Raw genomic sequence first — 257,325 nt, 5'->3', positions numbered from 1 at the left:
GACGCAAAGAAAAAAAGAGGCGCAATGAGGTAGCTGTGTGAGTAAGATAAGCGACCCTAGTGGCCGACACAAACACCGGGCCCATCTAGGAGTGGCACTGCAGTGTCACGCAGGATGTCCCTTCCAAAAAACCCTCCCCAAACAGCACATGACGCAAAGAAAAAAAGAGGCGCAATGAGGTAGCTGTGTGAGTAAGATAAGCGACCCTAGTGGCCGACACAAACACCGGGCCCATCTAGGAGTGGCACTGCAGTGTCACGCAGGATGTCCCTTCCAAAAAACCCTCCCCAAACAGCACATGACGCAAAGAAAAAAAGAGGCGCAATGAGGTAGCTGTGTGAGTAAGATAAGCGACCCTAGTGGCCGACACAAACACCGGCCCATCTAGGAGTGGCACTGCAGTGTCACGCAGGATGGCCCTTCCAAAAAACCCTCCCCAAACAGCACATGACGCAAAGAAAAAAAGAGGCGCAATGAGGTAGCTGTGTGAGTAAGATAAGCGACCCTAGTGGCCGACACAAACACCGGGCCCATCTAGGAGTGGCACTGCAGTGTCACGCAGGATGTCCCTTCCAAAAAACCCTCCCCAAACAGCACATGACGCAAAGAAAAAAAGAGGCGCAATGAGGTAGCTGTGTGAGTAAGATAAGCGACCCTAGTGGCCGACACAAACACCGGGCCCATCTAGGAGTGGCACTGCAGTGTCACGCAGGATGTCCCTTCCAAAAAACCCTCCCCAAACAGCACATGACGCAAAGAAAAAAAGAGGCGCAATGAGGTAGCTGTGTGAGTAAGATAAGCGACCCTAGTGGCCGACACAAACACCGGGCCCATCTAGGAGTGGCACTGCAGTGTCACGCAGGATGTCCCTTCCAAAAAACCCTCCCCAAACAGCACATGACGCAAAGAAAAAAAGAGGCGCAATGAGGTAGCTGTGTGAGTAAGATAAGCGACCCTAGTGGCCGACACAAACACCGGGCCCATCTAGGAGTGGCACTGCAGTGTCACGCAGGATGTCCCTTCCAAAAAACCCTCCCCAAACAGCACATGACGCAAAGAAAAAAAGAGGCGCAATGAGGTAGCTGTGTGAGTAAGATAAGCGACCCTAGTGGCCGACACAAACACCGGGCCCATCTAGGAGTGGCACTGCAGTGTCACGCAGGATGGCCCTTCCAAAAAACATTCCACAAACAGCACATGACGCAAAGAAAAATTAAAGAAAGAAGAGGTGCAAGATGGAATTGTCCTTGGGCTCTCCCACCCACCCTTATGTTGTATAAACAGGACATGCACACTTTAACCAACCCATCATTTCAGTGACAGGGTCTGCCACACGACTGTGACTGAAATGACGGGTTGGTTTGGACCCCCACCAAAAAAGAAGCAATTAATCTCTCCTTGCACAAACTGGCTCTACAGAGGCAAGATGTCCACCTCATCATCATCCTCCGATATATCACCGTGTACATCCCCCTCCTCACAGATTATCAATTCGTCCCCACTGGAATCCACCATCTCAGCTCCCTGTGTACTTTGTGGAGGCAATTGCTGCTGGTCAATGTCTCCACGGAGGAATTGATTATAATTCATTTTAATGAACATCATCTTCTCCACATTTTCTGGATGTAACCTCGTACGCCGATTGCTGACAAGGTGAGCGGCGGCACTAAACACTCTTTCGGAGTACACACTTGTGGGAGGGCAACTTAGGTAGAATAAAGCCAGTTTGTGCAAGGGCCTCCAAATTGCCTCTTTTTCCTGCCAGTATAAGTACGGACTGTGTGACGTGCCTACTTGGATGCGGTCACTCATATAATCCTCCACCATTCTTTCAATGTTGAGAGAATCATATGCAGTGACAGTAGACGACATGTCCGTAATCGTTGTCAGGTCCTTCAGTCCGGACCAGATGTCAGCATCAGCAGTCGCTCCAGACTGCCCTGCATCACCGCCAGCGGGTGGGCTCGGAATTCTGAGCCTTTTTCTCGCACCCCCAGTTGCGGGAGAATGTGAAGGAGGAGATGTTGACAGGTCGCGTTCCGCTTGACTTGACAATTTTCTCACCAGCAGGTCTTTCAACCCCAGCAGACTTGTGTCTGCCGGAAAGAGAGATCCAAGGTAGGCTTTAAATCTAGGATCGAGCACGGTGGCCAAAATGTAGTGCTCTGATTTCAACAGATTGACCACCCGTGAATCCTTGTTAAGCGAATTAAGGGCTCCATCCACAAGTCCCACATGCCTAGCGGAATCGCTCCGTGTTAGCTCCTCCTTCAATGTCTCCAGCTTCTTCTGCAAAAGCCTGATGAGGGGAATGACCTGACTCAGGCTGGCAGTGTCTGAACTGACTTCACGTGTGGCAAGTTCAAAGGGCATCAGAACCTTGCACAACGTTGAAATCATTCTCCACTGCGCTTGAGACAGGTGCATTCCACCTCCTATGTCGTGCTCAATTGTATAGGCTTGAATGGCCTTTTGCTGCTCCTCCAACCTCTGAAGCATATAGAGGGTTGAATTCCACCTCGTTACCACTTCTTGCTTCAGATGGTGGCAGAGCAGGTTCAGTAGTTTTTGGTGGTGCTCCAGTCTTCTGTACGTGGTGCCTGTACGCCGAAAGTGTCCCGCAATTCTTCTGGCCACCGACAGCATCTCTTGCACGCCCCTGTCGTTTTTTAAATAATTCTGCACCACCAAATTCAAGGTATGTGCAAAACATGGGACGTGCTGGAATTTGCCCATATTTAATGCACACACAATATTGCTGGCGTTGTCCGATGCCACAAATCCACAGGAGAGTCCAATTGGGGTAAGCCATTCCGCGATGATCTTCCTCAGTTGCCGTAAGAGGTTTTCAGCTGTGTGCGTATTCTGGAAACCGGTGATACAAAGCGTAGCCTGCCTAGGAAAGAGTTGGCGTTTGCGAGATGCTGCTACTGGTGCCGCCGCTGCTGTTCTTGCGGCGGGAGTCCATACATCTACCCAGTGGGCTGTCACAGTCATATAGTCCTGACCCTGCCCTGCTCCACTTGTCCACATGTCCGTGGTTAAGTGGACATTGGGTACAGCTGCATTTTTTAGGACACTGGTGACTCTTTTTCTGAGGTCTGTGTACATTTTCGGTATCGCCTGCCTAGAGAAATGGAACCTAGATGGTATTTGGTACCGGGGACACAGTACCTCCAACAAGTCTCTAGTTGGCTCTGCAGTAATGATGGATACCGGAACCACGTTTCTCACCACCCAGGATGCCAAGGCCTCAGTTATCCGCTTTGCAGTAGGATGACTGCTGTGATATTTCATCTTCCTCGCAAAGGACTGTTGGACAGTCAATTGCTTGGTGGAAGTAGTAAAAGTGGTCTTACGACTTCCCCTCTGGGATGACCATCGACTCCCAGCAGCAACAACAGCAGCGCCAGCAGCGGTAGGCGTTACACGCAAGGATGCATCGGAGGAATCCCAGGCAGGAGAGGAATCGTCAGAATTGCCAGTGACATGGCCTGCAGGACTATTGGCATTCCTGGGGAAGGAGGAAATTGACACTGAGGGAGTTGGTGGGGTGGTTTGCGTGAGCTTGGTTACAAGAGGAAGGGATTTACTGGTCAGTGGACTGCTTCCGCTGTCACCCAAAGTTTTTGAACTTGTCACTGACTTATTATGAATGCGCTGCAGGTGACGTATAAGGGAGGATGTTCCGAGGTGGTTAACGTCCTTACCCCTACTTATTACAGCTTGACAAAGGCAACACACGGCTTGACACCTGTTGTCCGCATTTCTGTTGAAATACTTCCACACCGAAGAGCTGATTTTTTTGGTATTTTCACCAGGCATGTCAGTGGCCTTATTCCTCCCACGGACAACAGGTGTCTCCCCGGGTGCCTGACTTAAACAAACCACCTCACCATCAGAATCCTCCTGGTCAATTTCCTCCCCAGCGCCAGCAACACCCATATCCTCCTCATCCTGGTGTACTTCAACACTGACATCTTCAATCTGACTATCAGGAACTGGACTGCGGGTGCTCCTTCCAGCACTTGCAGGGGGCGTGCAAATGGTGGAAGGCGCATGCTCTTCACGTCCAGTGTTGGGAAGGTCAGGCATCGCAACCGACACAATTGGAGTCGGACTCTCCTTGTGGATTTGGGATTTCGAAGAACGCACAGTTCTTTGCGGTGCTACTGCTTTTGCCAGCTTGAGTCTTTTCATTTTTCTAGCGAGAGGCTGAGTGCTTCCATCCTCATGTGAAGCTGAACCACTAGCCATGAACATAGGCCAGGGCCTCAGCCGTTCCTTGCCACTCCGTGTGGTAAATGGCATATTGGCAAGTTTACGCTTCTCCTCCGACAATTTTATTTTAGGTTTTGGAGTCCTTTTTTTACTGATATTTGGTGTTTTGGATTTGACATGCTCTGTACTATGACATTGGGCATCGGCCTTGGCAGACGACGTTGCTGGCATTTCATCGTCTCGGCCATGACTAGTGGCAGCAGCTTCAGCACGAGGTGGAAGTGGATCTTGATCTTTCCCTAATTTTGGAACCTCAACATTTTTGTTCTCCATATTTTAATAGGCACAACTAAAAGGCACCTCAGGTAAACAATGGAGATGGATGGATACTAGTATACTTATGGATGGACTGCTGAGTGCCGACACAGAGGTAGCTACAGCCGTGGACTAACGTACTGTGTCTGCTGCTAATATAGACTGGATGATAATGATATGAAATCAATATATATATGTATGTATATATAATATCACTAGTACTGCAGCCGGACAGGTAGATAATATATTTATTAGGTAATGATGACTGATGACGGACCTGCTGGACACTGTCAGCTCAACAGCACCGCAGACTGCTACAGTAAGCTACTATACTATAGTAGTATGTACAAAGAAGAAAGAAAAAAAAAAAACCACGGGTAGGTGGTATACAATTATGGATGGACTGTCGAGTGCCGACACAGAGGTAGCTACAGCCGTGGACTAACGTACTGTGTCTGCTGCTAATATAGACTGGATGATAATGATATGAAATCAATATATATATGTATGTATATATAATATCACTAGTACTGCAGCTGGACAGGTAGATAATATATTTATTAGGTAATGATGACTGATGACGGACCTGCTGGACACTGTCAGCTCAGCAGCACCGAAGACTGCTACAGTAAGCTACTATACTATAGTAGTATGTACAAAGAAGAAAGAAAAAAAAAACCACGGGTAGGTGGTATACAATTATGGATGGACTGCCGAGTGCCGACACAGAGGTAGCTACAGCCGTGGACTACCGTACTGTGTCTGCTGCTAATATAGACTGGATGATAATGATATGAAATCAATATATATATGTATGTATATATAATATCACTAGTACTGCAGCCGGACAGGTAGATAATATATTTATTAGGTAATGATGACTGATGACAGACCTGCTGGACACTGTCAGCTCAGCAGCACCGCAGACTGCTACAGTAAGCTACTATACTATAGTAGTATGTACAAAGAAGAAAGAAAAGAAAAAAAACCACGGGTAGGTGGTATACAATTATGGATGGACTGCCGAGTGCCGACACAGAGGTAGCTACAGCCGTGGACTACCGTACTGTGTCTGCTGCTAATATAGAGTCTAGACTGGATGATAAATTATTGATAATGAGATGAAATCAATATAATATCACTAGTACTGCATCCGGACAGGTACTATATATATTTATTATGTAATGACTGATGACGGACCTGCTGGACACTGTCAGGTCAGCAGCACCGCAGACTGCTACAGTAAGCTACTATAGTAGTATGTATAAAGAAGAATGAAAAAAAAAAAAAACCACGGGTAGGTGGTATACAATATTATATATATATATATATATATATATATTATATACAATTATATATATATATATATATATATATATATATATATATATTAAACTGGTGGTGATTGATTATTAAACTGGTGGTCAGGTCACTCACGTTGCAACTTGCAACTAGTACTCCGAGTCCTAAGCAGACAATCACAAAATATATTATTATACTGGTGGTCAGTGTGGTCACAACAATGGCAGTGTGGCACTGACTCTGGCAGCAAAAGTGTGCACTGTACGTTATATGTACTCCTGAGTCCTGCTCTCAGACTCTAACTGCTCCCCACTGTCAGTGTCTCCCCCACAAGTCAGATAATACAATACACTTACAGTCACACTATCTAATCTATATCACTTCAGCAAGTAGTATAGTAGTATAGTAGTACTCCTCCTAATAATGCTCCCCAAAATTACTACTACTGTGTCTCTCTCGTCTCTACTGTGTCTCTCTCTTCTCTAAACGGAGAGGACGCCAGCCACGTCCTCTCCCTATGACTCTCAATGCACGTGTGAAAATGGCGGCGACGCGCGGCTCCTTATATAGAATCCGAGTCTCGCGATAGAATCCGAGCCTCGCGAGAATCCGACAGCGGGATGATGACGTTCGGGCGCGCTCGGGTTAACCGAGCAAGGCGGGAAGATCCGAGTCGCTCGGACCCGTGAAAAAAACCATGAAGTTCGGGCGGGTTCGGATTCAGAGGAACCGAACCCGCTCATCTCTACTTATCAGTTCTAATAAATTATTTTTTCAAAGCAAGTTCTTGTATACTGCAAATCAGTATGTATGGTAAACATATTAGCACTAAAGGTTGGTGAGATTTAAAAAGAAAAAAAAATCATACTATTAAAGAGATCACGTCAATCTGCTACAGTATGCTGTAATACTCTATAAATATTTTATTAAATACAATTGATATAATGTTGGACCCTCACAAGAAAATGAATATAGTAAATTAAAGACATTAATGACTGACACAAAGCACAAGTGGGACAGTATGGTCTTTGAGAAGTAGATACAAACCCCACGGACTCTTTATAAAATAAAAACAGATTCGCAGGTAAACCCAAACAATTATAATTTTTTAAGAACTTTGAGACTTTTAAAGATAATTGTTAAAAGATTGAAAGTCAAATAATTGACACAAAATTCAGGAAATTTCAAAGATGATTTCCTGACCAATCAGATCAGAAGTTGGCATACTACACAGATAAAATAGACATTTAAAGGTCAAAAAAATGTAAAGAAATTTCAGTGATACAGATGTAAAAAAAAAAAAAAATAACTGAATTGTGTATATTTCTAGAAGGGTTCCCACCACACATTTTGAAACTTACTCCTTACTTAAGGAACATAAAATGTTGGATTCAAAGAGGTGACAATGCCAAACATACACAAGTTATACAAAAGGAGGCAAAAAGGGAGGCTGAAACATGCAGTGCACAGCTTGGTATTAAATAAAAGAAGTACCCTTTATTCAGTGGCGGAACAAGCAAGCGGTGGGCCCAGGTGCGACAAAATGCTTTGGGGCCCCCCCCCCCCATCCCATCCAAGTCCACCCCATGGGCAGTGCGCGCCGTAGGCGCGCGCAAAAATACATAGTGGCGTGGCTTCGTGGGGAAGAGGTGTGTCCACAAAATAATACCAATTCATAAAACGGTGCACTGTAGTCTCCATTCTTCAAATTACACCACACAGTAGCACCACTACACCAGGTAGAGACCCTTTTACACCTTACAGCGAACAGATTCCCCTTTTTACACATAACGGCAGACAGCGTGCACTTTTTACACATAACGGCAGACAGCGTGCCCTCGTTACACATAGCGGCAGACAGCGTGCACTTTTTACACATTACGGCAGACAGCGTCCCCATTTTACACATTACGGCAGACAGCATACACTTTTTACACATAAAGGCAGACAGCGTGCCCTCGTTACACATAGCGGCAGACAGCGTGCACTTTTTACACATTACGGCAGACAGCATACACTTTTTACACATAATGGCAGACAGCGTGCCCTCGTTACACATAGCGGCAGACAGCGTGCCCTCGTTACACATAGCGGCAGACAGCGTGCACTTTTTACACATTACGGCAGACAGCGTCCCCATTTTACACATTACGGCAGACGGATACACTTTTTACACATAACGGCAGACAGCATCCCCATTTTACACATTACGGCAGACAGCATACACTTTTTACACATAACGGCAGACAGCGTGCCCTTTTTACACATTACGGCAGGCAGATTCTACCTTTTTACACATAGCGGCAGGCAGATTCCCCATTTTTATACATAGCGGCAGGCAGATTCCCCATTTTTACACATTGCGGCAGGCTGATTCCCCCTTTTTACACATTGCGGCAGGCAGATTCCCCATTTTTACATTGCGGCAGGCAGATTCCCCCTTTTTACACATTGCGGCAGGCAGATTCCCCATTTTTATACATAGCGGCAGGCAGATTCCCCATTTTTATACATAGCGGCAGGCAGTCCCCCCTTTTTACACATTGCGGCAGGCTGATTCCCCCTTTTTACACATTGCGGCAGGCAGTCCCAACAAATAAAAAAAGAAAGAGAAAGAAAGAAAGAAAGAAAGAAAGAAAGAAAGAAAGAAAGAAAGAAAGAAAGAAAGAAAGAAAGAAAGAAAGAAAGAAAAATTATACTTACTCTCTCTGTTGGCTCAGGCTCCTTGTGCAGCTTCCCGGGCAGTAGAGAAGAAGGAGGAGGGAGGTGGAGGAGGGAGCCGCAGCAGCGCTGTGTTATTGGTGGAGGCGCTGCTGCTGCTGCCCCTCTGCTTCACTATAGGCTGTTCTCAGAGACAGCCTATAGTGAAGCAGAGGAGCAGCAGCAGCAGCGCCTCCACCAGTAACAAAGCGCTGCTGCGGCTCCCTCCTTCACCTCCGTCCTCCACCTTACCCCGTACCGCTCTCTCCGGGCGGCTGTGCTCTGCGGGCAGCGGTTGCCCGCAGCACACAGCAGCATGTAATGAGTCAGTTTGACTCATTACATGCTTGGGCCCCTGAACAGAGGCGGACCCAGTGCAACGCACTGCTTGCACTGCCGGTAGTTCCGCCTCTGCCTTTATTGGTTCTTCCATAAAATATTCCAAAATGTATTGGAAATAAAAACTCTTGTATCTTTTCTTCATTTGTACTAATTTTTAATTTGATTTTTCTCTTTTTCATTTAAAGACTAGTTAAAGACAGCAGATCGAAAATTGTGTAAATAACTGATTAAAATACATTTTGTCTGGATTGTTATATCTTAGATATTTCACGTAAATTGGTAATATTACACAATAATTATCTATCTATCTATCTATCTATCTATCTATCTATCTATCTATCTAGTTATTCTGTTGTATAGAGGAGCTTATAAATATTCAGTGTAACCCACATATGTTTTATACAAGGACAGTGTTGATGCTAGGTGTTCAATATTTCATGGGGGTTTGATTCTGTAATATTAAATGTATATTCATCTACTGTAATTTACATATATAATAATTTCAAGAAATGTTCTGTTTGTGCTGGTAGTTTATGAAGTATAAAAATTGTAGTAGGGTGGAGAAAACAAAGTAACATAAAATGTTGGATTCAAAGAGGTGACAATGCCAAACATACACAAGTTATACATAAGGAGGCAAAAAGACAGGCTGAAACATGCAGTGCACAGCTTGGTATTAAATAAAAGAAGTACCCTTTATTGGTTCTTCCATAAAATATTCCAAAATCTTTTGTAAATAAAAACTATTGTACTTTTTCTTTTATTTGTGTAACCCGAGTTTGGAGTATTATTATTAAAGAATTACTATATGCGTGCCTCCACCCAAGCGTTATTACAATATTTATATGAGGTATATTGGCTTGCTTGGGTAAGCCGATGTGATACCTATATGAGATATGGTATAAATTATAAACAATTTATTCTCTTTTACCTTTTTCTTTTCTTCTAGGTGTCAATTCCTCTTTCACCAATTACCAGGAACCAGATGGATGGTAAGTAAGTAATATTTAATGTTATAATTTCAATCAACATCAATTTTCTCCTTAACAATGACTATGAATATATTATCGAATAATAATAATTTAAATAATTCTAATTAGATAGAACATAGATTATACCTTATACCTTATAATAGTGATAATTAAACAATAGAGTGACCCGGGTACTCTGAAGTCAATTATGAGCTCGTTGGGGCCCTTAATGTGAATAAGTATGTCTGTTGATGTGAAATTACTTATAACTTCGACTCATTAGCTTTTCTTTACTCTCTGTATGAGTGGTTAGTCTTTCTTTAATCTCTGTATGAGTGGTTATTCTTTCTTTACTCTCTGTATGAGTGGGTATTCTTTCTTTACTAGCGATAACTCTGAATTTTAACACAATCCCTTCTCTTTGTTTTCTGAAGATATTTCTCTATTAATTACGCTTAACTGTCTCCATAGATTCAGCAATCTCAATATTATTTAAATCCTTTCTGACTTTATTACACTCTCCATTTATGTTAGGTATTGACAATAGAGGATATAGTTATTGCTATTAATCCTCTTATAAATGTCTCTGTATTTTATCTTGTGTTTTATACTGAGTCACCACTAGAGGGAGCCTGTGTTCTTTCCATATAAAGAAGATGAGTATACTAATAGGAGAGTAGATGCAAATGAAGTGGGAGGTGATTCATTGGTAACAATTCCAATACATCTAGTGTGTAATTACTCCCCCGACTCCTCCTCTATAGTTATAGAGATTTTCAGAGTCTATTCCTCGCCTGCCATCCCGGAATTGTATTACAGTGGTCGGCCCAGCTCACCTCTGTCGCAATTCTCTTTATATGCAGCGATCATACAGCGATCATACTGAGATCTGTGGCGATGGCTATAAATCAGGTACGGGTTTATAATGTGGCTGCTGTGTCTCCCCGCTGGAGCAGCTTTCAGTCACAGTCCTCTCCACTCTTGGCTCCAATATCAGCCTCGACACTCCTTGTAGATATCACCGCTCTCTACCTCGGTACTCTCCGCAGCTGGTGCCGCTATCCTTGTTCCGGCTCAGGTCCCTCCTTGTCCCGACCTCCTCCGGTGCTATGTCTCGTCTCTCCGCTCTTCTCTAGTCCGTTCAGGTTTGTCCGTTATCCCCCTCCAACGGCTGTCGGCCCCCCTCCTTCCTTCCAGCTCGCGGTGTTTACCTCCTATCCACGAGGGGTTTCCAGCATGTTCTCCCCCGCGAGTCTTTCTTTACAATCCGGGTCTCATACCTTGCTAATATCACATCACAGTCCCACATATTAAACATACCATATATACATTTATTTCTTCTATCCATGTCAATTGTACATATGAGCCTTACATATATATTATATACATTAATTACACTTGTATACTTATTTTATTATTTAACCAGAGGGTTACACTCTCCCCCTGGTGATTTCCTTTAACTTTGAATATGGGATCACCAACATATATTTTCTGATATGTTATCAAAATAAGGCCAATAAGACTCAATATTATAATGAGTGATTACTCTGGGGATAATCTCAGGAGTTCCCAACTGGTCATAAGTAATCATGAGAGGGGGTTGTCTATGTCTTTTGGGCCTACCTATATTGTTCATTTCCCCTCTATCATTACTACAAGACTGATAATCTTCAAACTCTCCCGGTATATAATTTCTTTCTTCCTCTAATAACTTCCAGTCTTCTCCTGAAGAATCATGAAAATTTATTTCTGGCCCCATATGGGATAAATAGCCAGTATTCTGACTATCACTGTTATTCTCGGGTTCACTCTCCTCTTCTATTGTTTCATCAATTTCCTTGTAGTAACAAACCTGACCTTCCTCTGTTTCCTCACTATTTACATTATCATCCAACTCTCCACTCTCCTTTGGTCTTTTGTCCATTTTTCTTTTTTTAGAAGTGTCTGTATCCTCCTTCACTTCCTCTTCATTTTCTAGCCGGACTTCTTTACCTATGTAAAGCAGATTTTGCCTATGATGAGTTAATATAGCTCCTTTCCCATTTTCTAACTGTATTCGGTATACCGGTAGATCTTCAAATTTTTCTATTACTATATAGGGCTCTTCCTTCCATCGGTTTGCAATTTTGAATCTTTTTGGCATTCCTAATTGTCTCAGTAATACTCTGTCTCCCGGAGACAAATTTTGGTCTCTCACCTTCCTATCATAATAGACTTTGTTCTTTTCCCCACTCTTGCGGGCGGCCTGTTCAGCTAATTGGTAAGCTGTAGTTAATTCTTCTCTCAATTTTTTGACATATTTCACATGTGATTTATAAGAACTTTCACCGGACGATACCCCTAGACTTACATCTATCGGGAGTTTCGCCTCTCTCCCAAACATTAGGTAGTAAGGAGAGTATCCTGTAGACTCATTCTGTGTGCAATTATACGCATGTATCAACTGGTCAATATAACGCCTCCAATGATGTATGTCCAGTGGACTCAGGGTTCCCAACATATTGAGTAGTGTTCTATTGAAGCGTTCAGGTTGAGGATCCCCTTGGGGGTGATATGGCGTAGTTCTAGATTTTTGAATTCCACACATTACACAAAGTTCCTTAATCAGCTTACTTTCGAAATCTCTGCCTTGATCCGAGTGTAGTCTATGGGGAAGTCCATAATGAATAAAAAATTTACTCCAAAGGGTGTTTGCTACAGTAGAAGCTTTCTGATTTGGTGTTATGTAAGCTTGGGCGTATCTTGTGAAATGGTCTGTTACTACTAGAATATTACATTTTTTTTCTTGATCTACTTCTAGAGTTAGAAAGTCCATGCAGATTAAATCCAAAGGACCACTGCTTTTGATATTTACTAAAGGGGCCACTTGATTTGGTAATGTTTTCCTCACTATGCACTTTCCACAACTCCTACAGTACTTATCCACTTCTTTGGATATATTTGGCCAATAAAACCTATCGGTTATAAGCTTTAAAGTCTTCTCGAATCCCAGGTGTCCATGTTGATCATGTAAAGCTTTCATACTCCTCATACGGTGTTTTCGGGGTAATACAAGTTGGTACCTGGTTCTACCATCTGGTAGCTGGGTGCATCTGTATAGTATACCTCTTTTCATAATTAAATTTTTTGTTTGTCTCTTCAACAGCTGTATTTCTAATGCCCACTCATTTGTTATCTTATCAGCTTTCTTGTTTAAAGTTCCTGGCATCACCCATCTTATACAAGGATCCTGTAATTGTTCTTGTCTAAGTTGATATCTATTTACCCTTGGTAGATCTTCCAATTCCATCTGACTAATCCAGCAATAGGATAACGGCAAGACCTCAGCGGTTGCTCCCAGGTTGCTTATGGCTTTCCTTACTACCATACTAGTTGTTTGCATACTACGGCATACTCCTTGTACCTCTCTAACGGGTATTTCAATCCACTCTTCATTTTCAGTTTCTCCCACCAATTGTCCAGGGATTCTTGAAAGCAAGTCAGCATCCACATTGCTTGCTCCAGGCCGGTATTTCAAAGAGAAATCATAGAGCGCCAACGCTGCTAACCAACGGTGCCCAGTTGCATCCAATTTTGCTGTAGTCTGTACATAAGTTAAGGGGTTATTGTCGGTGTGTATTTCAAATTTAACCCCATACAAATAATCGTGGAATTTTTCCACCACACACCACTTTAAGGCGAGGAACTCTAATTTGTGTGTGGGATATTTCCTCTCACTTTCGGATACACCTCTACTAGCAAATGATATTGGCCGTAGTCCTTCAGTATGTTGTTGATATAGTACTCCCCCCAGTCCACTAGTAGAAGCGTCTATATGTAGGATATATGGTAGACTGGGGTCAGCATACGCTAGAACAGGTGCATGTGTCAGACTCTTTTTTAACATTACGAATGCCGCTTCACACTCATCAGTCCATCGTTCACCAAATAGTTCATTGGGCTGGTGATACTTTCCCTTCATGGTGAGCTTCGAGGTTTTCTTTTTGCTTGTATTGGGGTATCCCTTAGTCAGATCAGTCAATGGTTTTGCCTGGGCAGAGTAGTTCGGTACAAATCGGCGGTAGTATCCGCAGAATCCCAGGAACGATCTTAACTCCTTCAGTTTGGTGGGTCGCGGCCAGTTCATTACTGCTTGGATTTTTTCTGGGTCAGTTGATACTCCATATTTACTAACGATATGTCCTAGGTATTTAACCTTTGATTGACATAAATGACACTTATCAACTGACAATTTCAGGCCTCCTTCCATCAGCCTATCTAAAACTTTGAGAAGTCGATGGTTATGTTCTTCGATAGTAGCCCCGAATACTATAATATCATCTAAATAGACTATCACTTCCCGGTAATTCATATCACCGATTATCTTTTCCATGGCCCGTTGGAAGGTGGCTGGTGCTCCTTTTACCCCTTGGGGCATTTGTAGGAACTCGAAGAATCCCAGCGGACAAATGAAGGCTGTTTTCTCCCTGTCTTCAGGCCGCATTGGTATTTGATAATACCCATTCCTCAAGTCTAACACCGAAAACAACATACTCCCTTGTAGGCAATCTAAAGCCTCATCTATTCTGGGCACCGTATACTGATCGGCCACCGTCCGGTGATTCAGGGTTCGATAATCTATGCACATTCGGATATTTCCATTCTTTTTTCGTGCTATTACAATTGGGGATGCGTAGGGACTCTTTGATTCCATTATTACTTGGTTCTCCAATAAACCCTTCAGATGTTTCCTCACCTCTTCAAAGTCGGCCGGGGCTATTCTCCGAGACCGTTCTCGAAATGGGGTATTATCCGTAAGTCGGATACAATGTTCCATCCCTTTGGCTCTTCCTAAATCCCACTCTCCTGTGGAGAAAACCGGCCTTCGGGACTCCAATTCTGAGATTAGTCGTGTCTTTTCAGCATACTCAAGCTCACTTCCCAAGAAACAGACTTCAAACGGGCTACTGTCCTCCTTCTGACCATCTCCAGATATACCTTCACTTAAATAGGACAGTACTTTGGTTCTTTTCTCCTCTTTCTCTAACCATTCCATAAGAAGAGAGTAAATCCGGGTGTTTGTTCCTATAATCATATGGGGTTCACCCCTACTCTTTGGGACTTCTGGACAAACTAGTGCTATTAGAGGTAATTGTATAGTCTCTTCCTCTCTCTCTTGATAAATCTCTAAATTGGCCACTATATATCCTAAATATGGATATTTCTCTACGCTCAAACCCCATATCACCAATCCAGATAACGGTTGCAGAGGTACCTCAGCGAGGTGTGTCTTGTACCAGTTTTCGAATATAATTGACACTTGGGAACCACTATCGACTAGTACTTTACAATGGTGTCCGTTTATTTTTGCAGCCAATATCGGAGCCGGTCCCAATAACCCCTCAGGCAGGACCCCATTCCACCAAGTATTCCCCATCGCGCAACGACCAACTTCTAGGAGACCTGTGGGGGGTTCACGGGTCTCCCTTGTCCGTTTCCCCGATCTTGTTCTTCGTTGTCGGAGTTATGAGAGGGATTATTAAACATACGTGTTGAGTTCCGATTTAGGTTACACTCAAAGGCTCGATGGCCAATCCTTCCACACTTAAAACAACCTCTGCTATTAAAACTGCCTCTTCTTCCCCCACCCCGGATTGATTCATTAGAGGGAGTATTCTGGGGTGGATAGTTGTTGTTTTGGGTAGATATAAATTGTTCTATCCTTTTGTTCTGTTCTTCCATTAATTTTAATAGCCTTTCCTCTAATGGGGAAATCTCGGTCACCGTTTGTGCCACCTTTACCTTCTTTACCGTCTTCTCCCTCATCTCAATAAGCACTTCTTCTTGTTTTATTTCTTTTAGTATCTCATTGAATCCAGGGGGTGGTTGGGTTTTATCAGAACACCTCAACTTTTGTGCTACAGGATCATTTGTCAAGGCTCCTCTTAGCACCTGTTTCATACGACTTTTGTCCACCTCTTCTCGGGTGATTCCTTTTTTTTCAACAATCTTATACAATAACTTATCTATTCGTATGATATATGAGCTCAATTTCTCATTGGGTTCCTGAAACGTGTGATGCAGTCTTGATATAAGGTCCCCTACATCTTCCAAAGTGCCATACGCATAATCCAAGGCTTCAAGGTAAGTCTCCAAGGTGGCATTCGGATTACTTCTCCTAGCAGCTTGTATTATCCCCATAGCCGGTCCACGTAGACTTTCTACTACTCTTTGTCGTTTTATTTTATCTGGACACTGCCATTCCTCCGCTTGTTGGACAGCGGCCTCCTTCCAAGATTCATAAGGTTCTTCCCCCGTAGGTACAGGTACTATACCAGAGAATATCCTTAATCTTCGATAACTTCCTTCGTAATGCCATCTCTCAAGTTGGGAAACCACCCTGTCCACCATGGTCTCGAACTGTCCACCATTCACATTGATAGGAGTGTGTCCATTGCCACTAGCTTCTCCTCCATCTACACCCTCCGGCGACATCATCGCCGAGATGGGTGCACTAGTGGTATCTCCTTCCCGAATACTGGGACCAATAATAGACCATCTTCGTCCTGTTTCTTCATCAGCCATTATCATTAATGGGATCAAATTCACGTCTAATTCTTTTTCTGTTTCAACTAAGACAGCAATCTTCTTTCCTACTTCATCATCCAATTTGTCTATTATATTGGGTCTTATAACACCATACAGGTTACTCACTTTTCTTAATACTGTTTCATCCGAAGTATCCGATAAATCTCCCACAATTCCAATACACTTTCTGGGATTCACTCCTTTCCTCTGACACCAGTTACATACTTCTTCTCCAGTTAGCCCCTCCATTTATGTTGATTATTTTAATTATTATTACTGATGTTTACTGGCATCTCAGCAGTGCCTCCATTTATGTAACCCGAGTTTGGAGTATTATTATTAAAGAATTACTATATGCGTGCCTCCACCCAAGCGTTATTACAATATTTATATGAGGTATATGGGCTTGCTTGGGTAAGCCGATGTGATACCTATATGAGATATGGTATAAATTATAAACAAATTATTCTCTTTTACCTTTTTCTTTTCTTCTAGGTGTCAATTCCTCTTTCACCAATTACCAGGAACCAGATGGATGGTAAGTAATATTTAATGTTATAATTTCAATCAACATCAATTTTCTCCTTAACAATGACTATGAATATATTATCGAATAATAATAATTTAAATAATTCTAATTAGATAGAACATAGATTATACCTTATACCTTATAATAGTGATAATTAAACAATAGAGTGACCCGGGTACTCTGAAGTCAATTATGAGCTCGTTGGGGCCCTTAATGTGAATAAGTATGTATGTTGATGTGAAATTACTTATAACTTCGACTCATTAGCTTTTCTTTACTCTCTGTATGAGTGGTTAGTCTTTCTTTAATCTCTGTATGAGTGGTTATTCTTTCTTTACTCTCTGTATGAGTGGGTATTCTTTCTTTACTAGCGATAACTCTGAATTTTAACACAATCCCTTCTCTTTGTTTTCTGAAGATATTTCTCTATTAATTACGCTTAACTGTCTCCATAGATTCAGCAATCTCAATATTATTTAAATCCTTTCTGACTTTATTACACTCTCCATTTATGTTAGGTATTGACAATAGAGGATATAGTTATTGCTATTAATCCTCTTATAAATGTCTCTGTATTTTATCTTGTGTTTTATACTGAGTCACCACTAGAGGGAGCCTGTGTTCTTTCCATATAAAGAAGATGAGTATACTAATAGGAGAGTAGATGCAAATGAAGTGGGAGGTGATTCATTGGTAACAATTCCAATACATCTAGTGTGTAATTACTCCCCCGACTCCTCCTCTATAGTTATAGAGATTTTCAGAGTCTATTCCTCGCCTGCCATCCCGGAATTGTATTACAGTGGTCGGCCCAGCTCACCTCTGTCGCAATTCTCTTTATATGCAGCGATCATACAGCGATCATACTGAGATCTGTGGCGATGGCTATAAATCAGGTACGGGTTTATAATGTGGCTGCTGTGTCTCCCCGCTGGAGCAGCTTTCAGTCACAGTCCTCTCCACTCTTGGCTCCAATATCAGCCTCGACACTCCTTGTAGATATCACCGCTCTCTACCTCGGTACTCTCCGCAGCTGGTGCCGCTATCCTTGTTCCGGCTCAGGTCCCTCCTTGTCCCGACCTCCTCCGGTGCTATGTCTCGTCTCTCCGCTCTTCTCTAGTCCATTCAGGTTTGTCCGTTATCCCCCTCCAACGGCTGTCGGCCCCCCTCCTTCCTTCCAGCTCGCGGTGTTTACCTCCTATCCACGAGGGGTTTCCAGCATGTTCTCCCCCGCGAGTCTTTCTTTACAATCCGGGTCTCATACCTTGCTAATATCACATCACAGTCCCACATATTAAACATACCATATATACATTTATTTCTTCTATCCATGTCAATTGTACATATGAGCCTTACATATATATTATATACATTAATTACACTTGTATACTTATTTTATTATTTAACCAGAGGGTTACATTTGTACTAATTTTTAATTCGATTTTTCTTTTTCATTTAAAAACTAGTTAAAGACAGCAGATCGGAAATTGTGTACATAACTGATTAAAATACTTTGTGTCTGGATTGTTATATCTTAGATATTTCACATAAATTGGTAATATTACACAATAATTATCTATCTATCTATCTATCTATCTATCTATCTATCTATCTAGTTATTCTGCTGTATAGAGGAGCTTATAAATATACAGTGTAACCCAAATATGTTTTATACAAGGACCATGTGCACTGCAGGAGGGGCAGATATAACATGTGCAGATAGAGATAGATTTGATTGGGGTGTGTTCAAACTAAAATCTAAATTGCAGTGTAAAATTAAATCAGCCAGTATTTACCCTGCACGGAAACAATATTACCCATTACTGCAAAGGATGCTAAAGTGGTCACAGCAATGTGCCCTATGGTCTAAAAGTATAAATCCATATGGAGAATCATTCCCCTAGATAGCTCACTGAGATCATGTTCCCCTATTAATATACTCAGACAGGAATCGGAATACAAAAAAGGATCTCACTTCTCTTTTCAGTGATCATGTTAGTGGCTGCACGGCAGCCGCGGGGAGATGCGGGTCCTGGCCGTTGCCTGGTGACCGGCACACCGTGTCTCTTCCAGCCGCTAAGGCCACTCGTCCTTGCCCAGCGCCTAGCAACAGTCTAGTGTCGGGTACTCAGCTTTCTGGGAACCGCCGTGAACCTAGCTACCAGGACGCTGGACGCAGGTGGCGTCCCTATTTGCTAGAATGCTCAGGGAATTGGCGCCAGGATGTTATGTGGATGTGCAGCAGCGCAGCTGCACGTCCTTCAGTAATCACTCACTCCTTTTGATTCTGGTAGCTGATTGGAGCAGTTATCCTACATATTCTCTTCCTGGTCACTCCCAAGCTGCAGGTTATAGTTCCTGCTTCTTATGAGAAACTGCCAGCTGTCACAACTGAGGGTCTGGGCTGACAGGAGGAAGCCTCAGTTGTAGGGGCTGGGATAAACTTAAACTTGGAAGGTTTAATCAGACCCCTGGACATGTAAGTGTAGTGGAAAAGGATCACCCGAAGGTGTGACCATGACAACCAGGGTTTAAAAGTCAATAAAAGTTTTATTAACAAACTCCGTATTTTGCACAGCAGTAAATAAAGAACAAGCAGTGATTAATTGATACAGTTCCTGGATCACTAAGATCTTGGCTGGAGCCACAGAGCACTGGTAGGATATGGATCAGATGTTAAAGTCCCATAGATGGATTGTCCTTACCAGGCCTGTCTGTAGTAGTGAGGATAGCCGAGGAACACGTCAGCAGATGTAATTCTTGGAGCTGGATCACTGTAGCTGAAAGGACTGCTGTGAATGCTGGATGGAACCAGCCAGATGATGAAAACACGGAGTGGATGCTGGATGGAACCAGCCAGGTGAAAGGATGAAGCTAGGGAGCGTGGATACTGGAAAGATGAGAGATGGTTACCGATGGTTTGTGGATACTGCTGATATGGAGGTATCCGTTGGAACAACACCGGCACTTTAAGGAAGCTGGAATAGTCACGGAGGACTGCAGAGTCAGGCTGCACCGCAAGATGGAAAGCAGGTGCGGGTCTCTTAGTGGCTGCTGGTAACAGGAGCTGGAAACCTGAAGAAACAATCACAGGAGAGAGAGAGACTGGAACAAGGTTTGACAACCAAAGCACTGACCACCTCCTGGCCCAGGCACAGGATACTTATACCTGCAGCAAGGCAGGCATTGGCTGGGCAATTATGCAGATTCCAGAAGCAGCGGATTGGTGGAAACTGAGGCATGTGATTGAAACCAACATGGCTGCGCCCATGTTAGCACTTGGAGGGAAAGTTAGTTTGAGAAACCATGTGGAGATTCTGCAGTAATGGCGACACAGACTGCGGAGGGCAGGAGACGTCACACTGGCAACCTGCACACTGGAACCACATGGATGACAGCGGAGATCGCGGCAGACATGAAACACCACACTGACAATCAGTAATCCGGAAACACAGGAGCGGCGGCGGAGGCCGCAGAGGCTGGAGACGCCAAACGTGATGCCGCTGTGACAGCGTCTCAGAGTGACAGGAGGGAGATGTAGAGCATGGACATCAGTAACACAGGTGAGATCCGGCCCTGGAACGCTGAGCCAGCCTCAGGAGACATCTAAATGGCAAAAAATGGCGTCCAGATACCCAGATCGTGACAGCACCCCTCCCTTTAGGAGTGGCCCCAGGACACTTCTTAGGCTTCTGAGGAAATTTAGAGTGGAAATTCCGGACCAAGGCAGGAGCATGGACATCCGAAGCATTGGTCCAAGAGCGTTCTTCAGGACCATAGCCCTTCCAGTCGATAAGATATTGCAACTGACCGTAACGGAAACGTGAATCCAGAATCTTGGCAACTTCATACTCAACTCCCCGTTGAGTCTGGACTTTAGGAGCCGGAGGAAGTGCAGAATGAAAGCGATTCAGAATCAGTGGTTTCAGAAGGGAAACATGGAATGTCCTAGGTATTTTCAAGAAGGGGGGTAACTGGAGTCTGTAAGCAACAGGATTGACGACTTGTTCAACTCGAAAAGGACCGATGTAACGAGGTGGAAACTTCATGCTGGGAACTCTTAACCTCAGATTCTTCGTAGATAACCACACACGATCACCACCTTGAGAGCAGGAACTGCCCTACGCTTCCTATCCGCAAACTTCGTGTATCTAAATGATGCTTTGAGCAGAGCCGCTCGTACATTTTTCCAGTTATTTGAAAACTGGCGTAAGGTGATATCCACTGCTGGTACCGAAGTTGCTGGAAGCGGCTGGAATTCTGGAACTTTAGGGTGGAATCCATAGTTAATGAAGAATGGTGTTGAAGAAGATGAGGAATGATATTGGTTGTTATGGCTGAACTCGGCCCAGGGATGGAGTTGAACCCAGTCGTCTTGAGAGGAAGATACATAGATGCGGAGGAAGGCCTCGAAGTCCTGATTCACCCTCTCAGTTTGACCATTGGTCTGAGGATGGTAAGCTGTAGAAAACTTTAATTTGACTTGGAGGGCTTGACACAAACTTCGCCAGAACTTGGCTACAAATTGTACTCCTCTATCAGAGATGATCTCTTCAGGAAGACCGTGAAGTCGGAAGATTTCTTGAATGAATACTTGAGCCAACTTGGAAGCTGACGGAAGACCGGTGAGAGGAATGAAATGTGCCATCTTGGTGAATCGGTCAACTACCACCCAGATGGTATTAAACTTGTTGCACATAGGCAGGTCTGTAACAAAGTCCATCGACAAATGGGTCCATGGTCGACGGGGAACGGATAATGGAACCAGTTGCCCCGCAGGTGACTGGCGGGATACTTTGTGTTGGGCACATTTTGGGCAAGATGCAATAAACTCCATGACGTCCTTCTTCAGAGTTGGCCACCAATAAGACCTAGAGATAAACTCAAGGGTTTTCTGAATGACTGTATGTCCGGCGAAACGGGAAGCATGGGCCCAATGCATGAGCTTCTTCCTTAATACCGGTTTTAACAAAACTTTTCCCTGGTGGGGGCGTAGAGTCCATCCTTACCGTGGAGAATGCCAACGGATTAATAATAGGATGCTTGTCAGAAGACTCCGACTCATTTTCTTGCTCCCAAGAGCGGGAAAGGGCATCGGCCTTGCGATTCTGAGAGCCCGGACAGAACTGGAGTTTAAAGTCGAACCTGGAAAAGAAAAGTGCCCATCTGGCCTGACGAGGGTTAAGACATTGTGCGCCTTTCAGATATAAAAGATTCTTGTGGTCGGTGAGTATGGTAACTGAATGAGAAGCTCCCTCCAACAGATATCTCCACTCCTCTAGAGCGAGTTTGATTGCCAGCAACTCCTGATCGCTAATGGCATAGTTGCGCTCAGCTGGGGAGAACTTCCGGGAGAAGAAACTGCAAGGATGTAGATGACCATCTTTAGCTCTCTGGGATAACACTGCTCCTACTCCAACGGAGGAGGCATCCACCTCTAGGATGAAAGGAGAGTCGATGTCAGGCTGTTTCAAAACCGGAGCGGAGATGAATCGTTGCTTTAAAAGATGAAAAGCTTGCGTAGCTTCTTCAGACCACTTGGACGGATTAGCACCCTTCTTAGTCAACGCAGTGATAGGCACCACAATGGTGGAAAAGTCTCGTATAAACTTTCTGTAGTAATTGGCGAATCCTAATAACTCTGGACCCCTTTGAGGGTTAAGGGTATCGGCCAATTCTGGATTGCTTGTAGTTTCTCAGGATCCATCTCTAGTCCGGAACCGGACACAATGTAGCCTAGAAACGGAATGGATTTGACTTCAAAAACACACTTTTCTAATTTGCAATAGAGATGATTGACTCGGAGACGTGACAGAACCTCCTTTACCCAGAAACGATGTTCCTCTAGATTATTGGCAAAGATGAGTATATCATCTAGATAAACCACGACATGGCGATATAAGATGTCTCTGAAGATCTCATTCACGAAATGCTGGAAGACAGCTGGAGCATTACTTAATCCGAAGGGCATGACGAGGTACTCATAATGTCCATCACGGGTGTTAAAGGCGGACTTCCACTCGTCACCCTCTCGGATCCGGATGAGATTGTAGGCACCCCTCAAATCCAACTTTGTAAAGATGGTTGCTCCGCTAACTCTATTGAAGAGTTCTGTAATCAAGGGTAAAGGATATCGGTTCTTAACGGTAATGTCGTTCAAGCCTCTGTAGTCGATGCACGGCCGCAGGCCACCGTCTTTCTTCTTCACGAAGAAGAAACCTGCACCTGCTGGGGAAGAAGAAGGTTGGATGAAACCCTTCGCCAGATTCTCCTTAATGTATTCTTCCATAGAATGCGTCTCTGGTATGGACAACGGGTAAGTTCGGCCTCGAGGTGGAACCTTCCCTGGAATGAGATCAATTGGACAGTCCCATTCCCTATGAGGAGGAAGGATGTCAGCAGAAGCTTTACTGAACACGTCCGTGTAGTCTCGATATGGAGGAGGTGGAACATCAGACGACCTAGAGGAGGAAGAACAAACAGGAAGCACTTTGGACAAACAGGTCTCAGCACAGGAGGGACCCCATGCTAGTATTTGCGTAGTCTTCCAGTCAATCGATGGATTGTGGAGATGAAGCCTTGGAAGGCCCAAAACCACTGGATGTGTGGCTCTTGGAATCACTAAAAAAGAAATAAATTCTGAATGAAGAACTCCTACTTTCAGACGAACTGGTAGAGTCCTTAGAGAAATAACTGCATCAAAAATCTTACTGCCATCCACGGCAGTCAAGGAAATGGATGAGGAAAGTCTCTCGGTGGGTAGGGACCACCGTTTAACATATGCTTCAGTTATGAAATTCCCAGCTGCTCCGGAATCTAGGAGGGCAATGACGTTCCTATAACATTAAGCAATTTGAAGCGAGACTGGGAGATTACAATCATGAGGAGATGGAGAGGAAAGCATTACTCCTAGCCGGCCCTCTCCTTGGCGAGCTAGGACTTGAAGTTTCCCGGACGTTTGGGACAAGCATTGATTGCGTGAGACGGAGCTGCACAGTAAAGACAGAGGGACTCGGAAAGACGTTTCGGCGCTCAGCAGGAGATAGACGGGAACGACCAATTTGCATGGGTTCATCTTTGGACGGAGACGGTTGACGAGGAGGAGGAGCAGAAGATTTTGGAGTAGAAGACCTTCCCCGCTCAGTTGCTCTTTCTCTGAACCGTAGATCAACTTTTGTGCATAAAGAGATTAGCTCATCCAACTTAGAGGGCAAGTCTCTGGTAGCTAACTCATCCTTGATGCGTTCTGATAAGCCATGCCAGAATGCAACATACAGGGCTTTGTCGTTCCATGCCAGTTCGGATGCCAGGATCTTGAACTGTATAAGATACTGTCCCACAGTACGCGTTCCTTGGTGTAAACGGAGAATCTCAGAAGAAGCTGAAGTTATTCGGCCTGGCTCGTCGAAGATGCGCCTGAATGTTGTTACAAAGTCAGTATAGGAGGACAGCAGGGTATCAGACTTTTCCCATAAAGGTGATGCCCAGTCAAGGGCTGAGCCACTAAGAAGGGAAATAATATAGGCAATTTTAGTGCGGTCACTGGGAAAATTGCCGGGTTGTAGCTCAAAGTGAATTTCACATTGATTGAGAAATCCCCTGCAGAATCTTGGAGATCCATCAAATTTTGCTGGCATTGGAAGATGAAGACGTGGAGCAGAAATGGGTAAGGTGGGTGGGGTTACAGCTGGTGTCACTGTGGTGGACGCACCGGATGCGCCAGATCCACAGAGGGTCGTTTGGATCCCATCCAGCCGAGTAGAGAGATCCTGGAGACAGCGGATAATGTGGCCTTGTGCAGCCTCCTGATGTTCGAGTCTGGCTGCCAGTTCTTGCATCGGCCTGGCCGCTTGATCCTGGTCTCCGGCTGGATTCATATGTTCAGTGCTTACTGTCACAACTGAGGGTCTGGGCTGACAGGAGGAAGCCTCAGTTGTAGGGGCTGGGATGAACTTAAACTTGGAAGGTTTAATCAGACCCCTGGACATGTAAGTGTAGTGGAAAAGGATCACCCGAAGGTGTGACCATGACAACCAGGGTATAAAAGTCAATAAAAGTTTTATTAACAAACTCCGTATTTTGCACAGCAGTAAATAAAGAACAAGCAGTGATTAATTGATACAGTTCCTGGATCACTAAGATCTTGGCTGGAGCCACAGAGCACCGGTAGGATATGGATCAGATGTTAAAGTCCCATAGATGGATTGTCCTTACCAGGCCTGTCTGTAGTAGTGAGGATAGCCGAGAAACACGTCAGCAGATGTAATTCTTGGAGCTGGATCACTGTAGCTGAAAGGTCTGCTGTGAATGCTGGACGGAACCAGCCAGATGATGAAAACACGGAGTGGATGCTGGATGGAACCAGCCAGGTGAAAGGATGAAGCTAGGGAGCGTGGATACTGGAAAGATGAGAGATGGTTACCGATGGTTTGTGGATACTGCTGATATGGAGGTATCCGTTGGAACAACACCGGCACTTTAAGGAAGCTGGAATAGTCACGGAGGACTGCAGAGTCAGGCTGCACCGCAAGATGGAAAGCAGGTGCGGGTCTCTTAGTGGCTGCTGGTAACAGGAGCTGGAAACCTGAAGAAACAATCACAGGAGAGAGAGAGACTGGAACAAGGTTTGACAACCAAAGCACTGACCACCTCCTGGCCCAGGCACAGGATACTTATACCTGCAGCAAGGCAGGCATTGGCTGGGCAATTATGCAGATTCCAGAAGCAGCGGATTGGTGGAAACTGAGGCATGTGATTGAAACCAACATGGCTGCGCCCATGTTAGCACTTGGAGGGAAAGTTAGTTTGAGAAACCATGTGGAGATTCTGCAGTAATGGCGACACAGACTGCGGAGGGCAGGAGACGTCACACTGGCAACCTGCACACTGGAACCACATGGATGACAGCGGAGATCGCGGCAGACATGAAACACCACACTGACAATCAGTAATCCGGAAACACAGGAGCGGCGGCGGAGGCCGCAGAGGCTGGAGACGCCAAACGTGATGCCGCTGTGACAGCGTCTCAGAGTGACAGGAGGGAGATGTAGAGCATGGACATCAGTAACACAGGTGAGATCCGGCCCTGGAACGCTGAGCCAGCCTCAGGAGACATCTAAATGGCAAAAAATGGCGTCCAGATACCCAGATCGTGACAGCACCCCTCCCTTTAGGAGTGGCCCCAGGACACTTCTTAGGCTTCTGAGGAAATTTAGAGTGGAAATTCCGGACCAAGGCAGGAGCATGGACATCCGAAGCATTGGTCCAAGAGCGTTCTTCAGGACCATAGCCCTTCCAGTCGATAAGATATTGCAACTGACCGTAACGGAAACGTGAATCCAGAATCTTGGCAACTTCATACTCAACTCCCCGTTGAGTCTGGACTTTAGGAGCCGGAGGAAGTGCAGAATGAAAGCGATTCAGAATCAGTGGTTTCAGAAGGGAAACATGGAATGTCCTAGGTATTTTCAAGAAGGGGGGTAACTGGAGTCTGTAAGCAACAGGATTGACGACTTGTTCAACTCGAAAAGGACCGATGTAACGAGGTGGAAACTTCATGCTGGGAACTCTTAACCTCAGATTCTTCGTAGATAACCACACACGATCACCACCTTGAGAGCAGGAACTGCCCTACGCTTCCTATCCGCAAACTTCGTGTATCTAAATGATGCTTTGAGCAGAGCCGCTCGTACATTTTTCCAGTTATTTGAAAACTGGCGTAAGGTGATATCCACTGCTGGTACCGAAGTTGCTGGAAGCGGCTGGAATTCTGGAACTTTAGGGTGGAATCCATAGTTAATGAAGAATGGTGTTGAAGAAGATGAGGAATGATATTGGTTGTTATGGCTGAACTCGGCCCAGGGATGGAGTTGAACCCAGTCGTCTTGAGAGGAAGATACATAGATGCGGAGGAAGGCCTCGAAGTCCTGATTCACCCTCTCAGTTTGACCATTGGTCTGAGGATGGTAAGCTGTAGAAAACTTTAATTTGACTTGGAGGGCTTGACACAAACTTCGCCAGAACTTGGCTACAAATTGTACTCCTCTATCAGAGATGATCTCTTCAGGAAGACCGTGAAGTCGGAAGATTTCTTGAATGAATACTTGAGCCAACTTGGAAGCTGACGGAAGACCGGTGAGAGGAATGAAATGTGCCATCTTGGTGAATCGGTCAACTACCACCCAGATGGTATTAAACTTGTTGCACATAGGCAGGTCTGTAACAAAGTCCATCGACAAATGGGTCCATGGTCGACGGGGAACGGATAATGGAACCAGTTGCCCCGCAGGTGACTGGCGGGATACTTTGTGTTGGGCACATTTTGGGCAAGATGCAATAAACTCCATGACGTCCTTCTTCAGAGTTGGCCACCAATAAGACCTAGAGATAAACTCAAGGGTTTTCTGAATGACTGTATGTCCGGCGAAACGGGAAGCATGGGCCCAATGCATGAGCTTCTTCCTTAATACCGGTTTTAACAAAACTTTTCCCTGGTGGGGGCGTAGAGTCCATCCTTACCGTGGAGAATGCCAACGGATTAATAATAGGATGCTTGTCAGAAGACTCCGACTCATTTTCTTGCTCCCAAGAGCGGGAAAGGGCATCGGCCTTGCGATTCTGAGAGCCCGGACAGAACTGGAGTTTAAAGTCGAACCTGGAAAAGAAAAGTGCCCATCTGGCCTGACGAGGGTTAAGACATTGTGCGCCTTTCAGATATAAAAGATTCTTGTGGTCGGTGAGTATGGTAACTGAATGAGAAGCTCCCTCCAACAGATATCTCCACTCCTCTAGAGCGAGTTTGATTGCCAGCAACTCCTGATCGCTAATGGCATAGTTGCGCTCAGCTGGGGAGAACTTCCGGGAGAAGAAACTGCAAGGATGTAGATGACCATCTTTAGCTCTCTGGGATAACACTGCTCCTACTCCAACGGAGGAGGCATCCACCTCTAGGATGAAAGGAGAGTCGATGTCAGGCTGTTTCAAAACCGGAGCGGAGATGAATCGTTGCTTTAAAAGATGAAAAGCTTGCGTAGCTTCTTCAGACCACTTGGACGGATTAGCACCCTTCTTAGTCAACGCAGTGATAGGCACCACAATGGTGGAAAAGTCTCGTATAAACTTTCTGTAGTAATTGGCGAATCCTAATAACTCTGGACCCCTTTGAGGGTTAAGGGTATCGGCCAATTCTGGATTGCTTGTAGTTTCTCAGGATCCATCTCTAGTCCGGAACCGGACACAATGTAGCCTAGAAACGGAATGGATTTGACTTCAAAAACACACTTTTCTAATTTGCAATAGAGATGATTGACTCGGAGACGTGACAGAACCTCCTTTACCCAGAAACGATGTTCCTCTAGATTATTGGCAAAGATGAGTATATCATCTAGATAAACCACGACATGGCGATATAAGATGTCTCTGAAGATCTCATTCACGAAATGCTGGAAGACAGCTGGAGCATTACTTAATCCGAAGGGCATGACGAGGTACTCATAATGTCCATCACGGGTGTTAAAGGCGGTCTTCCACTCGTCACCCTCTCGGATCCGGATGAGATTGTAGGCACCCCTCAAATCCAACTTTGTAAAGATGGTTGCTCCGCTAACTCTATTGAAGAGTTCTGTAATCAAGGGTAAAGGATATCGGTTCTTAACGGTAATGTCGTTCAAGCCTCTGTAGTCGATGCACGGCCGCAGGCCACCGTCTTTCTTCTTCACGAAGAAGAAACCTGCACCTGCTGGGGAAGAAGAAGGTTGGATGAAACCCTTCGCCAGATTCTCCTTAATGTATTCTTCCATAGAATGCGTCTCTGGTATGGACAACGGGTAAGTTCGGCCTCGAGGTGGAACCTTCCCTGGAATGAGATCAATTGGACAGTCCCATTCCCTATGAGGAGGAAGGATGTCAGCAGAAGCTTTACTGAACACGTCCGTGTAGTCTCGATATGGAGGAGGTGGAACATCAGACGACCTAGAGGAGGAAGAACAAACAGGAAGCACTTTGGACAAACAGGTCTCAGCACAGGAGGGACCCCATGCTAGTATTTGCGTAGTCTTCCAGTCAATCGATGGATTGTGGAGATGAAGCCTTGGAAGGCCCAAAACCACTGGATGTGTGGCTCTTGGAATCACTAAAAAAGAAATAAATTCTGAATGAAGAACTCCTACTTTCAGACGAACTGGTAGAGTCCTTAGAGAAATAACTGCATCAAAAATCTTACTGCCATCCACGGCAGTCAAGGAAATGGATGAGGAAAGTCTCTCGGTGGGTAGGGACCACCGTTTAACATATGCTTCAGTTATGAAATTCCCAGCTGCTCCGGAATCTAGGAGGGCAATGACGTTCCTATAACATTAAGCAATTTGAAGCGAGACTGGGAGATTACAATCATGAGGAGATGGAGAGGAAAGCATTACTCCTAGCCGGCCATCTCCTTGGCGAGCTAGGACTTGAAGTTTCCCGGACGTTTGGGACAAGCATTGATTGCGTGAGACGGAGCTGCACAGTAAAGACAGAGGGACTCGGAAAGACGTTTCGGCGCTCAGCAGGAGATAGACGGGAACGACCAATTTGCATGGGTTCATCTTTGGACGGAGACGGTTGACGAGGAGGAGGAGCAGAAGATTTTGGAGTAGAAGACCTTCCCCGCTCAGTTGCTCTTTCTCTGAACCGTAGATCAACTTTTGTGCATAAAGAGATTAGCTCATCCAACTTAGAGGGCAAGTCTCTGGTAGCTAACTCATCCTTGATGCGTTCTGATAAGCCATGCCAGAATGCAACATACAGGGCTTTGTCGTTCCATGCCAGTTCGGATGCCAGGATCTTGAACTGTATAAGATACTGTCCCACAGTACGCGTTCCTTGGTGTAAACGGAGAATCTCAGAAGAAGCTGAAGTTATTCGGCCTGGCTCGTCGAAGATGCGCCTGAATGTTGTTACAAAGTCAGTATAGGAGGACAGCAGGGTATCAGACTTTTCCCATAAAGGTGATGCCCAGTCAAGGGCTGAGCCACTAAGAAGGGAAATAATATAGGCAATTTTAGTGCGGTCACTGGGAAAATTGCCGGGTTGTAGCTCAAAGTGAATTTCACATTGATTGAGAAATCCCCTGCAGAATCTTGGAGATCCATCAAATTTTGCTGGCATTGGAAGATGAAGACGTGGAGCAGAAATGGGTAAGGTGGGTGGGGTTACAGCTGGTGTCACTGTGGTGGACGCACCGGATGCGCCAGATCCACAGAGGGTCGTTTGGATCCCATCCAGCCGAGTAGAGAGATCCTGGAGACAGCGGATAATGTGGCCTTGTGCAGCCTCCTGATGTTCGAGTCTGGCTGCCAGTTCTTGCATCGGCCTGGCCGCTTGATCCTGGTCTCCGGCTGGATTCATATGTTCAGTGCTTACTGTCACAACTGAGGGTCTGGGCTGACAGGAGGAAGCCTCAGTTGTAGGGGCTGGGATGAACTTAAACTTGGAAGGTTTAATCAGACCCCTGGACATGTAAGTGTAGTGGAAAAGGATCACCCGAAGGTGTGACCATGACAACCAGGGTATAAAAGTCAATAAAAGTTTTATTAACAAACTCCGTATTTTGCACAGCAGTAAATAAAGAACAAGCAGTGATTATTTGATACAGTTCCTGGATCACTAAGATCTTGGCTGGAGCCACAGAGCACCGGTAGGATATGGATCAGATGTTAAAGTCCCATAGATGGATTGTCCTTACCAGGCCTGTCTGTAGTAGTGAGGATAGCCGAGAAACACGTCAGCAGATGTAATTCTTGGAGCTGGATCACTGTAGCTGAAAGGTCTGCTGTGAATGCTGGACGGAACCAGCCAGATGATGAAAACACGGAGTGGATGCTGGATGGAACCAGCCAGGTGAAAGGATGAAGCTAGGGAGCGTGGATACTGGAAAGATGAGAGATGGTTACCGATGGTTTGTGGATACTGCTGATATGGAGGTATCCGTTGGAACAACACCGGCACTTTAAGGAAGCTGGAATAGTCACGGAGGACTGCAGAGTCAGGCTGCACCGCAAGATGGAAAGCAGGTGCGGGTCTCTTAGTGGCTGCTGGTAACAGGAGCTGGAAACCTGAAGAAACAATCACAGGAGAGAGAGAGACTGGAACAAGGTTTGACAACCAAAGCACTGACCACCTCCTGGCCCAGGCACAGGATACTTATACCTGCAGCAAGGCAGGCATTGGCTGGGCAATTATGCAGATTCCAGAAGCAGCGGATTGGTGGAAACTGAGGCATGTGATTGAAACCAACATGGCTGCGCCCATGTTAGCACTTGGAGGGAAAGTTAGTTTGAGAAACCATGTGGAGATTCTGCAGTAATGGCGACACAGACTGCGGAGGGCAGGAGACGTCACACTGGCAACCTGCACACTGGAACCACATGGATGACAGCGGAGATCGCGGCAGACATGAAACACCACACTGACAATCAGTAATCCGGAAACACAGGAGCGGCGGCGGAGGCCGCAGAGGCTGGAGACGCCAAACGTGATGCCGCTGTGACAGCGTCTCAGAGTGACAGGAGGGAGATGTAGAGCATGGACATCAGTAACACAGGTGAGATCCGGCCCTGGAACGCTGAGCCAGCCTCAGGAGACATCTAAATGGCAAAAAATGGCGTCCAGATACCCAGATCGTGACAGCACCCCTCCCTTTAGGAGTGGCCCCAGGACACTTCTTAGGCTTCTGAGGAAATTTAGAGTGGAAATTCCGGACCAAGGCAGGAGCATGGACATCCGAAGCATTGGTCCAAGAGCGTTCTTCAGGACCATAGCCCTTCCAGTCGATAAGATATTGCAACTGACCGTAACGGAAACGTGAATCCAGAATCTTGGCAACTTCATACTCAACTCCCCGTTGAGTCTGGACTTTAGGAGCCGGAGGAAGTGCAGAATGAAAGCGATTCAGAATCAGTGGTTTCAGAAGGGAAACATGGAATGTCCTAGGTATTTTCAAGAAGGGGGGTAACTGGAGTCTGTAAGCAACAGGATTGACGACTTGTTCAACTCGAAAAGGACCGATGTAACGAGGTGGAAACTTCATGCTGGGAACTCTTAACCTCAGATTCTTCGTAGATAACCACACACGATCACCACCTTGAGAGCAGGAACTGCCCTACGCTTCCTATCCGCAAACTTCGTGTATCTAAATGATGCTTTGAGCAGAGCCGCTCGTACATTTTTCCAGTTATTTGAAAACTGGCGTAAGGTGATATCCACTGCTGGTACCGAAGTTGCTGGAAGCGGCTGGAATTCTGGAACTTTAGGGTGGAATCCATAGTTAATGAAGAATGGTGTTGAAGAAGATGAGGAATGATATTGGTTGTTATGGCTGAACTCGGCCCAGGGATGGAGTTGAACCCAGTCGTCTTGAGAGGAAGATACATAGATGCGGAGGAAGGCCTCGAAGTCCTGATTCACCCTCTCAGTTTGACCATTGGTCTGAGGATGGTAAGCTGTAGAAAACTTTAATTTGACTTGGAGGGCTTGACACAAACTTCGCCAGAACTTGGCTACAAATTGTACTCCTCTATCAGAGATGATCTCTTCAGGAAGACCGTGAAGTCGGAAGATTTCTTGAATGAATACTTGAGCCAACTTGGAAGCTGACGGAAGACCGGTGAGAGGAATGAAATGTGCCATCTTGGTGAATCGGTCAACTACCACCCAGATGGTATTAAACTTGTTGCACATAGGCAGGTCTGTAACAAAGTCCATCGACAAATGGGTCCATGGTCGACGGGGAACGGATAATGGAACCAGTTGCCCCGCAGGTGACTGGCGGGATACTTTGTGTTGGGCACATTTTGGGCAAGATGCAATAAACTCCATGACGTCCTTCTTCAGAGTTGGCCACCAATAAGACCTAGAGATAAACTCAAGGGTTTTCTGAATGACTGTATGTCCGGCGAAACGGGAAGCATGGGCCCAATGCATGAGCTTCTTCCTTAATACCGGTTTTAACAAAACTTTTCCCTGGTGGGGGCGTAGAGTCCATCCTTACCGTGGAGAATGCCAACGGATTAATAATAGGATGCTTGTCAGAAGACTCCGACTCATTTTCTTGCTCCCAAGAGCGGGAAAGGGCATCAGCCTTGCGATTCTGAGAGCCCGGACAGAACTGGAGTTTAAAGTCGAACCTGGAAAAGAAAAGTGCCCATCTGGCCTGACGAGGGTTAAGACATTGTGCGCCTTTCAGATATAAAAGATTCTTGTGGTCGGTGAGTATGGTAACTGAATGAGAAGCTCCCTCCAACAGATATCTCCACTCCTCTAGAGCGAGTTTGATTGCCAGCAACTCCTGATCGCTAATGGCATAGTTGCGCTCAGCTGGGGAGAACTTCCGGGAGAAGAAACTGCAAGGATGTAGATGACCATCTTTAGCTCTCTGGGATAACACTGCTCCTACTCCAACGGAGGAGGCATCCACCTCTAGGATGAAAGGAGAGTCGATGTCAGGCTGTTTCAAAACCGGAGCGGAGATGAATCGTTGCTTTAAAAGATGAAAAGCTTGCGTAGCTTCTTCAGACCACTTGGACGGATTAGCACCCTTCTTAGTCAACGCAGTGATAGGCACCACAATGGTGGAAAAGTCTCGTATAAACTTTCTGTAGTAATTGGCGAATCCTAATAACTCTGGACCCCTTTGAGGGTTAAGGGTATCGGCCAATTCTGGATTGCTTGTAGTTTCTCAGGATCCATCTCTAGTCCGGAACCGGACACAATGTAGCCTAGAAACGGAATGGATTTGACTTCAAAAACACACTTTTCTAATTTGCAATAGAGATGATTGACTCGGAGACGTGACAGAACCTCCTTTACCCAGAAACGATGTTCCTCTAGATTATTGGCAAAGATGAGTATATCATCTAGATAAACCACGACATGGCGATATAAGATGTCTCTGAAGATCTCATTCACGAAATGCTGGAAGACAGCTGGAGCATTACTTAATCCGAAGGGCATGACGAGGTACTCATAATGTCCATCATGGGTGTTAAAGGCGGTCTTCCACTCGTCACCCTCTCGGATCCGGATGAGATTGTAGGCACCCCTCAAATCCAACTTTGTAAAGATGGTTGCTCCGCTAACTCTATTGAAGAGTTCTGTAATCAAGGGTAAAGGATATCGGTTCTTAACGGTAATGTCGTTCAAGCCTCTGTAGTCGATGCACGGCCGCAGGCCACCGTCTTTCTTCTTCACGAAGAAGAAACCTGCACCTGCTGGGGAAGAAGAAGGTTGGATGAAACCCTTCGCCAGATTCTCCTTAATGTATTCTTCCATAGAATGCGTCTCTGGTATGGACAACGGGTAAGTTCGGCCTCGAGGTGGAACCTTCCCTGGAATGAGATCAATTGGACAGTCCCATTCCCTATGAGGAGGAAGGATGTCAGCAGAAGCTTTACTGAACACGTCCGTGTAGTCTCGATATGGAGGAGGTGGAACATCAGACGACCTAGAGGAGGAAGAACAAACAGGAAGCACTTTGGACAAACAGGTCTCAGCACAGGAGGGACCCCATGCTAGTATTTGCGTAGTCTTCCAGTCAATCGATGGATTGTGGAGATGAAGCCTTGGAAGGCCCAAAACCACTGGATGTGTGGCTCTTGGAATCACTAAAAAAGAAATAAATTCTGAATGAAGAACTCCTACTTTCAGACGAACTGGTAGAGTCCTTAGAGAAATAACTGCATCAAAAATCTTACTGCCATCCACGGCAGTCAAGGAAATGGATGAGGAAAGTCTCTCGGTGGGTAGGGACCACCGTTTAACATATGCTTCAGTTATGAAATTCCCAGCTGCTCCGGAATCTAGGAGGGCAATGACGTTCCTATAACATTAAGCAATTTGAAGCGAGACTGGGAGATTACAATCATGAGGAGATGGAGAGGAAAGCATTACTCCTAGCCGGCCCTCTCCTTGGCGAGCTAGGACTTGAAGTTTCCCGGACGTTTGGGACAAGCATTGATTGCGTGAGACGGAGCTGCACAGTAAAGACAGAGGGACTCGGAAAGACGTTTCGGCGCTCAGCAGGAGATAGACGGGAACGACCAATTTGCATGGGTTCATCTTTGGACGGAGACGGTTGACGAGGAGGAGGAGCAGAAGATTTTGGAGTAGAAGACCTTCCCCGCTCAGTTGCTCTTTCTCTGAACCGTAGATCAACTTTTGTGCATAAAGAGATTAGCTCATCCAACTTAGAGGGCAAGTCTCTGGTAGCTAACTCATCCTTGATGCGTTCTGATAAGCCATGCCAGAATGCAACATACAGGGCTTTGTCGTTCCATGCCAGTTCGGATGCCAGGATCTTGAACTGTATAAGATACTGTCCCACAGTACGCGTTCCTTGGTGTAAACGGAGAATCTCAGAAGAAGCTGAAGTTATTCGGCCTGGCTCGTCGAAGATGCGCCTGAATGTTGTTACAAAGTCAGTATAGGAGGACAGCAGGGTATCAGACTTTTCCCATAAAGGTGATGCCCAGTCAAGGGCTGAGCCACTAAGAAGGGAAATAATATAGGCAATTTTAGTGCGGTCACTGGGAAAATTGCCGGGTTGTAGCTCAAAGTGAATTTCACATTGATTGAGAAATCCCCTGCAGAATCTTGGAGATCCATCAAATTTTGCTGGCATTGGAAGATGAAGACGTGGAGCAGAAATGGGTAAGGTGGGTGGGGTTACAGCTGGTGTCACTGTGGTGGACGCACCGGATGCGCCAGATCCACAGAGGGTCGTTTGGATCCCATCCAGCCGAGTAGAGAGATCCTGGAGACAGCGGATAATGTGGCCTTGTGCAGCCTCCTGATGTTCGAGTCTGGCTGCCAGTTCTTGCATCGGCCTGGCCGCTTGATCCTGGTCTCCGGCTGGATTCATATGTTCAGTGCTTACTGTCACAACTGAGGGTCTGGGCTGACAGGAGGAAGCCTCAGTTGTAGGGGCTGGGATGAACTTAAACTTGGAAGGTTTAATCAGACCCCTGGACATGTAAGTGTAGTGGAAAAGGATCACCCGAAGGTGTGACCATGACAACCAGGGTATAAAAGTCAATAAAAGTTTTATTAACAAACTCCGTATTTTGCACAGCAGTAAATAAAGAACAAGCAGTGATTAATTGATACAGTTCCTGGATCACTAAGATCTTGGCTGGAGCCACAGAGCACCGGTAGGATATGGATCAGATGTTAAAGTCCCATAGATGGATTGTCCTTACCAGGCCTGTCTGTAGTAGTGAGGATAGCCGAGAAACACGTCAGCAGATGTAATTCTTGGAGCTGGATCACTGTAGCTGAAAGGTCTGCTGTGAATGCTGGACGGAACCAGCCAGATGATGAAAACACGGAGTGGATGCTGGATGGAACCAGCCAGGTGAAAGGATGAAGCTAGGGAGCGTGGATACTGGAAAGATGAGAGATGGTTACCGATGGTTTGTGGATACTGCTGATATGGAGGTATCCGTTGGAACAACACCGGCACTTTAAGGAAGCTGGAATAGTCACGGAGGACTGCAGAGTCAGGCTGCACCGCAAGATGGAAAGCAGGTGCGGGTCTCTTAGTGGCTGCTGGTAACAGGAGCTGGAAACCTGAATAAACAATCACAGGAGAGAGAGAGACTGGAACAAGGTTTGACAACCAAAGCACTGACCACCTCCTGGCCCAGGCACAGGATACTTATACCTGCAGCAAGGCAGGCATTGGCTGGGCAATTATGCAGATTCCAGAAGCAGCGGATTGGTGGAAACTGAGGCATGTGATTGAAACCAACATGGCTGCGCCCATGTTAGCACTTGGAGGGAAAGTTAGTTTGAGAAACCATGTGGAGATTCTGCAGTAATGGCGACACAGACTGCGGAGGGCAGGAGACGTCACACTGGCAACCTGCACACTGGAACCACATGGATGACAGCGGAGATCGCGGCAGACATGAAACACCACGCTGACAATCAGTAATCCGGAAACACAGGAGCGGCGGCGGAGGCCGCAGAGGCTGGAGACGCCAAACGTGATGCCGCTGTGACAGCGTCTCAGAGTGACAGGAGGGAGATGTAGAGCATGGACATCAGTAACACAGGTGAGATCCGGCCCTGGAACGCTGAGCCAGCCTCAGGAGACATCTAAATGGCAAAAAATGGCGTCCAGATACCCAGATCGTGACAGCACCCCTCCCTTTAGGAGTGGCCCCAGGACACTTCTTAGGCTTCTGAGGAAATTTAGAGTGGAAATTCCGGACCAAGGCAGGAGCATGGACATCCGAAGCATTGGTCCAAGAGCGTTCTTCAGGACCATAGCCCTTCCAGTCGATAAGATATTGCAACTGACCGTAACGGAAACGTGAATCCAGAATCTTGGCAACTTCATACTCAACTCCCCGTTGAGTCTGGACTTTAGGAGCCGGAGGAAGTGCAGAATGAAAGCGATTCAGAATCAGTGGTTTCAGAAGGGAAACATGGAATGTCCTAGGTATTTTCAAGAAGGGGGGTAACTGGAGTCTGTAAGCAACAGGATTGACGACTTGTTCAACTCGAAAAGGACCGATGTAACGAGGTGGAAACTTCATGCTGGGAACTCTTAACCTCAGATTCTTCGTAGATAACCACACACGATCACCACCTTGAGAGCAGGAACTGCCCTACGCTTCCTATCCGCAAACTTCGTGTATCTAAATGATGCTTTGAGCAGAGCCGCTCGTACATTTTTCCAGTTATTTGAAAACTGGCGTAAGGTGATATCCACTGCTGGTACCGAAGTTGCTGGAAGCGGCTGGAATTCTGGAACTTTAGGGTGGAATCCATAGTTAATGAAGAATGGTGTTGAAGAAGATGAGGAATGATATTGGTTGTTATGGCTGAACTCGGCCCCGGGATGGAGTTGAACCCAGTCGTCTTGAGAGGAAGATACATAGATGCGGAGGAAGGCCTCGAAGTCCTGATTCACCCTCTCAGTTTGACCATTGGTCTGAGGATGGTAAGCTGTAGAAAACTTTAATTTGACTTGGAGGGCTTGACACAAACTTCGCCAGAACTTGGCTACAAATTGTACTCCTCTATCAGAGATGATCTCTTCAGGAAGACCGTGAAGTCGGAAGATTTCTTGAATGAATACTTGAGCCAACTTGGAAGCTGACGGAAGACCGGTGAGAGGAATGAAATGTGCCATCTTGGTGAATCGGTCAACTACCACCCAGATGGTATTAAACTTGTTGCACATAGGCAGGTCTGTAACAAAGTCCATCGACAAATGGGTCCATGGTCGACGGGGAACGGATAATGGAACCAGTTGCCCCGCAGGTGACTGGCGGGATACTTTGTGTTGGGCACATTTTGGGCAAGATGCAATAAACTCCATGACGTCCTTCTTCAGAGTTGGCCACCAATAAGACCTAGAGATAAACTCAAGGGTTTTCTGAATGACTGTATGTCCGGCGAAACGGGAAGCATGGGCCCAATGCATGAGCTTCTTCCTTAATACCGGTTTTAACAAAACTTTTCCCTGGTGGGGGCGTAGAGTCCATCCTTACCGTGGAGAATGCCAACGGATTAATAATAGGATGCTTGTCAGAAGACTCCGACTCATTTTCTTGCTCCCAAGAGCGGGAAAGGGCATCGGCCTTGCGATTCTGAGAGCCCGGACAGAACTGGAGTTTAAAGTCGAACCTGGAAAAGAAAAGTGCCCATCTGGCCTGACGAGGGTTAAGACATTGTGCGCCTTTCAGATATAAAAGATTCTTGTGGTCGGTGAGTATGGTAACTGAATGAGAAGCTCCCTCCAACAGATATCTCCACTCCTCTAGAGCGAGTTTGATTGCCAGCAACTCCTGATCGCTAATGGCATAGTTGCGCTCAGCTGGGGAGAACTTCCGGGAGAAGAAACTGCAAGGATGTAGATGACCATCTTTAGCTCTCTGGGATAACACTGCTCCTACTCCAACGGAGGAGGCATCCACCTCTAGGATGAAAGGAGAGTCGATGTCAGGCTGTTTCAAAACCGGAGCGGAGATGAATCGTTGCTTTAAAAGATGAAAAGCTTGCGTAGCTTCTTCAGACCACTTGGACGGATTAGCACCCTTCTTAGTCAACGCAGTGATAGGCACCACAATGGTGGAAAAGTCTCGTATAAACTTTCTGTAGTAATTGGCGAATCCTAATAACTCTGGACCCCTTTGAGGGTTAAGGGTATCGGCCAATTCTGGATTGCTTGTAGTTTCTCAGGATCCATCTCTAGTCCGGAACCGGACACAATGTAGCCTAGAAACGGAATGGATTTGACTTCAAAAACACACTTTTCTAATTTGCAATAGAGATGATTGACTCGGAGACGTGACAGAACCTCCTTTACCCAGAAACGATGTTCCTCTAGATTATTGGCAAAGATGAGTATATCATCTAGATAAACCACGACATGGCGATATAAGATGTCTCTGAAGATCTCATTCACGAAATGCTGGAAGACAGCTGGAGCATTACTTAATCCGAAGGGCATGACGAGGTACTCATAATGTCCATCATGGGTGTTAAAGGCGGTCTTCCACTCGTCACCCTCTCGGATCCGGATGAGATTGTAGGCACCCCTCAAATCCAACTTTGTAAAGATGGTTGCTCCGCTAACTCTATTGAAGAGTTCTGTAATCAAGGGTAAAGGATATCGGTTCTTAACGGTAATGTCGTTCAAGCCTCTGTAGTCGATGCACGGCCGCAGGCCACCGTCTTTCTTCTTCACGAAGAAGAAACCTGCACCTGCTGGGGAAGAAGAAGGTTGGATGAAACCCTTCGCCAGATTCTCCTTAATGTATTCTTCCATAGAATGCGTCTCTGGTATGGACAACGGGTAAGTTCGGCCTCGAGGTGGAACCTTCCCTGGAATGAGATCAATTGGACAGTCCCATTCCCTATGAGGAGGAAGGATGTCAGCAGAAGCTTTACTGAACACGTCCGTGTAGTCTCGATATGGAGGAGGTGGAACATCAGACGACCTAGAGGAGGAAGAACAAACAGGAAGCACTTTGGACAAACAGGTCTCAGTACAGGAGGGACCCCATGCTAGTATTTGCGTAGTCTTCCAGTCAATCGATGGATTGTGGAGATGAAGCCTTGGAAGGCCCAAAACCACTGGATGTGTGGCTCTTGGAATCACTAAAAAAGAAATAAATTCTGAATGAAGAACTCCTACTTTCAGACGAACTGGTAGAGTCCTTAGAGAAATAACTGCATCAAAAATCTTACTGCCATCCACGGCAGTCAAGGAAATGGATGAGGAAAGTCTCTCGGTGGGTAGGGACCACCGTTTAACATATGCTTCAGTTATGAAATTCCCAGCTGCTCCGGAATCTAGGAGGGCAATGACGTTCCTATAACATTAAGCAATTTGAAGCGAGACTGGGAGATTACAATCATGAGGAGATGGAGAGGAAAGCATTACTCCTAGCCGGCCCTCTCCTTGGCGAGCTAGGACTTGAAGTTTCCCGGACGTTTGGGACAAGCATTGATTGCGTGAGACGGAGCTGCACAGTAAAGACAGAGGGACTCGGAAAGACGTTTCGGCGCTCAGCAGGAGATAGACGGGAACGACCAATTTGCATGGGTTCATCTTTGGACGGAGACGGTTGACGAGGAGGAGGAGCAGAAGATTTTGGAGTAGAAGACCTTCCCCGCTCAGTTGCTCTTTCTCTGAACCGTAGATCAACTTTTGTGCATAAAGAGATTAGCTCATCCAACTTAGAGGGCAAGTCTCTGGTAGCTAACTCATCCTTGATGCGTTCTGATAAGCCATGCCAGAATGCAACATACAGGGCTTTGTCGTTCCATGCCAGTTCGGATGCCAGGATCCTGAACTGTATAAGATACTGTCCCACAGTACGCGTTCCTTGGTGTAAACGGAGAATCTCAGAAGAAGCTGAAGTTATTCGGCCTGGCTCGTCGAAGATGCGCCTGAATGTTGTTACAAAGTCAGTATAGGAGGACAGCAGGGTATCAGACTTTTCCCATAAAGGTGATGCCCAGTCAAGGGCTGAGCCACTAAGAAGGGAAATAATATAGGCAATTTTAGTGCGGTCACTGGGAAAATTGCCGGGTTGTAGCTCAAAGTGAATTTCACATTGATTGAGAAATCCCCTGCAGAATCTTGGAGATCCATCAAATTTTGCTGGCATTGGAAGATGAAGACGTGGAGCAGAAATGGGTAAGGTGGGTGGGGTTACAGCTGGTGTCACTGTGGTGGACGCACCGGATGCGCCAGATCCACAGAGGGTCGTTTGGATCCCATCCAGCCGAGTAGAGAGATCCTGGAGACAGCGGATAATGTGGCCTTGTGCAGCCTCCTGATGTTCGAGTCTGGCTGCCAGTTCTTGCATCGGCCTGGCCGCTTGATCCTGGTCTCCGGCTGGATTCATATGTTCAGTGCTTACTGTCACAACTGAGGGTCTGGGCTGACAGGAGGAAGCCTCAGTTGTAGGGGCTGGGATGAACTTAAACTTGGAAGGTTTAATCAGACCCCTGGACATGTAAGTGTAGTGGAAAAGGATCACCCGAAGGTGTGACCATGACAACCAGGGTATAAAAGTCAATAAAAGTTTTATTAACAAACTCCGTATTTTGCACAGCAGTAAATAAAGAACAAGCAGTGATTAATTGATACAGTTCCTGGATCACTAAGATCTTGGCTGGAGCCACAGAGCACCGGTAGGATATGGATCAGATGTTAAAGTCCCATAGATGGATTGTCCTTACCAGGCCTGTCTGTAGTAGTGAGGATAGCCGAGAAACACGTCAGCAGATGTAATTCTTGGAGCTGGATCACTGTAGCTGAAAGGTCTGCTGTGAATGCTGGACGGAACCAGCCAGATGATGAAAACACGGAGTGGATGCTGGATGGAACCAGCCAGGTGAAAGGATGAAGCTAGGGAGCGTGGATACTGGAAAGATGAGAGATGGTTACCGATGGTTTGTGGATACTGCTGATATGGAGGTATCCGTTGGAACAACACCGGCACTTTAAGGAAGCTGGAATAGTCACGGAGGACTGCAGAGTCAGGCTGCACCGCAAGATGGAAAGCAGGTGCGGGTCTCTTAGTGGCTGCTGGTAACAGGAGCTGGAAACCTGGAGAAACAATCACAGGAGAGAGAGAGACTGGAACAAGGTTTGACAACCAAAGCACTGACCACCTCCTGGCCCAGGCACAGGATACTTATACCTGCAGCAAGGCAGGCATTGGCTGGGCAATTATGCAGATTCCAGAAGCAGCGGATTGGTGGAAACTGAGGCATGTGATTGAAACCAACATGGCTGCGCCCATGTTAGCACTTGGAGGGAAAGTTAGTTTGAGAAACCATGTGGAGATTCGGCAGTAATGGCGGCGCAGACTGCGGAGGGCAGGAGACGTCACACTGGCAACCTGCACACTGGAACCACATGGATGACAGCGGAGATCGCGGCAGACATGAAACGCCACACTGACAATCAGTAATCCGGAAACACAGGAGAGGCGACAGCGTCTCAGAATGACAGGAGGGAGATGTAGAGCATGGACATCAGTAACACAGGTGAGATCCGGCCCTGGAACGCTGAGCCAGCCTCAGGAGACATCTAAATGGCAAATAATGGCGTCCAGATACCCGGATCGTGACACCAGCCCTGTGAGCTCTCGTGGTAGAGAATCTTTGCTAGACCCAGTCCTGTCTGCCTAGCATCAGGTGTAGTGTGGATTCTTCCACACAGTATTGTTCTTTGTCTTGTCTTTCTCTTTGGTTTTTCTGCTACAGCCCATTATCATTGTGATTTGCATTCAGCTGTTTCATACATAACCACCACATTTGCCTCTATCACCACAGACCCATTTCATTACAGTGTCTCTCCCTGGCCTCTTTCATCTTTGTACTTTGTCTCAGCTCTGTTAGTCTGTCCTCAGACCTATTCCTGGTCCCAGTCTTTCTCTCCTTGTCCTTGTCTTTTCTACCTACAGATAACTCTGGTCATCTCAGGAGTAAGCTCATACTATCGCCAATGGCGTAAGTCCTGGTGGGCATCCCAGTTCCAGTAGGTGCAAAAAGCCTTAAGGGTAAAGCAGCTCTTATAGGCAACAAAACCTGTTGGTACACTCTACGAGTCTCACACCCAGGTGTCTGGGGATATTGTACAGAAGATCTGAGGTTATTGTCCAGAAGACCGTCAACTTTCCAAGTTCGTCAGTCACCCCGGTCTCCATGCCAGTCTGCCCAGGTACTTTACTCAGACTATAACAGATCAGTCCACGGTGAAAAAAGGATGACAGAGAAACTTAGATAAACTAGACAGACAGAGTGATGTAAATATTACAGTAGGACAGTGTGTGTGTCCTATATTTAATCACCTTCTGTGGTCATGTATATTTGCCTCTGCCCTTGTACACAATTCCTAAAGTATGAGCAGTAGCTGTATAAAGAGGTTTGGTTGTCCAAAAATCAGGCACGGCAACTGCCAATGTGTCTCTCGCTGTGATGCTATGACAAGGCTTGCTGAGATTCCTTGCTAAGTTTCCAGAATTTAAATGATTATTAACCTATGCCAGTTATAATTAGTCAACATGAGAATGCAGACATGATTATAGGGGCCAATTTAATTGTCTTAATTGCTGCCACCACTAGATGATGCCCAACGGCAGCAATTCAGTGCTCTGCCGTTCGGTCGCCCAGCAGCTGCGGAGGTCACATTTTTTCTCTCAACCCCATGGGCATCCAAACAGTAGTTTGTATATCCAAAGCAGGACTTTAGGCGGCTTAGCTCAGTCTGTTTGGGTGTAACATGCGTGATATTCATGTGCATCCAAACAACAACTGTATTGTGACAATTGTTTGAGCAGCTTAACAATCCTGTTTAGACAGGAAAATTAGACACCCAAACAATTAATTCCTACCATAATGTTAAAATTGGCCATGTTAGAATGTGAACATATCATCCACGGTGGCTCAGTGTTACCCAATCCGCTCCAGGTGGCTGCAGCAGCTCCATCGGTGTCTTCCGACCACTGTCATGTGACCACCACTACTGGGTCAGACCTGTGATCCTCCAGCATTCAGGTGCGTATTTCTCCCCTATCCCTAACCCCTACCTTCCCTCTAGTGTCCATCCCTTCACCAAAACCTAATGTTGTCATTATGACAATGTTGACATTCCACCTGTCAACATCCTGAGAATATAGACATATTGCAGAATAACATTTTGACACTGCCGACATCATATCTGTCAAAATTGTAATTGTCAACCTTTTGACCACAGTATAGTCATATGTGAAAGCAGGGCTGTTTCTAGCCAATTTGGCTCCCAGTGCGAGATTTAAAAATGCGCCCCCCGCCCCCATGACATAAAAAAATGTCCCCGTCCCCCCCACACACCTAGATTTAAAAAAAAACAACTTGCGCGCGCACCCGGCAAGGGGGCGTGGCCTCATCTAAATGGGTGTGGACTCATTTAAATGGTCATGGCCTCATCTGAAAAGACTACCTCACAATCCAGTTTTTGACCCTGCTCCAACAGATCACGACCACCACATGAAAAAAAAATTCTACCATATTAAGCCCCACACAGTAATGCCCCCTGCACCATATTATGCCACACACCGCAATGCCCTTCATACATTAAATCCCCACACTACGGCAGGCAAGAGTCCCCATTTCACACATTATGGCAGGTGTCCCCATTTTGCACATTGAAAGAGAGAGAGAATACTTACAGAGGCGATTACCGCTCTTCGGCCCGCCTCACCAGTCGCTCCTCGTGCCGGCCTTTCCCTCTTCCTAACTTGGATCCCACTCTGTACTCCGCTCGGGGGGGAGTTTCGCGGAGTGACGGGGTTGCGTTGTGACGTAACGGCGCAACCGCGTCATTCCGTGAAACTCCGCCCCCCGACCGGGTTACTCGGGGAGAAATAGGAGGGGGAAGCAGGGAGCCACAGTTAGTGCCGCGGCGGGCGCCCAGTGCGGTTGCACTGCTCGCCTGCCCCAAGAAACGGCCCTGTGTGAAAGCCTTAAACAAAATGAATAGGTGTATTCACATATTCTATTCTGCCTTCCATTATAGCAGATATTCAATTATAGATAATGTCACTATATAATTCACTTATGATTCATTTATTTTGTACTAATTAAATGTTTACTGCATATGTGGTAGCCATGGCATTATATCGACATATTATCTATACACGTATCATAGAAGAGTATCATTCCACCTACCACATTCATTCCCCTAGTATGCTGATCACATACATATCAGCATACTGGGGGAATGAGTCTAACATGTACAGTAAATTAGATTCCAGTTTATAACACTTTAAGCCTGCTGTCAGGGACCCCACACTAGGTCAGTTGAAATAAAATATATGTTTTTTCCAGAGGTTTTTCTAGGAGAGCAATTCCCTGTATCCATTATGTGATAATATAAAACAGAGAAAATGGAAAAACACGGGTAAATTTACTAAGATTGGAGTTATATTTAGGATGGGATGTTCCCCATAGCAACCAATCAGATTCCAGGTATTATCTTCTAGAAGGTGCTAGATAAATGAGAAGTAGAATCTGATTGGTTGCTATGGGAAATATACCATCTTAAAGAAAACTATTATCTTAGTAAATTACCCCATAGTGTATACTGTTTTTTAAGCATTATTTCATATCTATTCAGAAAAGATGTTGGTATCGCATTCTGATGTGGGTTTATTAAGAACAATCTGTCCCGGGGCGTGGCTTGGCCGGCATCAGGGAAAGCTGGGAATACGTGGAGCTCCAGCTTGGCCATCCCTATTAAAGTGCCTGGGCCCACGATATTTAGTGCCAACCGACTGCACTGGACCTATCTGAGCCTGCCAATCGACCTGGTGCTGGGAGGTGAGAGCTGCGGAGTCGGGGGGGCCCTGTGTTGCCCCCTGCGGATTGCGGCCTACCTCCAGTGCTGAGGCCGGGACCTCGATTTGGAGTGCGAGCCGCCGGAGGGAACACCTTGCTGGATCCGGAGCGCTCAGCCCGCTCGGCGGATTTGCTCCCCCGCTCTGGGAGCACGCCCCACCGCTGGACGCTCTGCAGGATACACTGAGGCCCCAGCTAGAGACCACGGACTGCCGGAGACGCCCGAGGTAAGGGCCGCGGCTGGCGGTGGCGGCGGCCATCTTGTGGTTGGCGCCGCTGACTACTCGGCCGTAGCGGATGCTGCAGGGGACCTCCTGTGGGGCCAATAACCCAGGCTCCAACCCCCAATACCCCCACTGACCCGGCCCTTGCATTTGGGAGACAGAGGGAGAGACAGTGGGCTGCTGCAGCCTTGGGGACCAGCCGGCGGCCATCTTGGGACTGGCAGCACCACTGCAACTCATAAGCAGTGACATTATATAGTGCCTCACAGGCTCCTGTCACCCCTATTCTAGCCAGCTCACTGCTCCCACTCCACACGCATGCTCCCTGCCCCCTCGGGCCCCTGTGATGTGACACCTGAAACGTGGAGGGCATACTGGCAGTCATCCGTGCCATTCCTGCGCCCGGCCCCCACTGTGTCACTCAGCTGCTATCGCTTTGCCGTAGAGGACCCGGAATATCTCTCAACCCATGGCCCTGCGGCCGGTCTGTTTCTTTTTTGCAAGTTTACTCCTATACTGATGGCCGGCTAGCCACCTAGACTCTGGGGTGGCGTGCCGGTGCTGACCCCGACGGGAGGATGCTCTAATCACACAACGTCACTTCTGATGTTCTACTGACATACCCAAGGTGCCACATGGTGAGAGGAAAGAAAGGATCGCAAGGGAGAGGAAAGAGGCCACATACACTCACCCCGACGCGTGCAATGGATACCCCGACCTCGGTAGATATGCGGCAATTTTTTCTCCCCCAGGGCTCCGCCCCTACGGTGGCTGCCTCCCTACCCTCGACCCCACGTTTCTCGCCTGACTCGGACTCGGCTTCCCAGGTGGGATCACAGACGGCAGCCCCACACGCCACGACGGACCCGGGAAGTCTCGCCCAGATTCTGACCCTGCTGCAGGCCCTACCAACTAAGCAGGACTTTGAGCACTTGGAAGGAAGAGTCCGGGAAACGGTACGCTCAGAGATCGCTGCGGTTCAGGTAGAAATAACACACATCAGCTCCCGCCTGTCTACGCTGGAAGGCTTCTCCTCAGACACAGCAGCTGCACATAACGCCCTCAGGGCCACCGTTATCAAACAGGCGTCCTGCCTTCAACAGCTCCAAGACCGTGTAGAAGATTTGGATAACCGCGGAAGGAGAAATAACCTGAGGGTCAGGGGAGTTTCGGAGGATATTGCCCCTGCCTGCCTCACTGACTTCCTCACGACGGTTTTCAATGAAATTTTGGGCCGTGATCCCGCTTCCATAATCGAATTCGACAGGGCCCACCAAGCTTTGAGACCCAGGGGCGCACCGTCTGATCGCCCTCGCGACATTATCTGTCGTCTTCATTACTACACGGAAAAAGAAGAGATCCTTCGCAAAACCCGCCGCATGGACGTGATAGAGATTGCCTCTCATAAACTCCAGATCTTCCAGGACCTATCGTGGACGACCCTTCAGAAGCGCAGAGCCTTACACCCGCTCACTACAGAACTTCGGAAGCTGGGCATCAAATATCGATGGAGCTTCCCTTTTGGCCTACAGACCTCGCACAATGGGACTCTATATACCTTTAAGGACCCCTCCGATTTGCCCCTTTTCTGCCAAGCGCTGGGAATACCACAGGTCTCTCTTCCAGAATGGCAGGAGCCTCTGACCGATGGCGCCCCACCTGAACTCACCCACCCTGACAACGACTGGCACCTGGTCCACCGCAACCCGAGACCCCCCAGGGAGCTGCGTTCCTCCACGCAATCGGCAAAGAGGTGAAAATCGCAGCCTGGTTCGGGACTTTCACTGGAGCAATTTCGGGTGATCCTTCCTTAGCTTAAAGGAATTATCGCTGACTCGGGGGATCTCCATGCCGTGCGGCACACTCTCCCAGTTGGGAGGTGGTCGGGGTACCGAGAACGTACTCGACTTAACGAATGTCCACCAGACCTGCACGGGTCGGAGTCACCTGTTCCTGGTTAAAATCCATTTATTTTCAGTAGTTGTTTCTTCTTAGTTGTGTGATCAAACTGTTCAGATGTATTATTGATTGTGATGTTATATTCCCTGTTGGGGCTGGGGCTGGCACTGACCCCCCCAGTTCGCCCCTACACCGCCCGAGTATTCTTGGTCTCCGACGCGAATAGCGCGTCCGAGCTCCCAGGAGGCGGTAGAGTTGCCATTTAATCAGTTTATTTCTTCAGCTGATATCTGCATATGTTAGGTCTGTCGACCTACCTTCTCTATGTTCTCTTTGTTTCTGTTTCTTTTTCTACCTCTCCTCCCCCCCTCCCCCTACTATGTATCTCTCCACTGTGCGAGAAGTCGTGTCTTCTGGGTCGGACTAAGCATTCCATATATGTTCCCAGACGATGGCGGTAGATCCTAAACTGACACATATAAAATTGGTTTCTCTTAACGTGAAGGGCCTCAATGTCCCGGAGAAACGCTCGAGGCTGCTTAGGGACCTCTTTGCATTCAGAGCTGATGTGGCGTTTTTACAGGAAACCCACTTCGAAGTGGGAGTGGCCCCGGGTCTCAAAGACCGTAACTACCCACATTCTTTCTACAACAACAACAGCAAGAGTAAATCTCTAGGAGTAGCTATTTTGCTATCTAAACGTTTGCCTTTTCAAGATATAACGTCCGAATCCTTGGGGGAGGGCAGGATACTCCTAGTGAAATGTACACTGTTTGATCAGCCATATACATTTATCAACCTATACGCTCCCAACCAATCACAACCTAGATTCTTGGCGAAGGCTCTGAATCGTGTAGCCCCCTTAATAGCGGGTATTCCAGTTATTGGAGGCGATCTTAATTGGACCCTCCAACCAGAGGTGGACATCTCTGGGGCGCCGGCGAGGCCCTCCCTAGCATTGCACCGTGGGGTGCGGCGGTCCCTCCACGACCACCAGCTGATCGACACCTGGCGGCTTCAACACCCCGGGGACAGGGACTATACGTTCTACTCCAGACCCCACGACATTTACTCCAGACTAGACTATTTCCTCCTACCTCACAGATTCCTACATTTAGTTAGGGAAACAGCTATTGGACTAATCACTTGGTCGGACCACGCTCCTGTCTACCTGACCCTGGAGACATCCCATCCACACTCCAAGCAATGTACCTGGCGGTTGAATGAACAACTTCTGATGGATACGAGGTTCCAACCCCAGCTGCTTGAGACTTTGGAGAACTATTTCCTAGATAATGAGACGCCAGATGTCTCCCGGGTCACGGTGTGGGAAGCCCACAAGTGTGTTCTACGAGGAAAGCTCATACAGCTAGGCTCCATGCTGAAAAAAGAGAGACTCGGGGAAAAGACTACCTTACTCCAGCGACTTAAGGACTTAGAGACATCACACAAAACGAACCCCTCCCCATCGGTACTGACCGCCCTGACTGAGACAAGATCTGCTCTCAACAAACTGTTGTTCGCGGACATTAAGAGGGACTACAGGCTCTGTAGAAACCGCTTCTATCAATGGGGCAACAGACCGGGGAAGCTATTGGCTAGGGCGCTCCGCGCGCAGAGGGCCACGCTATTTATACAATCGGTACAGGATGCGGCGGGGACTCGCCGCACCCTTACAAAGGACATCGCCGAAACCTTCCACGCTTACTACTCCAAATTATATAATCTTCGGACGCTAGGAACCCCGACATCCCTGTCGACAACTCGAGACCTGGTGGAGGGATACCTTGGTGACGCAGGACTCCCTAAAATATCAGCGGATGAGAGTGCCTGGCTAGACTCCCCCTTTACCCTCCCAGAATTGGAACAAGCCCTTAAGGAAGCTCCTTCCGGAAAGAGCCCAGGCCCAGATGGCTATACAGTTTCTTATTACAAACTCTTTAAGAGCGCTCTCCTGCCCAAAATGCTACTGGCATTCAATGAGATATCTGACGACCGAGGTTTCTCCCCTCAATCATTAGAGGCATTCATTACAGTTATACCAAAGGAAGGGAAAGACCCGGCACAATGCGCTAGTTACCGACCCATATCCCTCCTCAACACAGACGTCAAGCTGTTTGCTAAACTTATAGCAAACAGATTGAAGCTGCTACTCCCCAATATTGTGCATTCGGATCAGGTGGGTTTCATACCAGGAAGAGAGGCCCGCGATAACACCACCAAGATCATTGATTTGATACACTTGGCCTCGAGCAAAAGTGAACCGGTGGTGGTGCTTTCTACCGATGCCGAGAAGGCTTTTGACAGAGTAGATTGGACGTTCATGGAGGGGGTCCTGCGTCACCTGGGGTTGGGACCGATCAGTTTAGGGCGCATTTTAGCACTTTATAACTCCCCCTCTGCAAGGATTAAAATTAATGGAGACTTGTCCCGCCCGGTTCCGATAAGGAATGGCACTAGACAAGGATGCCCCCTCTCGCCACTAATTTTTGTCCTCTGTATGGAGGCCTTGGCGGGAGCCATTAGATTAAATCCAAACATCTCGGGGCTCACGGCTGGGGGTAGAGAATTCAAACTCGCACTGTTCGCAGATGACCTGTTAGCTATCCTGTCGAACCCGGTGGTGTCCGTCCCCAACCTGATGACCGAGCTAGATAGGTACGGTTCTATGTCAAACTTCAAGATTAATCTCTCCAAGTCAGTGGCAGTGAATGTGTCACTGGCCTCCCAAGCTCTTGATAATCTTAAACAATCCTTCCCCTTCCACTGGCATCCCTCTAGCTTCAAATACTTGGGGATCACACTCCATAAAGACTTATCACGCCTTTTTGACGAAAATTTCAAAAAACTACTGACCTCACTCCGTTCTGAGTTCCGGGATTGGGGCAACAAAAGACTGTCCTGGTTGGGGAGGCTTAGTGTCATCAAAATGAATGCTCTGCCGAGGGTCCTTTATCTCCTCCAGGCGCTCCCGATATCCATTCCCAAAGCATGGTTCAGAGACTTACATAACTCGGTGAGGGACTTCGTCTGGGGAGATAAACGACCTCGTTTCCGGCACGACATCCTTTTTCGCCCTAAACACAAGGGGGGTCTTCAGTTGCCGCACTTTACTCTGTACTATGAGGCCATTATTCTCCACCGAATCATGGAATGGTCGCGCCCACATGACATAAAACAGTGGGTTCATATCGAGGGAACGGTGATGCCTGCCCCCATTGCATACTACCCCTGGCACTCAAGGCTGCCACGTGTGGATCACCCTACTATTGGCCCTACACTTACACGCTGGGGAAGACTTAGGGTACTACCACACATATCTTCTAAATATTCCCCTCTGACTCCATTGTTCAACAACCCAGATTTCCCACCGGCTGCCTCAGGCCTGGGATTCGACTCTTGGAAAAGGGCGGGGGTGACACGTGTCGGCGGGCTGGTGGAACGTGGAGAGATGGTCCCTTTCCCCTTACTGCAATCCAAGTGGAACCTATCGCCTTCAGAGATCTGGAAATATCTCCAATTAAAACATTTTGCCATGGGGAGCGCTATACGCCCGAGCCTGAGTAGATCATTAACAGCTTTTGAGAGCCTCTGCCTGGAGCCTTCTCGCCCACCACACTTCCTCTCAAGGTGCTATCGAATACTGCTTGAGAATAAATTCCCAGATCTACCCAAATATGCTAGAGACTGGGGCCATGACGTGCAGATAGACTTGTCGGAGGAGGACTGGGAGAAGAGCTTTCAAGCCACCTTCGCCAGCTCCTCTAGTTATTCGGTCCTTGAGACGCACTTTAAAGTCCTGTCTCGCTGGTATAGGTGCCCCCAAACATTAGCTAAAATGTTTCCCAATGTAACAGATGCGTGTTGGAGATGTAGCAATCATCCGGGCTCCCCGATGCACATCTGGTGGAGCTGCCCCGAGCTTCGTCCCTTCTGGGATAAGGTTATAGCAATTTCAAAATTGATAGTGGATCCGGGGGTTCCTTCGGAGCCTACTTTCTGGCTTCTCAACTGTACTTCATGGCCCCTGTCAACATATAAAAAATCTATATTAAAATTTCTCAATAGCGCAGCCAAAGCGGTCATTCCGGTTCACTGGCGATCGACTACTCCTCCTACCGTGAAGGAGTGGATTGTCAGAGTAGATTGGTATATGACTATGGAGGAATTGCGGGTGACACCGGAGACGAACCAGAGATTCACGACTACTTGGTCCCCTTGGCTCGAATTTAAGGCCTCACAAGCTTACTCGACATTGCTGTAGCGACCTAGACCATTTACTTTGATCCCCTACCCGGGCTCCCCCGCTGTCCTCCTGGGAACGATTGGAGCTAGAAACGTATACCTCAGACCCCCGACCAGACTAGACACAGAAGATTCGCTGTGTCCTCCCCTCCCCCCTTCTTCCCCCCGTCTTCTCAGACTCTCTAACCCCCCCCCCCCCCCCCCCTTTTTTTCTTTTTTCCTTTTTCTTTTCTCTTCTTCCTCTCCACTCTGTACTCTTCTGTAAAGTTTTCTGGAACTGTTTTAAAAATTGGAAATGCTTTATTGAGGCAGCAAGCATCTAGAACGGCCTGAAGCGACTTTAAATTTCAGATAAGGCCCTAGCTGGGGTGTTCCCCAACAGCAGGCCAAGTTAAGTTCATAAACAGTCATTGCTTATATCAATTGGATTTATTGACATTTGAATTGTATATGCTGTCTTCTATTACTCGCTGTAATATGTTCTTACCCTTAACCAATAAACATTTATTGAAAAATAAAAAAAAGAACAATCTGTCCCAAGATGCATGCCCAAAATTCTAAAAGTACTTCATGTTCAATAAAAGTATTATTATTTATTAGTATAACCAATATGAAGTATCAAATGTGCAAAAATTAAAATGCATGTATCTATCCAACATGGAGTTATGGTAAGGCCATAAACTCAATGCATTTTGTCTATAATCCAGGCCTGTAGGTTTAACACAGATGCATAATCGCTTTGAGAGTGATAAAATGGAGAGAGAAAAAGTGCCAGCCAATCAGCTCCTAACTGCCATGTCACAGGCTGGGTTTGAAAAATGACAGTTAGGAGCTGATTTGCTGGTGCTTTTTCTCTTTCCATGTTATCACTCTCCAAGCGATGATGCATCTAGCCTATAGTTTCACTTGTCTGTATATACGTACTGTATATACACACACACGTAAAGCTACAAGGTGCAGCACTCCCAGCATAATAAAAGTCAACTCTGAAGCAGGATAAAGTTTCTCATTTATTTATGTACAGTGTAATTTACTCAGGTATACATATACAATATATAGTTACTCTCAGTTACGCATATTCAGTACACATTTACCCAGATACATACACACAGTTACGTAGAGACATTAAAAATAGTTACACAGACACATACAGTTATGCACACTATCAGTGGTGCAAGCAGAATTTTTTTCTTAGTGGTACTGATAGTTAAAATGGGTGTGGTCATGTGTCATGAGGGGGTGTGGTCACACAAAACTAGGGGAGTTGCTACATGACAATAGGGACATGGCCACATTGTGTCACACACTATAATGCCCCTTACACATTATGCCAAACACCATAATGCCCATTACACATTATGCCACATACTGTAATGCTTATTACACATTATGCCACACACTGAATGCCCTTTACACATTATGCCAAACACCGTAATGCCCATTACACATTATGCCACACAACATAATGCTTAGTACACATTATGCCACACACCATAATGCCCCTTACACATTATGCCACACAACGTAATGCTTATTACTCATTATGCCACACACCATAATGCCCCTTACATATTATGCCAAACACCATAATGCCCCTTACACATTATGCCAAACACCATAATGCCCATTACACATTATGCCACACAGCGTAATGCATTACATATTATACCACACACCATAATGCCTATTACATATTATGCCACACACAGTTATGCCACTGACACTATTTTATGTCCCACACACAAAAATGCCCCTTAGAAATTATGCCCCAGCAGAGGGTTGATGGTACTGCGTTCCACCACCAAATTTCTTAATGGTACTCCGTACCACCCTGTACCACCCTACTTTCAGCACTGCACACTATACAGTAACACAGATTTGCAGACACATATATACAGTTACACAGAAACATACACAATTACATATAATATAGTTACACATATACATAATGTCCTCCCTCCCACGGCTCATACTTTACAGATAGGTAGCTGTCACTAAGGGTGGACTATTGCATCTCCATCACGTCTATCGCCCATGGTGCATTGCAGGAGTCAGGTTTTTACCCTGTGCTGAATGGTCCCGCCCCCTGCTCAAACACTGCCCACTCTCTCTCCTCTTCTGCCTACCTTACAGGGCTAGTTTACAGCCCATATATTGAGTGAGGGTGGCCCCTTGGGAAAGTGGGCCATGGACACATGCCCCCAGAGTCCCCTCCTGTGAGCCATCATTGTCTCAGCAAGTGCAGCTGCTAGTTCCTTGTCTGGGAGGTGGAGCTTCCCTGTGTCTGGCTGGAAGGGAAGGAAAAGGATGAGACAGAGCAGGGAACAAACATGTAAGTGTTGTTGTTGCCCAGAGCAGGGTAGAGGTGTGGAGATAGCGGTAGCCGCTAGCTTCATGTACTGTAGAAGAAGGATTTCTCATCCAGAGACATCCTTCATATTTGTGGCAGGTGGCCTCAGAAGCACCCTAGGCAGCTGCCGAATTATTGCATCTGCCCTGACTCAGACAGTCAAATCCTACAGTGCATGTTCACCACTACAGCCGTCAGGCTGAGCAGCTGCTGTTCCGCATTTCACTCACTATGACCCTGGAGCAATGCATGCTACATGCTGTGCCACAGTATTATAAAACATCAGTAATTTATTAGTTATATGCAATACATTTCTGGATGTGTAATGTATAGATAGACACAATCTATCTGGTTGTGAACTCCAATCTCTGACTAAAGTTCTTGTGAAATGTCAAGGCATAGAACCATATATAAGAATCATTGCACACTGAAAAAGTCAGCATGTTTACTTCCTGCAGAAACTTGTTATGGAGCTCAACAGAGGCCATTGGAGAGCCGTGACTAGAAGAGCGGTCTGTGACAGCAGGAGAGTTTTAACCGACTGCAAGCTGCATTGGAGGAGGATGCACTATCCTGAACCACTGTGTTTGAGTAATGACAGAATTTTGGCGTGGGAGGCTGTCCCTTGCAGATGGGGAGCGATGTGGCTGACGTGTTCCACCATCACTGAGGATAATGTTGCTGTCATGTGGACCACAGATGAGGTGGATGCTAGGGTGACCACGGCCCATTTAGAGAAGGAGATAAGCATCTCATTTGGATCCATGAACTTGAAACTCCATGAAAAGGTTAGACTGAGCAAGGTTTCTGCACGCTGGATGCCCAATCAGCTGACTCATAAGCAGAAGGAGGCTTGGGTAACTTGATGCCGCAACATTCTGGCCTGGTTTAATGGCGGTCGCTCAAACTCTGGGAGATCATCAGTGGTGATGAAACGTGGATCTACAGATTCTACCCTGTGACCAAACAACAGTTGACCCAGTGGACCCTAGTTGAAGGTGCTCCACCACAGACGTGAACGCAGTGCGGCCAAGCAGATGGTGGCTGTCTTAGTAGCCAAGGCTGCTCATGTAGCTACCATACCATTTGTGCTGCAGCGCACTGTCACGGGGGACTGGTACGCCAACCAATGCCTGCCACATTTGCTGGAAGCCATTTACAGGTGCTGTCCAAGAACTTTTGCTCATGGTGCCTTTCTCCATCATAATGCCAATCCAGGAAAGTGGTGGATTTTCTGGTCCATGAATGCATCCAGGAGCTTGGTTAGTCACCGTACAGTCCAGACCTGGCCCTCTGCAACGTTTCATCATGTTCCCGCAAATCAAGTGCAAGATGCATGGGATTCATTTTGAGTCACCAGAAGCTACAGTGTAAACCTTCATCCAGCATATAGAAGACATTCTTGCTTCAGACTGGTCCAGCTGCTTCACCAAGTAGTTTGATCGCATGCAACATTGCATAGACTCCTCTGGTGAAAACTTTGAAAAATTTAATTTTCACTTTGTTTGTAAAGATTATACTTTTTGTGCATCCAGTAACTTATTGCAAACCCCTTGTACAGCATGTAAACATAGTCATAACATTGTCAACTTGAATTAAAAATAATTCAGTAGTATATGTGGCCAGTTTTTACTGAACAACAGTATCTCTTAGACACGGACACTCCCTGTTTTATTAAGCAATCACATAAAAATACCCTTGTACACCAATCTCATACCATTGTGAGCCAGTAATTTACACATTCATCATCAGTTAGTGTTTAGTAATGAAATGAGCCAACTGTGGAGAGTTTTAATTAAATCTAATATAGTATTTCTACATAATTATTCTCTTCTACTGGGATCTGATGATTTATTATATTTGTTAGAGAACAGCCTACTTTCTCAAATATGTTAAAAACAATACACAGTAAATGGGTTCACTACGATATGCCGGCGGTCGGGCTCCCGGCGACCAGCATACCGGCGCCGAGAGCCCGACCGCCGGCTTACCGACAGTGTGGCGAGCGCAAATGAGCCCCTTGCGGGCTCGCTGCGCTCGCCACGCTACGGGTACGGTGGCGCGCTACGCGCGCCACACTATTTTATTCTCCCTCTAGGGGGGTCGTGGACCCCACGAGGGAGAATAAGTGTCGGTATGCCGGCTGTCGGGCTCCCGGCGCCGGTATGCTGGTCGCCGGGAGCCCGACCGCCGGCATACTGAAGACCACCCCAGTAAATGTGTGATTAGGATGGAGTAGAAGATAGGAAAGTTTCAATTTGCAAGTGTGTTAGCACCAGATGCTGAAGAGTACAGCTTGTATTGTGCACGTGTATTGGGGGAGTAGGGACAGGAAGCGTGGTCACCATTTCTTACAACAAAGTATTCCCAGCAGTAGGGGTACGGCAGGTTAGCACAGGGAATCCAGTAGAGAGGAGGGATAGGGGAAATGGAAATAGAGAAATATTTGGAGTTAGAAAGAAGACTGAATCACCAGAGTAGCAAGGGAGATCAAAGTTATAAATAGACAGATGGAAAAGAGACAGAAAGACAACAAGATGGTAATAACACAGGAAACAGACTGACATACAGAGAGAAATATGCATGGAGAGAAATAGTGCTTCACAGATACATAACTGGGAATTCAATTATTAATTCCCCAAATCATTTCATCAGGATGTGTGACTCCAATGGGTGTAACCCTGATACACAATCTCACACAGACAGAGCATTAATTTCTCTGTTATTCATCGGACCATCAGACTCAGGGTCACCTATGAAGCCTTTAATATAGCTGTCACCTTGTAATCTGTTTCTAGAGTCCATGATATGTTTAAGGGTCTTCAGTGAATTCCTGCTTTTAAAGCAAGACATCTTTAACTTTAAAATCTTAGGTTTATGTCACACAAGTGATTTGAATTCTAACAATGTTTAACAGCATATGGCACAAAGTAAAAGACTTGGAGTCTGTATCAAATTATATGTCTATGAGTGTAGTTTACCAGGGGATAAGCATTGTGATTCAGTTCCATGCCTTCCAGCTACTGGTGTCCTGTGAGCATTTACTGGTGTAGCTACAGATGTGTCCTTCTTCATCTTGCAGATAATCGCCTGCTGTGTGCTTACTCATTGCGGCAGCGATTACCTGCAGCCTGCCGCAACTAGTGTGCTTACACACGTGCCTGCAAATATTCGCAGGCTCACTATTCTTGGCAAACGAGTCACGTTTGCCAAGTATAGAAATTAGAATGAGCCTGAGCACATCTATACATGTGTAATTGACGTCCTCCTCATCATCAGGGTTATCCTCCAGTATGGCGTAGTACAAATATAAATAAACAGAAACTCCTTAGCGCATGACAGAGGGTTGTCTCAATTGATAATAATTTAAATTGGCAGATGCTGGTAATTTCTTGAAGACAAAGATACATTTATTAATAAAGTTATGTATAAAATATGTATGACACATTACTTTCCTCATTTTCACTTAGCTCAGCCTCAGTTCATCAATGTATAAACTCCATAAGAGGCACACTACAGCAGTCACCCCATAACATTACAGGTACCCTGCCTTGTAAGAATAGTATCCACTCCATTTTTAATTATACTCATTATTTTAAGTAGACACATATACATAATCATACTTGCTTACAACTGAAGGCATGGTGACAGTATCCAATATTCAGAACCTTGTGAAGAATTACTGTGGAGTAAGACAGGGTGGAAAGAAGGAGATGAGCAAGAGTGGTGGTGGTGGGGGGGGGGGGGGGGGGGGGGGCAACCACGTGGTACAGGTAAAAATGCCAATTTGAGCTATATGAGAATAGAGGGGGTGGGGGACTAGAGGAGGAGGAGACTCAAATGAAACCAATTAGGCAAGACAGGTCTTTTTGTCAAAGATCCTTTAGGTAGTAGGTCTTGTTTTCCATGTAAGTGACAATCCAAATCCACTGCTTGACCTTTAAGAGTGGAGGAGGTTTGAACTGCTTCCGATAGGGGACAACAGCTGACCTATCTGCTGAAAGCATACTGTATGCATGGAGGGCTTAAGGAGAATAAAAAAAGCAAAACTATCCATATTTTTAGAGGGTACAGGATCTTCTATGCTACAAATATATAATTCTGTTGAGCTATGGGACAACTGGTTATAATCTCATAAAAATCGTCTTCTGGAGGTGTCAAAAGTTGGCCTATCATTCAACTTGACATCATCTAGGAGATGATGAGCTAGAGCACAAGACTTGATTATAAATTATTGAAGTCATACTCTTTCCAAATAGATAACATGGGAGGAGTGGCGGAAGCATCCCATGGAGGGAGGGAATGCACAGAATGGTGAATTTTGAAACATTCAAAAAATCACAAGGTAATTTGTGGGTACAGTCAGGAGATACAATCCAAGGGTGCTATGTGGTCATTGTCACTGATATTAGGAATGCATTGGATACCTACCCAGGGGAATGACTCAAAAAGGCTTGGTATGTTGTCCGGAGAATGGCAGTTTTGTCACAAATGGGGATTAGAAGATAGCAAAATGAAAAACTTAAACTTGGAGAAACATATACCCAAACTTTCAGCGCAAACCAAACATTCAGCAATAAAAGACAGGCATGAGGGTGAAGAGGCAATAGCCCACAAAGGGAGAGGGCAGAGAGACAGGATTGGTCTTGATGTCCACCCAAGTAATGGTACCCAATGCAATAAAGGTAGATGTTTGCTAGATGGAAAGGCCACTGGTACAGTGTGGCATTAGGAAAGCACCATCTCCTGCTTTAATTGATTCTTTGCAAACATTTCCTTAACTCTTGGAGACCTATGATTCCATACAAATTCTCTGCATCAGCAGTTGTGGGGAAGGTGTGGAAGTGATGCAACAGTCTGAGTATAATGATCATTTTGATTGCAATGATCCTGCACATTCTTAGGGAAAGATGTAGTCCTTCTAGAGAGATATAGTGTAGAGATATATGGTACCAACCAATCAGCTTCTAACTGTAATGTTCCAAACCCCACCTGTAAAATGGCAAGTAGAAGCCTATTGGTTATTACTTTATCTCTCTTCACTTTATCTCACTCCTAGGATTGATACATCACCCCCACAATAAGATACAAGACTTCCAGAATCAATGTATTTCACGGTATCCGAACTCCAGGTCGACACACCTTAGGTCGACGCCAATTGGCCGACACACCTTAGGTCGACGTGGACAAAAGGTCGACAGGAACAAGGTCGCATGGAAAAAGGTCGACTTGAGTTTTTCACAATTTTTTTCTTTTTTGGAACCTTTTCATACTTAACGATCCACGTGGACTACAATTGGAACGGTAATCTGTGCCGAGCGAAGCAGTAGTGGAGCGAAGGCACCATGCCCGAAGCATAGCGAGCCATGCGAGGGGACGCGGTGCACTAGTTGGGGTTCCCGGTCACTCTACAAAGAAAACGACACCAAAAAAACATAAAAAACTCATGTCGACCTTTTTCCATGTCGACCTTGTTCCTGTTGACCTTTTGTCCATGTCGACCTCTTGTCCATGTTGACCTAAGGTGTGTCGACCAATTAGCGTCGACCTAAGGTGTGTCGACGTTTTTGTTGTCGACCTGGAGTCCCAGACCCGTATTTCACAATGCTGCTTTCCTGAAAATGATCAAGGGCTTAATGTGAAAGCACAGGGGGTGCTGCCAGTGTCATGTGAGTGTGAACAGTGCCATGTGGGCATATACACCCCCTATGTTATCAGCACCAATGTTTCCCTAAATACGTAAAAGTAGAACAATTGTGAGTGTCAAAGTCAAAAATATTACATAGAGAGAACATACAAACCACACACACATTTAAGTCGATATACTTGCAAATATGCGCAGCGAGCACAGCAATATATGGAAACACACGCATTTGCTCGGACATGGCACGGAGATGGATTCGGCGCTTGTTTCATACAGTACATGGTTATAATAATGTCAAGCACCAGACATCATGGAGATTTAGAATTGGCTGATGAATTGATGTCATGAATATGTATTATCTGAACAGAACCAGATGCGCCCATCATGTTTGGTATTGAAGCAAGCAGAATGATGTGTGGGTTAGTTTGATGCTGGTTGTGAAGTTGTGGGACATTGCAGCAGATAGATATGATTATATGTATAAAAGCTGAGATCACTTTGTTGAGAACAATGGATGATCAAGCCAACCTTTTACTAAGATTTTCAGGGCTGAACCTGATTAACATATACAAAGGAGAGAGAGAGACCCCTCCCCTAGGAACAGACACACAGGAGGATAGTTCCTGTCTGGGGGGGTTGGGCGTCAGTTTTTGCAGGTGGCCTCAGAGAACAGATGTAATGAAGCTACACTCAGAACAAAGCTCCCAGAAGCATGGCTGGATCATCACCAGGCACCAAAGGCTAAGTATTGAATTCACATGGCTAGATAAGGAAATATAGACAGATTGCTTTCTGGTTTAAATAGGATATTGTAACTTGGTTGTGTGATTGTTGGGTGTTTGTGTGATAGATCTGGGAATCTGTGATGGTAGCTGGGACATTAGACAACCTGTAGCATAGCATTTGTGGTATTTGTTTGCCTATGGTGATTTAAAATAGATTGTGCTGGTTAGTTATAATATATCTTGTTAATCATAAATACCACCATGCAGTTACGTTTGAACGTGTGCTGGTAGCAATGGCAGGCTGAGATGTGTGGTTACATTGTGATCTGGTCTTGTGATGAATATGCTCTGGTTATTGAGATACTGAAGTTGTTTGGAATGTGAAAGTGAATAAGATGGTTCTAGGAAGTTGGATTGAAATTGTGAAAGGTGATTTAGATGGTTTGGAATTGTAAAATCAGAACATATGCATTGTTCTGAGGCTTGGACAGTTTGGAATAAAATGGAGTCTTGTGTCTTCTGCTATGTGATTGTGGGGTAGCAGAGAGTGCCATGTGTTTGGACCTGCAAATCTAAAATGGCTGCTGCCGGGTATTTTCCCCTCCCCCTTTCAACCATGTGGTGCAGTCTTTGGAATCATGGGAGCTTTAATAAAATGGAGTCTAGCTTCTGTCCCATGCGGTATTGTAGGGTTGTGTATATAGGGACTGCCAGTATGGGTAAGGTCAAGTATTTTCTCCACAAAGATTCTCAGCATTGAATAACTGCGCAGCGATTGTTCCTCACATGTGTAAGCTTCGCTGCAACCATATTGATCTTCTTGTTATTGTGAGCCAATCTCTCTCTCTCTCTCTCTTCTCCTCTTTCTCTCTTATTTTCTCTTAAATAGTAATTGTATTATATTTCCTGTGTAGTTATCTGGTTAGGTAGTCTATGTTATATTGTAGTGTATGATTTGTATTTGTATTAATTCTTTTGCAAGTATATCATTCATAATATATATATTAGGCGTTGGACCCTGAGCACGGTATCTGTGTATTTCTTATAGTGTTAAGTATTCTCAGAGCGTCGGTGACGCTAGAACAGCTTTAAAGGTAATAAGGTTATACTGTGTTGCATTTACACTCTACCACTACACAGAGGTTTACAGTATAAGTACATTCCTTAAGGTATAGTTAAGGGAGTACCCTTGCGGTACTTTTTGCGCCAATTGCGTACTGTGTTCTTTAACCTTTAACGTGTTTTTAATAAGATAAATATTTAGCTTTGTTAGATGGGGGCTCTGGTCCGGGATATCACGATCTTAATGATGCACTGTACATTACAAACGCGGCTGTAATTGACCGGCTAATGATGGACATCTCGCAAAATGCTGGAAAAAAAAAAAAAACATCCACGTTAATGTATTGTGGTATCAGTAAGACGCTGATAGGAAATTTTAAGGGACAAGGCGTTTCTCATAATATTTAAGATGCTAAAATGTATTTTTATTGTCGCAAAACCAGGTTCAAATGGATCATATCGTGTTTGATTAAGATTAGATTGTTTATCTGTTTAAGTAGGTTTAAAAGTACATTTAAAAGTTACTTTGGGAGCTAGCATGGTGATTTTCTTTATGGCAGGAGAGGCCGCATGGTCTGTCCACCATTTTGTGTGACCCTCATGGAGGTGGAAGGGGGAGGAGCAGCGGCCATTTTGGGAAGGTCAAATTTTTTTTATTTTTTTTTTGAACGGCTGATTTTCAGTTGACTCAGGAAATAATCAGCCATCCATTGTCAAAAAGAAATCATCATTTAATGAGTTTTTTAATGCATTTATTTAATCTATATCATAGTCAATCATAAGTAATAGTGATTGGTACTTATATGTAAAATCTATATGCGTGTGCTTACATCAATGTATGTTATTAGATTAAATTTAGAATTGCATTTTCATCTGTGTACTTTCACATATCTCACCTTCCTGTTTGCCATTTGAATTGATAAATGTGCTAAGAGAGATTTGTCGCTATTTAAATAGTTAAAGTGTAAAAGTAATACATTAAGGGGTAAATTGTAAGACACACGCACAGCTTTACCTGAGATACAAGGAAAGACCTGTGTGGTGCTTGGTAGATGATTACAGTTAAAGATCATCTACATTGATAAACGTGCTAATTGTATTTTTGTGGCCAGCGTACACGTGTCTCTAACAAAAGACTGAGACTCGCGAACGCAACACAAAGGCCGACGCACGCAGCGTATATTACGCAACGGAGCGTACGGGTACGCCCACGTAACTCAAATCACAAGTGTTAATTTTTTTCAACGCGATAAATAGCGCAACACGGTAAATAACGCAAGGCGATAAATCGCGCAAATCTATTCTAACATTCGAAATTTAAATTAACAGATCCTTCTCCTAATTGGTAACACATCTGGTCTAAAGAGAAATTTCTGCGCAGAAATAGAAATAGAAACAAAAGTGTATATGTGGTGAGTGAGTGTTTGTTTTTACAATTTTTGAGGTTGAACCACAAGAAAAGTCGAGTTCTCGTGAGGTACATGCGTGTAAGTGACGTACATGGTGGCTAGGGAGGCATCCCTGGTTAAAACATACAATTTGAGCATTAGAGTGTAGCAGACCAGGAGGTCATACTGTAACAGACCAGGAGGTCATAGCAGACCAGCAGGTTTAGGTACAGCAGACAAGGAAGTCCGCTATACAGTCCACAGGCACAACACCAAGAAAGGGTTGGTGCAACACCCATATAGGCCATACAAGCTCTGGCTGAAGGAATTCGCAGCCGTAATTTTCGATTCCACTGGTCGCTCCATACATAAGATTAGTTGCTTATGTGCTGAACGATTGGACCGCACGTAATTGTGTACATTAGTAAACCTGACCGGTACTATTTGTGTACGAAGGTCATAAACGCTATTTGTACATTCTAACGTGATTTGTGTAATTTTTTTTATTTTAAGGGAGGTTCGCTGCTCACTCAGGAACTATCCAACAACCAATAGTTACTGGAAAGAGTAAGTGTTCTTCGGATCACCCTCACAGGTTCCAGTAAATAGAGGTTCAGGTCGCAGGGGCCCTGGGTCGAGTACGCCAGCACCATATCGGTGTGATCAGGTCGTATTGGTCGGCGTGGGCGAGTGAGTGGGGTACTCGGTAAACCGCCACCGTCAGCCTATTTTGAACATTTTGGTTTGCGTAAGGGTTGGCTGAATAAAGCAACACCTTCGAACTATGGGGGCCACTTGTTCAGGTAGGGGGCGATCAACCTCGGTTCGGGTTGATTCAGTGAACCGATCAGTCGGGTCGGCAAGGTATGTAATGTGTGAGAAATACGGAAGTCACACAGAAGCTTTATGTGATGAATGGGAGAGAATGACAGTACATGACGGGGAGAAATTCCCAAGAGTAGGTAGCTTCAGCACAGAAGTGTTAACGAATTTAAGGAGAAGGATATGTCTCATTAAATCAGCAAAGAGACGAATCAAGCATTATGATTGTTTGCAGTTATGGCAACAGGAAAGTGAAATGCAAAGAAATGTAACTTACATACCTAACTTTCATCTTGAGAGGAGAGACATGGCAATGGAGAGGATTATGGTTGCAGAGAAAAGGCACAATGTTGAACAATAAAAACGCACTTAGCAACTGTAGTATAGATGATAAGAATAAGTGTAATAAACATAACAATGATAATTGTAATGCTGTTAAATGTACAACTATTAACCCGTGCAAGTTGCACCCCATGTCAAACTTCCCTCAGGAATACGAGCAAGAAAGTGAACTCAACACGATCTCGGCACCACTTCCAGCAGCCATCCTACAGGACATCCAGGTGGACGCGACCAAATTGGTAAAGGCAATAATCAAACCCCCTAACGGAGGGTCAGGTGAGGTCGTGTCCACAGGTACGTACAATGTTTTATATCACGCACAAACAAATGTACCCCATATTGTAAGACCAAAACAAGGTGATTTAATTGAGTTTAGTCCTGTCAGGGTGATCACAGTCCCCAATGGGAAGACTGACGATCAGGGAACCATTCCCGTCCAGGACAGTGCAATGCGCTGTCCCTGGTCCCGGACCGAATTGAGATCAATTATGTCCGAATTTCCCGATCCACGGAAAAATCTAGTCGCATGTCAAAGGTTCATTAAAGAACTAGGAAACTCAACAGAACCCACCAACAAAGATTGGCGGACAGTGCTGAGGGCATGTTTGCCCTCCGGTGTTGACTCTGCGACATTTATTACTGATTGTCAATTAGACACAGAAGTACCTCAAACGGAGGAACACAATCAGGAATGTATTAAGCAGATAAACCAACAGTTGGAAGTATATTTCCCTGCCGTTGTCAAGTGGAATGAAATCTTCTCCATAAGACAAAACGAAAGGGAAAGTATCTCCAGTTATTTCAATCGAGCACTGCAAGTAATGGCTAGGAACACTGGGATCACAGACATCAAAACATGCGCACAGCATAGAGAAATAGCGGTTAAGGTATTAATGAATGGTTTAAAGGAGGTATTGAGTACAAGAGTACAGACCACCAACCCAAACTGGAGAAATATCTCGGTGGCCGCATTAAGAGAGGCCGCTATTGATATTGATCAAAATATCACCAGATACAGAGAGTCACAAAGTGATAAATTAATGGCCGCAAGTATACAGGCCCTAACCACAAGACCACTCCAGCATAAGCCCCAAACCCCTGCGAGAAATTTAAATGTGGAAGTCTGTTACAATTGTCATAAAAAAAAGGACACTTTGCGAGAGATTGTAGATCAAGAGGAATACAAAAGTCATATCAATCCCCTAGACAACAACATAACCATGATATCCAAGGAAGCAGGGAAGCACAGGGAAAGCGGTTGATGGTGATGAGCATCCGAGCGTTTGAGGAGGCATCAAATCAACCAAAACCTCAGGTCACTGACACTTGGAAGAAGCCCCGGGTTTGTTATCTTTGTAAAGGAGAAGGGCATTATGCCAGCAGCTGTAATAACCCACATAAAGTCAGACCCCCTAGACCCAGAAATGAGCAAAATTAAAACACACACAATTATAAACAGGGACCATATAGGAAGAATTTTGGGCCACACCCATGATATGTGGTCAGGAAAGGTGATCATTAGAACTGATGGTAAGCCTGAGGTAACGGTTAATAAATTGGGAGGTCATTCCCTGAAGACACAGGAATGACCAGGTGAAACGTTGTAAATGTATCTGTGAAATGTTTCTTTTTCTCTCTCCCCATCTCTGACGAATATTGGTAGGATTCAAACATTGCATATATACTTGGTCTTTGCAGAAGTCTACCAAACCCCAGCATGACCTATCCGCATCAATGTATCCTGGCCAGATACAGAAAGTGGAGTATGGTGCTGGGGGGAGGGACTGCGCAAGGAAACCATTAGACATGTAGATATGACAGCCTGATGATCTGACAATGTTTTAAAATGTTTGAAAAAATTTTTTTTCTCTTTTCCTATTGATGGCTATTGTTGATTTAAGTAATATACACATGCATATAAATTGTTCTCTCTTTGTTTTTTTTGCTGTTGTTGTTTTCTCTCTCTTCTCACTCATGCTTTCATGTTTTAAAGATGGTATGTCACCCATCAGTTAGACAAATGGTAATGCAAGATTTTTGCTCCTTACAGAAAGATCGCTGGTTTGGAGGGAATATTGCATCACCAGAATGTTCGTTTGGAAGACTGAGAGACAGCACCTTTGAGAAGACAGCAGAACAAGAAGAACAACAAGACGAGAGAACTAATTATCGTAACAAGTTTCTCTCCCCCTCAAACTGATTTTCTGTACCCCATTACAAATTTCTTCTTTTCTCCTCCTGTAAGATGGACTTGCCCCGAGAGACTGTGATATGGATTTTCCTGTTGACCATGACGTTGACCCGAGCAGTCTGTTTCGGTGAGAGTACCAGTGAGGTCGAGAAAGGATCCAGAAAGGTTCCAATGACTAAGACAGAGGTGTAAATTTCCAATAGCAACACAAGCACCGAGCAAAGGCGAGTACCGGAAACGATCTAACAGCCATGTTATTTGTAAACATTGTTAGCTGAAAAGAAAACTGTATCTGTAGGCTCTGTAACAATGTAGTTGAGGATGGGTGCATTAAGAAATGCCAATCCAGTTTTAATATCCACATGGACCGGCATCCATTGAGTGACTATCACTCCTTAGTGGGTAGTGTGTTAAATAAGACAGATTGTTGGGTATGCTCTCAAGTACCTCAAGGTCATAGCAAATCAGGGCTAGTACCATTTCCTTTAACGGTAGGGGAGGTACTTGAGCTAAAGGGTGGGAGACCGGTGGACAGGAGGTTTAATATCTCTAGTCCTCCTAGTTTGAAGCTCCACCAATATCATGTGGATAGGTCCCTATTATGTTTTAACATCTCCAATCCCCGAAAGCCGGGAAATTGGGAAGTGTCATGGAGTAACCAAACCATGACCTTTTCATATAGAGCAGATAGAATGCCGACAGATACAGAGCTTGTACGCCACATAGCCAGTAGAGGAAAATCTTTCCGGTATAGGTATACCTTAGGAAATAGGATTACGAGAGTTGGAGAGGTATCACCAGGATACTGTGCACATATCGTACAACCTGATACGTGTACTAAGCAGATGGAAGAATTAGGGTTAGGAGATTTCACATGGAAGGTGTGTAATATGGTTATGTCCTACTCCGTCCCATATGTTCTCCCCGATGATGCATATTTCATATGCGGGAGAAAGGCGTATGAGCGGCTTGCCCCAAACTCTGAAGGATTGTGTTATATTGTAAAAGTACTACCTGAGGTAATGAGTCTAAGGAGTGAGGAAACTGTAATTCCAATGGACTTGATTTATGACCCAACGGTAGAAACAATGATGTGATGAAAATGCGATTTCTACGGTCCGTTTCTTTCACCTGTTTTTCCGTTTTCTCCAAGGTAAAAAGACCCACTTGGACGAGGAGTTTGATGAGCCGATATACAGACAACAGATGGATTAAAGAAGAAGTTTTGACAACCTGATACACAGATTTTTGATGAACTATGCCATGGATCCCCAGTTTCCCTAGAAATTTTAAAATTACGCTAGCCCAACACTTTTGTAAATCTATGGACATTGACAGCTTTTGCTCGCACCTTATGGGCAAAAGCACAAAGAAGACTGCATTCAACAGACACCAAACGAGACCTCAATCGACGAATGTTCATTTACCTGACATAGAATACCACCGCATTTACCGTAATTATGTCTTTTCTTCATTTCTACAACCCTCAGGTAATGACACACATAGTCGATAGGGAATACAGGCACAGATATCAGCAATCACATATCACCCCCATTCATGTATCATCAACTAAAATGTGCTCCCCCATTTTCTTACAACCAAAGCCGAAAAGAGCTCGGTAAAGTTTGACAGCCCATCCACAGACCCGTACCACGGGATAAGAAGGAATTCAAATGTATACTTCGCAATACCTCGAAGCTTGATTTAAAACACGTACGGCACGATGATACATGACCCCCAAGCACGGATTCATACACACATGCTTCTGCTATCTCACTAGGTCATACCCTTTTTCTACCTTCTCCTCTCCTCCCCTACCCAACCATGTAAATGTATTAACCCCTGACATATATTTTTCTCTTTTTGAAATGTTTTAGGAAGTGGCAGTTATTGGTGACTGCCAAAGGGTGGACTGTCAAAGTCAAAAATATTACATAGAGAGAACATACAAACCACACACACATTTAAGTCGATATACTTGCAAATATGCGCAGCGAGCACAGCAATATATGGAAACACACGCATTTGCTCGGACATGGCACGGAGATGGATTCGGCGCTTGTTTCATACAGTACATGGTTATAATAATGTCAAGCACCAGACATCATGGAGATTTAGAATTGGCTGATGAATTGATGTCATGAATATGTATTATCTGAACAGAACCAGATGCGCCCATCATGTTTGGTATTGAAGCAAGCAGAATGATGTGTGGGTTAGTTTGATGCTGGTTGTGAAGTTGTGGGACATTGCAGCGGATAGATATGATTATATGTATAAAAGCTGAGATCACTTTGTTGAGAACAATGGATGATCAAGCCAACCTTTTACTAAGATTTTCAGGGCTGAACCTGATTAACATATACAAAGGAGAGAGAGAGACCCCTCCCCTAGGAACAGACACACAGGAGGATAGTTCCTGTCTGGGGGGGTTGGGGGTCAGTTTTTGCAGGTGGCCTCAGAGAACAGATGTAATGAAGCTACACTCAGAACAAAGCTCCCAGAACCATGGCTGGATCATCACCAGGCACCAAAGGCTAAGTATTGAATTCACATGGCTAGATAAGGAAATATAGACAGATTGCTTTCTGGTTTAAATAGGATATTGTAACTTGGTTGTGTGATTGTTGGGTGTTTGTGTGATAGATCTGGGAATCTGTGATGGTAGCTGGGACATTAGACAACCTGTAGCATAGCATTTGTGGTATTTGTTTGCCTATGGTGATTTAAAATAGATTGTGCTGGTTAGTTATAATATATCTTGTTAATCATAAATACCACCATGCAGTTACGTTTGAACATGTGCTGGTAGCAATGGCAGGCTGAGATGTGTGGTTACATTGTGATCTGGTCTTGTGATGAATATGCTCTGGTTATTGAGATACTGAAGTTGTTTGGAATGTGAAAGTGAATAAGATGGTTCTAGGAAGTTGGATTGAAATTGTGAAAGGTGATTTAGATGGTTTGGAATTGTAAAATCAGAACATATGCATTGTTCTGAGGCTTGGACAGTTTGGAATAAAATGGAGTCTTGTATCTTCTGCTATGTGATTGTGGGGTAGCAGAGAGTGCCATGTGTTTGGACCTGCAAATCTAAAATGGCTGCTGCCGGGTATTTTCCCCTCCCCCTTTCAACCATGTGGTGCAGTCTTTGGAATCATGGGAGCTTTAATAAAATGGAGTCTAGCTTCTGTCCCATGCGGTATTGTAGGGTTGTGTATATAGGGACTGCCAGTATGGGTAAGGTCAAGTATTTTCTCCACAAAGATTCTCAGCATTGAATAACTGCGCAGCGATTGTTCCTCACATGTGTAAGCTTCGCTGCAACCATATTGATCTTCTTGTTATTGTGAGCCAATCTCTCTCTCTCTCTCTCTTCTCCTCTTTCTCTCTTATTTTCTTCTTAATAGTAATTGTATTATATTTCCTGTGTAGTTATCTGGTTAGGTAGTCTATGTTATATTGTAGTGTATGATTTGTATTTGTATTAATTCTTTTGCAAGTATATCATTCATAATATATATATTAGGCGTTGGACCCTGAGCACGGTATCTGTGTATTTCTTATAGTGTTAAGTATTCTCAGAGCGTCGGTGACGCTAGAACAGCTTTAAAGGTAATAAGGTTATACTGTGTTGCATTTACACTCTACCACTACACAGAGGTTTACAGTATAAGTACATTCCTTAAGGTATAGTTAAGGGAGTACCCTTGCGGTACTTTTTGCGCCAATTGCGTACTGTGTTCTTTAACCTTTAACGTGTTTTTAATAAGATAAATATTTAGCTTTGTTATGAGGAAAACAGAAGACCCATAATTTGTTGCCTACTGTTTGGTCAGCTGGGCAGCAGATCATCATCATTCTCTCATAATGATAGACCTATTTTGGAGGTCTGGGCCTGTGGTCTCATTCACTCCACTGGTAATCTGGCACTGCTTAATCTTCATAAATTGCCATTTATCCACTTAACTGGCTGATAATTTTTGCAACAACCACTCAGAAAGTGTCAGTTTTTTTATGATTCAATTAGTTTAAAAATATTTATATAAAATCGACGATTTTTTAAAACATTGGTGACCGATATATTGGTCCATTGATCATGAGAACATCACAACATAGTGGTTTTTGTATTTCCCCGGTGGCTGCTCCTTTGTGCAGCCCCAAGGCATACACTGGAAGGCTGGGGTAAGCTTTATTTATATTGCCCTGGTTGCTGGTCCTCTCTGCAGCCTCAGGTTGTGGTGGGAGGTGCTGCCGGGCTGCCGAATCAGCAGTGATCCGCTGTACAGCAGGCACTGAGGGAGGGAATGAGAAAGCAGAAGGGCTGGGAGGACCCCCTGATATTGGAAGCTGCTGGAAGACTGGAAGGGATGTCGTGAAAAATGCTGACACTCTATGGTGCCGTGATTCAAAAAGTTTGGGAATCAGTGACAACATTGTTGGAGATTGCAAAATTGTAACAGTAACACTAACTACATTTGTCTGACACGGGAGCTTCCCAGGCGTGACCTGTCCCAGGCCCCTCACCGCCGCACTTTCCAACCGGGCATATTGCCGGGTAAGTGACATCAGCAGTGGCGCAGCGGGGGCGGCACTTGGAAATCACATGATTTCCAAGCGCCGTCCATACATACACTGTGAACGGAAGCCAAGTCGATGCGACCTGGCTTCCCTTTACACAGCACAGCTTGCCGGGTTGAACCTGTGTTCATCCCTACAAGCTACTCGAGTTGGAATACCAGGTCACTCAACCCGGATTATTCCAACTGGGCCCTTTTACACCAAACAGCAACATGGGTTATGAACGCTCATGTGCAATAACCCATGTTACAAGCTGGCTGGGTAAAAGGGGTTTTAACAGGAATAATGTTTGTCCATTCTTCGGGGGCCTTGTCATACATGGACTACATGGGTTTGTGACTTTGGTGTTGAGATTCCGGAACCACTTTCCTCTTGCTTAACTCTCCTGAGTAATGATGACAGACAATCACTTCTTACTAACATTTAACATCTTGTGGGACTCTTGAAACCAGCAGAGTGGGACTGGTCCTCTAGTAGTGAAAGCTTCAGAGTGACTGTTCTTACAATAGATTTCATAGCTGCACAATGGGCCTGATTCACAGCCACGTAGAATGATGCTGTTTATGGAGTTGAGCAGTATGTTATTACTGTACATGCTAAAAAAAAAACCTGCATTACACAGAGTGTGCGTACAAAGGCTGTGCTATAATTGAGACCCCCGGTATCACAGATGTATTGGACAAGTGCTGGCAATTCCTGGGAGGAGGCTAAATGGACACATGGGGGTATATTTACTAAAAAAAAAAACGATTTTGGTCGATGTTTGATCGATTTTGTGCTTAAGGGTCTAAATCACGTATTTACCAACAGATGATTTTTTACATTGTTAAAAATTTTTTAAAAAATCATCTGTTAGTAAATGTGGAATTTAGACCCTGAAATACAAAATCGAGCAAACATCGACCCAACATCGATCAAAAATTGACCCAGATTGATTTTTATTAAATATACCCCTAAATCCCACATTTACTTAAAAATCATTTTTGACACATTTTTTTAAAAGGATGTCAAAAGTCATCTGTTAGTAAATGTGTGATTTAGACGCTGAAACACAAAATCGATCAAAAGTCTACGCAAAATCGTACAAAAATCGACTTTTAGTATAAATACCCCATGGAGATGGTCCGTCTTATGGGCGTGTTACGGGAAAGTCATGTCAGCGTTTATGTACTCAGATGCTCAATTGTTCAGTTTGGAGGCCATTCTCAGATGGTAAATCTGCACTAGCCACAGGGCTAGTATAGGTGGTATTACAGTGTATATGGATGCTGAAAGTGGTCGTCTCAGTACATTTGCATAAAGTCACAGATGGGTGACCACCAAAAGACCCCTGACTCACCTGTAATGTATACACTTCCAATCTGACCACATTAAGTGAGCTGTGACTGTGATTTCCAATACTGATGTGCCAATCCTCACATTAATATATTTAGCTGCTGCTAAATACTGATAATAGGGTAGAGATGAGTGGGTTCGGTTCCCTGAGAACCTAACCCCCCGAACTTCACTACCCATGCCCGGATCCGAGCCCGGCTCGGGTTTTTCCCGCCTGACTCAGAAACCAGAACGAGTCAAAACGTCATCATCCCACTGTCGGATTCTCGCGAATTTTGGATTCCATATAAGGAGCCGCCGTCGCTGTCATTTTCACTACAGTCCTGTAGAGTGTAGCGAGAGGACGTACCGCCATCCTCAGTGTCTGTGCGGGAGGGAAAGTGGGTTGGCGATTCCAGTGCTGTCTTGTGCTGCATCAGTCCAGTGGTGGTGTCTTGTGCTGCATCAGTCCAGTCACAGTGGTGGTGTCCTCTGCTACCATATGTCCAGTGCTGCTGTATAAGTCCAGTCCAGTGGTGCTGTGTTGTGCTGCATCAGTCCAGTGGTGGTATCTTGTGCTGCATCAGTCCAGTCACAGTGGTGGTGTCCTCTGCTGCCATATGTCCAGTGCTGCTGTATAAGTCCAGTCCAGTGGTGCTGTGTTGTGCTGCATCAGTCCAGTCACAGTGCTGGTGTCCTCTGCTACCATATGTCCAGTGCTGCTGTATAAGTCCAGTCCAGTGGTGCTGTGTTGTGCTGCATCAGTCCAGTGGTGGTGTCTTGTACTGCATCAGTCCAGTCACAGTGGTGGTGTCCTCTGCTGCCATATGTCCAGTGCTGCTGTATAAGTCCAGTCCAGTGGTGCTGTGTTGTGCTGCATCAGTCCAGTGGTGGTGTCTTGTGCTGCATCAGTCCAGTCACAGTGGTGGTGTCCTCTGCTGCCATATGTCCAGTGCTGCTGTATAAGTCCAGTCCATTGCAGTGGTGCTGTGTTGTCCTGCATCAGTCCAGTGGTGGTGTCCCTGTGCTGCTGTATAAGTCCAGTGATACTGCCGTATATGTCCAGTGATACTGCCGTATATATGTCCAGTGATACTGCCGTATATGTCCAGTGATACTGCTGTATTAGTCCAGTGATACTGATGTATAAATCCAGTGGTACTGGCGTATGAATCCATTCCACTGACACTGCCGTATAAGTCCAGTGATACTGCCGTATATGTCCAGTGGTACTGCCATATAAATCCAGTGATACTGCCGTATATGTCCAGTGGTACTGTTATATAATTCCAGTGATACTGCTGTATATGTCCAGTGGTACTGGCATATAAGTCCAGTCCAGTGATACTGCCATATATGTCCAGTGATACTGTCGTATATGTCCAGTGGCACTGCTGTATAAATCCAGTGATCCTGTCGTATAATTAAAGTGATCCTGCCATATAGTTCCAGTGGTACTGGCGTATAAATCCAGTGGTACTGCCTTATAATTCCAGTGATACTGCCGTATAATTCCAGTGATACTGCCGTATAATTCCAGTGGTACTGGCATATAAATACAGTGATATTGCCGTATAAATCCAGTCCAGTGGTACTACCGTATAAGTCCAGTGGTACTGCTGTATATGTCCAGTGATACTGCTGTATAAATCCAGTGATACTGCCGTATATGTCCAGTGGTACTGCTGTATAAATCCAGTGGTACTGGGGTATAAATCCAGTCCAGTGACACTGCCGTATATGTCCAGTGGTACTGACATATATGTCCAGAGGTACTGCCGTATAAATCCAGTACAGTGATACTGCCATACAAGTCGAGTGATACTGCTGTATATGTCCAGTGGTACTGCCGTATAAATCCAGTGATACTGCCGTATATGTCCAGTGGTACTGCCATATAATTCCAATGGATGGACCTCTTTTTCTTCTTTGTATGATGTGCTGTTTGGGGACTAGTCTTTTTTAAGTGCCATCCTGTCTGCCACTGCAGTGCCACTCCTAGATGGGCCAGGTGCTTGTTGTCGAAGTCGAAAAATATTGCAGTACACACATCACGTACAAACTACACACAGATGGCCTCTGTGCGCGTACTTGCTCTGCCATGCGTGCACATATTCGCAATTTGCGTATGGTCGCTCCCGCGGTCCTGCGTATTAGCGTGTGGTATGAGTAATTACGGTAGTGTTTGTAATCGCATGGAAAAGCCATAAAAACACATTACATATTTAATCCAAATAGTGCACAATGTACACATAGTCTCCCTGCACTACACCAGCAAGTTACACTAGTTTAAATGGCATCAGAACAAAGGGATTCACCTTTACAGGATAGGAGGAGACAGAACTAGGTTATAAGGTGGTGTTTGGTATCCAGCTGTAGGGTATTTTGAGAGCAATATTTTGGTTTTAGTTTGCAGAAGATCGCACGCTCCTGCGAATAGTTATGCTCAGGAGCAGAATATAAATATAAACTGTATTTACTGTACACTTGATATGCGGCCGGAACCCAGAGGAGACCATCTGCAAGTGCACCTGGAACAGACATAGCCCACCTATTCAAACTGACCTATGACCTCCTGTACTGTAAATGACCATCTCTGTGTCCAATGGACAAAGAGATTACAGTTTCCATTGTGTTAGGTTTTGGACTATTGTATAAAAAGCCAGCTGCATGCCTGGTCCCACACAGACTCTGAATGTCATCTCCCTTGATGACTGAGGACCGGCCGGGAAGCGCAGGCGAAACCAAAACGTATGTACCATTGACTGTAGCCATTTTTCTATTGTATTGTATTGTTGTTATTGTAACCCCCTTTCAGCAATTACATGTTGGTGTGTCGGAACCCAGCATCTTAAATACAATCTGGTGTCGTGTCTCTTTTCCCTGCTAAGGTCATAAGTGTATCTCAGTCACACGTGTAGCTGCAGAGTGCTCACGGCGTGTCTTTGGGTGTGTACGCACTGCGTGTACTTTGTACGGCCAGTGCAGCGTTTGTACGCAAAGTACGTACACGGTACAGGGCTTTGTGTGCTAATGGTGTAAAAAGTACGTAGGCTAAGGTTTGATCACAGCGGCCGCAGCGGCTCCATTTTAAAGTGTATTTAATGTGTTTTTAAAGTGTTGCTTTTAGTCCTGTATGTAAACCCACGTTTATAATTGGGAGCTCATCCGGTTTTCACATGCTCATAGGCTAGCAGGTCATAGCAGACTTAATCTATCAGCAAAGAGTGGAAAGTTATCTACGTAACCTTTTCCTGGTTGGTGGGTGTTCTAAAAACCCTATCTGTGTGCTGTTAGATTGCGTCTGCTCTGTCTGGTCTACAGAGGTGCTGATAGAAGCCGTAGGTAAACAGGAAAAAAGCTTATAAAAAATCTGTGTAAATTTTCTTTGGCGCCAAAAGCGTACACAAAGGACACCGATACTTTGCATACCCTCTCACATATTGTTGCAAAACAAAGTTCAAATAAGTCATATTGTGTTTGATTCAGATTGGATTGTTTATCTGTTAAGTAGATTTAAAAGTACATTTAAAAGTTGCTGCATAGCCTTGATATAGTTTTTTTTCTTTTTTAAACTCAGGCCTAAAGTAACTTCTGGTGCTTGTATAATTTGTGATTTCTTTGTGACAAAGGAGCCGCATGGTTTGTCCTCCATTTTGGCCTAACCACATGGCATGTCCACCATCTTGTGTAAACCTCATGGATGTGGAAGGGGGAGGAGCAGTGGCCATTTTAGGAAGGTCACTTTCTAAATAGCTGATTTTCAGTGTGCTCAGAACAATCAGTTTCCTTTGTCACATCCAGCACCATTTATGAGTTACCAATGAATTTATTTAACCCAGGCCATAGTCAATTACAAATAGTTTCAATTGAGCCTAGTGAGAGTAAATGGTGAGATAAGTGATTTTTTTTCTTCCTTCTTGTCTGTGAAAAAAAAAAAGGAAAAAAAAAAAAGAGTTTTGTTTTTGTTTTGTTTTTTCATTTCTTCCAAGACTTGTAGAGTCTGCTTACTAGGGAGTATAGCCATTGAAATGCAAATTAACCTGTATAACTACTTTTTTTTTTTAGCAGTGAAAAGCAAATATCTTTGATATGCAAATTAGAGGTAAGGTGTCTCATAGGAGGCCAGTGAATGGTACATATTTATAATATTATTATAATTATGTGTATATTTATATCAGTGTATGTTCTGCAAGATAGCTATCCAATCTGAATCATATCATTTAAATGATAGATTATTGCAGTCATTATAGATCTGTGTGAAATCGGATACATTTGTTGCTATATAGTTAAATTTGAAATAAAAGTATTTAAGGAAGTAAGTGTAAAGACACAAACGCAGGTCTGGCCCAGTCATAAAGGGTTACACAGAACAAGTTGTGTCTAGTGGGCAATAGTAGTTTTTATAGCTCACATTTATCGAAGTTGTGTGATTTGTTTTATTTTGGACGCACGTTTTGTACACGTGGCTCGGACAAAGTACAGGACCGCGCACGCAGCGTAAAAGGCATGCACGGTCACGTGTTTACGCAAAGTGCATAAGAGTGCGGACACTAGGTACAAATTACATGATAGTTTTGTTCAATTAAAAGGTGGGATAGTAGCCATGCTACAATAGCACATAACTATCCGGTTTCAAAAGCAGATTAGTATAAGACTTTTGTTTAAACTGTATTGCCTCTGGGGGAAAAGCTGCCTATCAGAAAGAGTGATAAAATTTCTGTACAGAAAAGAAAAACAAGGTGTATTTGACTGAGTGAAAGCGGAGTGAGTGGAGCTGAACCCGGGAATTCGGGATCCCATCATGGAACACTGGGTTAGTAGAGGCCCGGTGGCATAGGGTTCGCTACCTTGCATGAACAGAACTAGGTGGTCTAGGTGATCTGGAGTGGTCTAGGTGTTTCAGGTGGTGTACAGCAATCGTAGGGCATATAGATAAGTAGTATCTATAGGCTGTGCGATTGCATCTCATGTCAGTGTGTTCTACACAGCACAACGTGATACCATTGTGTTATATGCACTGTGGAAAAGCATACGCAGACGTGATTGTATAGACAAAGGGGTTTTTCTTTGATAACGTCGGGAAACCTCCCTGGTGGGCTTCCACTGGAAAGGGTGAACTATAGTTATCTAATTTCTCTGTTTTTCACCCTACTAAAAATTCCAGTGGAAAGATACTGAAAAGGAATTTTTCGGTGCCTCTCTCAGGAAAATATTCCAACAGAACCTCCACCGAGAGAAATCACGGTGCTGTAAGGTCTTATAGGAGCCCTAAGTTGGGTACATTGCCTTCCGCTATCAACAGCGTATCGTAGTACTGGCCAACGTGGGCGAGAGCGAGTGGAAGGCACTCGGAGATACTTCCACCATCTGCTTGCATTGAGTATTTTGGTGTTTGTGGGAATTTTTTTTAGTTATTAAAAAGACCCACAAACATGGGAGCCAGTTGCTCAAGCAAGAGACGTTTATGCAGGGTTCAGGCTGAAGAATTGATGCCAAAAGGGTAAGCAAGGTTTATCATGTGTGGGAAATATGGTCCACACACTGAAGTTTATTGTGACGAATGGGTACGTATGACTGACAAAGATAGGGTATCATTCTCTAGGGTGGGCAGCTTTGAACCAGAGGTACTGCAGAATGTAGGTAGTAAAATATGTCTGATTAAATACAGAAAACAAAGGATCAGACATAACGATTGTTTAAACCTATGGCAACAAGATGGGAAGGTGCAAAGGGAACAAACTCACAAAGCAAGTTCCAAACCTAGCAGGAATGAGGGCATGAACACAACATTACCGACACAGGTCAAAGGAGAAGAGATGGCTACAGTCAATGGTATATCTGTAAATGATAGAAAAATGCAGGATCAATGTGTTAACCTTAACCCTTGCAAGTTGTATTCTGTTTTGAACTCTCTCCAAGGTCATAGGTCAGAGGAAAATGATGCATCCATCCCACTCTCAGCCCTCAGCCAGGCAATTGCCTTACAGGAAATGCAGGTGGGCCCTGTCCAACCAGTAAGAGCAGTAACAGTATCCCCCACTGAAAGGACTGGTGAGATCTCAGACATCGGTAAGTGTGAGACTGTTCATTACACAAAGACATTAACACCTCACAGTGAGCAGATTAGGAATAGAATGGTAGGATTACATCCTGTCTTGGAAATAGTACCTCCCAATAGGGGAACCGATAGTCAGGGAGTAATCCTCACCAGGAATAATGCAATGTATTGCCCGTGGTCCAGATCAGAACTTCGCTCAATCATTTCAGAATTCACTGATCCCCGGAAGCATTTAGCCAGATGTCAGAAGTTTATCAGAGATCTTGGTAATGCTCATGAACCCGCTAACAAAGATTGGCGGATATTTTTGAAAGCGTGCCTACCCCCTAATATTGACACCCAAAAATTCATCACTGATTGTAGATTAGAGTCGGATGGTCCTATGACTGACTAATACAATCAGGAGAACGTGGAACGAATTAACATGCAACTAGAGTTGTATTTCCCCACTACTGTTAAGTGGAGAAGAATTTTCTCCATAAAACAGAGAGAAAATGAAATGGCATCTGAATATTTACATCGGGCTCTGCAAATAATGGATAGATACATTGGGGTATCGGATATAGGGAACGATGTGAATTACAGGGAAGTGGCTGTCTCTGTGCTAATGGACGGGCTCAATAAGACAGTAAGGGACAGGGTACAAACATCTTTGCCAAATTGGAGAGGGGTCACAGTAGCTTGTCTTAGAGAGTGCGCAAATGAACACCACAAGAATATTGCTAGGCGCAGAGAACAACAGGAGGAGAAGCTGATGACAATAAGTCTACAGGCCCTATCAGCCAAAACCCCAGACACCTGGTGGTACATCACGAACAAGAATATGTTACATTTGTAGAAATAAAGGACATTTTGCCAGAGATTGTAGGAGTAGTAGGACACATAGTACATATAGACCCCTAGACAGAGAAAACAAGCCACATTATTATACACATAGACAGGATCAAGGGACATATAGTAAGGAATCACGAGCCATATAGAAAACACAGATTTGGTTAATGGGAAGAACAAAATAAATGCAACATTACCCTTTGACAAAACTTGCTGGGGTTAAGATGAGGCCTCTAAACTTTTGCTTCTGTCTCTAGCAGAAATGGCCCCTGATTAACTTAACAGGAGCTTTGTTAGATATGATATACATATAGCGTGCTCCCACCCAGGAAGTACAAAGTATGTTGGATACCCACGAAGACTAATATTGCATTTCACTGTTCTAGATTCATGTCCATCACAGGTAGAGGAAATTATCTCACAGATACCGGGTTCCCTATGAACTTAGGATGGACAATCACTGGATGGATGGCTGGGATAGTCCCAGTAGAGATACGACACACATAGATTTTTTTTTTAGAGGAATAGACCTAGTAGAAAAGTCATTCCCCATAGTGCCCAATCCAAATGTCAAATTTTATAAAATCCTCTTTGCCTCTACAAACTTATCTGTTACTAACCTCTATGTGATTTTTCTTCAAAGTTTCCACCTCATCTCTTACGTTCACCGACAGGAGGGTACAATACATGGACCCGATTACAGTTCAAACGCCACATGCCTACTCGGTCCGTCAAGAGTTCTGCCCAAATCCAGTATATCTCACCAGAACAAGGACACCAGTATTAATGCAGTGTGCCTGGTCATGCACAAAGGATGGAGAATGAGAATACTAGTGAAGGGAGACTGTGTACAGACACTGATGTGCATGATGGTGTGACAGCCTGTTGGTGAATGCCAAACTTGACATTTTCTTTTTTTTATTTACTATTATTCCCCTCTCTTCTCTCATCCAGAGATGGTTTACTTCACACAACTGATAACACACAACAGTTAAAATTGAAATGCAAAATTTGTGTTCCATACAGGAAAAGGCGGTCTGGAGGTCAAAGGGGTATGGCCAGGAGTCCTCGGGACTTTGGATAGGTGGACACGGTAAGCTGGTGGCCCCCAGAGCATATCTTCCAAGTCTAGCTGAGGCAGCACACGGTCTGACTCATCTGGGCAAAGAGGGTATGTGCAAGCTGGTAAGAGCCTACTGGTGTACGCCAGGATTCTCTTCTCATGCAGGTAAGAGAGCAATGACATGTTTTACTTGCTTGAGGAAGAATATTGGTAAGACAATACTAACGGAGCCATCCCATATCCCTCAGACAGACGGACCTTTTCAGGTATTACAAATCGACTTCATACTGTTACCACCCTGTAGGAATTTGAAATATGTGTTAGTATGTATTTTCCAACTGGGTAGAAGCATTCCCTGCTGCCACAAATACTGCTACGTTCACTGCAAAGAAAATTGTGCAGGAATTTGTGTGTAGATATGGTATCCCTAGAATGATTGAAAGTGATAGGGGTACCCATTTTACAGGTGAAGTCTTTCAGGTCATGTGCAAACTGATAGGAATTAATAGCAAGCTGTATACTCCGTACCGGCCACAGGCGAGTGCAAAGGTAGAGAGAGTGAACAGCCCTATTAAGAACAAGCTGAGCAAAGTGATGGCTGAAACTGGATTGCTGTGGCCAGAAGCTTTGCCACTAGTGTTGTACAGCATCAGAACCACTCCCAGGTTTCCACTTAACTTATTACCCTTTGAAATTATTTTTGGTCGACAACCTCATGTAATGATAGACCCCCAGGATGATTTGAAATGCAATAATGAAGTGACTGTGAAATATTTGGTTGGGATGAGCCAGCAGCTGAGAAATCAACAAAGAAATCTAAAGCTGGTGATTCCTGACCTACCGGACAGTAATTGTCATGACATTGAGCCTGGGGATTATGTGATGATTCGAAATTTCTTACGCTCAGATTGCCTCATAGACAGGTGGGAAGGACCATACCAAGTCTTGTTAACCAGCACGACAGCACTAAAGGTCGCCGAAAGAGAGACTTGCAAGAAGGTCGCTGACCCAGAGAGAACCCGTGACAAAGTAGTTTGGTAACTGTGTGTTCCAAGTGAACTGTGTGTTCCAAGTAAACTGTGTGTTCAAAGAGCAAGGCAAAGAGAACCTCGTATCACTAGAGTGTTTGTTCCGGGAAAATTGAGAGGCAGGACTGTTGAAAGGCACCTGAGCACAGAGAGCAACAAGATCTAGGATGGTTGTCGCACCATTTTCTTTTTTTCACCCCCCCCCCCCCCCTGCATTTTCCTTTCTTTTCTCCTTCTTAATTTCCTTCTTTCCCTAACGAAATGGATCTATCACAAGAGACTGCGTTTCGGGTTCTGCTAGTAATTCTGTTTTTGATCATGACAATTTGTTTTGGTGAGGGTCCCAGAGAGGTCAAGCAGGGATCTGGAATGGGTTCTGATGGCAAGTACAAATTTGTAAGATCTTAGTAGCAGCACATCACTCGAGTAAAGGCTGGTATCAGTAAGCGCTCTGGTAGTCAATGTGTAGGCAATGTGAAGGGTTATTGTCTGATGAATATTGTATTTGTAGGAATTGTGAGAATATAATCGAGGACGGGTGCATCCAGAGATTTCAGTCCAACCTTAATATCAACATGGACCGCCATCCGTTGAGTGATTACCACTTACTAGTGGGTAAGGTCTTAAACCAGACAGAATGCTGGGTGTGCTCACAGGTACCTCCAAGGTCAGAGTAAGTCAGGATTAGTACCATACCCTTTAGCAATAGATGAGGTACTCGAATTACGGGGTGGGAGACCGGTGGACAAGAAATTCAATATCTCCAGGCCCCCTAGCTTGAAGCTCCACCAGTATCATGTAGACAGGTCCTTATTGTGTTTTAATATTTCCAATTACCGAAAACCAGGAAATTGGGAAGTGACGTGGAATAACCAGACAATGACCTTTTCACACAGAGCTGATAAGATACCTATCGACTCTGAACTTGTACGCCAGATAGCCAACAGTGGGAGGTATTTTCGGTATAGATATACATGTGGAAGCAAGACCATGTGGGTTGGAAAAGTATCATCAGGGTATTGTGCCCATATCATCCAGCCCGATACTTGTACTGAGCAAATGAGAGAACTAGGGATTGGTTTCTTTACATGGAAAGTTTGCAATATGGTGATGTTATATTTTGTCCCCTATGTTCTCCCAGATGATGCCTATTTTATATGTGGGAGGAAAGCGTACAAGTGGCTTGCCCCGAGCTCTGAGGGATTGTGTTATATTGGGAGAGTACTACTGGAGGTCATGACCATAACCCACGATAAAATGAAAAGACGTTCACCGCAGTGCTCAGACTCCTTATACTCATACTCACTATGAATACATCATCAAGAGACACCTCATAGATAGGACAGAGCACGCAGCCTACGATTTGATCCACGAATCCACCGAGATTCAGTTCCTTCTCGCATTAGACATCACCCGTACTGCCAGAGGAACTATAAATTATAGGTATATCCATGCGCTAGCGAACTTGATAGATAATATCACTGAGATGTATGATGACACCTTCAGGTATACGGGAAGGGAGTTACAAGCCTACAAGAAGGAACTGATCCAGCACAGGATGGTCCTTAATTACGTCACAGCCGTGACAGGCGGGTACTGTGTTACTCTGGCAACTCAATATGGTCTGGAGTGCTGTACATATATTACGAACAGCACTGACGGCCCCACGGAGAGCATCGATCAGAAGATGGACGAGAACTTGCAGTTAAAGTGGGAGTTCAGGAGGAAGCACAACCTTACCTTAGCGACTGTGGGTAATGAACTGACCGGCTGGGTCTGATGGTTGAACCCACGCAAATGGTTCTCAGGGTTAGGAGAGTGGGCACAGAATGCTATTATGAGTGTGGGGAAGTTTCTCCTTTGTATCCTGGAAGTCATCATAATTATTGGTTTGCTATTTAGGTGTGTTCAAATTCTAACGCGGCGCAAGCGCAGCACAAATTTGATGAGTCTAAGGAGCGAGGGCGCTGTTATAGCAGCAGATTTAATTTATGATCCATCAATAGAGACAGCGTTATGATAAGGATTGCAAATGAATTTCATGGCCTGTTTCTTTCACCCATTTTTCTTTGTCTCCCCCTCTGCCCAGATACATCCAACCGGAAAAGACGTCAGCATCTACCCAAAATGTTTACGTGAATGTATTTTTATATATGTGTCTTATCTTCATCTCTGCACCCTCCAGTTAATGGCACACATAGTCGACAGGTGATATCCACATATACTAGCACTCACATATGTTCCCCCTCCATGTATCATCAACTAAATGTGCACCCCATTTGTTGGAATAAGAAGCCGAAAAGAGCTCGTTAGTGTTTGTTGGCCCATTTACAGACCCTTAATACGGGATGAGAGGGATTTAATGTATACTTCGCAATACCTCGAAGCTTATTTAGAACATATACGGCACAATGATACATGCCCCTCAGACATTGATTCATACATACATGCTCTTTACTATCCCACTAGGTCATACATTTTCCACCTACAACTCTTCCACGATCATCCAAGCTTCTGTATATATTGTATTGATATTTTTCTGTTTATTGATTAGTTAGTGGCAGTTATTGATGACTGCCAAAGGGTGGACTGTCTAAGTCGAAAAATATTGCAGTACACACATCACGTACAAAATACACACAGATGGCCTCTGTGCGCATACTTGCTCTGCCGTGCATGCACATATTCGCAATTTGCGTATGGTCGCTCCCGCGGTCCTGCGTATTAGCGCGTGGGTATGAGTAATTACGGTAGTGTTTGTAATCGCATGGAAAAGCCATAAAAACACATTACATATTTAATCCAAATAGTGCACAATGTACACATAGTCTCCCTGCACCACACCAGCAAGTTACACTAGTTTAAATGGTATCAGAACAAAGGGATTCACCTTTACAGGATAAGATGGGACAGAACTAGGTTATAAGGTGGTGTTTGGTATCCAGCTGTAGGGTATTTTGAGAGCAATATTTTGGTTTTAGTTTGCAGAAGATCGCACGCTACTGCAAATAGTTATGCGCAGGAGCAGAATATAAATATAAACTGTATTTACTGTACACTTGATATGCGGCGGGAACCCAGAGGAGACCATCAGCAAGTGCACCTGGAACAGACATCGCCCACCTATTCAAACCGACCTATGACCTCTCCAGTACTGTAAATGACCATCCCTGTGTCCACTGGACAAAGAGATTACAGTTTCCATTGTGTTAGGTTTTGGACTATTGTATAAAAAGCCAGCTGCATGCCTGGTCCCACACAGACTCTGAAGGTCATCTCCCTTGATGACTGAGGACTGGCCGGTAAGCGCAGGCGAAACCAAAACGTATATACCATTGACTGTAGCCATTTTTCTATTGTATTGTATTGTTGTTATTGTAACCCCCTTTCAGCAATTATATGTTGGTGTGTCGGAACCCAGCATCTTAAATACAATCTGGTGTCGTGTCTCTTTTCCCTGCTAAGGTTATAAGTGTATCTCAGTTACACGTGTAGCTGCAGAGTGCTCACGGCGTGTCTTTGGGTGTGTACGCACTGCGTGTACTTTGTATGGCCAGCGCGGCGTTTGTACGCAAAGTACGTACACGATACAGGGCTTTGTACGCTAACGGTGTAAAAAGTACGTAGGCCACAGCGGCTCCATTTCAAAGTGTATTTAATGTGTTTTTAAAGTGTTGCTTTTAGTCCTGTCCTGTATGTTGTAAACCGACGCTTACATTGTCCAGCACACTTGTGTCGCTTAGCTTAGCCATCCAGCGACCTTGGTGCACCTCTTTTTTACTTTGCATCATGTGCTGTTTGGGGACTAGTTTTTTAAGTGCCATCCTGCAGTGCCACTCCTAGATGGGCCAGGTGTTTGTGCCGCTTAGCTTTACAGCCTCCTTGGTGCAACATTTTGGCCTAAAAACAATATTGTGAGGTGTGAGGTGTTCACAATAGACTGGAAATGAGTGGAAATGAATGTTATTTAGGTTAATAATACCATAGGATTAAAATTACCCCCAAATTCTGTTATTTTAGCTGTTTTAATGTTTTTTTCAAATCTCATCCAGATCCAAAACCAAAACACGAAAGGGTGGTTTTGGCAAAACCAATCCAGATCCAAAACACGAGCATGGAACCAGAACCAAAACCAAAACACGAAAAGTGCCCGCCGCACATCTCTAACAAGGATGTCTGATATGTCTCTAAAACTCGTCTTCTTTGGTATCTGTCATGTACAGTGTAAGTTCTTGCTACAAATGTGCAGGTAGAAACTGTATTTCATACGTCAGGTTACATTTACTGGTGCCACCTGTCTGATACTCCTGTTGAGGCTGAAGAAAACTCCCACCGAGATCACTCAGTGCTACAGGAGCTACTTGTCCTGTGGCGCAGCGTATGTATGACGGTAACTGTTACTATTGTATTGGTATAGTTGTATTGCTAATTGTACTTGCATTTATTTCCCCTGTGTCTGTTGTATATTATTGCACGTATTATTGTATCTTTGAATTGTACAGTGTAGCATTGTTATCCCCTTGTGTCCTCTAGGGACTAATATATATGGTTACTGGGTTGCACCTTTAATCCAAATTTACCCCTCTGTCTCGGCTAAATTATTTTGTTAATCTGGTGAAGCGTCAGGGACGCTTCCGACACTATACTAAGGTGTTATATTGCTGCAGCCACATATATTCACCAAGGTATTACGAGAGCGTCACAAACGCTCAAAAGGTACGCTAAGTGATGCTACGCATAGGTACACCCGTAGCTAGGAATAAAGTGTAACAGTTAGCGTAACATTGAGGAAACTGCGCAACAGACTTATTGTCCATCGGTTTACTTTAAAAACAGTCTATCACACATGACAGCCCTTATTTTGATTGAGGATTACTCAGATGGTCGATGCTGACGTAGGGTGATCCTATGCTGCGTCTTCAGATGCAGCAGCAGATCACACAAGCATGCAGGAGGTGTCTGTTCATATAAGACTCTGCGTTCATCTCGACACACATCAGTAGCTCTGTATAATTTTATAGTATGCAAATTATAGATGTTACTTCAGTGGGCAACTTCTCTACTGGCTCACTTCTTCGCTCTTATCACTGCTTAGTAAATGTCCCCATAAGTCCCTTACATCCTCTATTGCTGCTGGCTGTGATGAAGCTGCAGGTGTTTGGGCTCCTGTCATATAGCTGTGTGTACAGATTGTACACACTGCTGCTGTCTGGCTTTCATTTAGGATCGTTTCAGTGTTATGCACAACCCCCAACAAGTTGCTGGCCCTTCCCCTGGGACCAGCCACCAATAAGCTGTGCTCCTTTCCAGACTGGTCCCTCCTCTCCTGTGTCCCATCTCTATCCTACTCTCCTCCCACTCCAGTATTCATGCTGCCTCAGCCTCCGTGTGACTGCCTCCTGAGTCCTCCTGGCATCTCTTCTCCAGCCCTCCCTCTTCTGTGGGTACTCATGGCTGCATATATACAGAGAACAGTAAGTAGGGGAGATAGAGGGGAAAAAAAGAATCTGTTTAGCAATTATGTGTATAAGTGGCACTTCTGTGGATGGGTGTGGTATGCGTGACCAGCAGACAGGAGACCGCCGGTCAGCATACCGACGCCGCAGCGGAATCCTGAGGGGGGTGGTGAGCGCAGCAAGCCCCTTCTGGGCTCGCCATGCTGGACACCCATAGTAGGAATAGTCCCTGTTGGTTGGCATGCCGACCGCCGGGATTGTGAGGGGGCGGGATAGGTAATGTGACCGTCGGTCTCCTGACCGCTGGTCACATAACTACATCCCGTGTGGATATTATGCATATATGCCGCTACGACTGGGGACATTATGCATAAGCGCACTACTACTGTGTGGCGTAATTTGAAATGGGAGTCATTTTGTGTGGTCACGCCCCTTTCTTTTAAGACCACACCCCATTTGGGTGTCCCATTGTAAAGTATGGGAGGGCGCAAATTTATAGTTTGCAGGAGGGCGTAGAATACCTTAACACCGGCCCTGACTGCCTCTGTCAAATATACATTCATACATACATCCATACACTGCCTGTCACATACAGTACATACATACATCCATACATACATACACTGCCTGTCATATACAGTACATATATACTTTTAGATTGTAAGCTCGCAAGAGCAGGGACATCTTTCCTCACTTACTCCCTTTGATGGCACCTAACCCCGGGTTTTCTATACCTGTCCTATATTGTCTTGTACTGTAATTGCTGTTTTCGTGTTTGCTCATTTGATTATGTACTGTGTAATGGGCGCTGCGGATCCCTTGTGGCGCCATATACATAAAGGATAATAATAATAATAACATACATCCATATATTGCCTCTCGTATATACATTCATACATACATACATCCATAAACTGCTTGTCACTCACATACATACATACATACATACATACATACATACATAAATACATACATTCATACACTGCCTCTCGCATATATACATTCATCCATACACTGTCTGTTAGATAGATAGATAGATACATACATACATACACTCGCATACATACATACCTGCATACACTGCCTGTCACATACATACATCCATACACTGCCTCTCTCATATATACATTCATACATACATCCATACATACACTGTCTGTCACATACATACATCCGAAGAATAACAATTGGCCTGTAAATATGTGCACAAGATTGAAAATGTCAGCAAAGGGGTAATTAGTAAGGAATATCACCAAGAATCCCCAGAGAAAAAATTAAAAAGACAAAGAACCAAAAACTCCAATATGCGCTGTTTTCAATAGCGTGAAGTCCACCATCAGTGTTTATCAAAAAAGGATCTTACTCCCCTTATTTAGTTTGTAAACGGAGCAAGTTCAGCCTCCTGGTTTTTCACAACATAGAATTTGATTTAGCTCTTCTACTTTCTTTTTCTTCCTATTTTTGCTTGGCAATAAGCCAAGTAAGGAGAAAAAGAAAACAAAAAGATCGTGCAAAACCTTCTATAAAAGAATAGGTTTTACTACACAAATGCACTCACATTTAAAAACATAGAACAAGCATGTATACCACACATTGGTGGAGAGAATCCGTGCTGCACTCGGGATGATATGGAATAACGTCTCCTCGACCAGATGGCAATTGGTCAGGCAAATACAGAAAAGTTCCCGGACACCATATTCTATTGTTACAGAGACGATCCTCGAGTTGCCCCCTGTTTCAGGTCACAAGCGCCAGCTGCTTTACACGTTTCGAACCATACAGGTTCTTCTATTTGTCTGACCGTTTGTCATCTGGTCGAGGAGACGTTATTCCATATCAAGAACCTTTGATAGATAAAAAAAAAAGTTTGAACTAAATTTAACAAGAACACGCAGGCTGATAGCACCAAGGCAGGCGTACAGTGTTCACGAGAGGATTCAGAGAAATGGATTTATCGATAAGTACCAAAATCCTCTTTCATCCACTAGGGGACACTGGAACACTTCAGACAGCTGGGGACGTCCCAAAGATACTCCCATGGGCGGGAGTGCTGTCTGAAGCCTGTAGAACCAAATGTCCAGACCTGGTATCCCTAGATGCAAATGTGTCAAACTTGTAGAATCTAGTGAACGTGTGTGCTGATGACCACGTTGCAGCTCTGCAAAGTTGGGTAGTGGAGGCTCCTCTAGTGGCCGCCCATGAAGCCCCCACTGACCTGGTGGTATGAGCACCTACCCGAAAAGGAACTCTCTTACCACTAGAGATATAACCCTGTTTGATGGTAAATCGAATCAATCTGGCCAAGGTTTGTTTTGAAGCCGGCCAACCTCTCTTGGGCCCATCATACTACAGAACAAACAAAGTGTCATAATTTCTAATAGAGTTCGTAGCCTGTACATAAATCTTTATGGCTCTGGCCACATCCAAAGATAAGTTCCCTTCCGCAAAACCTTGAAAGGAGGGGACCACAATGGGCTGGTTAATGTGGAAACCTGAAACTACCTTAGGTAGGAACTCCGCTCTTGTACGGAGCTCCGCTCTCTCTGTCCTCATGAAAAATGAGGAAGGGACTTTTACACGACAGAGCTCCCAAATCTGAGACCCTTCTGCTGATGCCAAAGCTAGAAGCAGGGTAACTTTCCAGGATATATATTTAAGCTCTGCCTTCTCCAAAGGCTCGAAAACTGCCGATTAAAAAAATTCAAGCATTAAATTTAGATCCCATAGGGCCTTGGGAGGACGAAAAGGTGTTTGTATCCTCAGCACACCTTGTAAAAATGTCTGAACCTTCTGTAAGGATGCCAGACATTGCTGGAAAAGAATAGAGAGGGACAAGACTTGTACCTTCATGGATCCCAACCTCAAACCTCCATGTAAACCATTCTGGAGAAACCACAAAAGTCTATTGAGGCGGATCTCTCTGGAATTCCACCCTTTAGACTGACACCAGTCCGTGTACTTCTTCCATATTCTGTAGTAGTGTGCCGCAGTGACTGGCTTCCTTGCAGCTAACATAGTGGGGATAGCCAATTTCGGAATACCTCTGTCTCCCAGTATCCTGGTCTCAAGAACCAATCCGTCAAACGTAGACGGTTCAGATCTGGATGAAGAAATGGGCCTTGCGACAAAAGGTCCTCCCTCTGGATGAAGAAATGGGCCTTGCGACAAAAGGTCCTCCCTCTGAGGCAGCCTCCAAGGATCTTCCACCAGGAGTCCCCTCAGGTCCGAGTACCAACTCCTGCTAGGCCGGTCTGGTGCTATCAAAATCACCCACGCTCTTTCCTGTTTCACCTTTTTCAACACTCTCGGTAACAGGGGAAATGGCGGGAAGATGTACACCAGATCGTATGTCCAGGGAATCGTCAGTGCGTCCACCGCCTCTGCTGCTGGATCCCGTGTCCTGGCTACATACCTTGGTAACTGATGGTTGTTTTGAGAGGCCATTAGATATATTTGTGGTAGACCCCACTGTTGTACTACTGTCTCGAAAACCCTGGATGTATATCTTGGTGACTGAGATAGTGTGCTTCCCAATTGTCCACTCCTGGAATGAAGACTGCCGACAGAATTATATTGCGCCTTTCTGCCCAAGACAGGATCCTTGTGGCCTCTTTTAAAGCCATGCCGCTTTTCGTTCCTCCCTGACGGTTTATGTAAGGTGTTGCCGTCACATTGTCCAACTGTAGTCTCACGTGTTGAGCCCTCAGTATGTCTTCCGCCAGAAGAAGTGCATTGTAAATTGTCCGTAGCCCCAGAATATTTATCGGAAGACTGCTTTTCCTCGGTGACCATCTTCCCTGATACTGATGGTTTTCCAATACTGCTCCCCATCCTCTGAGACTGGTATCTGTTGTCAGAATCTTCCAATCCCAGATTCCAAACCTCTTTCCTGCTGCTAGGTTTCTGTGTATCGACCACCAAATTAGCGAGGTCCTGGCCTGGGGTGACAAGCAAATCCTTCAGTGTAGAAGCCAATGCATACCTGCCCCCTGAGCAATCAGATTCATTTGAAAGGATCTGGAATGAAGCCTGCCATATTGAATCGCTTAGAAGGATGCCACCATCTTTCCAAGAAGCTTTACACAAAGATGCAGAGAGATTGTCTGGCTCTGCAGAACCTGACGTACCATTTCCCATATGTCTCGAATGTTGTCTTCTGGGAGAAACATTTTCAGATGTACCGTATGTAGAATGAGCCCCAGGAATTGAGGGGCAGATTTATTAAGCTCGGTGAAGTGATAAAGTGGAAGTTGATAAAGGACCAGCCAATCAGATCCTTACTGCCATGTCACAGGCTGGGTTTGAAAAATGACAGTTAGGATCTGACTGGCTGGAGTGTTATCACCTTCCACTTTATCACTTCACCAGGCTTAATAAATCTACCCCTGAATCCTCTGCGTAACTTGTAGGTTGGATTTTTTGAAAATCACAATCCAGCTGTGTCGGATCAAAAATCAATCAGTGTTCTGAGCATCCCGGCTCAACTGGTCCTGAGAGGGAGCCTTGATCAGAAGGTCGTCCAGATATGGGATTATTGTTACACCTAACGATCTCAATTTCGCAACCATGACTGTCATGATCTTTGTGAAGATTCTCGGGGGCCGATGATAGGCCGAATGGTAGAGCTCTGAAATGGTAGTGATTCTTGCCCACTGCAAACCGTAAATAGGCTTGGTGTGGGGCCCAAATCAGGACATGAAGGTACACATCTGTTATGTCCATGGACACCATCAACTCTTCTTGTTCCAGTCCCGCAATAACCGACTGTATTGACTCCATCTTGAACCTGTAAACATTCACAAACTGATTCAAAACTTTTACATTTAGGATTGGCCTGACGGACCCATCCGGTTTTGGCACTACAAAAAGATTTGAATAACATACTGGTCATCTCTGAGAAGTCGAGACAGGCATAATTACTTCCATCTGAAGTAACTTTTGAATCACCGTATCTAATGCCCTCGCTTTCTGAGGACACCGAGGAAGGCCTGTTGTAAAGAAATGACTGTAAGGGCAGTTTAGAAAATCTATTTGGTATCCCTGGGAGATAATATTGTTGATCCAGACATCTGGTGAGGTTTCAGCCCACGTGTCCCGAAAACTTTCCAACCGTGCGCTCACCATAGGAGACCCAAGGTGAGCTGGGAGACCGTCATGCCACGGTCTTGTCAGCAGGTTTAGGGTCCTGCTTTCTGGTTGTAGTCTGGGAACGGCCTCTACCTCTGCTTCCATGAGGTTGACCTCCAAAACCTCTTCCTCTAGCTTGATAGGATTGAGACCTAAAGAAATTGAACACTGGACCAGAATAATTTCTTTTGACCGATGTTGTGTTTCTAGGATACGTGGTAGTAAGAAAAGTAGATTCCCCGAAGACCGAATAAAGTCTCCCCTCCAAAGGGGATCGCCTCCACTGCCTTTTTGGAATCAGAATCCACTTGCCGTTCTCTGAGCCACAGAATCCTTCTGGCCGATATAGCCGAAGCAGAGATGCGTGAAGCTATTCTGCTGGCATCCCTCTTGGCCTGGCAAATGTATGTAGCCAACTCACAGATATGCTCCGCTAGTGTAACTATTTCATCTTGGCTGTTTTCTTCCGCTACAGCCTGAACAATATGACCCGCACATGCTACAATAGCCTTGGAGACCCAAGCACTAATAATTGTAGTTCTATGTGACGCTCCAGCAGCCACAAAAATAAATTTCAGTGTTGTGTCTACCTTACGATCTGACACATCTTTTAGTGTAGTCACGTTTGGTATCAGCAAAATTGTCTTTTTTGACAGTCTAGCCAGGAGGTGTCCACAATCGGCGGAACCTCCCATTTAGACATGACACCCTTGGTAGTGGGTAATAGGCCGCAAACTGTTTTGGAATTTGGAAGCGTTTATCAGGCTGCTTCCATGCTTCTCTCATCTGATCCTGGAGAGCCTGAGGAATTGGAAAAACTGCTGTAGGCGGTTTCTGGGATTCAAATAAAGCAAACACTTCAGGTTCCTTAAACTCTTCTTCCTTCAAGTTAAGGACCTGTTTTACCTCTTCGATAAGGGAATCTAATCCCTTAATCTCCGTGTCTTCCTCCTGAGGACTGACGTCCATTATCGCCTCTACTGACTGTCCCTCCACCTCGTCAGCTATGAGACCCTCCTCTGACGACTCTTCATGTAGGATAGGGAGGGGTCTCTTTACCGCTTTACGCACATTCTTTTCTCCTTGTGCGGGCGGTGTAATTCTAATTAGGAATTCCTCCATAGTTTTGGAAAGCCCCGCTGCCCATTCTAAATGTTGCTTGCGGGATTCCGCCATCTCTTTAGAAATATCTGCTAGGGCACTTTCCCATGATGCAGGCGGACCACTACTCCCAGGTTGAGCGTCCATTCCCAAACTTGTGTCGCTCACCACTTTGCTGCCAACATTAGTGCTCTTTTTATCACATTTTGAGCATACATAGCAAGTCTTTGTGGTCTTGGTTGGTGCTTTTGACATGTTAAAACATATACCCACACACCACTCAGCGGTGGTTTCACCCTATTAGATTAGGAAGAGAAAGACTGTAGGAATATAGGGAGCAAGAAGAGTTACACAGCTGGAACTATATTTGTAATAATTAAAAAAAAAATTTAACCAGCTTGACGTTTGCAACCCTCACACTACCAACTGATAATAGAGCTTGAGTCTGGTTGTTAATTTTGTTGCTCCACCTCCACAGGATCTTTCACCAGTGTCCCTTGGATTAAAAAAAACATATAGTTTTGTTTACTTGCATATAGCAGAGCTTCCTAACAGCGCCAGCATACCAGAACAGCCTCTTCTTTGCCAGAGAACATATACTGTTTTATATATATATATATATATATATATCTATGCCCTTCTGTGACTGAAAACCTCCCCTCAGAGAGGAAGCTCGCTCAATGGTTGCGCCTATTCTATAAACACTATGGCCGTAATTAGAATCTACTGTTCACTTCATAAACACTCATGCCGCCTTCTATCTGCATGGAGCCCTCTTAAGCTCCATAAACCTCCAACCGCACCTGGGAACCAAACCGCTGCTCTCCCCCTTTGCTTGGATGTTTTCTGGGAGCATGCTTTCTACCTGTGTGCGCCACCCCCCCCCTCCGCCGCCAAGCCGCTGGGTCTCTGCACTCCCCGCAGCGACATCAGTAGTTCTCATGCACCCGCATCGCAGCCTCCAGTCCCCCTGCGGCTGGACCTCCTGCAGCCCTAGCCGCTTGATGGCCTCTCTTCCTGTCACTAATGCGGCTGATTAGTGGGACTGCGTGGCTGTACGGGGGATAAACTTGGAGGGGGAGCCTGTCACTATGCCCAGCACCTTTATCTCAGCGATTACTCTCTTGTTGCTGCTGAACAATCTCTTTCCGACCCCTTCAAACAGGGTCTTTGTCTCTCCTGCACCTTGGAGCTGTTGTCCCCCTTTCAGTAGGTTGACTTGGCTACAGACATTAATTAACATTTAAAAATTAAATCTTAAGTGGAGCAGGGGCTCCTTCTGTGCTGCACCTCCAGCACAATTTTTCAAACTGAGGGATTTGGGGGGTGAACGGGGAGGATCCAGCTGTGCATAAATTTTTCATTTAAATTGTGCTACCTCCGGTCTGCATACCTCACACCCCCAACTGTCTGAAGTGTTCCAGTGTCCCTTAGTGGATGAAAGAGAAATATAGGTATCTGTGCCATTATAATTGTTTAATTATTTACTGCATTCCCTTGGAGTTTATGATATGCTTGGTATAAATCTGAATGTGTCCTGTAGAAATTCAGAGTACGTGTAGAGATTGTAGAATACTATAGTGCAACCAATAGCTGTTTTTACGTAGTGCAGCTATTAACCAATAGATAAAATTCTATTTGTTATTAAAGAAATCTGTTCGGCGAGGGACACCGAGACCAACTGGTGTGGTATGTCTAAGGTACGTCTGAGTACCTTACATATTAGAATAAATTTAATATATTTTGTTATTTATTGTATTAATTATATTTCTAATATTATATTATTATTATATTGTTGTATTATTAATATGATTATTTGTAAATTATTATTACTATTCATTCTTATTATTATTATTATTATTATTATTATTATTTTATTATTATTTATTATTGTTATTATTACTATTCATATTATTTATATTTTATTATTATTATTATCATCATTATTATTCATGATTATTTGTATATTAATATTACTATTCATTATTATTATTATTATTATTATTATTATTATAACTTTTATTATATTAAAATTACTATTGTTTTTATCATATTACTTATATATTTAATAATAATACAGGAGTGTGATTGGCTGGCTATTAAGGGGAGGTGGAGGCCAGAGTTTTATTTAAACCAACACTTTGAAGTAAATTTTAGTATTGTTGTGTTTTGTGTATGATTTTGCTCTCATACAACATTCTAGTAATAGTGTTGGTTTAAATAAATGTTAGATATATAGAATGATATAGAATATGTGTTTTAACTGTACAACTGTATACCTTTTGCACCCACAAGAAGGTATATGGTCAAAATGTTAAGTAGATTAAAATAATGTCCATAGGTGGAGCAATCAGACAGGTAGAGGACAGCGACGGAGCACTGCTGGATGTGACTGTCGCCCCCCTCCTCTACGAGTGGTCTCCGGACATTTGGAATGGAGCTTACCTAAGAACTTTTGATGAATTTTTTGATCAATAAAGGGATATGGATTTGAGCCAAGCCCTCTTCTCTGGACATTATTCCTTCCAATCTGTGAGATATTAGTATATATTGTTCTCGAACCTGGAGTCAAAGATCATTTTGCCAAAGTAAAAAATATTACATACACACAACATACAAACTCCAAACAGAGTAGCCTCTGTTCGTGTATGTTACCGCCGTGCATGTGCATACATGCAGCGTGCACAGGATATACGGTAGCATACGCATTCACACAAAAAAGCCACAAAGACATATTCAACACATATTCATACAACACATATACAAAACATGTTTAGCACCAGACTTGTATTATAATTGTATTTATATAATAGAGTGTAAAACCTGATATATATGCATTATTGGGACAGAACAAGTTAATTATATCTTGCTTAGTGTCAAAATGATCATGAGAATGTGTGGATTAATTTGATAGCTATGGGTAAATTGTAGCACAGTGCAATGATTAGTTATGATAAAATGTATGAATATAAAGTCATTCTTATGAGAACAAAGGACTTCCTGAGATCCCAGTGGTTAACTCCTGTATCTACATCTTGAAACTGGACATTGCTTAACATATGAACTGACCAATAACACACAATGAATGAGAAATCTGCCTCTCCTTGGCCAATGGAAGGAGACCGAAACCAACAACCTGTTAACTCCCACTGTTTGATATAGGCAGTTTTGTAAGGCATAGTTAGTTGCTGTTGCTGATAAGAAAGGATGGAGGAAAGTTCTATGGGACAGGGTGACATGTGTTGGCTGTATCTGCTTCTTATGTAACGATAACTCTGTACCACCTACTTAGGCATATTTATGTTATACTGAATGATATACTGTACATATTATTATTTTATTATTATTTATTATTGTTATTATTACTATTCATATTATTTATATTTTATTATTATTATTATTATTATCATCGTTATCATTATTATTCATGATTATTTGTATATTAATATTACTATTCATTATTATTATTATTATTATTATTATTATAACTTTTATTATATTAAAATTACTATTGTTGTTTTTATCATATTACTTATATATTTAATAATAATACAGGAGTGTGATTGGCTGGCTATTAAGGGGAGGTTGAGGCCAGAGTTTTATTTAAACCAACACTTTGAAGTAAATTTTAGTATTATTGTGTTTTGTGTATGATTTTGCCGTCATACAACATCCTAGTAATAGTGTTGGTTTAAATAAATGTTAGATATATAGAATGATATAGAATATATGTTTTAATTGTACAACTGTATACCTTTTGCACCCACAAGAAGGTATATGGTCAAAATGTTAAGTAGATTAAAATAATGTCCATAGGTGGAGCAATCAGACAGGTGGAGGACAGCGACGGAGCACTGCTGGATGTTATTTTGTATGCATAACTTTTAATATCAAATACATATATATGTCTGAGCGTTGGACCTCAGTATACCATGTGTGTGACTACTTGCTTTCTCTTAAGGGACATAGTGCTGCGATGTTCAGCGCACTATTATCATATATGGTAATAAGATGCACCTTGCATCCGCAGTATATATTAATGCTGGCATTGTAAATGTTTATTTAAAGTAATGGGAATTCACAATTTAAATGTCATATTCTTCCCTTGACTGAGAAGGGTTTGGTAGAATATATGAGGCGCTCCTTGGAATATGGACTTCCTGCTGCCTACCCCCAACACACCTGGATTAATCCCAAGAGAAATCCAAAAACTGAACAAGGCTATACAAAATGGATGGGTGAAACAGGTGAAACTCAGAAAATTAGAATATTGTGCAAAAGTTTATTTATTTCAGTAATTCAACTTAAAAGGGGAAACTAATATATTATATAGACTCATTACATGCAAAGTGAAATATTTCAAGCCTTTATTTGTTATAATTTTGATGATTGCGATTTACAGTTTAAGATGACTCCAAATCCAAAATCTCAGAAAATTAGAATATTACATAAAATCAATAAAAAAGGATTTTAAATACAGAAATGTCGGCCCCCTGAAAAGTATAATCATGCATATGTACTCAGTATTTGGTTTGGGCCCCTTTTGCATGAATTACTGCCTCAATGTGGCGTGGCATGAATTCTATCAGCCTGTGGCACTGCTGAGGTGTTATAGAAGACCAGGATGCTTCAATAGCGGCCTTCAGCTCTTCTACATTGTTCAGTCTCATGTCTCTCATCTTTCTCTTGGCAATGCCCCATAGATTCTCTTTTTTCTTTAGCCCAGGTAAGACGCTTCTGATGTTGTTTGTTCAGGAGCGGCTTGACAAGAAGAATACGATATTTGAAGCCCATGTCTAGGATCCGTCTGTGTGTGTTGGCTCTTGATGCACTAAATCCAGCCTCAGTCTACTCTTTGTGAAGCTCCCCCACACTTTTGGATGGCCTTTTCCTGACAAGAAAAAAAGAACTGGACTGTTGCTCAGTGGTCCAAAGTCCTCTTTTCTGATGAGAGCAAATTTTTCATCTCATTTGGAAACCAAGGTCCCAAAGTATGGAGGAAGAATGGAGAGGCACACAATCCAATGCTTGAAGTCCAGTGTGAAGTTTCCACAGTCTGTGTTGAGTAGGGGAGCCATGTCATCTGCTGGTGTTGGTCCACTGTGCTTTATTAAGTTCAGATTCAACGCAGCCGTCTACCAGGACATTTTAGAGCACTTCATGCTTCCTTCAGCAGACAAGCTTATACTAATATTCTGATTTTCTGAGATTTTGGATTTGGGGTTATCTTAAACTGTAAACCACAATCATCAAAATTATAACAAATAAAGGCTTGAAATATCTCACTTTGCATGTAATGAGTCTATATAATATATTAGTTGCACCTTTTAAGCTGAATTACTGAAATACATGAACTTTTGCACTATATTTTAATTTTCTGAGTTTTACCTATAGTATGATTAATGCTGCCTTATGCACACAGGACATTTAAATAATGTCTTGGGTTGGGTACGGGATGCCGGCAGTGACATTCCTGATCCCAACTGCTTGAAATCCCAACCCCCCACCCCGCCATTCTGAATGCTGGATCCCAATCACATCCCCTTGGATTAATGCTGTGTACCTGCAGAGCAATATTCCCAATGTGCTGATGCTTTGACATTTAAATGAACAATGTTTGAACTGTATGTGATACAATAAGAACTATTATAGACATTTGCTCTAAAATATACATCTCTGAATCTATAAATGAATCTGCATAAATAATATCGCAGGTCATGCTGCTATAAATGAAAGATGTTCTGGACAAATGCTGTGCAATGATAGTCTCTATGCAGATCTAACTTATACCAAAGCTAACACTGACTAGTTTATATGTTCATATGGCTAGCTTCCCTATAGCAGAATCAATATTTTGACATAATACTAGTCAACATTTATATAATAATTGATTTACTAGAATTATGACAACAACAGTTTAAGACATGAGGGGGGAGTCAATTAAATGCGGTAAACACACCCGCAAAAAAACGGGACTTTACAGCTGTGTTTTGCCCAATGGTGGCATCGGGCTATTCAATTGCGGACCCTTTTTATTGCGGGTGCGCTAACCAATTTTCGTTAGAAAAACATGAATCTGGGATAAGTTCCCATATCCATGTGTTTTTGCTGCAGGAGGAAAAAAATCCCAGAAGCTGCTAGCTATTGGAGCTAATTGAATTAGCTCCCGAGGATACATTAGCCATGGTAATTTACCGTGATAAATTGAATTCACTCCATGGAGTTCTCTAATTTATAAATATATAGGTAACCAGGGATGCAGTTCAGTTCCCGACAGTCAAAATAATGATGCCGGAATCCCGATAGGAGTCAAAATGGTGGCCGTCGAAATCCCGCCCGGCAGACGGTATTCCAACTAGGGTGGTGGTCCATGTCACCACCCGTAGGAGAATATAATAGCGTGCCCCAAAGTGTGGCGAGCGGACACACTGTGCTCCATGGGGGTCATTCTGACCCGATCGCACGCTGCAGTTTATAGCAGCGGTGCGATCGGGTCAGAACTGCGCATGCACTGGCTCCGCAGTGCACCGCCGCATGCCAGATGGCTGAAGGCCGTCGGGCCGCTACAATTGCCTCTGCCTGATCGACAGGCAGAGGCGGTCGCTGGGCAAGGGACGGGGGGGGCGGAACACAGGCGTTTAGCCGCCGTTTCGTGGGCGCGGTCTGGTCAACACAGGCGTGGCCGGACCGAACGGGGGCGGGCCGCAGCGGCTGCATGATGTCACACACATACGCTGCGGGCCGGGGAGTGATGAGTAGCTCCCGGCCAGCACGCTAAAGCTGCGCTGGTCGGGAGCTACTCTTGAAGTGCAAAGGCATCACTGCTGTGCGATACCTTTGCACTTCTGCCGGGGGGGCCAGCACTGACATGCGGGGCAGGATAGCCCTGTGATGGGCGTCCCCCCCGCATGTCAGTGTGAATGATCGGAGCTGTGCTAAATTTAGCACAGCTACGATCATCTCGGAATGACCCCCCATGTCGGGATTCCAGCTTCTGTATGTCGACCGCCGGGATCCAGACTGTCGGGAAATCATACTGAATCTAGGAACCAACACAATATGTGATAATAACAATTTCATACCAGTGTTCTATCAGTTAATGCACCATAACCTCTGAACGTGAGGACTTTGTACTAATGATAATTCCACACTAGTGTTTTGTTAATTCATGCACACCATAATCTCTTGAACATGAGGTATTAAAACACTAAGTGATGCTTATTGGCCTCATTTACCTATAAGATGACATATTGTTGCCAATACTATAGAATGCATATGTCCTTCTCTAACGCCCATCTAGGCATGTGTCAGATCTAGGAATTAATTGTATTCTACAACATACAGATAGGTTTAATATCAACCAGTTTAACAGTAGGAATGGACAGTGAGATAAATTATTTTAATCACATATTTCATTCTTTATTACACTTGTGACACATTATACTTTTGTGTGTGGTTTAACTATTTTTAACATACAGTATGTCACTGGCTTGGTGACTTTAATAATACCCAATAAAGGATGTATTTTAAAATCAAATTTTCTTTTAGTGCACCAGGAAAAATACAATTCTTTTTCTCTCCCTCTTTTTCCAATTTGTCGACATAGTCTGAATGTTGGTTTTTAGAATGCCAGTATGGATGTTATGTCAGCATGTCATAGAAACATAGAATTTGATGGCAGATAAGAACCACTTGGCCCAGCTAGTCTGGCCTTTTTTATCCTTTTAGGTAATCTCAACCCTGTTTGATCCTTCGTTCTTTGTAAGGATATTCATATGTCTGTCAAATGTGACAGTGTCAGAATGTCAACAGTGTGTATGTCGCTATGGCTTTTTCAGCCAATTCTAGCCCCAACCCCACCCTAACAGCAATCTAGCACTAACATGGACTGTTGACATTCTGCCTATTAATTTTTGCAATGTTGACGTTATGGCCTTGTTGACATTGGCCCTCATTCCGAGTTGATCGCTTGCTGGCTACTTTTTGCAGCCGTGCAAACGTATAGTCACCGCCCGCGGGGGAGTGTATTTTCGCTTTGCAAGTGTACAGTTTCTGAGCAGGTCTGAACTTACTCAGCCGTTTCGATTACTTCAGCCTGTCTGGTCCCGAAATTGATGTCAGACACCCGCCCTGCAAACGCCTGGAGACGCCTGCGTTTTCCCTGCCACTCCCAGAAAACGGTCAGTTGACACCTATAACCGCCTTCTCCATGTCAATCTCCTTGCGATCGGTTGTGCGAATGGATTTATCGCTAGAAGCATTGCACAGCAACGATGCTCTTTGTACCTGTACGACGCGTGTGCGCATTGTGGTGCCTACGCATGCGCAGTTTAGCCGTTTTTTCACCTGACCGCTGCGAAAATCGGCAGCGAGCGATCAACTTGGAATCACCCCCATTGTGTCCATGTCGATATTTTAACTGTATGGACATTCTCAATGTCGACATCCATTCTATATTGACATTTTGAATGTCAACAGAATAACTGCATACCAACATTGGTGCCTTTCTCGCCCAGCAGGTGTGACAGGGAAAGACAGACTTAACTGTCCATTCCCATTTTATTCTTATTTCAAGTCACTTATCTGCCTTTGGCCCCATGCAGCACATTCAAGTCAATATAAGGAATGGTGGCTGGGAATAATGGAGAGAAGTCTGTAGTATATACTGTAGCACACTATCCATCTGTGCTTCCCATTGCCTGTTTATAACTCAGCTTTCGCTTTCCTCCTAGCCGAAGTTCACCCTTACTTTATGTCACTGGGTTCACAGCCCCTGCAGTTTTGCCCCAAGCATTACTAAAAATTGTTATTAATCCAGCTGTATGTTTTTTTATTATTGTCACCAGGGTACGGGAGCGCTACACGGCACAGGGTTCCTTATCAGGCTGTAGGATGGATAGGACATCTCACCAGCTACACTCAGAGCCTCCTTCTCCCATGCAGAGCAGCAGTGGATTGCTTCCTGTATGCTGACAGTTGGAGGTTACACAGGCACTTTGTGGCTACGGGAAAACAATCAATGATATAATAAGACATACTGAACTGTGAGGTAAATTATAGGGAAATTGTGTATATGTATGTAAGCATCCACACAGTGCAGAGAGAGGCAGCCCAGCAAGCTCGGGAAGTACTGACAACACCCCCAACATGACACACAATGGGGATGTTTTTCTTTTTCAAGCAGTGTGAACACAAGTTATAACTTGCCTATTTAGTAGTGATGTGCACCGGACATTTTTCGGGTTTTGTGTTTTGGTTTTGGATTCGGTTCCGCGGCCGTGTTTTGGATTCGGACGCGTTTTGGCAAAACCTCACCGAAATTTTTTTGTCGGATTCGGGTGTGTTTTGGATTCGGGTGTTTTTTACAAAAAACCCTAAAAAACAGCTTAAATCATAGAATTTGGGGGTCATTTTGATCCCATAGTTTTATTAACCTCAATAACCATAATTTCCACTCATTTCCAGTCTATTCTGAACACCTCACACCTCACAATATTATTTTTAGTCCTAAAATTTGCACCGAGGTCGCTGGATGGCTAAGCTAAGCGACCCAAGTGGCCGACACAAACACCTGGCCCATCTAGGAGTGGCACTGCAGTGTCAGGCAGGATGGCACTTCAAAAAATAGTCCCCAAACAGCACATGATGCAAAGAAAAAAAGAGGCGCACCAAGGTCGCTGTGTGACTAAGCTAAGCGACACAAGTGGCCGACACAAACACCTGGCCCATCTAGGAATGGCACTGCAGTGTCAGGCAGGATGGCACTTCGAAAAAATTGTCCCCAAACAGCACATGATGCAAAGAAAAAAAGAGGCGCAATGAGGTAGCTGTGTGAGTAAGATAAGCGACCCTAGTGGCCGACACAAACACCTGGCCCATCTAGGAGTGGCACTGCAGTGTCACGCAGGATGGCCCTTCCAAAAAACACTCCCCAAACAGCACATGACGTAAAGAAAAATTAAAGAAAAAAGAGGTGCAAGATGGAATTGTCCTTGGGCCCTCCCACCCACCCTTATGTTGTATAAACAGGACATGCACACTTTAACCAACCCATCATTTCAGTGACAGGGTCTGCCACACGACTGTGACTGAAATGACGGGTTGGTTTGGACCCCCACCAAAAAAGAAGCAATTAATCTCTCCTTGCACAAACTGGCTCTACAGAGGCAAGATGTCCACCTCATCATCATCCTCCGATATATCACCGTGTACATCCCCCTCCTCACAGATTATCAATTCGTCCCCACTGGAATCCACCATCTCAGGTCCCCGTGTACTTTCTGGAGGCAATTGCTGCTGGTGAATGTCTCCACGGAGGAATTGATTATAATTCATTTTGATGAACATCATCTTTTCCACATTTTCTGGAAGTAACCTCGTACGCCGATTGCTGACAAGGTGAGCGGCTGCACTAAACACTCTTTCGGAGTACACACTGGAGGGAGGGCAACTTAGGTAGAATAAAGCCAGTTTGTGCAAGGGCCTCCAAATTGCCTCTTTTTCCTGCCAGTATACGTACGGACTGTCTGACGTGCCTACTTGGATGCGGTCACTCATATAATCCTCCACCATTCTTTCAATGGTGAGAGAATCATATGAAGTGACAGTAGACGACATGTCAGTAATCGTTGCCAGGTCCTTCAGTCCGGACCAGATGTCAGCACTCGCTCCAGACTGCCCTGCATCACCGCCAGCGGGTGGGCTCGGAATTCTTAGCCTTTTCCTCGCACCCCCAGTTGCGGGAGAATTTGAAGGAGGAGATGTTGACGGGTCACGTTCCGCTTGACTTGACAATTTTCTCACCAGCAGGTATTTGAACCTCTGCAGACTTGTGTCTGCTGGAAAGAGAGATACAACGTAGGTTTTAAATCTAGGATCGAGCACGGTGGCTAAAATGTAGTGCTCTGATTTCAACAGATTGACCACCCGTGAATCCTGGTTAAGCGAATTAAGGGCTCCATCCACAAGTCCCACATGCCTAGCGGAATCGCTCTGTTTTAGCTCCTCCTTCAATGTCTCCTGCTTCTTCTGCAAAAGCCTGATGAGGGGAATGACCTGACTCAGGCTGGCAGTGTCTGAACTGACTTCACGTGTGGCAAGTTCAAAGGGTTGCAGAACCTTGCACAACGTTGAAATCATTCTCCACTGCGCTTGAGTCAGGTGCATTCCCCCTCCTTTGCCTATATCGTGGGCAGATGTATAGGCTTGAATGGCCTTTTGCTGCTCCTCCATCCTCTGAAGCATATAGAGGGTTGAATTCCACCTCGTTACCACCTCTTGCTTCAGATGATGGCAGGGCAGGTTCAGGAATGTTTGGTGGTGCTCCAGTCTTCTGTACGCGGTGGCTGAATGCCGAAAGTGGCCCGCAATTCTTCGGGCCACCGACAGCATCTCTTGCACGCCCCTGTCGTTTTTTAAATAATTCTGCACCACCAAATTCAATGTATGTGCAAAACATGGGACGTGCTGGAATTTGCCCAGATGTAATGCACGCACAATATTGCTGGCGTTGACCGATGTCACAAATCCCCAGGAGAGTCCAATTGGGGTAAGCCATTCTGCGATGATCTTCCTCAGTTTCCGTAAGAGGTTGTCAGCTGTGTGCCTCTTCTGGAAAACGGTGATACAAAGCGTAGCCTGCCTTGGAACGAGTTGGCGTTTGCGAGATGCTGCTACTGGTGCCGCTGCTGCTGTTCTTGCTGCGGGAGGCAATACATCTACCCAGTGGGCTGTCACAGTCATATAGTCCTGAGTCTGCCCTGCTCCACTTGTCCACATGTCCGTGGTTAAGTGGACATTGGGTACAACTGCATTTTTTAGGACACTGGTGAGTCTTTTTCTGAGGTCTGTGTACATTTTCGGTATCGCCTGCCTAGAGAAATGGAACCTAGATGGTATTTGGTACCGGGGACACAGTACCTCAATCAAGTCTCTAGTTGGCTCTGAATTAATGGTGGATACCGGAACCACGTTTCTCACCGCCCAGGCTGCCAAGGCCTGAGTTATCTCTTTTGCAGCAGGATGACTGCTGTGATATTTCATCTTCCTCGCAAAGGACTGTTGGACAGTCAATTGCTTACTGGAAGTAGTACAAGTGGTCTTCCGACTTCCCCTCTGGGATGACGATCGACTCCCAGCAGCTACAACAGCAGCGCCAGCAGCAGTAGGCGTTACACTCAAGGATGCATCGGAGGAATCCCAGGCAGGAGAGGACTCATCAGACTTGCCAGTGACATGGCCTGCAGGACTATTGGCTTTACTGGGTAAGGAGGAAATTGACACTGAGGGAGTTGGTGGTGTGGTTTGTAGGAGCTTGGTTACAAGAGGAAGGGATTTAGTGGTCAGTGGACTGCTTCCGCTGTCACCCAAAGTTTTTGAACTTGTCACTGACTTATGATGAATGCGCTGCAGGTGACGTATAAGGGAGGATGTTCCGAGGTGGTTAACGTCCTTACCCCTACTTATTACAGCTTGACAAAGGCAACACACGGCTTGACACCTGTTGTCCGCATTTGTGTTGAAATAATTCCACACCGAAGAGCTGATTTTTTTGTATTTTGACCAGGCATGTTAATGGCCATATTCGTCCCACGGACAACAGGTGTCTCCCCGGGTGCCTGACTTAAACAAACCACCTCACCATCAGAATCCTCCTTGTCAATTTCCTCCCCAGCGCCAGCAACACCCATATCCTCATCCTGGTGTACTTTAACAGTGACATCTTCAATTTGACTATCAGGAACTGGACTGCGGGTGCTCCTTCCAGCACTTGCAGGGGGCGTGCAAATGGTGGAAGGCGCAAGCTCTTCCCGTCCAGTGTTGGGAAGGTCAGGCATCGTAACCGACACAATTGGACTCTCCTTGGGGATTTGTGATTTAGAAGAACGCACAGTTCTTTGCTGTGCTTTTGCCAGCTTAAGTCTTTTCATTTTTCTAGCGAGAGGATGAGTGCTTCCATCCTCATGTGAAGCTGAACCACTAGCCATGAACATAGGCCAGGGCCTCAGCCGTTCCTTGCCACTCCGTGTCGTAAATGGCATATTGGCAAGTTTACGCTGCTCCTCAGACGCTTTTAATTTTGATTTTTGGGTCATTTTACTGAACTTTTGTTTTTTGGATTTTACATGCTCTCTACTATGACATTGGGCATCGGCCTTTGCAGACGACGTTGATGGCATTTCATCGTCTTGGCCATGACTAGTGGCAGCAGCTTCAGCACGAGGTGGAAGTGGATCTTGATCTTTCCCTATTTTAACCTCCACATTTTTGTTCTCCATTTTTTAATGTGTGGAATTATATGCCAGTAACTATCAATAGCAATGGCCTACTACTATATATACTGCGCACAACTGAAATGCACCACAGGTATGGATGGATAGTATACTTGACGACACAGAGGTAGGTAGAGCAGTGGCCTTCCGTACCGTACCGCTATATATATTGGTGGTCACTGTCAGCAATCTGCAAAACTAAAATGCACCACAGGTATAGAATGTAGATTGATAGTATACTTAATGACGACACAGAGGTAGGTACAGCAGTGGCCTTCTGTACCGTACTGCTATATATAGTATAGTGGTGGTCACTGTGTCAGCAAACTGCAAAACTAAAATGCACCACAGGTATAGAATGTAGATGGATAGTATACTTAATGACGACACAGAGGTAGGTACAGCAGTGGCCTTTCGTACTGCTATATATAGTATACTGGTGGTCACTGTCAGCAAACTGCAAAACTAAAATGCACCACAGGTATAGAATGTAGATGGATAGTATACTTAATGATGACACAGAGGTAGGTACAGCAGTGGCATTCCGTACTGCTATATAAAGTATACTGGTGGTCACTGTGTCAGCAAACTGCAAAACTAAAATGCACCACAGGTATAGAATGTAGATGGATAGTATACTTAATGACGACACAGAGGTAGGTACAGCAGTGGCCTTCCGTACCGTACTGCTATATATAGTATACTGGTGGTCACTGTGTCAGCAAACTGCACAACTGAAATGCACCACAGGTATAGAATGTAGATTGATAGTATACTTAATGACGACACAGAGGTAGGTACAGCAGTGGCCTTCCGTACCGTACTGCTATATATAGTATACTGGTGGTCACTGTGTCCGCAAACTGCACAACTGAAATGCACCACAGGTATAGAATGTAGATGGATAGTATACTTAATGACGACACAGAGGTAGGTACAGCAGTGGCCTTCCATACCGTACTGCTATATATAGTATACTGGTGGTCACTGTGTCAGCAAACTGCAAAACTAAAATGCACCACAGGTATAGAATGTAGATGGATAGTATACTTAATGACGACACAGAGGTAGGTACAGCAGTGGCCTTCCGTACCGTACTGCTATATATAGTATACTGGTGGTCACTGTGTCAGCAAACTGCAAAACTAAAATGCACCACAGGTATAGAATGTAGATGAATAGTATACTTAATGACGACACAGAGGTAGGTACAGCAGTGGCCTTCCGTACCGTACTGCTATATATAGTATACTGGTGGTCACTGTGTCAGCAAACTGCAAAACTAAAATGCACCACAGGTATAGAATGTAGATGGATAGTATACTTAATGACGACACAGAGGTAGGTACAGCAGTGGCCTTCTGTACCGTACTGCTATATATAGTATACTGGTGGTCACTGTGTCAGCAAACTGCAAAACTAAAATGCACCACAGGTATAGAATGTAGATGGATAGTATACTTAATGACGACACAGAGGTAGGTACAGCAGTGGCCTTCCGTACCGTACTGCTATATATACTGGTGGTCACTGTGTCAGCAAACTGCACAACTGAAATGCACCACAGGTATAGAATCTAGATGGATAGTATACTTAATGATGACACAGAGGTAGGTACAGCAGTGGCCTTCCGTACCGTACTGCTATATATAGTATACTGGTGGTCACTGTGTCAGCAAACTGCACAACTGAAATGCACCACAGGTATAGAATCTATATGGATAGTGTACTTAATGACGACACAGAGGTAGGTACAGCAGTGGCCTTCCGTACCGTACTGCTATATATAGTATACTGGTGGTCACTGTGTCAGCAAACTGCAAAACTAAAATGCACCACAGGTATAGAATGTAGATGGATAGTATACTTAATGACGACACAGAGGTAGGTACAGCAGTGGCCTTCCGTACCGTACTGCTATATATAGTATACTGGTGGTCACTGTCAGCAAACTGCAAAACTAAAATGCACCACAGGTATAGAATGTAGATGGATAGTATACTTAACGACGACACAGAGGTAGGTACAGCAGTGGCCTTCTGTACCGTACTGCTATATATAGTATACTGGTGGTCACTGTGTCAGCAAACTGCAAAACTAAAATGCACCACAGGTATAGAATGTAGATGGATAGTATACTTAATGACGACACAGAGGTAGGTACAGCAGTGGCCTTCCGTACTGTACTGCTATATATACTGGTGGTCACTGTGTCAGCAAACTGCACAACTGAAATGCACCACAGGTATAGAATCTAGATGGATAGTATACTTAATGACGACACAGAGGTAGGTACAGCAGTGGCCTACTGTACCGTAATGCTATATATTATATACTGGTGCTCACTGGTCAGCAAAACTCTGCACTGTACTCCTCCTATATAATATTATACTGGTGGTCCCCAGTCCCCACAATAAAGCAGCACACTGAGCACAGATATGGAGTGTTTTTCAGGCAGACAACGTATACTGGTGGTCACTGTCAGCAAAACTCTGCACTGTACTCCTGCTATATAATACAGCTGCTCCCCAGTCCCCACAATTAAGCAGTGTGAGCACAGATATATGCAGCACACTGAGCACAGATATGGAGCGTTTTTTTCAGGCAGAGAACGGATAACTGGTGGTCACTGATCAGCAAAACTCTGCACTGTACTCCTCCTATATTATACAGCTGCTCCCCAGCCCTCCTCACAATTAAGCAATAGTGCACAATCAAGTTCAACAATAACGGAGAGGACGCCAGCCACGTCCTCTCCCTAACATTTCCAATGCACGAGTGAAAATGGCGGCGACGCGCGGCTACTTATATAGAATCCGAATCTCGCGAGAATCCGACAGCGGGATGATGACGTTCGGGCGCGCTCGGGTTAACCGAGCCATACGGGAGAATCCGAGTATGCCTCGGACCCGTGTAAAATGGGTGAAGTTCGGGGGGGTTCGGTTTCCGAGAAACCGAACCCGCTCATCACTACTATTTAGTCATTCTTCCGACTACAAGTTGCATTTAACACCGCGTCCACTCGGAAGGCTCGCTTCGCTCGCCATGCCTCGGGCAAGGTGCCTCGCTCCGCTGCGCTCAGCACAGGTTACCGTTCCCAGTTGTAGTCCACGTTGATCGTTAAGTATGAAAAGCCACAGTGCCCGCGTCAGGAGAGCGGTGAACATACAGTCATACACACACTAAGGTCATGCTACATAGGACACGCTACAATACATCCACAGATTTAGGGAGACAAAGGGGATTTGCTGGTGAGACACTGGGGGAACGATGCTTAAAATCCAGGGTGGATAAGATTGAGACAAACAGGGTGACAAAGCTGTGTTTAAAGAGTGGGGTATGAACCTGGGAGACACTGCTGATCGGTCAGCACGGCAGGTTCCCCCCCCCCCCCCTCCCCCCTCCAGTGGCTGCAGACAATGGCATCCGCTGGGGAAGTTCCCGACTGATGTTTCGATGTTTGAAGAAAAAAAAACATTTAAAAAAAGTGGTTTTTTTCTTTCGTTTTTTTTTACTAAAATCATTTTGCATAGGGTTAAATTCATGTTTTTCACCTAATTCACACAAAAAAAACCTGACAATTTCTGAGCAGTTTTTGGGGAAACAAATCATCAATTAAGTGGTTAAGTGCCCATGGCCTCCCAACAGCTTAATCTGGCTATTAAGGTGTACTGACTCCATGTGCTTTTAACTTTATTACTTAGTTGGATTTAAATACAACCATTTTCTAACTGAAATAAGAGTGCAACATCTAATCTTTAGCTTACAGTACTTGTCTGCCTATGCAAGTTACCCTGACCACCCCCAGGGGTGTCGAGTGTCGACAGCTTTGCCAGGCTCCTGTAATGAGAGGGGGTGTGGCCAATGAAGGGGAGGTGTGGCTCCATTTAAAATAGCGGAATATGCTGCACAATATAAGAAACTGTAAACAAATAATTTAAATAGCACAAAATCAAACGTATGTGCAGCCGTGTGATGCACAGGGAGGGGGAGTGTGCCGGTGACAGTAGTGGTGGGCGGCGGCGGGAGAGAGGGCACCATCGCTCCCTTTCCTTTCATCATGCAGCTGCCTCTCTCCACAGCAAGTGCTGGGCTGGGAGAGAGACTGCTGCAGCAGCGGACAGTCCTCTCTCCCCACCCAATATGTGGCTGTCAGAATGGGGAAAGATGAATGCAGCGGAACCACTCCAATGGGCCCAGCCCTGGGTAATGAGTACCCGTTCCCCCCCCCCCCCACACACACACACCCTCTGCACCACTGACCACCCCAGGAACACCTGAAGTTCTTACTGTATAGGATTTCTCTTAAGTAGCGGCCTGTCCCTAGTTACCCAGATCTGTCACTATTTTCTACCCAACATTCTTAAATCACAATTCTTATTTCCCCATAACTTAAACTCAGGCTGGCTGGTAAATTTTAACCTGGTGGCAAGAACACAACACTGGATCTTGAGTAGTGGCACATTCTTAAGTGTTTTTAAGTATAGGACACACAAATGCAGACAAAAGTTAGGCTGCTACAAGCAGGTGTTAACAGCGGCGGGATGCGTCGGTGCGTCACTTCCGCCCTTGATTCCCTGTCCCCCGGCCGGTTGCATAGCAACTGGAGACGCCGGGTGGACGCCCTGCACTGCAGTCCCGGCTGTAACTAAGCATCCAGGACGCCGCAGCTGGGTTAATCAGGATCCGGGGGCTGGGCTGCCTTGCTGATTGGTCTGCAGGGGTTTTTCATGGCATCCACAATAGGACAGCCCCGCCGGTGATAGCTTCCTGTGGAGCCCGTACCTGCCTCTGGAGTGTTCCTGCTTACAGCCAGTTCGTTCCAGCATCATGTGTCCTGTTTTCCAGAGTCTGGTTCTGGGGATCTATTCCTGCCTTCCAGTCAAGTGATCCTGAATCTTGAGCCTTGGGGTCCTGGTTGCTTTCCACGTGCACCTTTCCCGCTGTCGTGAGTAGCGGCTCTGCCGCACCTTACGGCTGAAGCCGTATCATCCTTATTCTTTTGTCATTGTGTATTCTGTGGAGGTTCCGCTATTGTTGTCCTTGCCGCACTACGACGGGCTCGTATTGACACTTAGGCAGCGTTACCTTGGTTACCATTTTTCTTGGCGGCTGCACCGCACATAAAGTAGTTATTTATTTTCTGTAGTCTTCTCCTTTATTGTTGTGTCTATCTTAGTTAGTTTTCCCCTTGTTCTCTCTCTGTCTCGGTTAACGCCTTGTCACCTATTAAGACCGGGGTGCATCAGAGTTCGGGCGAACTCCTAGGTCCGCCTGTTCAAACGCAGCTGCCGTGGGCACAAGAATCCATAGTCTTGCAGGTGTTAATCGACCACTGGGGAAGGACAACGGAGTCAGGGATTTTTGTTAGGGATCGCTGCGTATCTCAGTTTTACCTCAGCTTCACGTTTCTGTACTCGGAACTCTTCTATTGCCACCCAATCTCTAGGGTTCCGAGTACGCTGAACATAACAGCAGGTAACACAGCTGTTATAGGGCCCATGGTAAGATTCTGGTTTGTGACCACTTTCATATTATATTTTCTGTTATTTCTTTGTTAGGGATAGATAAAGAACTGCAAGTTTAGGTCTGTTCATCATGTTGCCTTAGGGAAGCATTCGATATCCCGGCTGTCGGGATCCCAGTGCTCAGCATACCGGTGCCGAGATCCCGACTGCAGGGATACCAACAACTATTCTCCTTCTTGGAGTGTACACGACACCCCTGGAGGGAGAATAAATAGTATGGTGGGCAGCGTGGCAAGCGCAGTGAGCCTGCAAGGGGCTCTTTTGCGCTCACCCCGCTGCGGACATTCCGGCGGTCGGGATCTCGGCGCCGGTATGCTAAGCGCCGGGATCCCGGCAGCCGGGATATCAAAGCACACCCGTTGCCTCAGTCTACCCCAACCAAGGTCTGCAAACCCTGCTCCATCTTTTTTTAGTTACTTCAGTATATCTCCCCCCCCATGTTAGTGCAATTCAGCGGATTTAAGGGGTGTGTGATTAGTGTGTGTGCCGTGTTGTATAATGGTATGAGATTAGTATGTAAGATGTTATATGAGGGTATGAGATTACTGTGTATGAGGTGTTATACGAGAGTTATGAGATTAGTATGTGATACGTTAAATGAGGTAATGAGATTACTGTGTGCAGTGTTATATGAGAGTTATGAAATACTGAGATATTATATAGGGTATAAAATTATATGGGGATAAAATTATATGTGGCATAATTTGTGAAGGGCATAATATGGTGTCAGGGGCATAAATGGGGCATAATCTGGTGTTCTCTGCATTACTGTGTGGGGCATAGTCTGGTTTCCTGGGCATTAATGTTTGGGGCATAATCTGGGTCCTGGGCATTATTGTATGGGGCATAATATGATGTTCTGGGCATTACTCTGTGGGGCATAATGTGGTGCAAGGGGCATTACTTAGTGGGGCATCTGTCATGATGTACAGTATATCAGTTCCCATGTCATCTTTTGTTTATAATCCCAATATTCCATCAGAAATTTGAAATAATAATAATAATAATAATAATAATAATAATAATGTAAGGTTTCTGAGATTTTTTTAAAAAATTTGAAAAGTAAAGTATTTAATCACAGTAAGTGTTCGGCAAGGCTCCATTCTGCCTGCGTTATGGGGTACGCATCCTGCCCAGACTCCTCATCCTCTATGTCATCAGATTACCCTCCTCATCTTCCTCATACTCTTTCATGTGCTGGTCCTGGGGCAGAGGCCTCCTCTTAGCACTGGATGCCATGTTGCTTGCTGGCTCCTGTCCCACTTCAGTTTATAACAAATAAGTGGCCAGAGAGAGAAACCTACGTTGCTGCAGAGAATAACGCCAAGTACACTCCTCTGGATGAGCCACATAAACTCATTTTACCTCCACATATAAGATTTGCAGAGAGAGTTAAGGGGGTACAGACGGAATGATGTTCAGCTAATTTCTAAGCAATCTGACTAGATTGCTTAGAACATCTAGTCAGATTGCTTAGAACATCGCTCAGTATGTAGGGCTGCCGGCAACAGCAATACACGGTCCCGCACGTCGCTATCGCCGGTGCTAAAATGCCCAAGCCCCCCCCCCCGTGTCCGTCTCCCGCTCAGCACATCGCGCTCTGCTGAGCGGCGGGAGAGATGTGTGCTGAGCGGTCTGTGCTAGACCACATCTCTGGGGAAATCTCCCCATCAGTATGGCCCTTTATATTTGGGTGGGTTATTTTGTTTCTGTGGAGGGTAAATACTGGCTGCTTTATTCTTACACTACAATTTAGATTTCAGTTTGAACACACCCCACCCAAATCTAACTCTCTCTGCACATGTTATATCTGCCCCCCCCCCCCCCCCCCCTGCAGTGCACATGGGGGGTAATTCTGAGTTGATCGCAGCAAGATCTTTGTTAGCAGTTGGGCAAAACCATGTGCACTGCAGGGGAGGCAGATATAACATGCGCAGAGAGAGTTAGATTTGGGTGTGGTGTGTTCAATCTGCAATCTAAATTGCAGTGTAAAAATAAAGCAGCCAGTATTTTCCCTGCACAGAAACAATATAGCCCACCCAAATCTAACTCTCTCTGCAAATGTTATATCTACCCCCCCCTGCAGTGCACATGGTTTTGCCCAACTGCTAAAAAATTTCCTGCTGCGATCAACTTGGAATTACCCTGATGGTTTTGCCCAACTGCTAACAAATTTGCTGCTGCGATCAACTCTGAATTAGGCTCTAAATTGGGCTTAATGAAGAATTTCTTGAAAGCTCTGGATAAAGAAGGCTTTCCGTTATCTGAAGGAAAAGTTTCCAAAGTTAAGCAAAGCAAAGCTATAAGAAGGCACATTTGTTGGCCCCCAAATAAGGAAACTACTTATGGGTGAAATTTTTAATGCTAAATTGATGGAATTTGAGTCTGCTGCTTGGTCCTCCTTCAAGGCTGCTGTGCGAGGATTCTTAGGGAACAGAAAAGAGGACAACTATGTGTCCATTGTAAATGAACTATTGCATACCTCCCAACTGTCCCGATTTTCGCGGGACAGTCCCGTTTTTTGGGGACTGTCCCACCCGCGGGCCGCAGTGTCCCGCTGTGGGGGGGGGGGGGGGGGGCAGTTGGGAGTCTCTGTGTCTCGCTGCCCTGCTTAGCATTCACTGGAGTCAGAGGGAGAGGGGGCATGCCAGCAGCTCACAGAGCGCTGGGCATGCCCCCTCAGTGGCGAAAACGGGGGCGTGGCTCGCGATCGCGGGTCCTCCCGCGAAGCCACCCTCCTTTTCTTATGCCACACCCCTTTTTCGGGAGCGCGCGGCTTTGCCGCGAGTGTGTCCCTCTTTAGGTAACTGTAAAGTTGGGAGGTATGCTATTGGTCAACTACTAGAATATGGGTTGTAGAATGTCACTTAAAATTAAATTTTTACATTCCCATCTAGACTGACAACCTGGTAAGTGTAAGTGATGAACAGGGGAAATGTTTTCCCGAAGAAATCCTGACAATGGAACATCACTACCAAATACTTCGGGACCCTGCAATGATGGGCTGGGTACTGCTGGTTCCTTTTTAGTAAGACCAATGAGGCACTGTACAAACGGAAGGTGTGAACAGCCTATTAACATAAAGCAAAGTGACTTTACATTTTATCTTTTATTAACAATTACATTATGGCTAATTTGGATTGTTAAAGAGTTTCTGAAGTTTAGTTTCTGCACTTTTTAAGCGTTTTATTATTATTTTATAAATGAATATGATGAGAATATTTTAATTCTGTAGTAAGTAACAGAAATTTTCACTTATATTATTTTTTTCAGATCAGATATGGCTATTAACGCTTTTGTTATTTGTGTGTATCTAATAAATGTGACGTGATAGAAAAAAATCAGATTTCCACTGAAATTCCGCTGAATTTCACTGAAATCAGCATCCTTAAATTAGGTGAAAATACATATTCCCATGCCGGATGCAGAGTTTCTTTTTTTCATTTGTTGAGTAGTCTTATCTGAATAACATACCAGGCACCATTCAACTGTTCTCCTATGAGAACTCTGATACACTTGTGGGAGTGGTCTTACTGGAGGTCCCCAGAGAGTGGCAAATATATTATAAACTGAAGGTAATGTGAGAGAGAGGGAAGACGACAGGGAGACACAATATTGTATACTGTGGTTTGTGACTGCTAGTTTCTCTGTGTGGCTCAGTCTGTGACACTGTAGACTCTGTGCATCTCTGTGTTCCCTAGACCATGACTCTGTAGACTTTGTGTATCTCTGTGTGGCTCAGTCTGTGACACTGTAGACTCTGTGCATCTCTGTGTTCCCTAGACCGTGACTCTGTAGACTTTGTGTATCTCTGTGTGCCCCAGTCTGTGACACTGTAGACTCTGTGCATCTCTGTGTTCCCTAGACCGTGACTCTGTAGACTTTGTGTATCTCTGTGTGCCCCAGTCTGTGACACTGTAGACTCTGTGCATCTCTGTGTTCCCTAGACCGTGACTCTGTAGACTTTGTGTATCTCTGTGTGCCCCAGTCTGTGACACTGTAGACTCTGTGCATCTCTGTGTTCCTTAGACCGTGACTCTCTAGACTTTGTGTATCTCTGTGTGCCCCAGTCAGTGACACTGTAGACTCTGTGCATCTCTGTGTTCCTTAGACCGTGACTCTCTAGACTTTGTGTATCTCTGTGTGCCCCAGTCTGTGACACTGTAGACTCTGTGCATCTCTGTGTTCCCTAGACCGTGACTCTGTAGACTTTGTGTATCTCTGTGTGCCCCAGTCTGTGACACTGTAGACTCTCTGCCTTTCTGTGTGCCCCAGTTCATTACTTTGTAGACTCTGTGCATCTCTGTGTGCCCCAGCCCATGACTCTGTATACTCTGTTCATTTCAGTCTGTAAAATTGTGAGTCTCTGTGTGCCCTCAGTCCATGGCTCTATGCATGTCTGTGTGCCCCAGTCGATGACTCTGTGCATCTCTGTGTGCCTGATTCTGTGGCTCTGTTGACTCTGCATCTGTGTGCCCCAGTATGTGAAATTGTGAGTCTCTGTGTGCCTCAGTCCATGACTCTATTCATCTCTTGTGTGCCCCAGTCGGTGACTCTGTGCATCTCTGTGTGCCTGAGTCTGTGGCTCTGTTGACTCTGTGCATCTGTATGCCCCAGTGTGTGAAATTGTGAGTCTCTGTGTGCCTCAGTCCATGACTCTATGCATCTCTGTCCATGACTCTGTGCATCTGAGTCCCCAGTCTGTGACCAGACAGCCTCTGGACCAGATGATCCAGTTCTTGATGCCCCTTCCTGTTGGTCTGTAACCTGCTTGATTTCCAGCATGTATGTCACTCACATAGATATGCAGGATAGATCTGCAAATGTAATCTAAAGGGCCCTACACACATGCCGATATCACTGCACGATATGAACGATCTCGTTCATTAATGAACGAGATAACGTTCATATCGTGCAGTGTGGAGGCTCCAGCGATGAACGATGCGCGGCCCCGCGTCACTGCTACCCCCCCCCCCCCCCGCCGCCGTGTCGCCCGTATCGGCGGTCGGGCAGCTCGGCGGCACATCGCCGAGTGTGTAGGGCCTATTAGAAATAGTATTTTCTTCTAAGATATCTATATACTTGTTACACAACAATTTTATGATGAAATTGGTCTTACAACCTCTTTAAAATTTTCCACCTGTATTATTAACTGTCTCTCTCTCTCCCCCTCTCTCTCTCTCATAAATTTTAACACTTTATTCTTACTTTTAGCCCATAGGGACCTCCCTGCCTTAAATACTGATAATGTCGATATTATCTTAAACCATAAATCTAGCTGGGGGTACAAAGTACATGCAGCGCGTCCACACTCAATTAATACACTTTTAAACCTTATACAGTTAGGCAATGGAATTCACTTTAAACCCTAGCAGGGAAAAGAGGACACAACACCGATTTGTAGTTAATCACTGGGTTCCGACACCACAGAGTAATATTTCTGAAAGGGGGTTAACAATACAAATTATGCACTACAATACAACAGAGTAAATGGCTACAGTCAATGTACATACGTGAGAATATTCGCATGCGCCTCCCGGTCCGGTCCTCCGCTATCACGTAGATAACGTTAGGAGTCTTGTGTCCGGTCAGGCAGCAACAGGCTTTTTATACAATACTTCCAAAAGCAATACAATGGATACTGTAATCCCTTTATCCATTGGACACAGGGATGTATCTTTACAGTACAGGAGAGGTCATAGGTTGATTTGAAAAGGTGGGCGATGTCTTTCTCAACTGTTCTTGTGGGTGGTCTCCTCTGGATTCCCGCCGCATACATAACATACAGTAAATACAGTTTATATCTATATTCTGCTTCTGCACATAACTATCCACAGGAACATGCGATCTTCCGCAAACCAACACCGGAATGTTACCCTTAAAATACCCTACAGCTGGATACCAGACACCACCTTATAACCTTAGTCTGTCCCCTCCTATCATGCAAAGGTGAATCCCTTTGTTCTGGAATCATTTAAACTGTTGATACTTGCTGATGTGGTGCAGGGGGACTATGTGTACAATGTGCACTATTTGGATTAAATATGTAATGTTTTGATAGCCCTCCATGCGTTCACAAACTCCGCCGTAAATACCCACACCACGCGCAGGACCGCGGGAGCGACCATACGCAAATTGCGGATATGTGCACGCACGGCGGAACAAGTGCACACGCAGCGGGCATGTGTGTGTATTTTATACGTGCTGCGTGTTCTGTAATATTTTTCGACTTTGACAGTCCACCCTTTGGCAGTCAACAATAACTGCCACTATCTAATCACTAAACAGAAAAATATCAATACAATATCTACAAACGATTGGATGGAAGGAGGAGAGTTGTAGGCGGGAAATATATGACCTAGTGGGATAGTAAAAAGCATGTATGTATGAATCCATGTCTGAGGGGCATGTATCATCGTGCCGTATATGTTCTAGATAAGCTTCGAGGTATTGCGAAGTATACATTAAATCCTTCTTATCCCGTATTAAGGGTCTGTAAGTGGGACAACAAACACTACCGAGCTCTTTTCCGCTTCTTGTTCCAACTAATGGGGTGCACATTTAGTTGATGATACATGAAGGGGGAACATATGTTAGTGCTAGTATATGTGGATATCACCTGTCGACTATGTGTGTTACTAACTAGAGGTTGTAGAGATGAAGATAAGACACATATCTAAAATACATTCACATAACATTTTCATAATCATTCTTGGGTAGGATCGATGTCTTTTCCGGATGGGTGTATCTGGGCAGATGGGGAGACAAAGGAAAAACGGGTGAAAGAAACAGGCCATGGAATTCATTTGCAATCATGTCTTATAATAACACTGTCTCTATGGATGGGTCGTAAATTAAATCTGCTGCTGTAACAATGCCCCCGCTCCTTAAACTCATCAAATTTGTGCCGTGCTTGCGCCGCGTTAGAATTCGAACACACCTAAATATCAAGCCAATAATTATGACGACTCCCAGGATACAAAGGAGAAACTTTCCTACACTCATAATAACATTTTGAGCCCACTCTCCTAATCCTGAGAACCAATTTCGTGGGTTCAACCATGAGACCCAGCCGGTCAGCTCATTACCCACAGCGGTCAGGGTAAGGTTGTGTCTCCTCCAGAACTCCCACTTCAACTGCAATATATCATCCATCTTTTGATCGATAATCTCTGTGGGGTCGTCAGTGCTGTTTGTAATATACGTGCAGCACTTCACACCATATTGAGTTGCCAAAGTGACACAGTACCCACCCGTCACGGCTGTGATATAATTGAGGACCATCCTGTGCTGGATCAGTTCTGTCTTGTAAGCTTGTAACTCCCTACCCGTATACCTGAAGGTGTCGTCATACATCTCAGTGATATTATCTATCAAGTTCGCTAGCGCATGGATATACCTATAATTTATAATTCCTCTGGCAGTACGGGTGATGTCTAATGCGAGAAGGAATTGAATCCCGGTGGATTCGTGGATCAAATCAGAGGCTACGTGCTCTGTCCTCTCTATGAGGTGTCTCTTGACGATGTGCTCATAGTGAGTATGAGTATAAGGAGCCTGAGCACTGCGGTGAACATCTTTCATCATATCATGGGTTATGGTCATGACCTCTGGCAACACTCTTCCAACATAACACAATCCCTCTGAGTTCGGGGCAAGCCACTTATACGCCTTCCTCCCACATATGAAATAGGCATCATCGGGGAGAACATATGGGACAGAATATGACATTACCATATTACAAACTTTCCAGGTGAAAAACCCAATCCCTAGTTCTCCCATCTGTTCAGTACAAGTATCAGGCTGGATGATATGAGCACAGTACCCTGGTGATACTTCTCCAACCCACATGGTCTTGCTTCCTCGAGTATACCTATACCGAAAATACCTTCCACTGGTGGCTATTTGGCGTACAAGTTCAGAGTCTATGGGTATCCTATCAGCTCTGTGTGAAAAGGCCATTGTCTGGTTATTCCATGTCACCTCCCAATTTCCCGGTTTTCGGTAATTGGAGATATTGAAACATAATAAGGATCTATCTACATGATACTGGTGGAGCTTCAAACTAGGGGGCCTAGAAATATTGAATTTCTTGTCCACCGGTCTCCCACCCCTTAATTCGAGTACCTCATCTATTGCTAAAGGGTACGGTACTAATCCTGACTTGCTCTGACCTTGAGGTACTTGTGAGCACACCCAGCATTCTGTCTGGTTTAAGACCTTACCCACTAGTGAGTGGTAATCACTCAATGGATGACGGTCCATGTTGATAGTAAGGCTGGACTGACATCTCTGGATGCACCCATCCTCGACTACGTTCTCACAATTCCTATAAATGCTATTTTCCTCAGCTAATAACCCTTCACAGTGCCTCCGAGCTCCCTGACTACCAGATCGCTTTCTGATACTCGCCTTTGCTCGAGTGATGTGTTGCTCTTGAGATTCTACAAATCCATCCTCACCATCAGAACCCATTCCAGATCCTTTCTCGACCTCTCTGGGACCCTCACCGAAACAGACTGTCCTGGTCAACAACATGATTAACAGGAAAACCCGGAACGCAGTCTCTTGGGGTAAGTCCATCTTGTTAAGGGAAGAGAAGGGAAACAAGAAGGGGGAGAAAGGGAAGGAGAGAAGGAGGGTAGTGGGAGATGGAGAAAATAATAAAAAAGAAAAACTGGTGCGACAACCGCCTCTGGTCTTGTTGTTCTCCGCGCTCAGGTGCCGTGACAACAGTCCTGCCTCTCAACCTTCCCGGAACAGACACTCCAGTGATACGATGTTCTTTACACTCTGCTCTTTGTCACGGGTTCTCTCTGGGTCAGCGACCTTCTTACAGTGGGACGAGTGGACCCAAGTCTCTCTTTCGGCAACCTTTAATGCTGTCGTGCTGGTTAGTAAGACTTGGTACGGTCCTTCCCACCTGTCAATAAGGCAACCTGAGCGTAGAAAATTTTGAATCATTACATAATCCCCAGGTTCAATGTCATGACAATTACTGTTCGGTAGGTCAGGAATCACCAGCTTTAGATTTCTGTTTTGATTCCTCAGCTGCTGGCTCATCTTAACCAAATATTTTACAGTCACTTCGTTATTGCATTTCAAATCATCCTGGGGGTTTATCATTGCATGGGGTTGTCGACCAAAAAGAATCTCAAAGGGTGATAGGTTAAGGGGGGACCTGGGAGTGGTTCTGATGCTGTACAATACTAGTGGCAAAGCTTCTGGCCACAACAATCCAGTCTCAGCCATCACTTTGCTCAGCTTGTTCTTAATAGTGCTGTTCACTCTCTCCACCTTCGCACTTGCCTGTGGGCGGTACGGAGTATGCAGCTTGCTATTAATTCCCATCAGTTTGCACATAACCTGAAAGACTTCACCTGTAAAATGGGTACCCCATCGCTTTCAATTATTCTAGGGATACCATATCTACACACAAATTCCTGCACAATTTTCTTTGCAGTGAACGTAGCAGTATTTGTGGCAGCAGGGAACGCTTCTACCCAATTGGAAAACACATCAATACAGACTAACACATATTTTAAATTCCTACAGGGTGGTAACTGTATGAAATCAATTTGTATTACCTGAAAAGGGCCGTCTGTCGGAGGGATATGGGATGGTTCTGTTGGTATTGACTTTCCAATATTCTTCCTCAAGCAAGTAAGACATGTCATTGCTCTCTTACCCGCATGAGAAGAGAATCCTGGCGCACACCAGTAGGCTCTCACCAGCTTACACATACCCTCTTTACCCAGATGAGTCAGACCGTGTGCCGCCTCAGCTAAGCTTGGAAGATATGCTCTGGGGGCCACTGGCTTACCCTGTCCACCTGTCCAGAGTCCTGAGGACTCCTGGCCACACCCCTTTGACCTCCAGACCGCCTTTTCCTGTGGAGAACACAAATTTTGCATTTCAATTAATTTTTGTGTGTTGATTGTGTTGAATGTCATCAGTGATGTGATATCTGTTTGTATGGGGGTGCTGGCTGCTGATTTAGCAGCTTCGTCTGCCCGGCTGTTACCAAGTGAGATTGGATCTTGGTCGTAAGTGTGTGCTTTGCACTTGATAACAGCCACTCTGTCTGGTTCTTGTATCGCTGTTAGAAGCCTTTTTATGTGGGATGCATGCGCTACAGGTGTGCCAGCTGCCGTCATGAAATTTCTGAGGCGCCATAGGGCCCCGAAATCATGCACTACTCCAAAGGCATACCTAGAATCTGTGTATATATTGGCTGACTTACCCTTGGCCAATTCACACGCTCTGGTTAGGGCGACCAGCTCAGCAACTTGTGCTGAGTGCGGTGGGCCCAGGGGTTCAGCTTCTATGATACCTCTGTCATCTACGACTGCATATCCAGTACACAGGTCTCCCGAGTCCGTCTGTCTGTGGCAACTACCATCAATGTAAACAGTAAAATCTACGCCTTCCAGTGGGTTGTCACTAATGTCAGGTCTTGCAGTGAAAGTCTGGTTCAGGTATTCCATACAATCATGCGTGTCAGTGTCTGCACTAAATCCTCCTTCACCATCATTCTCATCCTCCACCCTTTGTGCCTATCCAGGCACACCCGGCAGATAAGTTGCAGGATTTAGTTCACTGCATCTCTTTATGGTGATGTTTACAGGGGTCATTAGTGTTAATTCCCACTTTGTAAACCGTGCTGATGAGACATGTCTGGTTTGGGCGGAGTTCAGTAAGGCTGACACTGCATGAGGTGTATGGATTGTCAGGTTGTGTCCTAACACTACGTCTTCGCTTTTACTTACTAGCAAAGCTATCGCTGCAACACTTCGCAAGCATGTGGGGAGAGACCGCGCTACGGTGTCCAACTGTGAACTGTAGTAAGCTACCGGCCTGCTGGCATCACCATGTCTCTGGGTTAGGACACCTGCCGCACACCCAGCACTTTGCGTACCGTACAATTCAAAGGGTTTCCCATAATCTGGCATGCCTAATGCAGGTGCCTGTGATAGGCACTGTTTGAGTCTCTCAAATGACAGTTCGGACTCATCTGTGTGCGAGATCCGATCTGGTTTGTTCGAAGAGACCATTTCTTGCAAAGGTAAAGCCAGTATGGAGAACCCTGGGATCCAGTTTCGGCAGTACCCACACATTCCAAGAAAGGTGCGGATGTGTTGCTGGGTTTGTGGCAGTCATGTCGCGAATTGCCTGTATTCTATCAGCGGTGAGGTGTCTAAAGTCCTTGCATCAAGCAATGTCCCAAATATTTTACCCTGGTCTGGCGCAACTGCAACTTATCCTTTGAAACCTTGTGTCCCGTATTAGAAAGGTGAAACAGAAGCTGTTTCGTGTCTTTCAAGGACGATTCGAGTGAATCAGAACACAGCAGTAAGTCATCTACATACTGTATTAATACTGATCCGCTCTCAGGTTGAAAGGATTGTAAACAGTCATGCAAAGCCTGGGAGAAAATACTTGGGCTGTCAATGAAACCTTGGGGTAGGCGAGTCCAGGTGTACTGTACTCCCCTGTATGTAAATGCAAACAGGTATTGGCTGTCAGGGTGCAGAGGGACCGAAAAGAAGGCAGAACAGAGGTCAATGACAGTGAAAAATTTTGCAGTAGGGGGAATTTGCATGAGGATGACAGCTGGATTTGGCACTACGGGGAATTGGCTCTCAACTATCTTGTTTATCCCCCTTAGATCCTGCACTAGCCTGTAACCCCTCCCCCCACTCTTTTTCACAGGGAAGATGGGACTATTGGCAGTGCTGGACGTCCTGACTAGGATGCCCTGTTGTAGCAAGCGCTCTATGACTGGGTACACTCCTAATTCCACCTCTGGCTTCAGAGGATACTGAGGGATTTTTGGAGCTATCCTACCATCTTTTATGTGCACTACTACGGGAGCTACATTCGCCATCAATCCAGTGTCTTGTCCATCTTTGGTCCAGAGGGATCCCGGTATTCGTGAGATAATTTCCTCTACCTTTGATGGACACCTGTCTATAACAGCAGAGTGTGACATTAGCCTTTGTGGGGTGTCTAACATATCCTGCACTTCCTGAACGTGATTCTCGGGTATATCCACGAAGACACCCTCAGGAGTACAATATATGACACACCTCATTTTACACAATAAATCTCTCCCAAGTAGATTAGTCGGAGCCGATGCAGCTAGCAAAAAGGAATGCTTTGTCTGCAAAGGCCCTATCGTAATCTCTGCAGGTCTACTCAAAGGGTAGTGTTGCACTACTCCTGTTACTCCCATTGCCGAAATTGTTTTACCCGTGGTTTTCATACCTACCGTCGAATTTAACACTGACCTGGCCGCCCCTGTATCTACAAGAAAAGGTAATGATCTACCAGCTACATCAACTGTGACCTCAGGTTCACTACCAAGGCTAGCAATCAACTTCACTGGCTGCAGACTACAGGTGTGGCCCAACCCCTATTTTATATTGTGACCCTCCCGCAGCGCACTGGCAGCTACAATATGTGAGGGGGGTAACTGAGAATTTTCGGAGGTCTGCCAGTCCCTCCTAGGTGGGTACCTCCTTGTTTCCCCTGCATGTGGCTCATAACTTCTCCTATGCGATCCCTGATCCCAATTATGTGTATTATAGTGTGGTTCATATCCTGGTCTAGGGGGTCGGTATACCTTATGTGTGTTTGTATACCTACAATTCCGTGCAAAATGTCCATCCTTCTGACAGTTATAGCATACTACTACACGTGACTTACCATCAGGGGTCTGGGGTTTTGGCTGATGCGGTTTTGTTGTAAGAGCATTTATACTTACTGTCATCAGCTTATCCCCCTGTGACTCCCTGTGCTTAATGACGTTCCGATCGTGCTCGATAGCGGACTCTCTTAATGCAGCCACCGAGATACCTCTCCAGTTAGGTAGAGTGGTTTGTACCCTTGTTCTTAATGTCTCTTTTAAACAGTCCATTAATACTGACACAGCTACCTCCCTTTGATGTACATTGTCCTTAATGTCCTCGATCCCAGTGTATCTAGCCATTTCCTGCAGTGCTCAGTGGAAATATTCAGATGCCATTTCACCTTCTTTTTGTCTTATGGAAAAGATTTTATTCCATTTGACAACAGTAGGGAAATATACTCCTAATTGCAGATTGATTTGTCGTACATTCTCCTGAGTGTACTCATCAGTGAGAGGTACTTCTGCATCTAATTTACAATCAGTAATGAATTTTGCGGGGTCAATATTGGAAGGTAAACATACTCGTAGCACTGTTCGCCAATCTTTGTTTGTCGGTTCGGTGGCGTTACCTAACTCTTTAATGAACCTCTGGCATGCGACTAGATCCTTTCTGGGATCGGGAAATTCTGACATAATTGCCCTCAATTCTGTCCGGGACCAGGGACAATGCATAGCAATGTTCCTGATGGGAGTGACTCCCTGAGCGTCTGTCCTCCCATTGGGGACTGCGATCACCCTGACAGGATTTAATTCAATTACGTCATTTTGAGTTGACTCCACAATCTGAGGTGCTATTGTTTCTGCATAATGTATGGTACCGTACTTACCTGTGGACACGACCTCACTTATCCCTCCGCTAGGGGGCCTTACTACTGCTCTTACTGGTTGGGCCATGCCCACCTGAGTATTCTGTATGGTGGCTGCTAGAGAGAGTGCCGATATCGTGCTGGGCTCATCTTCTTGCTCACAGTCCTGAGGAAAGTTTAAAATGGGATACAACTTGCAAGGGTTAGCGTTAGTACATTTATCATCTATACTCTTATCGGATACCAATATGCCATTGTCTGTAGCCATTTTCTCCCCCACAATATACGGTGGTGGTGGTGCGGTTGCCATCATTTTCCTGCTAGGTTTGGAACCTGCTGCGTGAGCTAATTCTCTTTGCATATCGCCCTCTTGCTGCCATAAGTTTAAACAATTTGTGTGTCTGACCCTTTGTTTTCGGGATTTTATCAGACATATCCGAATCCTTAAATTCTGCAATACCTCTGGATCAAAACTGCCTACCTTAGGGAATGGTTCCCTATCTCCCGCAGTCATACGTTCCCATTCATTGCACAAAACCTCTGTGTGTGTTCCATACTTCTCACACATTATGAACCTCGCTGACCCCCTGGGCCGCAGTATGTCAACCTGAACCCTGGTTGAACGTCCCTTACTTGAGCAACTGGCCCCCATATTTTGCAGGTATTGTCCTTTCGGCTAATCCCACAAAAAAACCAAAATACTCAATATAAGGCAACGGTGAAAGTTCTCCGAGCGCTCTTCACCCGCTCACCGCCCACGTTGGCCAGTACTACCATACACTGTCGATAGCGAAGGCAATGTACCCAACTTAGGGCCCTATGTAACCTCTATTTACTGGAAGTTTCTGGGAATAACAAACCCTTTCCAGTAAATATAAGCTGTTGGAGATTTCTTGAAAGAGACCAGCGAAAACTCCCTAAACCTTTATTATACACAAATCACGCTTGCGTATGCTATATACAGCGCTAATGATACCGCGATTTTACGCAAAGCTCGTAAAAAGGATATCACGTTGCGCTAAATATTGCACCCACGAACGCGCAGTCCAATCGCACAGCGTATAGGTACTTGTTACTTATCCGCTGTACGACCACTGGAATCGATTTTCAGGCTACGAAACCTCAGCCGGAGCGTATAAAAAAAAACTAAATGGGTAAACCTTCGCTAACCCCCTGGGCCGCGGTACTCTAAACCTCGCTGACCTCCTGGGCCGCGGTACTCTGCTACCTTGCTCCTTTGTACTTCAATCTATATTAACATGAGTCAGCTGCCTCACGCCACCAAGTCTCCACTCACTTGATGTACCACTCGACGGGATCCCGAATTCCTTTGGTCCACTACGTTCTCTGTTACGTTTGCTCACTCACGTTCACTCATTCAAATACACTTTGGTTTTTTCTGTACAGAAAATTATCTTTCATTCAGATAAACAGCTTTAGTACCAGAGGCAATACAGTAAAAAAAGGTTTTATTTAAACTAAATCTTGGAAACCGAGCAATTTGTGCTAATGTAGCGTGGCTACTGTCCCGCCCCTAAACTAAACAATGCTATTGTGTAATTTGTACTTAGCAGTCGTACCCTTACGCAGGTTGCGTAAACACGCGACTGTGTGTATGTCTTTACATTGCGTACGCAGTCCCGTCCTTTGTCCGAGACACGTGTACAGAAACCGTACGTCCGCAATAGTACAAATCCCACACTTCTATAAATGTAAGCGATATTACCTATAATCGCTCACTTAACACAACACAGTTTCTTTCTGTATAAACCTTTTTAACTAGGCCAGACTGTGTTTGTGTTTTACGTTTACTTCCTTAATATTTATTCTATGTTTTAACTAAATAGCAACAAATTTCTCCGCACAGGTCTAAATGAATCTAGTAATCAGTACTTATGGCAACAATGTGAGCAGGTATACAGAGTACAGGTGTACGCTTGTGTTGTGTGCGCATTTGGCGCCAAACAAATTCACAGACTTTTTAAATAGCTTTGCGTATTTACTCTACGGGTCCCACCACCATCCCTACAAACCATGCAGAGCAGACGCCATCTAACCAGCAATAAAATAGGGTTTCCAGTGTATCCTGCTGCCAGAAAAAGGTTTACGTAGGATACCTGTCTGCCCTTTGCTGATAGATAAAGTCTGCATTAACCTGCTAGGCTGCGGGTATGTGGAAAAAACGGACGAAGCCCCCAATTGATAATGTTGATATTATCTTAAACCATAAAGCTATACCTTTAAACACACTTTTACCATGGAGCCGCTGCGGCTGCTAAACTGAATATGCACTCTACGTACCTTTTACGCTATTTGCGTAATGAGTCCCGTACCATGTACGGACTCTGCGTACAAACGTCGCGCTGGGGGTACAAAGTACACGCAGCGCGTACACACTCAATTAATACACTTTTAAACCTTATACAGTTAGGCAATGTAATACACTATAAACCCTAGCAGGGAAAAGAGGACACAACACCGATTTGTAGTTAATCACTGGGTTCCGACACCACAGAGTAATATTTCTGAAAGGGGGTTAACAATACAAATTATGCACTACAATACAACAGAGTAAATGGCTACAGTCAATGTACATACGTGAGAATATTCGCATGCGCCTCCCGGTCCGGTCCTCTGCTATCAGGTAGATAACGTTAGGAGTCTTGTGTCCGGTCAGGCAGCAACAGGCTTTTTATACAATACTTCCAAAAGCAATACAATGGATACTGTAATCCCTTTGTCCATTGGACACAGGGATGCATCTTTACAGTACAGGAGAGGTCATAGGTTGATTTGAAAAGGTGGGCGATGTCTTTCTCAACTGTTCTTGTGGGTGGTCTCCTCTGGATTCCCACCGCATACATAATATACAGTAAATACAGTTTATATCTATATTCTGCTTCTGCACATAACTAGCCACAGGAACATGCGATCTTCCGCAAACCAACACCGAAATGTTACCCTTAAAATACCCTACAGCTGGATACCAGACACCACCTTATAACCTTAGTATGTCCCCTCCTATAATGCAAAGGTGAATCCCTTTGTTCTGGAATCATTTAAACTGTTGATACTTGCTGATGTGGTGCAGGGGGACTATGTGTACAATGTGCACTATTTGGATTAAATATGTAATGTTTTGATAGCCCTCCATGTGTTCACAAACTCCACCCTAAATACCCACACCACGCGCAGGACCACGGGAGCAACCATACGCAAATTGCGGATATGTGCACGCACGGCGGAACAAGTGCACGCGCAGTGGGCATCTGTGTGTATTTTATACGTGCTGCGTGTTCTGTAATATTTTTCGACTTTGACAATACCCAGGCCCCCCGAAGCCTTAATCCAGCTCTGCTTATTGCCACTCATTACTAATAATAACACCACCCCACTGCATTCCCCAGATTTTTGGGAGGAGATCCAGGCAGTGATGCAGCAGTCCGTACGAAAGGCATTCTGCAGAATATGCACTGGTGACAAAAGTGCGAGAAGGGGAACTTTGTTCCCATCCAAGCACTATATGGCGGATCTCGGCAAGTGCACAGTGTGAGTTTTGCATACTGGGTTTTGCACGGTGGCGGGTGGGGTCTAGCTTATAAAGTTGGGTTTCATTTACTACTTCAGGGGTGGAGATGTACTATAACTAGGATCTATATCCACTGTGAGGGCTATGGACCATATATATATATATATATATATCATTATTTGTGTTTTTTTGTTTGTTTTGTTTTTATAAAATATTTAAATATATTTGTAAAAATACTGTCTAAGCTATATTAGATTAATTTCTGTTTTGGGGCTAGGAACACACATGAACAATGTAACAAAGGATATGATGGTCACTCCAATTTCACAAAAGGTGGGTACACACCTAGAGATGTCTGCTGAGCAGAGTGTGGGGGGAGGGGGGGGGGGGGCAGCCGCTCACTTCACACAGCAGGCACAATCTAACATTAAGGGGGTTATTCAGGTTTGTTAGCAAACCAAAAAAGTAAGCAATTGGACAAAACCATGGGGGTCATTCCGAGTTGTTCGCTCGTTGCCGATTTTCGCTATGCTGCGATATGTTGCTAATTGCGCATGTGGCTGTAGAGGGTGTCAGCATTGCTCACATTGTGGTGATTTCCTATGTTGTCTGAGTTGCTCCGTGATTGTGTGTTTAAGTAACCACACCAAATCCCGTTAGAAGTAAGCCTGACTAAACCATACAGCACATTTATTGTCTGAACATGACATATTGATTTTCTGATACTCAATATATGATGCTTTCAAAATATTGTATGTAAATCGAAGCCTGTCTTGAGAAAGATCCCTGAATGAGGATCGAAACGTCGACCTAATGAGCCGAATATAGACTGAAATAAAGCTGTTGTGAACAAATTGAAGTTGCTGACTGTTTGAACTCGACGAGTGCACCTCCACACTGTTGGATTCTTGTTTAAATATTGTGGGTCTACCCGGTTAGGGAGATTTCCACTAGGGAGCACCTCACTGTTGTTTATTTTTCTAATGTGAGTGCAGGAACATACATGTTATATATATATATATATATATATATATATATAAAGGCAGCGGCACTCCAGTAAAAGTTAAAACCTGATCACGCCTTGACAAAGGGGCTACGAGCCCCGAAACGTTGGCCCTATGTGACCACTTTTTTTTATTACACACTGAAATCCTCTTTTAACGTTTACCGAAGTGCCGCTGCCTTTTTCCACGTTTATTTCATTACCAATTTGCGGAGGGCACCCGGGATTATTGCAGGTACACAGGGAGTGCCGGGCATATATATATAAATATATATATATATATATATATATATATAAAATCCAGTATTATTATTTTTTATATTGTGTACATATATATATATATATATAACTACACTTTTTTTTTTTTTTACACATTGCGCCAGGTAGAGCACATTATACACATTGCACCAGGTAGATGACTTTATACACATTGCGCCAGGTAGAGCACGTTATACACATTGCACCAGATAGAACCTCCTATACACATTGGGCCAGGTAGAGCACATTATACACATTGCACGAGGGTACAGCATGTTATACACATTGCAACAGGTAGAACCCCTTATACATATTGCGCCAGGTAGAGCATTTAGACACATTGCACCACCGCCCCAGACCCCCAGTCCAAAAACTAGTACAAAAACATTACTAAGGGTTCCGTGTGGTGTGATACAGAAGGAGGTCCATGGGGGTGACACCATGAGTTACCATACCGGGTGACACCAACCCTAGTGACGCCTCTGCAGGGGGGGGCAGATATAACATTTGCAGAAAGAGTTAGATTTGGGTGGGTTATTTTGTTTCTGTGCAGGGTAAATACTGGCTGCTTTATTTTTACACTGCAATTTAGATTGCAGATTGAACACACCCCACCCAAATCTAACTCTCTCTGCACATGTTATATCTGCCTCCCCTGCAGTGCACATGGTTTTGCCCAACTGCTAAAAAATCTCCTGCTGCGATCAACTTGGAATTACCCCCCATGTCCAGTGTACTGTATTCTTGCTACACATGTGTCTGCATATGTCCACTGGGTACATTCGAAATCACATAAAATTAATTGGACACGTGTTCTTAAATGCATGCAATAGAAATTTATTGGTAAACAAAGTTTGTTATACAGACACAATCTTGTTGGTGGTTACTTTTCTCTATGTGATAAATCTAATTCATCTACTTAAGGAAGCGTAAGGAAAAATAAAAATGTCCTTTATACGGAGTCCCACCCCTGAGTTCTTTTAGTTGTCATAAGCTTTGTGGCCTGGAAATTACTAGCTTTGTCCTCCACAAATGAGCACATAGTGCTGAGATATTATATGCCCTCCACTTTATAAATAAATGCTAATAATATTAATAAAAGTAAATATATCAGATATCACCAATCAAAGTGCAAAACTATATCCTGTTTATAATTTAACGAGCAAATACATTTTAACCATGTATGTGGTCCAGCATTGCTCTACATGATCAGAAACACTAACAATATGCAACCAATCCATTGAGTGCAGCATAAGAAATCGCAGGTCATGATCAGCAGGTGGAATATTATGAAGTTTAGCTCTGTCCATCTGTCACCCTCTCTCCCAACAGCCACCTCCTCAGATGTGATCCGCTCCACCAGTTGTCGTTGGCTTCTCTGCAGCCCCTTCTCTTTTGATCTCTCGGTGTCCCTCTGATACCGCCTCATCCCCATCACTATCATAGACCTGCCCCTTGTGCCTTAGGCGGAATTTATCCCGGGGACTAGAGTCTGCATCACTGAATGATTCACTGGTGCGAATGGTGGAGCTCAGCTTCATTCGGCGGAACCGAGGGGACGGCTGACTTGACACGCTGACGGAACTTTTACTGCGACGAAGAACCACAGGGTCTGTTGAGGAGTTAATAGTGTATAATACATATTGATGAGATTAAAAGTAAATAATATAAATGCTCATATTCCCTAAATTATGACTATATTGTTAACACCTTAACAATCAGAACATTTTGCTTTTTGTTTGCTTTGCTGGATAAGAAGAAAAAATAAATATATATATATATATATATATATATATATATATATTTCTGAAGCAGAGTGGATCTTGATCCAGAGGCACCAATAGGCTAAAGCTTTAGTCTGTCTCAGGATGCATTGGGGCCTTCTCTATAACCCTGCCTCCAGGCACTGTGAGCTCAGTTTCAGTTGGTGTCTGCAGCAGCAGGTCACTTAAAAGGTGGGCTGCACTGGGCAGCCCTGAAAAGCTCTTTCTGGCAGAAAATTTCTTCAAAACTGGGCTGTCAGCGCTGTATGTCATGGTGACACTTCAGCGCTGCAGCTCCATTACCTCCCAAGCGGTGTTCCATACTCCCGCTGGCTTAGTTCCCGGGCACTTGCGGCGGAGATGCTCCGTCTTTAGGTACTACGGGGAGGAGGCAAGAGGGACCCGCCATTAAATCACGTTCCGTTTGCGATCTAGGGAGACAGGTCACGGCGCTGGCGTGGACACTGTCACCGAGCAGGGACCCCACTAAACCACCAGGGCGTGAGTACAGGTCGGGTGTACTAACACCCCATTTAATAAGGCTCACATAACCCGGGGTGGAAGTCCAGCATAGGGGAGTTGACACTTTACTTGTAGCACCTCCCCGGCCCAGGGCGCCATCTACTGCAGATTTTTCCACCCTGGAGCTGCCTCACACTCTCCCTCACTCCCTGACTGAGACGCTGGGCGCCATCTTATAAGCATAGTTGTGGCTAGTTTCTGGGACTGCAGGGCAAGGTCTCTCTTGTAAAGCCACCTGTATACACCGCTGTGACTTTACAAACACTTGAGTATTCGCTGGTGTTGTGTACTGTGTCTACAGTCACATACTAATGGATTTATTTGCAGGTATTGTACTCTGTCTGGCTTTATCGTACTAATTCGCTTTGTTGTTGCATTTGTGCACAATATCTAACAAGAAAGGCAGTAGGTCTGTGGACGCTCCTCCATCATGCAGAGCATGCGCTAAAGATTTACAAGAGGGGGAAGCTGTGTATGATTTTCTGTGTACTATGTATCTCCCAGTCAGTCCACAGCTCCTGTAACCAATCAGGAGTCACCCTGGGCTGCCTTCACAAACCTACTGGGTGGAATGCCTTACGCCCCCTATGGGACCACCTGTGCCATTACAGCCACAAATTGTCCCTATGGTTAATCCGCCTTGGACGGAAAATTTGTCTAACCAGTTGCAGCAATTAAATCATTCCTTGGTGAGACAAAAGTCTACTCCCAATCACTCTCGTGTCTCTGGGTCATCTAAGCGGGCTGCTTCCTCCTCACAATTCACTAATCTCTCAGATGTTTCATCTGAAGAGGAGGGGGAGCATACTGTCCTGTCAGACACTGAATCAGGTGTTTCTGACAAGGATTCTCCATTGCAAATTGATGTCCCTGACCTTGTGGTTGCTATTAAGCAGATCCTACAAATCAGTGATGATGAGGATTCCACTATTGTGGCTAAGAAAACTGATATGTTTAAACGGCAGAAAGTAGTTAAAAATCTATTACCCCATTCTGAGCATTTAGTGGACATCAGGAAGGAGCCCTGGTCTAATCCAGGGAAGAAATTCCCTCTGTCTAAACGGGCCTTGGCTCGCTATCTTCTCTCTGCAGAGTTATGTAACAGGTGGGTAATTCACCTCCGGTGGATTCTCATGTCAACCGCCTAGTGGTGTCGTCCACTCTGCCTGTCACCACTGTCACTGCAGTGAAGGAACCGACAGATAAGCGTGTGGAGGGATGCCTGAAATCTATTTACTCTCTTACAGGTGCTGTACATAGACCCACTATTGCGGCCTCTTGGGCTGCAAATGGACTTGAAGCATGGGTTCAGACATTAAAGGAAGAGCTGCCCAAGGATATACAGATGTATCCTCATACAGCGTTGCTCATAGCGCACTATTTAGGGTCCTGTGTCGTGAGTTGGAAATAACGTTATGGCGTGCGTTATATCCTGCGCCATGTAATACACAGTTTAACCACTGGGTGGCGAATGCTCCACGTTGAGACTACAGTGCTGAATACAATGCTGTGGCAGTAAGCAGTGATCTGTGAAAGGCTGGCCAATCACGTTCTTCCCTTTATAAAAAAAAATCCCTTTCCACAAATTACAGTGCCACGCTGCCGCCCGTTTAGTCAATTAATTTTTTCGTTACGTTGTGTACAAAATACCGGATAGCATTAATATTACTCCCAGATGGTCTACAGCCACACTGCCGCCCGATCACGCTAGATATGGATATTGTTGTTATAATATTAGCATAACAGCATTCATATTTCGGACTAGCTATGGCAGAAATATTGAATGCAAAGTGCACTGGGTCCCTACTGTACCTCATGATGGTATCCGTATTCAATCCGTTTCATTTTTTTTTAAGCACTCAGATACAACACATCACATATATACCTGGAGGGCCTGCCTGTATCGTGGTCGGCTGTGGCCTAATGAGAACAGCATCTGCCTGCAATGCTTGCACTCGTGGGTTCGATACCCATTAGTGCTTGATCACTGCTAGGGACAATGTTAAAGTTGTGGCCGATGCGTTGACCATCATTTTTTTTTTTTTGTGTATTTAGATATTCTATTTTAATACAATAAAGTTTTTTGGTGTATTGCAAAAGTCCACTTCTACTAAATACAAGGCCAAGCCCTGTTCACGCTATTCATCTAGTCGTTACGTCGTGTACAAAATGATGGATAACATTAGCATAAGCAGCAATCCTATTTCGGAGTAGCTTTGTGTTTCTGTTGTTTCAAATGTGCAGAAATATTGAATGCAAAGTGCAACTGGGTACCTACAGTATCTCATGAATGCACAGTATGACTACCAGATGTTCTCCAGGCACACTGCCGCTTGATCACGCTAGCTATGGATATTGTCGTTACTGTGTGTACAAATTGCAGGATCACATTAGCGTAAGCAGCTACCTCACATTACCACCGCCGCCTATTACATTCAGGAGGCGTCCTCTGACGCGGGTGTGTTGGCAGCCAAGGCATCGACTATGTCTGTCCTGGCTCGCCGTATTCTGTGGTTGAGGTCATGGAATGTGGACCTAGACTCCATAAAGACATTGGAGGTACTCCCCTTCACTGGGGACATTTTGTTTGTGGAAGACTTGAATAAAATTATGTCTGAATTAGCAGCCGCTAAGACTGCTTTTCTCCCACATACTAATCCTTCTGCACAGAAGGCTAAAGGTACCACCTTTCGTTCCTTTCGGCATCAAGGGAAAGCAAAATGTCAGGCATGACCAAGACAATCTTGTGCTCCCAAAACCACCAAGCCCAAGGCAAAGCGATCCTGGGTGGCCCGTCAGCCTGCTTCTAAACAAGACAAGCCTGCTGCATGACGGGGCAGGCCTCCACCTGACAGGAGTGGTAGTGCCGGTTCCTCTAGCCCAGAGAGGCAGAGGTTACTACTCCACCCTGTTTCTAGTTCCGAAACCTAATGGGTCTTTCCGGCCTATACTCCACCAGAAATCACTGAACAAGTTTGTGAGAGTGTCCAAGTTCCGTACGGAAACACTGCGCTCAAATGTACTGGCTATGGAACCCGGAGATTATATGGTATACCTGGATATACAGGATGCGTATACCTATTGCCATGTCGCATCAGCAGTATCTGCGGTTTGCTATTGGCAAACTCCACTATCAGTTCCAGACTCTACCATTTTGGCTACGGCTCCTCGGATCTTCATCAAGGTCATGGCCGTAATGATGGCCCATCTCCGTCGCCAGGGAGTCAGGATCCTGCCGTATCTGGACGATTCTGGCAAACTCCCACGATGTCCTCCTCAGTCATCTGCAACTGATGGTAAGCTTCCTACAAGCCCACGGGTGGCTCATCAATTGGAAGATATCCTCGCTGGTCCCAGCTCAGAGCATGGTGCCAAAAAAATAAAGAACAGCAGCGCTGGTGGGAATAGAGGCTTCCAAATAAATGCAGAGCTGATATAAATACAATTCTATTGTTTAATATGACATACTGTATTAACATCACACAGTAAAAACATAATAAAAAACTGATTTAAGAAAGATCTGCTTAATCACTGAATAGCCGCACTAATAAATCACGTGATGAAAACGATACACAAGCACCAATCTGCAAGGTTTTAATTGCTGTGGTGAGTAGCTGATATATAGTTATTAACCTTAATATGCAGACAGACTGGATACAGTGTTATCAAGTGGCAACTGTAGCATGTGCCGTTTGTAAGTCAATATAGGATGTTATAGAGTATCTCACCAGATGAATGTATATTAACCGATGGTAGGTTGAATGGTGGAGCTCCCAAAAGGACTTATTATGTAGCGGTATTCTGTCCACTGAATGACCGGTGTATGTCACGGCAGGTGAACGGTATGGTGGAAAAGCAGGTATTTTATTACCTCTCCGTGGGCTGGCTGACCTGAGCGTCCTCTGTTATACCCACTGCTATAGTGTGAGGGAGAGATACACCCACGGCAGACTTGCCAGAATGTGCCGGAGAACACACGGTATACTGCTCTCAATTTAGGTGGAGATGCCGCTTCAGTATTCAGGGGAGCATCGGTGATAAAGCTGTAACAGCCATGCGGATATCCCAGTGACGAAAGGGGAGGAGCCCTGATGCGTTTCGTCACGGATCACGTGACTTTTTCAAGGCATTTATTTTTTTGTCGTTATATTCCATCAAAAGTATACACATTACTTTTTACAGGAGCAAACAAGGGACCAGTAATTAACATTTATATCTTTCTCATTGGCGCTTTATAGCAGTAATTATTCCTTTATCAGAGCATGGTGCACTTGGGGGCACGCCTGGACACACAGTTTTCTCCATAAAAAGTCCTGAGACTTCAGGACAGGATAATATGCTTCCTTTGTCGGCCCAGATTGTCGATACACTCAGCGATGTAAGTACTTGGCCTGATGGTGTCAGCATTCGACATGGTAGAGTACGCTCAATTTCATTCTCGCCCTCTGCAGAGGTTAATCCTTTCCAAGTGGGACGGCCTACCTCATCAGATCAGATCTCACATGATTACTTTGACTCCGGAGGTTCGTCTGTCGCTGACCTGGTGGCTACAGGACCAGCAATTGAGCAGGGGCCATCCCTTCTGGATCTCCGACTGGGTCCTGCTGACAACGGACACCAGTCTGAGGGGATGGGGTGTGGTGTTGGAGCAACACTTTTTTCAGGGTCGCTGGATCCAGGAGGAGTCACTCCTCCCAATAAACAGTCTGGAAGTTTGCGGGCGGTGTTCAATGCATTGACTATCGCCCTGCCTCTCGTACAGAACAGGCCGGTTCAAGTACGGTCAGACAATGCCACTAGGGTGGCATACATAAACCATCAAGGCGGCACTCAAGGCCGCATGGCTATGATGGAAGGGTCAAAAATCCTTTGCTGGGCGGAGCGCCATCTGCCAGCAATATCAGCAGTGTTCATTCTGGGCATCCTATACTTCGAAGCGGACTTACTCAGTCACCAGGACATGCATGCCAGAGAGTGGAGTCTTCATCCAGAAGTCTTTCAACTCCTAGTGGACAAGTGCGGCCTACCAGACGTAGACCTGTTGGCATCTCGACGCAATCACAAGGTTCCGGTCTTCCAAGGACCAGGGATCCTCAAGCAGCGTTCGTGGACGCACTGGCAATTCCATGTAACTTTCGGCTGCCCTATGTGTTCCCTCCAGTGTCACTCCTGCTCAGGGTCCTGCAGAAGTTCAAACAAGAAGGAGGATTTCTACTTCTAGTCGCTCCAGCGTGGCTCAGACGGCATTGGTTCTCAGACCTGCAGGGTCTATTGACAGAGTGTCCTGTTCTACTTCCTCAGTGCCCAGACTTCCTCGTACAGGGCCCTTGTCTTTATCCGGACCTGGCCAGGCTGGCTTTGACGGTGTGGCACTTGAAGCATCACTCCCGAGAGCCGAGGAATTCTCTAAGGCACTCATCCAAACTATGTTAAAAGTCTGTAAAGCGGTTTCAGCTCGGATTTATTACAGGGTTTGAAATTCTTACTTCACCTGGTGTGCTGATAAGAATTATGATGCATACAGAGTCAGAACTTTCAGAATTCTGGCTTTCCTGGAAAGAGGCCTGGGCTTAGGCCTTCATATGGCCTTCCTCATATCTGCCTTGTCAGTATGGTTTCAGAGAAAAATTGCTTCTATACCTGATATTCATACATTCACTCAGGGTGTTTTACGGATTCAGCCTCCCTATGTCCCTCCTGTGGCTCCATGGGTTCTGTCTGTTGTCCTGAATGCCCTGCAAGAGTCTCCATTTGAACCTCTTGAGACGGTGGACCTTAAATGGCTCACGGCCAAGGTTTTGTTTTTACTGGCTATTGCCCCTGCTAGAAGGGTGTCGGATTTAGGCGCATTGTCCTGTTGTCCACCCTTTCTAATGTTTCATCGTGACCGGGCAGTTCTTAGAACTCACCCAGGTTATTTACCTAAGGTGGTGTCATCTTTTCACCTTAACCAAGAGATTGTGGTTCCAGCCTTTATCTCTTCTGATTTGTCCGCCAAAGAGCGGTCTTTGGATGTGGTACAGGCTCTCCGTATATATGCAGAGAGGACTGCCTCTATCAAGATGTCAGACTCCCTTTTTGTCTTGTATGGTTTTCACAAATGTGGCTGGCCTGCGAATAAGCAAACTTTGGCCAGATGGATTAGAATGGTGATTGCACAAGCTTATGCGCAGGCTGGTCTCCCAGCTCCTGCTGCTATAAATGCCCATTTGACTCGGTCTGTTGGACCTTCTTGGGCGACTTGCCATGGCACATCCGCAGAACAATTGTGCAAGGTGGCTACATGGTCCTCTGTGAACACGTTTTTTAGGTGTTATGCCTTTGATAATTCCGCCCCTCAGGATGCTTCCTTTGGACGCCGGGTTCTCATACCCACTAAGATGCGTCCCCTCCCTTGAGGAACTGCTTTAGGACAACCGCGATGTTTCCATGTGGAAACCAATGTAACCTGCTGGAGAAAAGGAGAGTTATGGTAGACTTACCATTGTTAACTCTCTTTCTGCAAGGTACATTGAGTTCCACAGGGCGACCAACCTGACGCACCTAACTTCTATGGTTTTATATGGAATTAGCCGCTGGTCCCTTCTTCTGTCGTGAGAATGTGGTTCTATGTGACTAACATCTACCTTCTCTCTTACCTGCTCCTGCATTGGACTGGTTAACAAAACTGAGCTCACAGTGCCTGGAGGCGGGATAATAGAAGAGGTCCCAATGCATCCTGGGACAGCCTAAAGCTTTAGCCTGTTGGTGCCTCTGGATCAAGATCCACTCTACACCCTGATGTTTCCCTATGGAACCCAATGTACCTCGCAAAAAGAGAGTTAACAATGGTAAGTCAACCATAACTTTTTTGCCTCTATGTTTTAACTGCAATTTTTTTGTATTTCATAGGCATTGGATGGGTGAGCATGGGAAAAAAATACCACGAAAATATTTTTCCATTAAATACGTTCCATAGTTATTCTGACACATGTAGTACAACTACAATATTTAATAGTCTTTTGTTTTCCCTGCCTTTGCTAGCATCTATCTACTATTGTGACTATGGTGGCCAATCTCGGGATCGGCGGGATCCCAGGATTTAGGGCCAAAAATGGCCGGGATTCAATCCCGGGATTGGAAGCTCCAATCCCGGGGATTGAGGGATCAGCGTTGAGCGCCAACAGGACGCTCAGACGCTGCCCGGCTTCCTTCTTCCAGCTCCCCAGCGCAGCATGAGAGGTCACGTTGCGCCGTCAGCTGCTGCAGGGAGCCGCCAGCAGCGATGAGAGGTTGCTCCCCACCCGCCCCCGGTATATGGTGAGTTATGTGTACGGGGCGGGGTGGGGCGAGGGGGCGGCCACCTAGCTAAAAGTCAATCCCGGGTATCCCGGGAATCCCGGGATTGGCCATTTTTCATTCCCGATACCCGGGATTGAAAAAAAATGGCTCGGGATTGGCTTCCCTAATTGTGACATTACTGATATATGAAAATCCCTTTTTGTTTTTTATATTAAGCAAAATAGTTTCTATAAATGTTAATAGCGTAAAGATATAATTGTTATAATAAACCAAGAATCAATATGTTTACCTCTGGTGGGGCAACAATGATTCAATGGAAACTGAATGGATGGAGGTAACAAATTCAGGTGATGTGTTTTACTATTATATATTTTATGATTAATATAGGGAATATGCCAACTACTATATCATAAAAGAATTGGGTTTCAATGCATAGGTCGGCACATTTTTATTTCCATGTTTTTCCAACTTTGGCTTGATTTACACCCATAAGAATTTTAGAAGTCATCCAGGCATGACCATTTAAGGAACAAGGTACAGTATTATGGCAGAGTATATGGTAAAGCAATAGTGGGTGCTCAGTGTTTTCAAAGATACATTTAGCACAATAAAATAAAACTAAATGATGCAATGTGATTACAACATTTTAATAATTAAATGACACAATGTGGATATAAAATCTGGGGAATGATGCTGAAAATAAAATGGTACATAGATAAAGAACACAATGAAATATTGGTGCGTAAAACAGGATTGTGCCTGAAATTCTGACAAGATAGATAAAATCCAGTAAACTAGGATAAATTAAAGTATTGCAAAAGTCTGTGCAGAAGGTGCTTAAACCAGGTTATCCTGAAACCCGGGCATGGATCAGTACAAAGGTGAACAGTTGAATTCTGTTTCAGCAAATTTAATGTATGTGAAATGGAGTGTCCTTACCCGGTCTTTGGGGATGGAGCCACTGGTGGTACTATTAGCAGAGTGCTATCCGGATTGCGCACCCTGCTGGTCTCCAAAGCTTGAAAAACTGGGTAGTCTCTCCACTGGTCCTGATGGTTACAGCAGCTGACGCGTTTTGAGCCTAACTGGGCTCTTTTTCAAGGCTAGTCTCCAGTGTTTACATTCACATTGTGTCATTTAATTATTATACTTTTATAACCACATTGTATCATTTAGTTTTATTTTATTGTGTTAAATATATGTCTCCACTTTTGCTATACCACATACACTGCCACTATACTTATTTCAGATCTTGGGGAGACCTTAGGCATAATACACAGGCTGTACAAGGGTTGCACTATTGAGCTTCACTTATCATCCATTTAAGGTACAGCATTAGGCCATTTGATTTAATAAAGGTCACATAATTCCAAAGTGATTCCTAATATCTTTTCTAATTGCATTAGAGAGGGCATTATATCTTATAAATAATACCTGTTTCAATTTAGAGCAAAACACATTGTTTGCCTAAACAAATGCTGACTATAGATTCGACACCTAATGCTTTCAGAATAAGTCATATCATACAACTGACATTCTTATCAGACATATATTAATGAAGATCTCAGTAATATATGAGATGAATACTCAGCCTACTGCAAAGCAATGTGTGATTTAACAATGCTAATTAAAACTAATGACTCCATACTTTTAGAGGGGCTCTCAGGCTCCTTAGTGTGTTCTTTGGGAGGGTTCAGAAAACGGGTGCTTTCTCCAGGACCTTTTGCAGGCTTATCTTTGGTCTTTAAGAGTCTCTTCATTTTATCAGCAATCCAGTTACCTCTCCTGTGACTGTAAATGAGGAATAAGCATTATGTAACGACATATACCCTGTCTATTGTAGAAAGACATATTAATGAGTAAGCAAACTCTTGTGTAGTATTTTACAGTAAGTCTATATTATACTGAGCAACATAATATTATCTTGCATGGACAGCAGTTTCAATAACACTCTGTCCCAGCAAATGACATCCCAGTACAACGAAGCAGTCTTTCTATTACGTCCTTGAGGATGTTGGGGACACCAAAAGAACCATGGGATATAGACGGATCCGCAGGAGACATGGGCTCTTTAAGACTTTCAAAGGGGCGTGACCTGGCTCCTCCCTCTATATCCCTCCCCAGACTCAGTTTAGAAAATGTGCCCTGCGAGATGGAGGCACTCGGGGGAGCTCTTAGAGTTTCTCAGAAAAGATATAATGTTAGGTTTTTTATTTTGGGGAGATCTGCTGGCTACAGACTCCCTGCTTCGTGGGAAGGAGGGGAGAGCAGTCTAGACCCACGTCTAATGAGTTTCAGGGCTCTGCTGCTGCTGACAGGATGCCTTCAGCTCCTGAGGGGAGATGAACGCCGGGCTCTCCTGGATGCTCGCTCCCACAGCTTGCCGTGCCCCCTCTTCAAGCCAGAAGTCAGAAGACAGGTGAGTATGTGAGGAAAAGACATCTTCTCTTCAACAAAGACGGCATATAGAGGTACGCGCAGCATGATTTGCTCAGTGCGCACCAGGCTCCCGGACTGTACACACCGCTGGGTGCAGGGCGCTGGGGAGGGGGGGGGGGGGCACCCTGAGGAGCTAAAAATACCTTATAAATAAGGCTGGCATATCTGTACAGTGCCCTGGCACTGCCCGCAAACCCCCGCCAGGATAAACATGTAAAAATAAGCGAGAAGAAGCGCGCCATGTTGGGGGCGGGGCTTCTTCCTCCAGGCTCACTCGGCACCATTTCCTCCTCCAAGCAGCAGCGTTGGTCCTTCCTCACAGCAGACAAGTACATGGGGCTATTAAAACGAGGGGGGCAGATTATTTCTATACAGATATATAGCGCTGCAGCTCTGTGACACTTGAGGGTGTTTTCGGACCTGCACTTTGGCACTGGGGTGTGAGCTGGCTCCTTTCCTTTTGTTCCCTCACAGGCTTTTCTGTGGGTGCTGTTAGGGAGACAACATGTCTGAGGCAGAATTTTCCTCTCAGGGGGATAATTTATTGGGGACACCAAATGTTTTGTTGGTCCTGTCGGCACCGCCGACGGCTGATTGGTTACCTGCTGCAAATGCTTTAAATGCTAATGTTACGCTGTTAAATCAAAAGTTTACCGAATCTGACTCTCAACTACAGATTTGGAAGAAATCAGTAGATTACGCTTTATTTCAAGTGTCACTGAAACGTAGTGTTGACCAATTAGATTACACAGATACCGACACGGACTCTGATACCGGTGCCGATTATGCTGATTCTAGGTTAGATCCTAAATTGGCTAAGAGTATTCAATATATGATTGTGGCTGTCAAAGACATATTACGTATTGATGAGGACCCCTTTACACCAGAAACGAGGGTCCTTATTTACAAGGAGAAGAGATGCTCGGTTTCTTTTCCTACTTGTTTTGAACTAAATGACCTTTTTGATGGCATTTGGAATACACCTGATAAGAAATTTCTCATCCCTAAGCAGCTGATAGGGATAAGTGGGAAACACCACCCACAGTGGACAAAGCCCTAGCACGCTTGTCAAAACAGGTAGCGCTCCCTGCAGCTCAGTCGACGACTCTTAAGGAGCCGGCTGATCGTAAGCAGGAGGCTACTTTAAAAGCTATATTTACTACCACAGGGACGCAGCTTAGACCGCTTATTGCGTCAGCGTGGGTTAGTAGCGACATTGAAAAATGGGCTGAAAGTTTATCTGCTGATTTAGATACTCTGGATAGGGATAGCATCCTAGTGACGCTTGGTTATATCAGGGACGCGGCTGCGTACTTGAAAGAGGCTGCAAGAGATGCTGGCCTCCTGGGGGCTAAGGCTAATGCTATGTCTATTGTGGCTAAGCGTGCGCTATGGACTCATCAATGGAATGCTGACGCGGATTCCGAGAAAAACATGGAGTCCCTTCCCTTTAAGGGTGGGGAACTGTTTGGTGACGGCCTTACTGATTTAGTATCAGCGGCCACTGCGGGTAAGTCTACTTATTTACCTAATGCTCCTGCGCAACAGAATAAACCGCACTATCAAATGCAGTCCTTTCGGCCCAACAAATATAGAAAAGGCGAGGTAACTTCTTCCTCGCTACCAGAGGTAGAGGAAGGGGCAAGAGAACTCCCGCTTCCTCGAGTTTACAAGAGCAGAAGTCCTCCCCGGCTTCCGCCAAATCCACCGCATGACGCCGGGTCTCCCCTACAGGAGACCGCACCGGTGGGGGCACGTCTTAGGCTTTTCAGTCAGGTTTGGGTTCACTCGGACCTGGACCCTTGGGTGTTACAAATTGTGACCCAAGGGTACAAACTGGAATTTCAAGACGTCCCCCCCGCCCCGCTGTTTTTTCAAATCACCCTTACCAGTTTCGCTTCCAGACAGAGCTCTAGTCTGTGGAGCAATACAAAAATTATGTCAAAATCAGGTTGTGATCCCGGCCCCCCGGGAGCAACAAGGGGAAGGCTTTTATTCAATCCTATTTGTAGTGCCAAAGCCGGATGGCTCGGTACGACCAATCCTCAACCTAAAATCTCTAAATTTTTTCCTGAAGAAATTCAAATTCAAGATGGAGTCTCTCCGAGCGGTGATCTCCAGTCTGGAGGAGGGGGAATTCATGGTGTCTTTGGACATAAAGGATGCCTACCTTCATGTTCCCATTTATCCCCCTCATCAGAGTTATCTCAGGTTTGCAATCCAGGATACTCATTACCAATTTCAGACGTTGTCGTTTGGCCTGTCCACCGCTCCGAGGATTTTCACAAAAGTCATGGTAGAAATGATGGTTCTCCTCAGAAAAAGAGGAGTTACAATTATCCCGTACTTGGACGATCTCCTGATAAAGGCAAGGTCCAAGGAAAAACTGGTACAGGACATTACACTGTCTCTGTCGCTTCTACAACAGCACGGCTGGCTCTTGAACCTGCCGAAATCACAATTAGTTCCAACAACCCGGTTGGCATTTTTGGGTATGTTTCTGTACAGGATCCAGCTGAGAGTGTTCCTCCCTCCAGAGAAAGCACTGGAAATTCAGAGTTTGGTAAAACTCATTCTGAAACCACCAACAGTTTCCATTCATCAATGCATTCGGTTGCTAGGGAAAATGGTGGCGGCATACGAGGCCCTCCAATTCGGGAGGTTCCATGCCAGAGTATTTCAGTGGGACCTGTTGGACAAATGGTCCGGATCCCACCTCCATATGCACCGGGGGATAGTTCTATCCCCCAACACCAGGATCTCACTCCTGTGGTGGCTCCACAGCTCTCACCTCTTAGAAGGACGCAGATTTGGGATCCAAGACTGGATCCTAGTGACCACGGATGCAAGTCTCCGAGGTTGGGGAGCAGTCACACAAGGGGTAACCTTCCAAGGAAGATGGTCAAGTCAGGAAACTCTTCTTCACATAAACGTGCTGGAGTTGAGAGCCATTTACAACGGCCTTCTACGAGCGGAGCATCTTTTTTGAAACCGGCCTGTCCTGATCCAATCGGACAATGTGACAGCAGTAGCGTACATAAACCGCCAAGGCGGCACAAAGAGCAGAACAGCAATGGCAGAAGCCACAAGGATTCTTCGCTGGGCAGAGTCTCAGGTAAGCGCTCTGTCAGCAATATTCCTTCCGGGAGTGGACAACTGGGAAGCAGACTTCCTCAGCAGACACGATCTACATCCAGGGGAGTGGGGCCTCCATCAGGAGGTCTTCACTCTAATCACCAATCTTTGGGGGATTCCCCACATAGACATGATGGCGTCCCGCCACAACAACAAAAAACTACTAATGTATTAATCCAGGTCCAGGGACCCTCAGGCAGCGGCAGTGGATGCATCCGTCGGTGTACGTTTTCCCTCCACTTCCTCTCAATCCAAAGGTTCTGAGAATCCTAAGAAAATCACAGATTCCAGCGCTCCTTGTAGTTCCAGACTGGCCAAGGAGAATTTGGTACCCGGATCTTCAGGAGTTGTTAGTCGAAGATCCATGGCCTCTTCCTCTTCGCGAGGATCTGCTGCGGCAGGGGCTGTTCGTCTATCAAGACTTACAGTGGCTACGTTTGACGGTATGGCGGTTGAACGCCAGATTTTAGCCCGTAAGGGTATTCCCGATGAAGTCATTCCCACTCTTATTCTTGCTAGGAAGGGTGTGACGTCGAAACACTATCACCGTATTTGGAGGAAATATATTTCCTGGTGCGAGTCCAAGAAAGCTCCAGTGGAGAAGTTTGACCTTGGACGTTTTCTCCATTTTCTACAAAATGGAGTGGATGCGGGCCTTAAATTAGGCTCCATAAAAGTGCAGATTTCTGCTTTGTCAATTTTCTTTCAGAAACAATTGGCCTCACTTCCTGAGGGGCAGACCTTTGTAAAAGGGGTCCTGCACTTCCAACCTCCTTTTGTGCCACCTGTGGCACCTTGGGATCTTAATGTGGTTTTAACATTCCTAAAATCACATTGGTTTGAACCTTTAAGTAAAGTGGAGTTGAAATTCCTCACTTGGAAGGTTGTCATTTTGTTAGCATTGGCATCCGCAAGGCGGGTGTCTGAATTGGTGCCTTGTCTCACAAGAGCCCTTATTTGATCTTCCATGAGGATAGGGCAGAATTGAGAACTCAGCAACAATTTCTGCCAAAGGTGGTTTCCTCTTTTCATATTAACCAACATATTGTGCTGCCAGTGGCTACTGGCACTTTGGCTGAGGAAAAGTCTCTGGATGTCACCAGAGCTTTGAAAATTTACGTTGCCAGTTAGAAAAACAGAGTCTCTGTTTGTGCTATATGCTCCCAATAAACTTGGGTGTCCTGCTTTCAAGCAGACCATTGCCCGCTGGATATGTCACACGATTCAGCAGGCTCATTCCACGGCAAGTTTGCTGTTACCTAAATCGGTAAAAGCCCATTCCACTAGAAAGGTGGGCTCATCCTGGGGCGGCTGCTCGGGGTGTCACGGCATTACAACTTTGCCGAGCAGCTACTTGGTCGGGGTCAAACATGTTTGCTAAGTTTTACAAGTTTGATACCTTGGCCGATGAAGACCTAAAGTTTGGTCAATCCGTGCTGCAGAGTCGTCCGCACTCTCCCGCCCGTTATAGAGGTTTGGTATGATCCCATGGTTCTTTTGGTGTCCCCAACATCCTCAAGGATGTAATAGAAAACAGGATTTTAATACCTACCGGTAAATCCTTTTCTATTAGTCCGTAGAGGATGTTGGGCGCCCGTCCCAGTGCGTACTGTATCTGCAGTTTAGTTCTGGTTACACACATATTGTGTTATGGTTTCTTCAGCTTGTTGCTGAATTTTGTTCATGTCCGTTGGCATGTGTTCAGTTGAATGCCATGTTATTCGGCATGTTTATGGCGTGAGCTGGTATGATGCTCACCTTGTTTGTTAAGTCCTTTACTCAAAATGTCCATCTCTCCGGGCACAGTTCCAAACTTAGTCTGAGGAGGGATATAGAGGGAGGAGCCAGGTCACGCCCCTTTGAAAGTCTTAAAGTGCCCATGTCTCCTGCGGATCCATCTATATCCCATGGTTCTTTTGGTGTCCCCAACATCCTCTACGGACTTATAGAAAAGGATTTACCGGTAGGTATTAAAATCCTGTTTTAGCATTTACTGGAAAACTTTGGAAAAAGATAGAGTTTGTGGAGAGAGAATGCCTCCATAGGTATAAAATGGTTAACACTTTTTGGAGCTTGGCAGGGCTGGGTTACCAACTAGGTACAGGCTGCTAGGTACAGGCTGCTGCCTAGAGCCTGGTGGGAACCTAAGTGCCTGCTTGCCATCTGCAGAAATTATGCATTAAAGTCCTTTATTGTCTGGCAATAAACTGTGTGGGTGTGTTGCAATGGATATAGAATCTTAGTTATGTCTAATATATAATCATCCAAGTACCATCTAATTTGCATATTAAATGAAGCCAGAGGAGGTTAACTGGTTTATATGAAATTCTTCCATGTATCCCTGTTTTAGCGCTTCTCTTCTAAAATACATATTACCTAGAAACGAGAGAATATATATTGGTCCATATTTTTATTGCTGTCCGATGACAGGTCCTGTCAAGCTTGGTCTGATTTGAGAATCCAGACTAAGAGTTGCTGCGGAAGTGGGATTATTGCAGTACAAACTAGTAAGAATCGCTGGGATGATGCAGTACCAGATAAGCAGGTGCACTGACATGAGCAGTACTAGCTATGCAGGATCGCTGGGTGATGCAGTACCAGATAAGCAGGTGCACTGACATGAGCAGTACCAGCTATGCAGGATCGCTGGGATGATGCAGTACCAGTTAAGCAGATGCACTGACATGAGCAGTACCAGCTATGCAGGATCGCTGGGATGATGCAGGACCAGATAAGCAGGTGCACTCAGGGCCGGTTCGAATGCCCTCGGCGCCCCGGGCAGGGAATGGGGGCGTGGCTTACTACAGGGGGCGTGGTCAGTCACGCCCCCTGTACAGCAGAAGCGCCGCTTAAATGCTGAGCGGTGCGCGATGACGTCATCGCGCACCGCACAGCAAAAGGTCCTCTCCGCGAAGGGAAACTAGACGCGTAGTGTCTAGTTCCCTTCGCGGAGAGGACCTTTGCTGTGCGGTGCGTGATGACGTCATCGCGCACCGCTCAGTAATGGTCCTCTTTGCGAAGGGAAACTAGACGCTACGCGTCTAGTTCCCTTGACGGGACCAGAGCCGCAGGAGCCGGGGGGACACAGCGGGCAGCGGAGGGCACAGCAGTGGCGGATCTTGCCATGGTGCGGCGCCCTCCGGATGGCGCCAGCGCCCTCCGGAAGGCGGCGCCCCGGGCAAAAGTACTGCTTGCCCGTGGCAAGATCCGCTACTGGGTGCACTGACATGAGCATTACCAGCTATGCAGGATCGCTGGGATGATGCAGTACCAGATAAGGAGGTGCACTGACATGAGCAGTGCCAGCTATGCAGGATCGCTGGGATGATGCAGTACCAGATAAGCAGGAGCACTGGAATTTGCAGTACCAGCAAGTCCGGATTACTAGGATGGCCAACTACCAGATAAGCAAGAGCACTGGCATTTGCAGAACCAGACGGTGAGGATTGCTGGGTTGAAGCAGTTTCAGATAAGCTAGAGCTCTGGGATTTGCAGAACCAGTAGGCAGTATGGGTAGATTAAGGCTGTACCAGATAAGCTTGAACACTGGGATAGGCAGTTCCATCTTCGCAAAGTGACTGGAGTGAGTCAGTGAATGCTAGAGATGGAAAGCGCACTGGGGTCTAACAGCTGAATGTTTTGCTAGAGAGATACTCAGCGTGGGTCTCAGCAGGTATGGACAACAAAGCACTGACAACTGGAAGTGCTACTGGAGGATCTTTATACCCCTGGGTCTCAGCCGATTGGCTGTTCACCGCTGATGCTGCTTCCTGTGTCAATTCATTGGTGCTTCAGAGGAGAAGGAACCAGAACTAATATGGCAGCACCCAGTGCAGGCCCCACATGGAATACTAAACACCGCGTCCGCAAGTTGAAGAGGTGATTGGAGACCTGCGGCCGAACGCTGGCGCACTGGGACAGATTGGTAGAGGTAAGATAGTGCCCAACAGGGCAGCACTGAGGGCCTAATTCAGCGTGGATCGTAGATGTCTGAAAAATTGCGCATCTATGATCCATTACACTGACATGCAGTGGGACGCCCAGCACAGGACAAGTCCGATCCGCATGCCGGGTCCTGTCCCCTTCCCCCCCAAACATGTGAAATCATCGCATGGCAGTGATGCCTTTGCATGTTTAGGGTAGCCCTCTGCCTACGCAGCCTAGAAGTGAAGGCAGGCAGCTGCCCGACATGTTTCAGGTTGCAGCGGCTGCGTGTTACATCACGCAGCTTTGTGTATACAGCATCTTATGAGGTAATTTATTACTGATGATGGCTTAGTATAGGACGTGCCAGACTCGCTCTCATCTACTGTACAAATATGGATCACATGTCTGGTGTAGAAGGAGAGAGACATGATGTTTTCCTGACAGAGACCTCAAGAAAACTCTTACCACAGTGTGACTGGGGCACTGGTTTTAATGTGACCATGCGTATGTCTGCATTAGGGCCAGTGAGATGATTAATGTGTGTATATAAAACGACAGTTTTAGTGTAAAATGTTTTGTATAAAGAAATATGTGACACAGTTTATGTGAAACACAATTTGTGTTCGAATGTTGGGGGGAGGGCATGTATAGGGTAATAAAGGGTATGTTATGGTTATTGCCGGTTCAACCCAGGGAGGGGAGGGGTAAACTGATATTATGCCTAGGACCCCATGAGGGCTCTTAGTTCAGCTCTGGAACTTGGTACATAGGTTCAGACTACAGTCCCCATTGATAATTATAGGGACTGCAGTCTGAAGCACTACTTAGCCTTTTGCAGGGGATCCTATATAATAAAAGGCTAATGCTGCTCCTCACCTGTATGTGGGGAATTCAAGTGTTTTACGCACCGGCGAACACTAGATGGTGCCTGATGGAGCAATTCAAGTGTTGCTCCTTTCGGGCTTGCACAGCCTCTGGCACTGACATTACTGTTATGTTGTTCCATCATTTTGACGGGCTTGTAATTAGTAGATATATTTTTCTCTTAATCTACAAAGAGTTGGCAAAAGTGATCTGGAATGTACAGTAGTAGCCTTTCGACAGCCTGGCTCCTCTATAAAGAGACATTACCTGTGTACCACTGGAGCTGGTTCCAATACTCTATACTGATCCATGATCTTGTCAAGTAGTTTTTGCTTTTCATGTTTCAGCTCTGTCAGTTTCTCTCTAGGAATGAAACAAAAGGCAGCCATTGTAATATTTTTATTTTATTTTATTGTTTACATATTGAAAACAGTTTAAATAAAATTTGACAAAATCCTACAGAGACATACAGTATATACAAAGGAGGTGCAAAATTCAGGAACAAATAAAAATAAAGCACCATTTCTGAATATACAAACAATGTAGACATAGATTAGACAGAAATTTCCCTATAGACCAATAAACTAAAGGCCACTGTAATACAAATCACCATCCCAATTTTTCAATAGTAACGAATAGAAACTGCCAAATTTATCAAGCAGCAGTTTTGTGAACCAATATAAGTTATTCTGGAGGTTTGTAAGGGTTGAGTATGCGTGACCAGTGGTCAGGAGACCGCCGGTCAGCATACCTCTGCCTGTATCCCGGCAGCGGAATCCTGGCGGGGGGTGGGCAGCGCAACAAGCCCCACAGGTTCTATTCCCACTCTATGGGTCTCGTGGACACCGATAGAGTGGGTATAGCCCCTGTTGGTTGGCATGCCGACCATCGTGATTCTCAGGGGGTTGGATGTAGGGGGAGGAGTTGTGACCGGCAGTCTCCTAACCACCGGTCACATAACTACATCCCGTTTGGAAGTATAAATTGCCAGTGATAGATGGTGGGTTGAAAACACCATCAAACTCGCCCTTTAGTAAATTTCCACCTAAATATTGTTATCCTGCCAAGATAGGGAGCAGAAGGAACATTCATGTCTGAATTATTGACATATGGTGACCATAATGGCAAAAATGCTATAATTCATTTAATGCATTTTAGTCAGGGACTTTGGGAACTGGAAAGAATTTCTCTTTACTCTTCCGAATGGTGTGTAAATAAATAAACAGTACCACGAACAATAAAAGATCAATCTGGTTGCAGGGTTAGATGATAGCCTTACCGGTAGCTTCTCTCCTCTTCTTGTCTCAGGGCACCACTCTCAAGGCTCCGCTCTAATAACTCACGATTGTCTTGGCTTAGAGAATTTATCTGAGACAGCAGCAGGTTACTCTGGTCTTGGAGAGAGAGTTTTACCTGGGACAACACCTGAAAACACAGAGACAGTTATCTTGTGACCTGCATAACCACAAACTCAGGCAGCAACACTGTTCCTGAATCACCAACCTGGCACTGATTTGAAAGAGCTGTTTTGCTGATCTCCAGCCGCTGGACCCTCTCTTTCAGTTCCATGCGCTCTCTGTCTAGCTGCTCTCGCTCTCTCTGCTCAGATCCCAGCTGTCTCTTCATTTCTCTCAGCTCTGACATTTTTTCACTACAATTCTTCTCAAATCGGGACAGCTCCTCTTGTAGCCTAAGAACAAAACAAGATGGCAGCCCTATTCATTGTCTACTACCATTACCTGACCCATAAATCTAACATTTACCTAACCTATTCAAAAATCATTTCTGCAGGCAGAAGGACATGCAGTTCCAATCCATTTCTAGCTATCTGCATGTACAGTATATGCACTTGTAAGTACACTGTTTAGTCATGCAGCCATAACATAAACTAAGTACCTGTCTAAAGTTGATGATTTAAGAAACATGTTAGAGTCACCTCGCAGCCCACACATTGCACATTGGGGAACCTAAAGCACAAATTCCTATTACTAGAAGCCCAGATTTGGCCATTCGATCACCTCTTTTGCTCTTCCTGCAGTCTCTGGTTATCCATCTGCAATTCTTGCATTCTTTCCGTCTGCTCTTGCAGTTTTCTCTGCTGCTCCTGCTGCACCTGCTCTCCCTGTATAGAGAGCTGGGATAACCTGCCAGAGACCATAGTCATCAACAAAGTAATGTATGTGAAACAAATCCTCAACAATCCACATACAAATGTATATTCCATTTACAAACACACTACCACTCGGTTTTATAACACAATAATAACTTTGGCAAATACTTTTGTGCAAACCGAGGAACCATCAAAGAAATTGCTAAAGTTATAAGGGAGAAATGGGATTATGATCACCCCCTGCTTGTCATCCTGTCTCTGCTACTGTACCAACCATTCCATTCTCTTTGTACTTACCTGCTACCCAATACTACACACACAGGCTTTAATTACCAATGCAAATGCAAGAAGCTGCACAAATCCTTAGTTTTGCAATTAGTTTTATGCCTAGATGATCTGTCCTGCACATATCTCGGGACATGACTACACTCCAGTCTCAAAAAATGCCTCCACAACCTACAGTAGTGGTGTGCAGAAAGGTGAACATATTTGTAGAGGGTCATGGTGCAATGACCAGCCTGTTGCTACTTTCAACCATCCCTTTACTGAAATAAAACTTCAACATCTTCCTCATCAAATATTGCTTGGATTGGCCACATTATTGGAAGCTGCACATAAACCCAATGTCCATCATCTCCGAGCTCTTGCAAAATATAAGTCCCTGACAAAATTCAAGTCCCTTTTCAGGGCAGAAATGGCAACATGCCCCTCAACACAGCAGAGAGCATATCAAAGGTGACCCTCATCACCTCTTCATCTAATTTCAATGATTTTGCTGTACAAATTAATACCTAATGTTCACATTGCGCTTTGTACTTAACAAGGATTTATGTCCCTTTACCTACTGTAATTTCTTCTATTGTCTGTGGGAAACACCCCCCCCCCCCCTCTTTATTTGCTGCCATCTTGATCAATGGACCTATAAAATTTGGCAGAAATCTAAATGCAATTGCATAAATCAAGCAGGATATTATGCAGTACTTCAGCTGTTGTGCGTTTCATAAATGAGGCCCGTAGATTTTAACTCATGTCTGTGTCTGCCAGTCAAGTACAAGCTATACAGACATTCATATCGGCTTGCAGTAGTATTCAATTATCAGTTAAGTAAAATAGAGATGCAGAATGGTGGGGACATCAAATTCACTTTCTATAAAAAAGGGAACATTTGCAACTTTTACTCATTAAATATATTCAAGCATTAGTGATTTAGAAAGCCAGTGAACCCTGGTGAGAAGCATTAGTGTTCTAGGTAGCCAGTGAACTCTAGTGAGAAGCATTAGTGTTCTAGGTAGCCAGTGAACTCTAGTGAGAAGCATTAGTGTTCTAGGTAGCCAGTGAACCTGGTGAGACACTACTGTACTCGATTGTCCTACCTCTCCTGCAGCTCCCGATGTTCTTGTTTCAGTAATCTCATAGCACTCCGGCCTCGACGCAGCTCTCTTTGTACTCTTTCCAATTCCCCCTCCTGTCTTTGCAGGTCCCTGAGCAGGGAGTCATGACGTCCTTGCAACTCTGATCTCTCTCTTCGTACTCCATGCAGTTCCAGTAGAAGCAAGGATATGGGGGAGTCGGTGGCAGCAAGAGGGGGATAAGTGGATATGGACTCAGATCCATTTTTGGAGGGAGGCACAGAAACATGAGGCTGAAAAATGAGGTCAGATGCATGAGGCTGAATGACTGAGTCAGGAGCAGAGGCCAACAAAGTTGATTGAGTAAATGCAGAGAGAGTTGGCTCTAATGTGGGAGATATTGGGAACTTAGGAAATGGAGAAACATATACAGCATTTGTGGTTCCAAAGCAAAAGGAAATGCAGGCAGAATCAGAAATTGTTAATGGCTTAGATGAACTTTCATCCAGTTGTCTACTTATTTTTGGTTCTTTTCCTTCTTCAGGCTGTGGTCTTATTTCTCTAGTAGTTTCTTGCAGGTGTATTTTACCAGGTTCTGCTTCTTGAAAATTGCTCTCTGATTTATTGTTTTCCATTTTTCTCTTATGGGTCATCTTCTCTCCAGTTTTCTGTTCCAGTTGCCTTCTGAGAGTCTGAATGTCCTCAGTGCTTTCATGCAGTTGTCTCTGCAGTAGTTCTGTCACCTTATTACCCTCATCCAGTTTAAATTTAAGAGACTGCTCATATAGATCCCTCTCTTTCAGTTGTTTTATTAGAGAATGTTCCTTGCCTGTACATTCTTCTAGCTGTCTCTTAAGTGTTTGTATATCAACTTCTTTTTCATTGAGCTGTTTCTGTGAGATCTCGGCTTGCTCTGCACTCGCTTGAAGTTGCTTTATGAGACATTGGGTCTGCTCGTCTTTCTGCTGATCTTGTCTATCCAACTGTTCATTTTCTTTATGAATCAAGCGGACTATGGACTCTTTCCTACTGTTCATTTCATCCAGCTGCTTCTTCATCATTTGGATCTCTAGATTGTCGTTTAGTTGTCTAGCTTTGAATTGTGTACTGATCTCCTCTATATGCCTTTTCAAATTTAGCCTCTCTCTCTCACTACCTTCCAGCTGGATCTTCCATGAGTGTTCCTGCTCAGCACTCTCTTGTAACTGTCTTCTGAGGAACTGCAGTTCTGCACTGTTCTCCTCCAATTGTCTCTTGAGTAACTGCTCCCTTTCTTCCAGGCGTCTGTTCAGTAAAAAGTTTTCCCCACTTCTCTCCTCCAGCTGTTTTTTCTGTGAGTTTATTTCTTCTACACTTTTTTGAAGCTGTCTCTTTAAGGACTCTGTCTCCTCGGTTTTTTCTTTAATCAGTCTGTTTAGTGAGTGCTGACATGTCTCATTCTCTTTCAACTGTCTTTTCAGGGACTGTATTTCTTCAGCATTCTCTTTTAATTGCAGGTGACATGACTGTCTTTCTCTTGCACCTTCTTCCATCTGTCTTTGTTGCACCTTTCTCCGTCCTTCATTTTCCTCCAGATGTCTTTTTAGTAGCTGCAGCTCCCAATCACTCTCTTCCAGCTTTCTGTTTAAGGATTGCTGTTTTCCAGTGCTCTCATCTAAATGTCTTTTTTGGGTTAATATCTCTTCTTCTCTTTCTTGAAGCTGTTTCTGGAGGGCTTGTATGTCTACCTTGCTATCTTCAATATTTCTTAGTAAATTCCCTTCTTTATCTGCACTTGCTTGGATCTGTCTAGTTAGACTTTCTATTTGGTCAGACATCTCGCGGAGCTGATTTTTTAGTGCAGTTGACTCTGCTGTAAGAGTCTGCAGAGCGCTGTTCTCTACTGCATGCTCTTGAATTTGTTGCTGTATGCATTTCTCATCCATGTCTTTGAACTGTCTCTTTAATGACTGTACCACTGTATCTTTTTCCTGTAGCTGTCTCTGTAAGATCTTGTTTTTTTCAGAACTTTCTTCCAATTTCCTGCCCAGGGATTGCCGCTCTCTTTCATTCTGCTCAAGTTGACGTTTCAATAATTGTTCCTCACTAGAGGCCTCTTGTAACTGTTTTTGAAGAAACTGGATGGTGAATGTGCTCTCTTCCAACTGCTTCTTCACTAACTGCTCTATGCCCTCTATTTTCTCTATGTTTCTCTTGAGTTCCTGCACTTCTCCTGTTCTTCCATCCAGCTGCCTCTTCAATAACTGTTCTAATTCTTCTCTTTTTGACAGATTCTGCCTGAGTTCCTCTACCTCTCCTGTTCTCTCTTCCAGCTGACTTTTCACTAACTGCTCTAGTTGCTCTTCCTTGGCCAAGTTATGCTTGAGATCCTTGACTTCCTTTGTTCTCTCTTCCAGCTGTGTCTTCACTAGCTGTTCTAGTTCCTCTCCTTTATCCAAACTTTTCTTCAGCATATTGACCTCTCCTGTCCTCTCTTCCAACTGCCTTTCCACTAATTTCTGGGAATCCTCTTTTTTTTCCAAGATTCTGCTGAGTTTATGCACCTCCTTATTCCTTCCTTCCAGCTGCCTCCTCAGTAGCTGCTCTGCTTGTTCTTTTTTGTCCAGGTTTCTTTTGAGCATTTGTACCTCACCTGTCCTCTCTTCCAGCTGGCGTTTTACTAACTGCTCTAACTCTTCTCTATTTTCCAAGTTTTTTCTAAGCAACTGTATCTCCCCTGCTCTCTCTTCCAGTTGTTTTTTCCATAACAGCTCTACTTCCTCTCTCTTTTCCAAGTTTATCCTGAGAGGTTGCACCTCCGCTGTTTTGTCTTCCAGTTGTCTTCTCAGTGACTCAATTTCCTTTGCACTCTCTTCAATTTGTTTTTTTAATGCCTGTTCCTCTCTTTCTTGAAGATGCATCTTTATGGAGTGCATGTCTCTTGTGCTGGCTGCCAACTGTCTTTTAAGAGATTGCATTTCCTCAGAACTTTCTTGCAGATGCTGCGTTAGAGAATGCGACTCTTGTACATCAGACAGTTGTTTTTTTAGCAATTCTATTTCTACAGCTTTCTCATGGATTTGTCTCTGCTGGACTGTGTTCTCTACTTCTTTTTCCTCTAGCTGTTTCTTTAAGGATTGTATCTCACAAGCACCCAATTCAAACTTTGCATTTAATGACTGTGCCTCTGCAGCACTTATTTCCAGTTGTGTCTGGAGTGATTGTATCTCTCGACCGCTCAATTCTAGCTGTACCTTCAGTGATTGTAACTCTGCAGCATTCATTTCCAGATGAGTTTTCAGTGACTGTTCCCTTCCAGAACTTAATTCCAGCTGCACTTTTAGAGATTGTACCACTTCAGCATTCAATTCCAATTGTTTATTTAGTGATTGTTGCTCCCCAGCACTCACTTCCAATTGTGCCTTTAGTGATTGTACCTCTTTAGAACTCTGTTCCAGTTGTGTATTCAGTGATTGTTCCTTTTCAGAACTCAACTCCAGATGTGCCTTTAGTGATTGTACCACTCCTACATTTACTTTCAATTGTGTCTTCAGTGATTGTTCATTTTCACAATTTATTTCTAGCTGTGCCTTTAGTGATTGTTTTTCTTCAGCACTCAGTTGCAATTGTCTCTGCAGTGATTGTACATCTTCAGTGTTCACTTCCAGTTGTGACTTTAGTGACTGTACCTCCCCAGTGCTCAATTTCAGCTGTGTCTTTAGTGACTGCATTTCTGTATCATACAACGTTAGCTGTGCTTTCATTGATTGTACCTCTCCAGCCCTAGATTCAAGCTGTGTCTTTAGTGAGTGTACCTCTCCAGCCATAGATTTCAGCTGTGTCTTTAATGACTGTACCTCCTCTGCTCTACTGTCTAGCTGTGTCCTTAGTGACTGTACATCTCCAGCCCTACATTCCAGCTGTGTCTTTAGTGACTGTACCTCTCCAACCCTGCATTCCAGCTGTGTCTTTAGTGACTGTACCTCTTCAGTCCCACGTTCCAGCTGTGTTAGTGAGTGTACCTCTACACTACTCGATTCCAGCTGTGTCTGTAATGACTCTAAGTCTCCCGAACTCTGTCCCAAATGCCCCTGATTGACAGTCTTAGAATTGTCTGCATATTTCCCCAGTGATTTGTCCTCTAGAGAACATTCTTCCAGTTGGATCTGAATTAATGGCACATTACAATTAACTTCTTCCAGCTGTTTATTCTGTATAAGATTATTTCTTGTACTGTCTTCCAGCGGCACATGCGGCTGACCAGTGTCTTTGCCTGCTTTTTTTGAAACAGTGATTGGCTGTTCATCTGTAGTCATTTTCTGCAAGTGCTGTGACTGCACCTGTACAACTCTGTCTTCTGGTTTCTTTTTCTCTTTCTGGTTCATGTCTCCATCTCCCAATAGATCTTTATCCACTAAGCTGCCCCCATCTGGCTCCTACAGAATGAAATAAGCAGAACTTCAAGATAATGCCCTAGAGCAGTGGTTTCCAAACTTTTTTGAATCACGGCGCCCTAGAATATCAGAATTTTTTTCACGGCACCCCTAGGCCAAAAATTTCTTATTGAGAAATTTAGAAAGAAATAAGACATTAAGTAGATCGCGTTTGTATGTCATCCTTAGGGTCAGTTGTGTGGTGAGGGACAAGATTTGCTTCTGTTTGGCCACATATTTTATGATTGGCAGCCACCAGCACTGGTTTTGCCTATTATATTGACCATGAATAATTTGAATTGGTCTTGGACCACCAACCCAGGGCACCCCTGCAAGTGTCCCGAGGCACCCCAGGGAGCCATGGCACACAGTTTGGGAACCTCTGCCCTAGAGAAAGCATTATTAGTTTACCGATTTGCTCTCACCTCTCTGACACATAAATCTTGTAATCGGTCCGAGATCTCTTGCTTTTGCTCTATATGTCCCATGTTCTCCAGATCCACAGTCTCTCCAGTTAAGATCTGCAGCCTTTCTCTCAGGACCTGGTTTTCTCTCTCCAAACGTAACAAAGCTTGGGACAGCTCTGCATTCAGGTCTAAAACTGCAGATAATAGATGAAAAGTATATAAGAGGTTTGTACACAAAAACAGAACAACAGAGGGGTCAGATTTTGTGTAGTAAGTAATAAGTGTAGTAATAAAAAATTACATAGAGGTTGTGTAAAGACACGCGGTCTTGAAGTTGAATATTGGATATATGGCAATTAAAACAGTCTTTAACCACAACTAGACTGAGCTACAGCTGACTACGGAAGATATTTTCATATTATAATTATCAATACTTACATTCAACATCTGTCTCCTGTCTCTCCCAGCAAGTGACATGCTCTTTTTCCCATTTTGAGACTGTCTCTCCTTCGGACTCATACACTCTCTCCCAACCTTGAGATGCCTCCTCCCTTAGTATTCGTATCTCCTCGGCCAAAGTTAGGTTATCATGGAGCAGACACTGCACTCTTTGAGACTCTGAGTCTCTCTCCTGCAAGACAGGTCCAGTCTCATAAATAAAAATAACCATAACAAACCCGCAGGGCAGTCCCAATTAGACATACAGGAACTCATTCAGAGTTTAATGTAAATGTAAGTTATGGCTATTTGTCTCCTCAATGTGCTCTCTAACTGCACATATGCATCTGTTTGTGATTCGTGTCTTTTGCCTTGATGGCTTGGACGCATTTTACACTTAAAATAACTTATGTCAACGTGGAGCGGCATTGTTCAAAAATCAAAATAAATTCATTCTTCCAACCACAGTAATCTTAGCCAGTTTAGGGGGTTATTTGGTTTTGTTAGCAGTCCACAAAAGCACACTAATAGGCCAAACCATGTGCACCGCAGGTGGGGCAGATATAACATATGCAGAGAGAGTTAGATTTGGGTGGGTTATATTGATTCTGTGCATGGTAAATACTGGCTGCTTTATTTTTACGCTGCAATTTAGATTTCAGTTTGAACACTCTCCACCCAAATGTAACTCTCTCTGCACATGATATATATATATATATATATATATATATATATATTTGTATAGATCTAACATACACAGCTCAAAAAAATAAAGGAAACACTAAAATAACACATCCTAGATCTGAATGAATGAAATATTCTTATTAAATACTTTGTTCTTTACATAGTTGAATGTGCTGACAACAAAATCACACAAAAATTATCAATGGAAATCAAATTTATTAACCCATGGAGGTCTGGATTTGGAGTCACACTCAAAATTAAAGTGGAAAAACATACTACAGGCTGATCCAACTTTGATGTAATGTCCTTAAAACAAGTCGAAATGAGGCCTCCACGTGCCTGTATGACCTCCCTACAACGCCTGGGCATGCTCCTGATGAGGTGGTAGATGGTCTCCTGAGGGATCTCCTCCCAGACCTGGACTAAAGCATCCGCCAACTCCTGGACAGTCTGTGGTGCAACATGGCATTGGTGGATGGAGCAAGACATGATGTCCCAGATGTGCTCAATTGGATTCAGGTCTGGGGAACGGGCGGGCCAGTCCATAGCATCAATGCCTTCATCATGCAGGAACTGCTGACACACTCCAGCCACATGAGGTCTAGCATTGTCTTGCATTAGGAGGAACCCAGGGCAAACCGCACCAGCATATGGTCTTACAAGGGGTCTGAGGATCTCATCTCGGTACCTAATGGCAGTCAGGCTACCTCTGGCGAGCACATGGAGGGCTGTGCGACCCCCCAAAGAAATGCCACCCCACACCATTACTGACCCACTGCCAAACCGGTCATGCTGGAGGATGTTGCAGGCAGCAGAACGTTCTCCTTGGCATCTCCAGACTCTTTCACGTCTGTCACATGTGCTCAGTGAGAACCTGCTTTCATCTGTGAAGAGCACAGGGCGCCAGTGGCGAATTTGCCAATCTTGGTGTTCTCTGGCGTATGCCAAACGTCCTGCACAGTGTTGTGCTGTAAGCACAACCCCCACCTGTGGACGTCGGGCCCTCATACCACCCTCATGGAGTCTGTTTCTGATCATTTGAGTAGACACATGCACATTTGTGGCTTGTTGGAGGTCATTTTGCAGGGCTCTGGCAGTGCTCCTCCTGTTCCTCCTTGCACAAAGGCGGAGGTAGCGGTCCTGCTGCTGGGTTGTTGCTCTCCTACGGCCTCCTCCACGTCTCCTGATGTACTGGCCTGTCTCCTGGTAGCGCCTCCATGCTCTGGACCCACCCGCTGACAGACACAGCAAACCTTCTTGCCACAGCTCGCATTGATGTGCCATCCTGGATCAGCTGCACTACCTGAGCCACTTGTGTGAGTTGTAGACTCCGACTCATGCTACCACTAGAGTGAAAGCACCGCCAGCTTTCAAAAGTGACCAAAACATCAGCCAGAAAGCATAGGAGCTGAGAAGTGGTCTGTGGTCACCACTGCAGAACAACTCCTTTATTGGGGGGTGTCTTGCTAAATGCCTATAATTCCCACCTGTTGTCTATTCCATTTGCACAACAGCATGTGAAATTGATTGTCAATCAGTGTTGCTTCCTAAGTGGACAATTTGATTACACAGAAGTGTCGAAGTCAAAAATATTACATAAAAAGAACATACAAACTACACACATGTAAGTCGCTATACTTGCAAATACGTGCAGCGAGCACAGCAATATATGGTAACACACGCATTTACATGGACATGCCACAGAGATGGATTCGACTCTTATTTCATACAGTACATAACTATAATAATATCAAGCGCCAGACATCATGATGATTTAAAATGATATATAATGAAGTAATGTCATGTATGTGTATTATTTGAACGAAACCAGATAGACCGGTCATATTTACTATTAAAGCAACCAGAATAATGTGTAGATTCATTTCATACTTGTTATAAAGTTGTAGGACATTGCAACAGATAATTATGATTAAATGTATGTAAGCTAAAATCGCTTTTATTAGAACAATAGATATTCCAAACAGGTAGTGGACAGGAAGCTCAGGCCAGCCCCTTAGGACGTCCCCACGGCTGAACCTGTTCAGCATATACAAAATGACTAGTGACTCATCATGAATGAGTGAGTCCCCTCCCCCAGAAACTAGATAACACATTGCTGACCACACAGGAGGTCAATTGCTTTTTGGTACCAGAGGATGAAGGAGTTCCTGGCAGACCAGTTCCTGCATTTATTTACAGAGAGAGAGAGAGAGTGATATGGAAAGACGAATTTATATAACTTAAGGATAATGGTATTGTATGCTGGCCTGCAACTGTATGTAACTGTGACTGTAACTGTATGTTTTAACTGCTTACTGTACGAGTTGTAACTATAGGTATACTGTACATTGTAATATATTGAATCCATATCCTTTTAATAACAAATATATACATCAATGAGCTTTGGAACTCAGAAAATGTGTGGGTGTATTGTTTTCTCTTATGGGATGCAGTGTTTTGCGATGTACAGCGCACTTTTATCGTATATGGTAATAAGATGCGCCTGGCGTCTGCAATATATATTAGAGCGGGCATTTTATATTTGTGAGAAAGCAATTTGGCATTCACAGATGAGGGCTCTTACGGGATATCATGGTCTTAATGATGCACTGTACATTATAAACGCGACACTGTGGTCCAGGTTGTGATGGACGCATCCTGACGCTGAGAAAATCATATCCGTGTGTTCTGTTGTGTTACCAGTAAGCCAATGATATGAAAATTATAGGGACAATGCGTTTCTCATAATATTTAAGATGCTAAAATGTATTTTTATTGTTGCAAAACAAAGTTCAAATAAGTCATATTGTGTTTGATTCAGATTGGATTGTTTATCTGTTAAGTAGGGTGAAACGTACATTTAAAAGTTGCTGCATAGCCTTGATACCGTTTTTTTTTTTAACTCAGGCCTAAAATAACTTCAGGTGCTTGTATAATGTGTGATTTCTTTGTGACAAAGGAAGCCACATGGTCTGTCCTCCATTTTGGACTAACCACATGGCCTGTCCACCATTTAGTGTAAACCTCATGGATGTGGAAGGGGGAGGAGCAGTGGCCGTTTTAGGAAGGTCATTTTCTAAATAGCTGATTTTCAGTCTGCTCAGAAAAATCAGTTTCCTTGGTCACATCAAACACCATTTATGAGTTACCAATGCATTTATTTAACCCATGCCATAGTCAATTACAAATAGTTTCAATTGGGCCTAGTGAGAGTAAATGGTAAGATAAATGCTTGGCTTGGGGTAAAAAAAATTGCACATAGATAGAAAAAGGAAAGAAAGGGTTTTGGGGTTTTTTTTCCTCTTTTTCCTTCCAAGACTTGTAGAATCTGCTTGCTATAGGATGGCAATTGAAATGCAAATTAACCTGTGTAACTGGGTTTTTTTTTAGTGGAAAAGCAAATAGCTTTGATATGCAAATAAGAGGTAAGGTGTCTCATAGGAGACCAGTGAATGGTACATATATATAATATTATTATAATTATGTGTATATTTATATCAGTGTATGTTCTGCAAGATAGCTATCCAATCTGAATCATATCATTTAAATTATTGATTATTGCTAGAGTCATTATAGATCTGTGTGAAATAGGATACATTTGTTGCTATATAGGTAAATTTGAAATAACAGTATTTTAAGGAAGTAAGTGTAAAGACACAAACGCAGGTCTGCATAAAAGTTTATACAGAACAAGTTGTGTCTAGTGGGCAATAGTAATTAGTATTGTTCACATTTATACTTAGAGCTGTGTGATTTGTTTTATTGCGGACGCAGGGTTTTGTACACGTGTCTCGGACAAAGTAAAGGACTGCGCACGCAGCGTAAGAGACACGCGCGGTCGCGTGTGTACGCAAAGTGCGTAAGAATGTGGGCGCTAAGTACAAATTACAAACTGAATAACCCCTTGCGCTATTTAATTAGAGGCAACATGACATGAATACACTCAATAAAATAATTATAAGATAATTTTAATATCTAAAAAATCGATCATGTATAGGTTACATAGACATAATCATAAAAAATTGGGTTAATTAGTATGCGCATACAAGTAAAAATGCTGAATGTTAAACCTACTAATTGAGCATAAGAGGTGGATCATATAGCTACTAGTGACCACATATGGCTAATTCAATAATCATAAGTTGACAATGTCCTTAATTTATGTTCTCAGAATATGACAGTCCCATTAGATGTGCTCATAAATATTTCATGATTGATTATCATGTGGTGTGATAAAAATAAATATGGAGCTTTAGTTTAGGTATATACCAATATATGAGTTTAACCAATTGCTCATAAGGATGAATAGTTCTTTACATGTGGAAAAGATATCCAGAATAAATGGAGGAAATTTGTATATCACCCGGGGCTTGGTGCACAGCAAGCACCTGTAGAAGAAAAGCTCCCGTCTTCCACAGTCCGTAAGTGGCGTCCTCCGTCTCCCACTGTGTCTGGCTCTCATACACACACCTTGGATCGCTTGGAGAGAGAGAGGGGTTGGTCCGGCTCCCGGAGCTCTGCGCACCGCAGGCGCTGATCAGTTGATTTTGCTCCCGTCTTCAAGCCGCCGCATATAGCGTCCTCCCGTCTCGTTTAGTTCAAAGGTGGGATAGTAGACATTTAATACAATAGCACATAACTATCAGATTTCAAAAGCAGGTTACTCTAAATTTAGTTTAAAAACTATTGCCTCTGGGGCAAAGCTGCCTATCTGAATGAATTAAAATTTTCTGTATAGAAAAACCAAAGTGTATTTGAGTGAGCGAACGTAGGAGTGAGTGGATTGAACCCAGGGAATTCGGGATCCCGTAGTGTGGTACATCAAGTAAGTGGAGGCTTGGTGGCGTGAGGCGGCTGACTCACGTTAGTATAAGGTTTAATACGCAAATCGTGATGAGATTTGCAGAGGAGCGTAATAGGGAATTGTGCATTGTGTAGTATTGAAGTAAAAAGGTTTTTTGTTACGCTCCGAGCTGAGGGTCACAGTTTGTACATTGACCCGTGGTTGTACGGCAGATAGGTAACAAGTACCTATACGCTGTGCGATTGGACCGCGCGTTTGTGGGTGTGATAGATAGCGCAACTTGATACCCCTTTTACGAGCTTTTGCGTAAAATCGCGGTATCATTAGCGCTGTATAGAGCATACGCAAGCGTGATTTGTGTATAAAAAGTGTATAGGGAGTTTTCGCTGGTCTCTCTCAGGAAAATCTCCAGCGACGGATATTTACTGGAAAAGGTAAGTCACTCCTAACACTTCCAGTAAATAGAAACTAGATAGGGCCACACTGGGTACGCGGTGTTCACTATTGGAGTGAGTCGTGGTACTCAGCGGAGAAGGAGCGAGTGAAAGCGCTAGGTGTCTTTCACCGTCTATTTGCGGTGTGCATTGGGGATTGTGTTTATTGGAAAAAAGTCCGCGATGGGATCCAATTGCACAAGCAGTGGGCGTTTGGTAGCTAGGGTTCAGGCTGAAGAAGAGTTGGGACCGAGAAGGTCAGACTCGGGACAGAGAAGGTCATAATTGCGACCGAGAAGGTCAGCAAGGTTTAATATGTGTGAAAAGTATGGTTCACACACGGTGGCTTTTTGCAATGAATGGTTATGTATGACTGACAAAGATTGGGTACCATTCCCTAGGGTGAGCAGCTTTGAACCAGAGGTACTGCAGAACTTAAGGATAAGAATATGTCTAATAAAATCCCCAAAACAAAGGGTCAGACATACAAATTGTTTAAACCTGTGGCAGCAAGAGGGGTTGGTGAGTTTGATCCTAAGGTATTGCAGGTGGTATGTCTAACCAAAGTCATATAAGACAAGAATGGAAATATAACTTGTAGAAACAATAAACAAGTAGGAAGAAAAAAAAGAGAATGCAAGTACACCGCCGTATGTAGATGTGGAAGCAGTTACGGCCAGCATACAAACTATAGAAAATAATAAAAATATGAAAAAATTTACTGTAATCTATATATGTACTAATGAATGTTGAAGTTTTATTTAGGAGTAGAAGGTGACCTGATTGTTTTCAGACATTTCTCATGTGCCCAGAGGAGTATCCAACCGGTAAAAGAAGAGCAGTAGCCTGTGGGGGGAAGTGGCTGAGACCAGTCAAACAGGTAAGTATGGTATCATTCGTGTACATATATAGTAAAACACAAAAATAAAACAAAAAAAATCAAGAAAGTAACGTCAGAAATGGAGAAAAACCTGTCCGCACATTAGTATTTGCCAGTAGGAAAGCGGACAGAGACATGGTAACCCCCGGGTATTTCTTTCAGTTACCATATAAGAAGTATTCATTCCTAGTAATGTCCCTAGTCAAGATGAGCTCGGAAATGTTTGTTGGACCATGTACAGACCCTTAATACAGGATGAGAAGGATTGAATGAATACTTCGCATGACCTAGAAGCTTGTTAAACTTTTTGTTTTTGCCTCTTGCAAAAATAGAAAACTCTCCATCTGGATAAGATCACTGGTAAACACTAATTCGGCAAATTGGAGATGGCTGTCTCTGTGCAAATGGACGGGCTCAATAAGGCATTGAGTGTCAGGGTGCAGACTTCTTTGCAAAATTGGAAAGGGGTCACAGTAGCTAATCTTAGATAGTGTGCTATTGAACATCACAAGAATAGTGCTAGGCGCAGAGAACAACAGGTGGAGAGGTTGAGGACGGTAAGTATACGGGCACATACAGGAAAGACCCATCAGTCCAAACCCCAGATCCCTAATGGTCAATAATATGTTACACTTGTAGGAAGGAAGGGCATTTTGCCAGAGATTGTAGGAGTAGTAGGACACATAGTCAATATAGATCCCCTAGACAGAAAACACAAGCCACATTATGAAACACATAGACGGGACCAACGGACATATAGTAAGGAATCATAAGCCATATAGAAAACACAGATTCGGCTAATGGGAAGAACAAAATAAATGCAACATTACCCTTTGACAAAACTTGCTGGGGTTAAGATGGGGCCTCTAAACTTTTGCTTCTTTTTCCTAGCAAAAATGGCCCCTGATTAACTTAATTTTGTTAGATATGATATACATATACTATGCTCCCGCTCAGGAAGTACAAAGTATGTTAGACACCCACGAAGACTAATGTCGCATTCTCCTGTTCTAGATGCATGTCCATCACAGGTAGAGGAAATTATCTCACAGATACTGGGTTCCCTATGAACTTAGGATGGACAGGACACTGGATTGGTGGCTGGGATAGTCCCAATAGCGATACGACAAACACAGAAACATTTTTTAAGGGGAGTAGACCAAGTAGAGAATCACTTCCCCGTAGTGCCCAATCCAGTTGTCAATTTTTTATAAAATCTTCTTCACCTCTACAAACACATCTGTCACCAACCTCTATTCTGTTTCTCTACAGTTTCCTCTTCATCTTTTGCGTTCACACAGGGTGGTACAATACATGGACCCAAGTACAGTTCAAACTCCACATGCCTAGGTCCTTCAGAGTTCTGCCCAAACCCAGTATATCTCAACAGCACGATAACACCAGTATTACTGCAGTGTGCCTTGTCATGCACAAAGGGTGGAGAATGGGAATACTGGTGAAGGGAAATTTTGTATAGATACTGATATGCCTGTTGTTAAATGGCAAACCTGACATTTTCTTTTTCATTTTCTTCTTCTTTCTCTCCTCTAGAGATGTTTCTTTTTTCTTTTTCTTTTTTTTTTTGAGTTATGCTCATGGTACTCTACATTGCAAAAACACGATAGTTAAATTAAGATACAAAAAATTTGTGTTCCCTACAGGAAAAGGCAGTCTGGAGGACAAAGGGGTATGGCCAGGGGTCCTCAGGACTGTGGGCAGGTGGACACGGTAAGCCAGTAGCCCCCAGAGCATACCTTCCAAGTCTAGCTGAGGTGGCACACGACTGACTCATCTAGGCAAAGAGGGTAGGTTCAGGCTGATGAGAGCCTACTGGTGCGCGCCAGGATTCTATTCTCATGCAGGTAAGAGAGCAATGACCTGTCTTGCTTGCTTGAGGAAGAATATTGGTAAAGCAATACCAACAGAGCCATCCCATATCCCTCCTGCAGACAGATGTTTTCAGGAAATACAAATCGACTTCGTACAGTTAACACCCTTTAGGAATTATTGTTATGTATTGGTGTGCACTGATGTTTTCTCAAACTGGGTAGAGGCATTTCCTGCCGCCACGGATGCTGCTGTGTTTACCGCAAAGAAAAATTGTGCAGAAATTTGTGTGTAGATAATGGTACCCCTAGAAGTAGGAGCAAAGCTTGAAATTGTACTATTGTGATCATAGATACTGCCACTAGTATTATGTAGCTTCGGAACCACTCCCAGATCTTCACTCAACGAATCACCCTCTTCGAAATTTGTTTTTGTTTTTGTTTTGGTATTTGTGTTTTTTTGGTTGTTTTTGGAAGACAACCTCGTGTCATGATTGATCTGCACAATGATCAGAAATACACCAATGAGGTGACAGTACAGTACCTCATTGAGATGAGCCAGCATTTGAGAACTTGACAAAAGAACTTGAAACTGTTGATTGCTGGTATGTCAAATACTAACTGTCTTGATTGTGAACCATGAGACTGTGTGATTGTTCTTACGCTCAGGTTGCCTAATAGACAGGTGGGAAGGACCATACCAAGTTTTGTTGACAGCACTAAAGGTCGCCGAAAGAGAGACTTGGGTCCACTCGTCCCACTGCAAGAAGGTCGCTGACCCGGAGAGAACTCGTGACAAAGTAGTTTATTGCTCACATTCATCGAGTTTGTGCAGTTTGGTAACTGTGTGTTCGAAGTGAACTGTGTGTTCCAAGTGAACTGTGTGTTCAAAAAGCAAGTTGGAGAGCAAAGTGAACTGTGTGTTCCAAGTGAACTGTGTGTTCAAAGAGCAAGGCAAAGAGAACCTCGTATCACTAGAGACTCTGTTCCGTGAAGACTGAGAGGCAGCACTGTTGAACACTACCTGAGCGTACTAAAGGATTGCAGAAAGACCAGTCACTGTAATTGATTTGTTATGAACAAGAGTTGTTTTGTTCTATTTCTCTTTTCTCTCTTTCCTGCTGACAAACATTTTCTTTCAGGATATTCTATTTTTGCGAGTGTGGGACTGGGACTGGTTCTGGAGGAAGGAGTGATTTCCTTATAGGATCCCAGGATTAGCCGATCAGTTTGTTAAAGTCAGAGAACAATCAAAGTTCTAGTAGTTATGGAGTTCGGAGGTAATCAGGAACAATCAGACAATGGCTATTCACACATTGCAGATAAAGAGCTCATTAATATATGTGGAAGAAAGGTTTATGAGTGGCTCTCCCCGAACTCCGAAGGTTTATGTTATTTAGGAAGGACATTACTTATAACCCTTGTTCAATGATTAAACAGACATAGCATACGTTCCAGAAATGGAAACAATGTTCAGAAAATGATAGGAATATGTAGATCATGAAAATTTTAAATGTCACTGTCACGTTTGTTTGTGTCTTCTTCATCTACCCAGCAGAACCTCAATCGAATCCAAACATCAGTGTACAAAGACGTAGGTACATGTATGTGTGAAATGTTCGTCGCAAATCAGACATTATAGGCCAAAACACTGTCCCAGCATACTCTATAGGTTGAATGTTGTCCCACACACAACCAGTGGTCCCGTGACCACCGAGTGCATATAGAGGATGTCTCGTCCTCCTCCCTGTCTTCCCCAATTATAGTCAAGTGTCTGATTTGCGAAATGCATACATACTTGTGTCTAGGTCTCCGATTATTGTATGAAATATTTTTTCTTATGTTAATAATTGATGGCAGTTATTGTTTGCTGCCAAAGGGTGGACTGTCGAAGTCAAAAATATTACACAAAAATAACATACAAACTACACACATATTAGTCGCTATACTTGCAAATACGCGCAGCGAGCACAGCAATATATATGGTAACACACGCATTTACACGGACATGCCACAGAGATGGATTCGACACTTATTTCATACAGTACATAACTATAATAATATCAAGCGCCAGACATCATGATGATTTAAAATGATATATAATGAAGTAATGTCATGTATGTGTATTATTTGAACGAAACCAGATAGACCGGTCATATTTACTATTAAAGCAACTAGATTAATGTGTAGATTCATTTGATACTTGTTATAAAGTTGTAGGACATTGCAACAAATAATTATGATTAAATGTATGTAAGCTGAAATCACTTTTATTAGAACAATAGATATTCCAAACAGGTAGTGGACAGGAAGCTCAGGCCAGCCCCTTAGGACGTCCCCAAGGCTGAACCTGTTCAGCATATACAAAGAGACTAGTGACTCATCATGAATGAGTGAGTCCCCTCCCCCAGAAACTAGATAACACATTGCTGACCACACAGGAGGTCAATTGCTTTTTGGTACCAGAGGATGAAGGAGTTGCTGGCAGAACAGTTCCTGCATTTATTTACAGAGAGAGAGAGAGAGTGATATGGAAAGACGAATTTATATAACTTAAGGATAATGGTATTGTATGCTGGCCTGTAACTGTATGTAACTGTGACTGTAACTGTATGTTTTAACTGCTTACTGTATGAGTTGTAACTATAGGTATACTGTACATTGTAATATATTGAATCCATATCCTTTTAATAACAAATATATACATCAATGAGCTTTGGAACTCAGATAATGTGTGGGTGTATTGTTTTCTCTTATGGGATGCAGTGTTTTGCGATGTACAGCACACTTTTATCGTATGTGGTAATAAGATGCGCCTGGCGTCTGCAATATATATTAGAGCGGGCATTTTAAATATTTGTGAGAAAGCAATTTGGCATTAAGAGTGTGATTGATTTGGAGTTACATTGTGTTGTTTAAGTGTTCCCTTTATTTTTTTGAGCAGTGTATTTCTATTTATCTAGGGGGTGGTGCCGCAAAGGAGTAGAGAATGGTCACAAGGAGAGCTGAGGTGGAAGAGGGAAGGTACATATGAAACAGGAGCTGAGAAGGGGGCAGGGCTAGTCCCAGTGGAGGGGTCAGCCCACAGGAACTAGCCAGACACTGTAGGGGCTGAAGCTGGGTGCAAGGTGAAGGAGAGCCCTGGAGGTGGGTGGGGAAAGGCTGTGGAGAGGTGGAGCAACTGGAAAGGGGATCGTCTCCATCCTGACACTGCGCAGAGTAATCCTAGATAGCTGCCGCACTGCACCTCAGTACATTGACTTGTGCCTCACAAATATTTGGGGGGGAGGGTTGGTGGCTCACCTCTAACTGCCATCTAACAGGCAGTGTATGAAACAGTGTTACCATGACAATCACATATAGGGGTCTATTCATGAAGCAGTAAAAAGTGTGTAGAAGTGAGCCAATGGAGAAGTTGCCCATGGCAACCAATCAGCTGCTTTGTATTATTTTATAGTAAGCAAATTATAAATGTTACTTCAATGCTGATTGGTTGCCAAGGGCAACTTCTCTACAAGCTCACTTCTCCACACTTTTCACTGCTTCATGAATAGATCCCTTAGTGAGAACTACCAACCCCAACACCCTCTTTGACAAAGAGCCGCATAGTGTTAATATGACCAATGGACAGGCTCGGACTGGGTCACCGGGGAGCCGGTGAACTCACCGGTAGGCCCTGCCGAGTGTTAGCCACGCCCTCTTTTGTGTGAGGGCAGGATTGCACTCTCCTCCCCAGCTCCCGTCCCAGCCACAGGAGCAGTGCAGCAGCCGGCAGGTGATCCCCGTGGTGGCGGTGATTGCAGAGTCCGGCTGAGGGGAGGAGAGGTGCACGCTGCGCTTTCCTCCCCAGTCACAGCAGCCGGCAGGTGATCCCGGGGGGCGGTGGTGAATGTAGAGTTGAACTGAGGGGAGGAGAGGCGCGTGCTGGGGCATCTGTGTATCTGGCACTGCTTGGGGCATCTGTGTATCTGGCACTGTGCTGCTGGGGGCGTATGTGTATCTGGCAGTGGGCTGCTGGGGGCGTATGTGTATCTGGCAGTGGGCTGCTGGGGGCGTATGTGTATCTGGCAGTGGGCTGCTGGGGGCGTGTGTGCATCTGGCACTATTGGGGGTGTATGTGTATCTGGCACTGCACTACTGGGGGCATCTGTGTATCTGGCACTGCACTATTGGGGGCATCTGTGTATCTAGCACTGCACTACTGGGGGCATCTTGTATCTGGCACTGCACTACTGGGGGCATCTGTGTATCTGGCACTGCACTACTAGAAGCATATGTGTATCTGGCACTGCTATGGGTATCTATGTATCTGGCACTGCACTACTGGGGGGCATCTGTGTATCTGGCACTGCACTACTGGAGGCATATGTGTATCTGGCACTGCTATGGGTATCTGTGTATCTGGCACTGCACTACTGGGGTCATTATTTGTATCTGGCACTATACTGGGGTCCTTATGTGTATCTACTGCTCTCTCCCAGTGTAACCCAGGCACATATATTGCTGCTCTCTCCTGGTATAACCCAGGTGCGTATACTACTGATCTCTCCCGGTGTAACCCAGGCACATACACAACAGCTTGAAGTGGGCAGCGAGGTAGAGCTCTTTTTCTTTATATACTATGCTAGGTGGCGCCTTTAATGGCTGGCCACTCCCCTCTGGTCACTTGGCCACATCCCTTCTAGCATATGGCAATGCCCCTTAGTGGGCCCCTGTGATTGCATTTCCCTGGTGGGCCCTTCATGCCCCAGTCCGACACTGCCAATGGATACCATGTGAAACACACAAAGGAGGAGCTCAGATATGCAGCAGTGACTCTTCCAGCTTCAGCTGAGATAGAAGCAACAACCTATCAATCAGATCTGTAGCAATGGGTCGCACGAACAGTAATGTTACCCCCCCCAATAAGCAGAAGAAGCCGCTATGACATTTTTTTATTTTAGAAAATGTATACATATTTACTAAGTAGGGCGGCTGACAGGGGCAGTATGTGCCTACCTGTTTACAGTCCATTCAAGAAAGTATATGGTAAGGCAAAGTGGAATAGTATATGATATGGCAAAGTGGAAATATTTACTGGTTACTGGTACATTCTGGGCTGACAGTACAAACATAAGCACCCAAGTGCCGCCCCTAGGCACATGCCTCACGTACCTAATGGGAAATTCACCACTGCACTGACACACATCTTGAACATACTGTGGGGCCTATCCATAAAGTAGAGAAAAGCCCTGTTTTGAGGAGAATAGGGCTTTTCTCTGCTTCATGCTATTCATGGAGCAGGTTACCGTGGAGAAGTTCCTGACTTCTCCAGCGGCCCACCTGCTCCGCAGCTGAATCACATCACCATACTTAGCCCAGCTTTCCGCTTCTTCATGGAGTTCGGGTTCGCCATCTCAGGATGACGTAACCTGAATTGCGGTGCAGCTACTGTAGGGGAGCTCTCCTTGCCCCCTGTCCAGCACCCAACAGTAGCACTGACCCCCTGACCTCCCATCAGCCACTACGGTCTTCTGGGAGGTCAGCCTGCGGAGCACTAAAACATTGCAGAGGAGCACTGCTGGAGAAGACAGCGTAGCTGGAGCCCGGGATACCGCATCACTTCGCCAGAAGGATGAGTATACATGAATTGCTACTTATCACAGCTAAATATATCGTATCGGACCAATGCTATGTATATAGATAAGTATCAATTCATTTTTGTTTCCTACATGAATAGACCCCTATATCTTTCTAGTGCTCAGGTTTTCCCCATTTCTCCTTTCCCTTACACCATTACAGGTTGAGTATCCCATATCCAAATATCCGAAATACGGAATATTCCGAAATACGGACTTTTTGAGTGAGACTGAGATAGTGAAACCTTTGTTTTCTGATGGCTCAATGTACACAAACTTTGTTTAATACACACAGTTATTAAAAATATTGTATTGAATGACCTTCAGGCTGTGTGTATAAGGTGTATATGAAACATAAATGAATTGTGTGAATGTAGATACACTTTGTTTAATGCACAAAGTTATAAAAAATATTGGCTAAAATGACCTTCAGGCTGTGTGTATAAGGTGTATATGGAACATAAATGCATCCTGTGCTTAGATTTAGGTCCCATCACCATGATATCTCATTATGGTATGCAATTATTCCAAAATACGGAAAAATCCGATATCCAAAATACCTCTGGTCCCAAGCATTTTGGATAAGGGATACTCAACCTGTACTACTGATCATGCAGGAAATAATAGGACAACAGGTAAGCGGCAGGATAGGAAATGGCAACTAAAACAGTATTCATGAAATCGTCTATTCAAAAAAAATATTATTTTTCCATAAAAAATTGAATCAGAAATGATCATTCACAATGACCGTCACAGCTTTATGTATATTATACCATTTCAACTCTCTTGAGTCTCTCTTCTAGCGAGTGCTTTTCCCTCTCACACATGCGCAGTTTCTCAGAACGCTCTCTTTCTGCAGAAAGCTGATGCTCTAACACTTCTTTATCTTCCAGCAGGCTCCTTGAGAATTCTTTCTCCTCCTGTAAGTACACTACAGATGTAGGCTCTGCTTCTAAATGTCATTGACTTCAAAAATTCATTATTTAGCTTAAAATGAAGTTTTTGTAAAGTGCTTTATAGCACATTCCAGTCTCTCCCCAGAGATGTAGCTGGTATTTTTCAATTATGCTGTTGTCTAAATGAATATAAGGAGCTCAGTGGCCTTGTAGTGAAAGGGCAGGCATAATTCAGCTACATTATCATTATATTATATATCGATTTGGCAGACCTGCAAGGAGCGCTGGTAGATGTCCATGGTGCGCAGTTTATCTGTGAGAGCGTTTACTTGGGCCTCAGAGCGTCGCGAGCGCTCTCTCAGTGCATCGGCCTCATCACGGTAACCACGAGAGAGAGCAGCCATTTGGGAGAGCTCACGGACCTAGGAAAATGAAAGGAACTAAGATATCAGTACATTGCTATGGCAGCAGAAGTAACATGTTACATGTAGGAGAAGGATAAATGGTACAAAACTTTCAGTCTGTAATATAGACGATATCTTCACTCTGGTGCAACTGGATTAACTCAGTGGGGGTAATTCCGAGTTGATCGCAGCATCAAATTTGTTAGCAGTTGGCCAAAACCATGTGCACTGCAGGTGGGGCAGATGTAACATTTGCAGAGAGAGTTAGATTTGGGTGTTGTGTGTTCAAACAAATCTAAATTGCAGTGTAAAAATAAAGCAGCCAGTATTAACCCTGCACAGAAACAAAATAACCCAACCAAATCTAAAGGTGTGTACACACGGTGAGATCCCTGCTATGTTCGATTTTGACTATGTGATTTCCCTTGAACTCCCCCAGAGCCCAGATAGTACAGATTGTACAGATTTTGACTATCTGTGCTTGAGATTTTGTCTATGTACGATTTTGACTAAGTGCCAATTTTGACTATACTTTGTACTAGATAGTACACTATATAGTCAAGATTGACTTGCCTGCACAGTCTATCTAGCCTTACGATACCGACCCCACGGGAGCGCGCATCGGGATCAAATCTGTATCGCAAGCTGCCTAACACCATGAGATATGCACTAACTTCTCATAAGATTTTGACTATATGGTCAAAATCTTACAGATTTATCTCACCGTGTGTACACACCTTAACTCTCTCTGCAAATGTTATATCTGCTCCCCCCCCCCCCCCCTCAGTGCACATGGTTTTACCCAACTGCTAACAAATTTGATGCTGCGATCAACTCAGAATTACCCCCAGTGTGTAGTAAATATATACAGTATGCACACTATAGAACTGCTGCCTCTGCTGGTTATATATATATATATATATATATATATATACATACATATACACAGAAATGATGGGGATATCAGTGACCAATGGTGTCGTTACAGTACTAATAATCAAGAAGGAATTTGTTCAATTAAAAATTAACATGAGCACTTTATTTAGGAGAAAGTATATAAAAAGTATAAAATTCAACAGACTGTAGGCAGAGCAAAAAATCAGCCTATTAAAAGTAAGTTAAAAAAGCGGTATATGAAAAACTAATATATACATTGTATCTACTATCTAAAAGTGAAAATTTGTCCTTCTATCTTTCTATCCACAGTTTACAAGCGAAGATCGTGAAATTTGACATACAAGCGTATTAAAACACGCCGAAAGCAACTAAAAAAATTAGAAATCCCTAGCACCCCTAGGGGGCGGGACAGCAGCACAGAGTATATCAGGAGCAGGGGTGTATCTTCCTATTGGCCAGGATGGCACTTGCCAGGGGCGCCGGCCAAAGGGGGGCGCCGCCTGGCAGTGCCACCCGCGCCAGGGGGTAGAATGACATAGTAGTTCTCACTGAGTACATCCCTTAGCAGTGCTCATCCACCGCTGGACTCTCAGAAGCGTATTGCACTCTGACACTCTCTGTGACTATGGTCACAATGATGAGGAATATAACCAGGGAGCGGAGCAATTCCAGGTATGGGGACGGACGAGGCACTTGCTTCTTCCTCATCCGCTCCCCTTTTCATTGGTCCCACGCGATCTATCACCAAACACCAGCCACTACAATCAGCACCAGTCAGCAGAGCAGCCTGAGCATACCTGTACATTTTCTGCAGTACCGTAGCTGCACTGCATGGACTATCCTGGCAGTCTGGATCACAGGTTACAAAGAGCTCTGTATGGAGAGGTATCTAGACCAGTGACTGCCTGTCCAGCTGTGTTGAGACTACAAGTCCCAGCAGATCTTGTCAACTGGATTTGCTGGGACATGTATTGCCAACACACCTAGAGAGGGGTTTTTAACTGTGTGTGTGGATATATCCCGCACCATTCCTGTAACTGCCGCCTCAGTGACCCTGCCCATACACTCCTGTAATTCCCTCTCAGTGTCCCTGCCCACACTCTTCCCATAAATCCCCCTCAGAATCCCTGCCTGTGCCCGTCCCGTAATTCCCTCTCAGTGTCCCTACCCGCACCCTAACCGTAATTCCCCCTCAGTGTCCCTGCCCGCACCCTCCCCGTAATTCCCTCTCAGTGTCCCTACCTGCATCCTAACCATAATTCAGTGTCCCCTCATTGTCCCTGCCTGCACACTCCCCATAATTCCCCCTCATTCTCCCTGCCTGCACCCTCCCTGTAATTCCTCCTCAGTGTCCTTCCTGCACCCACCATGTAATTCTCCCTCAGTGTTCCTAACATCAGCCTCCCTGTGACTCCCCCCTCAGTGTCCCTACCCGCACATTCCTGTAATTGCCCCTCAGTGTCCCTGACCTCAGCCTCCCTGTAAGCCCTCCACCTCATTGTCCCTACCACATAGGCAAACGCAGGGGGGTGATGGGGTTCCGGTTGCCCGTAAACCCCTTTCCTCTTTTGCAAGTGGCTTAAATTATGAAAACAATAGAAATGGTATATAATACGATAACTAGAGCTACCACCACATAATGCAGTTTAAGGGACAGAGCAGAGCTGCTGCACATGCCCAGTGGTAGCATCTTCTTCTACCAAGTTTGCTGTGTGAATCCTCAATCAGTACACTGGACAAGAGAGTACCTACCAGGAAGAAAAGACAGGAGCCTTACCATGAGGTGGGAGAATGTGTGCTTAAAAAGTGCAGGAATGGTTCTATTATGTTTGTGAATTTATTTATTATGGTATGGTTAATCTTTTTGCTGACCACTTACTTATATTATTTAAATGTGTGATATAGCCTATACTATGACCATCTACAGTGTTAAATATTAATACTGTATTCCATACAGTATACATTAATGTCCAGGGTCTCCCCCAGACTCCCACAATTGCTCCAACGTTCCGCAGAGTGGGAGATTGTATACTGCATTTGGAAACCCCCCTCTAGAAATCCTGCTTTTGCCAGTGTACCCGCACCCTCCCTGTAATTCTCCCTCAGTGTCCCTGACTTCAGCCTATCTGTAACTCCCTCTCTGTGTCTCTGGGTGGGGGAGGTGGGGGGCGCCAGTTCCTTACTTTGCCAGGGGTGCTCAGACTCCTAGATACACCCCTGATCAGGAGACAGCATAACTCCGGAATTGCTGGACCCATGTACTCCAAAATTGGTACACATATGCCTTACACTCTGGAAACAAACACTGTGGGGGGGAAAGACACCCCTAGCACCTCTAGGGGTGAAGCAGCAGCACTGAGTATTTTAGCACACAGCATAACTGTGGAAGAAGGCCTGGAACACTTTACACCAAACTTGGTACACATCTTACTTACAATCTGGGAACAAACTCTGTGGGGGTTAGACACCCCTAGCACCCCAGGCATGGAACAGCAACACTGAGTATTTCAGGAGACAGCATAACTCCCGAATGCCTGGACCAATTTACAACAAACTTGGTACACATATGAATTACAAGCTGGAAACAAACACTCTGGGGGTAAGACACCCCTAGCACCCCTAGTGGCGAGGCAGCAGCACAGAGGTTTTCAGCAGACAGCATAACTCTGGAATGCCTGGAGTCATTTACATCAAACTTGCTACACATATGACTTACACTATGGGAACAAACACTGTGGGGGTAACACACCACTAGCACCCCTAGGGGTGGGCCAGCAGCACAGACTATATCAGGACAGGCATGATATGTCAGTAATGACAGGGCTGCATGTGACAGGGCCAGTGACATGATGTGAGGAGGGGAATGGAGGTAGCACAAACCCATACACAGAGAGTTATATAGTGGAAGTAGCACGGTCCGCCAGCAGCACAGAGTATATCAGGAGATACATAATATGCTGCGCTTTATAAGAAACTGTAACAAGATCGATAATTTCACTGGGGCACTGACATGATGTGAGGAGAGGAATGGAGGCAGCAGGAAGCCACAGACTGAGAGTTGTATAGTGGGAAGAGCAGGGTTCCTTGGGGTACCAAAAAGTGGTCCGGCCACTACACAAAGTGCGTCAGGGAAGCAAGATATGCCTATATACTAGATGTCCAACCAACATAAATTAACAAACAACTTTCATTTACATTTACCATCCGCATCCCGTAGCGAAGCATGGGTATTCAGTTATCTACAATGTTATTTATACTGTGTGTTTAATATTTACATTTATTTTTGTAAAAAGACATTCTTAAAATCCCGGGCAATGCCGGGTACTCCAGCTAGTGTTATATATATATATATATATATATATATATATATGTGTGTGTGTGTGTGCAGATAGATAGATATATGGTTGCATAAGCGTAACAAAAAAAAACACTTTTTTTTATTTTATTAAAACATATATCAAAAGATAGGAGGTACAGTATGTCTTATCTCTTTAGAAGGCAGGAGGTCACAGTGAGGAAGGCGCTCGCTGTGACCTCCTGCCTTCTAAAAAGATAAGACATACCGCCTATCTTTTTATATATGTTTTAATTTAAAAAAAGTTGTTGTTTTTTGTTTATACAACCTTTTTATATATATATTTTACTTTTTCATATACCGCTTTCACACGTGCACGCAAGGGGGGGTTCCGAGTACCTAGAAACCCCCCCTGGCGCGCGATCCATCGGCGCTGTGGAACAATGTTATTTTAACTCTAATGTGGCTGCACGTGCACTGAGAAGCCGGCCGCACGTACGGAGCTGCAGTGGCAGCGCACAGCTTCCGCACAGGCACAGGACTTTGTGACTGTGACGGATGAGGCACTGGGTAGCGGAGACTGTCTCCGCCACTCGCACGGACTCTGCAGCAGCGGCAGCCTGCAGTAAGTCACAAACTGTCTTACTAAGTAAGCTGTGCTTTCTGTTAATTGGGGGAGGGGGTTGGGTATTCTGAGCTTATTATTGTCTACGTATATGTACAGAGGTATATATATATATATATATATATATATATATATAACATTTAGCTGGCCACGTGAGTTTGCTTGAAGACAAACTGCTGAGTGCCATACTTGAAAATATGCATGTAGAGTACACACTGCGCCAAACTGCTTGAGAGGGGATGCTATATTATATATATATATACACACACACACACACACACAAACGTACATACAGTATATGTACGGAAACCCCCCCATGGAAATCCTGCGTTTGCCACTGGCTTTTTTAACTTACTGTTAATAGGCTGATTTTGTGTCTTAGTATAGCTCCACCTACAGTCTGTTGAATTTTATGCTTTTTATATACTTTTTCCTACATAAAGTGCTCATGTTCATTTTTAATTGAATATATTCCTTCTTGATTATTAGTACTGTAATGATACCATTGGTCTCAGATATCCTCATCATTTCTGTTTACCTGTTTCACCCAGCAGTTTACCACTGCTACTTACTTGGGGTTAGCTGACACTCTATATCACAGGGAGTGTTATCAGACTAATGACATTTTGAATTTACGTTAAGGGGCACTGGCGTTTCTATAATGGGTGCAGTGTGTGTGGTGCACACGGGCCCCTGAGTCCAGAGGGGGCCCCCACCGCACACACTGCACCCATTTTTAAAATACTCACCCCTCCGAAGTCCAGCGCCGGCATGCGCAGCGCTATTAGACCTCTGTGAAAATGGCTCAGCGGCCATTTTCACGGAGTTCTGCGCATGCGCAGTAGAGAAATCTCAGGGAAAATGGCTGCCGCGCCATTTTCCCAGAGATCTGTGCATGCGCTGCAGAGTCTGAGCCCTCTAGTGCTCAGACTTTACAGCGCTCCGGACAGAGAGGAGGGGACCCGAACACGGGCCTCCTCCTCTCTTAAAACGCCCCTTTTAAGGGGTATACCAACGTGGCGCTGAACCTCACTAATATATATATATATATATATATTCATACATACATATACACATATACACTGTATATTTACAACATGCTGCTTTATGAGAACTATCAGTTAGATTGCTTCTGGATTATCCACTTGTGTATTTAGTAATGCAAATAATGACCATCACTTAGGGTCACTCCTACACATACAATTACTATGGCATTACTATTCTGACTGCAAAGGTAACACAATACACTGTTAGCAGGGAATGTACAGTTGTCATCATGTCGACAATTACAATGTTGACAGTCAAAAGGTCAACACCATAATAATGCATGATTAAGTTGTCGACACCCAACACAGTTAAATTGTCAACATATGAACTTTCAAAATAGTCAAAATGTCGATAACAGAAATGTAATGTTTAGGGTTAAGGTTTAGGGTAAGGCTTACGAGTGGGTATTGACAATATGTACCTATCAACATATTACTGTTATTCTATTTATTTGAATTGGAAGGTACTGTATGTTGTTTTCTTTATTTTCATTTTATTAGTCTAGGGAGTTTATTTAAGAATCTTGGTAAAGCCACCGCTTCCAGGAGTGGTTAGGCCCGTACTGTTTTGCTGGACTGGGTAAAGGACGCCGGCGCTCAGAAGACAGACAGCGGCATCCCGACGCGCAGGATCCAGACACCTGCTAGGTAAGTATCCTAACCCTCTTCCCTGACCCCAACCAACCCTCCCTACCTGCAGCCTAACCCTAACCCTCCTTAATGCCGAACCCTAATCCTCCCTCTCCGCAGCCTAACCCTGACTGTACCCCCATAGTGCTCAACACTCCCTTTTTAGTGCCTAACCCTACCCCCCCCCCCCACCCCGCACCTTAACCCTCCCCACTGCAGCCTAACGTTAGCCTCCCCTACACTGCCTAAACGTAACCCCCCCTACCGAGGGCCTAATCCAAACCAGCCCCGGCATACTTATGTTCGGGATGCTAACAGTCAGAATTCCGGTGTCGGCATTGTTAGCGGCGTCGGCATTCCAGCATCCCAAACGCCGGTTTGACGAATACCTCCCATTTTCCGGTTAAAAGCATTTCCCTTTCAAGAGGTCAATTTGCTACAGATGTCATACACATGAGGCCTCAGTTATTAGTGTAACTATTTATTACAAATCTGTATTAAGGTGCAGACTGGTATCTATGTCCTTTGTTGTGTAATAATAGGACTAGTAGTGCAACAGTAAAATGCCACCCACAGAGAAGGGACTACTGTATAATTTATATGTTATGAATGGTGGTTAACAGAGTGAGGAAGGGTTGATGAATGAACAACTAGGGTGAATATATAAAATATCTAGATCTTATACTGTACCTGCTGATGCACCTTCCTTAGCTCCACCTCCAGCAACTGCACTTGCTGTTGACTGTCAAGTAATTCCTCAGACTTTTCTTCCCTTTGGAAATAGAAAGAGAAAATTATAAGTGAATTCCTAATTTTCTCTGTTTTATACTTATAGTGCCCCAGCTACCTCAGTGCTTACAAGTGAATCAGCCTTACTGCATTCTGTAAAATGTTTACTCTGTAGATAGTACTGTACACCTTCTTGGACCTATTGTGGCACACCTGCTGATACCACTCTACCAAGTACCAATGGGCAATACAGATGTTGTATTGGTTAGCTTTACTGCCTCACCACCACGGCCTTAACTGTGTGGAGTTTGTATATTCTCCCTGTGCTTGTGTGGGTTTCCTCTGGGTACTCCAGTTTCCCCCCACAATCCAAAAAATATAATGTTAGGTTCACTGGCTTCTGACAAAAAATGAACTAAGTGTGTGCGTCTACATGAGTTTAGGGCAGACAGATGGGCCAAGTGGTTCTTATCTGCCATCAAATTCTATGTTCCTATGTTTCTAAGTAGCAGTTCCTTACTCATTTATACTTGAATTTACAATGTTTTCTAGCAGGGGCTTGCATGGCTTCTGTACCCTATCAGTTTAGTGTCACTGTTCTGCTGACACCATCTCATCCCCTTGTAAATTCTGAGGAATAATAATCTGCAATGGAATCAGCAAGTTGTATGTCAAAAATAGAGTTATATCTCATATGACAGTGCCCCCACTATATCACGGGGATTCAGTATGGGATCCCGGCAGTCATAAGACTGACACCGGAATCCCGGCAAGCAGGATCCCGATGGCGAGCAAAAGGTGTCCCCTCGTGGGCTTGCTGCGCATGCCACGCTTTGGGCCACATTAATTTATTCCCCCTCGGGGGTTTGTGCACATGTGCTCTCTTACGCTCATCAGATTTGGCTACCATATTATTTGTAAAGGAAAACCCCTGACTACCAGCATCTCCTGACCACCTGTAAAAGAATATCCCACTTCTTTCCTAGCAGAAAAGGGCTCTTTGGTCACCCACCAGTCAGGAAATTGCTTTAAATATATGTTCTCTCCACCCCATGAAACTTTTTAATACACTTCTGGAAAGCAAACCCCCAGGCCCATAACCATGAATATCCTGCAGGTAGATATGGCTTCTAATTGGGGTTTAGTCCTTCCCAAAAAACATGTTAATTTACATGATGTAGGGCTCAAGTACCAAGGACTACATGCAGGGTTGGACTGGACCACAGGGGAAACCCCCAGTGGGCTCCACTGCCTGGAGGTCCACGCCCTCCTCTAAGGATCAGGTTCCAGGCTGTGCATTTGAATTACACATAATACATATGTTACCTTATACTGCACAGGACTATGGTGTATTTTCTACAGTACATTGGTGTTATTAATCTGGTACATTATCATGCATGCACTAGCAGTATTTACTATATATACTGTATTTATGAAGGGGCCCAGACCACGCACTCTCTAATGGTTATCCAAACCTCCGTGGAGACTGGCCACACCCCTTCACATTGGCCCCCACCACTGCTTTCCCCCGGTTGGCCCTTCATGCCCCAGTCCGACACTGACTACATGTGCTTTGCAGATGGCATTGTTTGTGATATGTGTTATTCTGAATTTCCTATGGCAAGTATAAGGTCCTGAACTCCTCTAACTATCCTGCTCTTGATACAGTCACCATCACTTACAGCTCCAGGCGCACACGTCGTAGTTTACTCTGTAGATCTGCAATGTGCAGCGAGTGATTCTGCCATGAATTGGGTTCTGATATCACATTTTGGGAAACTGCTTGCAACCTGGCATCAGTAGGTCTGACCTGCTGGTCACATCGGATTATAGACAGACGCTGTAAAGAGATGGCAAATGGAATTGTTTCATAAATTGGATTTTGTAACAATGATGGATGAAATGTTTATTTTTCAATCTAAATATTTATGTCTATATATTTATGTAACTATTCCTATAAAAATAAACAAAATATATATACAGTAGTATTGCCTCTCATTGTTTAATGTTTATTTCTCTTGAATACATTTTTTTATACTGCTGTATGTTTTACTTTGAGAGAACATGATTACACTGTAAGGTTGAGAACCTTTCTGTCTGTGTGTCTGTCTGTGTGTCTATCTAAACAGCAATCGATCACGTAATCAAATATAGGGTTATTCTCTAACCTACTGGTGAAAACTGGAGGTAGCCTCGGGCTTTAATGTTTCAGGCTATTTCATTTGACTCCCGACTTCTCCCGATAGGCTTGTTACTGCCCGTTAACTTAGAGGGAGATGTACCAAGCAGTGAAAACAGTGGAGAAGTTGCACGTGGCAACCAATCGGCATTGACGTAACATTTATCATTTACATACTATAAAAGTATACAGAGCAGCTGATTGGTTTGCCATTGGCTACTTCTCTACTGGCTTACTTCTCCACTCTTATCACTGCTTAATACATCTCATGTGTTAACAGGGGTTAATGGGCATTAACTCACACAATCCACGAAAAGTTCACAGATTCATGTGTTAAACCCACCACTGCACTCGTTAACCCCCAAGTTGTCAACGATTTTTTTTTGCCTGAGTGAGGCAGGTGAAAAAATATCCCAGATGACTCCTGGCTTCAGGGCTAACTGAATTCCCCCATATGTATTAGAACAAGAGGTAGAGTGATTGGTTCTGTTAACGGGATGCAGTCAAAATGCCGGCGGTCGGGATCCCGGCGTTCAGGAGACCAATGCCGGAATCCTGACAGACAGAATTTTGCCGACGTCCAGCATCCTAACATTCAGCCCTAATTCCTACTCAGTTGGTGGGTCCATGTCACCAACCAAGTGAGAGTAGAACCTATGGCAAGCAAAGCTCACAACCGGGACCACAGCATGGCTAGTGCAGTGAGTCCGCAAGGGGACTCGCTATCTCGCTGCCTGTATTTCGGCAGATGGGATGTCGCTGTTTGGATACTGACAGCCAGCATCCCATCAGCCGGTATATCATAGCCCTGTAAACAATAGTTTATTGTTCTTACCTCCTGAGCATCATCCCTTTGTCTTAGGATGTCTCTGAGGTGAGCACCTAGCATGTGGACCCAGCCTTCTAGGTCAGAATGAGAGAGGTGAGACAGCTCTGGCCCTGGTACTGATAATATCTTCTGAGAATCCTGCGTCATCTTCATAGAAGAGAGTAAAAGTAAATAAAATGCTTGTGAAAAGAATGATTACTATAAAAATGGAATCAGAGATAAAGGGGTCTATTCATCATATGGCCTCCGATAATTAAGTATTCAGCTTGCACCGATTTGTGGCACTGGATAGGTAAGTGACGGAAATATTGCTCTGATGTGGCGATAGCTGCTCCGTCCCTGTGATCCCTGACACTGCTACCAAAGTGACCTGAGATCACTCATGAGTTTGCTGGATACTAGGTGACCCCATTGGGATCCTAAAAATGAATGGGCCATTACATAAAACATGCTTCGACTAGCATTTCCACATGTGTAACGGGTCAGGCCCATAAATAATGATGAATAGGCCCATAAGGGATGAAAAGGAGAAGAGCAGAACATTTGGAAAGGGAGGACAGAAAATATACTCCATTGTCACCTCCTGTATTTTCTCTGCCAGCATAGTCTGGAAATCCAAGTTCAGCATTCGGATTCCACTGATTATTTCTTCACGACCCTCACCCTGAGATATTGATGGCAGAAGTTATTGAAAGGACAACAGTAAAAAGTCCTCGTGAAGGTGGCTAATAACAAACTTAATAACTTGCAGTTAAAAAATGTTTGGAGGTCTGGGAAAGGATTCACTTAAAAGTTGAATACAATTCTTTGCTAAATGAATTCACACAATAAGAATTCCAAGTATTCCTCAGAGACTAATCTAACTGTATTTGCTAATCATGCAATCTAGTGTGTCAGATACACACAAGCCATGTGACAGACCCGGCATGTATCACCTGACTCAATCATGCAATCTACTGTGTCAGATACACACAAGCCATGTACACGGAAAGACAGACTCGGGCATGCATCACTTGACTCAATCATGCAATCTACTGTCTCAGATACACACAAGCAGGGTCGGACTGGCCCACAGGGGTACAGGGGAAACCACCGGTGGGCCCCACTGCCTGGGGGTCCACTCCTTCCTCTAGGGATCAGGTTCCAGACTGTGCACTTGTATTATACATGGTAGATATGTTGCATTACACTGCACAAGTATCATTTGTTATTGCTTTTTTCCGTTAACTGAATGTCCTACACCTTAAATTAAAAGTAAGGCTTAAGCATGGGTCTTCAACCTGCGGCCCACCAGCTGCTGTGGAACTACACATCCCAGCATGCCCTGTCACAGTTTTGCTATGAAGCCATGCTAAAATTGAGGCAGGGCATGCTGGGATATGAAGTTCCACAGCAGCTGGAGGGCCGCAGGTTTAAGACCCATGGTAGGTAACGCCAGCAACTCCTTCCCCTCCGTGTATCCCTATCTCACACTGGATTTATGTACTTTGCCCTATGGGCTTGCAAATACAAATTATTGAGTCCGTACTTATAATGCGCGACAACTTATGTTATACACAGCACACGCTAATATATATATAAAAAAACATATTTTTGGTTTATGTCACATTGTGCTTACTGGCAATGTAATTACTTTACACTCTTTTATTCACTTATTTATCTTCCTGTCAATCTGATCCAATCAATGTGTAATTAAACTTTACAAATGTATTTATAATTTTTACATAATATATCATTTTTACATAGTATAGGATCTTTACCTGAACCGCAGCTCCCAGCATCAGTGACATTAGCTTCTCCATTTCCTGCATGGAGACATCTAGATGGGAAAGTATGAGCAGATAAGCTATACATATAATACAATTGTAAGGATTGTATCTGTGCATAGACATTTTGTTTGAGAAATTTACTTCTAGAAAATGTTTCAACTATGATGACAACAAAAAAAATCTAAATTTTTGTCTGTTCCGGTTTCACGCAAAAACTACTGGATAAATTTAGTTTGTGTTTTCACTATTGTATAGCTTAGTGACCTGGAAAGAAACTGAGGTACAGTATATTGATACATATACAAGAGCTCTTTCGCATGAAAATCCTACTATATCATTCACTAATCAGTCAGGTTATCTTGGCTCATGAAGTTTCAGTTTACATGTCAATCCAGTAGATGGCGCACCAAGACAAATACTGCACGTTATGGTTATGGTCGCTGGTCATGTTACTTAGGGGCATATTCATCATGAAAAAATTGTGCAATGAGAAATTTTAGTTTTCAGTTCTCATTGAATGCTCTCACAATTTTTTCAGTATTCAATATGCCCCAATGAGAAAATGATCACTTCCGAAAAACTGGGCTTTTAGAGAAGACTTTCAGATAGTGATAATTTCCCCCTCTGGCTGCACTGTGTTCTTCATACTGCGCATGCGCAGCACAAGAACAAGGGAGTGAATAAATATATATATATATATATATATATATATATAAAAATAGAGTGCAATAGAGCGCCTGATAGTGTTTATATGTTAAAATATTATTGTATAGCCAGTTCACCCTGTGAGGTGTGTAAAGTACAATTTAAAAAAAAAGAACAACTTAGCTCCTTGGAGGCAGCTTCGATCAGATGACGCTTTAGAACATGTAAGTTAAAAAACAAAAGAAGAACATAGTGTGTACTGTTTTTACAGAGTTAAAAATGCATATAAAACTCTGAAAGTAGGAACCTTGCTGGTCCCAATAGCCATACAGAAGTTTGTCAGAATACAAATAAAAACACAATTTATTATAACAATCCTGACGCAAAGGCAGGTAGCAAACGTACAAGATAAAAACAATTAGGTAGCTTATCTATCCATGATTGGAAATGTCGTATAAACAGCAATTTCGTAACCAGAGATTCAATTTAAAATCCTGTAGCAAATGCAGGTATCATACGTACGAGATAAAAACATAAAAACGGCTTATCTGTCCAATGTTAGAAGTATCAGGTGAGCAGCAAATCCCAATCCCAACGCGTTTCGTCCTTTAGCAGAGGACTTCTTCACATAATATAACTGCAAATATGCCCACTTGGTGTAAGGTGTACCTGCCATGAACTGCATGGCTTTTAAGAGGTACACTAGTTATATTATGTGATACAGTTGCCAGATTTTTATGATTTTGTGATAGTGTAGGACCTGCATGAAGGTGGGGTACCTTGGAGCGGTATGCAGGCTTCCGTGCATTGGCCAATTCACTAACTAAACCCCCATCATTTATTCATTTATTCATTGATGTTGTGAGGATAAGTGAGCTCATTTTGGCGAGTGCTGAACTTTTTGCTTCTATATTTTTGAGTAGGTGGCCATGGGCTACATGCACCCCACCCTATTAGTGGCGAGTGCGGATACTGCACCCCGCTTCTGGGGTGGCGAGTGCTGTGGTTTTCTATTTGCTGGTATATTTCAGGGTTAATCCTTGGTTAACTCATTAACTGTGGCCACAAACTTTGTTCATGCACCCCAATTATCTTAAACCTGTGTCAGCTGCCCTTTAGTAATTTATCAGCCAGTGTCATGTGACTAGTGTACCTTTTAAAAGCCATGCAGTTCATAGCAGGTACACCTTACACCAAGTGGGCATATTTGCAGTTATATTATGTGATACAGTTGCCAGGTTTTAATTTTTGTGATAGTGTAGCACCTGCATGAAGGTGGGGTACCTTGGAGCGGTATGCAGGCTTCCGTGCATTGGCCAATTCACTAACTAAACCCCCATCATTTATTCATTTATTCATTGATGTTGTGAGGATAAGTGAGCTTATTTTGGTGAGTGCTGAAATTTTTGTTTCTATATTTTTGAGTAGGTGGCCATGGGCTACATGCACCCCACCCTATTAGTGGCGAGAACGGATACTGCACCCCGCTTCTGGGGTGGCGAGTGCTGTGGTTTTCTATTTGCTGGTATATATATATATATATATATATAAAATATGCGCTATACAGCCGCGGCTACGATCCACCTTCCCCCCCTTCCCTGCCGCCGGCTCCTGCATAGGGTGCCCGGCAGCAGGGTCCATGCTAGTGACCTGTGGTGGGGTGAGGGAAGTGAGGCAGAGCCATTCCTGTCATACTAACATCTGTGCCAGAGGTTTGACTGTATAACATATATGAAAAATACAAAGAATGTGTTTGAAATATCTTCTTTGTATTATTCAAATAATTTTTATAGCCAAAACTCTGGAGTAAAAAGTCTATGGCAGGTGAGGCAGTGCCATACCTACCAATCTTTTCCACACATCTCTGATCAAATCTCACCAAATTTCCAGGAGTTTATACTGCTGCAGCTGTGTGTAATGCCCAGATGTACCCTTTGGCTCATATATTGTGTGTAAATCTGACTCTGGTGCCAGTCAGTGCCTCCTGAGCCATTTAGCTCACCGCACGTCCCTGGTCCATGCTGCAGCCACAGCCTTGCCCACCACCACCTCGCCGCCGGTGTACTTCATAAGGGGTGCCCAGCTGCAGGGAACATGCTGCAGCCGCTGCCCCTGCTCCCTCCCCCACTGCCGCGGCTGCCCGCAGTGCCCGGTGGTGATTATACAGTGTGCTCTCCCACCTCTCCATCCTCCGCCACCGGGGCTGCCCGCAGTGCCCGGTGGTGATTATACAGTGTGCTCTCCCACCTCTCCATCCTCCGCCACCGGGGCTGCCCGCAGTGCCCGGTGGTGATTATACAGTGTGCTCTCCCACCTCTCCATCCTCCGCCACCGGGGCTGCTCGCAGTGCCCGGCGGTGATTATACAGTGTGCTCTCCCCCTCTCCATCCTCCGCTGCCTGGGCTGCCCGCAGTGCCCGGTGGCAGAATAAGTGCAGCTCCCTCTCTGTCCTCCGCCGCCTGGGCTGCTCGCAGTGCCTGGCGGCTGAGATTACAGCCAGTGCGGCTCCCCACTCTGTTCTCATCAGCCGTGTACCAAAGGGGCTGCCCGGCTGCAGAGATCACTCTGCAGCAGCGGCCCCCCTAAGCCTTCTGCACAAGCTGCTGTGTAAACGGGCCCTTACAGAAAGGGGGGCCACTCCTAGCTCCTACCCAGTGGTGCAAGTAGAATTTTTTTCTTAGTGGTACTGATAGTGGTACTTAGTGGTACTGATAGTAAAAATAAGCATGGTCACGTGTCATGAGGGGAGTGGTCACGCAAAACTAGGGTAGTGGCTACATGACAATAGGGGCATGGCCACATTATGCCACACCATAATGCCCCTTACACATTACACCAAACACCATAATGCCCATTACACCTTATGCTACACACTTTAATGCTTATTACACATTATGCCACACACCGTAATGCCTATTACACATTATGCCAGACACCATAACACCCATTACACATTATGTAGTGGCTACATGACAATAGGGGCATGGCCACATTATGCCACACCATAATGCCCCTTACACATTACACCAAACACCATAATGCCCATTACACCTTATGCTACACACTTTAATGCTTATTACACATTATACCACACACCGTAATGCCTATTACACATTATGCCAGACACCATAACACCCATTACACATTATGCCACACATCGTAATGCTTATTACACATTATGCCACACACAGTTATGCAACTGACACCATCTTACTAAAATACCCCTTATAAATTATGCCCCAGTGGTGGTCTGGTGGTACTGCGTACCACTACCATATTTCTTAATGGTGCTCCGTACCACCCTGTACCACCCTACTTTCAGCACTGCTCCTACCGCCAATGCCTGTAGAGCTGCACCAGTCTGTGAATCAACAGCAGGCTGGTGCGCAGGGAGGACTTCTTAAACCAACCTTCCCTGTGCATCAGCCAGCTCTCTGTGAACTGTTCCTGTAGGTCCACAATGATCAACCTATAAGTAACATCGCAATGTATAACATTACATAGGGGTGGAGCAGTGCGACAGAAACCTTTTGGGGGGAAGGAGGGGCCCTTTCTATTTAGTCAGTCCCAGGCCCCACAATTTCTGATGGCAGCCCTGGTTGTGTCTATATTCTGAGAAAGTCAGTATACATAACATACACACTGTACACACCCCACCAGATGTAATGTGCTACCGCAAAGACTGCTGCCACGAACAACCACTTTAAAACCAAGTTGTGTTTAGCTGATCCACCTCAAAATGTGCACTGTGGGTTGTGTGAAACATCCCTTCAATGTCTAACTAGTTATCACCATGGAGCCACGCCCTTCACCAATTTTATCTTTTCCAATCTTCTCCAAGATCACGGTACAGGTTAGCTGCACTTTTGTCTTGTAGGAGAGTAAGGGGACATTGGGAAAGTCTTTTGTCACACGTCACTTTTATGTATTTGAATGTTTTTTACTACAATAATCAAAGCATTTACAAATGTACATGTATGCATTGTGTAACACTAAGGTGTAAAATTAGTCCTGTTGTACAGTATTTACAGGACACTGGAATCTACAGTACCTCAGTGGTGGTGGAAAAATATAGCACTTTTATAGGGTGAAAAAGGCCATGCACCCTCCTGCAGCACAGGCAATTTATATTTGCACATGAACCTTTATCATCTGAAAAACATTGGGGGTCAGTCCGAGTTGCTCGTTCGCTTACTACTTTTAGCAGCTGTGCAAACGCATAGTCGCCGCCCACAGGGGAGTGTATTTTCGCTTTGCAAGTGTGCGAAAGCGTGTGCAGCCGAGCGTGACGAAAATGTTTTTGCAGTTTCTGAGTAGCTCTGGACTTACTCAGCCCTTGCGTTCACTACAGTCTTTTTGGTCCTGGAATTGACGTCAGACACCCGCCCTGCAAACGCTTGGACACGCCTGCGTTTTTGCAGACACTCACTGAAAATGGTCACTTGCCACCCACAAACGCCCTCTTCCTTTCAATCTCCTTGCGATCGGCTGTGCAAATAAATTCTTCGTTAAATCCATCGCCCAGCAACGATCCACTTTGTACTGGTACGACACGCCTGCGCATTGCGGTGCATACGTATGCGCAGTAGAGACCTGATCGCTGCGCTGCGAAAAAAGGCAGCGAGCGATCAACTCGGAATGACCCCCATTATCCACTATTTTTGAGAGTGCACAAAGTAAGCTCCCCTGATGTGGCAAATGCTTCTTACAAACACAGAGCAGGTTCCTTTTCCTCCATAGACACCCCCATCACAAATATTGCTTTATGTAATAATGCTAGACAAATAGTGCTTTTCTATAAAACTGGTACAAACAGCGTTTACAATGCACATTCATTATTTGTGGGTGGTCACTATGTTCCTATGTCAGCACTGAGGCAACGGCAGGCAGCATGTACTGTACTTGGGGGGTAATTCCAAGTTGATCGCAGCAGGAATTCTGTTAGCAATTGGGCAAAACCATGTGCACTGCAGGGGGGACAGATATAACATGTGCAGAGAGAGATAGATTTGGGTGTGGTGAGATCAATCTGCAATCTAATTTGCAGTGTAAAAATAAAGCAGCCAGAATTTACCCTGCACAGAAACAAAATTACCCACCCAAATCTAACTCTCTCTGCACATGTTATATCTGCCCCCCCCTGCAGTGCACATGGTTTTGCCCAATTGCTATCAAAAATCCTGCTGCGATCAACTTGGAATTACCCCCTTGGTGTATAGTAGAGAATTAGATGCTGGAGCATGTGGGCTGACCTGAGACTGGATCCTGGGCTATAAGGTGCGTGTCTGGAAGGGGCATCAGGATCATCTGCTGGAGCTCATCCTAAAACATAATAATACACTGAATGTATTTCAAGCGTTGTACAGTATATCTACATAGGGCTGAATGTGTATGAAGCTGAATAGCAGACTTCTACAATAATGTCACTGTAATGGGTATCAGGTATGACTAGAATTCCTGTATAGCATCCTTCCCTTTTACACTACACTCCTTATTGTAAAAGAAAGCAGCAACTTTAATCTGACAGATGCGGTCAGGAGGTCCACAGTGAGTAGCTCGATTCGACAGTGCCTGAGCAAGGACCCTGACATGGGCATAATGCTACTTAGATCATCTAACCAAGGCATGTCCAAACTGCGGCCCTCCAGCTGTTGTGAAACTACATATCCCAGCATGCCCTGACATAATTTTGCTGTCAGAGAATGGTAAAGCTGTGTCAGGGCATGCTGGGATGTGTAGATTCTCAACAGCTGGAGGTCCGCAGTTTAGACAGGCCTGATCTAACCCAATTACAACTACCTGGACTGTGCATTACTCACATGTGACACATTAGCACCATAAAACAAAAACACCATTAGACAGCGGAGACTCCTGCCAGCTGTGAGGCCTGATCTACCATTACTGTGCTTCTGCTGTGCCATATATTACACTTGTCATGTCAGAGAGGTAAATGGAAATGTATTATACCCGCACAATATTATACCTCCCAACCTTTCTTCTGTTGAAGGAGGGACAGACGCACGGCAAAGCCGCGCGTGCTCCCGGAAAAGGGGGCGTGGCATAATAATGGGGCGTGGCTTTGTGGAGGACCCGCGATCGCGAGCCATGTCCCCATTTTTGTCACTGAGGGGGCATGCCCAGCGCTCTGTGAGCCGCTGGCATGCCCCCTCTCCCTCTGACTCAAGTGAATAGATGCTGTGCGCATGCGCACAGCGTCTATTCACCGCTGCTCTGCTGCGAGTGACAGAACCTCCCAACTGCCCCCCCCCCCCACACCGCGGGACACTGCGGCCTGCGGGTGGGACAGCGGGACAGTCCCCAAAAAACAGGACTGACCCTCGAAAATCGGGACAGTTGGGAGGTATGCAATATAACATTTCCTGCTTCACCTCTTTACTGAGGCAAAGCAGGAAGCAGCAGAACCATATGTATTAACATCTCGGATGCCGAAGTGGAGGAGTGAAAAGCCACCCCTCCGGCAATCGCTGCCAGACCCCCTACAGCGCATCATCCCAGTGCTGATGCGCTGTGTCTCTCCCTCGGGTGACTCACTTGGAATGCGCAGGATCTCGGTACTGACCCTAGATCTCACATGCATCCCGGAGCCGGCAGCCACTACACCCAGAGGCAGCGTTGTCCCTGGGTGTGGTGTATGGGCAATGACATCTGCAGCTGTCAAAATCAGCGTGCTATTATAGCGCCCCTGTCACTGAGCATGCATCCCCGCATTCATACAGCGGGGAGAAACGGTATCAGCGTACATAATGCCACTGAGACGGCTTCTCCCCCATATCGAGCCTTCATATATCTACCTCCCAGTTTTTACACAGATCTCAGGGTCTCATCGTTTGCTAAGCAAAATCCTAGGAGGACTTATCTCAGAGTCCCAACCACAGAGGTCCCTGCTGTAATCCTCAGTGAATTAATGTTTTAGAATTCCAGCTGTTATAATTTCTGTGTTGTTGTATTACTTTTTGTTTTCTTACAAGAGCAAAAATTAACATCTGGTATTATATTTAAAAAATATATATATTTTTTTAAATATACTGTAAATTCTGAAAATGACTGACACACAATCATACAAATATTACTATTTTTGTTCCTTCAGGTAGTGACAGCACCTGCAGGAGAATGGCAAGACCTCCCGCATCCCACCCACTTCCATAGTGACGCGGCTCCGTTTTGAGGGGACGGGGCTACATGGCACAAATTTGCATCATTTAGCCTCTCCCCTTCCTCACTGATCCTAAAACACAACAATTTGCCACTAAGGGGCGTGGCCTAATGATGTGTGCCTATATGGGGTACTATATAAGATGTACCTATCTGGGTGTGACTATATAAAATGTGCCTATTATGATGTGCCTTTACAAAATTTGAGTATCTAATGAATATCGTGAATGAGGACATAGGGGGACATTTACTAAGCAGTGATAAGAGCAGAGAAGTGAGCCAGTGAAGTGCCCATGGCAACCAATCAGCACTGAAGTAACATCTATAATTTGCATACTATTAAATTATACAGAGCTGCTGATTGGTTGATGGGGCAACTTCTTCACTGGCTCACTTCTCCGCTCTTATCACTGCTTAGTAAATGTCCCCCATAGTGATGAGTCAGCAGCAACAAAAGGACAAGTTATACATACAACATATATCTTCAAATACATATATGTAATTACCTGGTAATAAGAACGCAGTCTCATTTTAAGGCCGTGCAGGTCAACATTTCCATGGTATGGGCGGGAGTCACTGATGTGGAGAGACAAATTTATAAACACAAACAATTTTTTATAACCAACTAAATGCAGAGGCCATAGATCCATATATAGGAAATCTAGTTATGAGACTATGACTGAGGAGGATTGCAATTCCTGTCTGTTTCATCTATAGCTCTTTGTATATACACACATACATATGGTGAGGCTGAACAGTAGAAAACACATGTTGCAGTGAAGGGTGCACTTTGAAATGACACAGATATAGATTTGGATGGGGGAGTGTTCTAGCTCAACTACAAATTGCAGTGTGAAATAAAATGTTCGCATCAGGAGGCCATTCACTTATCTGACTAGTCCAAAAGAGGTGACTTGACAAGTTACAGCCACCTCTGATGCTGTTATATATATATATATATATATATATGTAGAAAAACACAGCATCGGGGGCTGCTTATATAGTCTAAGGAGTCTGTAAGTACAGCAGGTCCTTTCATTATTATTACCTGGATTTCCTTGGATCTTTTACATCTATTTGGGACCTTAGAGTTCTCTTTTTCTTGATGATTATATAAGTGGAGATTTATTACATACTGAATATTCTAATTTCCTCCAGCTGCACACCGCTATATTAAGTTTTATTTGAGTCTCACTTGTGCATAAATGATTCATTTGTTGTCCATTTATTACACAGTGTAGAGGCATGGACTGCACAAGACCGCTGAAGGTGTCCTGTCTGGTATCTGGCACCACAGTAACATCCCTGACTTGCATGACCAAAGTTTCCAAATAGAACATTGCCCAGAGTATCACACTGCCGCAGGCTTTCTTTCTTCCCATAGTGCATCCTGGTGCCATGTTTTGCCCAGGTAAACGACGCAAACGTACTTAGCTGTCCATATCATATCAAGGAAAAAAATCTTCATTAGAAAAGGCCACCTTCTTCCATTGCCCTATGGTCCAGGTCTGACGCTCACATGCCCTTTGTAGGCCCTTTTAGCTGTGGACAGGGGTTAGCATGGGCCCTCTGACTGGTCTGAGGGTACACGGACAGCTATGATGCATTGTATATTTTCACACCTTTCTATAATAGTCAGCATTAGCTTTTTTTCAGCTCTTTGCGCTACAGTAGACAGGCTATGAATGCTCCCTACAAGTATTAACATACCTCTCAACATGACCCATTCAAGGAGGGAAAAATACTCTAGTCCTGTACTTCCCTCCTATTCTATGATTGTCATCACCTGTGTTGAACAAGTTGTTTCATAATGCTGGGTACACACTAGACGATATTTTGAACGATATTCCCGATTCCAGTATTTTGGAACAACATATCATTCATAACGTCCAGGGCGTACGGACTATATCATCGACGATGCGCGCTCCTGCGGATCGTCAACTACATCCCCTGTCATACGTACATGCAGGTAAATCAGGGGATGTTGTTGACTATACCATGCTGTCAAATGCAGCATGGCCCTCGCTCCTCCTTGCACCGCCATTCGCGGCATCAGCAAGTGTGTATGTACTTGCCGATGCTGACAGCCTGCCGGGTCCAGCCGCACATGATAATGCTGCTTAAGATAGGTGTTTCACCACAGGTGATGGCAGTCATAGATTAAGAGGTAAGTCCAGGTACAGAGCCTTTTGTCCCTCCTGGAAAGGGTCATGTTTGGAGGTATGCATTAATGACCATGTCGCCAGCTCACCAGTTGTCCTGCCTTGGACCCCTTTTCCCTATTGCATTGATTGATTATTTTTGCAGATACATTATTTCATATTATACCTCTAATTTGCACTACCATCTTTTTCTTTTTTTGCTAAAAATAATGTCCAGTTTTTGTGGGCTACATACAGGGTCGGACTGGCCCACAGATGTTTGAGGGAAATCCCAGGTGGTTCCTACTGCCTGAGGGCCTCATCTCCTTCTCTAGGGGGCAGTAACTTGATTGAGAAGGTTATTGGATGAACTTGGGTGCTTGGTTAGCCAAGCCTCTGTGGTGGCTGGCCACACCCCCTCTGACAGCTGACCACACCCCTTAAGCTTGAGCAGTGCCGTTTCTTGGGGCGGGCAAGCCGTGCAACCGCACGGGGCGCACGCCGCGGCACTTCTGCGAGTCCTTGCTTCCCCCTCTTCTCTCTTCCTGAGTACTCTGCTCAGGGGGCGGAGTTTCACTGAATGACGCGGTTGCGTCGTGACATGACGACGCAATCGCGTAATTCCGCAAAACTCCGCCCCCCGAGTGGAGTACTGATGACAAGAGGAGTGGGAGCTAAGCTACCAGAAGGACGAGGCAGTCGGCATGAGGAGGGAGAGACGGCCGGCGCAAGGAGGGAGAGGCGGGCCAGGAGCGGGAAGAACCTCTGCAAATGTAAGTACGTCTCTCTCTCTCTCCTCCCTCCCTCTCCCTCTCCCTTCCTTCCCCCCACTTGACACTTGCCTGCCTAATGTGTAAAATGGGGACTCTTGCCTGCGTAATGTGTAAAATGGGGACTCTTGCCTGCGTAATGTGTAAAATGGGGACTCTTGCCTGCGTAATGTGTAAAATGGGGACACTTGCCTGCCTAATGTGTAAAATGAGGACACTTGCCTGTTGTAATGTGTAAAATGGGGACACTTGCCTGTTGTAATGTGTAAAATGGGGACACTTGCCTGCCATGATGTGTAAAATGGGGACTCTTGCAAGCCGTGATGTGCAAAATGGGGACACTTGCCTGCCGTGATGTGTAAAATGGGGACACTTGCCTGCCGTGATGTGTAAAATGGGGACACTTGCCTGCCGTGATGTGTAAAATGGGGACACTTGCCTGCCGTAATGTGTAGAATGGGGATTTAATGTATCAAGGGGCATTGCGGTGTATGACATAATATATATATATATATATATATATATATATAAAAAAATTTCCCTGTGGTGGCCGTGATCTGTTGGTGCAAGGTCAAAAACTGGGGTGTAAGGTAGTCTTTTCAGCTAGGACACGCCCATTTTAATGAGGCCACGCCTATTTTAATGAGATCACACCCATTTTAATGAGGCCACGCCCCCTTGCAGGGAGCGCATACTTTTTCTTTTTATATCTGTGGGGGGGCGCATATTTTTTAATGTCAATGGGGGGGAGGGAGCGCATTTTTAAATCTCGCACTGGGAGCCAAATTGGCTAGAAACAGCCCTAAGCTTGGGCTCCTACTGCATTCCTTGGTGGGCCCTCAATAGCCCAGTGTGACACTGGCTACATATAAAACCAGAGTTTTCCCCTGCATGCAATAAATAAGTATAATAAATGCATCTACACCACTAAAGCTAGGTATACACTGTCAGATTTCTTTTGGTCGGCCCGACAATCAGATGATTTTTTGGAATTGTTGGCACCAGTATCTGAGCTACACACTAAAATACTTTTTTTTTAAGTTAACGATTTTCAGCCACATCATACTGCATTTGCATATCCGCCCACGTGGAGGATGACATAGTGACAGGAAATCATAGGAAATATGGGCAGATTATTGAGAAAGTACACACACTGCTCGATATCGGTAGATTGTGGCCGAGATTTTTGGTTTGAGACGACAGATCAGAAAATCGATCGCTCGTGTGTGTGACCAAGATTTTTCATAATTATCGGCGAAACGCTGAAACGATTGTTTGTACAAACTATACAATAACTTTGGTCGTTCTCCCAATTATTGGCAAATCAGGCCAATAATTGTATAGTGTGTACTTAGCTTTACATTGAGACATTGTGTGTCAAAGAGCAAATCTGAGAAAATATGATTACCCCTTAGTATGTGGAGCAACATGTATTGTGAGTTACCCTGAGCCCTTGTAGGAAACGAGTATTATAATAGCAATGTGACGCTACTGCCATCTACTGTCACATGTAATAAGTACATATTGTACTCTAGCAGTGCAATCTGATTAGGCCTGATTAGCAGTATAAAGCTTTTCTCAACAGGAATATTTTGAAATATTTATACAGGTTGAGTATCCCATATCCATATATTCCGAAATACGGAATATTCCGAAATACGGACTTTTTTGAGTGAGAGTGAGATAGTGAAACCTTTGTTTTTTGATGTCTCAATGTACACAAACTTTGTTTAATACACAAAGTTATTAAAAATATTGTATTAAATGACCTTCAGGCTGTGTGAATAGGGTGTATATGAAACATAAATGAATTGTGTGAATGTAGGCACACTTTGTTTAATGCACAAAGTTCTAAAAAATATTGGCTAAAATTACCTTCAGGCTGTGTGTATAAGGTGTATATGAGACATAAATGCATTCTGTGCTTAGACTTAGGTCCCATCATCATGATATCTCACTATGGTATGCAATTATTCCAAAATACGGAAAAATCCCATATCCAAAATACCTCTGGTCCCAAGCATTTTGGATAAGGGAGACTCAACCTGTAGTAAATTAAATAAATGCGTCCTGGTTCCTCTGCCAGTAAATGAGAGAGGGGGTGCCCATACTGAAGTCTGAATTTCAGTGTAAAAAAATAAAGCTGTCCAGCAATTGTGGTCTACATGCAGCTAGTGCCCATGCATGCCAAAATATGTATCTATGTGCAGCCCTGGCATTATTGCAACATTGTTTGTCCAGGTGCACATTCCATTTTATTTTATTTTTTTGTCTCAGTACTCAGGATTAACCCCAGAATCTCATTTTAAATGATCTGCTTGGGTTTTACTGCATTGGTTCCTGATGCCTGCACTGGTCTATAATCTACAATCAAAGCTAACTATTATTATTCCCTCGCAGTGTCACTATTTCATGATTGTGCAGCCTAACATCAGTTTTAGTGAAACTGAATCATTCACTTCTAATAGAGGTGACAGGTCAGTGCAGCCACATAATCCCTTCTAGCCACTACAGAATCTGCTCCTTTCTTGTCCATTTACTACTTTGGGGTCTATTCACATACCTCCCAATTTTTCATCCCGTAGCGTGCCAAAAAAATGGGCGTGTTGATGAGTGGGCGTGGTCGCACACAGAGAACCCATTTTCCGTAGTTTTGGGGGGGGGATGCCCAGCACTCCCCGGGCAGCTGGGCAGTCCCCAGCTCAGATCACTCGCTACTTTGCAGAACAGAGCAGCGGGTGATTAGAGGCTCCCCCAACTGCCCGCCCCCCCCCCCCCCCCGCGCCCCCTTCCAGCCTGAGGGAAACTGCTGACCACGGGAGTGACAGCAGGACAGTGTCCGAATGCGGGACTGTCCTGCTGGAATCAGGACAGTTGGGAGGTATATATTCATGAAGCAGTGAAAAGGGTGGAGAAGTAAGCCAGTGGAAAAGTTGCCCATGGCAACCAATCAGCATTGAAGTAACATTTATAATTTGCATACTACACAATTGTATGGAGCAGCTGATTGGTTGCCATGGGCAATTTCTCCACAGGCTCACTTCTCCACTCTTTTCACTTCTTCATTAATAGACCCCTTAGGTTGAATTGAACAACACCATTCTGATGAAATAATGAGCTCACCCCAGAAACTGCAATTGTAAATAATAATAATAATAATAATAATAATAAATAAAACTGGAACGTTTGGGAGAAGTGTTCTATGTAAGGGCTAGAAGGGATCATATACGAAGGTTGGGAGTAAATATTAATATGGAAATACAGATCACAACCAAATACAGTATATCATTCTCCAAATTCCCATACATTATTTGTGATGCAATGTGAATTGTTTCCTATCACAATATAAAGGAGATAGCTGATACATACTACTATATTTATTATTAGGTTTTAGGCCTCCTAATTATGATTTCTTATTGCCGCCAATCATGGGACCAGGGCCGCATCCCCGGGTGCTGGACACAAGGGGGCGCTGACACTGGTGAGCAATTGCCCTGGCCGATGGGGCCATCTAATCTGATGGCAGCGTCGCCCATTCACACTTGCCCACCACCAAGCTATTGTTGTTGGGAGTCCCAGTCTCCCAATATGCCACTGGCAACTTCACGCATGGCATTCTGGGAGCAGCTACGGGGGAGAGGGTGAAGGAACAGAAGCAGCTTCCTCAGATCAAACATCCATATGCTGCCAAAGCCTGCCCGCCTGCCTGCCATGGAGCCCTGCCGTTGAGTAGCCCTGCTGCCAGAGGGACAAAGGTGGAGGGGGCATAATGTATGAGGGACATTACTGGGGCAGAATGTGTTATAAAGAGTATAATGTGTGAGGTGCATTACTGGGGCATAATGTGTTATAAAGGGCATTACTGGGGCATAATGTGTAAGGGGCATTACTGGGGCAGAATGTGTTATAAGGAAATTACTGTTGCAGAATGTGTTGTTAGAGGTATTACTGTGACAGAATGGGCCAGATGTAATGCCATCCAAGTTCAGCTGCCGTACAGGAAGCCGGCCGAAACACAGACTTTTTTTAAAGGGGCAAAACCATGTCTTGTAAGTGATTGCCTCTTTAAAAAAATGTCCCAATTCGGCCGGTTTCCTGCACGGCCGCCGCACTCCGGTGGCATTACATCCGGCCCCATGTGTTATAAGGGGCACTAGTGTGGCATATTTTGTTACAAAGGGTATTTCTGTGTGGCATAATGTGTAAGCAACATTACTGCGGCATAATGTTTAAGGGGCATATAACCATTTTGTTCTGTCAATGTTTGTAATTTCAATAAAAACAATATACATATATTTTATAGGGTTATTTAAAAAAAACTTAGTTAATATTTTTAAGGGATGGATATTAAATTTATGTCAGAGAAGGTCATCTCACATGGTGGAAAATATTCTGAAAGGACAGAGTCTATAGTTATGGGGGGGGCAAGTTATTGTCTTGCCTCAGGTAACAAAAATCCTAGTTTCCGCCCTGGCGGGACAGTGGTTCTGCCGTGATTATAGCTACATAGGCATATTAACTATTATGACCCCCTTACAACATTTATTAGTTATAATGTCCAAGTCAATAATTTCCTTTTAACCTTATACAATTCAGTAAGGAGCACATTTATCATATAAAAATTCTCCACAGAGAAAATTTGGTATTAAACTTGCTGTGATAAACACTGAGTTTCCTTTAGGACTCTGACCTTACTCATTATACTTCAGTTACCTAATTTTTACTTCCAAAAGGCTGCTCTTTCTGCGGAAACAGCTTTGGAATTGTGAGACACTTCACTCTCTCCACCGCTGCTCTGTTGAGTCTTCAGACTCCGGTTCCTAAGGGGTTAGGGAATCTTCAGTTCCGTGGGAGGAAAGGACTAGCAAAAAAAACCAACAACAACTCTGTAGCCGCAAACTCCCTCTACTTTTCAAGCCTAGTACCATTTCCAAGAACCTGGTAGGAGTGGCGATAGAAGCTTCCAACACGGAGTGTCTGATGCTTTCAGCCAGCCTTCATGTTCACAGTCCCCGGTATCTTTGGTCCACTAGGAACTAGGGACTAGCTTCAAGATCCCATGGTGAGTGTAGCTAGTAGCTTCCAAATGCGGGTTGTCAGATGTATCCGCAGCAGGAATGGGGTGTTTGATCTTTGACCCGGTTCTAAACCCCATTTCTGGGCTCCATAGAACTCAGCCAGTGATACCATCTAGGGTTCAATCTTACAAACAAGCCCCCCACGTCTTACTGCACCCCCACACCCTGAGATGTGTCTCTTTAGAGTCCTCAGGAACTGTGCAGAATGACCAGGCATCTTTACTCTAGGTGCTGACTGTGATGATTGGCAGGGCACCAGGTGATAGGGGACAGAGCTGGCTGGCCAGCAAACCCTGTCAGCTGGCCTGAGGGGCCTGCAATCATTGCTGACTTCCGTTGGGCACTGCACAGCCTGGGGTAAACCTACAGGTACCCCCCATGGCTGCATTGGAAAGCTCAGAGACCCCTCGAAGATTGCAGGACCACATTCTCGGGGCCCCCTGCTCACTCCTCCGGGTGACTTCCACCTGGCACCGGGGTGCCTCATCCCTTTAATTCTGGACCCATATTAATTACACAGGTTCTGTGGCTGATTAAAACCAGGTGAAATGGAGTCTTGAAGTCAGCCAGCCACAGAACCTGTGTAATTAATATGTGTCCAAAATTAAAGGGATGAGGTGGTTACCCCAGGGGAGCCTCATGCGAGGATGACACACTTTGAATTAAGCCCCCCTCCATCAATATGCTGAATATTAGTATACAGTACAGCTGAGAGCATAGAGGGTGATATCTGAAGCGATGATGATGAAGATAGGCCCCTAAGAGGCCTATTTATAAAATTAAATATGTGGGATATCCTGCCAAAACACCCTTTTTAGGAGATATCCACACATTTAAAGTATTCCCTGAATGTATCTGGGGGAGGAATGCAACAGATATCAGAGATCTCTGCTTGCTACGGCACCGTTTTTGTTTGCAGTAGCAGCTTCCATAGGTATTTATGTGGGCTGCTATTTATGATATTTACTAGAGATGTGCACCGGACATTTTTTGGGTTTTGTGTTTTGGTTTTGGATTCGGACGCGTTTTGGCAAAACTTTCCTGAAAATGTTTCGGCGGATTCGGGTGTTTTTTTTACAAAAAACCCTCAAAAACAGATTCAATCATAGAATTTGGGGGTAATTTTAATCCCATAGTATTATTAACCTCAATAACCATAATTTCCACTCATTTCCAGTCTATTCTGAACACCTCACAATATTATTTTTAGTCCTAAAATTTACACCGAGGTCACTGAATGACTAAGCTAAGCGACCCAAGTGGCCGACACAAACACCTGGCCCATCTAGGAGTGGCACTGCAGTGTCAGACAGGATGGCACTTCAAAAAAATAGTCCCCAAACAGCACATGATGCAAAGAAAAAAAGAGGTGCACCAAGGTCGCTGTGTGACTAAGCTAAGCGACCCAAGTGGCCGACACAAACACCTGGCCCATCTAGGAGTGTCATTGCAGTGTCAGACAGGATGGCAGACTTAAAAAATAGTCCCCAAACAGCACATGATGCGAAGAAAAAAAGAGGTGCACCAAGGTCGCTGGATGGTTAAGCTAAGCGACCCAAGTGGCCGACACAAACACCTGGCCCATCTAGGAGTGGCACTGCAGTGTCAGACAGGATGGCACTTCATAAAATAGTCCCCAAACAGCACATGATGCAAAGAGAAAAAGAGGTGCACCAAGGTCGCTGTGTGACTAAGCTAAGCGACCCAAGTGGCCAACACAAACATCTGGCCCATCTAGGAGTGTCACTTCAGTGTCAGACAGGATGGCAGATTTAAAAAAATAGTCCCCAAACAGTACATGATGCAAAGAAAAAAAGAGGTGCAATGAGGTAGCTGTGTGGCTAAGCTAAGCGACCCAAGTGGCCAACACAAACACCTGGCCCATCTAGGAGTGTCACTGCAGTGTCAGACAGGATGGCAGATTTAAAAAATAGTCCCCAAACAGCACATGATGCAAAGATAAATTAAAGAAAAAATAGGTGCAAGATGGAATTGTCCTTGGGCCCTCCCACCGACCCTTATGTTATATAAACAGGACATGCACACTTTAACAAACCCATAATTTCAGCGACAGGGTCTTCCACACGACTGCGACTGAAATGACTGGTTGGTTTGGGCCCCCACCAAAAAAGAAGCAATCAATCTCTCCTTGCACAAACTGGCTCTGCAGAGGCAAGATGTCCACCTCCTCCTCATCGTCCGATTCCTCACCCCTTTCACTCTGTACATCCCCCTCCTCACAGATTATTAATTCGTCCCCACTGGAATCCACCATCTCAGGTCCCTGTGTACTTTCTGGAGGCAATTGCTGGTGAATGTCTCCACGGAGGAATTGATTATAATTCATTTTGATGAACATCATCTTCTCCACATTTTCTGGAAGTAACCTCGTACGCCGATTGCTGACAAGGTGAGCGGCTGCACTAAACACTCTTTCGGAGTACACACTGGAGGGGGGGCAACTTAGGTAAAATAAAGCCAGTTTGTGCAAGGGCCTCCAAATTGCCTCTTTTTCCTGCCAGTATACGTACGAACTGTCTGACGTGCCTACTTGGATGCGGTCACTCATATAATCCTCCACCATTCTTTCAATGGTGACAGAATCATATGCAGTGACAGTAGACGACATGTCAGTAATCGTTGGCAGGTGCTTCAGTCCGGACCAGATGTCAGCACTCGCTCCAGACAGCCCTGCATCACCACCAGCGGGTGGGCTCGAAATTCTTAGCCTTTTCCTCGCAGCCCCAGTTGCGGGAGAATGTGAAGGAGGAGCTGTCGACAGGTCACGTTCCGCTTGACTTGACAATTTTCTCACCAGCAGGTCTTTGAACCTCTGCAGACTTGTATATGCCGGAAAGAGAGATACAACGTAGGTTTTAAATCTAGGATCGAGCACGGTGGCCAAAATGTAGTGCTCTGATTTCAACAGATTGACCACCCGTGAATCCTGGATAAGCGAATTAAGGGCTCCATCCACAAGTCCCACATGCCTAGCGGAATCGCACTGTTTTAGCTCCTCCTTCAATCTCTCCAGCTTCTTCTGCAAAAGCCTGATGAGGGGAATAACCTGACTCAGGCTGGCAGTGTCTGAACTGACTTCACGTGTGGCAAGTTCAAAGGGTTGCAGAACCTTGCACAACGTTGAAATCATTCTCCACTGCGCTTGAGTCAGGTGCATTCCTCCTCCTTTGCCTATATCGTAGGTAGCTGTATAGGCTTGAATGGCCTTTTGCTGCTCCTCCATCCTCTGAAGCATATAGAGGGTTGAATTCCACCTCGTTACCACCTCTTGCTTTAGATGATGGCGGGGCAGGTTCAGGAGTGTTTGCTGGTGCTCCAGTCTTCGGCACAAGGTGGCTGAATGCCGAAAATGGCCCGCGATTCTTCGGGCCACCGACAGCATCTCTTGCACGCCCCTGTTGTTTTTTAAATAATTCTGCACCACCAAATTCAATGTATGTGCAAATCATGGGACGTGCTGGAATTTTCCCACATGTAATGCACGCACAATATTGGTGGCATTGTCCGATGTCACAAATCCCCAGGAGAGTCCCTCAGTTTCCGTAAGAGGTTGTCAGCTGTGTGCCTCTTCTGGAAAGCGGTGATACAAAGCGTAGCCTGCCTAGGAATGAGTTGGCGTTTGCGAGATGCTGCTACTGGTGCCACCGCTGCTGTTCTTGCTGCGGGAGGCAATACATCTACCCAGTGGGCTGTCACAGACATATAGTCCTTAGTCTACCCTGCTCCACTTGTCCACATGTCCGTGGTTAAGTGGACATTGGGTACAACTGCATTTTTTAGGACACTGGTGACTCTTTTTCTGAGGTCTGTGTACATTCTCGGTATCGCCTGCCTAGAGAAATGGAACCTAGATGGTATTTGGTACCGGGGACACAGTACCTCAAGCAAATCTCTAGTTTACTGTGAATTAACGGTGGATACCGGAAACACGTTTAACACTGCCCAGGCTGCCAAGGCCTGAGTTATCCGCTTTGCAGCAGGATGACTGCTGTGATATTTCATCTTCCTCGCAAAGGACTGTTGGACATTCAATTGCTTACTGGAAGTAGTACAAGTGGTCTTCCGACTTCCCCTCTGGGATGACGATCGACTCCCAGCAGCAACAACAGCAGCGCCAGCAGCAGTAGGCGTTACACTCAAGGATACATCGGAGGAATCCCAGGCAGGAGAGGACTCGTCAGACTTGCCAGTGACATGGCCTGCAGGACTATTGGCGTTCCTGTCTAAGGAGGAAATTGACACTGAGGGAGTTGGTGGTGTGGTTTGCAGGAGCTTGGTTACAAGAGGAAGGGATTTAGTTGTCAGTGGACTGCTTCCGCTGTCACCCAAAGTTTTTGAACTTGTCAATGACTTCTGATGAATGCGCTCCAGGTGACGTATAAGGGAGGATGTTCCTAGGTGGTTAACGTCCTTACCCCTACTTATTACAGATTGACAAAGGCAACACACGGCTTGACAAATGTTGTCCGCATTTCTGTTAAAATAATTCCACACCGACGAGGTGATTTTTTTTGTAATTTGACCAGGCATATCAATGGCCATATTCGTCCCATGGACAACAGCTGTCTCCCCGGGTGCCTCACTTAAACAAACCACCTCACCATCAGAATCCTCCTTGTCAATTTCCTCCTCAGCGCTAGCAACACCCATATCCTCATCCTGGTGTACTTCAACAGTGACATCTTCAATTTGACTATCAGGAACTGGACTGTGGGTGTTCCTTCCAGCACTTGCAGGAGGCGTGCAAATGGTGGAAGGCGCCACCTCTTCCCGTCCAGTGTTGGGAAGGTCAGGCATCGCAACCGACACAATTGGACTCTCCTTGGGGATTTGTGATTTAGAAGAACGCACAGTTCTTTGCTGTGCTTTTGCCAGCTTAAGTCTTTTCATTTTTCTAGTGGGAGGATGAGTGCTTCCATCCTCATGTGAAGCTGACCCACTAGTCATGAGGAACATAGGAGAGGGCCTCAGCCGTTCCTTGCCACTCCGTGTCGTAAATGGCATATTGGCAAGTTTACGCTTCTCCTCAGACGCTTTTAATTTAGATTTTTGGGTCATTTTACTGAACTTTTGTTTTTTTGATTTTACATGCTCTCTACTATGACATTGGGCATCGGCCTTGGCAGACGACGTTGATGGCATTTCATCATCTCGGCCATGACTAGTAGCAGCAGCTTCAGCACGATCTTTCCCTATTTTACCCTCCACATTTTTATTCTCCATTTTTTAATGTGTGGAATTATATGCCAGTAATATATATCAATAGCAATGGCCTACTGTACCGTACTGCTATATATTATATACTGGTGGTCAGCAAAATTATGCACTGTCCTCCTACTACTGCGCACAACAACTAAAATGCACCACAGGTATGGATGGATAGTATACTTGACGACACAGAGGTAGGTAGAGCAGTGGACTACTGTACCGTACTGCTATATATTATATACTGGTGGTCAGCAAAATTATGCACTGTCCTCCTACTACTGCGCATAACAACTAAAATGCGCCACAGGTATGGATGGATAGTATACTTGACGACACAGAGGTAGGTAGAGCAGTGGACTACTGTACCATACTGCTATATATTATATACTGGTGGTCAGCAAAATTATGCACTGTCCTCCTACTACTGCGCACAACAACTAAAATGCACCACAGGTATGGTTGGATAGTATACTTGACGACACAGAGGTAGGTAGAGCAGTGGACTACTGTACCGTACTGCTATATGTTATATACTGGTGGTCAGCAAAATTATGCACTGTCCTCCTACTACTGCGCACAACAACTAAAATGCACCACAGGTATGGATGGATAGTATACTTGACGACACAGAGGTAGGTAGAGCAGTGGACTACTGTACCGTACTGCTATATATTATATACTGGTGGTCAGCAAAATTATGCACTGTCCTCCTACTACTGCACACAACAACTAAAATGCACCACAGGTATGGATGGATAGTATACTTGACGACACAGAGGTAGGTAGAGCAGTGGGCTACTGTACCGTACTGCTATATATTATATACTGGTGGTCAGCAAAATTATGCACTGTCCTCCTACTACTGCGCACAACAACTAAAATGCACCACAGGTATGGATGGATAGTATACTTGACGACACAGAGGTAGGTAGAGCAGTGGACTACTATACCGTACTGCTATATATTATATACTGTTGGTCAGCAAAATTATGCACTGTCCTCCTACTACTGCGCACAACAACTAAAATGCACCACAGGTATGGATGGATAGTATACTTGACGACACAGAGGTAGGTAGAGCAGTGGACTACTGTACCATACTGCTATATATTATATACTGGTGGTCGGCAAAATTATGCACTGTCCTCCTACTACTGCGCACAACAACTCTAATGCTCCACAGGTATGGATGGATAGTATACTTGATGACACAGAGGTAGGTAGAGCAGTGGACTACTGTACCGTACTGATATAATACTGGTGGTGACTAGTCAGCAAAATTCTGCACTGTCCTCCTACTATATACTACAATGCAGCACAGATATGGAGCGTTTTTCAGGTAGAGAACGTATAATACTGGTGGTCACTGGTCAGCAAAACTCTGCACTGTCCTCCTACTATATAATACTGGTGGACCCCAGTCCCCACAATAAAGCACACTGAGCACAGATATTTGCAGCACACTGAGCACAGATATTTGCAGCACACTGAACACAACTGAGAGAACGCTGCACACGTCCTCTCCCTATCATCTCCAATGCACGAGTGAAAATGGCGGCGACGCGCGGCTCCTTATATATAATACGAATCTCGCGAGAATCCGACAGCGGGATCATGACGTTCGGGCGCGCTCGGGTTAACCGAGCAAGGCGGGAGGATCCGAGTCTGCCTCGGACCCGTGTAAAATGGGTGAAGTTCGGGGGGGTTCGGATTCCGAGGAACCGATCCCGCTCATCTCTAATATTTACCATGCTCCGGAATGTGAAGCATTCCTGAGCTTGGCCCAGGTAGCTTATGCCATCTTTAGATTGCTGTAAACTGGGTACACACAGGTGGTCATTCCGAGTTGTTCGCTAGCTAGCTGCTTTTAGCAGCATTGCACACGCTAGGCCGCCGCCCTCTGGGAGTGTATCTTAGCTTAGCAGAATTGCGAACGAAAGAGTAGCAAATTTGCTACTAAAAACATTCATGCAGTTTCTGAGTAGCTCCAGACCTACTCCTAGATTGCGATTACCTCAGTCCGTTTAGTTCCTGGTTTGACGTCACATATACGCCCTGCGTTCGGCCAGCCACTTCCTCGTTTCTCCAGCCACTCCTGCGTTTTTGCCTGGCACGCCTGCGTTTTTTTGCACAGTCCCTGAAAACGCTGAGTTGCCGCCCAAAAACACCCACTTCCTGTCAATCATACTACGAACACTCGAGCGACTGAAAAACGTTGCTGGAGCTTGGGTAAAACTACAAAGTTTTGTGTGAAAGTACTTAACGCATGCGCATAATTGCCGATTTTTCACTTGATCGCTGCGCTGCGAAAAACGGCAACGAGCGAATAACTCGGAATGACCACCACTGTGCCTTATTCAGATGTGGACAAAGCTGTATTGCATTTCGCAAATACCAATGTTCGGTACTTTGCTCATGTGCCGGGCCTGTACTGCGCATCTACACTACAGGCCTGCGACAGAGGACGCAGTTCAGCTTCAGCCTGTCAGTGATTGACAGTCTGATGCTGTGTGGGGACAGCAAAGGCCTTGGTGTGTTACCACCGTTGTGGGGGAGGGATGATGACAGGATCTTCATTAAAGGACAGAGATTTCCTGGCCTCTTCAATGAGTCGCGATTGGCTCGCTGCCAGTGGCAAAATCAAAATGCCGTCGTCCACCCCTGATTAGCTGCCGTGATTGGCTTGCGGCTGACGCCGAATTCGAAATGCAGCCGAAGGCACTTTTGAGTTCACACATTCACTGTCCCAGAGCTGGCTGCTGAAGTCAAGTCGTGGTAGGACTGATACTGCTTCATACTGGAGCCCTGGTTCAGATAGAAGTATCAACGGAGCCCCTTAAAAATAAATGGTGATATTACTAGCTATTGCAGTAATATCTAGCTATTGCACCTATACAGAGGCGCCACCGGGTATAGTGACGCTAGCGGCAAAAGGGGGCGTGGCTGCAGAAAAGAGGCGTGGTCTCGCAGGTCATCACTCCGGGGGCGTGCCCAGCATCTCCGGAGATGCAGGGCTTTACTAGGATGCCCCCGGAAACTGATTGCAGCGCTGTCGGCTCCTCTTCTATGGCAGGAACCGGGTACTGCAGCAGAATTTCACACTGCAGCACCTGGCTCCTGTCATTGCGGAGGACCCCCCAGATTGGTGTCACCCCTTCTAGGCGTCACACCCGCACCCGGCTTGTGGCACCACTGCACCTATACAAACATTTCCTCACATCACACCACTAGTCAGAGGAAAAATGGCAAAAGGAATGAGCATAGACAGTAGGGGTAGGACTAGGTAAGGGAGAGAACCAGGTGATCAGCACAGAGGAGAGCATGGCCCTCATTCCGAGTTGTTCGCTCGTTGCCGATTTTCTCTATATTGCGATTAGTTGCTTACTGAGCATGCGCAATGTTCGCAGTACGTCTGCACCAAGTAAATTTGCTAAAAAGTTAGGTATTTTACTCACGGCATAACGAGGATTTTTCATCGTTCTGGTGATCGTACTGTGATTGACAGGAAGTGGGTGTTTCTGGGCGGAAACTGACCGTTTTATGGGTGTGTGCGGAAAAATGCTGCCATTTCTGGGAAAAACGCGGGAGTGGCTGGAGAAACGGGGGAGTGTCTGGGCGAACCCTGGGTGTGTTTGTGACGTCAAACCAGGAACAAAACTGACTGAACTGATCGCAGTGGCAGAGTAAGTCCCGAGCTACTCAGAAACTGCTAAGAAATTTCTATTCGCAATTATGCGAATCTTTCGTTCGCAATTCTGCTATGCTAAGATACACTCCCAGAGGGCAGCGGCTTAGCGTGTGCAATGCTGCTAAAAGCAGCTAGCGTGCGAACAACTCGGAATGAGGGCCTATGAGAGGAGTGAGGGAGGGTGTTACCTGGGATACAGATGTAGGGCTCTATTGGTCAAACTTTTTGTAACCATTAAACATAAAAAAAACGTTCATAAGAATTTTGCATGCTTGTGATGCTACAGTTTTCAAAGAATGAATTTACGTAAATTATGGCGTTGTAAAATAATGATTTGTACATTAAATAAATGGTTTTCATTATTTGACAACATCTACAGATGTGTCCTCATACTTATTTGCTTTGTCGCTAATCGCTACAAATTAACCCGGTATGTGCGCCGCGTACTTTGCGACTTAGCCACGCCAAGTGTCTTTTTTCTTAAAATGTGCGTCTTATTTGCATCAATAAAGAGATAAAACTGCATTGCTAGTACACTCTGACCACTGGGGCTGGCAGTACCTATACTTCTGTGTGCGACTAACTCACAAATCTGTGTATAAAGATACTGATACTAGTGGCTGCGGCCATTCCTCACACCACGTCTCATCATGCTTTATCTGCAATGTTATACACATCAGGGACGTGCAGTCAGGGGAGGCAGTGCCTTCCCTGTCATAATGATTAAAATAATAATAATAATAATAATAATATATTTATAACAGAGTCTGTGATAAATACCTTCATTTATTATTTTAATAATGTCCCCCCGTGAAAATGTTGGGCTGGGAGGCAGCGGGAGAGGTGCCTCCCGCTGCTAACATTAAAGTCCGGGCAGCGGGGGGCGGGCAGGGGGTGGGTATTGTGTGTATTTTTTTTTATGTGTTTGTGTTTGGGGCACTGGCACAGCTAGGAGGCACAGCTACAGGGGGCACAACTACAAGGGGCACAGCTACAGGGGCACAACTACAAGGGGCACAGCTACAGGGGGCACAGCAACTGGAGGCACAACTACAAGGGGCACAGCTACAGGGGGCACAGCGACTGGGGGCACAACTACTCAGGGCACTGCTACTGGGGGCACAACTACAGGGGTCACAACTACTGGGGGCACAGCGACTGGGGGCAAAGCTACTGGGGCCACAGTGACTGAGGGCACAACTACTCAGGGCACTGCTACAAGGGGCACAGCTACAGGGGGCACAGCTACAGGGGTCACAACTACTGGGGGCACAGCTACTGGGGCAAAGCTACAGGGGGCACAGCTACAGGGGGCACAGCTACAAGGGGCACAGCGACTGGGGGCACAACTACAGGGGTCACAACTACTGGGGGCACAGCTACTGGGCTCACAACTATTGGGGGCGCCTGCTCCATCCTCCCAGCCAGCAGCAGCACTCTCCCCTGTCTGTGCTAACATCTTCCTGTGTCAGCGAGTGCATAATATTCATTAATTTCTCTCTCTCTCTCTCTGTCTCTCTGTCTCTCTCTCTCTCTCTCTCTCTCTCTCTCTCTCTCTCCCTCCTCCTGTGGATTACTTCGTTTGTAAGTATAATTTTCCTTTTTACAGGTACTCCTATTGGATTCTACATGGACAAGTGGACGTGATCGGCGTGGGATGTAGGTAAGTATGCGTGTGTGTGTGTGTGTGTGTGTGTGTGTGTGTGTGTGTGTAAGTGTGTTTTAATACATTTTTACTTTCACGATGTGTGTGTTGTGTTTTTATTTGGGTATTTTTTGTTGTTGTAGAACCACGGGTACCAGCGGGCCCGTTATTTCCCCGCATGCTGGTACTTGAGGTTCTCCAAGTACCAGCAAGCGGGGGAGGCTTGCTGGGCCTTGTAGTTCCACAACAAAAAACAATATTCTTTTTTTTACACACTTATGGCTATTAGCCCGGCACCCGCCGCCCAGGGGTGCTGGGGACAGCCTCGGGCTTTCACCTCTGGCCCTTGGGTGCCTGGAGGGAGGGAGACCCACTGATTTAAGGGGTCCCCACTCCTCCAGGGAACCCCGGCCAGGGGTGACTAGTTGGGTGGGGTAATGCCACGGCCGCAGGGACCTACATAAATATGTCCCCCGGCTGTGGCATTATGTCCCTGGCTAGTGGAGCCCGGTGCTGGTTTTAAAAATACAGGGGACCCCTACATCTTTTGTCCCCGTATTTTTGGAACCAGGACCGGTCTAAGAGCCCGTTGCTGGTTGTCTAAATACGGGGAACCCCCTGTCCAATTTTAGTGGTGGAGGGCTGGGTCAGTTGATGATGGGCAAGTTTGTAAGCCATTGGCGGTGGTAGCAGGCATCGGCTCAGAGGCAGTAGCGGGCATTGGCTCGGCCGCGGTAGGGGTCATCGGCTGGATCCGGCAGACATTATGGCTGTAGTGCCTCACCAGCCACTGGCCTCACCGCACGCCACTGATACACATTTTATACCAATTCCTTTGGACAAAAGTAAAAACTAGCACCCCTGGTACACCGTGTGGGGCTTTGTATATGTTGCCGATGCAACTAATGTGCAATATTTAGCAAAAAGTAGGCTTCCGTACCCATGACAGACTTGTGGCAATGTGGATGTTTTCCAGCAGACATTGTAATAGGGAAAATACAGGTTATTCTTCAAATGAGTATTTTATATACAGTATAATAAAATGGTGGACTGTATACATTTGTTGTCATTTATTATTATTATTATTATTATTTCTCTGACGTCCTAGTGGATGCTGGGACTCCGTAAGGACCATGGGGAATAGCGGCTCCGCAGGAGACAGGGCACAAAATAAAAGCTTAAGGATCAGGTGGTGTGCACTGGCTCCTCCCCCTATGACCCTCCTCCAAGCCCCAGTTAGATTTTTGTGCCCGGCCGAGAAGGGTGCAATCTAGGTGGCTCTCCTGAGCTGCTTAGAATAAAAGTTTAGTTTAGGTTTTTTTATTTTCAGTGAGTCCTGCTGGCAACAGGCTCACTGCATCGTGGGACTAAGGGGAGAAGAAACGGACTCACCTGAGTGCAGAGTGGATCGGGTTTCTTAGGCTACTGGACATTAGCTCCAGAGGGACGATCACAGGTTCAGCCTGGATGGGTCACCGGAGCCGCGCCGCCGTCCCCCTTACAGAGCCAGAAGAGACGAAGAGGTCCGGTGAAATCGGCGGCAGAAGACATCCTGTCTTCAGACTAAGGTAGCGCACAGCACCGCAGCTGTGCGCCATTGCTCTCAGCACACTTCACACTCCGGTCACTGAGGGTGCAGGGCGCTGGGGGGGAGCGCCCTGAGACGCAATATAACAGTATATACCTTAGGTGGCAAAAAGAATACATCACATATAGCTCCTGGGCTATATGGATGTATTTTAACCCCTGCCATTTTTACACAAAAAAGCGGGAGATAAGGACGTCGTGAAGGGGCGGAGCCTATCTCCTCAGCACACAAGCGCCATTTTCCCTCACAGCTCCGCTGGAAGGACGGCTCCCTGACTCTCCCCTGCAGTCCTGCTTCAGAATCAGGGTAAAAAAGAGAAGGGGGGGCATTTTTGGCAGCAAATAACGATAATAACAGCAGCTATAAGGGAATAACACTTATATAAGGTTATCCCTGTATATATATATATAGCGCTGGGTGTGTGCTGGCAGACTCTCCCTCTGTCTCTCCAAAGGGCTAAGTGGGGTCCTGTCCTCTATCAGAGCATTCCCGGTGTGTGTGCTGTGTGTCGGTACGCGTGTGTCGACATGTATGAGGAGGAAAATGATGTGGAGGCGGAGCAGTTGCCTGTGTTGGTGATGTCACCCCCTAGGGAGTCGACACCTGACTGGATGATTGTATTTAAACAATTAAGTGATAATGTCAGCAATTTGCAAAAAACTGTTGACGACATGAGACAGCCGGCAAATCAATTAGTGCCTGTCCAGGCGTCTCAGACACCGTCAGGGGCGCTAAAACGCCCGTTACCTCAGTGGGTCGACACAGACCCTGACACAGATACTGAGTCCAGTGTCGACGGTGACGAGACAAACGTAATGTCCAGTAGGGCCACACGTTACATGATCACGGCAATGAAAGAGGCATTGAACCTTTCTGACACTACAAGTACCACAAAGAAGGGTATTATGTGGGGTGTGAAAAAACTACCAATAGTTTTTCCTGAGTCAGAGGAAATAAATGAGGTGTGTGATAAAGCGTGGGTTTCCCCCGATAAAAAACAGCTAATTTCTAAAAAATTATTAGCATTATATCCCTTCCCGCCAGAGGTTAGGGCGCGTTGGGAAACACCCCCTAGGGTAGATAAGGCGCTCACACGTTTATCTAAACAAGTAGCGTTACCGTCTCCTGATACGGCCACCCTCAAAGAACCAGCTGATAGAAGGCTGGAAAATATCCTAAAAAGTATATACACACATACTGGTGTTATACTGCGACCAGCAATCGCCTCAGCCTGGATGTGCAGTGCTGGAGTCGCATGGTCGGATTCCCTGACTGAGAATATTGATACCCTGGATAGGGACAATATTTTGTTAACTATAGAACATTTAAAGGATGCATTACCATATATGCGTGATGCACAGAGGGATATTTGCACCCTGGCATCAAGAGTAAGTGCTATGTCCATCTCTGCCAGAAGAGCGTTATGGACGCGACAGTGGTCAGGGGATGCGGATTCCAAACGGCACATGGAAGTATTGCCGTATAAAGGGGAGGAGTTATTTGGGGCTGGTCTATCGGACCTGGTGGCCACGGCAACGGCTGGAAAATCCACCTTTTTACCCCAGGTCACTTCACATCAGCAGAAAAAGACACCGTCTTTTCAAACTCAGTCCTTTCGTTCCCATAAGTACAAGCGAGCAAAAGGCCACTCCTTTCTGCCCCGGGGCAGAGGAAGAGGAAAAAGACTGCACCATGCAGCCGCTTCCCAGGAGCAGAAGCCCTCCCCTGCTTCTGCCAAGTCTTCAGCATGACGCTGGGGCTTTACAAGCAGACTCAGATATGGTGGGGGCCCGTCTCAAGAATTTCAACGCACAGTGGGCTCACTCGCAAGTGGATCCCTGGATTCTACAGGTAGTATCGCAGGGGTACAAACTGGAATTCGAGGCGTTTCCCCCTCGTCGGTTCCTGAAGTCTGCTTTACCAAAGTCTCCCTCCGACAGGGAGGCAGTTTTGGAAGCCATTCACAAGCTGTATTCCCAGCAGGTGATAATCAAGGTACCCCTCCTGCAACAAGGAAAGGGGTATTATTCCACGCTGTTTGTGGTACCGAAGCCGGACGGCTCGGTGAGACCAATTTTAAATCTGAAATCCTTGAACACTTACATAAAAAGGTTCAAATTCAAGATGGAGTCACTCAGAGCAGTGATAGCGAACCTGGAAGAAGGGGACTATATGGTGTCTCTGGACATCAAAGATGCTTATCTCCACGTCCCAATATACCCTTCTCACCAAGGGTACCTCAGGTTTGTAGTACAAAACTGTCATTATCAGTTTCAGACGCTGCCGTTTGGATGGTCCACGGCACCTCGGGTCTTTACCAAGGTAATGGCCGAAATGATGATTCTTCTACGAAGAAAAGGCATTTTAATTATCCCTTACTTGGACGATCTCCTGATAAGGGCAAGATCCAGGGAACAGTTAGAAGTCGGAGTAGCACTATCTCAGGTAGTGTTACGTCAGCACGGGTGGATTCTAAATATTCCAAAATCGCAGCTGATTCCAATGACACGTCTACTGTTCCTAGGAATGATTCTGGACACAGTCCAGAAGAAGGTGTTTCTCCCGGAGGAGAAGGCCAGGGAGTTATCCGAGCTAGTCAGGAACCTCCTAAAACCAGGCCAGGTCTCAGTGCATCAGTGCACGAGGGTCCTGGGAAAAATGGTGGCTTCTTACGAAGCGATTCCATTCGGAAGATTCCATGCAAGAACGTTTCAGTGGGATCTACTGGACAAATGGTCCGGATCGCATCTGCAGATGCATCAGCGGATAACCCTGTCGGCAAGGACAAGGGTGTCTCTCCTGTGGTGGCTGCAGAGTGCTCATCTACTAGAGGGCCGCAGATTTGGCATTCAGGATTGGATCCTGGTAACCACGGATGCCAGCCTGAGAGGCTGGGGAGCAGTCACACAGGGAAGGAATTTCCAAGGCTTGTGGTCAAGCATGGAAACATCTCTTCATATAAACATTCTGGAACTAAGGGCCATTTACAATGCCCTAAGTCAAGCAAAACCTCTGCTTCAGGGTCAGGCGGTGTTGATCCAATCGGACAACATCACGTCAGTCGCCCACGTAAACAGACAGGGCGGCACGAGAAGCAGGAGGGCAATGGCAGAAGCTGCAAGGATTCTTCGCTGGGCGGAAAATCATGTGATAGCACTGTCAGCAGTGTTCATTCCGGGAGTGGACAACTGGGAAGCAGACTTCCTCAGCAGACAGTGGACGCTCTGGTAACGCCGTGGGTGTACCAGTCAGTGTATGTGTTCCCTCCTCTGCCTCTCATACCAAAAGTACTGAGAATCATAAGAAGGAGAGGAGTAAGAACTATACTCGTGGTTCCGGATTGGCCAAGAAGGACTTGGTACCCGGAACTTCAAGAGATGCTCACGGACGAACCGTGGCCTCTACCTCTAAGAAAGGACCTGCTACTGCAGGGGCCTTGTCTGTTCCAAGACTTACCGCGGCTGCGTTTGACGGCATGGCGGTTGAACGCCGGATCCTGAGGGAAAAAGGCATTCCAGAAGAAGTCATCCCTACTCTGGTCAAAGCCAGGAAGGACGTAACCGCAAAACATTATCACCGCATTTGGCGTAAATATGTTGCGTGGTGTGAGGCCAAGAAGGCCCCTACAGAGGAATTTCAACTGGGTCGTTTCCTTCATTTCCTGCAAACAGGACTGTCTATGGGCCTAAAATTAGGGTCCATTAAGGTTCAAATTTCGGCCCTGTCGATTTTCTTCCAGAAAGAACTGGCTTCAGTACCTGAAGTTCAGACATTTGTAAAAGGGGTGCTGCACATACAGCCTCCTTTTGTGCCTCCAGTGGCACCTTGGGATCTCAATGTGGTGTTGAGTTTTCTAAAGTCACATTGGTTTGAACCACTTTCCACTGTGGACTTAAAATATCTCACATGGAAGGTGTCGATGCTGTTAGCCTTGGCTTCAGCCAGGCGTGTGTCAGAATTGGCGGCTTTATCATATAAAAGCCCTTACTTAATTTTTCATTCTGACAGGGCGGAATTGAGGACTCGTCCTCAATTTCTACCTAAAGTGGTTTCTGCATTTCACATGAACCAACCTATTGTGGTACCTGCGGCTACCAGGGACTTAGAGGACTCTAAGTTGCTTGACGTTGTCAGGGCCTTGAAAATATATGTTTCCAGGACGGCTGGAGTCAGAAAATCTGACTCGCTGTTTATCCTGTATGCACCCAACAAGCTGGGTGCTCCTGCTTCTAAGCAGACGATTGCTCGTTGGATTTGTAGTACAATTCAGCTTGCACATTCTGTGGCAGGATTGCCACAGCCAAAATCAGTAAAAGCCCATTCCACAAGGAAAGTGGGCTCATCTTGGGCGGCTGCCCGAGGGGTCTCGGCTTTACAACTTTGCCGAGCAGCTACTTGGTCAGGGGCAAACACGTTTGCTAAATTCTACAAATTTGATACCCTGGCTGAGGAGGACCTGGAGTTCTCTCATTCGGTGCTGCAGAGTCATCCGCACTCTCCCGCCCGTTTGGGAGCTTTGGTATAATCCCCATGGTCCTTACGGAGTCCCAGCATCCACGAGGACGTCAGAGAAAATAAGATTTTACTTACCGATAAATCTATTTCTCGTAGTCCGTAGTGGATGCTGGGCGCCCATCCCTAGTGCGGATTGTCTGCAATACTTGTATATAGTTATCAGAGATGAGCGCCTGAAATTTTTCGGGTTTTGTGTTTTGGTTTTGGGTTCGGTTCCGCGGCCGTGTTTTGGGTTCGAACGCGTTTTGGCAAAACCTCACCGAATTTTTTTTGTCGGATTCGGGTGTGTTTTGGATTCGGGTGTTTTTTTCCAAAAACACTAAAAAACAGCTTAAATCATAGAATTTGGGGGTCATTTTGATCCCAAAGTATTATTAACCTCAAAAACCATAATTTACACTCATTTTCAGTCTATTCTGAATACCTCACACCTCACAATATTATTTTTAGTCCTAAAATTTGCACCGAGGTCGCTGTGTGAGTAAGATAAGCGACCCTAGTGGCCGACACAAACACCGGGCCCATCTAGGAGTGGCACTGCAGTGTCACGCAGGATGTCCCTTCCAAAAAACCCTCCCCAAACAGCACATGACGCAAAGAAAAAAAGAGGCGCAATGAGGTAGCTGTGTGAGTAAGATTAGCGACCCTAGTGGCCGACACAAACACCGGGCCCATCTAGGAGTGGCACTGCAGTGTCACGCAGGATGGCCCTTCCAAAAAACCCTCCCCAAACAGCACATGACGCAAAGAAAAAAAGAGGCGCAATGAGGTAGCTGTGTGAGTAAGATTAGCGACCCTAGTGGCCGACACAAACACCGGGCCCATCTAGGAGTGGCACTGCAGTGTCACGCAGGATGTCCCTTCCAAAAAACCCTCCCCAAACAGCACATGACGCAAAGAAAAAAAGAGGCGCAATGAGGTAGCTGTGTGAGTAAGATTAGCGACCCTAGTGGCCGACACAAACACCGGGCCCATCTAGGAGTGGCACTGCAGTGTCACGCAGGATGGCCCTTCCAAAAAACCCTCCCCAAACAGCACATGACGCAAAGAAAAAAAGAGGCGCAATGAGGTAGCTGTGTGAGTAAGATTAGCGACCCTAGTGGCCGACACAAACACCGGGCCCATCTAGGAGTGGCACTGCAGTGTCACGCAGGATGTCCCTTCCAAAAAACCCTCCCCAAACAGCACATGACGCAAAGAAAAAAAGAGGCTTTTTACTGATATTTGGTGTTTTGGATTTGACATGCTCTGTACTATGACATTGGGCATCGGCCTTGGCAGACGACGTTGCTGGCATTTCATCGTCTCGGCCATGACTAGTGGCAGCAGCTTCAGCACGAGGTGGAAGTGGATCTTGATCTTTCCCTAATTTTGGAACCTCAACATTTTTGTTCTCCATATTTTAATAGGCACAACTAAAAGGCACCTCAGGTAAACAATGGAGATGGATGGATTGGATACTAGTATACAATTATGGACGGGCTGCCGAGTGCCGACACAGAGGTAGCCACAGCCGTGAACTACCGCACTGTACTGTGTCTGCTGCTAATATATAGACTGGTTGATAAAGAGATAGTATACTCGTAACTAGTATGTATGTATAAAGAAAGAAAAAAAAACCACGGTTAGGTGGTATATACAATTATGGACGGGCTGCCGAGTGCCGACACAGAGGTAGCCACAGCCGTGAACTACCGCACTGTACACTGGTTGATAAAGAGATAGTAGTATACTCGTAACAACTAGTATGACACTATGACGACGGTATAAAGAATGAAAAAAAAACCACGGTTAGGTGGTATATATTATAATAATAATACAATTATGGATGGACGGACTGCCTGCCGACTGCCGACACAGAGGTAGCCACAGCCGTGAACTACCGCACTGTACACTGGTTGATAAAGAGATAGTAGTATACTCGTAACAACTAGTATGACACTATGACGACGGTATAAAGAAAGAAAAAAAAATACCACAGTTAGGTGGTATATATTATAATAATAATACAATTATGGATGGACGGACTGCCTGCCGACTGCCGACACAGAGGTAGCCACAGCCGTGAACTACCGCACTGTACACTGGTTGATAAAGAGATAGTAGTATACTCGTAACAACTAGTATGACACTATGACGACGGTATAAAGAATGAAAAAAAAACCACGGTTAGGTGGTATATATTATAATAATAATACAATTATGGATGGACGGACTGCCTGCCGACTGCCGACACAGAGGTAGCCACAGCCGTGAACTACCGCACTGTACACTGGTTGATAAAGAGATAGTAGTATACTCGTAACAACTAGTATGACACTATGACGACGGTATAAAGAATGAAAAAAAAACCACGGTTAGGTGGTATATATTATAATAATAATACAATTATGGATGGACGGACTGCCTGCCGACTGCCGACACAGAGGTAGCCACAGCCGTGAACTACCGCACTGTACACTGGTTGATAAAGAGATAGTAGTATACTCGTAACAACTAGTATGACACTATGACGACGGTATAAAGAATGGAAAAAAAACCACGGTTAGGTGGTATATATTATAATAATAATACAATTATGGATGGACGGACTGCCTGCCGACTGCCGACACAGAGGTAGCCACAGCCGTGAACTACCGCACTGTACACTGGTTGATAAAGAGATAGTAGTATACTCGTAACAACTAGTATGACACTATGACGGTATAAAGAATGAAAAAAAAACCACGGTTAGGTGGTATATATTATAATAATAATACAATTATGGATGGACGGACTGCCTGCCGACTGCCGACACAGAGGTAGCCACAGCCGTGAACTACCGCACTGTACACTGGTTGATAAAGAGATAGTAGTATACTCGTAACAACTAGTATGACACTATGACGACGGTATAAAGAAAGAAAAAAAAATACCACGGTTAGGTGGTATATATTGTAATACAATTATGGATGGACGGACTGCCTGCCGAGTTCCGACTGCCGACACAGAGGTAGCCACAGCCGTGAACTACCGCACTGTACTGTGTCTGCTGCTAATATAGACTGGTTGATAAAGAGATAGTATACAATACATACAACAATATACTACTATACTGGTGGTCAGGCACTGGTCACCACTAGTCACACTGGCAGTGGCACTCCTGCAGCAAAAGTGTGCACTGTTTAATTTTAAATTAATATAATATTATGTACTCCTGGGGGCTCCTGCTATAACAACCTGCAGTGCTCCCCAGTCTCCCCCACAATTATTATAAGCTTTGCCTTTTATACATTGATGTGCAGCACACTGGGCTGAGCTGAGTGCACACAGACTGAGTCACACTGTGTGACTGGCTGCTGCTGTGTATCGTTTTTTTTCAGGCAGAGAACGGATATAGCAGAGAACGGATATATTATATTAAAATAAATAAAAGTTAACTAACAACAACTGCACTGGTCACTGTGGTAAACTCTGTCTGACTCTGCACAATCTCTCTCTCTCTTCTAATCTAATTTCTAATGGAGAGGACGCCAGCCACGTCCTCTCCCTATCAATCTCAATGCACGTGTGAAAATGGCGGCGACGCGCGGCTCCTTATATAGAATCCGAGTCTCGCGAGAATCCGACAGCGTCATGATGACGTTCGGGCGCGCTCGGGTTAACCGAGCAAGGCGGGAGGATCCGAGTCTGCTCGGACCCGTGAAAAAAACATGAAGTTCGTGCGGGTTCGGTTTCAGAGAAACCGAACCCGCTCATCTCTAATAGTTATTGTTACAAAAATTCGGGTTATTATTGTTGTGAGCCATCTTTTCAGAGGCTCCTTTACGTTTATCATACTGTTAACTGGGTTCAGATCACAAGTTGTACGGTGTGATTGGTGTGGCTGGTATGAGTCTTACCCGGGATTCAATATCCTTCCTTATTATGTACGCTCGTCCGGGCACAGTATCCTAACTGAGGCTTGGAGGAGGGTCATAGGGGGAGGAGCCAGTGCACACCACCTGATCCTTAAGCTTTTATTTTGTGCCCTGTCTCCTGCGGAGCCGCTATTCCCCATGGTCCTTACGGAGTCCCAGCATCCACTACGGACTACGAGAAATAGATTTATCGGTAAGTAAAATCTTATTTATTATTAATTATTATTTTGTATATTCTAAATGTGTATTCCAAGCACATCTATGTGGTAATATAAGTGTTACTTATCTATTTAATTCTGGTTATTTGTATATTAATAGGTATCAATATAAAAAACAAACACAATGTATCAAAATTCTTGATCAAAAGGCCCATAGCAAAAATGGTGAAAATGGACAGATAACGAAAGCAGATAAGGCAATAGAGTAGGTATACAAGGAAGACATAAGACAAATGTACGCTGTCATGAATGCACCCACAATCTGAACTCCTTCCAAGTCAGGCAATTGTGACGTCGGGGTCTTTTCAAATTATCCTAACACTAAAACATATCAGTCTGCCGCTACCAAGGGGATTCTGGGAAATAACGCTTCCCACAGCAGCCCCTTTGGTTTTGCTTACAGTACAGATGTGTACTCATACATCTTAAGACCAGAAATAACCTATTTATTTAGGCGCTTATTACATACACATTTAATATATATATTTCAACAAATTATATCAGCAGCAGATACTCAGGTGTGTCTGTGAGCACACACCTACTAAATGGAAAAGGCTGACCAATTAAGGAGAGCCAATTTCACATTGACCACACAGCAGAAAATATTTAGTACTGCACTATAGATATAAAAAAAAGGTGCATTTAGTGGCTGAATAAACATCCACAGTCCACTTTCTATAAAATATATACTGTATTTTATTACTATAATAGTCGTAAAATCAAGTAATCGACTTCAACAATTCAAACAATCTGAAGCATACATGACCATACCATTATACTTCAGTATATATATAAATGTATATATCTCACAAATCTTAACAAAGTAGCCGGCTGTGTTTTTTCTTATATTATTCCAGACATTGTATCTACATTTTGTATAAAGAATTGTTAACATTAAAATTGGTATGTTTATTTTACCTGGTCCTGACAACGGGTTTCATAGCCCCGAAACATTGACCTCATGGGATTATATTTATGCTGACTATGTTGTTGTCTCTGAGTGCCGTTCATTCTGGATTTCTATTATATGGTTTATGGCACCTGAGCAAGCTGATTTATTTTTGTGAGTGCCGGCTGCTGCTGGATCTATATCTATTTATCTGTCTGTCTGTCTGTCTGTCTGTCTGTCTATCTATCTATCTATCTATTTATCTATATATTGACAATTGGAAAAAATATAAAAAGTCACACATAAATACACTCAACCTCAGCGCTACCGGGTCACACACTAGAAAGGCTGTTTAACGTGCAGGGAGGCTAGATGTCAGTGGACACCTTTTTATATACGCTTTAAAAATCAGTAACATGTGCCTCTCTAGGCCGTAGGTCTACGAACACAGAATATCAGAACTAGAAATTTGGTTGCAATTTCAAGAATAACTTCAGAGTTTACAGTCACAAAAAAGAGAGTTACAAAGTATATATAATTATTTTAAAAGAACACACAGATAACAGACAATTTCAATGAAAATAAAATAAGGATAAAACATTGTTCAAGTCACCTTTCAGAATTGAATAATGCTTGAGTAAGGTTGCTCCTGATATAAACTGGACATCCTCGCAAATAACCCTGAATCACCTACAGACACACATCTTAATTCTTCCAGCATTGCTTCTTGCCACACACCCACCCTTGAGATTTGTAATATGCTATTAATATTTTTTCTAAAAATTACCTACTCACTAGCACTGTCTTTATTTATGGGCTTTTTTTTACAATTAAAGGCTGAGTATACCCTTATTTGATGGCTGCTTTTTTTATTTACATCATATATATTTTACTATATGTTCAGTGTTACAGAACATTGAAAATGTATTTCACACTCTCAAAATTCCTAAAGCTTCTAGGGATCTAGGGTTACTCCATTGTTGGACAATCCCATGTTGACATAAGACTTAAACAATAACATAGAAAATGGTGGTATGACAGTAGTGCTACTGTAATACCACTGTTTTTTATTTTAATGTTTGAATGTTTTGTGGTACATTTGTGTGTATTACTAACAGTTGGGTTTGTATGTGTTGTTGGTGTTTCCTTCTACTACTATTTTACTGTTATAAGACAATGGGGACATGGAAAAAAAACTTTCTAAAGATTCAAGAAGCGGGCAAGTGGAGAAATTGCCCACAGCAACCCATCAGCTTGTATCTATCATTTTCTAGAATGTATTTGATAAATGCTAGCTAAAAGCTGATCGATTGCTTAAGATTTTATACAGTTCCCTTTTAAACACTTTGATCATGTGACTTACATAAAACTCATGATGTAGTGCAGAGTGCCCCCTGCTGTTAGCTGCATGTACTCTCTGAGTGGATCTTTCATTGGAGATAATGGTCCATGGTCAAACCCTCGATTTTGCTCAAAGTTTCGAATCTGTGGATTGAGACAAAAGTAAAAAAAATTATTAGTAAACTATATGGGATGTCCTTAAGAAAGCCTATAGGAACTTAGGCAAGAAACTTAAGGCAAGGACATCTAAGGTAATATTCTCTGAAATATTACCCGTGCCACGCGCTAGTCCAGGGAGGCAGAGGGAGATTAGGGAGGTAAATGTGTGGCTTAGGGATTGCTGCAGGAAAGAGGGGTTTGTGTTCCTGGAACACTGGGCGGACTTCTCAGTCAGGCGCCATCACTTTTGTCGTGATGGATTGGACCTAAATGAGGAGGGGGCGGCGGTGCGGGTAAGGATGGTTAGAAGGTTGGAGGAGATTTTAAACTAGGAGCCTGGGGGGAGGGTTTAGCTAGAAACTACGGGTCATGCAGTGAGAATAGTGGGGGGATGGCGGTACTAAACAAAATGGGGGAGAAGTTGGGGGGAGGGTAAGAGCAGCCGGTAAGGTTACTAACATGGGTACTAAAAGAGGTTTTACCAAAGCACTAATAACGATTACGGGTCATCGTTGCTACATAAGGTGAAAGATGTCCCTAATGCAAGGGGAAATACTTATCTTAGTTGTATGTATGTGAACGCTAGAAGCCTTACAGATAAAAAGGGTGAACTAGAAATACTTGCAGCAAGCAAACAGTATGATATTATAGGCATTACTGAAACTTGGTGGGATGAATCTCATGATTGGACAGTCAATCTAGAGGGCTATACGATGTTTAGGAGAGACAGACTAAATAAAAGGGGTGGAGGGGTGTGTCTTTACGTAAAGCCGTTTTTAAAACCTGATATACGGGAAGATATTCGGGAGGGGACTGTAGACACTGTCGAGACGTTATGGGTAGAAACTGCATGCGGGGATAAAGGAATAAAAAAGTTAGTATTGGGTGTATGCTACAGGCCGCCTGGTATTAATGTATCTGATGAGGAATTGCTACTGAAGCAAATTGAAAGAGCAGCAGGAGTAGGTGACATAATAGTGATGGGAGATTTTAACTATCCAGAGATAAACTGGACAAACGATTCATGCGATACTGCTAGGGGCAATATGTTTTTAAACACACTAAATGATAACTACTTAGTTCAACTAATTGAGGAACCTACCAGGTACAATGCAATCTTAGACCTGGTATTATCAAACAATGGGGAATTGGTATCAGGTATTATAGTAGGGGGGAACCAATAGGAAACAGCGACCACAATATGGTCACATTCAATATCAGTTTTCATAAACAGTTCTATACTGGCTCAACTAGGACTCTAAACTTTAGCAAAGCCAACTTTGAAATGATGAGGGTATTTTTCAGGGATATTGAATGGGAAGGTTTGTTTCTAGGAAAAAATACTACAGAGAAATGGGATGTACTCAAATCCCTGCTAGCTAAAAATATTCTCAAATTTATTCCTACGAGCAGCAAAAAAAGGAAGAAAAATCATAAACCGATGTGGCTTAACAAAAAGTTAAAGGAACTTATGGGCAAGAAAAGGCGAGCATTTAAAATATACAAATCTGACGGGAAAGCGGAGTCATTTCAGTACTATAAGGACTGTAACAAAATATGCAAAAAGGAAATAAGAGCGGCTAAAGTAGAAACTGAAAAACTAGTAGCAAAGGAAAGCAAAGCGAATCCCCAAAAATTCTTTAAATACATTAATAGCAAGAGATTAAAGAGAGTATAGGCCCTTTAAAAGACAAGTTGGGAGTCTTAAGCAAAAATGATAATGACATAGCGGACACACTAAATGAGTTTTTTTTCAACAGTATTTACTAGAGAGAACCCAATTCAGGGACTAACACACAATCTCAATAATGAGAATATCCCACTGATAGGTACTTATTTAAGCGAGGAGGTAGTCTGTGACCAATTAAAACATTTAAAGATTAATAAGTCACGGGGTCCCGATGGAATTCACCCAAGGGTTCTAATGAAGCTTCACTCTGAACTTGCAAAACCGCTATTTTTGATCTTTAAGGATTCAGTAATATCAGGTATGGTTCCCAAAGACTGGCGTATAGCGGAAGTAGTGCCTATATTCAAAAAGGGAAGTAAAGCTGAACCAGGTAAGTATAGACCAGTTAGTCTTACATCTATAGTGAGGAAAGTATTGGAAGGTATTCTAAGGGATAGTATTCAGAAGTTCCTTGAAGCCAATAAGGTCATTAAAAGGAATCAACATGGATTTGTGAAGGACAGATCCTGTCAAACCAACTTACTTGGCTTTTATGAAACAGTAAGTGCAAACCTCGATCAGGGTAAAGAGGTGGATGTAATCTTTTTAGACTTTGCCAAAGCTTTCGACATTGTACCACACATGCGACTTATCTACAAGCTACAAGAAATAGGGCTAGGAAGCACAATATGCACTTGGGTCAAAAATTGGTTAGATAATAGGGAGCAGCACGTTGTAGTTAATGGATCTTTTTCAAATTGGACTGAAGTGCTAAGTGGTGTGCCACAAGGCTCAGTATTAGGACCACTATTGTTCAATATTTTCATTAATGACCTAACAGAAGGTCTAGAGAGCATGGTGTCAATTTTTGTAGATGATACCAAATTGTGTAAGGCTATAAATACGGAGGAGGATGCTGAGTCGCTTCAGAACGACTTAGTTAAATTAGAAGCATGGGCAGCCAAATAGAGAATGCGCTTCAATACAGACAAGTGTAAGGTAATGCAATGTGGTAACAAGAACAATAATAACACCTACATACTAAATGGGGTAAAATTAGGGGATTCTGTACTGGAAAAGGACTTAGGTGTCCTCATAGATAGCAAACTAAGCAGTAGTACCCAAAGTAGGATTGCAGCAAAGAAGGCTAATAAGATATTAGCATGCATAAAATGGGGAATTGATGCAAGGAATGAGAGTGTTATACTCCCATTATATAAATCACTAGTGTGGCCACACCTTGAATACTGTGTACAATTCTGGGCACCATACTACAAAAAGGATATCCTGGAGCTAGAAAAGGTCCAGAGGCGGGCGACCAAACTAATTAAGGGCATAGAGATGCTGGAATACGAGGAAAGGCTTGCAAGCCTAGGCATGTTTACACTGGAAAAGAGGAGACTAAGAGGGGACATGATCAACATCTACAAATATATAAGGGGACAATACACAGAGCTTGCGCGGGACCTGTTTTTGGTTAGATCAACACAGAGGACTCGTGGACACTCGCTCAGGTTAGAGGAGAGGAGATTCCGCACAATATGGCGTAAAGGCTTTTTCACGGTAAGGCCAATACGTGTTTGGAATTCCCTGCCTGAGGGAATTGTAATGGCGGACTCAGTCAACACCTTTAAGAATGGGTTAGATAAATTCCTAATGGATAAGGATATCCAGGGTTATGGTACATAGTCACGCACTATAGTTACTATAAAAAGAAGGATAGAACGCAACGGCAGACATCAGCATCAGTCAAAATTTTAGACCAAATAATCCTGCATAGGAGACCACAAATAGGTTGAACTCGATGGACAATTGTCTTTTTTCAACCGTAGGTACTATGTTACTATATAAACTGCACTAGCCAACTTTGAGGAGGCAGAGGGGAGCAGAGTCAAAAGTAGAATGGCTAGCAGCTACACAGGCACAATGCACCCTCCCTCAACTGCTGGAACCTTACAGGGTCATACTAACTGGTGTTCAATTACATATATGGATCCTGGTACAGAGATATATTCAAAGTACCATGAATATCCACTAAGTCATCACTGCTCAAACTGTTTTGTGACACCTGAGTGTGTTGCCAGTTGGTACCTGGTATGTCACGAACAATGGAAGTGGGGTGACAAAAAAATAAAATGGCTAGGTATCATTGGATACGGTCCAGCCATTCAGCACAACATGGGACCTAGAATGTGCTTTCCCACACTTTTCCCTGCTTCGAGACGTGCTCTAGCCAGTCAACAGAGCAAAGGGAAGAGAGTGTGCTGCATACTGTGTAGGCTTGTCAAAACAAAGTCCAAGTTGTGCCCTGGTTTCCTGCAGCATCTGAGAAGAGCCAAGAGCAGGCAGCCTCACAATGCTGATTTCTCTTCATCATGACGTCTGTCATGATGAGTATTCCAGGGGAAGAACGATTTGAAGGTCAGAGTGAAATAGGTATGGCCCAATCATAAGTACCAAAATCTATATTATATAATGTATATATCTATATCCATTAATCTATCTATATCTATATTATATACACTGTCACTTTATTATGACCAGCTCCTACATCTGACGCCAGCAGCTTGTAGCCCATGAAGTACGTCACAGATAGATAAAGTACATTTTTTAAACTTGCAGTCTGAAATTTTGGGCAAGATGGAGACATTGTATGGAGACAGTGGGAATACACCAAAGGAGGAAGCCATATGGACGCAGCATGATCAGAGACGAAGCAGGGGTAGATGATGGCGTGCTGGAAAACACAGGCGGGAGATGATGGTGTGCTGAGAGATGACACAGGAGGGAAATGATGTGTGCTGGAAGATGCAGGCGGGACATGATGGTGTGCTCAGAGACGACTCAGGGGTAGATGATGGTGTGCTGAGAGACAACACAGAGACAGATGATGTGCTGAAAGATGATGCAGGGGGAAGATAATGGTGTTCTGGGATACACTGACGGGAGATGATGGTGTGCTGGGAGACACAGACGGGAGATGATCGTGTGCTGGGAGACACAGATGGGAGATGATGGTGTGCTGAGAGATGACACATGGGGATATGATGATGTGTTGGGAGACACAGGCAGGAGATGATAGTGTGCACAGAGACAACGCAGGGGAGATGATGGTGTGCTGGGAGACACAGGCGGGAGATGATGGTGTGCTGGGAGATGGTGTGCTGAGATTTGACACAGGGAGGAAATGATGGTGTGGCTGAGAGATACAGGTGGAGATGGTATGGCTGAGAGGCAACACAAGGGGGAGATGGTGTGGCTGAGAGGTGCAGGAGGAAGATGATGGTGTGCTGAGAGATGACACAGGGGGTACGAGTCTGGTTAAACTGGTGTTGTATGGTGATGACCTTGTTAATATTCCTACACAACAGGTATCTTCCAGACGATGTGGTAGCCCACATGAATAGTGAATATCGTCTAAAGAAATTGTTTTTCCGAGGAGGATACATTTCTTCAGAGGTTCCCCATTGTGAGAAACCATTATATAGGTAAGGTGCATATGGAATAGAAAGGAATGTTCCCAAAGTGACGAGAAACAGGTGGCTGGTCATTTTGACATACCCCATTTTCAGTGACCACACCCCTTCTGGCATGTGGCCACCAGTGACATGCGGTGAGGTGAGGCAGAACCTTTCCTGGTATACTAACGTGTACACCAGAGGTTTGACTCTTGTAAAGCATATGAAAAATACAAAGAATATATTAGAAATATCTTCTTTGCATTATTCTAATTATTTTTATAGTCAAAACTCTGGAGTAAAAAGTCTATGGCAGGCCACATTTTCTGCACATCTCTGATCAAAACTCACCAAATTGAATGCAGTATATACTGCTGCACCTGTGTATAATGCCCTTATGAACCATTGGGCTCATATATTGTGTGTAAATCTGGCTCTGGTAATAGCCAGTGCCTCCTGAGCCATTAACCTCATCGCACCTCCTTGGTGGCCAGACCCATTTTTCGGCACGCACATAGTTTTGGAGGAGATGGGGAGTTGTTTTTCATCTTGCCCTGGGTGCCGAAAACCCTAGCTATGCCTCTGACACATACCCTTTATTATCCAACTTAAAATACTGGTGGGGATTAAATTAAAAAAATCCACCGCTTTTGGGGCAGGGCCATATATCTGAAATATATTAAATCTGTCTGTTTGGTTGGTTGTTTGTCTATCCTGTGTTGCATTCAGACACCCCTGCACCAATTGGGATGAAACCAACACATTGTGGTCCAGTTATATCCTGGTAAGGTTTTAGGGGTGTTACAGTCCTGGTTGGGCCTCACTGTGGAACTTTGACCCAGGGAGCCTGTTCTGGGCCTTCCACTGGATGGATTTGGAAGAAAATTTCACAGAGTGGAAAAATTGCATCCTAGAAGACATACTAAGGGGGTTGGGGTCAGTCGGACCTCCCCGCGGAATGCGCTTGGCAGAACTTTGACACAGGTAGCCTGTTCTAGGCCTTACATTGGATGGATTTGGATGATAAGTTTAATTAAATGTAATAACTTACAGAAATAACCATAAATTAATTAACTAAAATAACTGACATAAAGGCCTTGAAATAGCAGCAATGATAACAAAAGGAAAACTTTAAACCCATCTCGCAATGGAAAAGTGATTAGAAAACCGAACAGAAAAAAGCAAAAAGCTGATGATCAGGGCTACTGGCGACACCTCAAAAACAAAAACGACTTTGCAGAGCTACCTCATGGGTGTATTTGAAGAGCTACTGAGATATTATTTTTAATATGTTGTCATTTACATTATTTTTTACATTTACATATTATTTACAGTTTATTATTTAACAGTTTCTTATATATCACAGCAGATTATGTTGCGCTTTACAATTGGAAACAATGCTAAAACAAAACTGGGTAGGAAGGCCCTGCTTGCAAGCTTACAATCTATAGGAAAGTATGCATTGATACACAAGGATAGGTGCTATCTATTGCATAGTTGTCCACCAGATTGCAAAGATTATCGGTGGGCTGCATGTAGTGATAAGCGGGTTCAGTTCCTCGGAAACCGAACCCCCCCGAACTTCACCCATTTTACACGGGTCCGAGGCATACTCGGATTCTCCCGTATGGCTCGGTTAACCCGAGCGTGCCCGAACGTCATCATCCCGCGGTCGGATTCTCGCGAGATTCGTATTCTATATAAGGAGCCGCGCGTCGCCGCCATTTTCACTCGTGCATTGGAAATGTTAGGGAGAGGACGTGGCTGGCGTCCTCTCCGTTTATTAATGTTGCTGCAAATATTTGTGCTTATTGCTTAATTGTGGGGACTGGGGAGCAGCTGTATTATATAGGAGGAGTACAGTGCAGAGTTTTGCTGATCAGAGACCACCAGTTTTATCCGTTCTCTGTCTGAAAAACGCTCCATATCTGTGCTCAGTGTGCTGCATATATCTGTGCTCACACTGCTTTATTGTGGGGACTGGGGACCAGCAGTATTATATAGGAGGAGTACAGTGCAGAGTTTTGCTGACAGTGACCACCAGTATATATAGCAGTACGGTACGGAAGGCCACTGCTCTATCTACCTCTGTGTCGTCAAGTATACTATCCATCTAGATTCTATACCTGTGGTGCATTTTAGTTTTGCAGTTTGCTGACAGTGACCACCAGTATATATAGCAGTACGGTACGGAAGGCCACTGCTCTACCTACCTCTGTGTCGTCAAGTATACTGTCCATCTAGATTCTATACCTGTGGTGCATTTTAGTTTTGCAGTTTGCTGACAGTGACCACCAGTATATATAGCAGTACGGTACGGAAGGCCACTGCTCTACCTACCTCTGTGTCGTCAAGTATACTATCCATCTAGATTCTATACCTGTGGTGCATTTTAGTTTTGCAGTTTGCTGACAGTGACCACCAGTATATATATAGCAGTGCAGTACGGAAGGCCACTGCTCTACCTACCTCTGTGTCGTCAAGTATACTATCCATCTAGATTCTATACCTGTGGTGCATTTTAGTTTTGCAGTTTGCTGACAGTGACCACCAGTATATATAGCAGTACGGTACGGAAGGCCACTGCTCTACCTACCTCTGTGTCGTCAAGTATACTATCCATCTAGATTCTATACCTGTGGTGCATTTTAGTTTTGCAGTTTGCTGACAGTGACCACCAGTATATATAGCAGTACGGTACGGAAGGCCACTGATCTACCTACCTCTGTGTCGTCAAGTATACTATCCATCCATACCTGTGGTGCATTTCAGTTGTGCGCAGTATATATAGTAGTAGGCCATTGCTATTGATACTGGCATATAATTCCACACATTAAAAAATGGAGAACAAAAATGTGGAGGTTAAAATAGGGAAACATCAAGATCCACTTCCACCTCGTGCTGAAGCTGCTGCCACTAGTCATGGCGGAGACAATGAAATGCCATCAACGTCGTCTGCCAAGGCCGATGCCCAATGTCATAGTAGAGAGCATGTAAAATCCAAAAAACAAAAGTACAGTAAAATGACCCAAAAATCAAAATTGAAAGCGTCTGATGAGAAGCGTAAACTTGCCAATATGCCATTTACGACACGGAGTGGCAAGGAACGGCTGAGGCCCTGGCCTATGTTCATGGCTAGTGGTTCAGATTCACATGAGGATGGAAGCACTCATCCTCTCGCTAGAAAAATGAAAAGACTTAAGCTGGCAAAAGCACAGCAAAGAACTGTGCGTTCTTCTAAATCACAAATCCCCAAGGAGAGTCCAATTGTTTCGGTTGCGATGCCTGACCTTCCCAACACTGGACGGGAAGAGCTTGCGCCTTCCACCATTTGCACGCCCCCTGCAAGTGCTGGAAGGAGCAACCGCAGTCCAGTTCCTGATAGTCAAATTGAAGATGTCACTGTTGAAGTACACCAGGATGAGGATATGGGTGTTGCTGGCGCTGGGGAGGAAATTGACAAGGAGGATTCTGATGGTGAGGTGGTTTGTTTAAGTCAGGCACCCGGGGAGACACCTGTTGTCCGTGGGACGAATATGGCCATTGACATGCCTGGTCAAAATACAAAAAAAATCACCTCTTCGGTGTGGAATTATTTCAACACAAATGCGAACAACAGGTGTCAAGCCGTGTGTTGCCTTTGTCAAGCTGTAATAAGTAGGGGTAAGGACGTTAACCACCTAGGAACATCCTCCCTTATACGTCACCTGGACCGCATTCATCAGAAGTCAGTGACAAGTTCAAAAACTTTGGATGACAGCGGAAGCAGTCCACTGACCACTAAATCCCTTGTAACCAAGCTTCTGCAAACCACACCACCAACTCCCTCAGTGTCAATTTCCACCTTATACAGGTAAGCCAGTAGTCCTGCAGGCCATGTCACTGGCAAGTCTGACGAGTCCTCTCCTGCCTGGGATTCCTGCGATGCATCCTTGAGTGTAACGCCTACTGCTGCTGGCGCTGCTGTTGGGAGTCGATCGTCATCCCAGAGGGGAAGTCGGAAGACCACGTGTACTACTTCCAGTAAGCAATTGACTGTCCAACAGTCCTTTGCGAGGAAGATGAAATATCACAGCAGTCATCCTGCTGCAAAGCGGATAACTCAGGTCTTGTCAGCCTGGGTGGTGAGAAACGTGTGTCCGGTATCACAGGCAACTTTTGATTGAGGTACTGTGTCCCCGGTACCAAATACCATCTAGGTTCCATTTCTCTAGGCAGGCGATACCGAAAATGTACCCAGACGTCAGAAAAAGAGTCACCAGTGTCCTAAAAAATGCAGTTGTACGCAATGTCCACTTAACCACGGACATGTGGACAAGTGGAGCAGGGCAGACTCAGGACTATATGACTGTGACAGCCCACTGGGTAGATGTATTGCCTCCCACAGCAAGAACAGCAGCGGCGGCACCAGTAGCAGCATCTCGCAAACACCAACTCGTTCCTAGGCAGGCTACGCTTTGTATGACCGCTTTCCTTAAGAGGCACACAGCTGACAACCTCTTTTTTTTTTTTTTTTTTTTTTTAAACACATTTTATTGAGTGGATCATGAAATAGGTACAATGATAACATAACAGAGCACCCGAACATTTTGGGTGCTTAAAATACAAATGTAGGTACAGTAAATTGTTGCTACAACAGCATGGATCCTTTTTTTTTTTGTTTTTGTGTTTTCCCGTGTTTAGAGATTCAAGTTAGAGCATAAAAAGTGGGAAACTCTCGGCAACGGAGTGGCCTTCCGTCAAGAGAGTCAGCAAAGGAAATGAAAAAAAGAGAGTGCTCGGAGAGCGATCAGAAGGGGACAGAAAAGCATAGGAGGCTGGGCACCTCCGGTTGAAGAAAAGAGGGGGGGGGGAGTAGAGAGAGGGCAAAGAGGTGGAGGGGTAGCCTTCGGGGGCAAGAGGTGGATAGGACCTTGGCATGCCGTGTCAGATTATGAATGGGGAGGAAGCCTGTTGTAGGTTTAGCCATGGGGACCATACTTTATCGAATTGCTTCGCAGTATTGCGAATAACTGCGGTCATGTATTCCATTTTGTGGACATACCATATCCGAGAAATTATCCCCTGTATTGGTGAGGGGGTCGGGCTCTTCCAGTCTGTGGCAATTTGGCATGTCATTGCCGAGACTATATGTCGGAATAGTTTGTTTTGATGTCTGTTGAGGGTAGGAAGAGTCATGGGGAGCAAAAAGTATTGGGGGTCGGAGGGGATGGAGGTGTCGAATAAACGCGAAAGCATGGTGATGAGTTCACCCCATATTGTGTAGATTTTAGGGCAGGCCCACCATATGTGTAAGAATGAACCGATGTCCGTACAGCCCCTCCAGCATCTATCTGGAGTATCGGGGAACATAGTATGTAGACGGGAAGGGACATAGTACCATCGGTAGAGTAATTTATAAATATTTTCTTTAATTCTTACACATATGGAGCTGGAAGCCGCATTGTCCCATATATCTACCCAGTCCTCATTGTCTATAGTGAATCCCAATTCCTTTTCCCATGCCACTTCATGAGGGGCCCGGGATGTTGTGGGGAGGTCGTCCAGGAGGGTGTAGATGTCTGATATGAGGCCTTTAGTGTTGGTGCGTTTCCAGCTAATGTGTTCAAAGGGGGATAAATGTCTGTGGAGAAGGGTGGTGGTGATGGTGGAGTGGAAATGTCTAATTTGTAGATAGCGGAAGAAGTCCGATGAGGGGATTACTGTTCCTTCACGGATATCTGCGAATTGTGGGAACGTAGCTGTGGAGGTGATATCATTAACATAGAAAATACCACTCATGCGCCAAGATGTGTGCGTGGCTCTGCTCATACCTGGTGGGAAGGCTGGGTTGTTAAATAACGGAATTAGCGGGGACGGGTATGGGGCCAAACTGAACCGTCTATTTGTCAGGTCCCATGTTGCCAGGGAGCGACTTACTACAGGGTGCAATAGGGCCGCACGGGGACGCTGGTTCCGGTGAAGCCACAGTAGGGAGGATAGTGTAGCTAGGCCCGTCTCCTCCGCCTCTATCCCCACCCAGACCTTCCGCGTCCCGCCTTCGTTGCACCATTGTGCACATTGAGCGAGTTGCGCGGCATAAAAGTATTTCTTAAAATCCGGGATACCCAGACCGCCGCCTCTGGAGGGGCGTTGAAGCAGTTTAAGTCTGACTCGAGGGCGTTTGTGATTCCAAATAAAGAGGGAAGATTGGCGTTGTAGGGTCTTGAAGACGTAGGTAGGGACGTAGATCGGGAGGGTCTGAAATAAGTACAGGAGTCGGGGGAGCACGCTCATCTTGACAGAGTTAATTCTGCCTATCCATGATATAAAATAACTGGACCAGTCCACCAAGTCCTCCTTAATTGTCTGTAATAAACGGGGATAATTTGCTTGGAAAAGTTGGTGGTGATGGTGGGTCAAGTACACACCAAGGTATTTAATTTTCTTGGTTTGCCAGTTACAGGGGAGAATAGTTTGAAGTTCTTGTTTGAGAGCTGCCGGGATATAAAAGTTAAGGACCTCTGTTTTGCTCACGTTTATTTTATAACCTGAGAGCTGTGAGTATGAGCTAATCTCAGATAAAAGCGCGGGGAGAGATTGGGCTGGGTCAGTGAGGGAGATCAGGACGTCGTCGGCATATAGCGCTATCTTGTGTTCAGATAGGCCTGTGGATATTCCATGGATAGCACTGTTATTACGGATCCTTGCTGCTAGGGGCTCCATGACTAGGGCAAAGATTAAAGGGGAGAGGGGGCATCCCTGCCTGGTACCATTGGTGATCCCGAAACTGGAGGAGGAGACACCGTTAACCATAACCTGGGCCGACGGAGAGTGGTAGAGTGCTTTAATTCCCTCTAGAAAGTTTCCGGAGAATCCCATTTTGTCAAGGACTGCAAAGGCAAAAGACCACGATATGCGGTCGAAGGCCTTCTCCGCGTCAAGAGCCAAAATGAGAGAGGGAGGTTTCCGTTTTTGGATTGAGTATATTAGATCTATTGCCCTTCTAGTGTTGTCGGACGCCTGGCGTCCAGGAATGAAGCCGACCTGATCCGGGTGGACCAGGCCGGGCATCAGGGGACCCAGACGGTTAGCTAGTATTTTCGCGTATATTTTCAAGTCAACATTCAATAATGAGATTGGTCTGTAATTTAAGCAGCTAGTCGGATCTTTGTCAGGCTTTGGTATTACCACTATATCGGCCCGAGTCGTCTCCGGCAGGAAGGAGGCTCCCTCGAGGATACCGTTAAATAGGGAGGCTAGGTGTGGGGCCAGTTCCTTCGCGAAGAGTTTATAATATTGGGCTGTGAAACCGTCCGGACCCGGGGCAGCCGACGAGCGCATCGATCGTATGGCAGCTATTGTCTCCTCCTCCGAGATTCGACTATTTAGGGCTTCCAATTGATTGTCGGATAGGGTTGGGAGGGGGGTATCGGATAAATATGAGCGCACTCCCCCGGATCCGTCAGGAGACAGCAGGGGCGAGTCAGGTAAGTTATAGAGGGAGCCATAAAACAGGCGGAAATCTTCAGCCATCAATTCAGGGTCATATGTATAGGTTCCCCTTTGTGGCGAGTACAGTTTATCTATTGCACCCAACGCTTGCTTACGACGTAGTTTGTTGGCTAGTAGGGTATCTATTTTATCCATTTTGTCGTAAAAGCGTTGTTGCAACTTCCGAAGAATTGTTGCCGCGCGGGTGGATAGGAGAGTGTTGAGTTGTCCTCGGAGGGAGTCTATCTGGGTGAGTAAAGAGGGGTCGGGGGATGCTTTGTGTTTGGGTAGTAAGGTGGCTATTTCTGATTCGAGGGAGGCTATTTCCTGTGCGGCTTTTTTCTTGATTGCCGACGATTTTGCTAATAAGGTACCGCGAATCGTGGCTTTGTGGGCTTCCCAAAGGATATTAAGTGGAATATCGGGAGATATATTTTCAGTGAAGTATTGTGTAATCGCTAGTCTAGTTTCCTCTAGTGCAGAGGGGTGTTGTAGAAGCGAGTCATCAAGACGCCATTTAAATTTCCTATGAGGCGAGCGGTATATATCTATGAGGAGGTAGACCCCAGCGTGGTCCGTCCAAGTCAGTGGTGTAATGCCCGTGTCCGAGATCAGTGGCACTAGGGCAGTGGTGATGTGGATCATGTCAATCCTGGAATAGTGTTGATGTGGAGCTGAGAAGTGCGTAAAATCTTTGGTGTGGGGGTGTTGGGAACGCCAAGTGTCACAGAGACCGTGGAGTTTCATGGTGGCGGTAAGTGTGCGGGAAGCCCGAGGGAGGGTCGTCATGGAAGCATGAGGCGGAGGACCAGATCTATCCAGCAAGGGGTCTATTATGGTATTAAAGTCACCACCCATGATAATGCTTCCCTGTGCTTCTCGTGATAGGCGTTTGGAGAGAGAATCAAAAAACAAAGATTGGTCTTGGTTGGGGGCGTAGACGGAGACCAGGGTGAAAGCCTTAGAGCAGAGGGTACCCATTACCATGAGGAACCGTCCGTCTGGGTCTGTCACCATCCTGGAGTGAATAAACGGGATATTACGGTGAACTAAGATGGCCACACCCCGTTTTTTGCAGTCTGCTGAGGCAAAGTAGGACTGGGAGAACCATTTGCCCGTAAGCCGAGTGTGGGGACCGGTGAGATGTGTTTCCTGCAGGAATGCTATGTCAACTTTCTCACGTCTGCAAGCACTCAGGAACACGGTACGCTTCCTAGGGGAATTCAGGCCATTTACATTGACCGAGAATATTTTAAGAGACATGATTATTTACGTGGGGGAGTACGGCATATTGCCAGGTATGGTCCAGCGAGGTACAATTTGTGCCAGGCAAAGGCCACCCCTCCAGGCCAAGCAAGAGAAGGAGCAGGAAAGTCAAGCAGAGGCCACAAGAAAAGAGAGAAAAGAAAGAACATAGAAAAGAAGAAGAAGAAGTACCCCAAACGGGGAAACATCCCTGAGGTTGTGGGTCCCATTTAGGGGCCGCTAGGAAAAAGCATCGAGTTAGTAACATTATAAACAACAGTAAGGGATTGTAGGGGGGTAACTGAGCTACCATGTGGGAGGGTGAGCGTCACCCGGGCCATGAAGGCTGGGAATGGCTATGACCTTTTTACATTTATAGCAAACATAATATAATATAGGACATTGAGAACTGTGTCCATACAACAAAAATGCAAGCATGAAAACAAAAAAGAGAGAGAAAAAAATAAAAATTGGGGAGGGAGAAAGAAGGGAAGGGGAGGAGGGGGGTTGGAAGAAAGGGAGGGAGGAGGGGGGGGGATTCAAACAGTTATAACTTGTTTATAACAGCATTAACCAAGGATAGTTACGATACTGGTAGTTGAACTGAGGTCGAATCTTCCACTGTTCACACTCGTTTCGAGTCGTGGAGAAGTTGCACCGACAGTTCATGCACTATACACATCGGGGGGTTTCCCCAGGTCAGGGAGGGTCCTTGTCCACATTGCGCTGTCGGGTCACCCGTGTCCAGTCGGGAAGAGGGGACTGAGGATGTGGCGGTTGGGATGATGAGGCCGCCATGTCTTCTACTGCTGATGTTGGGAGGAGATCTAGCTTTGCCAGCAGTTCCTGTCCTTGGGGTAAGGTCTTGACCGAGTGAACAGAGTTATTGACCGAAACATGTAAGTGGAAGGGGAATCCCCATCTGTATCTGATCTGGTGTTGTCGTAGGATCCGGGTGACCGGTTGGAGGTCTCGCCGTTTTTGGATGGTGGAGGGTGCAAGATCCTGAAAGATCTGCAGCTGTGTGCCTTTAAACAGGATCTCCGATGTGTCTCGAACGGAGGACATGATTTTCTCCTTCGAACGGAAATAATGGAAACGGACAATAACATCCCTGGGCGGTTGGGCGGGAGATGGTTTTGCCCGGAGTGCTCTATGTGCCCTGTCGCAAAGGCATTCTTCGACTGTGAGGTCTGGTACCAAGTGTATGAAGAATTCTCTCAAGAATGTTGGTAGTGATGGGCCGAGGACCGTTTCTGGAACGCCACGTATGCGCAGATTATTTCTACGCGAGCGATTTTCTTGGTCCTCTTGTCGCTCCTTGAGGGACTCCATTTCCTCGTGCAATCTAGCGAGTTCACTGTCAATGCGGTGTTGGGAGCGGCAGAGATCGTCCGTCTTTGTTTCCAGTGCATCCGTCCGGTTACCGAGATCTGTAAGGTCCGATTTAAATTCGGCTATTGCGTTCGAGAGTTCTTGCTTGAACGCGGACTGCACTCCCTCCAATAGGCTCGACATAACCGCCTGTATCTGGGGATCGATACCCACTTCCGACGAACATGGAGAGGGGGGGGAGCTTGCGGCCATGGTGGGGTTCTGTGAGCCCTTGGACTTTGAGCCAAAGAAGTTAGTCGGAGCTTGCGATGCTTTTTTGTTTTTGGACATAGTGGCTTATATCCATAAGAGGTAGGGTAGGAGTGGGGGTAAAAAAGAAAAAGGAAGGAAAAATTATTGCTGGGGGGACACAGGCCCGAGTCCGTTTAATGAACAGGTAATCCGGTCAGATCCGATCCTCCAACCGCGGAGCTGGGGGGGTAGGGTGCCAGAGTATTATATATGGGGTCTGATCATTTGGCTATGGCACATGTAGTATTTTATTATTTTGCGTTAAATCATCTTGAGAGTCATCTTAAGGATAGGTCTGGGATGTGCGGATCCGAATATCATAACGCTGAGGCCATGACTCTTCCAGGCGCCAACTCCGACGTCGGGGCAGATCGCGGTTCGATCCCCTATTCAGTGGCCCGGGCGCACTTGGGTGGTATTAAAGCACTTCCATAGCCTTCGCCGATACTGGCGGTAGTGTAAATAGAATCTGTACTCCTGCGGGAGTGAGGAGTGTGTGGTATAGTGCGGGTTATCTTTACCCTGGCTGAGTGCCAGAAAGTAAAATGGTGACTCTGGGTTCCTGTCGTGGGCTTCTATGGAGCAGGGGTGCAAATGAGAAATGAGTGCTGTGGCAGCAGCAGGCACTCACAATATTCCAGGATGGTTGGGTGCTAAAGGTAATGCAGCCTTTTTGGATGTGCTGTAGAGATTCCTAGAGCTGCAGGTGTGCTCAGCCTTCTCCAGCTAAATCTCCAGGAATCCAAGATGGCCACCGCAGCACTTATAGGGCTGCTCCTTTCCCCTCTTTTATCCCTTGTGGGGCTGCTTGTGGCACAGAGGCTCTTTGGAGGTGCTTAAGAGTGTCCAGCCTCGCATGTGGGGGTGATCCGGGGTGTCGGGGAGCCCGTCGCGGCCGCGTTCCGATCCCGGAGCTCACGGCCGGGTCTTCCCCGAACTCGAGGTCCCGGCTTCTGGGCGCGTGTTAGGCCGCGGCGGCCGGAGGTAGCAGGGGGGCCGCAGGCCCGCTTCAGCTGCTGCACAGCTCCGCCGGAGGGGTCCGCAGGAGGGATGAGGCCACCACAAGCCGCTGCCAACTGTCCGGAGGGGAGGAGATGAGGGTCCCAAGTCCCGCGAGTAGCTCCGGAGCCCGGCCCCGCGAGGCGGCGAAATCGAGGCCCCGGTTTCACAGGAGGGGGAAGGCCACAATCCGCAAGGGCAGCCAAGGCCGCCCTCCGACTCCGCAGCACGCTTCCCCTGGTCGGGTTGATGTAGGCAGAGGCAGTGGGGTAAGTGCAGGGGGCACCAGGATACTAAATAGAGTTGTTTTTTTTATTTATGTTGGCCAGTTTGCAGGAGCTCCTAGGGAGTGCTTCCTCTCCCATTGCCAGCCAGGCCACGCCCCCAGCTGACAACCTCTTACGGAAACTGAGGAACATCATCGCAGAATGGCTTACCCCAATTGGACTCTCCTGGGGATTTGTGACATCGGACAATGCCACCAATATTGTGCGTGCATTACATCTGGGCAAATTCCAGCACGTCCCATGTTTTGCACATACATTGAATTTGGTGGTGCAGAATTATTTAAAAAATGACAGGGGCGTGCAAGAGATGCTGTCGGTGGCCCGAAGAATTGCGGGCCACTTTCGGCATTCAGCCACCGCGTGCCGAAGACTGTAGCACCAGCAAACAGTCCTGAACCTGCCCTGCCATCATCTGAAGCAAGAGGTGGTAACGAGGTGGAATTCAACCCTCTATATGCTTCAGAGGATGGAGGAGCAGCAAAAGGCCATTCAAGCCTATACATCTGCCCACGATATAGGCAAAGGAGGGGGAATGCACCAGACTCAAGCGCAGTGGAGAATGATTTCAACGTTGTGCACGATTCTGCAACCCTTTGAACTTGCCACACGTGAAGTCAGTTCAGACACTGCCAGCCTGAGTCAGGTCATTCCCCTCATCAGGCTTTTGCAGAAGAAGCTGGAGACATTGAAGGAGGAGCTAAAACAGAGCGATTCCGCTAGGCATGTGGGACTTGTGGATGGAGCCCTTAATTCGCTTAACCAGGATTCACGGGTGGTCAATCTGTTGAAATCAGAGCACTACATTTTGGCCACCGTGCTCGATCCTAGATTTAAAACCTACGTTGTATCTCTCTTTCCAGCAGACACAAGTCTGCAGAGGTTCAAAGACCTGCTGGTGAGAAAATTGTCAAGTCAAGCGGAACATGACCCGTCAACAGCTCCTCCTTCACATTCTCCCGCAACTGGGGGTGCGAGGAAAAGGCTAAGAATTCCGAGCCCACCCGCTGGCGGTGATGCAGAGCAGTCTGGAGCGAGTGCTGACATCTGGTCCGGACTGAAGGACCTGCCAACGATTACTGACATGTCGTCTACTGTCACTGCATATGATTCTGTCACCATTGAAAGAATGGTGGAGGATTATATGAGTGACCGCATCCAAGTAATCACGTCAGACAGTCCGTACGTATACTGGCAGGAAAAAGAGGCAATTTGGAGGCCCTTGCACAAACTGGCTTTATTCTACCTAAGTTGCCCTCCCTCCAGTGTGTACTCCGAAAGAGTGTTTAGTGCCGCCGCTCACCTTGTCAGCAATCGGCGTACGAGGTTACTTCCAGAAAATGTGGAGAAGATGATGTTCATCAAAATGAATTATAATCAATTCCTCCGTGGAGACATTCACCAGCAATTGCCTCCAGAAAGTACACAGGGATCTGAGATGGTGGATTCCAGTGGGGACGAATTAATAATCTGTGAGGAGGGGGATGTACACAGTGAAAGGGGTGAGGAATCGGAGGATGATGATGAGGTGGACATCTTGCCTCTGTAGAGCCAGTTTGTGCAAGGAGAGATTGATTGCTTCTTTTTTGGTGGGGGCCCAAACCAACCAGTCATTTCAGTCACAGTCGTGTGGCAGACCCTGTCGCTGAAATGATGGGTTCGTTAAAGTGTGCATGTCCTGTTTATACAACATAAGGGTCGGTGGGAGGGCCCAAGGACAATTCCATCTTGCACCTCTTTTTTCTTTAATTTTTCTTTGCATCATGTGCTGTTTGGGGACTATTTTTTTGAAGTGCCAGCCTGTCTGACACTGCAGTGCCACTCCTAGATGGGCCAGGTGTTTGTGTCGGCCACTTGTGTCGCTTAGCTTAGTCACACAGCGACCTTGGTGCGCCTCTTTTTTTCTTTGCATCATGTGCTGTTTGGGGACTATTTTTTTGAAGTGCCATCCTGCCTGACACTGCAGTGCCACTCCTAGATGGGCCAGGTGTTTGTGTCGACCACTTGTGTCGCTTAGCTTAGTCACACAGCGACCTTGGTGCGCCTCTTTTTTTCTTTGCATCATGTGCTGTTTGGGGACTATTTTTTTGAAGTGCCAGCCTGTCTGACACTGCAGTGCCACTCCTAGATGGGCCAGGTGTTTGTGTCGGCCACTTGTGTCGCTTAGCTTAGTCACACAGCGACCTTGGTGCGCCTCTTTTTTTCTTTGCATCATGTGCTGTTTGGGGACTATTTTTTTGAAGTGCCATCCTGCCTGACACTGCAGTGCCACTCCTAGATGGGCCAGGTGTTTGTGTCGGCCACTTGTGTCGCTTAGCTTAGCCATCCAGCGACCTCGGTGCAAATTTTAGGACTAAGAATAATATTGTGAGGTGTGATGTGTTCAGAATAGACTGAAAATGAGTGTAAATTATGGTTATTGAGGTTAATAATACTATGGGATCAAAATGACCCCCAAATTCTATGATTTAAGCTGTTTTTGAGGTTTTTTTGTAAAAATACACCCGAATCCGACAAAACATTTTCAGGGAGGTTTTGGCAAAACGCGTTCGAATCCAAAACATGGCCGTGGAACCGAATCCAAAACCAAAACCCGAAAAATTTCCGGTGCACATCTCTAGCTGCATGACATGATGAACCGTGGTCAGGAGTATATGTGTGGACTATACAGTGCAGATTTAATTAGATAGGAAAGCTTATGAATAGGGAGGCCAATCCCGGGCCGTTTTTTCAATCCCGGGATTCGGGATTGAAAAACGGTCAATCCCGGGATTCCCGGGATCCCGGGATTGCAGTAGGGACCAGTGAAAGATGTAGGGAGCAGCACTGGAGGGAGGGTGTAGGTAGCGGTGCGGGAGGTAGGGAGGGGGTAAGCATAGGTGTGCGCAGACACTGACAGGCGGGTGCCGCTCCGGAATCCCCCCCTGCACCACTACCTACCTGGTAAGCAGTCTATGTCCAGGACAGGGGAGGTGAGAGAACACTATAATGCCGTGCCGTGGAGGGGGGGGGGGGGAGTCCGGAGCGGCATCCGCTTTTCAGTGTCTGCGCACACCTATGGGGGTAGGTAGCGGTGCGGGAGGGTGGGTGTAGGTAGTGGTGCAGGAGGGAGGGTGTAGGTAGTGGCGCAGGAGGGTTGGTAGCGGCGCGGGAGGGAGGGTGGGTTTAAGCAATAACACTTACTATTAGGCGAGCAGCCGCGGCAGCCATGGACACACTGAACACGGCGGCATTTCAAATGAAGCGCCGGCCGCCAGCCAACCAGAGCTGGCGGACCGGCAGCCAATCAGGGAAGCTGCCGCAGCAGTCGCTCCTGATTGGCTGCTGTGGCAGCTTCCCTGATTGGATGCCGGTCCGCCAGCTCTGATTGGCTGGCGGCCGGCGCTTCATTTGAAATGCCACCGTGTTCAGCGTGTCCATGGCTGCCGTGGCCGCCTGATAGTAAGTGTTATTACTTACACCCACCTGCCCTCCCGCGGCGCTTCCAACCCTCCCGCACATGCGCACTGTAATCCCTTGAATCCCGGGATTGGAGGCTCCAATCCCGGGATTCAAATCCCGGCAATTTTGGGCCCAAATCCCGGAATCCCACTGATCCCGATCCCGGGATTGGCCTCCCTACTTATGAAGGTTCTGTGAGCGGTTTAGGAATATAAGCTTGCCAGAATAGTGTGAAGGTTTGGAGACTAGAGGAGAGTCTTATTGTGCATAGTAGGGCATCCATAGAGTGGGTGCAGCCCGAAGAAAACCCTGCAATCGTGCATGTGAGTAATGAGTGTGGATGAGAGACGCAGGTCTTTTGAAGAGCGAAGAGGTCGGGTTGGGAGATATTTTGAGATTAGAGAAGAGATGTACATAGGTTTTGTTTGGTTAATGGCCTTGTGTGATAGTAAAAGTATTTTAACAGTAATAGAAACTTCAGGTTGGTAACTACTATTGGCTGGTGGAGATATAATTAACTCTGTTTTGGAAATATTAAGTTTGAGATGGTGAGAAAACATCCAAGATGAAATGGCAGAAAGGCATTCAGTGACATGGACCAATACAGATAGAGACAAATCTGGGGAGGATAGGAAGATTTGAGTATCATCTGCGTACAGATGATAATTAAATCCAAAAGAGCCGATTAGGTTACCAAGAGATGAGGTATAGATTGAGAAAAGCAGAGGACCTAAAACAGAGTTCTGCGGTACTCCAACTGAAAGAGGTAGCAAAGAGGAGGTGGATTCAGAGAAGCTGACACTAAAAGAGTGATTAGATAGGTAGGATAGGAACCTAAAGAGGGCTGTGTCTTGAAGTGTTTGTATGAGAAGAGAGTGGTGAATAGTGTCAAAAGCAGCAGAGGTCTAGAAGAATAAGAAGTGAGTAATAGTCTTTAGACTTCGCAGTGACCAGATCATTTACTACTTTAGTCAGTGTTGTCTCTGTGGAGTGTTGGGAATGAAAGCCTGACTGAAGCGGGTCCAATAAATTGTGCGAGTTAAGAAAGTGTGAGGCGAGTGTAGGCAAGGCTCTCAAGTAGCTTGAAGAGGCATGGGTGCTGAGAGATGGGACGGTAGTTTAAGAGAGAGTTAGGGTTAGATTATTATTAGATTATTTTTTTTCAGAATGGGAGTAATCACTGCTTGAACAGTGAAGGAAAGATACAAGGAGAGAGAGAGAGAGAGAGAGAGAGATTACAGATGTTAGTTAAGGTTGGCATGAGCACAGGAGACATAGATTTACTTATTTGTGAGGGTATAGGATCAAGAGGAGAGGTAGTAGAGTAGCAAGATGAGAAAAGTGTTGATACTTCACTTTCATTTGTGGGATAAAATGAAGAGAGGGTGCAAAAGGATTCAAGTAGGGAATTGAGCAGGTCACTGGCTGAGGAAGAGCATACCATTTCATCTCGGATCTTATCAATCTTGTCCTTGAAGTAGGAAGCAAGATCTTGCGCCTTGATAGTTGCTAGTGGGTTGGGTGAGGGAGGGTTGAGAAGTGATTTAAATGTATTAAAAAGTAATTTGGGGTTAGAGGCTTGAGCAGAGATGAGAGTTTGGAAATTTGTTTGTTTGGCAGTGTCAAGGACATTACGATAAGAGTGGTAGACAGTCTTATATGTGAGGAAGTCACTTGGAATGCGAGATTTATGCCACTGATGTTCTGACAGTTTCTTATATTACGCAGCATATTCCGTTGCGCTTTGATCTTAATAACTTAAAAAAATAAACCCGGGCAACACCGGGTACGTCAGCTAGGAGATATATATATATATATATATATATATATATACATACAGTGGATGGTCCGGCTCTCCCTTATGTGGTCTGTGCGCCGGGTGCCCGAACGAGGAGGTAACAGCAGTAGAGGATAGGAGGTACGGCACTCCAAGCGACTTGAATAATACACTCTTACACCAGCATGAAGTTAGACAACGTTTCAGGGCTTTTATTATAGCCCTTTCGTCAGGTCAGCATAAAAACAAGTGATTTAAACATACCTTTATAGCAGTCATACATCTCCCAGTGACTGGCGTCTTCCGGAAGGCGGATCACCCGCCCGCCCCGGCCGGCGCTCTAACGATGACGAGCACCTAGACTCCGTCATCATTGTGCTCCCCATCACCATATATATATATATATATATATATATACACACAAACAAAGCCCCAGGGGTCTGAATGAAAAGATTGCGTGGAATTCTCTTCACTAATTTGGACAGAATATGCGGGACTTTTGAAGGCTTGAACAAGATGGACTGTCCTTTAGATACCCTAGTATATAGGGGAATAGAGGGGTTGTCACTGTTTGCCATTCACTAGCTCCGGTGTGCACGGCTTTAGCCTATGGTGACTAGAGAATCTGTGTATTGCCTATGGTGATTCCATACAATGGGGTCCAATTAATAGTCATAGGGGAACATAACCAAGTCTGGGCTTCTCTGTATTAGCATTAACCAACACGGTGGTGACAACTGTTTATGAGATATTGTTAGGTTGTGCATTAGCACTAACACAGTATCCCTCCCAGTAAGTTCCCCTTTCTATGTTCGTGCACTACAATAAGTTCTTTCACTTTGCTTTATCAGGCTTAACTAGATTAAGTACAAATTGCATGGGTGCCCCACATTTTAATTAATTTCACTTGTTTGTTTGTTTCCAGACAGCCCCAGCCAGCGCGATCTGACGCGGCGGCTGCTACTATGGTAACCCGACGCATGGACGCGTGACGTCATCCGTAGCGGACCCCGGAAGTCCAGGGAGCGCAGCGGAGACGGAGTGGCCGGAGGTGTCCGTCCTCATCACCTTTGGCGGGTACTTCACGGCATATAAGGTAAGCTTTTGGCACTCATCACATACAACTTGAAAAAGGGGCTACGGGCCCCGAAACGTCGGTCACATGCTGTATTTTGTGATGTCTTAAATACACTTTTTACTATTTGAAAGTCCTGGAGTGCCGCCGATATATATATATATATATATATATAGCCCCAGAGGAAGACCAATTGTGGTTTTGTGGTTGAAATGGCTGTTGCTGCCATTACACTTTGTATGGAGACTGTTTCTTTCAAGTAAAAACACTGCTACTAAAGCGTAAGTGCTGGTTCTTTTTTTCTTTTTATACAAGGAAAAACTGTCTGTCTGTATGGAGTTGGTCCCCCTTTTTCAGCTAGAACAGCTTCTACTGTTCTTGGAAGACTTTCCACAAGATTTTGGATTGTTTTTGTAGGAATTTGTGCCCATTCATTCTGTAGAGCATTTATGAAGTCAGACACTGATGTTGGACGAGAAGGCCTGACTCACAATCTCCATTCCAATTAAACCCAAATGTACTTGATGGGGTTGAGGTCAGGGCTCTGTGCGGGCCAATCAAGTACTTCCACACCAAACTCATCAAACCATGTCTTTATAGTCCTTGCATTGTGCACTGGGGTACAGACATGTTGGAATAGAAAAGGGCCTTCCCCAAACTGTTGCCACAAAGTTGGACGCACAGCATTGTCCAAAATGTATTTGTATGCTGAAGCATAAAGATTGCCCTTCACTAACAATAAGAGGCCCCATACCATTATCCCTCCTCCACCAAACTTCACAGCTCGCACAATGCAGTCAGGCAGGTAAAGTTCTCCCGGCATCCACCATCCCCAGACTCGCCCATCTGACTGCCAGAGAGGCATGATTCATCACTCCACAGAACACATTTCCACTGCTCCACAGTCCAGTGATGGTGTGCTTTACACCACTCCATCCGATACTTGCCGTTGGACTTGGTAATGTGAGGCCTGCATGCAGCTGCTTGGCCATGGAAATCCATTCCATTAAGTTCCCACCACACAGTTTTTGTGCTTACATTAATGCCAGTGGAAGTTCAGAACTCTTCAGCTATGGAATCAGTAGAGTGCTGACGACTTTTACGCACCATGTAACCCAAACCTGTTTCCATGACATTATTACCGTACACCTCAACAAATTGGTGATGAATTTCAGCTGCTGGAGGTTTAGGATTAGGTAGCACCGGGGATGGTTAGGCTGCGGGAAGGGAGGGTTAAGGGGCCATTGGAGGAAGGTAAGTATACAATAATAATCCGTGGTGGCCCGGGTCCGATATGCTACTCTATTATACAGCAGGGATGAATTCTGCATCTACGGTTGCACACCTCAATGCTCTTACTTCTGCTAGAACAGTGGTTCCCAACAACGGTCTGCAAGGCACACTAAAGCAGAGTACACATTGTCGGCACGATTTGCAGTGTCGGAATGACACATTGTGTGTATCACCTAATGTGTTTGGCCAATTGCTCGCTTCTGCGGGCCACATGCAATATCTTCTGGTCAGCTGTGCTGCACGGCCAACCAGAAGATGTCACATGCGACCTGGTGCAGTGTAATGAAGGATGGAATAAGATCGGGTAATGTGTACCAGCAATCTACTATGGTCTGGGGCAAAGGGAAATTGCCCCAACCATCGACCAACAGTCCAGGTTTTAAGACTCGCCATGCTTGAGCACAGGCGACTTAATTAGTACCTCCGTTACTTTGATGAACCATCTATGCTTAAGCCTGGATACCACTAAGTTCTGGATTGGTAGTGTGCCTTGGGGATCAAGGTTAGGAAACACTGCCCGCACCTGCTGCTGTCAACAAGCCACTTTATGCCTACTCACATTCCTCTCTCAACTCCAGTGGCACCTGTAAATACATCCATCCAGCCTACATAAGCATAGGGAGTCATCCCAGCTTCCTCACTCCTTCCCTAAAGCTGACCCAGCTAATACATCAGCCCATGCCCACCGCCTTTCTCACCTACAGCTGCCCCAGCAAATACATCCGCCCATGCCCACCCAACCTCATTTCTCACCTACAGCTGCCCCAGCAAATACATACGCCCATGCCCACCCCACCTCCTTTCTCACCTACAGCTGCCCCAGCAAATACATCCGCCCATGCCTACACCACATCCCTCACCTACAGCCGACCCAGCAAATACATCCACCCATGCCCACCCAACTGCCATTCTCATCTACAGCTGCCCCAGCAAATACATCAGCCCATGCACACACCACCTCCTTTCTCACCTACAGCTGCCCCAGCAAATACATACGCCCATGCCCACCCCACCCCCTTTCTCACCTACAGCTGCCCCAGCATATACATCCGCCCATGCCCACCCTTTCTCACCTACAGCTGCCCCAGCAAATATATCCGCCCATGCCTACACCACATCCCTCACCTACAGCCGACCCAGCAAATACATCCACCCATGCCCACCCAACTGCCTTTCTCACCTACAGCTGCCCCAGCAAATACATCAGCCCATGCACACACCACCTCCTTTCTCACCTACAGCTGCCCCAGCAAATACATCCGCCCATGCCCACCCCACCTCCTTTCTCACCTACAGCCGACCCAGCAAATACACCCGCCCATGCACACACCACCTCTCTCACCTACAGCCGACCCAGCAAATACTCTTCTTCTCTGGCCCTGTCCCCAGATTAACCATCTGGAGTCAGGAAAGGGAGGGACCATCAATTGTTTGCCACAGATAATAATATTGCCATTTAAAATGATACCGCTGACACAGTTAAAATGCTTTAAGTAACATTTCAAATGTGTTGATCATATGTCGTCATATTCACTGTTGACAGCGTGATTTTCGAAAACATGACTATTTCCATATGTACTCCCAATACTGCTACAATAAATGAACACTAAACATAAGAGCGCCTTGCAGACAGTTATTTGCTGAACTTGATAAATTTAACAGTGTTAAGAAAATAAAGTGGTGCAATGTGTATGAATATTCTGTAACCCATAGCAACTATTCAATGTTATTAAATGGAACCCAGTGACAGTATTATGAGATCTTTGTTTATGAGGATCTGCAGCATCCTGCTTCAGAAGCCACAACTTCTATAAGTGAACACTTGTCATCATAAGAGAGAGTTTTGCAGAACAGATACTGAATTGCATGTACAGGGAGAATCTTGTGCTTCTGTCTTTATACTTCATTATTCCACTGTGTGCGGAAACATTACTGTCAGTGGGTACTTTTTATACCTATGCGAGTGATGACCTTTTACAGAAAAAGTCTTGCATTGCTTTGGTTCAGAATGAAGACCCCAAATCCTTTTACAGCAGTTGTTAACTCAGTTTACTAGGCCTGCTAAAATGCCAATACATGCCCAAAGTACCATCCGATCTCCCCACATGCCAGTGAGAGCTCCTCACATGCCCCCACCTGCCACACTGAGTTTCCCACATGGCACTCAAATCCCTCTCATCCTCTCTACATGCCCTAACATGTCACTTAGCCCTCCTCCCCATGCCATTCTCACTGCCCCCCCCCCCATCTAAAAATACGTGCAGTCAAAGACCGCTTAGGAATACACTGCTGTCTCCTGCTCCTCCCAAGTGACCTCCCTGCGTTATGTGCTCTGGGAGCCAATTTTGTCTTATTATCTGTATTACAAGGCAGATGCTTTAAAGCAGGGGTGGGGAACCTTTTTTCTACCAAGGGCCATTTGGATATTTAGAAAATCCTTCGGGGGCCATATATAAATTTCAACTTAAAAATTAGCCTGCCCCCTATAGATATGCCACCAGTATGTTTTCCCCCCTGTAGATATGCCCCCTAGTAGTGCCGCTTGGAGGGAGTGACAATGCTGATGGGCTGTGTAGCATACAGGACACTCTGCACCAGAGCTGTAACTAGACATTTTGGTGCTCTTCGGCAGAAAGTGAATTGGTGCTCCTACTCCCATACCGCAGAGCACGGATAGTGCGCGCCATAGGCGCGCAGCAAAAATTTAGGGGCATGGCTTGGTGGGGAAGGGGCGTGGCCACATAATAGTTCCAATTCACATTACACCACACAGTATGACCCGAAATTCACATTGCGCCACACAGTATGAGCCGAAATTCACATTGTGCCACACAGTATGAGCCACATTCACATTACGCCATACAATCATTGCAGCGTGGCTCAGTCTTGGTGCTGCAGTGTTGTTCCTCCTAGCCGCGATCGCACTGCCTCCCCCTCAACACTAATCCAGTCCTCTAAGGATGAGAGGAACAAGGCTGTACCAACACACTCCTCCTGCACACTAACGTTAACATCAAACCAATATCCCCCTGCACACCAACAATACTCCACCAAACACAGTAGTATGATCCCCTGCACACCATCATGCCCCCTGTAGTGTACATCAACATTATCTTCCTGCACATTAAAATGTCCCCTCTGCACAGCAATATGATCCCCCTTGCACACCAACAGGCTTCCCCCCCAACAGCAGGTTAGTCCCCACATCTTTAATTTATTTACCTTTTTTCTTTCAGCGTTGACTGCCACACATGGCAGTGTCTAACGCTGCAGAATCTCCCCTTCTCTGTGCTCTCCTCCCACTGGCCGGCTCCCCATAGTTCTCCCCCTCTGCTCTCCGATATCCATCCTTCTCCTCACCGCGTTGTCTCAGCCACGCTCCCACCCCCAATTCTCCTGCGCAGGACTCAGAGGAAGAGCGGGAAGGGATGAGTAGGATGACAGCCTCCCATTGTCCCTCCTCCTCTATGCGTCCCCTTGCAGCGCAGCGCCGCCCGCTGCACGGTTGCCAGCTTACCCAGCATCCTCCTCTGTGAAATGCCGTCTCTCCCTCCTCACTCTTCTGCGGCTGCGGTACTGTGAGCGGGCTGGGCGGGCCGGCTGAAGTGTCTTTACGGGCCGTATACGGCCCCCGGGCCGGACGTTCCCCACCCCTGCTTTAAAGGGTGGCAGAGTGGTTATCATTACTGCATCACAGCGTTGAGGTAATGAGTTCAGTTCCTGACCAAGGTCCTATATGTGTGGAGTTTGTTTTTGCTCCCCATGGCTGAGCGAGTTTCCTCTGGGTGCTCCAGTTTCCTCCCACACTTAAATAACATTATGGTAGATTAATAAACTATAAGTGCCAATACTACTGTAAATGACTAATATTGTATGCATAAATGAGTGCCACTATATAAAAGGAATAACAAATCAGAGGGAAAGCCAGGGTAGTGCAAAAATCTGGAGGCTGTAGGTGAAGACTGACAAGTCCCGCTTGTTGCCAACCGTCCCGTGTACCAGCATAGGTGTGTGCAGGAGCAGACACGGGTGTGCTGCTCTGGGACTCCCCACCCCCTCCGCCGGGTCACAGACTACCTCCTCCACCCCTTGCTCTGGGACATAAACTCACTCACCTGGAAGAGTAGTCCATAATGAAGTGTGAGGAGGAAGGGGGATCCCAGAGCGGTTCCTGCACACGCCTACAGTATGTGTACCAGTGTATAATAACTATGCACATTATCATTTTTAACCAGCCTTTCAAAAGTGTCCTTTTACATAGTGCATGATAAGCAAACCCAGTAGGGAAGACTAAGGTCTGTAACTTTCCTGTACACAAACATGCACAGGCAGCTAAAGCCAAGAATCAGCAGATGAGGAAGCTGGGAGGCATTACATTAGGGTACTACAGATCAGTTTGTGTCATCTTCAGCTATAAATCCAGCTGTATTAGGGAATGGACAACATAGACACGTTCTGGATACACTGAGGGCCTCCAAACTACTCATAATAGAGGTCTGCATTATGAAAACAATATGCGAAACACAATAAGTTTTTTTTCCTATCCTTGATAGGATCTGATCCCTTATGCACAGCCCTGTTCATTCCTACACACTTATAGAAAGATACATCATGGACTGAAAAGTACTTACGCCTATAGTACAGGTTGAGTATCCCATATCCAAATATTCCGAAATACGGACGTTTTTGAGGTAGAGTGAGATAGTGAAACCTTTGTTTTTTGATGGCTCAATGTACATAAACTTTGTTTAATACACAAAGTTATTAAAAATACTGTATTAAATGACCTTCAGGCTGTGTGTATAAGGTGTATGTGAAACATAAATGAATTGTGTGAATGTAGACACACTTTGTTTAATGCACAAAGTTATAAAAAAATATTAGCTAAAATGACCTTCAGGCTGTGTGTATAAGGTGTATATGTAACAAATGCATTCTGTGCTTAGATTTAGGTCCCATCACCATGATCTCTCATTATGGTATCTAATTATTCCAAAATACGGAAAAATCCCATATCCAAAATACCTCTGGTCCCAAGCATTTTGGATAAGGGATACTCAACCTGTATATGTAGGGGCACAACGATATCCTGTAACACGCACACACATAGTCAAGTCTATATTGCAAAATAGGAATTGAGTATTTGAATATGCAGAGCAGACATGTTTACCCTTAGTAAAAGTATATAAACAGTGTCACAGCGCCCTCCTTACCCATGTGATCAGTGCTCCGTCCATCAGGTGCTCAATGGTTCGCACTTGGTGGTTTTCCATAGCTTGTGTATTAAAGTGGTGGCAGTGCGGTGTGCCCAGTCTCTGCCACTACTACTCCCGCACTAGGTCACACATCCCGTGCACACTTCTTTTGATTCTTCTGCTGTTTCCCCTGTGTTCCGAGCACTCCTTTACCATGTAATGCTTTGTGGTTTCTTCACACACATCAGTTCCTCTCTCATCGCCTTGTAACCTCCCTTCTCTTACCACACAGGCACCGTGATGCAGGAAGCCCGTCATTGCGCAGGCTCTGGTAACCAAAGTTAGCCTGGAGACACCCAATCAAGATGCAGCTGATGGTAGCTAGGGATAACTGTTTACATCATCCTGCTATGGAGTGTCAGCCTTCTCTGTGCACCTGTATACACTGCTCAGCTATTTTTGAGTGTATACAGTCAATAGATCTATTGGTACAAGTGTGTAATATTAGCCCAATGCATATTCAGATTATTACATGTTCTGCCATTATTCCTTGTACTATATTGAAGTATGAATAGTATTTTGATTTTATGGACCTGCCACATTGTTATAAAGTGCATGGCAGGGCGGTGAATAGTAAAAGTAAATAGAATTGTACTGTATTTTGTTCACTGGCATCATTGGGAAAGAGGTCATTTACAGCATGTTCCCATTTCTAGTATTTAGTGAATTTATGGGGACAAGATTAGCCACCTAGAATAGAACATACTGCATTGCGGGCCCTTTTGCTTGCTCTCGGACTTTCATTTTAATGCCCCTGTGCCCTCTAAATTATTGTGTGTTTCAGGGTCTTCTTACAGAATTTAGACATTCAGAGCTATTATCAGGCCTGATGGTGTATTATGGTGATTTTACTGCAAACCAGGATTACATAGGGCGCGGAATTACAGATCTACATTCATTAGGTCGACATGGACGAAAGGTCCACAAGTACAAAAAAGGGCGACAGGTATTTTTTTTGAATTAGTGCAGATATGTACACCTGGCGCTGTCACCTACAGAGTGAGGGCAGCTAATCTTAGGGGACTTGATCCCGAAATTCCCTAAAAGATAAAAGAGCTAACCAAACAATAAGACAGCGCTTCTCACTTTGTAAAAATAATTTTTACTTCATATATATATATTTTTATCACAATAAAGCACCGGCCAGTGCTAAAATACTAAAACATACAGGATAATGTTAAAAATGTGTTTTATCACATGCAAATACTATATTTTGCACATAAATAAAGTGCACTGTATAGATGTTCCAATCCCTATATGGTTTTAATTAAAGAAGGCACATCGGGATATATAGTATACAGGCAAACTTTGAATTAATAGCACATAGCAAGCTTATATAAGCCGATCTTCATTAGCTAATGAACCCACATGTGAAGTGCAAGGTGTTAATTTAGCAAGCAGCATGAAATTTATAAGCCAGTCCACATGCAGGTAAGTCACGATGTTAATCAAGCAGTTGTCACTGATTAGAGTCCATCCATATTAGTACTTATAACGTTGTTAATAATAAGAATTTACTTACCGATAATTCTATTTCTCGGAGTCCGTAGTGGATGCTGGGGTTCCTGAAAGGACCATGGGGAATAGCGGCTCCGCAGGAGACAGGGCACAAAAAGTAAAGCTTTTCCAGATCAGGTGGTGTGCACTGGCTCCTCCCCCCATGACCCTCCTCCAGACTCCAGTTAGGTACTGTGCCCGGACGAGCGTACACAATAAGGGAGGATTTTGAATCCCGGGTAAGACTCATACCAGCCACACCAATCACACCGTACAACTTGTGATCTAAACCCAGTTAACAGTATGATAACAGAGGAGCCTCTGAAAGATGGCTCCCTAAACAATAACCCGAATTAGTTAACAATAACTATGTACAAGTATTGCAGATAATCCGCACTTGGGATGGGCGCCCAGCATCCACTACGGACTCCGAGAAATAGAATTATCGGTAAGTAAATTCTTATTTTCTCTATCGTCCTAGTGGATGCTGGGGTTCCTGAAAGGACCATGGGGATTATACCAAAGCTCCCAAACGGGCGGGAGAGTGCGGATGACTCTGCAGCACCGAATGAGAGAACTCCAGGTCCTCCTTTGCCAGGGTATCAAATTTGTAGAATTTTACAAACGTGTTCTCCCCTGACCACGTAGCTGCTCGGCAGAGTTGTAATGCCGAGACCCCTCGGGCAGCC

General features: G+C 45.0%; 2 protein-coding genes across 2 annotated transcripts; both read right to left on the bottom strand.

The window, feature by feature from the left end:
* Positions 1 to 15,284: 15,284 nt before the first annotated feature.
* LOC134968689 (paraneoplastic antigen Ma2 homolog) lies at positions 15,285 to 16,667 on the bottom strand. The gene has a single exon (XM_063944203.1). The coding sequence runs from the start codon at positions 16,665 to 16,667 to the stop codon at positions 15,285 to 15,287; it is 1,383 nt and encodes a 460-aa protein (XP_063800273.1).
* A 114,534-nt stretch (positions 16,668 to 131,201) lies between these two features.
* Positions 131,202 to 255,311, bottom strand: CCDC88B (coiled-coil domain containing 88B). Its single transcript, XM_063944974.1, has 20 exons — positions 255,098 to 255,311; positions 225,408 to 225,529; positions 194,891 to 194,960; positions 192,464 to 192,533; positions 186,558 to 186,616; positions 185,378 to 185,461; positions 184,804 to 184,944; positions 183,472 to 183,629; positions 181,751 to 181,832; positions 174,436 to 174,585; positions 174,041 to 174,187; positions 159,022 to 159,214; positions 158,602 to 158,777; positions 153,789 to 158,179; positions 152,324 to 152,449; positions 151,809 to 151,995; positions 151,585 to 151,730; positions 150,573 to 150,668; positions 141,589 to 141,731; positions 131,202 to 131,986 (listed from the first exon to the last, which is right to left on the bottom strand). Exons 1-20 carry the CDS (start codon positions 255,155 to 255,157, stop codon positions 131,715 to 131,717), a joined length of 6,873 nt encoding a protein of 2,290 aa, XP_063801044.1. The 5' UTR covers positions 255,158 to 255,311; the 3' UTR covers positions 131,202 to 131,714.
* Positions 255,312 to 257,325: the final 2,014 nt, after the last annotated feature.

The sequence above is a fragment of the Pseudophryne corroboree genome, chromosome 11 (assembly GCF_028390025.1).
Source record: "Pseudophryne corroboree isolate aPseCor3 chromosome 11, aPseCor3.hap2, whole genome shotgun sequence".
Lineage (NCBI taxonomy): Eukaryota > Metazoa > Chordata > Amphibia > Anura > Myobatrachidae > Pseudophryne > Pseudophryne corroboree.
The sequence above is the reverse complement of the archived record's forward strand: the minus strand, read 5'-3'. Positions and strand labels throughout refer to the sequence as shown.

Excerpts from the sequence above, each read along its gene's own strand:
- LOC134968689 (XM_063944203.1), bottom strand. The coding sequence starts at position 16,667 with ATGGAGGGGCTAACTGGAGAAGAAGTATGTAACTGGTGTCAGAGGAAA.
- CCDC88B (XM_063944974.1), bottom strand. The coding sequence starts at position 255,157 with ATGGAAAACCACCAAGTGCGAACCATTGAGCACCTGATGGACGGAGCA. Across the intron at positions 158,778-159,021 it reads ACAGGAGACAGATGTTGAAT|TTTTAGACCTGAATGCAGAG; the intron begins GTAAGTATTGAT and ends TATTATCTGCAG. Across the intron at positions 158,180-158,601 it reads AAGATTTATGTGTCAGAGAG|GAGCCAGATGGGGGCAGCTT; the intron begins GTGAGAGCAAAT and ends TTCATTCTGTAG.